General features: G+C 41.6%; 1 protein-coding gene and 3 long non-coding RNA genes across 10 annotated transcripts; 1 reads left to right on the top strand and 3 right to left on the bottom strand.

Moving 5' to 3' along the window:
* Positions 1-729: 729 nt before the first annotated feature.
* LOC135300199 (uncharacterized) lies at positions 730-13,009 on the bottom strand. The gene is made up of 3 exons (XR_010362081.1): positions 12,706-13,009; positions 3,463-3,619; positions 730-1,216 (listed from the first exon to the last, which is right to left on the bottom strand). It is a non-coding gene; the product is annotated as an uncharacterized LOC135300199 (long non-coding RNA).
* Positions 13,010-13,191: 182 nt separating this feature from the next.
* HMGA2 (high mobility group AT-hook 2) lies at positions 13,192-123,199 on the bottom strand. Of its 5 annotated transcripts, none has more exons than XM_064419410.1 (6): positions 122,764-123,181; positions 122,209-122,363; positions 119,371-119,457; positions 111,858-111,908; positions 35,415-35,447; positions 13,192-16,472 (listed from the first exon to the last, which is right to left on the bottom strand). In XM_064419410.1, the coding sequence occupies exons 2-6, from the start codon at positions 122,317-122,319 to the stop codon at positions 16,425-16,427; spliced, it is 330 nt and encodes a 109-aa protein (XP_064275480.1). In that variant the 5' UTR covers positions 122,320-122,363; positions 122,764-123,181; the 3' UTR covers positions 13,192-16,424. The 5 variants fall into 5 exon arrangements, with proteins under 5 accessions (XP_064275480.1, XP_064275477.1, XP_064275478.1 ...); XM_064419407.1 differs by having other exon boundaries at positions 122,209-122,439; positions 122,541-123,179; XM_064419408.1 differs by having other exon boundaries at positions 122,209-122,439; positions 122,764-123,179.
* On the bottom strand, positions 74,317-74,969 carry LOC135300198 (uncharacterized). The gene is made up of 3 exons (XR_010362080.1): positions 74,832-74,969; positions 74,671-74,743; positions 74,317-74,529 (listed from the first exon to the last, which is right to left on the bottom strand). It is a non-coding gene; the product is annotated as an uncharacterized LOC135300198 (long non-coding RNA).
* LOC135300197 (uncharacterized) lies at positions 120,704-142,319 on the top strand. Of its 3 annotated transcripts, XR_010362079.1 has the most exons (5): positions 120,704-120,775; positions 126,643-127,296; positions 133,990-134,165; positions 135,486-140,187; positions 140,332-142,319. It is a non-coding gene; the product is annotated as an uncharacterized LOC135300197 (long non-coding RNA). The 3 variants fall into 3 exon arrangements; XR_010362077.1 differs by lacking the exon at positions 126,643-127,296 and having other exon boundaries at positions 120,709-120,775; positions 135,486-142,314; XR_010362078.1 differs by lacking the exons at positions 120,704-120,775; positions 126,643-127,296 and adding an exon at positions 131,109-131,533 and having other exon boundaries at positions 135,486-142,314.
* The last annotated feature ends 101,474 nt before the right edge of the window (positions 142,320-243,793 follow it).

Here is a 243,793-nt window from a genome sequence, read left to right as displayed (position 1 = left end):
TGCTCTTGGCCCAGAAACAAGCACCTATTCTGAGAAATGCACCATCAAAAGGGGATGAAGAAAGAAAGGAAACAACCCTCAAATAAATATTTCTCTTTCCCATGCAATGGCTCTACAGAATGAAACAGAGAAGAGCTGTGTTTCTGGAGTTCCCTGCAGTTAAGTAATCTTTGTCTGGAAATTAATAGAAACATTTGTGTCTCCTGCTGAGGGCTGTAGTCTTATTCACAGGCACTGGAGAAAGCAGCTTTCTCCATGGCACTCAGCAAGTTTGCATGACACCAGGCTCAGGGTGGTCTGAAAATGTGGCTGTGAAATTTTTCAGGGTGCCAATGCTGATGACTTGGGGTATATACTCAGTTTTGTGTGCCCAAGGAGGTTGTCCAGTGGAAACTACCTGAACATCCAAACAGATAATCTTTGGAAGTAATTGTAGAACTCAAGATCTTCACTGGGAAAATCCAGGCAAGTGCCTTCACCCAGCAGTCTCTGCATTCAAACACAAGCTTTGATTTAGCTTTGATTTTTCTCAGTAGGGTAGGTTCCAACTAAGATAGTCTTCTCTAGACTGTGCAGTAAGCTGTAGAAAGGTGGGCACTTGCAGGGTTCAGGATGTTGAGCCACACAGGAGTTACCTGAACAGCCCTGACTGCTCCCAGACCCTAAGCTGTCCTCCCGGCTCCCTGCTCCTGCTGCTGGTCTCCTTGGATCCTGCCTGACCACACAAGTTTTCCTATGACTCCTCCTGAGCTTTGTCACTGGCCAGCATCTCAGCTTCTCTTGGTTTAGCCATTTCCAGCCAGCTCAGATTGAAAGGGAGGAAACAACTGGGGAAAGGGGACAGGAGAGGCTGTCCCTAGCAGCAGCACAGATTTATGCCTAGCTAAAGAGGCTTTCAACTCCAGTCTCATCTTCCTTCACACATGTTTTCTGCTTTTTATTTGTCCCCTTTGACTACTAAAATTTCAGGTCTAATTTGCCTTCTTCTTGCTCTGTATCACACTTTCTTCTCCATCTCCTTGATGTGGCACCACTTGCTGGGTGCAGGCAGGGTGATCTGTTTGCTGCACACCTCTCAGCCAAGCCCAGCTTTGCATATGGATCCAAGGCTCTGGATGAGGCACTGCATGAAAACAGACATGACAGCACCAAAGACAGTGGCCAGCACCACTCTGATGTTTCCATTCTGCCACTTTGGCCTGCATGGCATAAAGAGCTGAAGGAGAGAGACAACAATAATTGGCAAAATTATAAAAAAACCTGCAATTCATGTGGGGCGTAACAAAAGATGCCTGGAGTTTAGTGCAAACCTCCATGTATAGTCATGCTTTGTCCTGGGAATTGCAGGCGAGACTTGGGCCTGTGAAACTCACCAGGAGGGCTCCCACTTTGCCTTTGAGCTATTTCCTCTGTGAGGAAAAGGGTGTAGGGACCAGGCTACGAGCAATACTGAAGGACACAGGGAGGGCTGCTCAACACTTCTATCTCTCCATTGCTACATGGTATGAGCAAGGAGAAAGGAGTATTTATTAAATATATCGTATAATCATAAGTAATATATATAAATATATATTTATATCCGTTGAATTGCTGGTTGTCTCAGTAAAGTTACAAAACCTCCAGATGAATTGTTTTCAGTACCTTGCAGCAAAAATGCTGATCCTTCTACCTCCTAACCAGTTAACTACAATCCTATAAAATTAAGAAAAGACATTTTGGATTTTCCCTGGAAAAATACTGTTGCACTATCCCAATGTGCAACACTTTCTCTCCCAAAGAGAAGTAGTGTTTTTTCAACATGCAAACATTAATTGCCAAGCAGGACATTATGATCCATGAAGATCTGCCCTTTTAAACTCAGGAAGTACTAATCAACCTATTTCTTATTAATCTTATCTCAAAAATCTAGCTGATGGGACATACTCTTAAGTTTATTCCTTTTTTTAAAAAAGCTTTTCCCTCCTCCAGCACTGCTGGTGTTCGCTGCTTAGATCAAACTGCCAAAGTCAGCCACCAGGTAATCTGTTAGCTACTTCTAGGATTAAGACATTCTTCTCAAATTATGTTTATAGGCTGCTCCCCTCCCTTTCTGCTCAAGTCCAGACCTCTGGTGTTTAAATTACATACTGTCCTAGGTATCTTATCCCATCAATACATGATATCTCTTCTTGCCCTCCTGTTTTCTTTTTATTCTAAAATAGATGGGTGCCATATGAGTAATCTCTAAACACAATTAATTTCTTGCAAAACTGTATCCTTTTAGTGGGGTCTCTAATGCATCTTTCTATCTTAGCAATACCATACCATCATAACTGGCCTCTTCAGCTCTGCAAAAGGGCTCTCATCAGTGTGCTTGACACTGCTGGTGTAGCTTCAGTAGATTTAAACATCAGGCTTATATACCCAAAGAGCTTACTTGGCTTTCTGACAGCTGCCTAGCAGGGTGCAGATGGTTTGAGTTTATTCCCCATTTACCACCAAATGATTTTGCCCTTAAAATTAATAGAAGAAAAATATTTGGAAAGTGATAGCTGGTTGTTAGATATTGCTTTTAGTGTTCCTGTTCATATTTTTCTTTTCTTTCCCATATGTGCTTTTTCTTGTGATCTTGCAGGACTGTAAAGTTATGATTCAGCAAAGTGCTGAAGGTGAGAGCATGGTTGTGCTGATTCTGTGCCTGCCATGACATCCAGGACCACTCCCGGGTGTGCCTTTTGCTGGGGTGCTTAGCTGGGTCAGGTCCATGGCAGCACCCCAGCTCTGGGGTCACCATCATCTTCAGGATGGGAAGGAATGGGTGGTGTGCACGGTTTTGGGAGCAACACAGGGATGGGCTCTAGAGGGGGAGTCAGTGCCATCTCTGTGTTTGCCCCAGACATAGTTTTGGGATACAGCGTAGGGGCAAGGAAACTTTTCAAATGGGTTTTCGAGTGGGGGGGTTCCCCATGTCTGTGGTTTATTGCTTTTGAGGACATCCAGCCTCTTGACCCAGACCATCCCAAGGCTGGAGAGAAGGCGAGGCTTTCGATTCTTACAGAATAGATAGCATCTATTGAAATTAATTCCATGTGGGGAAGTAAGCACTGTCTCCACATAGCAAGACTCAGTGTGGAGCATACTGCTGGGTTTGAGCTCTGACTCCAAAAAAATGCTTGAAGGCAGAACAAATGTTTCATGGGGTTTTGAAGATACCACAACCCATGAGAAAGCTAAGGCTGCATGAATGTGTTTTGTATAATTCATGAATGAAAAAAAAAATCTCAGAAGGCCTTAGACTTTTCACATTCATATCACTCTCAAAGGAGTGCAAGTGTGGTTTTTGCAGTCATTCCTCCTTTATCCATATGTAATGAGAATATTCGTTTTCCTTCTAGCTGGATGTCATTGAAGTCTAATCTCAGTGTTCAGATGGGCCTTTACAGCACCAACACCAAGCTCCAGAGAAGTGCTGACAGATATTACCTCTGCAACTCCTGTATATTTTCCCTCTCTTCCTTTCAGACAAGGACATTCTGAAAGTGTTTTGCCCAGAGTTTGATTGGCTGACTTCTTCTGTGGCATCAGGAAGAGTGATTCCATTGATTTCCCAGAGCTAAGCAGATTCACACCATCTGGGAAGCTGACACAAAATATTTACAGTGAAAAAGGTGCATCATAGTTTTACTATATTCTGATGCTGTTTTATTCTTATAAGATCAGGGTCTGGACAATGGTAATTCAAAAGGCTTATTTTATAGTCTTTTTTACGGGGCTGCATAGATGGAGGTTTAGACTCCATCCAAAGGCTCAGCTGTGTAATTTTTACTCAAACTCAACCAAGCAGGAGCAGCCAGTGCAGCAGGGCTGAGCCTGATGGCACTGTAGGTTGAAATTGAACATTGGCTTTAATGAACTCCTCCATTGCAGGAAATGGCTTGTTTTGATAAGTTTAATTGTAATATAATCTATAGGTGAGGGAATCTGATCAGTTTTGGGCCATAGTCTCCAATGCCCTGATGCTGACATCTGCCCCAAATCAAAAAGAGCAGTGCTGATGAACTTCCCAAGAAGCTGCCGACTTACTTGAAATGTGTCCTTGCTGTCTGTGACATAAGTGCACTCACTGAGCAGTAAGTCTCAGCTGAGATGGTTGTTTTCCACCATGAATTTAAAATACTCCACATAGCTCCTTCAAGCACTTTACCCCAGAATTTACTGTGGTCATGCTGCTGTCACTGTGTACTCCACTCTGCTCACTGACTGCTCAGCTGGGGCAGCTCACCTTTGGGTGAGGCTGCAAACTTTGCATCTCCTCCAACATCTGTTGTGATCATTGATGCTGTTCCCCTCATTTTTAAATCCTATACTACAGGATGGACAAACCATAAGGAAATACAAAATGATACGAAAGCATAGTGACAACATGACTCTGTATTTTTGCCTTTTATTTCCATGTTTTAGATGTGTACTTTCGGTTGTTTGAGGTTTGAACTGACTATATAACATCTCCTTGCAGGTATGTGATAACACTGTATAGAGGGACTTCAAAGCATAGGATCATAGAATGGTTTGGGTTGGAAGGACTTTTAAAGGTCATCTCATCCAACCCCCAAACACACGTGACCTTAGTGCTCCTAACGTATTAGGGACATCAAAGAAATGACAGTGGATGGGGATACCTCTAAGATCTGAGTTTGAAACTACCTGTTCTGGTTTTGATGGGGATGTAACTAATTTTCTCTGCAGTAGCTCTATGGGAATAAGTGATGGATTTGTGCTGAAAACTGTGAAGACCACAAATCTTTTGTTGCTGAGCAGGGCTTTCCCAGCATCAGGACCTTTTCTGCTTCTTGTACTGCTGCACCAGCATGTGGGCTAGGGAGATACAAGAAGATGGGAGGGGACACAGCTGGGACAGCTGACCACAGCCGACCAAAGGGCTATGCCATACCATATGGCATCATGTTCAGTCTATAAAATCTGGAGGAAGAGGACAAAAGGGAACACACATTTGAAGTGAGGCCATTTGTCTTTCCAAATCGCCACTATGCATGAGTGTTTCCCTGGAGCCCTTGTTTTCCTGGAGATGCCTGAACACCTGCCTGCCCACAGAAAGTGGTGAATGCATTCCTTGTTTTGCTTTGCTTCTATAGGCAGCTTTTGCTTTACCTATTAAACTGTCTTTATTTCAATTCACGAATTTCCTCACTTTTACTCTCCTGATTGTCTCCCTCATTTCACTGGGGAAGAATGAGATGTGTGCCAGCTTAGTTGCCAGCTGGGGTTAAACCACAACCTTACCATAGCCTTTAATGAGTCTCATTTAAGGGACAGGTGTAGGAATACCTGCCTGCTTCAGGCAATAGGTTGTGCTGGCTCAGAGGGGACATGACTGTCTATACTGACCCTGTCCCACTTCCAGTCTGCACTTAATTGTTCCTGTAACACTGGGACACAAAGCATGAATCTCATTCTGGATTTTATGCACCTACATTGTGCATGTGATGAAGACAACTGACTTATCTGCCTTTGGAGACACATCTGGAAGAGGAGTGCAGGGGTTAGAGCAATTGCTCATGAGTAGGAGTGCTCAGCTCAGCAATGTAATTGGAAACGACCCATATTCACTTTTTTTGAGCTAAGCTAACATCACTGTCTCAGCTTCCTGAACAGTCAGTAGGGAGGGATGAGTGATTCATCCCACCCAGCTTAGACCCATATTTTAGGAAGGAAGGAATTGCCCTCTGGCTGATGAAAACCTTAGATGAGACATCTAAGTTTTAGATGACTAAAGCTTGGTGACACAGATCTCTGTCTAATGCAGAAAACCTGTTAATTTGGCTACTCTTTTGACCTTTAACTGAAGAAAAACTTGCTAACTTTTCATCAACACCAAACATTACTTTCTTATTTACTACTATCCCACTGCTTTCTGGGGTCAGCCCTCCTTAGCTTGTGGAGTTTGTCTCAATTGAAAACATTGTGCGGCCATTCTAGCTCAGTCCTTTTCACCTCCACAGATTATGAGGACACCCACTCGTTTTACTGATGCTCTCCAAGTGTCTTGAACTGCTCTTGTGCACATGGTGGGGAAGGACAGGCTATCCTAAAGGTTTGCACTGCTGACATTATTGCAGGGTCCTGTTGCTGAGGGATTCCATCCCCTTGGAGCAGGGAAGCCTTTGGACTTCTGTCAGTAGGAAACAGAGAGACACTCACCTAAAGGGACTGTAGCCATACCTCCCTATGCATCATCTTCCCAGCAGTGTAAAATCATTTCAAACACCCATTACAAAACAGAGGGTCTGGTGCAGGTTCTTTGAATTATAAAAATGAGAAGTTCTCAGATGAAGGTTGGCTTTTCTCTGCTTAGTTTCTACTGGATTGCTTTACTGAAACCCACAACAATGGATGAAAGCGAAACCTCATGTAAACCAATTTAACGCTCCATGTACAGCACAGTAGCCTTATGGAGGGAACTGAAGTGAGGCCAAATTCAAGACCAGACCCTGCTAAGTCCCTCAGGTCCTTGGAACAGCAAGATCAGCCTCATCTAAAGTGAGATTCCTACACTGTACTATGCCTGTGAGCTTCCAAAGGCACTTCAGAAGAAGCCCTGATCTTACCAGCAAGGGAATTTCAAAGAAACTCTGTTGTAGAGTGTGATGGAGCTGCTGAGCCACCTGTGGTAGTGTGAGGCAGACAGGGAGTGGTTACTTCTGAATAGTTTATTGATCAGTTACCTAATTTTTAATTTTCTAGAGTAACTCACAGCTATCCTGAAGCAAACAACAGAATGTTACGTTTACTAAGAGCTGTGTGTTAGCCTCTGAATTTCCATAAAGAAAGCAGGTTAAGTAAATAGCACAATATCAGCAGCTTTGCATCTCAAACACCTGATGCAAGCAGGGGCAGTGGTTCCAACCTGCTGGTACTCTTTGGGATGCCCTCTGATCTGCTCTGCATATGTGCATGTGGCTGTTTTTGAACACTTTTCATATCCTAGAAATTAACCCAGAGTCCTGGATGTAGTTTCCATTGAGAAAGACAAATTGAGTTGGGCATTTCTTGTCTTAAGACTGCTCTTCATGGAGAGTGCCCTGAGTCTGGTCTCCCGAGGAGAGCAGGAGCAGAGCCATACACACCTTTGCTCAAAGGTTTACTCTTTGTAGTCAGCACCTGGGCCAAAAGCATTCTTGCCAAGCTTTCTTCTCGCTGTACTCACAGTTCTATTTGCCCCGCCCTGTCTCAATTTGCTTCACTTCTGCTTTTGTCTTGCTGCTTTTCTTTCGCATATAATTTACTAAACTCACTAGATTTTGTGTATGTTGCAGCTTTAACTGATCTTCACTTCCATGAAATAGATCAATTATCCCTAAAACTCATTGCCACAAGCCACTCCAGTTTCACCCACCTCCCCATCACTGTTTTCTTCCTTGCATCTGTCATTTGTATGCACCCTGAACTGTGCCTATTTAGCTTCATGATTTGCAGGTTTTTGCGTTACCAGAAAAGCCATTACTGATCCACAACCAGTTACTTTCAGGGCTGCATGTCCCAAGAGTTTATTTAAGGCCTTGAGATTCCCTGTAATGTAGAGCTCAGAGAAGTGCAAAGGTAAATCTGTGCACTACAAGCTGATTTTAGTCAAGCCCTCATGAAAAGGCAATAGTAGAGGTCATCCTTTACAGGTCAAGGCTAATTGCCAAAAAGAATTGAAATAGCCTTGAAGTTGTTAAAGGAAAGGGGATAGACAGAAGATTATAAATGCTTCCTGTGTTCCACAGGAAATGAAATCTTTCTATCTTCCTTTCTTAAGCCTATTTCCTATTGAAATCAAGTGCTATACTATTTAGTTGTGTGTTTTGGTTAAGAAAGATAAGGACTCTTTTCATGTAAAACACACCCACATATAACCAAACCAAAGTATTTTGTGTCAAATTCTGATACAAGGAAGACAGCTTTCATTCCTAGTACAGACAATTAAGTGCTGATGAAACCATTTCATTCTAAAGATTTTAGTGGAAAACATGTCTTTCCCCTAACCTCTGAATAATGATGCACTGAAACTTATTGATGAAAAAAATGCCCTCATTGGTCTGGATAACACAAGGCTTCTGACTTTCATTCTGTGCTGTGCAATTGCTGTGTTGTTGCTGTAAATACAATATAACACTTTGTTGAGTGTGCCAGGGACATAAGTGATGGAGAATCGCCAGGAGCCTCTGAAAAATGTCTTTTTTTTTTTTTTTAAGCATGACAAATATATAGATGCAGTTATGGTCCTGCTGTATAGTTACACATACCCAAAACCAAACAGAGATGCATCTCATGATTGTAAACTTCTTGCAAGAGTGAGAGTGGGGTTTGTGTAATGGCCACCTCCCACACAAGTTTTATACCATTAGTTTTTGCCACACAGAGCTTTGTTTAGGGCAAGTTCCCTTTCTCTCTGCAAAGATGTAGGGCAACTGATTGACCAGTCAGTGGTTCCTCTAAGAACTGTGGGAAATACAACTGGACAGTGAGGTGGATCTCAAGGGTGTTGCTTGTAACACAACAGCCATATGAGGGGACACCAAAAGTCTGAATCACATGGGGAACTCCAGTGGATGGTACTCCCCAGGGTTTGAATCTCATTGACTTTACTGTCTGTTGGGATAAAAATAAACCATCCCCAAGTGTGCACATTATGAACCTTTGGCAAAAATAATATTATTAACTGTGCCCTTGATAGACATTAATTTGTCTTGGACCCAAGTGCAGCTGCAGACTAGGAGTAGCAATTTCTTGTGAACACCTCCTGAGCATATCAGGCCTCATAAAACCCCTATCTTATACTATGATGTAGCCTCAAAGACAATACTCTGCTGTTATGCAGGACCAAAGCAACTCCTTCAGTGCATCTGCTGAGCTGATTTGTTTTCAAATGTTGATTTAAATTTTACTTTTTATTATGTGATATTGCTAAAACTATGGTTTTATGGCAAATGTGTTCCAGTTCAATAAAAATGTGCTTATTTTTTTTCCTCCTCCCTGAACTAAGAACAAAATGCCTTGAGGGACTATATATGTTTAATAGATTTTTCTGAATTAAAACCCCCATTCAATTAAAATAATAATCTTTGGTGGTCCCACATAATATTTTGTAGCTGACATTCATGTATAATGTAATGTAATCTTGTTTTTTGATGGGACTTCTGTCTTTGCTAAGTTTCCTCTCTGGCTAATTAATGTTTCTGCCTGCTATTGATTTTTCAGATCCACCCAACTTTCATTTGTTATTTTCTTTCACTGATTATTTTAATAGCATGCCTTAATGTAGCATATGCCAGATTCCAGCTCCAGTTTTACCCTAGCCATTATTAACAATGTAAAGCTTCTCCTTTATGTGACAATGCTAATGTTTTTGGCTGTGCTTAATTAGCCCTATCTCAGTAGGGAAGCACTGTTAAAGCTTGTGTCTTATCTGTTAATGTTTCAATTTCCCCTTTTTCTAGCAGATAAAAGCTGATTGTAATCCCATGTGGCAGGTTTGGGGCACAACCATCTGCAGTCTCATTTTAGAGTCTAAACAGGCAGATAGCTTCCCACTTAAACTGCTACCACAGTAGACTGCTATCTTCAGGGTAATCATAATTACATTCATGTATCTTCAGAGGATGTTAATTACAGGAGGATGCTTTCTTTCTCTTGAATACAGGAACAAGTGCACTGCAAGTTTAGAGCGATTAAGGAGGGGAAAAGCATTAAATCACAGGTGGGAAGGAAAGAAGTGAGAAACGTATCCAATAGGCCAAAAGGTTGTTTGAACGGCAAAGGGAAGTAAAAGGTATGAAGAAAAAAGACGTGTTAAACCTTATTGTCACATGGAGGTGAATCAGTCCAGAACAGCAGATGTCGTCATTCTAACTGAAGGACATGAGGATGGTTGGAACAGCAACTTGGCTAGAGCAGGACCTGCATGCCAGGGACATGTGGAAGCAAGGAGGAGTGCATGCTCAGCATGGCTTCCCTCCTTTTGCATTGAGAGTGAGGTGGGATGGCAGAAGGATCAAGGCTTCCCCATCACTAGCATGTCCTAGCATGGCACAAAGCCTGTGGATCCTGGAGCCAGGTAAGAGCATTGACCTATATTGACTCTGCTTGTTGCAAAGGGTCTAGACAGCAAGGATCATAGGATCACAGAATCGTAGAGCAGTTTGGGTTGGAAAGCCAAACTTTAAAAGTCCAACTTCTTGCAATGAGCAGGGATATCTTCAACCAGATCCAGAGCTCCATCCAATCTGACTTCCCATGTTTACATGTCTGTATTGTTCAGACAATGTATTTAACACACAATGGCACTCATTCGTTTCTCTGAGCAAGTAGATAAATCACAGAATCACAGAAGGGCTTGGGTTGAAAAGGACCTGAAAGATTATCTAATTCTAAGAGCCCCATGCCATGGGCAGGCACACTTTCCACTACACCAAGGTGCTCAAAGCCCCATCCAACTTGGCCTTGAACACTTCCAGGGATTGAGTATCCACAGCTTCTGGTGACAACCTGTTCAATAAAGTTCCAACTGGTGGTACTTCTGAAAAGAGGAGGCATAAAGCAAGTGGACCTTTATTTGTGAAAAAAAACCTACTTGCTTGTCCTGGTTTCATCCAAGGTCAGGGTTAATTTTTCTCAGTAACTGTGAGGGTGCAGAGCCTGGAGCCATATGGCCTGTCCATGTTGTCATTCTTTACCATGCATATCATCACTTGTAGGTGGATTTAAGAGATTCTCACTTCTGAGAAGAAGGGCATTGCAGTCAGAGTAAAAGCAGGTGCATGGAGGGTCTGGCTGACATTTCCTTACTTCTCTCAGGGTCGTGCTGCATCAGGTCAGTGGGTGAGCAATTTGCATGTAAAACACCCTCTCTCCTGTACACTGTTGTTATTAATATTGTTGCTGTTGCTGTTTATTTTCTTATCTCACTGCTGTTTCTAGTAAGTTGTTCTTAGCTCAAAATCTCTGCCTTTTGTCTCTCTCATTGGAGGTCCCTGAGGGAAGGAGCAGGAGTGTTGTTCCTCAACCATGACAATGCTTAAGTACTTCTGTATATCTAAAAATCAATGTAATCACAAAGATGGTGGGACATCAAGGAATGAAAAACTGAGAAGCAAAATTCTATGTCCTTGTATGCAGAGGTGCTGGGGTGAAAAGCATTATTGAGGCTTCAGGTGAAGTGTGAGGCATGACAAATCTGACTCCTCTTGTGTAATTGGGAGAGCATGTTGCCATTGCTCTGGGTCGTGTTTCTAATGATGACCAGGCCAGATGGTTTGGTTTTGAAAAGAGGTATGGAGAATTAAATAGCTGTGCAAGGCACTGGCAGCACCAGCTTTCAGTACTTCCTCCCCATATTTGTGTAGACGAGATGTGATGGCAGAGGAAAGCAAAACCAGGAATTTAATATGACTCCTGCCACAGGCATCTTGGATAAAGCATTCTTGGCTGCTAGACAAGCGCCGGCCTTGGTCCTGCAGAAACTAATTAGTTTTGTACACACAAATAGTCTCACCATGGAATAAAGCATGCAGAAGTTTATTGGGAAGTTTATTCCCCGGGAAGTGGAAGTGAAGCAAGCTGGAGGAATGACTAAGTAAGGGGGAGTTAAGCACAGAGTAGCAGAAGCTGAGCCACTTGGCTGAGCCATCAGGTGAGTGGGTTGCAGATAAAATAACAGGAAGTGCCAAGTGATGGCACACAGAGGGAAGATGACCACCAGGAAAACTGAACACTGGAATAGCACTAAGCAGGGTGACAAAGCAGAAGAGGACATTATGTGATGAATGCAATTACTCACATCTGACTCAGGGCTGAATGGATGTTGTTACTTAGTACTTTTTATCATCTTATTTTGGTTATTTTACAAGTAACAGAGGCCAAAGGAAACATTGAGAGGGGAGAGTCTGCAAATGAGTGAACACAAAGAATGTTCATCTACATTATTATTTCCTGAGATACCTACACATCTCAGGAAATAATAACTGCACAATCCCCTTAGGTGAGAGAGGAATGGTTGCCAATATAAATCAATGGATATGCACCACAGACGACTTGATCAGATGATGAAGGTGACTGTCCCACTCTGCTCTGCACTTGCACGGCTACATCTTAAGTCCTGTATGTAGTTTTAGGCACCATAATATAAAAGAGATCTGTTAGTGTCCAAAAGAGGGCCAGGAGGATGGTGAAGGGCCTTGAGGGGAAGCTGTTTGAGGAGCAGCTGAGGTCCCGTGGCCTGTATGGCCTGGAAAAAGGAGACTGAGGGGACACCTCATTGTGGTCTTCAACTTCCTCACAGAGGGGAAGCAGAGGGGCAGGTACTGATTTCTTCACTGTCATGACCAGGTACAGGACTCCAGAAAAGGTCATGAAGCTGAGTCAGGGGAGGTTTAGGTTAGGTATTCTTCACCCAGAGGGTGGTCAGGCCAGGAACAGGCTCCCCAGGGAAATGGCCACACCACCAGCCTGACAGAGTTCAAGAAGTGTTTGGGAAACACTCTCAGACACATGGTGTGATCCTTGTGGCTGTTCTGTGCAGGGCCAGGAGCTGGACTTTGATAGTCCTTGTGAGTCCCTTTCAGCTCTGGATATTCTATGATTCTACGACTTTAAGTCTCATTGTAACAGGCCAAGAGACCATGGAAGAGCAAATGAAGAGAAAACAGAAGAATCTTGCCAACTTACCTCTGGGAATTGGGGGTAGTAGTTTTAATACAGTTTCCTGAGCTCTTCAATTTGCGTCTCAGACAGCACCCAAACATATCCCTGTGTCTCCTGCTCTGAGTACCTGCTCTTTCTAACCTAATGCCTGCATAATGGAAACTCCATGAACTTGGATGCAAACTGCAATCTTCCTTAAGAAGAGAAGGCTCATCATCTTGGTGGACCCATAGGCAGATCTGGGACCAGGCAAAAAGCCCCTATCACCCTGGTCTGTGCTATGGTGTTCCCTGTTTGGTGGGTACTTGCTGGTCCCCAAGTGCACAGTTCAGCCCTTAGCTCAGCACAGCAGGTCCCAGGCCAGGAATGGGTGTGTCACCTTTTGGGGAGCCTCCTAAGATGTGTAGCTCTGCTAAGTGCCCACCCCTGGGACCCCTAACAGCAAATTAACTTCTCAGGCACATGCCTGTGGTCCCGGGACAAAAAAAAAAGACTACTTGAATGCAAGGATTTTACAAATTTGGTCATCGTGACCAAACTTTATTACCCATTTTATGGAACTGTGACAAAGTCTAGGAATCAAGCAACATGGGGATCACAGAGGCTATTATGTTTATTGTGCTGAACAGACTGTGATAAACCATTAAAGGAACATTTTCAACAAGCAAGCAATTTGAAGTACAATCATAGACAGCAACTCTACATGAAGAACAAAGCAAAAAGTTAGAAGACACTCAAAAGGAAAAGTAAACTGTAGTTCAACATCTTGAAGCAATTTTTTTTTCCTGCAAACACACCTCTCTTGCAGAAATGGTAGAAGAGTTACATGTCCAGTCATAGTTAGCAGTGACCAATGACAGCAAAGAACAGTCGTATAAAATTTATCTCCCACAAAAATAAACTATATATATAAAAAAATTTTATGATGTTCTCACTGACTCAATGGCCACATGCAATTTTTCCGTCTGAAAAAATGAGGTATAGTAGGCCCTAAGAGGTAGTAATGTGTTTTGATTGTACTACAATATATAGAAAATGTAAGATTCAGTTCATCAGAGTGGTAAGTCTCTCAGAGGTTGAAGAGTGACACACAGAGCAATTATTTCTGTGTCATCCACTGAATACCGTGGCTTTAAAAAATGCAACAAAACCCCTCAGACCCCAAAAGGGACTTGCTAAGGCTTGATTTGATGCCCTTTGAAGTCAGCAAAATTCCCATTACTGCCTTCAAGTGACACTGGATTTGGCCTGTTAGAGCTACTTATAGCTAGGATTATTTCTCTTTCACCTGATATTTTCATGTCTAGTCGTAATATTCCAATCAGCTCTTTCCCAGCAATTCCCACCACTGAACCCTGCACAGCCTTTCGCGGAGGTCCGTACTTCTGGACACTGCCTCTTGGAAGAAGCCAGTATGTTGTTATCCTTAACGTTATCCTGCACTTGGCTCCATGCTAGAGTCGTTATCCTTAACTACACTTGGCTCCTGCTAAAGCCACACCAACAGACGCCTTCCTGAGAAACTACCCCTGGCCCAGTTATTAACACAATGGTACAAAGTACTGACTAGGAAAGAGAGGAAGAAGGGAAATAAAACAGAAAGAGAGAAAATGAAATTGGAGGTGGGGGAGAGAGAGAGAGAAAGAACAACAAAAGTGAGAGATGGGAGAATAAAAATCCTCTACATAAGAAGCATTTAAAATAAATCTGGCTGAAACATATTACAAAATCACATTTGTGTAAAATACACGAAAATACTTGTCAAGTATTTTCTTACAATCTACTAATTTTTTTAAAAAACACATATTTGTGATTGCATTATGCAAAAGCTGAGCTTGTTGCTTCCCACCTACAAAGCTTCAAGTTTCTTTGAAGGTTTTTTTGTTCATTTTTTTATTTTTAATACGAAAGTAATTTTAAATGTGTTCACTTTCCACAAGTTATTTTACAAAAATAATTTTGAATTAGGGATTAGTTGCAGTCCTAACTGTTTCAAACGTCTTAAAACTGTTTCAAACTCTTAAAACTGAAAGTAACAAGTTCATTCCATTTAAAGTCTGGAGGTAGGTCTTTGTCAATCAATTAGTCCATTTCTTTAAACAATTCATTTGAGGTACGAACTTGGACAGTAATATTTAAACTTTACAGCTAAATTTTTTTCTGTCATGTAGTGTTCTTGCAGAAAATTATCCTCACAAACCTATCAGCAATTCAATACAAAAATATATTCAAGTTAACAGTACATTACACGGAAGTCTAGCAGAGAATAGAGTAAGTACATAAAATAAAACGAAACAAAACCATAAACCAAAAACCCACACACAAAAAAAAGAAAAAAAATCAAACAAACCAAGTGAAAGAAAAACACATAGTCATGCTGAAACACAAAAAAGACATTGCTTCCTTAACTGCAAAAAAGGTTGAAATAGAAATAAGGGGAAAATGCAGATACTCATGATTATCTACCCAGTAAAAATTTTCTGCATTGAATGTGTATAGCAGCATGTATTTATCAGTCTGTTGAGTTACTTGCAAAAATCAGAGGTAGTATTGAATAGTGGGGTAATATTGCATCTGGTGCTAAAAGTGCTGCTTTGAATGAAAAGATGGAGAAATGCCACTGGCACAGAGGTGCTCAGTGAACCATCCTATGTCAGAATACATTGCTTAACGTAACGCACGAGCTTAGCTGAGGTACATGGTGTTCATTTTACATTGTGACTGATGAGTAATGAGGAAAGATTCAATTCTTTCAAAATACTGGTACAGGGCAAGTGGAATTAGTAGAAACTAAGCAAAAATCTGGATTATTTTTGTTCAGATAAATGTATGATTAATTTCTAGGTACCTTTCTGTATGTTTTAAAAGACTTTTATCAATAAAGACTTACTCATTAATGGCATAACAGTGGTGTCAGTCATTTTTGTTTCCATAGAAAACTCCTGGCTCTAAGAAAGCCAACTCCTTGGCTTCCTATTAACCAGATGGTAAGGACTGTTCATTTGGTTTCCTACTGCTTGTGCTGATATGTTTGTATCTATAACTATACAACGTATCTTTGTCTTTCTTCCCTTTTGCAAAATGAAAGTACCTTTCCATACTGATTTCTTTCTTCTGATTACCAGCTGAATGAAATGAAAGATCAGCTTTCATTTTTCCCCCCAAAATAATAGTAAGTCTTAAAAAAAAAAAAAATCAAGTACAAGTCTACAAGAAGGTTACAAAAGAAAAAGAATAGTATCTATCCCCTATCTTTGGTGTTCTAAAACAGGGAGTTCACTAAGTAGGGAGTGGGTTGCTGGAAGTGTTGCAAGGCGTAAGTGTTACACACCCAGCCTTTCCTATTTCAATGCCCATTATAATGACTATCTTACAAGTTTCTTGTTTATACGCAGTGCAGTGAATGACATAAACCTGATTTGGAGCTCTTCTTGACCCAGTCACCCTTACTTAGCAGCTCAAACAAACTATTAGTAGGTTAGGAAAAAAGAAAACAGTAATTAAAAGTTGCATCGTTAATCTGTGTCCCCTTTGTGTTACAGCAGTTTTTCACTAGACCTGGGACTGTGAAGGGATTACAAAGAAGATGATTAGTCAAATCCTTTTTAAGGTTATGTGATTTTTTTTTTTCCCCAGGCAAAAGTGGAAAGACCATGGCAATAGAAAGTAAGTGGTCAAGGCAGTGTCTTCTCCCTTCAAAAGACCCAACTGCTGATGAGGTAGAAATTGCATGGTGTGATCTCCTAGTCTTCTTCTGCAGATTCTTGTGAGGATGTTTCTTCAGTCTCTTCCTAGAAAACACAAATAGGAATGATAATTACCGTGGTGACCCATGCATCTTAGGCTGCCAGTTCAGCTGAACCTCACACAGCTGACAATTACCTCTTGAGCTAATAAAATGCCTTTTACTGTTCCTGTGATGTCTCAAGAAGTCACCTTGGGGAGGAAGGGAAGGTCCCCTGCTCTCTGATCCCCCACCTTGCCTTGCCAGGTTTTTCTTCTACTCCAAGAGATGTCAAGAAAAAGCATTCTGTGTCATGCTTTGTCACGGGCCTCTTATGGCCAGCAGACATGGGCAGCAAGAAAATGGAAAGCATTTTGAGCACACATCCAATCATAAGCAGTTACTTTGGGAAGCTTTTTCCTCCTCTTTGGCCCTAGTACTGCTTCATGTTTGCCTTCAGCAAGCCTGACCAAACGTGATGTTCTTATTCTGCTTTTTAAACAAATGTTCAGTACCTTTCAGGACATGGGTGGTGAACTGGGGGCAACTAACATTTCTAGTAAAAGGGGCTGTCAATGAAAAGCTGTTTTTTATCACACACTGAACATCATCGCCTAAGACAGCACGTGAAAAAGATCTAGGAAGAAGAGGAATTCACCCCCTCAGCCAACTGAGACCTTTGAAGAATGACCAGCTTAAAACAGCTTATAACAGTCTTCATACTTTAATAGATTTGATTTTCCACATGGCTTCATTTTGTCTGGGTGGCTAACTGACACAATTTATAACTCTCTTCCTTTCCCAGGCCACTACAGTACACCATTCAGCAAAGCTTGCCTTAAAGCTTGCCTGCCTTATACGACCAAACTTCCATTCATTAGTGTTTGAAACACCTCAGCTGTGAAGGGCTCCTAAATGCTACCATGTGTGACACTGCTGCAGAGGAGCGGCATCAAGGAAAAACAGTGCTTTAATCACAGGCCACTGCTTACTGCAATCCCCTTTCAAAAGGTTTCGACCTTCCCCTGCACCTCCCTGCAAGAAAAGGCCAAAAAAAAAGCAGTAAATCCAGGGAATAAACATAACTGTAAATGAATGGATGACAGCTTAAAAAATATAACCATAGCAGCATCAAGCCATGCGATTTCACACTGGTTCTGTTTAGTCTGCTTTGGGTTATGTGGGAAAAGTGAAAAGCATGAAGGAAATGCTCCCCCGCTCTTCCTTTATGCCCCCACCCCTGCTAAAGCTTGGGCCTCAGATATTTAGGCCGGTAGGTTTATACCTCTTGACAAGGAAACCGGCCGTGACCCTGGGGTACTCTCTTGAGCACCAGGCACAAAGAAAGATGTAGCATGATCAAAGCCATGGATAGAGCAGAGAGAGCAAAATCAAGTGTCAGCTGCCCTCTGACCTTGAATTTTCAATTCTTAGATTCCAGATGACACTGGCCTATTGTACAGATGAGCAATTTTTTCCTCACAACAACTACTGTCCACTTGTAGCTGGGTTATATTCACAGCACTGCAACAAAAATGATTCTCAACTCATGAAATAATCAAGCAAATTTTACTGTCTCTGGTGTCACTGGGGAAACTGAGCTCACACTCCATCAAATCCCATTAATGCATAATGCATTTTTCCTGCCTATCTTCTGTGCAGAACAGGACTGCTACAACATTTCAGTCAAGAAGAAAAATGGTATTTTCAGGCACCTACCGGAGGGCTAACTTAGGCTGCATGTGGAAAGACACAGCAAAATATGTTGGTTTGAGCCTTGCTAATTCACAACTCAGAATGATTACAGCAAACCCCAGTTTTGCCTCCAAGCCAAGTATTTCAGTTAAAAATTACTACTGTGGGTTCTGTGCTCTTAACATAATACAGGTAGACGTGTTTTGGTATTTGATGCTGATCACACGTTTAATTTCTTACAGCACTGTGGTCAGCCTCTGATTATCATTTCCTGGAAGACGGCAGCACACGTGTGGGTGCAGAGTGGCAGCTCTCTTTGTTTTATGCTTGGCTTGTCAGGAGACTACTGAAACTTGATGAAATCATTTTTCCATGAAGGTAGACTTCCGATCACAAAGTAAGAAGGATGGGGGAGAGGCAAAGTATGTGAAAGGACATACTTCAAAGCTCAACCAGGGTGGCCACAAGAGAGCTCTTTTTAGTTAAAAAGTTGTCACCCATAGTGATTTTTACTATGAATCTCACAGTATTTTTTTTCCTAGTAACCCTTGCTGCAGTGACCAAGAAAATTAATCTCTTTAGAGATTAATTAAGAATATCTTCCTTCATACACTTACATGTGTTGAAGGATGCTTCTCTCACCTGCACATATGTGCAAATATGTGTACCTGTAGTACTGGAAAGGACAAGAAACTACAAATCAAGCTAACCCCCCCAAATATGTAAATAATAAGCTAATTATTAAAAAAATTGAGACTGACAGACTTCAAAATCACATCAGTGTTGGGAAATATTTTTTTTTCATGAAGAAAAGCTTCTCAAAGGAATGAGACTGTTCATTCCTTGCAAAAGCCTACGATAGCTCAGTTGCAGATGAGTGGTTTTAAGCCAACCTATCACGTAAGCTTCTTGTCAAGACACTGATGTAGACATGACAGCTGATCTGAAGCACTTACAATTCAAACAAAAGGGATACTACAAATCAGACATATATGCAGGGAGGGACCCAAAGGAAGAAGTGAGCAGAGGTTCTGAAAGACAAAATACAGATGTATAATGCAGGAACAGAGAGAGGGATTTTTTTCACTTGTAAAAAACTGGTTGCCAATATCAGAAGGCTGTGCAGCTGGGATCCTCAACCCAACCTCTGCCTCTACAGCATCCACCACCCCTGACAAACACTTTCTGAAAGATGGAGGGTGGGGCAGGCATTTTGAAAATTGCGTAACCTTTGGAAGTTGAAAACTGGCTCTTTGCTGAGTGACTTCAGCCAGAGATTCACTGAAGTGCTGGCACTGTCAGGGCGCTGGACACTCAGGGGAAGGAGGCTTACCAGTAGTAAGCACCCTCCAGGCACTTGCAAGTCCTCACAGACCTGCCAAGGTCGATGGCACAGCCATGTGTCATAGTCCCTGAGTCAAAAGTTGAAGGAGGAACTGGGGCTGGAATTAAATACTTTGTAAGTCCAGATGTGCTTCAAATAAATTTGAAGAGAAGGAAAGCATGGTCATTAGAGCAGACATTAGAAATCCAAGTCACTCAAAGTGTGATAGCCATGCAGAGCATAAATTCAGCAACACCATCACAGGATACACTCAGCCAAGAAGCAGAAGCCCTCAGAAGGGCTGCTCTGCAGGGGATTGGTATCACTGATTTAATGCTGGTGAAGGTAACAAAAAAGGAACAAGAGGCACGACAGCAGGTTTCAGTTAGAAGTGCTGCCTGCAGCCAGTGTGTTTATTTGGGCTAGTCAACAGAGAATTTTAAAATATGACAAACTTGGTGGATCTGGTTGGCTGAAGACAGCATCTGAGGCTGTTTTAGATGCACTGGATATCTCATCTGGTAAGATAAGCCAGAAAGGTGCTGGTCTCCTGTATCATGCCCTCCTTCTCTGTGTAGATCCCAATGGGCACAGAACAACTGTGTCAAGATGTGTGGACCTATGAACCCTCTCCAGAACTATGAAGTTGAACCTCTGCTTTGGAAGTCTCAGCACTGTAAAAAAACAAACTGGTGCCAGACTCTTTTCAGTGCTGCCCAGCAAAAGGATTAAGAGAAATGGCCATAAACTAAACCACAATAAGTTTCACCTCAACATGAGAAAGAACTTCATCACAGGGAGGGTGGCAGAGCACTGGAACAGGCTGTCCAGGAAGGTCATGGGGTCTCCCTCTCTGGAGACTTTCAAACCCCATCTGGACAGGTTCCTGTGTCACCTGCTCTAGGTTACCCTGCCTTGGAAGAGGGGTTGGACTGGATGATCTCCAGAGCTGCCTTCCAACACAAATGACTGTATAATACTGTGATTCATTGCTGAACCTCATAGGTGGTACCATCCAGAATGGAGATGTGCCACAAACTATTGTATTTCAACGTCAGTGTCTTTTCAGATCAAAGTCACCCCCCGATCCCAAGAGACTTCTTTCCCACAACATCCTGTGCAGGTGAAATGTAACTCTGCCTGCTGCCCAAGACTTCCATTTGGGGATCCCCATTTGGCTGGTGCAGGCATTTTTTTCTGAAATTACAAGCAGCCAGTAGCATCCCAGTGGACTGAAGAACAGACATACTTTGGTCATTGTACGTCCTCTGCATTCTTTTTTTGGTGGACCCCCCACAAACTGATAAAAACAAAACCTTGATGATTAAACAATTGTTGGGAGGAGCATTCCCCCCCCGTAGGCAAGGTACCCGTGGCATTTTTGTAAAAATGTTTGTTCTGTTCTAATATCCTGGGCAAAACTTCAAGGTTAAATGTCTTGGCCCCATGAAACTCACTGGCAATTCACTTTTTTCACCTTCTGCTCATGAATTTCTGACCTACAGATTAAAAAAACTAAAACCCACTTTGACATGAACTGCAGGATCACAGTGCATATGCTGCATATGGAGCTTCTGAATTTGCTACAGCTTTTATTTTATAATGAAGTATTAGCTATTGGCACAGATTTTGCTGGCTGCTTTCTAAGCCCATGAGGGTATGCTTGAATAGATACGTCAAAAAGAACTGCTGACAAGAGCAACTTGCAAACTGTGGACCATTGTCTGCTGTTAACATGTCTGAAATCCCCTGGCATGCAAGCTAATATTTTCAGAGGAGTCCCTGAAATATAAGGATAGGAATAGATGGCTTCTAGAGCAGAGGTCCTGACACTGCCCAGCTGAGACGGTGCCATCCCGACTGCTCCACAGCCAAAGCACCAAACTGCTTTAGAAATTCTTACAGCACTAACAGACACTCAGTGCAGGTTTGCCCTGCGTGAAGCTTAGGGTGGGATCTGCTTCTTTGAGCTCTGCACTCTCTGCAAAGCACACTAGCGAGCTCAGTGACAGGTGTCACTCAGCAGCAAGGCAAAGTTTAACTCCAGAAGCTGGATTCAGAACTCAAATTGTTGCAGGTATACTTCACACATCACAATGAAAGGCTTTATTAGTGCAGAAGGTGACCCATATACAGAAAAGGCTACCTTCCAACTGCTGGATTAAAAAATTATTTTAAGGAATTATTTCAGTATAGAAACTCTGTATCTAAACACATATAAGTCAACCAGACCACAAGCAAGCAATTGCTGTGCACTGCAGCTGCTAGCATGTTAGAAGGAGCACAAATTCTTTAGCTTTAGCCTAACAAAAACTGCCTACACAGCAGTTCTGAGACCCCCTGCCTTCTCCTACCACTGTTTCTGCAATCATTGACTAAGTCATGGGACAGCCCTGGGAACAGTGAGCAGGCAGGTTCCCCCCCAAGGAAGTACAACTTTCAGTACTTTAATGACATTAAATATCAACAAAGAGACAAATACAGAGATGCGGCTGATGGGGCAGTTTGGGGTTGAGATGTAGGGACTGGAAACCAACATTCTTGCTTTAAACGTGTAAGTTCCTATCAACTTAGCCTCTAATAGCCCACTTTGTTATGTAAAGATGTTGGCCTTCAAAGACCACAGATTTGGCCACAGCGTGATGGCACAGCAATATTTAGATAACACCAAGCAGCCTTGCTGAGCTGCTGACTAACTTTCCCAGTGCCCAAGTGCTTGCTGATGGGAATGTGCAGAGCTGCCTAATACTCTTGGGAGCAGTCTAAGGGCTACAAGGCATCTTAAAGATCAATTTGACTTAGTGATGTCCTCAAAGTTTTCACACTCAGGAAGGCAATGTATAACACACAGCAAAAATAAGACTTTTAAATTTTAATAAAATTTCGTACATGCACGATTGGAAATTCACACATGGACTTGTTTTGAAATCCCCATGCTCTCAGACTTGAAGTAGGTGTTCAAGATGGGTTTTCTACCCTCTAGGAAGAAGGCTCCCCCCTAAACTTTTGTGTATGGAAGATGCATCTTTCTTCTGTTAAAGTCAGTCCACTTTTATACAATCAATTATTCTGTGAAAGAAAGGGAGTAGAGAAAATAAAGCCAAAACCTGATGCTCTCCTGCAGGTCACCAGCTTGTGGTTTTTTAGCTGAATAGTTAGTAAGCAAATTAAGTGTGTCCTCTCCTTTTACGGCTGGAATAGCACTGCTTGACCAGCAAAAAGGCTGCTCATGGGGATTACTGGATAATACACATCCCCAGCTGCTGGAGGAAGTGAACTAGCTGAGGCAGCTGAGTGAAGTTGCTGGGGCTGTGCTGGGACTCAGCTGGTAGAGGTCAGAGAGAGTTAACCATCCTTACACACACAGAGACCACTTCTACAGATCCCCTTCCTCTGTTGGAGGAAGTATCTTGGCAGGCTTGGCCAAATTTTGGTCCTTAAGCAACAGGTTCAGATAAGTGGAGGGGACCCAGACATTGCTTAGGAGGATTCCCATAGGACAGGACAGGACAGGAAAGGACATTCCTCTTTAAGTTAGAACAGCTTACTTAAAATACAGACTCAAGTCTATTCTTCCTGTTAGATTAAGGGGGAATAAAAACCATTTCTCCATGTCCTATCTTATCTCCAACTAGGAGAACTGTTTGATATAATGGAGTGATAATGAATCTCTCTGGTTACTTTGAGAGAAAGGGCTTATCTGACACAGGAGTTTTAAATCCAGGAGGGCTCACACTGAGAACTTCCAGAAACAGGAATTAATCTGACTGACATTTAGTTAAAACCTAAATGTACCTGCCTTAGGTGTTGCCTCTCAATTTCTCTTACAGATGATCTTGAATGAATCTCAGCTTTAGGTGCCCAAGTTTGCTATGGATTTTAAAGCAGCCCTGAAATTAACTCAGCAATGAGGCTCCTGCAAGGCAGCAAGTCACTCAGTGCCAAAGCCCGTGTGGCTGAAGCCTTTTGAAATTGAGACTCAGCTGTCTAAGTTACGTCAGGCCAGATTTCTTAAACGCGTTTTGGCATCTGACTACAGCAAGTGCCTTTTTGACCTAAGCAGGTCAAAACACTTTGAAAGAATCTGTTCCCCATGTGATTAAAAGGAGACTGAAAATCTTCAGCAAAATCTCAGGACTGGTCAGAAGAATTTTACAGGAAACACCATTTAAAGTCTGCAGAGCACAGACCTAAATTGAAAATGGTGCTTGAAGAAACACTGACAGAGATGTATTTTGTCTTGGAGAGCTTCAACCCTACAATATACAAACATTTCTGGTGGGAAGGAAATAAAATATTAAGGAAAAAGAAGACAGCGGTGCTGTTAGAAACATATACAACTGAGCTGGACTGACCCCAACTTTGAGAAGCTGCTCTTACAAACCTCTTGTGGATGCTGTAAACTGGAGGAATGGTAAACTGCTCTGCATTCACAGCCAAAATCCAGACTGGAGTATAAGGCAAGCAAAGACTCTAATAATAGTCTCTAATCACTAATACTTGTGTCCATAATCAGATGAAAGAAGATGGATGCCAACCTTAAAAATCCTTAGATTTGCCTAGTTCACTGAAATGCTGTGGGTGACTGTGTTAGCTCTGCTTCCTTGTGGCACTGGACACAGAAAAGCCCAAAAGGATACTGGAGCCCACACAGGTAAACCTGAGGGAATCTGCCTTCCCCTTGAGCCCTTGAGATACTTGAAACAGCACCAGTTTCTCTGCGTATTTTATGCTGAGTGGCAGAGGAAGGATTACAGAAATGGTCTCCCAGAATAGGGTAGGGAAACACTACAGAGGCTTTGAAATGGAGGTCAAACCCATATAATTTACCTTTTGCTCCTCCCTCCCCCTGCCACCAAATATAAAGCTTGAAGAGGAAAATAAAGTAAGGCCTGTTATATTTCTATTCTCTTTTTTTCTCCCCCTAAAAACAACCACTTGTTACAGACAGGAAGCAACTGCCAAAAGTTGTTCACCTTCAATCCTTTATCACTTAAAATAACATTGAGGCTCTGACCACGAAGCCGCTGGCAAGAGTAGTTTGGGAAGAGCTATCTATCTACAGCGATAAATAACAAAATAAAGCATCTTCCCTTTTGAATCCCAGCTGAGAGATTTTGCCAAGTGATCAAACTTGTCTGAACCTCGGAGCAGCAGCTTTGAAGTAATAAGAAAGAGATTGAAAACTTGCAGCCAAGAGCCGCACACACCTCATTAGGGTCCAGCCATGCGGGGAGGCCAAGCAGCAGCCGGCGGGCCCAACCCCGCGTTCCCGCTGGAAAGGGGCTGTGGGAAGGGGAGATAAAAGCGCCTTTCACAGTGGAAGTGCACTGGTGACACTTTTACGAGCGCCAGCCCCGAGGCTGAGCGGGCCTTGCCACGCTGCCCGGCAGCGCAGGGTGCGTGGGCTCCGCCATCCTTGCTCTCCGCGGTCTCCCCTGGCTTTTCTCATCCCTTGTTTTTTTGTTTCTGAAGGATTGAGTTTAACATCCAGGGCTCTACCTTGCCCTGGCCATTCTCAGAAAAGTCCTCCAAAATGAGAAACATATTTCTTAAAGATAGTGAGCCAGGCTCCCTGAGCTGGTTCAGCACAGTTCACATGAGACTTTCTAGTATAGTTCAGAAATGATTTTTAACAACAACAACTACTACTACAACAATGTACCAAAACAAGAAACAAAGCAAAAAAAACCCCCAAAACTCACCAACCAAATCAAAACAAAAACAATAAATCTTAACAGACTTGTAAAATGCTTTAAAAAATGTCTGAAGATTTTGATAATGGATTTTGCCACACAGACACTGGCAAGGCTGCGTGCTTCCAGCAATGCAGAGTACTTAACTTAGAGAGCTGAAGTTCTGGGTTTAATTTTCAGTTTCAGACTAAACAGCAGGTCTGCAGTGAAAAGCAGGCGACAGCTCCTGAGCACAATGGGGCAATGGAAATGCTTCTCTTGCAAACTTTACTGATTGTGTAACCATGGAGCACCTCTTCGTGCAGACAAAAAAGCAAAATCAGAGAGGTTCATGTTGGTTTTAATAAACTTCCCCCATTCCTTCCCTTTTTTACTGCAAGAATTCAGCTGCTATTTTATTATGTAATGCTGCAGGCTAAAAATATATCCCTAATTTAAGCCACCTTGCCAATAAATCTACAAATACCAGGTAATCCAAAAAGGGTAGTTATGGTTTAATGACATACTCTTCTTGTCATCTTAATATGTTCAACTCCTAAAGGATTTAGAGTGATGCATTTAAAGGTTTTTTCAACTTCTTGAATATCTCACACTCTGAATCTGGTGGAAAGTGTGAGAAAGTTTGGTCCTCCTCAGTGCAGAGCAATGACCCAACTTTTCTAGATCCATCTATGCAGTGATCTGCAGGACAAAGCTCTTTATTTCTTGAAGTAAGATAACCTGATTCAAAGTGACCGAGGGACTCAAATTTAGTAGATACTGATGATTTCCTTTTGATTATAGAATCTTTTATGGGAATTTCTGTTCTGATTGAACACATATACATTATATAATCAAATCAGAGAAGGTATCCTGATGGAAATGTATGTTCAAAACACGTTTATTTTACAAGTGAGACAGACTTACTGCAATTTATACCTCAATGTTAATCTATACTCCTTTCTAAACATAAAAAAATAATAACATAAATTATATTTAATGCCTCACTATATAACAGTTCTCAGGAGACTACTGAAGTGATGTGTGAGCCCCTAACTAACTGTAACTGTGTCTTTGCTGTTCTGAATTCAGTTTCCAGAATTTGCTTCAAAATAAGCCTGAGAATCAGGGACAGGGAGGGGGTGGAAGCCATTCACTACCCTGAATCTGATATCTCCGGGGTCCTAGAGCTCACATGTTCTTTCCTTCCAGACTCAAGTCTGGTTTCAATGGAGCTCTCATTTTTCTTCCCACTAATCCTGCCGTGAGATCAACCATTGGTAACTCTGTGAGAAATTAAATACCAGGATGTGGGAAATCTGAGATCTGAATTCAAGCAGAATGTGGGTGATTCATTTATTTCTCTTCTTCTCTTTTCCCATGGTTGTTGTGTGGCAAATAACTCTTCAAACCTGAGATCAGAGATCGGCCCTGAATAATGTGACTACATTGACAGAGCAGAGGCAAAGCAAGAACTACACTGGCAATATTATATCCCTCTCTAATATAATCATTAGTCATTTCTAAAGAGAGATTTTAGCCAACGTTTTCTGAAGACATTCTGGAATTTCCAGAAATGCTTTACAGTGGGATCAGCAGCAGAACTTCATCATACTGATGCTCACCATCTGCTGGAGCAGACTTCATAAAAAATTTAAAATTTCTTGTATTGGGATACTAATGAAAAGAGAGGCAGTTTGCTATGATAATCTGAGTACTACACTGCCCAACAGTCAGGCAGTGGTTTTTAAGGGCTTTTTCCCTCCTCACTGGGAGAAAAGAATATTTATTTATTTAGGTATGGATGAACTCAAGATGCTCACAAACACCAGTCTGTGCAAAGATTTAGATCCTTCATGCACTGTTTGGCAAAGTGTTGATGTCTGAAAACTACCTACATACTTCTGTAGCCTTCAACATGACGTGCCTAGGACCATAATTCTCACTGCAAGGTCTACCATGAGGTTGTGATACTCCTATCTTCTTATTGTCCACTGCCATGCCTACAATATCCAATGAGCAATCAATGAGCATGAACTCTGAATGTGCCCCCAAACTGCACCTTGTCTGTCATGGACAGTGCTTTTGTCTGGGCTGCTTCACTCTATCTCAGCACTAAGGAACAGGACTGTGAGCGCACCTATGGGAATGATATAGAATAGAAGCTCCACCAGGAAAAATGGTTTTTAAATGTCTATCACTATTGTTTCACACTGATTATGAATCCTTCACCTGAGTTTTCTTCTCTGAACTGCAAGGGAGGAAGCAAACTCATAGGCTCAGCCTGTCTACCCTAGCCTTAATGTCTGGCACAGATGTCACAAGCTGAGGGACTGCCCAAGGAGGCCAGATGTCACCCTGGGGTAGCATGGCAGAACTGACTTCAGGGAACTAAATTCACAAAATACCACAAGTGGCTCACAGAGTACAGTCAGAGTAGCTGAAAAAGTCTTGTTATTTTTCTATTCTAAGACTATTATTTTGGATGACAAGTGGACGTCATAAAATTTCCCAGATGCCAGGGAAAACCCAGAAAAAAAACTGTCTTCTTATTTCTTCCTTCCATAACATGTTTAAATATGTTAATAAGGGCTGAGTATACTGCTCTTTTTTCTAGCCAAACTTTATTAATGCTGTCATGTGAAGACTGTAACTATCTATCTGATAGATAGATAAAACTGTATTTTCATTGACCTTAACTTTGATTCTGTTTGTGCTTACCTTATTACATATCCATCACAGCATACTTAATCTATAAAATAAAATTTGCAGCTGAATTTATATGGTCCTGAATTAGAACAGCAAAGACAGAGCAATTTCCAAGAATGGTTACATAGGTTTGTTTCCCATGTTTTTCAGTGCAACAAATGAGCAAGGATACAACTCTGAAATATCTGTAGTAATATTTAAGTCAGGGAGTAGAGCATCTTTCAGTGGCTTCATCTGGATGTGGAGGGGGAACAACAATGCGGACCATTGAAAAAGTCTTTGCAGAGCCCTTTATGAGAAGCTCAGAAACCAATCTCTCACCAAAGAGCACTTTCCTCCTCTGCATCCTTCTGCTCCTCATCTTTGCTAATTAGCATTTTGATTATTTTTATAATGTGATCATGCTGGTAGTTTCAGCTTTCTGAGTATGAAACACTAAGTATCTTAAAATAATCCTTATTTTCAAGGAGTAGCCATGTGCTGCTGAGAATCTTGTGTGTCTTGTATGAAGTAAGATACCCAAGCGTTAGCAGCACTGACTCTTGCTACTCTTGAAAATCTCAGCCAAAATATGTAGCATGTGTATGCAAAGTAGCACTGTTTAATTTACTCCTGACTGGCACTTTTTTAAACACTGCTCAGCTATGCTCCTCAACGGTGTTTCCCAAGTACACACCACAACCCCTTCTCTTCTGGCTATTATTATTAGTGAGACTTCAGTTCGTGTCAAATCAGAGCCAAGTTCTGAACTGCACGGAGCACCTCCCTAAACACCATTTGTGCCCACAGCCATGGGGTCAAACACAAAGCCACCCTGCCCACAGACATTGCCTGACCACCTCAGGCTTCTTCCACAAGCAAGGAGAGGGGAGGGAAGAGGTAGGGAGAGGTTGAAGAGGAGCGTTGCTGGCTTAGGGAACTCTTTCAACTCACCCCTGCATCTTCTAGCCTTTTACCACCAACTGCAACCCCTATTCCCTGTGCTATGCAAGGAGTGGCTCAACAGCTGTAGTCCCTCAAGTTTTACATCCCTGCTTTTAGGGTCAGGTCTTGCCCAGCACACTGGAAAAAGAGCAGGGACCTGAAAGTGTGTCTGTGTTGAATGGGCAAATGTGTGACCAGTGCTGTATTCAGAAAGCTGCTTTCTTACCCTAGAGTTTGCCTCAGGGAAATAAATGTGTGTTTGAGCTGTCAGGAATCCTTTACTGCTCTTGTTCAGAGATGAGGGCTCCTCCTATGTCAAATTAAGTCACAGCACTCCTGCTCTCTGACTGACTCATAAACTGGCCGACAAGGACATGACATCTTCAAGCGGCACACTGCAGCAGGCAAGACTGAATCCCCGAGATTGTCCTTCACACGCCAGGAAGAAAAAAAATATCTTGCTAAATCTGATTCCTTTTTTGTCACATCAGATTATAAGTGTGTGCACTTTGACAACTCCATTATGCAAGAAGGGAGCATCAGCACCTCAGTTTTAGTGGAAGGGGAATCAAGACACTGTAAGACTTGCCCAAAATGGAACTTGCACAGCACAGTTCTCAGAAACAAGGATTTCAAAGGGAGCTGTGCTGTCCTGGCACAGTGCTGACTGGGGCACCCCTGTTCCTTAGGCACTGCACGGGGCACAGTGCAGGCACCCTAGCCTGCCCTGTGGACCACAGCTGCATTAAGCAAAGGGAGGTATAACTCAGTCAGCATCTACTGTCAGAATTACACATCTGAATTTAACAGATCTGTGGACTCAATCAAAACAAATCATGTTTCTCCTGCTTGATCACTCAGGCTCTTTGACCTTCAAATCCTGAGCTGCACTGTGTCTCAGGTTTAGGGAGCAGCACTAGGAACACTTCTCTCCTGGGAGCCTGGAGAGCTTGCTAGGATAGGAAATGGGGCTGCTGCTGAGGCATTTCCAATTTTTGAGTCTTTGAAAGTGACTGAATACCTGAATATACTCCCATCTTGAAGAGTTTTTTTAATCCACTGATTTAGTCCAATCAATTTGTTTAATTTATTTACAGACAAATTTCTGGAAGTAGACATCTCAAAAGTGTTCCTCTATCATAGCTATGTAGTAAATGACAATCACATATATTTAAAACCTTAGCTACCTCAGTCTTACACTGATTCAGGTGCTCAGGCATAGCATCATTGAATTACATTATTCAGAGACTATTCAGAAGTTATGTCATGTAAGTAAGAAAATATTTTCTTTCAGATATACCTGACCTCCCCTTCTAGCCATCTTTCTTTAGCCCAGGCTAGTACTTCATCTGTTCATTGAAGCAGTAATTGCAACTTCTATATTTTCTCCCAGATTATTTTTCTTATTTTATTTCAAAAAACAGCTTCTTTTTTTTTAAGTCATTGGATGAATTATTCAGTGTCTCCCTGTCACAGTCACCCCCATATAAAAGAAAAAAGAAGACTGAATATGTCTTCCTTTGGAAACCACACCAGTTTCCACCATTTTGCCTTGAAAAGAGAAAGAAGGTAAGGATGTCAAGCCCAGTGCCCTCCATGAAATTCCATCTACTGTATCCATGAGGAAAGCTAGAGACCTTCCTTATTTCCTATAAGCCACAATACATGTTTGCTCAGCATGTGTTCACATGGTACCAAGAGCCCACAGTACATTAGAGGGTGTTCTGGAGTGGCCTGTGTAACAGATACACATTTATCCTGTGCTAAAGTACAAAATTCCACGTGTCATTAGAAAAGAAAGTTTTACCTCTCCAGGATATTACTTTTTTGGGAGCTCTCCTGGGAACTTTCTGACTCTCCATATCAATAAACACAAAAGAAGTCCATGAGACAAAACACAGCCTGCTGAATGCAGTGGAAAGAGCAATGAAACCCCAAGGCACCTGGTCAACTTCCAGGGCAGAGATTATTCCATGTTTCTACAGTCAAGGCTCAGTTGAATAAGACTGCAGCATTCCTGGGTTCACAGGACACAGGGTGGCCTTGGACAATGGCAATCACTCTCTCAGATGTGTCTGTGCACCTGCTTGGTGCCATCCTGTCTGTGACACTGGAAGCTTCTTTCCAACCTGCAAAAGTGTATTTCTGGAGTATTCCTACCACATTTCTGCCTGCCATTTCCCAGAAGGGAAAAGGACGAATTCACATATGGTGGCTAGCAGATACACAGAATGCCTGAAGTTCGTGTAAGTGCAGTTTTATTGCGTGGCTGCAGGGCCTGTGTGATGATACTTCTAGCATTTACTGTGTCCTAGACATATGCAATAGATGCAACCTGAGGTGTGTGTATATATATATATATATATATATATATATATATGATGATTCACATGCATAACTTTATTGATACAGACATTGAGAAATGATAGAAAAGGACAAAATGTAGGAAATCCAGATCTTCTTTCTCTACAAAACAAGACTATGCTTTTTAGTGTTTATTCTTGTTGGATTTGGGTTTTTTTGGGCATTGTTTTAAAAACATCTACTACATTTAGCATTAGGTAGGGAAGTATGCTTCACTTGTTCTTTCGGTGTATGTTTGCTGTACACTTTCTTGTATACACTATGTTCTATGTATACTTTATGTGTACTCTTCTGACTGATACACTTTTATTCTGATTTACACACTGTCTTCCTGACTGGTATGCTGTCTTTCAGACTAAGATACAAAGGATTTCCAAGCATTTGAGATTTTAAGAGAGATAATAAAATTTTCAAAGGGCTGTTCTATGTTCATTATATGTCTTCTTTGCAGAAATGATTAAAAAAAAAAGTCCTGTTTCCAGGAAATTTTGATCGCTTTCATTGTGTTTTCCTAAAAGCATCTAGTTCCTTCATATTACTTTAGAGTGTAACTCCCCCATATGGCTGAATCAACAGCTGCTACAAATTGCTTAAAAATGAGGAAATGAAGAAATTTCTGTTTGGACTGTGTACTTGCACACCTCGGTAAAAATATTACTATGTCATGACTGTGAGATCCGGCTGTACATTCTTTAGAGACAGAGCAGATTTCAAAGAGTCTTCTTTTGAGGTTTAGGCAAATATCTACGTGAAAGTGCTAAACTTACCGATATCACACAGTTATGCTGCCTCTTTTCTTCATTTTCCAAGGAAGTGTGAGAGTATGCATTAGTGATCATCACAAAGATGTGAACAGACCACTGCATTCAAAGCTTTCTATTAATAACATGGGTGTGTAGATTTCCAGTGGGTTTTACTGCTGCTATTTACTCTCTGTGTGATGGTAAATCCTCAGAGCTCTAGCAAAGTTTAAAGATATTGCAGAAGTTTACATAAACATCTATATGGCCCTAAACTGGACATCTGATATCCATGAAGAGAGATTTAGAGCATGGCAGTGCCCTACACGATGCTTAAAATCTGGGAAATGGTAATAGGAACAGAGCTGTTATTGGCCAAATGAGAATTTTATCTGGTCTTACTACTTCTGTACTTTTAAAAGTGACACAAACCCAAGACACATACTTGCTAGCAGCAATAACAGGAGTAGGAGTGATGTAAACTAACACTCATAGAAATCTTTCAGAATACACGTGAAATTCAAAGCACAGGAGACCACTCAGGCTCTAAGCCTGAGCAAGAGTTTCTGCCACTTTTACCAAGGCAGGCTCACCATCAACCCGCAGTTCTTGACTGTAACCTCTCACAGTCCCCACCAATGAAGAAAGTATACATTTCTAACTTAATCCAGACTGCCACATGGTAAAGCCATCTGGGAGGATATTTTGAAGGAAACAGATGGAAAAGGAAGAGATTCTTCTGAATGTAGTATAAGATTTACATTATCCTCCATGAACTTCCATGTAGCCCCATGTTTATATAATTTATCACAATTTCCTTAGTTCAGATTAGAAAGCCTGCATGAGCTCATGTTCTTGTTGTGAATTCTGAATCTGAACCTCCCTACTTTAAAGAGAAATTAGGTACTATAAAAAGAAATCAGAGAAAGACCTGACTGAAATCCAGCAGCATGAAGTTCTTGATCATCCCATGAATTACACTGTTTTACCTCTCCTTTCAGCCTCAGGAAGACACCGTCCTGAGCATTTGCTCACAGCGATAGATTTTTGTTCTTTGCTACGTACCTATACCAGCAAAACTGCAATGGTGTGGTACTGCAAACATGAGAGCGGGGCCTGTTAAAACCAGGAAGGGCTGAAGTGATTCAGTGATTTCACTGAACATCACTTCATCTAAAGATTAAAACCAGAAATGTTGTCTGTGTAAAGACATGGCATATAAATAATTTAAGGTGTTCTTTCACTACTCAGTTGTGGTAACTGGAGAGATCTAAACAGCCTTCTCTCTCCTTTCATGTATTCTTCTGTGGCTCCTCACTTTCTGCACAAACACTTCCACTACTAATGGGAATATCAAAGAGCTTTCTTTTCTCCATCTCAGTCTCTGCCTACAGAGATGCTGCTGAGCACTGCAGCAGCAGTGGCATCCAGCTGGTTGACACACGCTACAGCATCCCTACCAGAATCACTGCTTCAGCAAATGGTCGGGAAAATCCATATGGGGAATGCTAGTGCTTCAGTTCAAATGCCTACATCATTTGGCCATCAATTAAATCTGTCATTACTTTGTTCTGCTACAAAACAACAGAGTCCAGGTCCCCTCTTTGTCCTCCTACACCCCAGCCCAGCTTCAGTCCCAGATATTTCTTCCTCTCGCACCCAGGGCTGCACATGGTTATTGTGCAAACAGAACACTTGCAGGAGTCAGTGCCTGGGCAGCTTGGAAACCTGGCAGCACCACAAGGCTGTTGGCAGCAATGGCTCCTGCTAGGCTAGGCTACAGCCATCAGCTCTAGACCCCTTCTTCCTGCTGACCTCAGTGGGATTGAGCTCTGATGTGTACCAGTGGAAAAGGCAACATGAGCAGCCGTCTGGGAGTCTCTGCCTCCTGGATTTGTCTCCTCTCTGCAGCAGGGCTTAGCCTCCCTGTCACTCAGGTGCCACAAAAAAGAGAGCTGGCTTTGTGCCACTGACAGGTTTACTACCATGTTGAGTAGGAATAGCCTGACTGTTGGAGTAACACTTGAAGGATATAAGCAAGACATGCAGAGGAAATCTATTAGAACAGCCTGGTGTGTTCTGAATTGTGTGGTGTAGTCAGATCATACATAGTAAGTCACTGGGGACTTAGGATGTTTTTTGCATAAGCTGGCCTAACAAAAGACATTACCTCTTCTTGCAAAACTTAATCTTACTTGAAAATACTATTACATTCATCCTGTGTGTTACTTCCACCACTCAGAGACATTACTAGCTGTGCCATGGATTCATCATTCAACTGTACTGGCTTCTTTCGCAGAAATCTGATTCCTGCACATGCTTTGGAGAGTTACATCATTTTACCCCTTCAACTCATAGCTAGGATGTTTTCTGTTTTATATGTTCCTAATTCACATTGTAGTTGATATTATGACAATATACACTGTATAATAATATATTAGAACCGTAAGGTGGAAAAATTGAAGTATTGTTCCTTTCTAAAAGCAGACCTCTTTCCAGAAGAGCAATGGACCCTTTATGCTCTTGACTCAGCAATCATTCATGTACATGAAGGTACAGCAGCACAGCCCATGGACTCTGCTAAGCAGTCATGGACTTGCTCCCATGTCCAGAGGTTTTTCTCTGTTGGTGCACATATAACAAAGCATTAAGAGTTAGGTTCTTGGGGGTTTTAACACAGGGCAGGCTGGGAAAGGAAAATGAAGTGGATTGTAACTGCAGTGTTTGACTGGTTTCACGACACCTTGTGGCTTGCATTTTTTTCAAAGTGTTAAAAAAGAATAATACTACCCAACACAAGCAGTTCCAATGTGTTAGTCTTTATGACGGATCCAATCTGGTTACCAAGTTCAGCCTATTATATTTTGTGGATTTACAGAATCCTTCAGTGTGATGATGCAAAGTGATGCAGAGTCCCCAGGCAGTGCAAAGGAGAGCTGCTTTATTGCAGAAACCAGGCCTTTTAAAGCAGGTAGCTGGTTATTAGTTTACACAGTTTTAAGGCACAACAAGCCCAAGCCCACCAACGACCATACAGCACGGCATGGACATGTGGCCGTCACGCAGCATGGCTCTCACATCTCTCACATCTCTCTACCTCTATTCCAGCTGAGTCACTTCCCCACAGCTTCCTTCTACTTAGCCTGAGCCATGATTTTACAAAGGCCCTTATCTTATAAAGCTTTACCGACATGCAGCACTAAGAAAAGCAGAGATGGGTTTCATGCGTATGCCCCTCCTTGCTGTAATGCAGCTCCCACCTATCCACATTCAAGACACAGAGAGATATTTATTATGTGCTGGACTCACGCCACAGAAGTGTGCAGGTGTGTCTGCATTATCACTGCAAGGTGACCAATGCAGAAGGAGGGCAATTCTGAGCACTGTCCCGTGCTTCCTCCTCTCTTTCCCAAGGGCCACCGCATGGCTTGTTCTGGTGGTGCCCAACAAGCCAAGAGCTGTCCCCCAGCTCATGTGATTGATGCATTTAGCTTCTTTACAGTGAAAGATGCCAGTTGAAATACTGAAAAATTATTTCACTTAAAGTAGTCTAAATAATTTAAATTAGTTTTTCTTACCTGAGCAGGCTTCTTTTGAACCACTTGTTGAGGCTGAAAAGTAAAACAAAGGCACAGTGAGAAACAAAATTAAGTGAGAGCACTTAACTGTGATTTTATGAGTGCTAGGAAAAATATTTTCAGCAATAGAAATAAAACACAGGAAAAACCCACCGTCAGAAATAGAGAGATGAACATATCCAGCTCTCACACCCAGCCACTCCTATACCTATCTACAACTTTGCTCTGAAGTAGTTCATGTTACTGTGGATGAAGAGCAGTATGTTAAGTTTGTACAATTAAAACCGAAGTGAAATCTAACTTAGCATATTCCATCTTTTGGCTCTTCTGTAGTACTGCTGCATTAACTTATCAGACCATGAGAGTGACCTGATTTTATAATTGGATTTTGTTGTCTCCACTGCTGCTGCTCTCTTACAACATTCTCTGTAGCTGTGTGTGGAGTGTCCTGCTGTGGGGAAGCCCTCCCTATTCATCACGAGCAGAGTCAAAGCTCAGACAGAGAAGTGAAGGACACATAACCCCATTCCTGAGCCATGGCTTCCAACTTGACCAAAGCCACCCTTGCCAAAACCAAGGAGACTGGGATGGACAGTGGTTCCAGCCCTTGTGAATTCTGGTTTGACACTTTCAGCTGCATGAAGCTGATGCTGTGCTGACCCTTGCAAGCCCATTTGTGTGATTACAGGGATGCCCATCACTGGCCAGGCTGGGTGTGTCCACCTGCCTATGCAGGACCTGGTGGCACCACCATGGGTTCTCAGCAAGTCTCTCTCCTGGCTGGTCCCACAGGTATGGGAAACACAATCCTCACATGAGTCAGGAGACCCACCAAGGTGCCAGTGTGCTTCATCCCCACGCGGGAGAAAAGGAGCACCAATTAAGGAACAAATACAGACAAGCTTAAAATACACCAGCACTGCCCAGATGATGGGATGATCCTTGTGGGTGCTAGGAGCAGCATGGAACAGTAAGACCACAGATAAAGGATGAAATCTTGACACAGAAACAACAAAAAGGCTTTTCTTACTTCAGTGGGACAAAGTTGCTGCCTGCCTCTCTCCCTCCCCCAGACATTCTGGTTTTTAAGTCTATGAATTGCACCCAATGATTTTCTTCCTGCCCTTCCTTCCTGCTTTTTCCTAATCCCAGCCATGACTCTAGTGCCTTGCTTGGGCAGAAGCCAACATGCCATCCCCCTGCATGGCCAAAACCCTAATTTTCACAACAGTGTAGTAGGAAATAACTGGAATATTTCTGAATAAGCAGTTTAGTGTAACTGGCCTTTCAGAGCAATATTTCAGTGGGAAGGATCAACGAAAATGTAAATTAAATGTAACTGATTAAATTCGGCTGCCCACCACAAGTGTCCCATTTTAACAAGAGATGCTTTGTTTATTTTCAGTCTTTTTCTAACTCATTGGAACCCTACTGCTGTTATATTTTTTTCTATAACAGTCTCCAAGTTCTGCTCTCAAATAAATATGAGCGGAAAAAAACTACCTGATGACTGGGTCTGTCTTTAAACTTCAGGGTGTTTTCCTGAACTTTCATTTTCCATTAAATTCCCTTGCAATGGAGAAACTATTATCAAGGCACACATTTTATTGATGCTTTCTCCAGGTGGACTGCAGGCCCTGAACTCATTAATAGACATTCGCTGCTCTTGGACAAAGGAATGATTTGTTTTAAAGGAATCTCTCATAATTATAGAACTCATTGAGCTCTTCTGTAATCTGTCAAATTTATTTTTCACTTTATTTTGTTGGGGTTTTTTTTGCCTGTTGATTACACCTGTACATGTGTCTACTCCCAAACCACATCAAATCCACAGACATTTTTAGAGGCTGACTGTTTTCTCCAGCTCAGAAATCCCCCTATATTTTTGGCTGTGCACTCTATGTTCATGTGACTCTCACTCACTGTAACTCAATGAAATCTTCTGAAAGAGCTGCCAACTCACCATATTTTCCATGAATTAGGTCCTGACACTTCAATGAGAGGAAAGACAATGTCTGAAACAAGGCCAGCTCTGGCTTTCTGCCTAGTATGTGTCACAGTAATTCTACCAGCTGCCCTTCTACACAGCAGTTCATACTTTTCAGACCACCAAAAAGCCCCTTGAATACTTTCAGTGATAGCTGGGGCTTGAGCTGCCAGCATGTTTTCCCAGCCTGTGGCACCCAGTGGCTTTGGACTGGACCTTTAAAGGCTTTTTTTGCATGTGTTTGTTTTGTTTTGCTATTTTTATGAATGGCTTCCACAGGGAACTCTGACTCCAGCACAACCCTATCCAGCCATTCATAAAAAGCAGAGGGAAAATATTGTACTTTGCCCAGTTGGAAACTGTCTCTGATACTGACCAAGGCTTTCAAGAATTTTAGTCATTCAAGACCTTTGCTATGGCAGTGCTTCATGTGGAGAGCTCCTTGGCAGTGCTCACTCACTGACGGCTAGGCTTCCCCTGGACTGGGGTCTGGAGTTCAGCATATGTTGTGCTTGCTGCCTTAAATGGAAGAGGTTTAGCTATGCAAGCCCAGGAGCAGGGCTCAGCCCCTCAGCCAGTGTTAGTGGCACGCACTGACACGCTGGGAGCCGTGCCCACTCGTGTCACTTGGAGGGCTCTGGCTTGTGGCAGCTGAATCACTGCAAGGGTCAGTTTTCAAAGGCACCGCTTTTCATGCCTCAGCCTGGCTGAGCGGGACTGTGGCTGGACATACAAATCCTGTAAGGCCCAGCCCTGTGAGGACTAGTGCCTGCTGACTCACAGCACCCTGACCAGAACAACCCAGGTGCTCAGGAATAACAAGAAATTCCCCAAGCACCCCTTTAATTTCTTTAACTCTTGTGGATGTGATGCCTTTGGAACCATTTTAACACACTGTAGATACTAATGCTTCAAGTTGCTAAACTTCGTGTTTACTGCATTAAAAGATCTTTTCAGGGCTTTGAAAGTGACACCTCTGATTTACAAGTGTTGCATCTGCATGCTCAATTATCCAGAAAGAAAGACGATCTGCCTTGGTTATGGAAAAGACTGGAACTATTTGATAGCCATGGACAAGAGACTTCAAATAGGTGCTCTGGGGCAAAATAAAGTTGTAAGCAAGAAAGGAGAGCTCTGAAATATTATGTACTGTCCCTGCTAGGAGCCTGCAGAGTAAGATTGTAGAACTTCTACTCTGTCAGAGGCTCTCTCACTTATGTTACCCATCTTGAGAGGAGATTTGTGCAACACAGCACTATCACATTTCATTTTTATCCCAAGTTTGAAAAACGGCTATTGTACATTGCATGTACATCAGCCGATGTTCCATACACTCGAAAGCAAACTTCAGGGTTTTTAACATCATGTGCAAGTACAAGTCAACACTAGATATCTTTTAAAAATATGTATGAAACAGAAAGAACAAGCTACAATGCTGGAAAAATCCTATGACAAGGTCATTTAAATGTCTATAAAACAAGAACAAATCCAAAATGCAGCAGTATTTCTTTTGCTGTGCTTAAAATATTGTGTATGTGAGCTAAGGCAGAAGATAATAATTTAAAACTTGATAATATTCCTAACTTTGAAAAGGAAAAACCCCACAAAATGCCTGAAAAGGAGAATACACAAAATTTTGATGGTTTTATCTTTCCTGTAAGTTTTGAATGTTAAAAGCCCAACTGTTTATCTTCTACACTTCTTCCACTCCTCCTCAGTCACACATCCCTCATTTTGTTTTCTTATTTTCAAATTCTGTTGATTTGCTTTATGACAATATCATACATATAACCTTACAGCTCATACTGGTCAAACAATTTCTTTGCCTTCTACATGAGAACAAAAGAACAGCCTCATGTGATGAGTTCATATTCATCTTGTACCAGCAGTCTAAAGCTGTATCAAGTTCAATTTGTCACACTTATCATTCACAGAAGTACTTCTTACCCTGTGACTTTTCCAAGTGTTACAAAGCTAAGGAAGGAAAATGGAAAGTTAAGGGTAAATCTTTATCTTAGTATGAGCAATGCTGGAACACATTTTTAATGATCAGAAATAAAAGCGTTGGTTTGAATGCAAATCATCGTCTGCCTGCGATGCCTGAAGCTCCAGGGCAAGCTGCACACACACAGTGCTCTTAGATTTTCCGTTTGTGTCTTCCTCTTCAAACTGAGTGGTATGAAGATGTCTGATTGATGCTCATTGGCAAGAGTGATGCTTTGTTTTTTTCCAACAGCTCAACATAGATAAGAGGTTTGCATGGAGGTAGCTCTGCTGGGGAGACTAAATGGGTATGATGGAAACTAATACCCAGTTAGGATGACATTTATAGTGCTGACAGCTCTGTGTTATGCAGAGATCATTAATATAATTTCATAGGTCGTCCAAAAACTTGTAGCTCTAAATTAAAAGATGAGTAAAACCATATTTGGTCTTTTTGTCTACATACCCTTGAAAAATCAGGAAGTTCATTTTATACCAGTTGAAACCAATATAATCCAAAATAAATCATGTCTTACAAGCAGTTCCAAATGACAGCAGAGTAGCCTACCATTCTGCCCTACAACTTTAATTGGTTTGAGTCCAGCCTTTCTGTCCCTCTTCCAGCACAGAATGACACAGGGCTGGGACCAGTGGCCCACACAGCGTGCCAGGAAACCCTCCCTTCCAGCAAGAGCCACCTGCAGCTTCCTGATCATCAGCAGAAATCTTCCTGAAACTGCACAGGACAACGTGCCTGCCACTCACTCTTCAGGTCCAGGTGTGCTCATGGCTTGCTTTAGCAATAATCTCCCTCTTGAGGCAGTAGCAGAACTGCTTTTTTATCCCATCAGCAGTGAGGAGACTTGTGTTTGGAAGTGCAGGTCATGAATTCTCCTGCCTCCATCACATGTTTGCAGTCAACTGGCAACCGTAGTGTCTGTGTATGCACACTGCTGTGGGTCATTAGAATCTAACAGCAAAACCATCTGGCCCTTAGAGTTCAAAGGAGATTTCACAGTTCTCTGTGCAGTCTCATAAATGAGGCTAATAGTAATCTGTGGAGAATTCTGGCAAAATCTGTGAAACTATTCTTTATTTTCTATCCTACTTGGCACTCCTCTGAGTTTTTAATACAAAGTCAAATAATTGCGAAACTATTTATTGGCTTTTAAACTGACCTTCCTTGACTGATGCTGGAAAAGTCTGCAACATGTCAGAAACTGCACCAGTTAGTCGATGATAAAGAGTATTTCTATTCCACTTATTGGGGACAGCAGAGAGCATCCAAGTTTTCCAAGTATGCAGAATGACTTTTAGTAGTTAGTTGACTGGCATAAAAATTTATATTTAATTTGGCAAATTCAAAGCACACTGCTTCAAATGACTTTTGGTCATCTTAAAATTCAGGCAGTGGCACTTATATACAGTTACATATGTATATATCCAATGGAAATCAAGAAACTAACTTCATCAGGGTTAGGATTTCATATGTCTTGTTTACAGAAAGCTACCTTCAATATAAAGTATCTGTAAGCTGCTTCATTTGGAATGGTTTTACGCCCTGGGAGGAATCAAACAGTGAAAGAAATGTATTTAAAAATCAATTCTTTTTTCTTTTATGCTCATATAATCCATTATTTCTCAGTTGCTTTGACCCAACCTTACTCCCACCATTAGAGATCTGAACAAGTACAAATTTAATGATTAGAAGAGGAAGGGAAAACCCATCATTTTTATTCATCTGCTAGCTGAATAGCTAGTTCAAGCACAACAATATTCCAGTGATTTTATCAAGGATATAATCAAAATTCAAAGCACAGTAGCGGCTAGTTCAGTGTTCTTCACAGATGTTACTAAGTTTTATAATTTTTCAGCCAGTATTAGTTAACATTTCCGTAAAATATTTAGGGCAGTGCAGCCTACAAAATATCCATATAATGGGTCTTGTATCTGTTTCAATACAATAAGCAAAGTTTAAATTAGTGTTCTCATCTAAAATCAATACAGCTTGTCAGCAGAAGTATCTGCTGTTGCTGACTGCTCTTCTTCAGAGTCACTGCTGCTCTGTGGGGTTTCCCTGTTACTTCATTATCATCTGTCACACACTTGATAAGCTTTCCTGATGCATTTTGCTTAAGTTTAGTTTGGCACCCTGTGCATTTTGCTGCTAAAATATTAAGAAATATTTTCTGTCTCAGTATAATTCTAGCACACAGTTCAGCATTGAGGTTTTCCTTGATATACACCTAAGGAAACATGAGCTGTCTCTTTTGTCTGGCAAACGTCACATGTGTCTATTTATAACTCCCTACACAGACAGACTATTGAGAAAGCCAGAGGGGAGGTTTCAGTCATTCTCAGCAATAGCACAAAGAAAAAACCTTACATCTGAGTAGACAGAAACAAATTATTATAAGTTATTTGCAAAGAAACCAAGCCCTCATTATTCAGGGATAAACTGATTGGAAACAACTTAGCTTTATACCTCGCAGACCTGTCCAGACAAATAACTATTGTGCAACCATTTATCTCCAGACTATCTTGTCTGTTTGGATACAGCAACTCCTGTGTTCACCAAGCGTTTCTCTTGGCCCATGTGGAAATGATTTTTGGTCACTGCCGAACCGGCTGGATTTGAATTGATGACCTAGAGATGGAAAGCACTGTTTCACATTACAATCTGGTTCCAACTTGGGTTTTAGAGTCTTCTCTCTCTTCTTGCCCAGGCACCTCCTGCCATACAGACCAAAACCCCAGGGCACTTTCTGCTGCAGAGGTCATGCCCACTGGAACCACTGCATGGAGCTGATCAGAGCTGCAGGACTGTCAGCAGCGGAGTCAACTCTGGACCTGACTGCCAGGAGCTCCCAAATACTCTTGACCTTTGCTTTTCTCTCCAGTGAAGTTACAGAGTAAATAGCATAGAGGAGTCCCAAACAAGCCAACCTGCTGCAAAATCCACTGCTGTTTGGAAAGTGAACTCTGAACTTCAGTGTTTTAGCTCAAAATGTAACTGTTGACAGGTAACATTTCCCTTTATAGCCTCGGATGTTCACTCTTCTCCATTTTAAGGTCACAAAGACATCAACTCACTCAGTAACGGTATCCTTGTGTCATTTAGAAACCTGAAATACGTGCAGCCCATTTTCCACAATGTAGGCTTAGATACAAACAATCAAATTAATTTCCAGGCCTATGAAAGCTTCTGCTAACAACAGGTCCAAGTCTAGAAACAGGAACGGACAAAGAACTGGCAGTGACTGAAAACAAAAGGTAAATTCCTCTACTGGGCAGACCTGGGACTCCAGCAGTGTCCCAGCAGTATCGGGTCTGTCCCTGGCTCTGTACCTGGCACCTCCACCACAGCAATGATGCAATGGCCATGCCACAGCCCAGACCTGTGCTCCTCCTCAAGAAGGAGAACGCTAATGAAAATACAGTAAGCACTTCCCCTGGCCTCGGGTACCTTCACCACTATGGAAAAGCAGCCATTCAAGCTACCTCGAAGGCTGTGAGATTTGAGCCAAGCAGTCTGTGACCTCCCCTTGGGTGTTTCCCAGTGGCAGACTGTGGCATGTCTCTTCAGTTTAGCTGCACCCTACAAGAACTGCTGCCTCCAGAGATTTGAGCTTCTTGCTTTAGTGAGACACAGCTCAGCCACAGGAGGACACATCAGAGTGGGCACTGTGGGAAGGCAGGAGCAGCAGACTGTGATCAGCCTAGAAAACCTTCAGACTTCACCAACAGGAGAAAGCCACCCAGTCTAGGACCTCTGACTGGCTTGTATCCATACCACCTTTCCTCCAGACTGTGCACAAGGGAGAGTCCTGGGTTGTGTTGCTGCCTTATCCACACCTGTCACGTGGCAGAGGACAAGACAAAGGACAGCAAGCTCCCAGCTGCACAGCACAGACAGTTGTAGGGCAGTGCTTGAGGCTGCCTGTGTTCAGGCACTGTTCAGCTCACTGAGCACAGACACAGCACTGGGTACTGCTAGGAAGAGCTATCTACCCCCTCATCTGCACAAACCGGGGTAAGGATACAAGGGATTTTAGGCAGTTATTTTTGCACAGCCATTTCTAGTCCTTCAGGGATATAAAGCATCTTGTAGAGAACTTATGTGGTCAGCCCCAGGCACAGCCCTCAGCTCCTGCAGGAGCTTCCCCTTCCCATTCAAACCATTGCCTCCCTGACCTCCCATTGCCCTCTGACGGCTTGGGCAGGGTTTTCCTCCAAAGAAAAAGCACACAGGGCAAGGAAGGCAAATCGCCTGTGCCTGGCTGATTTTCTGCAGCTGAGGATCTGGCCTGAGGCATTTCTCTTGAACTTCTTTGTCTGAGCAGATTCATTGGTAGCCACATGGCTGGCTGGGGATGTTTTTGTATGTCTGGGATATACAGATGTCTGATAGCTGTCTGTCTATCAAATAGATTTGGTAATTATTACTGCCTCCAGGACACTGATGCAGCTAAGAGTGTCTGTCAGAGTCCAAGCAGACTGCTGACATTCTGGCATAATTTCATAAAGAAGTCAGTGTCCAAAATAGAAATACATTTTCCACATACTTGAAATATACCAGGAGCTTGGTGGTGAGTTGCTGCAATTAATCCACTTCCTGGCTTGATATATTTTGGGATCATTCTGGTGTGTGGTATGTTAAATACTGAACTCAGTTCATATTCTTATTTTTAAATGGGAATTACATTCATTATGTCCAAAGGCATGATTCCTAGGTCTGTCTCGCAAAGCAGAAAAAAACCCCACCATTCCACTGCATTTCTGGTGTGATTTCATTCATTAACAGCAACTTCATCACACGCATCATTGTGAAATCCATGCAACACTATAATGTATTTTAAAAGACAGTAGCAAAGAGCTTTTTTTTGAAATCTAGCCAGAATAGATTTAATAAATGATTGCAAACTCAGCATCTATCCTGTTCTAAATATCCTATTGTCAGCCTCTCAACAACAGCAGAAATATGAATAGTGTTCGAGTACCTATGCTTCCCTTGGTCTGAAAGAGAGTAAAGAAGGGGAAGAGAGGGAGGAAGAAAGAGATTCTGCTCTTTATAATCCTGGTGTAAATTTGGAATTGTTTGATTTATGTCCCTGAACAGACTCTGAATTTAACCCAGTCTAGGAGAGAAGGATTTGACTGTAATTTTGCAGGACAGACCTTTTGCAGGACTAACTATGGCTAGACCTGACTGTCTAGTCGTAGTTTTTTAAACAGCCTTTTGGAAGCTACATGTGACCTAAAGATCCTATTTGTTGCTTGGATCTAACAATGTGAACATCAAAGGTATGTGTGTAAGGTATGCACGCAAATCCCCTGCAGATTTTTTCATAATAGTACTGAAACCTGACACCACATCAAGAATGCAGCGCCTGGAGCACCCTACTACAGCCCCACTCCCTTGTAAAGCTTAACGTGGTTTCCTTGCTCACAGAGCTCCATCCGCCGCTTGGAGAGCAGCCTGCTTTTACATGTTAGGGTTGCTAGAGAGGGCTTGTGAACATTTTAGCAAATGCAGGTCATTTCAGAGAGTAGGACTGATTAATATTGATTTTCAGTTCCCGAAAACTCTCCCGTAACTTGTTGCTTCTGTTGCTGAAGTGAAAAAAAACCTATTTTTTTTATGCTGCAAAAAACATAGCAAAATTCTCTCCTTGGATAAATTCTGCCCTTATTTCCAGAGTCTACTGAAAGAGCTAAATGCTTCCATCTTCCAATTAGTTACATTTGATTGTGCTCTGAACCTCTGTGGTTTGGGACATGCCCAAAATTGTTGGTAGTATCTGTGGCTAGGTGGTCCTGGCAGCAGAGGTGAAAGCAGATTGTTGGATGAAAGAAGGAGAAGGAGAGCTGGCCCCCAAATGCTGCTGTAGTTGGCACAGAGAGGCATACCCTTTCTGGGAATTAGGTGTGCTGGGTAGATAGGAGATTGTTTCGCAGCTGAACATAATCCACCTTGGTGAGATCAGGTATTATATCAGCACCAGATCACTTACCAGCAGCTGCAAGATCATTCTAGCACTGGCAGCAATGTGGCCAAGGATACTCTGATACTCTAAATTTTGACAGGTAAGGGCGGTGGTGTGGAGCAAGGTCCTTCTGCTGGTGGTCAGCAGGAAAGATGCAAAGGGATGGGATGAAGGAATGAAAAGTGACAAGGAGAGATGGCAAGAAAGAGTAGGACCAAATGCATACCACCTTCTTCACTTACACACAAACGGGAACAAGGTCTCTGCACTGCCATTTATGTGCAAGGAACTGAGAGGAAAAACAGAAACACATTGTTCATATTACTTTTTGTCCACGAAGCTCACTAGATGGCTGTATTGTTGTCATACTTCTGGCTTCTTCCATGCTCTGAAAGCATGTGCATTACTGACATATTTTGAGGGTTTTGTGGTGTTTTTAAGAGAGCAATTGGGAAGTTTGGTTAGAAAGAATCTTCTTAGGTACCAGTGGGTTTTTCAGATTTTAGGATCAGATGCATTTTTGTAGTCTTTATGGTAGTGTTTCACCTTCTCAGATCACAAAACAGGGCAACAGAAATGCAAAGGCCCTGGGACTGTACTGCCCTGGAGATGATTCTACCCCAGCTGCAAGGCCGATGACAGAAGGATCCACAGGAGGATATGCTCTTCCTGAAGAACTCCAGCCATCTCTCAGCACAGCAATCTGTGCAGGAGAGGGTCTGCTTCAGCTTTTTGGCTGGAGGCACGGGCAACGGGACAGTCAGGATATTCACTGTTTACTACACAAGCACTTAAAAAGGGTGGGAGACAGTGATGGGATAAGGAGTTGCCCATGCCACTTTGCCTTTCATCACCTCTCAGGAATGACTGTCTTTGGGGCTAATTTAGATGCATTTACACCATAAATGCGTGGCCTTTTCAGCCACATTTTTTCACTCACTAATTTCTGCCTGTCCTTGCTGACATGTGCCCTTTGTAATTTTTGGTTATTTTCCTCATTCTGAACTGTGGAATTGTCCTCCATTGCAGTTTTTTCTTTCACAGATAAGCAAATACATAGCTCATGAAAGTGATATAGTCTAGCTGTATTTTATTTAGCAAATACTGGGGGGGTTATTTTTAATAAAAATTATTCTATATTGAAAAGACAATTCTTTGCTGACTGTAAACTGGTTTGCAAGTCCAAACCAGATGCTTTCATGAGTCCTCCAGATGTATCATCACAGTTTCAGACAGCTTCCAGACTGACAAGAAAGCCAGAATTCTCATGAGATCTTCACATTGGAATATTATTAATAAATATTCTGTATCTCAGGGACAACCTACCCAATAAGTAAGTTCCATATGCCTCTTAGAAGGAGTGTCCTTCCTGTCCTTACTCCTAAGTGTGATGGGCCCAAATCTTGGGCTGGGATTGGTTGAATGGTCCCTCACAGAGAGACCTCTAAGCATAGGTAGAGGCTCAACTCTAACTATGACTTAAAACATGATGACAAACCTTTCACATCCATGCTCATCCCATGACATGACGATGTCTGTGCTTGGACCAAGTGACACACATCAGATCACATGTCTGATGAAGAGCAGAATTTACACATCCTTGAAGGTAAGGCACAGTGAAAGGAGCCTTCAGAAAAGAGAATGCAGGATAATTTTGCACTGTTGAGAATTTTGGTAGGGAAGATAGAGCCTAGGGAGCTTTAGATTAACCCATCCTCTCCTAGAAAACAGCCCATTTAAAATTTTGCACCGTAACTTGTAGCACTGGCCAGTAACACCTGGGAGTGCTGAGGCACTTTCTTGAGTACCATGCAAAATCATTCTTTCTAAGTGAATCAGAAATAAAAGAGCATCCCAGCACAGCAGCTAGGGATCCCTGGGGATATTTACTTTGCTTCTCAGTCAGCCTATATAATCTGCCAGCTCAGAGGACACATACATCTCCATTCACATCCCTGGTGTACAGAGGAAACAGCACACTGCTTCTGTTCTGCAGGAACATCCACACAGGAGCATTCCAGAGAAATCAAACAGTAAGTTCTGATCAAGAAAAACTGAAGAAGTTGACACAAAATCCACCAAGACCAGACACACAAAACTACAAGTCTCAAATTTACTTGAACAATCTTAAGAGAAGTGGACTGATCTCAAATCCATTGGGCTGGTATCAGGAGTACTTCCTTGCAGGAGAGCGTAGGGCTGTGGCAGTAGAAGAAAATAAATCTAGGAGGTTCTACAATGTGAGCCAACATATATATCTTTCAGCTATAAAATTATATATAATGTAAGAATATGCGGCAATGCATGTTCACAATCAATTTTAAATCAGTTATCAGTCTTTGCTTTAGGTAGATGCTGGTTTTGAATACACTTGAGGAAACAACATTACGTAAATAAGATCATTTTAAATAGATTTCACTCAAATGAGATACAAATGACACTACATGAAGTGCAGACCAGTAAACCAAATATATTGTCTCCTTTATATGAAATCAGAAACCAAACTGTGACTTTTGACTGACAGTAACAGATTGTCCTATTTTCAAAGAAAAATCTGGTTAGCAGAAACACAGGCACGTTTGTTCCTGATCTCATGTTAGCTTAAGTAAATGTCTCGCTTGCTGGACATATAGAAGTATTAGTTAATTCAACACCCAGCTATTTGTTACTTCTTTAATAATACCGATGCTATGAATTATTACATATTATTTGCTTATGCCTTTAAAAGCAGTTGAATTTAAACATTTTCTCCTATTTCTGTTCTGCTGCTGCCTCTTCCGTAAAAAGAGGATTTCTGCATCTTAACCACAGTCAGTGCTTGCAGCATTAGGAAAAAAAAACCCAAGCAACGAATACACAAAATCCAAGCCTTCCTTTGCTTGTTCCTTCATTTAGTTTACTATGCTCTCATTGTTTTACTTTAATGGCTGGAGTTTGATAACCACAATAATTTTCCTCAGTCAGTTCATAATATCAATTCCCCTGTAGGTCAGAAACAATACCTCAGGAAATACCACCTGCTATTCAGGGATATTGCAAGAAATTTGCATTTTCACTTTGTAAAGTGTTATTATTTTGGACTGACAACCTAACATTTATTTCATTGTCCCAAAGTCTTTGGATCCCTAAAAGCAAGAGAGAGAATGGGTGTCCTGGCTGGCCTCCCACTAGCTTTTCATGGTCATTAACAATCAAGAGTGAGAAGACAAACAACTCACTGCTGAAAGATGTGTGCCTCACAGCCAGCCCTCCCTGTCACCTCCTCTGGAGCATGAGAGCAATTCAGCTGTTCCATCAGTCTACCCCTGCTTTGCTTTGCCAGCCCTCCTTTGCACTGGGGCTGCTGCCTGAGTGCATCTTTCCCTCCCCTACAAACAGCACTGAAGAATGGGCTGGTAGACGCAGGCAGAGAATTTATTCCTCTGAAGGAATACAGGATGCTTGAGCAACCTGGATGGTTTCTGCAGGGAGTTTGATGTCTTCCATCTACCCTTTAATTCACTGCGTGTGAGAGTGTGGTATTTTGGGACCATCAGTGGGGGAAGGATTTTGAGGTGACCACCAATACAAAGCCCCAGCAATCCCATTCCCTTAGCATTCCTGGCACAGCCACGAGGCTGAGCATGAAGGAGGAGACCTGTTAGAGGAAAGGTGCCATCCTACACATTTCTGATGCACTTCTACACAATATGGAGTACATTCAGCTTTAGAAGTCTTCCTCCCACCACATCAAACTTAGATTTGCCTGTTTTGTTTTCTCCTCCCAAGCTTACACTGGTGGGGAAGAGCCATGTCCAGCAGGGCATAGGAGCAACTGCTCTGAAGAGCCACACCTGGGGTAGTGAGCAGGGAGGCTGCATGTTCCATCCCCTTATGCACGTGCTAGGATGCATGTGCTGCTTGAAATGTGGCAGAGGCTTATTCACAACTGCCCATCAGTTCTCCCAAGGTGATTGCCCCACCATGCAGAAACACTAACAGTGAGCAAGAGGCAACCGAGGAATATCCCTAAAAATGGCTTTATTTTCGGAGGTCTGTCCAAATCCTGCTCCATGGTTCAGGAGGAAGCGTGACTGTGGGAACTTTCTTGCACAGTTTGCTTCATCTCAGCTGACCAAATATATCCCAGAGAATTCACTTCTAGGAGGAATGCCTTGAAGCAATTTTTTGTATGATGAGTGTTTCATTACATATCTCTATTTCAAGCAGCAGAACTGGAGACTGCTGAGGGAGGGCAGTGAGTCTTACTGGCTGGTTGAAAAGGAACTTTCTTTTTGGCTGGTTGCATAGAAGGACACAGATGAGGCACAGAGTAGGTAGGAGTGCACTCACCACCAGCATCCCTGCATCAGCTGAGCAGCCCCACTCGTGCTGGGGAGCTGCACTGTCATGGCCAAGCTATCCTGCTGCTGGGGAGCTTGGTGTCACACAGAGCCAGGGGTAATGCTGGGGACCTTGGTGTCACACAGAGCCAGGGGTAATGCTGGGGAGCCTGGTGTCACACAGTGCCAGGGGTAACCCAGGCTTCTCTGCCACGCTGAGGGGCAAGACTGAAAGCTGTCACTACACCTGCAGGTCCAAGCTGCCAGTGAGGCACTGGCACAAGAAGCTCCAAAGTTTTCCAAACTTGCATGAGATTGGCTTGCTTCTCTTGCCCAAGAAGAGAAAAATATAAAGAGGCTCAAAGTCAGCATTTCCTTTTCCAGATCTGGGGACTATCACAAACCAGCTGAGAAGTGCCCCCTCCCAGGGAGTCCTGCCCATGTATTTGGATTCGGCAGCCAGTGTCAATGGCAAGGTCTTGCTGGCAGAAGTGAGCTGTGAGCTGGCACTGACTCAGAGGTTGTTTGTACAAGGGCTGTCTCTTAAAACTTCGTACTGATAAAACTTATGACTGTGTTGAGAGATGCTTATAAAACACGGAGTCACCTCTTATTCAATTAAGGAAGCTGTCACTGAACTTTCAAGGAGGCCTGAGTGGGTTACTCCCCTCTCTGCTGGGCTGAACTCAGAAATATCAATCTGCATGACACTTTGGATGACCTGGGCTGCCAGTCAGAAAGTTCAAAAGGTGAGGAACACCTCTCAACAGGGATGAACAGTGAGGCACATTTGAAAATAACCCTTGTGAATACAATTAGTTATCTGGTACCCTCTCCTGCCTGGAAGTTTTTGTGCTACTAAAAAGCTGCCTAGAAGAGGTGGCAAGAAATGACTGCAAACTAGCTGACTAGTTTGCAGGGCTTATTTAAAAATCAGGAGAAGAGAAATCCCAATGTTTAATATTTAAACAGAAAAATGTTTAATTTTAAAACATTTATGTTCCTTTTATGATTGCAAAATCAATATTAATACAGAATGTAGACCATTTTATAGCCTCCACACAGGACTCCACTGTTGCTCCCTTCCCAAGAAGTCTGGTTTTTGGGCAGATGAGAACTACCAGTGGGAGGTTCAAAAAATGCTGGTCCTAATATAACACCAGAGCAAGACCTTCTGCCCTTCCTCAGACAAACTGGCTAACAACTTCAGTCGGAGTTCTGCCTGAGTAAAAATACCAGGTTTTGGCCAATTACCCTCAAATGGATAGAACAGTTTATTTGTGGTTTGAGATGCTTCCTCCTGTCTGAACTTTCCGTTTTCCAGACTGAGCCTAAGAGGTACAAAGGAGGTTTCCCACGATCCCCCAGGCTGTATGTTGTTGGGGATACCAAATTATTCTCTTGAATTTTTTGACTTGAGTTCGTGCTTGCAACCCCTGCATTCACTGAGCAAAAGCAGCAGGTAGAGATGGACCTCTTGACAGTGAGCTTTACTGAGCTGAAAAATAATCTAATGCTAGCCTCCAAAGATTTCTCTAACATTCTTTAGCATTTATTCTCACTGTAAACTATATACACTAAGACATGCAGTGTTTCTAAAAGCCTCTTACAACCTATAGATGAAAACCAGGGCAGTGCAGAAAAGCAGGAGTAGAAACAATAGGCAATGCTTCTGCCACTTTTTTTCCATGAGTTCACTGCAGAAAACCCTCCAAAAAGCAGGCACTAAATATTCATGAGCAAACCTCACAGCAGTCCACCAGGTCCTGCTAATGTCACACAACATTCACCTACTCACATGTTTGGATTTCATTGATTCATTCATTTGAGAGAGGACCCTGCAGTTCCCCTCCACCCTCCTCAAGCCCATTTCCTTTCCAGAGAGCACCCCAGTGCTGAGGACTGCAAGGCAGCCCCCCAGCTCCACTCCCTGGTGTCCCTCCACTGTGGTCCTGGGGAGCAGGGCATGGAGAGGAAGTGGTTCTGACATGTATTTTGCTGATGTTTTAAAGCATATGGTCTGAATGCTCAGAATGCCATGGAAGATTACTGTCACATGTCCTAACCCACTGCCTATCTGTTGACACAGTATCACCTTTCATAAATTGCTGGTACCATTTTCCCACCAGCTCTGTTCCAAACACAGGATTTATAGGCAGAACACAAATCCAAACAACCCTTATGTGCTTAATAAAATAAATAACAATCAGCCTCTGAAACAATTCCCCTTTAAAGGAATTTTCCTTATTTTAGATCAAACACTTCCTTGGGATCCATGCTAATTTCTCTTTTCCAGTGTCACAAATAACTAAGACAAAGGAAAAAAAAATAAAAAAAAAGCCAAAAAAAAACCCTAACACATTTAAAATCAGCCAGATTGGTATTTTTAAATTCTAACACATATGCTCATGTCATGTTTTGGATACTGGCACAATTTCTGAATGAATGCAAACAAAGCAAGACATGCTTGAATGCACCCCAACCCCTAATGCATACTTAGCATAGCTCCAGGTCACTGGAGCCAGACCAATTTACACCAGTTCCACAGTTGGCCTGCAAGGTTCACATGAGTGTGGTATCTCTGTGAGTACCTCCTTCCTGCCCTCCATCTCAAACCTGTGAACAGCTTAGTGCTCTGTATCTCAGTACACCACTGAACAATCTGGATTCGGTTCAGGTCTTGGGCAGTTCAGTCAAGCTGGAAAATGCACCTCTGTCTCCTCCCCTTGCTCCACACACACTTCCTACAGACTCTCTTCTTTTCACTGAAGGAGAGATAATGTCACCTTTTCATTGGTATGCTAGCCCAGCATGGACTATAAAGTGTTACATTTTGGGGTTTTCCATGAAGAAAATATCTTCTGAAGTGACCAAGTAGTTTCAGCGCAAAATTTAATTTTCACCTGAAACTCGATTTTCTGATGAGAGTATTTCAACAGAAACATTCCTTGTCAGAAACTAACAAAGTTTCATACTCTGCTGTAACAACTCGCCTCTCTGTGCTTCCACACCTGAAACCTCTACTTCCTCAATCCCTACACATTTTGGCTTTCAACACGGCCTGCAGGTCCATGGATGGACATTTCACTGACATGGACCTATGACAGTCCTGCTTTTATCCTCTCATCACCTAAGCAAAGAGGAGGTTACCTCATATTAAACCATCAGATTTGTTTGTTCACAAATACTGCTGTGTTCCAGGGTTTAGACCATGTCACCACTGCAGCCCCCAAATGCCCTACAGCTACAGTGGCCTGTGGGGGCATCATCCTACCTGTGGGTCATTTATTTACATCAAATTATACAAAGTAGCTATAGAAACTAAAGGAGAATGGAGAGAAACAAAAAAGTAGATTGTGGATTAGTGTCATTTGACATCTTCATTCTTGTTTTTCAAGGCACCTGACAAGCACTGCACACCCATAAACTGGACTGAATCTTCTCTTGCAGCCTCCTGTTTTAATGACTATCAGGAGAATGTTTGCATCCTTTTCTGGGGTGGACTACTATATACAGGACATTAGATTTGTGAATTCATGATCTAAAAATGTATTGTACATATATTTTTTTTAATAAGGAGATGTCTACATGTTACTTGCAGAGTGTAACTTGTGTAACCCATCAGAAATTAAGTACCACACTGCCCTAATTCTCTCACATACCCTAATTCTCTCACACACCCTAATCCCAGTGGAATGGGGAGGAGAATCAGAAAGAAGGCAAACCCCATGGGTTGAGACAGGAAGAGAGTAATAACAATAATATCGTCAATAACAATAACAATAATTATATAATAATAATTGCAATGAAAAGGGGGAGAACAAAGAGAAATAAACCTCCACCAAAAACACAAGTGATGCATAATGCAATTTCTCAGCACCCACTGAGCAGTGCCCAGCCAGGCCCCCAGCAGTGATCAGCCCTGCTGGTCCAAATTCCCCACCCCATATTCTGAAGAACACATTCTGTGGTATGGAATGCCCCTTGGACCAGCTCAGGTCAGCTGTCCTGGCCATGCTCCCTCTGGCTCCTTGTGCACCTCCTCAATGGCTCTAGAGCATGGAAAGCTGAAAAGCCCTTGACTTAAGGGAGGCACTACTCAGAAACAGCTAGAACACTAGTGCGGTATCAAGATTATTCTTACACTAAATTGAAAAAGACAGCACTGTACCAGCTACTGGGAAGAAAATCAACTGCATCCCAGAAACCAGGGCAGTAACAATCCCTATACTGTCACTGCCAACTGTAGAACAGAGAATCCCTGTGCTGAGGAGATGGGGAATTATGCCATATTTTCACATGTGGATAGCTAGTTAAATTGTACACAAAATCTTTTTACCATCTGTTTACTTCTGTTACATATAAAAAACAGTAAAAAATATGATTGTCTATAGAATGTTTGCTTGTGTTTTAGTGAAAGAAATGTAAAATATGCCCCAAATCCTTTTATCTTATTCTAACAAAACCATAGCCAAAACAATTTCCTTCAAAATTTAGGGAAAAGAGAAATGTTCTTGGATCCCAGCTGAGAATCTGCTCACTACGTTTCAATCTAGAGAGAATTTTATGGCTGAGTTATTACTAATAAACAAAGTTTATAATAGAAACATTGACAGGACTTCTACCTAAAGGATACCAGCATGGGTAATAAATTCAGCTAACATCTAATAGAAACTCTGATCTCATCACATGCCAACTAACATTATGCTCAGAATAAAATTAAACCAGTGTGGACTGCCTGCTGTCAGTTCTCGAAGACTGCCATCCTCAAATTCCTCCCACACAATGGCAGGATTTATAAACTGATGCTTCTTCTTCAAATCAACAGAAACTACCAACGCTAGACCAGACTGCCTCTTCATTTGATCAGATTACACTCCTTTAAACCTAGAATATCCCTGCTGGCTACACGAGACCTCAGCCTCTTTACTGAAGTTATGACTACAGCTGCCTTTGGCTCAGTAGCTGTTGAAAAGATTAAACAAAAATTAGCAGTTCCTGTAAAACAAAATACTTGGATATTAACCAGAGTTAAAAATCAAGCCTTAGTTTGCTTCCTGCCTGTCGGACATGCTACACTGAACATCCTTTTTAAATTCCACAGGTAATAAACTTGCACTAAATGAGGCCGGTCTCAGCACAAGTCTGTACTCATGCCAGCCCCAGCAATCTCTTTCATCTGTGCTGATTGCAAACACTGAGGCTGCAAGGCATAGGGGTTCATGAAAAGACACTGCTTTACACGTTCACTGATAACTTAGAGCTGATAATGCAACTATTGCTTGCCAGGAGCTCACAAACTTAAACAGAGTTTTGTAGTAGTGGCAGAGTTATACCAGAAATGAGCAGGAAAAACAAGGATAGTACAACTCACAGGATGTGAACTTCTGTTTCCTAGATGAGTAAATAAAACAAATCTTTCTCAGAAGGATGGGCCTGTAACCCGGGCTTGATATGGTAGCAGTGCAGTCAAGACAATGACACTGGGCCGAGTGTGAGCAAATATGGCAACAGAAGACTGCATGCTACAGGATAATTAGATATGGAATAAGAGAAGCCTAATCATCTGTTCCTGATGAGACAGTCTCCAAGGTGGGAAGTGAGTAGCGGAGAGGGAAAGTGAGAGTCAGCTTTGAATCTGAGGACATGCATCCTTTTCCTGCAGGACAGCACTGCTTCCAGCTGAGAATATGAGAGCTGCCACTCTCAGCGCTCTGCCACCAGCATGCATTGAGGAACATCCTCCCACCACCTCGGACAAAAGTGGCCAGGCCCCCTCCAATCAACCATTGACACTGAGTGAACTAATCCAGCTGATTTTGCTTGGAGCAGATGAGGAAGCGCTCAGAGACAGCCCCTGGCTGCAGCTGGGCAAGGTCAGTAACCCTGGCTGGGAGGCTGTGACAAGCAGCCGAGGGCAGTGACCTCTTCCACCAGCACAGCTGGAGCTCAGTGGGGGCATCTTCCTGCAGCTTAACTATGTGGGTCCTCCACCAGCAATGGCCAGCTAGGATGACTCGGCCTTTCCTCCACCCACCCCACCTTCTCTGTACCCAGGCAATCAGTTCTTGCCAGTACGCAGCTCTGGAAATGAAGAAGCTTTGCTTTCAGGCCATTTTTGCTGCTACAGCAATGTGAACAGTCTTCATGGTGCTGCCAGGTGCCTCTGGCCAAATATAGAATGCCTGATTCTACATTGGTGTCAAGGAGTTGGTTTTTTTTACTGATTTTTGGTAATAATAGTAACACCAAACTGAATAAAACACTGAACTGAGGCAGTGCACATGTCGTAGTGATTAATAAATCCCCACACCCACCCAACAGACACCAGTAAGACCAGAAAGTACCATTGCCATTACCTACTCTGACCTTTTCCACAGCACCAGCCACAGAGCTTTTCCCAGCAATTCTTGCATCAACATCACAATTTCAGGTTGAAATATTGCATATCTTTTAGAAAAACATCCAACTGTGACTTAAAGACTGCAAGTCTTGAAGAATTCACCACATCTCCTAAGCAAGCTGTTCCCATGATCAATTGCCTTCATTCTTCATGTACACCCCACGTGCACATGGGAACTGAAAGCACAAAGGGTGAGGAGCCAAATTTTGGTCCTCTGGCAGAAAGTGAAGAATGAACCTCTTGTCAGTTTAATGAGGTTATTACAACTCTGTACAAGAAGCTACACTATCTTTCTGGAAGATCTTGTGCAGAAGCTAGCACAGAAGAACATTTTTCCTTGCTTCGTGAGAGCTTTTCAGACTGTTTCCTTCCGAACACTGAAATGGACTTGACAAGTTGCATGATTTTTGCGTAAGGTACATCTGCAACAGGCACCGTGATATTAACAATACCATGTCTCTTTTCTGGCCACCACACTGGCCTGCCTGCCAAGCAGCTGGAGCTGAAAAGACAGCTCCTGAAGAGAAGAGACTACAAAGATATCAAAGAGCTTCTCTTTGGTCCAGCTCCGGTCCCTACAGAATAACCCAGATAGAGGACGTGCAGCTGACATGAAATCAGAGTGAATTTGCCTTGACAATTGTCAGAGAAGTGGAAGTTGCTTGATGCAGCAATTGCTATTTTAAAGACCGAGGAAGAAAGTTTAGTAGAAGTCTTTTAAAAGTAAAACACGAAGGGTTCATGAAAAAAACTCATCAGTTCAATGAATCAACCGAAATTTCTCATTCCATTGATTTTAACTGAGATGGGAAATTTCTTGAAATGGACCTTTTGTCTTAGGAATTTTTGATTCAACAATTTAGTATTTCTGGGAGAAAAAACAAACAAAAAGTTCCAGAAATTCCAAACCAGCTCCAGTAAATTCTTAACCAAGCTGAAACCCACACCAGTGCGTCTCAAATTTTGCTACAGCTGTAACCATGGCTCCATGTGTAACACAGAGAGAACACCTTCAGGAGAACATCTCTTCACCTTTAGTCGGTATTGCTCACGAACTACACCTCTACAACCAAGAGGAAAAGGCAGGGTGGTGCTGTGATCTCGTGGCAATGGTGGGAGAGGGCAGCTCATGGCCCAGCTCTGCAGCAGCTGTGGGCAGGAAGGAAGAAATGAGCAATAAGGGACACCTTTTTTGGGGGGAAATAAGTGTTGCATGTCTTGTTTTCTTAATTTGGAATGAAGTCCAAAACAAGCACTTATGTATGCTATCATCTGTTCCTCCCTTGAAGAAGACCTCAACCCTTTAGCATCACTGAGATCTAAGGAGACAATTGTCATTGTGCTCTTTCTATAATGCCAGGTTTTCCTCAGTGTAAATCTCACCTCCCACACAGAGCACATATTCTCCTTTAAGTTTTTTTTCACCTGAAGGAATCAGATCACTCAAGAGTTTTTCTATGGAGAAGACCTTCAGCAGACCTTTATCTGCTAGTTCACTCCATCCAGCAGAGACAAAGGTCCATCACCTTTTTTCAGTGGGCTCAAAGAGGCCAACTGGCCCAAGCAGGCACAGCCTTCCCCCTCTTCATGTCAGAATTTCCTGTATTTGATAGGAAGGAAGCATTTTACTTGAGTCACCACAGTTTTCAAAGACTTATTCTTACCCTTTCTTGGTCAAATACATAGAAAATAGATCTGCAGAAAATGTGAGCTTGTTGTTGAAAACTGTCCTCTGGAGTGACCCCTTCATGACCCTAGTCTTAAAGTGAACACTAGAAGGACTTCACCTTCAATCACTATTAACTGTGACCTCACAACTATATTCTCCTGCATCAGTTTAGCTGCAGGCCTATTTCTTAAAGTTCAACACTATAAAACCCCCAGATTATTAGACACAATCAAGAAGTAGACTTCAAAGACCTTTAGACTGTCACACGGAATTAACATACCAAATCACAATTAAACCATGATTGGCATTTTATAGCACTAGTTCTTTGAGGACAGCAAAGCTAATTTTTACCAATAGACTTTGAGAAAAAAAAGACTCCATTATTTAAAGGTAGCTCTAATTGCTATACCATTCAAGTTATTCTCAGGAGGTATGAAACATGCAATTTTGAACATAACGTTACTTTCACATTATTTCATTATCCCTATGGTATTTTTGGCAATGAGTGTTTTGGAAGGTGAATTTAAAAGGAGAACAAATACAAAATAAAGTTGTCAGTGCACAACTGGAATTATGACTATGCATCCTTTAATCATGTGTCCCACTCAAACCACGCAACTCTGAGTTCCCATGGCCCGCAGCTGAATCTCCCACCGTGGGCATTAAACACTGTAATATGTTTAATTAATTCACTAAAATGCACGAGGGTCCTTGGACACCACAGTGACTGGTGCCAAGTAAGTGTTCATAGTTATAGCAACTGTTAATAAAACATCGTGCACTTCAGGTTTGGAAGTTGATATGGAAGAGCTGAGGGGCTCTGTGGCCTTGAGGTCATTCGTATCTTCTGTCTCCTTACAGTTGAGGAGACTGAATTTTTGTCAAGCCAATGCCTTGAGTCTCCAGCTCTCTCTAGCTGCCAAATTTCCACAAACACACACGAACAGGTGTGGAGCCCTTGGAAACACAGCACTTGGAAGACAGCGAAACACACCCAACAGGTCCTGGCTGTGGCGTGACCAGGACAGGTGTCCCACCAGGTGTCCAGGCTACCCAGCCTGGTTAGCTTACACAGCACCATAGTCATTCTCAGCCTGCTTTTCCCTTAATCTGCCAAAGATGCAACCTCGTACTCTCATTCACCTTCATTCTACCTTCAGAGCTGTCAGCTGCATCTACGGGGGCTTTCCATTCCAGTGACTGTCACCTCAGCAGCCTTCTTGCCTCCCAAGCACATCAGAAAAGTCCTGCCTTCCCTGACAGTTTTGCAAGGAGACGGATACATGGATAACCAGATGGACTGAGGGAGGAACAAAGGAAGATTTAGAGAAATTTCCTCACACGAGCTACAACTAGGCCAAATCACAGCAGATATCTTATGTTTCCTTCAACCTAAGCAATTCCCTCAGGTGTTTAAGGTTAAGGCTCTTATCTCAAAAACACAGGAGGGTCTCCAGGGTACCAGAAAGAGGAGTTACTGTCTGCAAAGCCTTCACATGTTGACCTAAGTGTAAGAAGCTCTCTCACACACTCACAGTACATGCAACTTTTCCCTACAAACACTTTGCAAACACAGTGCTGTTCAGCAGGATACAAGTGTGAGAAGTTACGTGCAGCACATGAAAGAAAATGTGGTCATTTCCCTTCAGTTTAATTTCTCCCTCTTTTAGGGAAGAAGATTCCAGCAAATAATTTTTTTTTTCTGAAAAAAATATTGGGCAACTTCAGTAAATTCTGAAACAAAACCAGCTGTTTATGTTCACTTAATTCATTACCAGCTTTAAATATAGATGATTTAACAAGTTAAGTGGTTAATGTGAAAATTACTTGGTTTAAAACTGACAATTGGAAACGCATCATTTTTCAAACTCAGAAATTTAAAATGAAAGGGTTTTTTAAAGAAAATTCTTGCAATTTTTATTTTCTCAAGAGGAGCTCACCCAAACCCAAGTGTGATACTTCATCAGAAGGCATGTGAGATATTTCAGTGAAAGGAGTGGTGATAGAAAGAGCAGTGTATTGCTTACATTTTATTGGGTCCCATCACCCCACAAAGAAGAGCAGAAACAGCTTCAAAACAAAGATGCAGTTCTGCTTTATTTTTGGTTGCTGAGATTATTTTTTATAAGCTGCTGTATCACCTCCGTGTACGCTGCTTTTTACAACATATCCATTTCTAGGACAGTACAGCACATTTTAGAAGTGACAACCTGCACGTATGTTGTCCAAAAGACTACAAAATCACCATTACAAATGGACTTCAAAAGCAAAGGCAACTTTGGCTTTTATTTCAATACAAAAGCGAGTCCTTCTACAACTTGTTTTCCCTCCCCTCATTTGAACACTGCTCATTCATTGACGGAAGTGAAACCCATTGATGGGAATGAAACCCACAGGAGTGAAGATGGGATTTAGAATCTATGGATGTCTCTGCTCTGATGGTGTGTAAGACCCTCGGAGAAAACACCAAGCTGCTAAAGCTGGCTGTTTGTACGAGTTTATTGTACTTCCTGGGGCCAAGCACAGGCAGTGAGCTAGCCCACTGTGTCTCCTGAGGTAAAGAGATCTGGGAGGATCTGCCACTAAGAATGGTCCCAGAGACAAAAAAAGAATGCATGTTCATAAAAGCAAGGAAATGATAAGGAAAAAAATGAAAGGAAAATGGAGAACAGAGTGGAACAGAGAGAGAACAGAGGGAGAAAGAACTACATTGCCCTACAAGAGCAGCTTTGTGATTCCTCCAGTAATGTTACTCTGTTTTGTTTATCATGAAAAGATCCCATTAATGCTTCAGCCCCATCAAACAGCAGACCAAGTTCATGAATGGCACCTATCAGAGCCCAGGGTAAATCCAATGATTAGAGGGAATTTGCCAAAGGGCCTTTGTAGCTGAGAAAAATGCCTACTCCAGAGAGGAATGCAGAAAATTCCTGGGAGGACAAGCCCTCCTTTGTTGGCAGTCCAGCGGTATTCTGGAGCAAATAAAGGCACACAAAAAATGGGATCTTAGATGCAATGAACATTTGAAGAAACGTTCAAAGACCTCCTTGAAACATTCACACCTCCCCCCTTTTCCCAACTGTACTAATTCTGTTTAGGATGACCAAATGGGCGATACTCGAAACACTACTACTTTAGGGTTACATAATAGAGAAGTCCCTGGGCAGCAACAGCTTCATTTAGTTAGTTTTTTCTACCACTTTTTCCCCAGTTGAAGCTTTTGTTGACACAGCTTTTAGGGTCGAAATTCCCAGCCAGTGCAAATTGCTACAGATCCACTGCAATAAAAGGATCTCTGCCAGGCTTACAGCAGTACAGAATCTGACCTCAGATTTATCCTGTAAAATAGAATAAATGCACCCAAACAGCAGAATGGGCCCACAGTCAGTGGAGAAGGTACATTGATGCCTCCTCTCTGATTCATCTCATCTTGTGGGATGTCCCATGTCTGTACCAAACAAATATGAATCACCTACAAGCTATGCAGAGGCAGCTAAGACTGTGCTGTGGAACGAAAGATTTGCTTGGATAGATTCATTTTAAGAGTATAAACACATCCTGGCAGAAATTAAATCCACAAGATCAGACAAGACAAGCATCCACTTAGCAAATGAAAGGGACATGACATGTGGGTGTTGATTCATTTCAGACTCACCCGGTGGATGCCTTTACTTCTCTTAAGTTAATAACTTGTTCATAAGAAACACATTTAAACCAGCAAAATTATACAGTGATCCAAAGAACTCCGCCAAATATCAGCAAAATTATATTAAAGCTGCAAATTGTTATATAACATTTGTCTGTATTTGCTCACCATGACCTCTTCAACTACATTACAGCAACAAAGTTTTTGTATTAAAATAGCCCCAAACCATACTAGATGCACAGAGACAACATTCTGTCTGCCACCGGCAAGGCTCTAATCTCACTTACATCAGTGTAAATCCAGCATATTTCCAACAATTTTACTGAACACCAGCGAAAGTGAGATCAGAATTTGGCCCTATGCCTCCTTCAGTCTCTTTTCCTCCAGAGAAAACAAAACTATTTTTTGTTATTTCTTTGGTGTGAAAAATCAGATACAAATTTTATGGCTGATTTAAAAGACCTTATCTGCTTCTGAAATCTTGAATTGCATAAACTGCATGTAATTCTCACACAAACATATTCAACAAACACGGTTTCCTCCCTCCTCACTTCCTATGCTCTGAACAATCTTAATACCTTTTTTGCCCACAATGTGCACTTAAACACAATATGCTTCCTCATAAACATTGTTAATTGCTTTTATTTTATGTCCTGTATTAAAGAATTAAAGAATGGAGGAGGGAAGGAATACTTATGCAGGTGGTAGTGGGCTCTGTAGGTAGGCACATGCTGCATTTGTTTGTGTGTATACATCTGAAATCTAACAAAAGTATTGTTTTCAGCTTTGGAGGCTGATACTCTAACGTTTTTCAAAATGGAAGCAAATTGTTTGCAAAGGTATTTCCTCTATTGCTCTGCAAATGCCGTTCATTTTCCTCTTTGTTTTAAATGACCTCTTGCCAGTCCAAGGGGGGTTATATCCATATGGCAGCATAGTGGCAGTGAAGGGATAAAGACCTGGGTGTACAAACCAGGCCAGGCTGTGCACAGCACCACCACATTCTGCAGTCATGTGTAAAAAAAAAAGCAGTCATGTTAGAAGAGCTCTTCTCATCTGTTTTTTACTGAATGAATGCAACCAAAGCTTTTTGCTTATCCTAGATTCTGCTTTCTCCTGAATATCCCCCCACGGGAGCTGGTTAGGGAGCTCCAGCTGACCTCAGCATCAGTGGGAACACTGCCTCTGTAACTGACTGCAAACTTGGGACAGTATCTCCTTATCCATAGGAAAGAGCGTGCTGGAGTCTCTCGCCCTCATTCATGCTGTCCTACTTTCTTCAATGGGATTCCTCTGAGAGTAGGACACCACACTACTGTCATGGGTGAGCTGCTCTGAGAACAGGGCCTTGAGAACAAAAATGGCTTAGAAGGAGACAGCCTGGAAGGGTTGTTCCACCCACCCCACCCCAGACACAGTTTTTATGAAGACACTGAGTGAAACAACAGATCTGAAGATATATCGTTCCTCTAGCAAAGGTATACAACGCCTACAGTGAAAATTAAATGCAATGGGAAGTGCAGCTATTCAGCACCTTCCAAGGTTAGACAGTTGGCTGTAGAGAAAAAAGAAACAGACTGAGAGATAATCTCCCCAGCATCGTCCTCTAATTGCCACCAGCTGCGTAAATCCTAGGAGCATCTTCTGCAAAATAAGTATCAACTTAGAAAACTGGTCATTGGAGAAGTATGCAAAGCCTGCAGAACACAGGCGCACACGTGTGCGCACTAACCTCCTCCTGCAACCTTGATTTATTGAGCCTCTGCCTAGCAGATGGCTGACATTTTAAAGTAGCCTCCTAAAACTACAGATCTGTTTGTCTGTTTATTTGATTGTTTGTTTTCCACCAAACGGACTGTAACGACTCCAGCCATAATCCATTAAACTCCAGGCTAGTAGGGTAAATGACTGTCACTAGCAGCCTGACTTGTCACGCTGCCACCGAGCAGTATGAAGCCTTGGGCTCTTCCTGTGAAGCCAGGGTGACATCATCTCACACATGCTCCTTTTACTAGCTGATGATTGGAGCTCCCTTCAAAGAAGGGACATAGAGATCTGCTCATTGTTCTGCATGGTCAGGATCCCACCCCCTGGGTCTAGCTCCTTCTCTGCCACAGACTTCCTCTGTGTCTTTGGGAAGACATACACACACAGGGCATTTAAAGATATGTTAGGAACCTAAAGGCACAGACAGATGTTTGCAGTAGTATGTCAGCCCAAAAAACCTCTGTTAAAACCTGTGCAGACACCTTGACTACTCAGACGCCCTGGCTCAGCCAGAAGCACCAGCTCTGGCACAAGAGGTGACAGAGGCTCAGGCAGGAACAATGTGAAGCCACCCTGCATGAGGTGGCTGATGGGTGAATCATGGAAAACACAGACAGTAACATACCACTCATTTTTGCTACAGAGTAGGGCTGTTTAAAGAGGGTACTTGGTTCAGAAGATTTTGAACTCTCCTTTCAATCAAACGTGGAGCAATTTACCACTGCAAACAACTATTATGTCCTAAGCCATTAAATCCTGTAGTGGAAAAAGAATTGAAGCAAGAAATAACTGACCAGTCTAGATTCAGAAGCTGGTACAGGTGAAAAGAGAAGTGGATAAGCACCCTGGAGGTATTTTTGCACCCTGTGGTTTCTGGGATTGATTCAGTTTCTTTGATAGTCTCTTTAAGGAGTTAGGTTCTGCTCATGTCCGTGCTTCTCCTCCAGTCTTTTGGCAAAACAACAAGAGTTAAACAACAAGTTAAATAGAAAGGATGTTTGTCCAACAAACAAAAAGCAAAAACATTTACAGAGGAGAGAGGAATGGGCAAGATGTTACTGCCTCTTTCTGATTACAGCTCAGCATTGCCTCCTGGTTCCCAATTTAGACTTAGAATTGAAAAGGAATGATTCCAGTTAAAACAGTGGTGTCAAATTGGAATGAGACCATGGATAGGACTATGGTTTATCAGAGCAGCTTCACAGTAGGGTTCTTCAAAGCCTCAAAGACAGTGGTCTCACTCCTAAAATTCACTGGGAACCTCTGAAACCCTTACTATAAACATCAGAATTTTCTTCCTCTTCTGTCACAGGGAGAGGGCAGAGGGGAAGGAGGAGGAGATGAAGAAGTATCTGGTCCTACAATACTCTCACAGAGCTGAACTTGACATTGGCTTGGCTTTCATAGCTGTGGCTGATGTTCACACCCAGACTCATGTGCTCAGCCCGGCGTGGGAGGCAGGAGGAAGCAGCCACCGTCAGGGTCAGACAGAGGATGTGGTGATTGCCCCTCGGAGCTGCCCCGGAGTTCATCAGGATATGAATGTCTGTGCAGGAGTAGGCACTGCTTCCAAAATGAAATCTGGACAGTGTTAATTTATCATGTCTAAGCCTGAGGCCTGAAATAACAGTTACCAGCATTTGTGTTTTTGTATACACTTTGGAAGTTCTGTGTAGCTGAAACTGGCTGGCTTTTTTCAAGAATCAAAGCACTTCTGACCTTCCTTTCAAATATCCTTCATAAACATAGGGGAGATATATAGACACACATTTACTGTTTTTTTGTAGAGAGAAAAAATGTAAACCTAACATAAAGTGAACTGGTAAAGAGGGCAGGGGTAGCTCCGAACACAAAAGGTCTTGCTCTATTTCTTAAAAGTTCTCCTGTACTAACACAATTAGAAAGTTCAGCTGTAATTTCACCCCTCATTCATACAGGACCTTGTCTCACCTTCAGCAGGAAACAGGGACTGAGTTAGGAGAGCTTGAGTATGTCTACATTTGTGGCTGTGTACACTGCTGCCATCAGTATAAATCTGTCATAAACACACTCATGGGGGAAAAGGAACTTCCACGCACTGTGGCCTCCACATTTTTGGATGCAAATGCAGATTTATGGTGCATGGGAAGCAATCACCCTTTAAGCCAATGTGGGCCTCGTGAGTGTGTGGGACTGTGCAGAGTGGTGCTCCTCAGCTGAACTGCACTTCCACAGCTGCATTTGTAACCACCTCCTGCTGGAAAGAGGAGCTGGGCCAAAATAAGGCTAAGGAGATGGTCTTGTTATGCTGGATTTTCACAAAAATGTGGCTTACAAAATGAAAGCCAGAATTTTTAAGCTGTACTGGAACTGATTTATTACATGGTCTTCAAACCACTACCCTACACTTCAATGCACGTTAAATGACATCTTCTGCTGCTTTCACTCCTACGTGGTATGTGAATGGGACACACATGCAGCCCAGGGCTAAGGGACTATCCCATACGAGGAAAGGTAGGAAAATCAGGTCCACAAGTCATCATGATTCCCATACAACTTTGTTCACCTCTCCAGCAAACTTCTAACTCCTGATAAAAACTAGAGACTTGTCTAGAAGGCAGCTATATCAAGTGACTGGATTAAGGTGATTACTATTCTGAACCATGGTATATTAGGAGTGTTTTTGCATAAGGGAGCCTACAAATGAAAGCAGTTTTGAGCAAACTGAAAAACAGCTCAGTGTCACTATTAATTAATGAAAAACAATTTTTCCAAGTCAGCCTAATAGAAGGCTTCCTACATGCAACCAGTAACTGATTAAGTGAGTGACTCAAACAGTAAAACCACAGTTAGGCCTATTTTCTTCATCCTGGAAGGCCAAGTTCAATATTTTTCCTATGAGACATGCCTTACTATAAAAAGAATGTGATGTTTGAATGTGAATATCTCTGCTCTCAGTGCTGGCACACGAAGCCTTTCCTACCCCTCCTGCCACATTTCAAGAGTGTGGGATGAATCACAATCATGTGGTTCACCTCCCTGCCAAATTCTTTTCTTCTGCTACCACTGTGAGTTCCTCCCAGACTGCTGCCAGCAGTGGCTGTCCTCCAGCCAAGACCTTGGAGGCGAGTGTCAGCGGGAGAGACGGGACTCCCTCCTCCCTCCCTCCCTCTCTCTCTTCCTCCTTCTCCTGTGAGAACACAAGCGAGAGTAGCTAGAGTTAGAGAACCTGTAGTCACAGGACTAGCTAAATAAATAGATGGTGGAGCATGTCAAGAAGTAGAAAAGGAGCAAGGAAGAGGTTGAAATGAAGGGAGAGAGGGAAATGGAGATGTGTGAAGCTGGCTGGACACTGCAACCTGCACAGCACTGTGAGGTGGCCAAGCAGCACATCCTCCCAGCCACTCAGAGACACACTCTTCATCTGTCCATCCTGCAGCCATCAGTACAGCACTGCTTCAAACCAGGCAGCACTGTAAAGCTGCCTAACTATTGTGAGCTAGTTTTCCTATTTTTCTGTGCCATCAGGACCAGCCTACAGCAAATGGGAGAGTGGGAAGAAAGGTATTATCTGAGAAGAGTCTGATGAACGTGAGCGCATAGGCCATATCATTTCACTCGGCCAGAGGAGAGAAAAGAGGCTATCTTGTAATGCTATTATGTGTGCCAAGTTCATGCTTACAGCTGAGACAAGAATAAATACACTTCACTTGTGAAGGAGGGGGGGCATGCTGCAAGTAAAGTGCATGAGCTTCTGGATGCTTCAACAAGCAGTAGACATGTACAGAAACTTGCAGATTCAAAGACAGGCGTTTTTCCTTCATTTCCAAAAGCTGTCAACCCTGTCACTGAGAGTTGAGGATATCTTCCAAGAACAGCAAGTCCCCTCAGCAAGGTGCAAGAGCATTTCTCACAGCCTCACCTGAACTGGCCAGCCACCAGCTGAAAAACCTATGCCTTTAAAAAGGGTTTTTACCTCAGATGCAAAGATGAATGAGAGGTTGTGTGCCATTCTCTACAGTTTTTTGCTACTGGCATTGATTCTATGCAGAATGCAGCCAGGAACTGCAGTAAGGGTTGACAATATAATCCTGAAATAGGGTTTTAAGCAAAGAAAAAAAAAGGTAGCACACAGCACTTCAAGTCATCATCAGCTGAATGTATCCACTAGCTGCTATTGAGCAACTACAGCAAAAAGAACACAGTGAATACTCCTGGGTAAAAAAAAAAAAAAAAAAAAGGAAAATCCGTGTACTCCTTAATGCAGAGCTTTTGGACAAAAACCCCTGCCTTTCAGTGCATTTCAAATAATGTGCTGGTATTATCTACCAGTGCAAAAATCAATGACCATCTTAGAGAAAATATTTCCTTTTCAGGTAAAGAATGACAGTGACAGTCTGGAACACTAAGCATACGAGCAAAACTGGAGATTCAGGATCGTAAAAGGTTTATGGCACAACTGAAAGCATCTCCACTGGGCTTTACAGATTACCAGCTTGCTCCTAAATGATTGGAAAATTATCAAGATGAATGTTCAGCCACAGGACAAGATTTACTAATTTTGGATGTTTTTACTTGCTTTAAGGTAATGAAAATGTTCTGGTTCAGAAATGCTGAATTAGCTTTATCTTTTTTCCAAATTATTCTGCCCTGATTTTTACATACAAGAACTGTCACAATCTCTTTGATGGCACTACACTGATTTACACAGAGCTGAAACCTTGAAATTTTACGGCCTATTTTGTGCCATAAAGAATATGAGATTTAAAATCTGTGCAGTAAATCTAGACTTATATTATTCTCCCAGGTTTGTTCATTGTCCATAAAAGCAAGGAAGGAAAAGCACACCAAAAGATATTAAACTCTGGAATCTCAGAGTTCCAGTGTTTTGTTCTGTGTACGCAGCATTCCCACACCCAGACACCCTTGGCTTGGGGACATCCCGTAAGTGAATGTCCACCTTCCCCAGTCATTGCAGCTATGCTAACAATCCCATTTTTTCTAAGCCTGTTCCCATACCGTAATCTTTTAAATTAAATTTAATACTGAAATCACATACCCATATCTTAATGTTTCTCAGGTAGGTTTTTACTACCAGCAGACTGCCCCTGGGTCAGTTCAAACAGGAACTGCAGGCACGCAGTCAAGTTACTGACCACATGTTGGCCCACTGATAGCAGTTTAAGTGATGCCATTTGCCTTCCATCTGCAGCAAACCAACCGCACACATGTGGCTGGCTACTGCAGGTCAGCCAACAGGCAAAACCAGCCCCAGCTTCCACTCTTTTGCTGAGTTTTCTCTATGAAATAACACACAGAAATGATCACAGCTCCAACTGCCTTTGCAGAGAAAAGATACTGAATAAGAACATGTGAAACGCCTGGGGTCAACTCTTGCTCTTTCTCTGTAACATGAGCAGCCCATTGACTAGATTTTCCATTTTCAAAGTATTCCTTAGTACAGAGCCGAGGCAGAAACCGCTGGCTCAGCACATAAGAAAAAGGACAATCTTTGACAAAACGTGCTGCTGGTTTCTGAAAATCCTTCACAATATCTCCCAGATAAGGGAGAAAACTTTTCAAAGTGCATTGTTTTTCTTGCAAACAATAGGAAAAGACAGTATGTGTTTTATAACAAAATATGAACTCCTGAAACACACTTATAGGTAACAGAAACAGCGAAGTTTATTCCCGGCAGGGAATGTAGCATTGGGATATGCCACCAATTCACTTTCTGATGCCTAATTTACTATATGGAGCAACAGCATTCTCCTTTATATAATGCCAAAAGGATTTACACATCAAAAATATGGAACACGTAGAAGATATTCAATTTTTCACTCCTGTAAGAAGTACTTCCCCAATGAATGGTCCAGAAGGCCAAGAACAAAAATATCAGTGAATTCAGAAGAAAAGGAAACTATTCAAAATGTGGGTCAGTTAATTTTAAATAAATGACTATTAACTTTCCCTAACTGCATTACTTTATCCTATTCTAGAGTTTTCACAAAGCTGAAAAAAACCCCACTCTTACCTCTGTCTTAATGAGAGAAAGCAGTATTGTAGGTACCAATACATTCTGGAAATAAGTGTCCAACCACAACAAGATCATACTATTTCTGTAAAAAATATTCCTTCTTTCATTCTTAATAGCAAGATGCTTGAAAACTTAATAGACCGATCTGAGTCTGTGAACTAAAAGCTTGTCAGTGGTTCTACAGGGTTAGCACAGGATACAGCACCTTGGGTACACCTTGACTCCCATGGTGATCACATAATTCGGTAGTTCAGAATCAGTGGGTGGAAAAAACCTGAAAGATTTCTTTTCAGTCGGACACCCAGAGCAGAATCCAGTTCCAGCATCAGTAAACCCTACTACCAATGGGGAAGACTAGGACAAGCCTGTTTCTATCAGCAAGTGTATCCTGTCAAACCAACCCAAAATGATGACTACCTTGACAAAAAGTCTTTGTGGTAGGAATTGCATTCATCTTGCCAGCTCACATTCAGCATCCCAAATGTCATTTCTTGGCTACATCTCTGGAGGATGTTTTCAATTACTTGGCTGTTTTTCTTGCTTCCCTACCCCCTCTATTTCTCCCAACTATTATTCAGTCCCTGTAAAACTGTTTCTGTTGAGGCTGTAACTCGGGCATGAGACACATAAGCGTGTATGCCGTTTGCACATGCAAGTCAATGACTCAGATTCTCTCATGACAGGCTGTTTATAAGACGGTTTACCATTTCCTGGTCAGAAGAGATATCTAGTTTTCTGCTGTACCAAAGCTCAATTAAACCATCTAATCAACTTGGATCAGTTCAGATTAAGTTCATTCATCTCCACCTACATTTGAGTAGTAGGCACCTCAGGGTTTTCCTTCTGGTGTATGTATTTATTTGTTTTGTTGTGTAGGGTTTTTTTTGTCTAACAAAATAGCTATTCAAGTGTAGTGAAACATATGCTACTTTTGCTTTGAGCATTAAATAAATTTAATGCCTTTACTTCAACTGAAGTGGAAGGGAAGGTCTGGGAATCTGCTCCAAAAATATCCAATGAACCTATTCGTTAGCACACACAGCTGATGTGATGGGGTTGCTTTGTGCTTTGTTTTGTTGCTGGATCCACTACAAATACAAGCCACTGGCAGCTCAGTCAGCAACACATGAGAAGGGGCTTCCTCTCCTGCTGTAGTGTTCCTGGCTGTTTGAGCATGAATAGAAAAGGTGGAGGGACGCCAACTGGCAAAACAGATAGAAATAGCAGCGCATGATTCTAATATAAGCAGCAAAAAGACCAAGCACAAAACATTGCTCTCTCTCCCATTGACTAAGGTTCCTTTTGGCAAACAGCAGCAGGCTTTTGCATGCTTATTTCCCTCTGGTCAGGGAAGACAGCATTAATTATGTAGCCATGCAAGGTAATACTGTACGGCCTCTGGCACTTTTGATTATAGGGTAATAGAGGGCTAAAGGACTGATCAGCCGCTAGTGAGCTCGCAGACACTCCCCACCTCAATTTTCAAATAAAATTCCATATAATATAAGAGGCATGACTGGAGGACTATTCAACCAACTCACATGCACTGCAGAAATGCACAGGGAAGGGTGTGTACCTACAGGGAAAGGAAATGTGTCAACAGTAGTGACACAGTAATCCCTGCACATTTATGAAAGGCAGATTCACTAGGATTCACATCCTTTCTTCATCACCAGATCTTCATTAGCAACTGCATGGAATTTGTACAGAGTAGGGCAGAGGGTGGATGACATTATTTTAACAGTATTTTTTCTTTCTCTCCTTGTTCTCTTTTCTAGTATCCTGCAGGATATCAGTAGCTAAAAAGTAATGCAGACCAAGAGTGAATTTTTAACCACTTTGCAAGAAATACTTGCAGGGTTGGGGTTTTTTTTTAATAAACTTTTCTTAAGTTTATGATTGTTATTATTTTTATGACCATGACTATGACTACTACTGTTTGCTTTAAGGGATTCTCTGCCCATCCCAACATTTATACTGGGACCAAGCAAAGCAAGATGGCTAATTCAGGGACTCTATGTCTGCTTTTTCTGAAACAGGCTACTGCTGATTTTATTTGACTCCATTCACTCCAGTTTTAGAAAAGCTAGTCAAGGGCCAATCCATACCAGATCTCTTCATACCTCTCATGACTTTGTAGTCTCTTCTAAATCCCTTCCATGCTTAAGAGTCTCAGCTTACCTAGTCATTCCTCACAGGGCAATCATTCATATGGCAGTCTCCCTGGTCACCCTTTGGGCTGCCTTCTGTTCTACCTCTTGCTTTCTAGTATGAGCAGACTGGAATCACCTAATTTCTGCTGGAATGCCTAATTTCTAACAAGAAGCAAAATATCTTACAGACTCCAGCTTACCTTCAGCTTGCATGCAATAATTTGTAGGGGAGCTCAACACACAGGGAGTCTAATCATAGGAAATGGTACCCTACAGCACAAGAAGTGGTACCACCTTAATAAAAAGATTTCTCTGAAAGACAAGACAAATTCAAATATACATCTCTACTACTACTTTGTTGTAGTGGAAACCACTCCAAAAAAATAGTTGGCTGAAAAAAAAGACCTCACTACACATAGAGAAATCCTATGCTTTTTGCTTGGCTCACTATGTGGGCAGGTGGGGAAGAACAATCAGGGTGGACTGACAGAGGGGAGAATGATGTGTTTTTTTCATAACTTGAGTGATTTGGAAGTGTGTGTGTTTTCCTGTGGGAAGTCCCTAGATCTATCTCTAGTGATCTAAAAGCAGTGTCAAAGGTTTGTGAATGGGTTACAGAATCAGCAATGGCACCTCCCATTGTTAGCTGTCTACATTTTTTTATAACCACTTGCATACTTTTGGTCAACCACTGTAAAATAAACAGTCCTTCCCAAATGTTTTTGTTTTCTTTGACAGCACAGCAATAATTCACATGGAATGCTGCAGAATAGAAAAGCACTTTAAAGCGGTTGTAAAGCTGCGTTTTTATAATTTATGCTTGAGTGGTTTCCCAGCAAAAAAGATGCCAGACCTACAAAAGTGTATGAAATTAAAGATGTATCATGTGTGCATGTACATGATAGAGTTGTGTACATGTGTGGGCTCAAATGGGAGGCACTATTTTAAATAATTCTCATTTTGTGGGGAAGATCTGATCATTGTCCTGTGTCTTTGAAAAATTCCTCAATGCAACAGCCAGAATAACATCCACAACTACCAAAATTGGATTAAGATGACCAAAGTGAGTCTCTTCCAACATGAACTCTTAGGACCTCATGCTTACTGTGCCCCTTAAGTAGAAAAACACTCTCCTAACTGGTCATTCCATCTGACCTGAAGAAACATTTCACAGATAGATCATTATATGCACATACAACTGGGAATTACACTCCAGGCTAGAGCAGAAACCTGTGAAAATGGCACCAGTATCTGTTATCGTGCACACCAAAGGAGCGAGTCTGCATGACCACAGATGCTTGTGTTCACCTAGTATCACCCTATTTATCTCTCTCATCTTTCTGAAAACTCTCATCTCTAGCCAGTATATATAACAGAGACCCTAAATTGTGCTGTAGGAGGAGCAGGAATAAGCTGTACGTTGAGTTTGCCCTTGAAGGCTCAGAGGTTATCGGTTTGGCCATCACACCTGCATTCCTGACAAACAGCTGGAGACCCAGAGAGGCCCGGCCCAGCTGAGTGCTTCTCCAGCAGAGAGCAGTGATACACTGTCAGTGAGCTCAGTGCTGGAAGGCAGGGCAGCTTCCAAGCTGGGGAAAAGGCAAAGCTCAAAGCTGGCAAGCTTGCCAACGTGAATGTCAGAGGAGCCGGACTTGGAGAAAAAGATGACAGTGTGGGGTCATCTGAAGAGAAAATCATTAAGAACACCTACAAAAGCACTGCCTGAGCCAGCAGCCCCCACTTCTGGAGGAATACTCACGTGAGACCAGAGATGCAATCCTTGCAGCATTTTGCACTGTAAGTCCAGTGCAAGGGAGCATTTGCACCACAAAATCCACCCACCTTCAAATTAGTGTCAAATACTCTGGCAACCATTGTTAAATGGATATACCTGTTCAAGTGACATCAAGAAGATGCCAGGCTGCCAAGCGAAGAGCACCTCCTAATAAATTGTGTTTGAAATGCACGGTGAATGTGACCAGCTCAAATTATGAGCGAGGCAGGATTTGCAGGCAGAAAAATACTTTTTTATTAGACCTGCCAATACTGACTTAAAAAACCCAACAAGCTTGTCTCAATCTTTGTGCTGTATACAGTTGCTTCATATATTATAAAGATAAGCTTACACATATACACAGGCACATCCATACACATTGGCACTTCCCCATTTACACCTCATGTAGTTTATCCTTGTGTATAATCTCTGTATAGCCACTACTGGTAATAAAGTCAAAATGCAAACCCCTCTTAGACAATAAAAGGTACTGAATGTTAAATTACAGATTTCATTGCTGTGGTCTAAGCAACAGGTGGATATGGCCTTACATATCCCAATGCCAAAGGAACTGATGTGTACCCCTAGAAGAAGACTGTCCCAGATAAAAAGGTTTCCCTCTATCCCATGTGCTAGTAAAATAAATGTTTGGTTTTTCATCTAAAGATGCCAAAATATTTAATAAAGTGAAAGTTTATGGAGTTACCATTCCTATTTCACCCATGATGAAAACTAAAGCACAAAGTACACTATCTGGACTGAGGACTTGAAGCTGGGCAGGCAGGCTTTGCACTGTACACTGGTGCTTCCCACCCTGCTTCTGACCAGGATACCTTGTCACTGCTTTCTTGCCTATCATAGGATCTTGGCCTTCTGCCATTGCCACCTCAACATCCTTCACCACTTTACTCCTTCCCTTCCGTCCTGTCAGCATCAACCTGCTCTGTCCTCCCTGTGGTGCCTCATTTCTTGCCCACCCTCCTGTGAGAGCAGCATTGGTGGGGATGCTCATACTCAGTGCTCCCACATTGCCCTGACTAGTGAGAGCTGCCTCCTTGGGTGACAGAAGCTGGTCTAAATCATAACTCACCTCTTCTGGCTTTGTGTTCACACAAAGATGTGCAGAGGCAGAGTGCTAGGTCTGCTGAGACACAAGCCTTCTCTTAAGAGTGAAAAAATCCCTACAGAGCATCCAACATACCACACAAATTTTATTCTCTGAAAAGCACTGTTAGCTCAGCCTTAATATTTGAGCTATAACAGAACTTACAGTATGGGTGAGGCTGGAAGGGACCACAGTGGTGATCTGATCCAGCCTCCCTGCTCAAGCAGAGCACACTGCACAGGATGCCTCCAGACACTTCTTGAACATCTCCAGCAAGGGCAGTCTGTTCCAGTGCTCAGTCACCTGCACAGTGAAGAAGCTCTTTCTCATGTTCAGCTGGAACTTCTGTGCATCAGTTTCTGCCTATTGCCTCTTGTCCTATTGCTCAAAACCACGGAGACGAGCCTGGCATATCATCTTGGCTCCCTCACTACAGATACTTACAGACATTGATGAGGTCCCCTCTCAGCTTTCTCTTCTCAAGGCTGAACAGGCCCAGCTCCCTCATCCTACCCTCCTAAGACACATGTTTCAGTCTCTTAATTGTTTTTGTAGCCCTCTTCTGGGACCTGCTCCAGGAGAAGAGCCAGTCCTCCAAAACTCACCTTGCTCTATGTGTACTGTTTGGGAAATTTACCATCCCAATCCTTCTTCCTCCACTTTACCCTTGAATGCTCCACTTAGGAAGGTGAACTGAGCTCTTGGTTCCAGAACCATTCCTTGAGGTAGAACACGCTGTGGTTAGTGAGAGCATTGTTTTGCTTCTAACAGGCTTCATAACAAGCACGTCACAGACACAGCATCTCATCACTGTCCTTGGGAGTCACTATCCTGAATGAAAACTCCAGCTTAACTTTTGGTGGTTTCTTTCAAATTTTCCCAACATCATGAAAAAGATTTGTTTCCTTACTCATCCTGAAAGCACAAAATGCCACCAACAAGGGCTTGAGACTTACAAGGATGTGACAGTATGAACTATATTGGCACTGATGAGCAGCGAGATACCAATTACTACTGCCAGAAGTCCCAATTAAACCCAGAATTGTTCCAGAGCAGATAATCATCTGCTCCAAAGCTTTTTTCCTGCTATGTGCACAGAGGAGTGTTGTGCTTCCAGGTACCTGTGAAGCTTCCTAAAGCTCTCTTGTTGAGAGGATAAAAGAAAGCCCTACAGAGGCTGTCCTTGAAATAACATCAGCTCTCTTTGTAATAATAATAATAACAGTGAACAGAGAGGTTGGACCTGATGACCCACTGTGGTCCCTTCCAACCTGACCCATTCTGTGATTCTTTGATATTAAGCAACACACTATGCTACACATTCATCCTGACAATCTGACCTCGTGCTGCTATGAGAGATTCAGTTTGAAAAGTTCCTACCTCAGGGCCACATTTTTGGGCAGCAGCAGCTTGGACTCCTACCCCAGGGCTACGCTTTTGGGCAGTAGCAGCAAGGAAATGGTGCTTATCACACCTCCACCCCGGCTCCTCAGCCAGGGAAGAGTGCAGGCTGCTGGGCCGGCTGAAAGGCTTGGGAAAGTGCAGCCCTGCTGTTTCATGTCAACATTCCTCCCCCTCTGCCTTTCCCAAGGTCTCCGCAGAAAATCCTTTTTTGTTCTTATCAGTTCAAACAAGAACAATGAATTCCTCAAGCCCGAAAGAATGTGACAAGGTGCCAACAAAGCCAACCAGGAAGGTGATGTATGGTCTATAGGCTGCAACTCCAATAAATCACTTCACAAACATGGTGCAAGGAGGGAATTCAAACAGCTTAGAGCCTCTATTTCTAGTTCCCCCTTTCAGATATTCACCTGCCAAGTATCCTGGATATTAGTAGTACATGTAATGCTAAAACACCTCATGCCCTTTGCTTTTATTACCAGGAATAACTGATTGAGCATCTAATCAAATCGAAATTACAGTGGTGTGTCCACACAGCCTTGCTGAAGGCAGAGCTGCAGTTTCCATTATAAACCCCTATATGTGAGTTTACAATTGCTTCACTGAACACAACTTGGTGCACACAGCTGTCAGCCAGGGAGCAATTTTTTTAAAACTACATTCAGAAATAATTGTTTGGCTCTCTTAAAATCATACTAATGCTTTGTTAAAAAACCTGAAGTTACTGTATCTGGTTGCTTTTTAGTATATATCTTCATTTTTACAAAGAAACACTGATCTCCTAATCAACCAGTCTGATTGGGAAAATAAAAGAGGAATGACCAAAAAATTCAGTCATAAAAAGTGCATATTCTGGGTGTGCCAGGATTCAGACGTCTCCCTCCTTGCTTGAACAACATGCCTTCTCACCAGAATTCACAGGATTCCCGACACTGAATAAATTACAATTGTTTCATACTAGATTACACACGATTGTGAAAACTCACAGCCCAGACACAATGGCAAGCAAGTGTCTAAGATGCTCAGCCCACGCACTCTTCATGAGCCAGCAATTGCCATGAAGTGTGCCCAGCCTTGCTGTGAGTCAGGAGCTCCTTAGTTCGGTTTTGTCTGTGCATTCCTACTGCACAGATGCAGCTCCCCGCCCCATGCAGGCACACTGCATGTGCAGGAGCTGCTCAGCAGTGCAGGCAGCATGCACTGGCCAGTTCTCTGCAAGAGCCTGGATGCCACTGCTGGTATGTAGAGCACAGATCTGGTCATTGGGAGCAAACTTTCTGATAGAGCCATCCATTGCTCTCCATAAAACTTTCTGAAGTATTACTAAGGTTGTAACATCAAAACAATCATTGAAAAACTAACAGGTTTATAAATTGGTTCACACTGTGGACCCTTTTCTTGGCCTGAGACTCGCCTGTCCTTCATGGGGTCAGTGTGGAAGGAACGCAGACTGACCGCAGAGGGGAATCCACCTGCCAGAGCCCAGGCTCCCCGCTGGCAGCAATCCTGCACCTCTGTTCTCACACAAGGCAGAGCAAAGGAAAGGCTTACAGCCTGGAAATGTGGGTTTGCCGTACCTCCTCAATCCTGTGCCTTACTGTCTGCCCCAGGTGTAGCACCAACAAAATTTTTCATGTTTATACAGTTGAGTGCTGTCTGCCTGCAGCTCCTCAACATGACTGTGATGTGGAGCCTCATTGATACAGACAGCGCCTTCAAAACTGATGGATTTTTGCTATTTTACATCACCTCAGCTCAGGAGATGCACTGCTTGGCAAGCACTCCTGCACTCAAGCAATGCTCCTGCTTCATCACCTACCTCATCTACACCCTGCCCCACTAGTATACATCCCACTGGGATGCCAGCTGCAGCAGGCACACTACATATGTGCATCCCTATCTTGCCTATGTGTCCTCAGAAAAGAAAGCACCACTGTATCTCCTGCTATTAGCCTATGGCAACCAGACCTGGTTGGATTTGCTAGGTCTAATTTGGCTGTACTTGCCATCTGGTGAACAAGAAACACAGTAAGGATGAAGAAATATATCTGCCTGATGGAGCACAATGTTCTTAAGATGAACTTTTACTGCTTGTGCAAATAACTGATAATACACTAATAAATGGGCTGCAGAGTATTGAAAAGGCTGTGACATCTCTGTAACGAGAAGCCTTAGTATGGCTCTGGATTACTGTATTTTTCCTAACAAATGGGGAGAGTGTCACTGTGTGTGGCTCTGCATACTGCTCACCTCTTAAAACAGCTTTGGTTGAAGCAGAACTTTGTCTTCCACCTTTAACAGACAGACTTGCACATATCTGAAGAAGCAGTTTTATTTAACTATGCACACATATGTTCCCCCCACCTCCTAAAATAAGATCCCTGCCCTAAATTCATATTTTGTACAAGATACAAAGCAGTCAAGTAAGTTATTTATATGCTGGGTTGATATGGCTTATTTGGATCTACTGCAGTCTGCTGTGCATGGGTCAGGAAAATGTCCTCTTCAGAGATTCCCATGTAAGAATTATTCCAGTAGAACGGGAAGTGCTCCCTTCTGACATTCACCTTGCCACTTGCACTGACTGGAGTAGTACTTGTAGGCAGAGATCTAAGCCTGGAAATACTCATGAATAAGAATACTGCTGGATGATGCCAATCAAAATCGTCATTCCAGAAACGTAGCATTTCTGATGGGTGAGGTGTAGCAACAACAGGGTGACACATGGCACAGAGCTCAAGCCCATTTCCTTTTGTGATCAGGCTGAGCTCTGTGCTGCCTTGGTGGGACTTGGTAAGAGGCAGAGAATGGAGGAAGAGAGGAAAGGTTGTGTTACTGGGGCCAGCAAGGTAGGTTATGAAGGCAACAGATCTGGCTGGGAGTGTACAGGGTGCTGAAAAGGGTGACAGTGAAGGCTGATAGAGGAACAGTTGGGAGCTGCCACCTCCAAAGACTGGTGCACTGAATTCCGTGATGGGTCCTGCACTTGGTGAGCACCTGGTACCTGGTGAGTTTCTTAAACCCTCAGATCCTAGAGCCAAATGCATATATGAAAACATTAAAATACATCACCATTAAATTACTTCTAAAGGAAAAGTTCAAAATCCTGAAGGTAAATATAAATGCAGCTCCCCTTTTAGGTCTCCTATGATTTTCAGCCATTCTCATGAAGACTGGTGAATATGTTCTTTTTGAGAAGAACTACTGTACAGAAATTACATACAAAAGGCACCAAGGTACCTTTCAAAATCACATTTATAGGTTTTATACAGGAGAGATTTTGATGTTTTAAGAGTAATTACAACTAAAGAGCAAAGAAGAGAATACTCAAGGAACATAGTTTGTACATTATCACTATACATTTATATTTTATATTCCTTCAGTGGCTTTATTTGCTCTACTCTCCACTGGCCCAGCTAAATGGAAATTACAAAAACATAGAGCCTTTATGCTACTCAATTCCCTTTTATCTTTTAGCTGTAATTCAGAACTTACTTAATTGTTAAACTACACCACATAAAGACAAAAAAAGCCTAAACTCCCCTGAAGTCAGCTCCACCTTTCTACTGAGTCCCTTCTTTTTTCATATCTAGCTTGAAGAACACTGAGGGCATTTTAGCTAACAGACAGTATGTTAATCCATTTCACGTCAACTGCACAACATCTTAACACATATTACAAGCAGAAATGCTCCTTGGCATCCTCTGCTCTCAGCTTGGCACAAATCTCCCAGCTCCAAAGAAAGGCTCCAAAGACAAGCCAAGAAAGGCTCCAAATGACAAAAAAACAGATGTCACAGGCTGGGGTTGAATTGTAATAAGTAATCTCCTATCATGAACATTACCTCCTACACCTAACATGGGCATATTCTGCTGCACCATCTTACTTAAACAAATATTGGCATACCAAATGAATGCACATTTTTATTATAAACAAAAGATGCAGTATTCCCACTTTTCCCTTCTGAAATGGTGTCAAAAATGTCAACTGACCATCCAGCAAAATTACAACTCCAAAGTAATATTTACAAAATTTGGTATGCAGTTTATCATGTACTAATGTTGTGGCATCTGTTAAGGGAGAAACTAATTTTCCATGTGACCTAAATAAGCACTTTCATCTGAGGGGAAGGGGGATGAATAATGGAATCCTGTTTGTTGCCAGTCTGAAATCACTCTGCTCTCAGATGGACTTCCTCCACTGACAACTGACTGTACCAAGCACCTGGAGCTCAGGGACCTCACAGAGCTCCCAAACAGCTGGAGCAGGGCTGCAAAGGTCTCTCATAATGAAAATGAGTGGCTGGTAATATGGTATGCTTGATCCTCTCAGTTACAGAAATGCCTTGTTTAGCTCGTTACTAGTATCCTGTCACTAGTAAAATGTCTGCATCATAGTTCAGATCTCAAATACTATTTTTTCTCCACTACCTCTTTCTTAAAAATGAGAATGGGCATTTCTGTTACACTATCAAGGCCAGCATCCCTTCTGAAATGGGGGCAGGTAGGGAAGAGCATATGAGTAAGACAAGCACATAGTGGTATTTCCCATAATGGTACCTCAGTTATCAACTATTTATAGCTCTGGGACTTCCTGAACCTAAGCTGTGGTATTGAACAGCCCAACACAAAAATCACATTCTTTGAACCTATTTAAATAATATTTTAATTTCCATAAAAACTTTTAGTTTCTGCAACATAATGTGTTTCAATACAGCATCCTTTTTTGTTTCTTTCAGCCCTAATAGGTACTACTTTCATTAAATGACTCACAGTTCTGCTAGCACAAGAATGAATAAACATTTCCCTTTTTCTGTGCCACTACTGATTTGTCAGATTCCCTAAATGCATCCTACCCACAATCATCTTCCCTCCCGGCCGAAGAGCTTTGCTCTGTTAGATTCATCACCTGAAATTCACTCTACACCTCCAGCTATTTGGGTTAGTAATAATTCCTGTTTGTCTGAGGTCATGCAACACATGCAAAGTCACTCTGACTTTGCCCTTTACAACTGAATGGAGCTGTGATGCTTTTCTGATGACAGTGTGAACTCGGGCATCCTAAAAATCCAGTATGCCCTTTCAGCACACTGCTGAAGGAAGAAGCCTCTTGCTGTCTCAACTTCCCTGTGTCAGTCACATAACTTTGCCCCAAACATGGCATAAACTATACAGCAATGGCTTGAAACCTGGGGCTGACTGATTCCTTCTGTCCCTTTGCTCCTCTGGCTTGTTGATCACAACCTTTTCCTGTGACTGTACAGGGCACAGCACATTTTGGAAACAGCTGCACTGGAATTGCCACACACCAAGTCTCTGTCCATCCCTGTAACATATCTGCTCAACTGCAACTTCTCCTTGGGACCTCTGGCTTCCCCCAAAGTTCAATCTGCAGAAGGCAGGGCAGAGAAGGCAGAACTGGGGACGGGTATGCAGGTTTTGTCTTGATCTCTTTATAGGTCTACAGAGATTAATCAGAACAAAAAAACCTACTCCCTGTGACTGTTTCACTGAGTTACCAGAGGTTTCAAGACTACTGCTAAGCATAAAGAGTACATAATCCCACTATAAATTTTTGTTTATAGTTCCTTTGCTTTTTAAGCAAAGCTAAACTAGTTTTGCAGCAACATGCCTTTGCACTAAGCTTGTCTAAATTGCTCCTCAAAACATTCCAGTTGTTTTGGGAAACCCAGGATCTGTCAAATGGTAACACAGTCTTCCTGCTGTTAAGCTGTCCCCTTCAGCCAAGGAGACAGAAGCCTGAAGGATCTGGTTTCTCTTCTGACAGCTGCAGTAACTGGACCTAAATTGGAATTGGAGTAGAATTTTGTGGTGAAAATGGAATCACTGTCATCACATTGTCTCTGCAAAGAACTCAGGGCAGATTTGGGCACTTGATAGATTCTTATGTTCACTAAACATCTGCTATTCTCCAAAGAGGTAAAAAATGGGGAAATTAAACCACCATTGAGCTACATGAACATGACAGAGGCAGGCACTGCAGTGTTTGGCAGTGTTTTTAAGTCTTGAATTAACCTGATTATAAACATATTCTAAAAAATGCACAACTGGTCCCCCAACTTTATCTGGAACCTCTGTAAAACACTACATAAATCTACCTTTGCATGTGCTCAGCTTCACAAATCACTGTTCAAAACATTTCATTAGTACAATCCTTGATGCAGAGGAAGGACCCTGAAGGCAGCAGGACTGATCGATTTCAAGGCTGTTCCTTGTTGTACTTAAGACTTTCTACACTGCTCTGAGCAAAAAAGTGAACATATTTTTTGCTTACTATAGAAAGAGATGTTACCGCCTTGTATTTACTTCAGTTTAGGTCACAAGCCTTTTTAGAAGTGTTCAGACTTTACTGCAGTAGGTAAAGACTATGTTTTCAAAAGCTGTATGGCATAAAGGGCCTGGTAGAATATGTTAGAAAACATCTCTAATTCATGCAACTTTCAACAGAGAGAGAAAAAGGAAAATACCCCAACCTTCCAGTCAGGCAGGGACAGTAACTGAGCCCTGCTGCAGAACATGCTCTCACCAACCCCTTCCTGCCATCCCTGGTGCCAGCAGGATTTAGCCTCTGCAAGGGAAGTTGCTGCTGCCCTCCCTGTAAGCCCTGGAGGAGAGATATCCCAGAGACATCTCACCACGCCATCTGCCTGGGAGCCCACACATTGGTTTTGGAGTGGGTTTTTGATTTTTTTGTTTGTTTGCTTTAGTGAGAGGAAGAATAAAGTCAGAGCATCATTTAGGTTGGAAAAAACCTTTAAGATCATTGAGTGCAACCATAAGAGACAGCAGTGCAGTAGGTATTTTCTTGCTATGCTTGTATTTATTACATCATATCTCATGTTACTGGGATGAAATTCAGTGAATCCCAGCGTAATTTTTACTGAAACACTACCTGAAATTCACCATGTCCACAAGTCTTTCAAAGTAATAAGTACACTTTATTATTTTTATCTAACACTCAATATTTGGAAACATTTGAGTATTAATACAAAAAGCTTTTCACCTACAGAATGTATTTGCAGTGTGCTAAGTAAGGGTTGTTCTCTCTCACAGACACATATACATGGGTGCATAGATATGTAGGATAATGGAAAAAGAGACACAGACACATTGCTATGGAATTAAAGATGTGCTGTTAAAGGATAAATCATCCTATACTCATGTTCATTAGAAATATTAATATTTCTATTCAGTTCTCAGAAAACTTCTCCAGCAGCACACTAGTGGTAGTGCATATGCTGGCATATCTAAAGCAGGTAAAGAACAGACAAAAAGCACACAGAAACAACTATAGTTTCTCTACATATAACAGAAATTATAATCTTGATTTTTGACATGTAAAAAGATATCAAAGTTGAGAGATACAACTCCAATATGGGGTCCCAGATACTTTATCAAAGTCATCAAAGCACATATTTTTTATGGTAGGATATGTTAGAAATACTACTTCAGCTGAAATTTCTTATTATTTAAATATTAACTATAATACAGAAGCAGACTGAACTAAAAAGTAAGAGCAGTGAGTCAGAATACAAATCTATTTCTAGAGTGGTGCCAACTCAGACAGCAGCTAATAATGGTTGCTGAGGAGAAAACACGAGGCAAATATGGAATGATATTTCCTGCATTTTTAAAGTGGGAGATGGCATTAAGTCCACTGAGTTTAAAAACACTTTCTGTACTAGGCCTGTAAAAATCCTTTTTCTGTATCTTACTTTTTTCTTTTAATTTGTCTAACAGTTTTGTAAGCCAATTTACACATCTGATATGAGGAACTCTATGATAATAAGCTCAACAATTTAAAGGTGCTGTGTGAAAAAAACCTTATTTTTGCTTGTTTTACCTAGATAATTTCTGTTGGTCTTCTAGCTGTTATATGTCAGAAAATGAAAAAAAATTATTTTTCATTCATGTTCTATACAGAATTAATTAGATGTACAGGTCTAGGTCCTATTTCTTCTTAGTTTCTTTCCTATTTTCAGTTGAGAAGACCTGGTCTGCTTATCTCCCCTTGTGGGGAAATAATTCTGTACCTTTGAACAATCTAACATTCATCTGCACTTCTTCAGATTCATTATTATATGGAGTGTTCAAATCCATTAAAAATCTAAGTGGGCCACTGAGTTATCCATGCCAGAAGTATATATGGCATTTTGTCCTCTTTCCCTTTTGTAACAATTATTAATATTTTATTCCTTCTTCTGACCAGTGCTATCACAAAACTGACATTTTGCAAGAACTATTCATCATGACTCAAAGTTCTCTTTCCTGTTTGGCAATAGCTGCCTCAGGGCTCCCCCTTGCAAAGCCAGAGCTGATTCTCATCCCCTTGAACACAACACAAAGCACTGCCTGCCATTGCATTGTCAGGCCTTTCAGTACCAGGAGTTCCCTCTTCATTTGCTCATCATCTACTTAAGTTTAAACTATTTTTATTAGCATCACCAGTGCATAACTTTGCATAACTTCTTTCAATATAATTAATTTTGAGCAGCACAGATCCCATCACAAGTCCTGCTGGAAATATAAAGGTATCTCTCCTCCACTGGCAAAATACCCCAGGACAGGACCTTCTCTCTCATTCCCTGACCACTTAATTCCTTTAAGGCACTCCATGAAAAGCAATGAAATTAACTATTTTAAAAGACAAGACACATCACATTGATTGAACCATCCTGAGTCACATACTTACTCGTTTTCTTTCAGAGAATTTCAACGGGTTTGTGACACACAATTCCCTTCTAAGAAAAGCTTACTACTTCTCCTCAAAAATGGCAACCTCTTCATAATCCTTCTAAAGTAATTTTGATTGCTGATATATACATACTTGGAACACTTGAGATGTCTGTAAGCAGTCTTCTTGCTGAGTGAAAGTCACTTCACCCTAGTGACCCTTCCTTTTAACCTCAGTGTTATGTTGTACCTACTTATGAACTCAGACATGGCAATGGAGAAATTACAGTGAAGTAGAAGAACAAGGATGATTTGGTAGGACATCTTTACCCAGTATGACTATGACTGTATGAATTTTATATGTGGTCTTTTTATGTAAGAGAATTTGAGGTTCCTTTTCCAAAGTACAAATAAAGTGCTCATTGCTCTGGAATCGTGCATTCCCATACAGACCAAATGAAGAGTGACTGAGTATTGCTGGGCTTTAAACACTGGTTGACTGCCTTCCATTAAATGAGTCCATGGCATCAAATTCAGCTCCTCGTGGACACTACTTCTTGGTTAAAGTACACTTTTTTGAGGATTTCTGAGAAAAGTCTCCAGAGCTTGTATTTAAATCTACCCATCAACAAGTGGAGCAGTGTGGAACAACCTGCAATTCTTCTAGCCATGATCAAATTTTTATTTCCCTGAAAAATACCATTTCAGAAGCCATTTATCCATCACCTTTAATTAATTAGTTTCATTAAGGTATATATTTTCTAAACAACTGTAGTTGTAGTCTAAACAACTGTAGTTTTTGTCAATACTATTAATCACTATTTTAGGTCATTGCTTTTCTGTAATAGTCAAATATTTGTATCATCATGCACCTAGAAAAAACTGTGTCAATAACTGCTTTGCAAGAAAATGAACACATTGTCTTTGGGCTTTTTGCTGTTATTGAAAGACTACGACCTAATAAATTCCTTGGTTGGAATTCTGCTTCCAGGAATACCTGTGAGGATTATTTCAGGGGTTCATTTTCTAGTTCTTTCTATGTTTAATTGTCTAATTTGTAGATGTGATCAGGTAGTTCATGTTCTAAGTCAATAAACGGCAAACACAATTATTTCCTAAATTTGCAGGCAAAGAAATTGAATTTTCAGGCAAAGAAAAAGGAAGGCCATTCTAAAAAATCATACTAGAAATGCATTTTTAATTGTAGATAAAAGCATCCTCAGCAGTACTAAAATAAAACTAGAGGTATCATATCCAATGTGGCAAAGGCTTGGTTCATAATTGTTAGCTATTGGCTGTGTTTAATGAAGCTGTAAATGTTATGTGATGATAAATATTACTTTAGGCTTGGCCTTTTCAAAACTATGGACAAAAAAAAAAACCAAACAAGCAAATGCACCTCAGATCTGTTTGCCTATTTGTTCTTCACTGCACGGTGTCTCTTGCATGTAAAACTGTGAATAAATGTGCAGCCTCCACTTCTTCTAAGTCCATGAGGTTTGAAGACAAAGAGTCTGGGACAAATGCTACTCTGAGTTACTCCCTTTAAACTCCTGGCAATTTCAACATCATCATAAGCTCTGACCTATCATTGTCAGGTCTTTATATTTTGCAGATTAAAAAACAAAAAGGAAAGAGCATACAAGATAGACAAATACAGTCAAATATATAGACATATATGGTCTGCTACAGTCTTCCTTCTATAGGATATTTGGGGTGCACATGACATAATGCTTTGCACTGACACCAAGACTCCTAAAAAGATGAGGTTTGGTTATGGGAACTGACTAATGACCCTCCCAGTAGCACCTACTACAATTCTGGTAGACTTCAGCATTGCTGCACTTCAGTTTTCTGATGATTTATTCCAACTTGTAAAAAATCCCAAAACATTAAAACCAACACTGTTTTTAAATAATGAGTGCACTGTGCTAGAATCCTCAATTAGTATAAAATTTAATACCTTATCAGAGGTATTGCAGCTTGCTGCAGCTAAGAAATCTTTTGCAAATCCTTCTCTACCTCTACTCACTTACAACCTGGCTTCTGCTCACACAACTTAGCACCTTTGCCAACTGAAGGTCACAGTAACATTGACCTCTAGATTATTTTAAAACATTAAACTGTGTCTACAAATCTTTCCGTGGGAGTAAAAATCCTACAAATAAAGATGTGTAGACACAGAATCAACACTTGAACACAGAGGCAAAGCTTTCTTTAACTTTAATTTCTTTAACACAAAGTCTCATCTGTGGAATGCTGGAACTGGAAAACTGAAAGTCTGACTCAATGTAAAGCACTTAATTGTAATTAGATGTGAAAGTGAGGGGTATCTCTACTATACTTCCTGTCCTGGAACTTTAAATGGAACATATGGCACAAGTGGGTGGAGGGCTTGTATGTGGAAACACAGATACAGCCTTCTTTCAGAAAAGACCATGAAGAGTAACTTACTGATCAAATGATGGTAGAAACTCACAGCATACCAGATATGGTCAAGGAATGCCAGCGTTTTAGCAACTGTTGATTAGTTACAGAGACCTAAACTTGCTTACAATTGTTGCTTATCTGGTATCCATTAGGGTTAAATACATTATAAAGAATCAACTCGTCTCTATTGAAAGGGAAGGAAACAAATTAAAACTGGAAAATAGTATCTAGATTATTAGTCAGCCTTTCTAGCTGGGATTATTAAGGGACAGAAGCATGTTGCACTCTTGAGTACCTAAGATAGGAATGTCATCTAAACACTCCCTGAGTGATACTCATGTGTGGTTTGCTGGGTGACGATGCTTGAACAAGTTCTGAGTTATTTCCTTTGCCCCTTAACCAGGGACACTAATAGCAGAAATATTCTGTCTCATTGCTCTTACACAGAGTTCTCCTCCTACACCAGCAATTTAGTCAGAGGGCGGGTCAGTGGGCAAAACATGCTCATGACTACTTCCTTTGCTTCAGAAACACTTGCCAAATTGTAATGGCAAAAATTCTGCGTTTGCCTTTCGGGCTGAGTGGTCAGAGGCTCTGGAAACAAGCCAACATACAGCGGGACAGCTCTGCTGACCACACTGAGCTCCTGGTCAGGCTGTGAGCATTGTCTTCAGGATTGCTCGGTACAGCTTCCCACACAATCTTAAACAGTGGATAGCTTCACTGAATGAATTCAAATGCACAAGTACAAACAAAAGAATTGTGTGAGTTTTATTCATAAAGTATAAGGCTTCCTCTAGAATTTTGCCTTTTTTACGTCTCAAATTGTAATTTAATCCATCTCTCCTTTGAGCTTCCCTTCCTCATTCTGCTTCCTTAGTGTCACAAAACATGAGTTTTTTCCCCCTGATTGCAAGAAAGCCCAATGATTTTCTAATACATTTTTGTATAATACAATGTAATCTCTTGCTTTTTCTTATCCCCTCTGGCTTTGCTCCACTTTCCTTTCTTTGATGTTGTACAGTAGATTACTGTCTATCTTTCTTTCCATTTTTCCTTAGTGTCTGTTTCCTCTTTCCTTTTCATCCACCTGTTTTTTCCTCTTTTTCTTTCTGTGATGCCTTTTCTACGCTACCCCTGCATTTTCTCTTCTCATCCTTCTCACACTAAATCTTTCCCACTCAATCCTATTTTATCATCCCATCTTCATACCCAGGGGCTCAGTCTCCTAATCAAAGACACAGAGGAAACAGCCTCTGGAACCCCAAGTATTACACTGATTACTTCTACACACTTTCCTCTGGTTTTGAACTGTCTAAAGTGCACAACTCTTTCTTTGTCTATCCTTTCAGCCTCTTTTTCTCTGGAAGCACATTCCTGTTCCCCTCTTTTCTTTTTGTGCATGCTTAGTTCCACTGTCCATGGACTTTTCAGACCAGTCCATAATCACTGTCAGATGCTCTTTCTTACTTTACTTCTCAGATTTTTTCCCAGTTTCTGAGAAGGAACACAGGTCTGAAGAAGAAACATAACAAAGAAACTAAGTATTGGGAAGAGCTCTCAAAAATAAGAAGGTAGGGGAACCAGGGACAGGTCTCATGCAAACAGGAGGCTTTAGCAGGAAAGAGAAGCATGCTTTCCTAGGGGGGAAAAGTCTCACTGCTGAACTAGCTGAGGCAGATAGAAATTCACTAACAAAAAGAAAGTGATTCTATGATCAGAAGAGAACAGAAGCACCAGAAAGGACACCATAAACTTCTCACATTCTCTTTCCCCATATATCTAAGGATAAACTGAAGCAGGGAAATATGACAGACATTCATTATTTAGCTTTGCCATAAGCTATGGCATCTTATGACACTTTATGTTTACAAACTCTTATATGTCCATTTGCTTTCATAAAGCATGTGATGAGAATGCCACACTGCCAGCAGGATTGACCCTCTGGGACATCACAAACCGGAGAAAGGGTAAGAGTAAGGGGCATCAGGGGCTGCAGGAGCCATCTGGCTTCACAGCTGTGAAAGCCACAGCTGTAACACCAGGAGAGCCCCAGGCAGAGCCAAGGCAGTGCTGTAGAGCCTTCCTTGACTGAGAACCTGCGCGACTGCATCTGTGGCAGCATCAACACAGCAACCCAGCACGCTTCTGGGGGAGCAACTGACAGGCAGCCAAAGGCAAAAAAGCTTTCCGGACACTCTTCTGCATATTGACTCTCAGGCCACTGATGAAAAAAACCTCAACTTTAATCACAAAAATCTTTGCACCATGAATTCCATTGCTGTTAAAAAAATACCAACAGCAGCAAAAGGATAAAACCCTGCAAAGGCAGTGAAATTAATAAATCATTGTGTCTTTGCTACTGTAATATACATTAAAATATACATAGTATACATTATACTTTAAAAGAATGTAATTTTCTATTTTTTGTTGTTCCTGTATAAAAAAATACCAAACAAACAAACTAAACTCTATAGCTGCATCAACTTCTGCTACAATCGATCATTAATGCCTTTCCAATGGAAGTGAATTTTCAGGCCTGCTTATTTAGCATGTGCAAAAGTCCCCTCTGGGAAAGAAAATTGCAAAAAATCACTGAAAAAGAAATACTGAAAAGCAACAACACATCCATTGGGGGGTTTCTGCATTAATTTTATGACTCACTACTACAAGTGCATTTATTCCTGTTGTTATACTCATTTTTAATACCTAGAAAATATTTTAAACACATACAATTCTGTTACTGTGTGAAGGAGGTGATTATAATTGCAACGGGCTAAGATAGCTTGGCAGTACTTCTGTCTGACCTACAAATGCCATTTAAAAACAGACAAAAAAACCACTTGGAAGTCTGCCTGAAGGGAAATGGTTTTCTTGTGAAAGACCTTGTCAAACATATTAAAATCAAAGTTTGGGACTTTAGCTGAACAAACAGCTTTTACTGCTCAGCTCTGCTAACGGCATTCTGGTACTAAGGAGACATTCAAGAGTAATAGCAAACTGACAATTTTACATCAGAACCTCATGACTACTCACAAATCTGCACTGACCACCACAGACGTCAGTGTTAATAAAGGTCAAAATTACCATCTATCTACATAATCTCCTGCAAGAACCATGCTGTAAAGGATCAACCAATCTAACTGTCTGATGTGTTTGCAAAAATCTGATTAACCACACTAAAGTCATAGAAAACACTTCCACAGATTTTAAATACTTGATTCAAGCCTGAGAGATGAAGGTACAATAGAAGGTACAATAGGTAGGTTCTTTATCAAATATTTTAGTCTGATATTAAATTATTTCCATTCCTTTCAAGAGTACATTAGCTGACTTATTAAATCGACTAGTTACTCATTTCAAATTACTTCCTCTGTTTGTGGTACTGGGAAATGACTCTTTAACAAGTATTCTTGAAAGTGCATCATTGCTCATTCACTTGGTAAGATAAGTTCATGCCTTTTAAAGCAGCATATCAACTTGCAACTTTTAAAATAAAAGTGAGGCAGCAATTAGTACTATAAGTATGCAAAGAAGTGAAAGACAGTATTGTTCAATTTTTACTATCTACCTAACCTTAACTCTTCTCACTAACCCTGCCAAACATTTACTTTTCATATTTGTTTTGTAAAGTGCTACACTATGATTATTTTCCTGAAGGAGATTAGTTGCTGCAAAGCTTCCTTTTCCTAAGCACTTCAAGAAAACCAGTGCATATACCAGTGAACTAAATGGAAAAGTCACAGGGAGCTGAATGCCACATGTAGGACATGGCACACTAAATGCAGCCCGAGCTGGCATGCAGGGAGAATGAGATTGTCTGCAAAATCATTAAATATTTCTCCTAGTGCATTCACTACATTTAATGCACTTTGTACATAACATTCTGTTTTATTTATTCCATAATTTAAGGATTTGTATCACATCATTTTCTATTCAGAAAGACTACATTTTGGTGACTATGAAATAATAATTGATCAATGCTTTTTGTTTGTGTAAGACTTCAGGAGCAAGATGGACTCCTTTTTTGGTAAGAAATATGAAATTATCTTTGCTATCACTAGGTACAAAACAATAATGCCTTTCTCACAACCAGCAGATTGAACCTAACTGAGAAAACTCAGTCTCCAGACCTGAGCACACTCCCCACACAGCTGGGCATCAACAGACAAAACACAATCCATCAGATGAAACAGGGTCAGAAGCTTGGCCAGCTCTCTTTGAATGATATCCCTGTATGCATTTCAGATTCAAAGATAAGCTATTTGAGGATGAAGTAAAAATCACAATTAAAATGACAGAAAGAAAAATACTGTCATTAAAAAGAGAAAAAGAACCAAGTGATTTAATTGGGGAGGTTAACATTTTCTCCCTATTGATGTCTGTCAGAGCTGTAATGAAAAATAACTTATAGGGAAAAAACTGGTTTTAGTATTAGGGGTCACTACTCCAGAGTCTCTACAAGAAAGGTCACAAAAGTTCTGATTGTGAGGAAAGGGACATCAGAAGGAGATAAAGCCAACCGACCTTGACTGCTGTAAATGTTCACATATTTTTCCAGCTTTGGCAAATAGTGTATGGTCATGGGGATATTTTTCCAAATATAAGCTGAATTTTCGTGGTTTTGGTCTTAAAAACATTAAATTTGAAAGTTTTAACTGCAGCATTATTTTCTATATTATTTAGTATTTTCTATTTGTATACAATTTAATTTTATATATAATTTAATATTTTCTATTTCTGTTATATTAATATTTTCTATTATCAATATTAAAAGTGTTTGTCTTGGAACTTCTTTGGTTTGAATGTCTGAATGTGTCTGTATGTAGAAAAGTTGCTCAAATGCAGGCACTTCAAAAAACCTCACAAGCTACATACTGGTCAATCTGTTCCTTCTCAGATGGCATCCAATTCACATGAAGGTTATATCTTTCTGACTTTTCATTCACCATATCACTCTGCCCAAATCAGATCTGACTGATCCTTACACAACTCACCACAGCCACCCATAACCCCCCGACTTCTTCAAACAAAGGCATTATTCAGGTGCTACAAAAAGACTGAGGGCCCTTAAGTATTTTTGCAAGTTACATAAATATACTATAGGGCACTCTCAGCCATGGCTGTTTTATGTATGTAACATTTGAAGAATATTTAACTGAAAGAAAAATGAAAACTAAAACACATTCCCATCAGCCTCTGCAAGTCCTCCTTCCCAAGGCTAATGGAATAAAATACTCATCGAAGAAAAAAAATCAGATAAGGAGAGAATAAAAAAAAAATCAAACCCAGAACATGAGACTCATCTCAATTTTTTTAATGCTTAGATCTCCTAGTGAATGTGCTTGTCTCCAATCCTAGCTCCACAAGCTTCAGGAAATTCAGTTTCTATTTTAGCAGAGATATTCTGGTGCTCAAAATTAAATAGAAGCTACTTACTTGGAGGCTGCGAGTTAAGTACTCCCAGCTGCGGGAAGCCCCGACGTGCAGCCAGGGCTGCAGCGCAGGTGGGGGTATGGAGGATTCCAGCCCACTGCCCCCCATTGCTGCCGTCTGCAGTAAGATGTTCCACATTGTTGCTGGTGTAATCATCCCAGGTACAGTTACTGTGAAACTGAGACTAAAATAACCACCCACAGCATGACTGAAATAGGGCTCAGTGTGAATAAAGGTGGGTGACAAGAACTGCAGCAGGATTTCAGAGCGCTTCTGGACCCGGAATGTGAAGAGTGTGTGTTTGCATTCATCCACCAACAACCGTAGGTTTTCTAGGTATCTGATAAATGCAACAGGGTTTTTTTATCCACTTTGCTCTTTCTAGCATACAAAAACCTCAGCAGACACCAACTGTTGATGTTTGCACCTTTCCCCCAAAGCAGAAGGATTTGCTCTTTTGTCTACAAGGCCCAGGGAAAGCAGGGTATTTACCAGGGTAAATAATTCTAGGAGCACCATTCCCATACATCAGATTTACTTAATTGAAAGAGAGCTGCAAAGAGAGGCCTACAGCAACCTGCATCAGGCTGGAAGATCTGGCCCAGAAGACAAAAAGGAAAACACGACAGGCAACAGGGGGAAGAAGAATAGAACAAGAACCTTACAACTAATCTCCTCATTTCTTCATGGCTTTATATTCAGACCACAGAGACAGTTCAAGGGATGGCTGATCTCTCATCTTGACTCACTACTCATTGTGAAAAGAAATTAATCTCCACAAACCTATCCCAGTTAGCTGACTATCACCCAAACAAACCGAAAATACTCCACATCACTGAAAAGCTGTCAGTATGTCTGGAACAATCTAGTACATTCACCTTTGTACAAACTTAATTTTCAAGCACGTGAAGAAACTGTACTGGGGACAAAGCTACCAAAAATGCCTTACTGTTCAAAAGAGAAAAGGTATCATCTTGACAAAAAAACATAAGGTTTATATAAGAAATATTATTGTACTGTTATGCACAAGACATCCCCCTCCCCAGAATGACTGTTCTCATCTCGTCTCATCAAAATGAAGAGCAGACCTACACTGGTTGTTTCCTCAGGATGGAGGAATCACGGTTTAGCAGCCCCTCCCAGCCACTTCTGCTGCTCAGGAAAAGCCCAAAGCATTTGTTGTTCTTACTCCAATACCAGTTGTGAGAAGACTTTCTGTGCTCTTGGGAGCAGCAAACAGAAAATTCCTGTAAGAAACCCAGTGCGCATGACTCCATTAACAGGCCATGGTTGGGCACAGAGGATGTAATTATTAAAACTCCAGGAAGCAGAGAATCCCTGTCCAAACTTTGAAATGCTAGGGGGGAAAAAGAGACAAATCCTAGGGGAAGTATTTTAGAGAAACTAAGAAATAGTGCCTGTGGGAAACTATAAGGGAAAGGAAATTCAGAAAGTATTTAGAGTTAGAACAAGTGGCCCACACAGAAATCCCTCCTGTTGTTATCAGAAGAGGGAAACAAGGGTAAGACAAAGATGCCTGAAGGACACAAACACACTTAAATAAAGCAAGACCTACTGAAACTTTGTTAATTGACATGCCAACAAATACAAATCCTGTCTTAACTTCTGATATGTGAAGAAGCTGAAGAAAAAGCACGGAGAGAGGAAAGCTCCACACAGGATATGCTGCCCATTTAATGCAATCTCCATGAAGTTGATATTCCTTTTCAGGTGCATTTCAATAAAAATGCCCAGAGACAGGGTGGGGGGAGAAGATTGCTTCCACAGGGAAGTGGTTGAAGGGTGACAGGTACCCTTCTGAAGCAAGCTGAGGCCACAAATTCTGCAGAGAGTCTTGAACCCAGGCCAAAGCATGGACACGGACAGGTTTCCATCTCTGTCAGAAGCCAGGAAGAAGAACAAGGACTACAAGGATATGAACATAAAAGCATAGCCCCAGAAACTACTTGGTTGTTATGGACTCACTCCTGCATCTCCTGTCCTGTTTAAATTAACATCTCCAGTGTATTGGGGAGGAATTAAAAATCTGTCTGCTAGGTGGGAACATAAGGGGGACAGTCCTCAACACTGAGAAGCACTATTTGCTCTTTCATGTGGGGTTTATGAGTCCCACTAAGCAGCAGAACTGGAAGAAGAGCTGTAAATCCAAAAGTGAAGTTGGATGTAGGAAACATTGTCAAGCACAAAATTACTGCTAGTAGAGTTCCTTCACCATGTCCCTCCATTCCAACTGTGAATGCAATGAAGTTCAACAGAAATGTTTGCTGCTGATAACCTGAGGAAGCTTTTGCAAGAAACTCACATATACATGGATCACACTCACAACAAAGTCCTTGAGAAATCAATAGCGTCTTTTTCAATAATAGTTATGACTTGGGGGCTTATGTTTTTTTTGAAACAACACACAAGTCAAGAGGTAACTTTGTTCTGAGAAACACAGCAGCTTTAAATAGCAACTTGACTATGCATTTCTAAAGAGATGAAAAAATAATTTCTTGCAGATCCATGTGTTTTTATGGGCTTTAAACAATACTATAGTCTCACAGGAAATCCTAGCAATGGTTCAGCTTGAATCACCTCAGTCGATACTGCACATCATCTGTTTGGGGATTTCTACCCAACCTTCTTACTCTTTATTAATAGGGTCATTTGTCTGAAAACCTGTTTCTTAAGAGTTTGTCTGTTCATTCTGCACCTGAAGTCATAACCCTTTGTTTGCAATCTCACAATTGGTTGCTGTGGAAATCATTATGATGTCACAAAAAACAAGGATTAGTAAAACTGCAAGTAGGGAATAAACAAGTTGAACAGATGAACTGTTAAAAAAGTTTTACTGCAAGTATGCAGAGAAATAAAAAAAAAAAGGAAAACAAAAACTTTCCTCCAGACCTGATCTATGACATATGTTCACACAGTGCTGACACAACCAGGGACAGAAGAATTTTACTTCATGACTTTTGGTCCAGGGGCAACATTTGGAAAAATCTACTGGCTAGGAATATATTTGCTACATTTTGATAAGATACAGAACACAGGACCATAATTTCAAACTACTGTGAACTTTATGCTTCTCTCTCTTTCTAAAAAGAACAAAACAACTATTCTGTGGCTTATCTATGGATGGATAATGTTTTTCCCTGGAAAACAATGCATTTGGCCAAGTAGTAAAAATAAACTCCTTGATGGACTTCAGACCAAATTAAAACCAGCTCCCCATGGTGCCTACCTGCTCCAGCTTCCATGAGAGCAAGTGGTGCCCACACATCTTTGCCATGCAATACCCTAATGCTCAGACTGGTGAGCTCTCTCCCTTTGGCAAGTCACAGGATACAGCCAAGGTGGCCAGCTGCAGGGTCAACACAGCAGTTTCATCTGAAAGGTTATGTCAACAGACATAACCTTTCAGATGAAACTTTTGCCTGACAGGGCCGGAGGAAGGACCTTTCCCATCAGATCACTGACCACTGCAACGTCCCAGTCTGGCAGCAGCCATTTGCAGCAGTGGAGTGGCAGATCCCTCAGTCAGCTGTAGCAGGTGAGCTCAGAGCAGAGAAGAGAGGCTGTGGCTCAATGTATGATCCGTATGGGGTGTGCAGGCACAGATCCACGCTGTTTTCCCATTTTCACAGTCCATCCAAGGGCTGCCCTCCAGTTCTTCCCCTCACAGGCCTCCCATAAGACTGCCAGGAGCACAGCTCTCTGCCGTGTGCCTTGCCTTACCACTCACAAAACAAGCACAGGGTGATTGGTTAGATTTTGTCCCCTGGTTCTGCTCTTCTATGTAACACAGCACAAACATAGACGAAATTGCCTTTTACATTTGTTTAAGACAAAGAGCAGTGGATTCTCAGCACAAAGGGTAAAAATCCACTTAATAATGGGGAGAAATCTCTTCCTCTCAGAAGCAAAGAACACACACAGTACTGGGATGCCATCTGGCTCTCACCAGGACTTTCCAGAATTAAGGTTCATAGTCCTCCTCCCTTCAGTTAGCACTGAGTGAGATAGGCAGTTAAAGCAAAGCTAGGGCAACTCTACTACCTATTCCAGGACTCAACTGCCACAAAAGAAAACCTTTAAGTAGTCAAAGCTCAAATACCTGCCATTTCACCACTGGTGAAGAAAGAAGTACACCTTGGTGGCATTTTCAGTCATTTAAGATATTTGAGATACAACCGGCTCAAATACATTGACAGGTATAGCATAAAAGCATCTAAATTTGGTTTTGAAAGGTGACTGGTGCTTATCTCATCCGACCTTCTACTCAAAGCTAGGCTGACTTCTAAATCATAAGTTAGATCAGGCTGGCCTGAGCTTTCTTCAAGGAGGGAGATTCCTCAGCCTCTCTACAGAGTATGTCCCCTGCTTATCCCCTTCTATGGTGGATTTCTCTTCCTTGCTACATGGGAATTCCCCTTGCCAAAACCTGACTCTTGTTCTCTTATAGCATGACACAGCTGGGGAAATGCCATGGACTCAGGTGACCATGCAAGCGAGGGAAAACCAAGTTCTGTTTCTGTTGAGAATTTGGCTTGTGCACAAATAACACCCTTCATTCACTTGCATCCTCAAAAGCCTCCACTCCCCACAGCCTGACTGACATGGAATTATCTTCTGAATAAGGGTGAGAAAATTGCATATAGGTACAACACGTAACTTATTCCATTTTTCCACGTGTCTTACAAATTATTATATGTCAAGGTTTGGCAAGCACAATGTATTGATGTTCTATTTATACTGCAGATCACTAATTTTAAGAGGTTACAAACACTCTGCATATAGAGTTGGTGAGGCAATACTTTGGCAAAAAAGTAAAAATTGCAGTAATATTTAGCCTTGGAAAAGAGGTACTAAAATGTTCTTTAAGAGATACTTGCATCTTCTTATTGAAATAAATGTTTCAGCCACGCAAGTAACAACCACAAATTTGAAAAAAGGAGACACCTTGCATTTGGTAGCTATTCAGTGTTCGTGAAAGCTTTGCAACCTCCTTAATGGAAGACAGCTTTTTCTTTCATTAAATATATATCTGTAAAAACAACTCAAAAGACATCAAACACCAGAAAAAATACATTGAAATAACATTAAAGATCTAATATAAATCCACAAAAGCCAGGAAATTCAGAGATAAAGAAAGACTTTCAGACAAGGGAAAACTTTCCAATGTATTAAACTGGAGCATAAATTCACTTCCTCTCTATGCTTGCCATCAAGTCATTCCAGACGCAGGGGGTAAGTTCCTCCCTGGGGTAACTCAACTGTCTTCAGCAGTACTACTCCAAAAATCAGTTTGGCCCTACAGAACTGTCTTATTACTTTCTCTTTTTCTGATAATTGCCATTGGTTTGAGTTTAAACAGCAACTTCCTGTCTTACAGCTCATTTTCCCATCATTCAGAGACTGTACTTGTGAGATCGCAATATTTTCCATGATTCCAGACTATGAGGTCAGCTTTGGGGTTATGACTTCACTGGCAGACTGGCTAAAGGAGAACCACTGTGCAAAGGAGAAAATCCACAAAGACAAATATATCTGAGATTAGCAAAGACAACACTGCACCTCAGTGGGCATGGACATTTCCATCTGCACAAATAATATTTTCTACTTTTCACTCCAGCCAAGTATGAAAATGTCCCTTAAAACGACTGTTTTATTCATAAGTCATTCATGGTGCTGATGTGTTGCCACCCAAATTCAATCTTGATGTCAGCAGCAGTTTAAATCACAAGCTGTGGGTCCACCTCTTTGCACTCTCTGGAAGTACAAAATCAGACATACAGCTTAAGACAGGATATGAAGGGAATGAAGTGATTTTGAACTGCCTTCAAACTTCCCATGATTCTGCCCTCCTCCTCAAGCTGATATGGCTTTTGTCTCTGGGGTCTGGCTATTCTGTCTCCAATAAAGCAAGATAACCATAATGAACTAGTTACTGGGAGATCCCCAGGTATCTGGCTGAGCAACAGAATCCAAAAAGAGGAATGTTAACCTCCTAAACTGTATCTAACCCAGGTACTAAGAGAGTTACCCTGAGCCTTGATATACAGAGCATAACTGCTGTAAACAAAAGAGCTTTACACTTTACTTTTACTTCTGAAAGAAGAGAAATTGTTTTTCCTTTTGGTTTCCTAGCCTGCAAAAGGCAGAGGGGCTATGACAGGCATACAAAGTAAGACATGGGTAACTCAGACACTCGCTCATCCTGGAAACTCTGAGACCAGCACATCGGACACGACTGAGCAGACAGCTGGTGAGATCAAATTCAATCTAAGAATCCAAAAGTGACAATCCCCCACTACTCTAGGTCTTATACAGACTTGGGCTCTTTGTTCCTTCTTTTTGCCTGTCTGCTACTCTTTACTGTTTGATTTTCTTAAAGGTTACCTGCAATTTCTCATATTTCTCATACTCTCATAGTTAGTCTTATATTAGACATTTATTTTGTTAGATATCTTCCAAATAAACCGTCACACATTTTTTAAAATTAAATAAACGCCTTTTCCAATTTTTCAACAGCCTGATCAAGTTTGAATTACTGAAAATGAGAACTTTGTCAAAGTTTCTATCCATGACATTTATGTAGCCCTGAATGAAAAGGGAAGGCAAGCTATGGATTCAAATGTTTACCCAGAGAAGACAAACACAGAATGGATACAGCTACGTTCACCCGTGCTTCTACACTTGTGCAAAGTGTCTGGAATGCTCACACAAGTGAGAAAAAAGGACAGGACAGAATTCCTCCACTTTTTTTTTTTTTTTTTTTTTTTTTTTTTTTTTTTTTTTTTGGGTTTTAAGGTCACTAAAAGCTTTTTGGAAAACTAACACATAAAAAATGGGAAAGCTAAATAAATCACTAGAGTTCTGCTTCTCATTTATTATACACTCAAGATAATGGTTTTAGGAATGTGAAGAAAGGTGTACAGAGCTTTGCAATGCACAAAACTTGTTCTGGGATATTACTTAATTACTGTTTGAAATTTTAACCATGCAAAGAAAACCACAGTGATTTATAATTATGCAAAAAGACTCTAACTCCTCCCATAAATAGCCTTTTTTGTGATTTGGCACAATGGAATTAATAACCTCTTTCTTGGAAAGTAGTTGCGTCTGGTTTGCCTGCAAAGGTTCTGAGACCTACTTCCTGAAATGAGCAGTGAAAGACAAAGTACCTTTCTGCTTGGAGCAAAATTATTATTAAGAATATAATTTTGAAACATTTCTGTGCTCATGTGTGAACTTCAGCCACAGCAAAATTCCTCTTTGTTGTTCTCTGCGCAATGGATATTGTCTTTACCTAAAGGATTTGTTCTAGTTTAAACAAAGTACAATGTGCAAAACCTTCTCCCTCAAGATATGCTACAGATTAAAGGGCAAATTCTTTCCCTTACTCAAAACCATAATAGGTGATTTTTTGTTACCATAACTAAGAAAGGGTTTCCAATTTTTATATCACCATTTACAAGCTTCTGGAGAGAGAAATCCTGACTTCAACCAAGTAAGATGGAATCTTGCTATTGGATTCTCTTCAGGAGGCACTACTTTACACAGACTCACCTTAAAAGGAATTTGTTTCAGTGACTAATAAGCCCTCAGTATTTATCTACCTATGACCACAGCTCAATGAAAGTTATGCATGCGGAAAAAGCAAGATAATTCAGGCATTTTCAAAACCACATCTTCATATATCTTAAAAAAATTCAATGAAGATTACAGTACAGGTCTGTCCATATTTCACTTTTCAAAGAAGAAAGAAGTTATCCTTTTTAAAAGTATTACTGTTCATGTGGCATACAAGTTGCTTTATAATTCAAAAAGCAAAAATAAAAATCTTCTATGTGCATCTCTGTACAAGTCCAGTCCACCTGTTACTCATGCAGTGACTGCTCAAAACTTAGCTAACATTAATAATAAATTTATTGTATTCATAGATTTAGTCAAATACTGCTTGTTATGTAAGTCACCATAAAGTTTCTGTTGAACATATACAAATGGTCTTCCTCAAATTACCTGAGTTTCATGCAAACAGGGCTACTCACACAATGTACAGAGCTTGTAACCAAGCAGCAGTCATGTATCACATTAGTGGCAGAGGGAGAAGGGCTGAAATCCAGGCATGTGACTTCATTAGGAGTTTGGCCATTGACATCAACAAACCTAATATTGTATCACACATCTCCCGGCTACATATTCAATCTACTAGACCAGGGGCATCATGTCTCACTGGGAGACCATTAGTCAGTCTACCCACCTCCATGAGACTTATGTGTAAAGCTTGATGAAACAATTGCTTGAACAGTCATTCTTGAGTTGAATTGGAAAATTGCACAAGTACCTTGAAAACTTCATACACCTCTGACACCTCCAAATAGTTTATGAATGTTAATGAACATTAATGAATGCAACAGTGCATGCCATGACAGAGGGCACCTTGTCTCCTCTGCATATTCAATACTCTGATCCAAGTAGTGTATACACTTTGTCAATTGTGTGAGGTGTTACTTGCAAAACCCAACTAAACAGTTGAACGTGGAAGGAGGGTCCCCAGGCAGATTTCTCAAGGCATTGAGCATCATTAACAGGAAACAAAGCAGGAGAAGCAGCCAGAGCCTGAATGGGTTCTCTGTGAATACTAAGGAAACCCCAACAATATGTTAACACAATGCAATTTTGATAAGATCATAACAGTGAAGCTCACATGTGTTCCTATTGCATCTTGTAAAAGGCTCCAATTGTTATTAGGATAATTGATAACAGTCAAAATGGATTTGGGTAATATATTAGGTAAAGTCATGTATTCTGCTCCATACAGAAACTACCAGACTGACTGTAAGCTCTCAGCAGTTACTCAGAACAAATAGGATGTAAAAACCCTAAATTGTGCCAATTCACTCATTTGAGTCTCCAAAATGGAGACTGCCACCACTGGCAAATGACTTTTAATCAAAGCAAACCAACCTCTGCGGACCAAGCGCCATTCCTACTGACACCAATACAGATATACAGTCACGTTTAATTTATCAGAACTATTATTTAAGTCATCATAAGTAGCACCAAAGCCTGACCCTGCAGTTTCACAGCTCAAAAGTTGTCAGGATTGACAGAGTAGAATAAAACAAACTGAAAATATAGAGTTTATTTTAAAGAAGTGAAAAGAAAAAGCAGAATAAAGACATACATTATTCATTATTAGTCTCCTAAAACTGCTATGGAAATAGCACTCATAAAAATATATAACTCAGCTGCCAAAAAAACCCCTGAAACTCTAGAATACCTACAATGATAACAGGGAATACAATTTAAACTGCAATATCACATGTGAATAGATTGCAGCAAGCTGTTTCCAACAAAATTCTAGTATCCGTGCTATAAAACACACAAATAACTTCTTATGTATGTGGAGATTTCACTAGAGTGGGGTTTGATCCTCTGCTCTCTGCAGCTGTCTCTGGAAGTTCCTCAGTTGCCTACTATTTCCTTACTAACCTTCAAGCCCTCTCTGTTTAATTGGGTGAACATGTGCAAAACTGATAACCTAAGGCAGCTAGCCATACCTCCCCACTAAAACTCCACTCCATTTCAACTTTCAGCCAACAGCCATCCAAAATCTAGCTCCATCCCCGGAAGCCTTCAGAGCTATGAATTACCAGGACAGAGCACAGCATTGTTCACAGTGCTCAGGTCCAGCCAGGGCATCAGCATCTCTGAGCAAGACCGCTCACGGGGGGTCTATCTATTAGCAAATGTGATGAAGATTTAAATCCACACCTCCTATATTATTGTCCCAATCACAAGCTCCTGTGTTCTCCTGGATGAGAAGCATTCTGCAACCCTTCTCTTGAAGCTGAAATGCCATGAAGAGAAGAAGCTACAAAATTTTTGAGTACTAATTAAGGCCAGTTTTCAACAATTAGGATGGAAAAGACTTCTATCATCAAGTCCAACCATTAATACTGTATTGCCACGTCCACCACTAAACTATGTCCCTAAGGACCACATCTATATGTTTTTTTTAAGTATCTCTGGAGATAATACATAGATTTTAAAATATTCTAGGAACCTGTCCTGGAAGGGAATGGATGATAGAACCTAAAACCCTGGTGACACAGGCTGTAGCTTGGGTGTAATGGATTCCCTGCAATGTCATGCCACAAAAGAAAAAGGATGAAACCCAGAGATGCCTGCGTTTCAGAGATAAATCCACATTCCCCTCCCACCAGCACAGGGTGGCTGGTGGCTGCCCTTGTGCAGAAGCAAGATTTCCTTCCTGAAATGAAATTGCTGCAACATCAAAACAACCAAGAAGCAGCCTCCTTGTCTCACTGTATTGCAAAGAAGGAAATCATATCCCACGAACAGCCTAGAGAAACAGCAAGGCTAATTAGCATCTTCTGTGCAACCAGAACCATTCTGAACAGAGAGCAACACAGAACTGCAAACCAAACAGTGTTGTCAGCATTATCAGCCTCCTCTCCACAATTACATGCATCTCAACATACGTCTTTTTCATTCAGACTGTCATCTTCCCAGGCCTCCATGTTTCCCATTTTCCCCCAAGACTAAAAATACCTGGATTCTCTTGGACCTGAAAAGATTTCTTCCTCTTTTAGCAGCACTGTCACTACTGCATCTTTAAATCATCCAACTACATATCCCACTGTGACTATTTAAGCAATTCAGTTTGTGAAACCACAATCTTCAAATGTCAGGGTCTTGTCCCTCTACTTTTATTTTGGTTTTCCTTTGCAGTCTGATGAATACCTCACGTAGGGACTTGAAAATGCTATTGTAAACTATGCTCCATTTATATTTTAAATGAGAACTAGCACAAAAAAAAATTCAAAACAGCAAAGAAAAAAAGAAAATATTTTTCTTCCCTAAGTATTGTGTGCTACAGAATTAGAAGACGATTCCTGGTGAGGATATTTTGCAGCTATTTAGTGGAGGAAGCCCACCTTTTTGTTGAAAATCTAGCATCATACCTACAATGTAACACTGAACTGTAATTTGAAGTGAGGCTTAGAGTTGGGATTAAGGAAGAGGAAATAACAATACTTGCACTTAAAAGCATATAATGACTTTCATTCAAACACCTGAAAATAATCTCCAAATATTAATTATCACAGTATCAGTCTCCCCCAAACTCTTCCAGAAGAGGATCAACACTACATTCCTTTGGCATCCACACTGCCTGACTGGATCTGTACAGAATGCAGAACAAAGCTAAAAGCATTACCTGCCTTTAATTATTATGGTAACTCTTAATTGACAGGAGTAAACTCACCCACACAGGGACTGAAGCCATTTATAAGATGGCCTTTTCTTGCAGAGAAAAAATTTGATATCTTCCTGTAGGGCTATTGCACCATGGGGGCTTGCAGTATAAAGCAGAATTATATTAAAATAAATTGTGTTAAAGGAGAGGCACAATCTGTGAGAAATTTTAAGAAAACCTAGGATTCTTGATTCTGAATCTTCTCTTCTGGATCACACATTAAAGCATGGGTTTTCATTCCTTCTGCAGCACTACCTTTCAAGAGGACAGGGAATGGAAATAGATGAGGTGACTCATCTATCCCTAGATGAGGTGGCTTGGAATGGCCCTGTCCCACAGCTGTGACTCAGACTGGCTAATGCTCAAAAGGGGAGCAACCATATACCAAATATTCAAGGAACTAGACACCTTGTTTTTGTGACTGTGTCTGTCATTTAATCAATACATATTGGACTTCTATGTAATCAAGGTACAAAGATGAAAAAATATCATTATGCATCAAATATCCTTCGGTCATGTATGTGGGATTGGTTCAAAACCCTTCCAGTCCAGAATCTCTTCATTCTATCCTGTATATGGAATCACACAATCACAGAATCATTTCAGTTGGAAAAGAATTCTGAGATCATCAAGTACCATCATTAACCCAGCGCTGCCAAGCCCACCACTAGACCGTGTCCCTAAGGTCCATATCTACATGTCTGTCAAATATCTGGATGACATATAGACTTTTTAAATATCTTACTCCTACTCATCACTGCCCACCACCTAGACATATACCAGAGATACTGAAATTGTCACACCTGAATTTATAGAAACAGGTAAAAAAACATCTATTGGTTTAAAATATAGGATTGAAAAGTGAAATGTTTCCCTTCCTGCCTCATCCAATGTACGCTCAAGCAAGCTTTACTGGAGGAGCATGGCCTTGAGCTGAAGGCACAGGGCAGGCTGCCAGGAAATCCGAGTTCTATTCCTGGCTCTCCTACAGATTTCCTTGGGCAAGGCAATTAACCTTGTGGAGTACACTTTCAATGGAGGTGAGGCCCAGCTTCTCTTTCTGCATTCATAACATTTCCAATGGAGAAAATAGAAACGCAGGAGGAAGAATGAATGCCTGTACTTTTCTTTACCTGATTTTCTGTCAGGTATTTGGATTTGCTGGTAACTGTGCTAGTAAAAAACCCTAAGAATCCAAACACTGCAGGCACGAGAATGCCTCCTGATCTTGCCGCAAACAACCTCAGTGCTCGGCTTCCTGGTACGTACAACGGGCAGCGGGGCTTCTGAAGCCAAAGTACACAGCCAAACAGAAAACTGATTCTTAAAGTTATTGAACACCTGTTATCTGAGATCATAAAAAGGGAATTGCTAAGAACTTCAGTTTGCCTTTCCCTAGAGATGCTCTAATTTTATCTGGTGCATTTTTTTATCTGATAAAAGTTCCTCTTTGGACCTCAAACAGAATAAAAGATTTTCCCTTTAGTAGTCTGAAACGTCAGATGAAGTCAAAATTCTTTTTTAGCTGAGATGATATCTTTTAATATACCTTAAAAGAAGTGGAAGTGAATTAGAGAATGAGCGAAATATCAGTTTGCTAATATAAATGCATTTTAGAAAACAAGTATCATGGCTAAATTTTCTGTTGTGGTCTTTTTCAAATAAATGTTGCCACATCCATTTACACCAACAAAGAACAGGACTCTGAAATTCCTAGGAAAGACACTATTTGCTCAGACAAATGTCTAAAGAAATTAAGGCACATACCTCTCTGCACACTGGGGAGACATAATGTATTTTTAGTGATTTTTTTAATGCATTTGGTACAAGCATTTAAGATGATTTTATTCCTTTCTTGAAATGTTGAATTGAAAAGTAAAAAAGGCAAACAACTAAAAATTGGCAAAAGAAAAAAAAAAAGAGCATCTGTTAGTCAGAAGAGGGAAGTTTAACAATCACTGCTTTCTTTCAAAATGTTCATGTTTTGAGAGATGATTTCTTTTACAAGTCATCTGAACTGGAAAGTAAGTGTATAGGTATAAACATTTTAAGGCTTTTCATTCATGTCCTCAATCCACTTCCTAAGTTTAGGAATTTTAAAGGAGAGGTCAATAGTTCTTTTTTCATAATTATAAAAGCCCCTTCAGGCTCTTTAGACCACTGAAACAATGAACACTCTCAGGTGATGTTCTTGCCCACACAAATGTAGAACATGTTCAAGAAAGAAGGAATTTTATATTACCAAGTTATAAAATAGTACCTATAACCTCCAGAAGGAAGCTAAGGTTGTTTGGAAGATTAAAGTAACCGCAACTTTTGGAAATTTTCACTATGTGCTTCACATGAAGCAGTAACACCATAGATATAGCAATCAAAAGTTGTAAAGACTCCAAAAAACCTGAAATTATGTTACTCTTCCAAGAACAAGACACAGAATTTTTATCTGCGCTATCTTTGGTCATTACATAAATACTAACCTTCTCATTCATCATCCAATACACAAAATATAAATTTCTTCTCAGCCATGTCTTGCTCCAGATGGACCCAGCAGTCCTTATTTTAAACAAACACACATTCTCTCAACAGTAGAATCAGCCTAGCTTAACAGTAGAAACAGCCTAGCTTAGGGATTCACTGCTAAGCACCACATCAGAGAGGGTAAAGTCTCACACTAACCTTTTGCTATCTAACAGTCAATTATGTGTCCTATTTTATTGTCTAGGTTGTCTTCCATCGTGACAAAAGATTAGTATCTCCAACTGAGAATTCACCACTGCTATAACAAAGCCTTCTTTGGAGCAGGATGGACTATGATCTCAGAACATTCTCCTTTCTCTCTATCACCCAGTGAATAAGATTGCAGGAATTTAAGCATCTCTTAGACCATGATGTGTCCTATTTTATTGTCTAGGTTGTCTTCCATCGTGACAAAAGATTAGTAACTCCAACTGAGAATTCACCACTGCTATAACAAAGCCTTCTTTGGAGCAGGATGGACTATGATGTCAGAACATTCTCCTTTCTCTCTATCACCCAGTGAATAAGATTGCAGGAATTTAAGCATCTCTTAGACCATGACTTCATATGAGACAAAAAAGACTGCCTGCATAAGAAGTAAGAAATACTAGTCGAATGACTTCACATCACTGAGTACGTCATTATCAGGCAGAAACTTGACTTAGGTGTGGAAAGGCTCAGTGTTCACATATTCACAGGACACTTTGAGTTGGAAGAGACCCACAGGGATCATCAGGTCCAAGTCTTAAGTGAACGTCTGTCTGGGCACTGAAGGCACAACGTTGGTGTTACTAACATCATGCTCTGACCAAATGAGCTAACAGAGGCAAGAAATAGCCTCAAAACATTGACAGGTCCTCTGAGGCAATGGGATTTTCTTGGTATATATTTCTTCAAAATTGAGAACCTCATTTTCAAAATCTTAATGAGCACTAGGAGTCCTTGCCTGACACAGGAACTGCTGGCATAGAAACATCTCACCAATTCCATGTTCAAGGTTTTGTATCTCAGCTATGTCAGAATTGAACTGGAAATAATCTGAAGAAAAAGTTACTATAAAAAAGCATTTTTGCAATATTTTTTAAATGTGGTTTGGCTCTGCTTAAACTGGCATTCTGTATAAAATGAAACTGCCCTCATTTATAAAGTGCTATAATCATCAATCATATAATCATCAAATGGTTTGGGTTGGAAGGGACCTGGAAGACCACCTAGTTCCAACACCCTGCCATGGGCTAAGACACCTTCCACTAGACCAGGTTGCTCAAAACCCCATCCAGCCTGGCCTTGAGCACTTCCAGGGGTGGGACATTCACAATTTCTCTGAACAATTGTTCCAGTGTCTCACCACCCTCACAGCAAGCAATTTCCTCTTAATATCTAACCTGAACTATTCTCTTCCAGTTTAAAGCCATCTCCCCTTGCCCCATCACTACAGGTCCTTGTAAAACGTCCGTCTCCATTTTTCTTGTAGCTCTCTCTGGTTACTGGGAGGCTGCCCTACGGTCTGTCTGAAGCCTTCTCCAGCCTGAACAGCCCCTACCATCTCAGGTTGTCTAGACGATCACGACTACGACCAGATTAAAAATCTGCTTAAGGAAATTAATTTCTTATTATCTATCTCCAATCAAACTGAAATGTGCTCTCTATACTGTTTAGAATAAATCAAAATTGTTGGAAGTTTTCTGAACAAGTCACAGTTCTTACTAAGGCTTCAGTGATGAGAGGCACAAGCAGATGCTTCATGTGCGTCCTGCGTGTCCCTGGTCAGAAGGTCACCAACTATCTTCTGCTGTGATAACCATGCAAATTCTAGAATTGCATCTATCCATCTTTTAAAACAGCTATATGGCATGGAATCAGCCATTTCTTCTCCTCACAAAGTCCTGCTCAAGGCTGTAAAAAGCTCTGGACTGCTCCCCTGGAACAACTCTGCCATGCTATGCAGAGAGTCTGTGGTTCAAGTCAAATAATTTGGAAATGCAAAAAAATTCTACCTAAAGACTCAAAAAACCCAATGGAAATAAAAAACAAACAAAAAAAAATACCCTTTTCAGCATCGACTTCAAAAATGGATTTCAGATTCCTCAATTAAATTGATGCCTGAGACCCCTAGAAGACTATGACATTTCCAGGGCTTTCCAATGCAGTTCTTTGGAACAAACAGCAAAACAATTGATTACTTAGTCCTCTGCTCTACTCATAAACCTCCAGTCCCTTCTTTTCAGTCAAATTATAGGCATACACAAATGAAATAAGTAAAATAAAAAACCTTTGATAGATCTTTACAAAGGGCTATGTGAAGCCATGAGCAAAACAGTCCCTGAGTCCATGAGCAGCAGCATCAGGCCTCAATGGCAAACACGTGGCCCTGATGAAGTTAATGACAAACCTTTCACTAACTCCTCTGAATGTGAATTTGACTTTATACCTGTGCTACATAAAATAATTCTGCTAATAAAAACCAGGTAGCTTCAAAAGCTTTTTTTAAGCATCAAAGGCTATGTCTACAATGTGGACCACAGGATGGTGCTGAGGACCTAAGGTCCAAACCACACACCTTCAAGAGGTTTTTATTTCACTCTAGCCTAGTCCTGTGGCTTTAATGTCTAACAGACTGCACTTCTACAGTACATCTTCCAATTTGGTTTCATTTGCAAGGAGTCCAACCAATGATCTCTGGGACTGCTACACCTCACATACAGTAAGTGGGGAAAAGGGAGATGCATTCCCAAAGCATACTCCTGATGTGACCTAACACACTAATGCAGATGCATCCAAGAAGCTCAGAATATGCCTGTGCAATAAAACCTCTAAAATTAAGGAGTACTGAGGCCCCCATGAAGAGAGTTAATAGGTAATAGACTCACAGCCTTCAATGTGTTCACACGGGTGCAGCAACCTACAGTGAAGGTGTTTTACAGCAGCAAGCACTGTGTGGCTGATTTCAACTATGTTCATTTCCCACCTGCCTGACCTTGTTATCTTCAGGACTTTCATTCAATTAGCCCTCCACATTTAGAAAGCTTTTCCATGTAGATGAATATTTTATTTTCAGAAGATTTTCCTTAATCTTTACCGTCTATCCTATTGACAAGGGTCTTCTTTCCCTTGACAGCTTTGCAAAGTACACATTATTGCATTAAAAAGATCATCTGATGTCTCATATGCTTGTGATAAACCGGGCTTGTTGCCCTCTTCACATGGGCTCTCCCTCCCCCTCTCAGTTTTGTACTAGTCAAAAAGGATTTACTTTTCTTCTAAAAAATAATATTTAAATAAATACACTGTGAGTCACAAACATTAAATACTTAATTTGAACCAGCAGAAAGACCAGCTACCGGAATTCTACAGTGGTCTGTTAGCTCGTATGTCTCTGCATGTGCATATTGAAGGAAACAGCAGAAATAATACTTTACAATTTGATGAACAACATATGACACAGAACATCTAGACTCCCAAAAAAAGGGTTATAAACTTATGAAAATGTAGAATTCTGCCCTCTCCAAGAAAAAAATCCTACACGCTCCTTACTTGCACAGATAGGAAACCATCATCATTAAGGCCCGACATATAAATAAATAGGATTAAGGAAGAATATAGTCATTAAGGATTAAACTGAAATATGGGTGATAAAAAGAGACATTTTCTGATGACATGTTGGAGGTCTAAACAAAAAGGATGATGCTGTACCATCTGCTTTCAGGCAGACTCCTCCCCTCATTTCAACTACAAGCTAAAAGGAGCCTGTGAACTCAATTTAAACTGGAAAGAGAGAAAAAAGAGAAGGGGAAAATTTCTTCAGACCATGAGAATCAAACGTGCCACTATTTCAGTGCAAGCTGCAGATTTGGAGAATTATCTCTAAAAATTACAAGAAGCAATCACATCATCGGAATAACAAAGTAAAAAGACTACGCTCTCAACAGGTGCAACAGCAAAGTAACACCAAGTTGCAAAATATGCATTAAATTTTTAAAAAGTGAGTGAAACTGTTGAAAGTATTGGTCTCATAACAAAGTAATGAATACAACCCATTCCAGTAATTCCCATTTCTGAAAATCGGATTCTTGACTTGATAAATAACCTATGCCATACTGAATGCTCCACTGATTCTGCCTATTCTTCCCCATAAAAATACAAACTTAAAAGGGAAACATTCTAGACTACAAGCTGCCAGAAGTGCTGTATTAGCCCTTTTCACTCACCTTAGTTTCTGACAATGAGTACTTGGAAGAGAAAACCTTTTTAACTTTTCAGGTTGCTGCCTTTTCCCTTTTCCCCAAAATTCTTCAACCATCCCTATTCACCTGTCACACATCCCAAACTCAGAGGAGATGGCTTGACTGTTATCAATTAACTACTCTCATAAATTTTTGCTGTTTCCCAGAGACTGCACCCAAAGTGAGGATCAAACAAGCAACAGTCAGCGCCCAGATACGCAAGGTTCAAGGCAGACAGGAGGAAGCAGGCAGAAACTGACCCACATTTTACTGCTTTTGGCATTTGCCTTCCCCAAGCTGCTTATGAGGAAGATCACCAGCAGAGATACATTTCAAAAAGCCACTTTTTTAATGGCAGTAAGCTTCCTCATGTACCTGAAAAGTGCCTGACTTAACAACTACAGGTATAAACCACTCATCTAGTATGCAGTGGTCTGTTTTCTCCAAAAAATATCCTGTGGAACATTCACTGGAAAATGCAATAGAACTAGTTCTTAAAGTGACTGCTAAAGCCAGCTTTCCTGTGTTTAGTGGCTAATACTCTGGAGAACCTTACTTGTAGTTTTCAGTACCTTCTTGTGCTGTCTGAGCTTCTGCAAGCATATACCTCTATAACTCTTCTAACAGCTATGCAAAAGAACTGAACAAAATGGAGAGGGAAAGGACAGGACTGACAAAGAGGAAAGAGATTACGGAATGAAAAAAGGGCTTGAAATTGAGATGGTAGGGGTGGATTTGAAACAGAAGTTTAAAGAAAAATGTTGAGCAGGGAAAGGGAACTGGAAAAGGGAAATGAGAAATGTTCACTTATGATGAAGCACACAGCCACACCTTTTTGTTATCTAATATTCAATCCCATTTTCCCAGTGACACCCCATATGAAAGCCCATACACAAGAGAAAAACACACAGAGGAGAGGTGCACCAGGCTCATTAGCTGTAAACATCAGTGAGAATACAAAATTTCAAGTACCTAAGAATGAAATACTTCCATTGCCAAAGAAAAAAAACACACTTTTGATAGACATTTCTGAAGACTAAATGGGGTCAGCAAAAGCGGAAACTTTTAATGAAATATATTACCAGTCACTACAAATATATGAGGCATGAAAATGACTGTGAGTGGAAAAAGTAAGTTCTAAGTGCAAGTATCCTGCTGTTCATCTGTGCTCTTTCTCACTGGATTTAAGGAAAATATGCATGTTTCCAGGCAATGTAGAACAAAAGCATTTTGGTTTTTAAACTTTATCTCAGTGCACCCTACATCTGAGTCTTATCACCCTCTGATGTCCATAGTGCCCCTTTATAACCTTTGTTACTCAATTACTGAACAAGTTATCTCATTGTTACTCTCTTTTGAAGGAAGAGTTGAGCCTCTTTTCATGCTGATAAGATAGGCATAAATATTCACTGGAAGCAAACATTCAATTGTAAAGTGTCTTGAGCAAACTACCAGAGTCTAAAGGTAGGAAGCGGTGATCAACTTCTTTGCTCTCTTAACCCTTTAGTCAATCCACCAGAACAAAGCAACACAGAAGACAGATGCTTTTCTTACAAGTGAAATTACTGTTCTGTAAAGGAATGGACTTTATAACATGCTTTATAACACAGCAAATAAATCTGGAAGTGAAATACCTACCCATTTTCTGGGCCGGCCTCTAGGTCGCTTTTCACCAGTGGCTTCTGCTTTCTGTAAAAGAAACACAACATATTTTATACCTCAGCATTACTTAACAGCCTCAGTAACTAGGAGCTCCTTTCCTGTAACATTAGCTACAATCATACCTCTGGGGTGGCACCAGGCCCCCCAGCTAAGCTGTGTGCTTTTTGGCAGAATGTGTGACCAGGCTGCTTTTTCTGACATTTCCTAGCATTGCTTCCCCTGCAGCCAAGGGCGTCCCCAGCCCTGACCAGGGGCACGGAGGAGTGTGCCCACACAGCCCCAGCTGCTCAGGGCCCTCTGCAGAGCCAGGGCTCCTGGCCAGCCATCCCACTGATGGTGGGGACACAGAGCAATTGGGAAACCCGAGAACCGCCAAGAACATCAAATCTAGTCCTTCACATGCCATCAAAAAGTACTTGAAGATGCTAAATTAAAAATACAGCCTGTTTCAAGTGGGATCAAAGCAGTTTACAGCAGCTACAATTCCTTTTTCAGTCTCATTATGTTCACGCATGAAATTAATTAGGACAGAATGTCACCCTGAACATGTCTGCGTTCTTAATGGGAAACAATTTCTCTACTTTTCACATGAAGTTTTCCAGCTAAAAGCATATCTTTAGGCTGTAAGTAAACCTTTTATGGCCCAAAACACACCTTCCTTTTCCAGGTTTAAGGACACAATGTGAAAGAGGGCCTAAAAGTGACAGCTGTATTTATGTAAGCCCAGCAGTTGCCTGTGAAGCTCAGCTTAAAGAAAATACGGGTCCTTTTATAGGCTCTTCCACTAATTCCACTGTGTGACATTGTGCATACTACTACTAATAAAGAGTACTCACGTAGTACACTAAAAAACTTACAGAGTTTAAAATGAAAATTCCAGGTTATTCTCCCTAGCTAGGCCATGCTCATCCACACAATTCATCAGGTAAATAATCCTGTTCTACTCAGGATTTTGCCACCATGTGTAGTCAGGGCAGGACTTGCCAGATACAAGGTCCCCAAAAAAAGAAAACTTTTAATACACATGAACTGTATTCCTTTGGTTTTTCCCCCCAGTTAATTGTATGTGTATTTGATTTGCCCTTAGAAATCAACTGTGCCATTAAATAAATCACTTGCTGGTCAATCACTGTAACATATACTGTAACCCAATGCTGTGTAAATCGGATCTCTCTAAAAGAGAACTTGAGCTGAGGAACTAGTCGAGGAATCTTTACAAAAAAACCTGCCCTGTGAGTTAAATGCAATTATTTTGAAATAAATACCTCACAATAAGAAAGCTGTGAAAAATAAAATTCACACTCCTGAAGGGCAAAATTATCACTCAGACTTGTTAAAAGAGTAAACTCGAGCTTTAATAGTTTATACCAGTGTTACATGTAAGGTGAAACCCTCTTAAGAGAATACTTGTTAAAATGCATTTACTATATCCTGTAGCTGTCTATTTCAGAGTTTTGTTTCCTTTAAGCATTCAATTTCTTTAAAACTTGTAACCTGAAGGATGCAAAAAAACAGATATGGTTTAGTGTTGATAAGCTGTAGCTCCCTGCTTCTATGTTTACTTCATGAAACACTGGGCATAAATCTTAAAAAGAAATACCAGTTATAATTGGTCTTAACAAATCAACACTTGACATGTTATCAGAGCACTAAGGCTATTTATTTTCTTGTGTGTATTACTGCATCTGAAGGAAAGATCCTTTTCCAAAACGCTACTAAAAATAATTAACTTTTTGAATACAAAACTACTTTGGTCTAATAATTAAAGTCCATACAAACCGGACACAAATTTTAACTACATATCACGAACATGAGAGATTTCTTTGACTTAGTGATCTTTGCTTCCTGCCATAAACTGTCACACAGGGTGGCCGCTTCCCATGTGGCTCAGCAGTGCTGAGCTCTACCACCATCCAAGGTCCATGTCAGAAGTGGCCAGTGTTCCTGCTGGCTAGTTTGGCTAATGGTTTGTCAAGTGCTTGGGGACCTTGCAGATTGAAAGGCACTATATTCCTGCAGTATATGACTTCCACCTCATGTTAGAAGAAAAACATTTCCATAGCTCTTATCAAAACCAAATCTTTCCCAGAGGTGAGCTGAGCAAACAGCCAGGCATGCCAAAGGTGATGTTTTGGTACAGAGAGATTCTGTAAGTAAATAGCAAGGTTTTCACAGATTAAACGGCAGAAAATGAATGACAAGAACCTGAAAACTGGAAGTTTTAATCTCCTTTTCAAGAGAGAAGAAAGACAAAACACTTTGAGAACAAAAGAAAGGAGCAGTACCAGCACAGTGGTAACAATAAATGCATGAAGTTCAGGAAAATATTCCGCTTCCTTCCCTCTTTCTTCAGCCTGCATTTTGCTAAAATACTGTATTTTCTCCAACAGCATAAGACTTTCTTTTAATTGAAGCCTTGAAGAAGTGTTGTACTGTGTATAAGATAGGTAAGCCATTGGTTCTGCACAAAAGCACTAATACATTGCCTTTCCTCTTCAACAGGCTTCTGCAGCATCAGAAACACTCCAGTCTGCTGGCTCTTGGCTTTAACTGAAGTGCTGCCCCTGAAGCTAGGGGCAAATCCTGACAGAGCTCCAGGTCACCCAGAGGTGGTGCTCCGTCAGGGGGTTTTTAACATTTGGTGCTACTATGCTATGAGGCATGACCTTGCTTTTTACAGCTGAAACATGAAATCATCAAAGTTTGAACAAGGGTCAGGTATGCTATCAAACTCAAAGTGTATTTCATTAAAAATATGAAATTTCTTATAAACAATAATATGAACACACCATTTTTGCAATGTCATATTTGAGGAACAGAACTAAACTTATATTTAAAAGCATGATCCAGACGGGAAATGGTTTTTATTTATCACAAGTGAGAAAGATCATAATTCAGTTACTGCTATCTGTAACAGTCCCAAGGAAGATTTGCAATCCACTCAAACCCTGTACCACAGGGCCATCCAACCCTGCTTCCAAACAGATTCTCTCAGCAACTCTAGGACTTGACTGCCCATGATCTCTGCCTCCTTACTGCAAAAATGCACTGTACCCACACAGAAACCAAGGCTGCACTACTGAAAGCAGCTAACAAGACAAGACAAATATAAATAATTGAATGGCTATAAAGTGCTCCTTGGGCATCTATGTATTGTCAAGGAAGACCTCAAATGCAACAGAATCCAGATCTGAAGAATTCTATCTACTTTGCAAAATGATCTGCTGGATATCTCAGATAAAATGTGTCAGAGCTGTAAGTCAGGTAAAATAAGTGATAGTTTTCAGGAGGAAGATCACTGTTGTCAAACAGAGTCAAAAGACCTAGTCCAGGAATGCGTCCCTCTCAAAAAAACCACACAGTTATTTAGTCAAAATATACTCCTAAAAAAAACCTTAGGCATTGACTAAGTACAAAAACATCACACTTTCCATGTCCTGTTTTATCCATTTTAATGCTAAACAAAAATCAGTCTTCTGCTTTTCCTATCTTGGTCAAAACATTTGATTTTGAGGTCTCTTATTTTTTCAGTGCAATAACCATGATACAATCCCCTGATAAATTTGATCTTGTTTTCCTTTAAGCTTGTAATGGCTGATGTAGATGAAAATGAATGAAGCATGGAGAAGCCAACTAGATTTTCATGACCCAATTCAGGGCAGAGTCCTGCTCACATGCACTTTTCTGGTTTGTTTTTTTTTTTGGTGGTTTTTTTTGGTGTTTTTTTTTTCTTTTACCTTTGGACTGCTTAACCCAGGGGCACGCCTTTCTACATACCAAACCTGGCCATGTAAAGTAGGGACAATAGCAAGTGTAGTCACACATACGATCAACAGCTCTAGTTTTCAGAGGATGATGCACCAAGCTCTGCAGGCATTTTTAGTCAATCTCACTACACCAATAACTACAATAAAACTCAACATATTTTAGCTGAAGGTAAATTTTACTAAAGAATTTTTACCATTGTATATTCCAGGGACATCCCTTGACAATTCCTTTAATGACAATCTAGTAGCTACTATTCTTTTTTTAATGTAACAAATGTGTTTCCTGCTCCCAAACAGGAAAGTGTTTATGCCTACACAGTATTTTTGTCAAGTCAAACTATAGGAACTAAAAAAAAAAAAAAAAAAAGCCCTAGAAAGGGAAATGTGATGGGCTGGAAACACAGCTCACCAAACAAATAAAATAATAAAATATAAAATTCAATCACAAACACCCCACTATGATCTTCTGAAAAAATAGTTGTGCTTTAGGGAGAAAAAAACCCAAAACCAAATTCACATTTTGCTGTTTTTTGAAAAATATTTTAAATTAATGACAGAATAACCTGTTTAAAGATCCAGACTGCATAATAACAACCTAATTGTGGGGACTCAAATGCAAGGCGACCAGCAGTTTTTTGGCTCTACCTCTTCTTATCTATCTCGTAACACATTGTGTTCCTCCTGTTTGTAAAAATTAAACAATTGAGAAATGGTCTGGTCTTCTACAAAACGCAGTTTATTTCTTGTGCCTAGTTTATAAAAACTTAAGCATGTGTGATATGCAAGGCTTTAAGGAAAAAAGAAAGCATATTACCAAAATTAGAGTAATTGCCACATTATTAGCTGTTCAGTTAGTTTTGCAACATTTTGTATGCATTGTCAAGTTTCACATTGCTAATTTCCTAACAAGCACAGTTTGTTTTCAGATGCCCCAAGGCCAGTTTACTAAGACCAAACACAAGCTCTTAAAGCTAAAAAAAAAAAAAACCCAAACAAAAATTTTTTAAAAATCCCGTGAACCAAGAAATTTTAAATATACAACACAACCACAATTCCAAGGAAAATTGTCCATCAGCTGATTTAAGGGTATTTCCTTTTTGAAGTATAACAAAAGAAAGCCCCAGTTCTGGAGTATTTTTAACTCTGCCAGTTTGTGCAATACATTTTTAATTGTGATGTGTAATGCTTTGCAAGAGAACACCCAATCAATTAATCATGAGTGCCTTCTCATGGCTGCTCGGTGGGTTCTCCTGGCCGACGTTTATCTAACATGTTGTGAACACTCTGAAGCATTTCAATGAGCTCCCTTTGAAACACACAGGGCACTGCAGTATTCTTTAGAAATTCCAGCCAATTCCAGCTGGGTGTATAGTGCCCAGGTTCACATGTAGAGGGGCTTAAGCTAAGATACCCAGTGCTCTTTCTGGGAGCTGAGACAGACTGGAGAAAGTCTTAATGAGTGCATGTATGCATATGTATGGGTAAATATGTGTACCACAAAACTGAACATATAGTTCACTCCTTTTAGAGGTGATACCCTCACCACCAAATGAAGCTTTCTTACAGTGCCAAAACATTCCCATCCACATTACAGTTAGAAAAATATTAGAAATAATTTTACATTAAAATATACTTGGAGATACCTGGTGAAAAGCTGAACTATTTTAGAGAGGGCTAATTATCAATTTGGAAAAAGGGCTAAAATATTTATTTGAAATCTGATACCAGTCTCATTCTTCTAGTGAGGCTTTATAAGTGTTTTATGTTTTAGAGGATTTATCAAACACATACTTTATCCATAAACCTAGAAACCAATAAGACTTGTAATTACATACCCCTCAAAGGGTTTTTTCTATTATAAAAAAGACACGTGGTCTTTGGTCAATTTTTTATATTAGCAACACCCAAAAGCTTTAATTAGAGCAGTAACTTGATGCATTCTGAAAAATCAAAATGTTACAATGAAATTACTCAGTTTGTAAATTAGACTGGGAAAGCACAACTTTGTATCAGAATTATCTGGAAAACTCTTGATTTCAAAAACCTACACACATATGAATATTTTAAAATTATTTTCCATTTATACTGATTTCCAAATCACTTATATAAATGAAATAATGGCAATATTCTTTTTAGAGGCATCTTTAAAAACATTTCTACAAATTACTTAAAATTGTATCTTACTACAAATGTTTCTCCTAGGAAAGCCAACACTCATAGGAGCAATATTTAAAATACTAAAGCTCACATTTGGATTTGCTAGACTAATAAAAAACTTCTCCTTCTCTTTTGAAGAGTGACATATAAACTATTTTAACATGAATCTGAGGAATGCTTTTACTGTATAAAGAAAAAAAAATCAACATTTTAAGCACATTACCTTGCAGAATGGCTTTGAAAGATTTTTAATACTTAACCTGCAAAGCATTTTTTACTAATTCATGGATTTCTTGACAGAACATGCTTCTTTTTTTTCCAACCCATAAAGTAAAAAAAAAACCAAAAAAACCCCAACTAATTTTGAATTTAAAGACAGTTGAAAAAGTACCTCAAACAAATGTTGAAAAAACTTTAAACAAAACAGACATGAAACCATAGTCACCTTTTAATGATTTAATATTTATCAGTAGTTGCTATAGCAATTTATAACACTGAAAACTATCAAACTTAATATGGTCAGTACCATAGGCATACTGAAAAATGCACCATACTTAGATGAGGACACAAATACCTTCCACACGTTTTGTCATGCACCTCCTTAAAAGATACTGATACACTTTAGCACTACAGTTCATTCCCAGATTTTGTAAGCTTTAGTGATTTAGTACCTGTAAACTAGTGCTAACTGCTGTACAACCAACAACATAAACAAACCTCCCATATTTGTTTTCAAGCCCATACACAACAATTTGCCTTCCCTAAAATATGTCTTACAGAAGGGTATGCATGATTTGCCTTGATAACACAGCTTTCTAATGGGGTGCTTTCCCCAATTCAAATAAAATTTAGTCAAATTTTCATGTTGTATTTGTGATGTAAAGTCCATGCACTAAATGCAGTGACTTCAGGGAGCTTCTCCTGTAGCTGAAGGTAATCAGAACCACCAGAATAAAGTTTGGTCCCATCACCAAGCAGAAACAGTGGTTCAGAAGACTAAAAGCACTTCCAGTAAAAGTCTCTTTGAAACTGATTACTAAACAAGATATAACAGGCTTTTACTGTAACTGGAAGTTGACTTTACCATCACATTTTAAAGCTGTAAATTTCAATATATGCACTTATTTCCATCAGCACATAATTGGATTTACTCCTAATTAACTTATGTTTGACAAAGCACTTAGCTTTAATATACAGATTTGGTCTGTAGTAGTAACAACTGTAAGTGGGCAAGAAATTAATCTTGCTCTTACTAAAATCTTAATGAAGAAAATAATACCCTTAACATTGACTTCCTTACTAGATACAGGACATCTCATGGTTTCTCATGAAATACATTGTTATTTCACTAATTTGTAGACTACTAAAAAAGATGTCCTTACAGGTTCTGTACTTAGGGTGTTGATATTCATTCTAATTTTAAAAATGTGAAATTCATGCTTTATGTAGGTTCCATTATTAAGAGTTCCAATCCCACACTTCACAGCCTAAATTATTGGATTTTTTTGCTACCAGTTGATTGAAAAAAACAGCATTAGTAATTTTTTTATCTTTAATAATCTCACCTTCTGAGCTGCTTTAGAGGGACTCTTGTTTTTGCTTCCTTTGGGTCTTCCTCTTGGTCTTTTAGGAGATGGTTCACCAGTTGGTTCCTAAATACAGGAAAACATGCTATTGTGGCAAGAGGCTACAACTAACCCAGATGTTCTAAAGGATAAACTAAACTGAGAAGTTGCTTAAAACATATGAATTAACAGTGTCATTAAATAACATCATATTAATAATGCAACATTAAAAATTTAGCAACTCCAGGTAAAGGAAAAAATAGATTTTTGCACAATAAATGAGTTTAACTTCTCTTGCAATTGCATAGAAAAACTTGGGAAAGTGTGAATATTCTAACATGTAAGTTATAGCAGGAAACACATTTTTAAAGATGGCTATGATTTCCCTCATATAAGAGCAGTTATTTAAAAAATAACAGTTACCCATTTAATTTCAATTGCATTGCATTATAGTAAGATACAATTATCCCATGCAGTTTCTAGCACAAGCTTTTTGGGGAAAAAAAAAGTTTACTACCCGAATATTGTAAAGTAAGATGAGACTACTTCTCTCTCAAGGGGGCAATTTTTTTTTGTTGTTCTGCAGTCGGCATTATATTCACACCTATTCTAAAGAAAACTGATTCATATTAACATGCAAATTTAAACGTTTCTTCAAATAGAACACTTGTAAGCCAAAAAAACTCGACCAAAGAAAAATCTGAAACAAAACCTCAACTCGAAAATGTGTCGACACTGATTATTTTAGCTATTTTCTTAACTAGTTCCTTTGCCTGCCAGTAAATAACCAGTCCTTAAAACTGGGTATGAATTACTAAGAATTCAGATTCCAAATATTTATTCAGTGAATCATAAACACTATAAAACTCTTCTAGTCTTGAATATTATGCATTTCATTCATATTACAGGATGCCGTAGAACTAATTAAGTGCAGTTTGTTAACTTAAACCAGTTTAAAGCCCTTCAGCTTTCATAATTCCCGGGTAGGTTAAAGGGAGGCCGGCGAGGGGACTCCCCAAGTGCTGCAGCTCAGTGGCGAGCCTCGCAGGCACTGCACATCTGGGCTGAGCACGCTGAAGGAGACGCGCTTTTCTTTCACTTCCACACATTCAAATGCTACCGGAGGAAAAAAATAAATTAGGGGAGAAAAGAAAAAGAAAAAGAAAAAGAAAAAGAAAAAGAAAAAGAAAAAGAAAAAGAAAAAGAAAAAGAAAAAGAAAAAGAAAAAGAAAAAGAAAAAGAAAAAGAAAAAGAAAAAGAAAAAGAAAAAGAAAAAAGGAAGCCCGAGGGTCGGTGGGGGCTGGCTGCCGGGGCTGGTCGAGGGCAGGCAGGGGGTGAAGCAGAAGGGGCACAGAGCCCGCAGTCACCGGAGCGATGGAGTGAGTGTCACCAGGGGCAGCGCGAGGTAACGGGGGGCTCTGCTTTTATGGCTTCCCAAAAACACCACTTTCTGTGAAATTTACAGGACCATATCGGGGCGGGGGAGGGGAAGGAAGCAAAGCAGCCGGGTTTCCCCGGCTCGGGGCTCTGCTGCTCGGCTCTCTCCATGTTTCGAGCCCCTCGAAGGCTCTCTCGTGGCAGTGGGGCTGATGCCAAAGGAATGGGAAGTAAACACGTTTAAAGCCCGCGGACGCTCGCTCTAAAGTGAGCTCCACGGGCAGCCCTGCTTCTCAATCGTGACTTCCGAGGGAGGCAGGGAAAAGGCTGCGGGCGGCTCCGCGCTGCCCCCGCCGAGCTGCGGGATTAATTGGTTGCATCCGCAGGCAAAATCCTCCTTCGGCGGCGCCGGCGGAGGGGCTGCAGAGCGCGGGGGCTCCCCCCGGGCCCCTCGCCCGGCGGCAGGGGCTGAGCGCGGCTGGGCAGCTCCAGGCGATGCGACAATGGCACTTCGGGAAAGGAAGGGAAGGGGGGTGGGGGTGGGAATAACACACGGATCTAGCAACCTTAGCGCGAATTCAGATCTTGCAAGTGAAAAAGGGGAGCCCAGCGCGCCCCTGTCGGGGCCCAGGTGGAGGCTGGGGGTGTGGGTGGGAAGGAGCACAGGGCCACGCTCCCCGCGTCCAGACACGGCGGCGGTCCCGTCGCCTCGACCTGCCTTGGGAAAGCGCCGGAGCAAAGGCGAAAGGTGTTGCAAATACAGGGCAAGCCCCCTCCGGCTACCTCCCCCACCTCCATCGGCAACGGGGGCACCTCTCTCCACACGATGAGGGGGGCGAGGGGGGGAGGTGGGGAAGGGGGGGAATCCGGGGGTGGGGGGGAGGAAAAAGGCGAAAAAAAAAAAAGCCCTATGCGACTTTCTAGTCGCCCTCCTCTCCCCCAGCCCCAGCATCTAGGGGCAGTTCAGGGGCTGGGCTGGTCAAGATCGGAGGCGGCAGCAGCGCCCGGTGGGACCCGACACATGCACACACACGCGCGCACACAGATTGAGATATAGCGAGGGCTCAGAGAGGAGCGAGACAGGAGAGCCCCGTTCCCTGCTCCTCGCTTTCGCAATTTCAAAATCAGCTCGAAATGACCCAGCGAGCGCTGGTTGGTCGGAGCCGCGCTGCTCCATGTTCCCCATTTACATTGAAAAGCCCCAGCTCGCTCCCTGCACAATAGTGGAAGTCCCGAGGAGGCTCCGCGGTTCAGCCGCGGGCAGCAGCGCCGTGGCTGCGGGGTCCCCCCGCCGGGGTGCCCGCCGGAGCCCCTCGCTACGCCTCTGCACCGCCTCGCCGGGAAGCAGCGCACAACAAAGCCCCCCCGCCCCGTCGCCAGGACTCCTTGCAGCACAATACGTACATGTACATGCCTATAACACTATAGATCTGCGGCTCTACGTATCTATGCGATACTGACTTGTGGTTGTTTCCTGGGTCTGCCTCGTCCTCTCTTCTGAGGCTCTGCGGTTGCAGGTTGCTCCTGGGCAGCAGTGGAAGGCTGACCGGGTCCCTCACCTTGTGCACTCATCGTGACTTCTGCTGCTCAGCCTGAAACCAGTCTCTCCAAAGCACCTTGAAGGGGGGGAATCAAAACGAGCTCTTGCTGCTTTTGCTGCTCGCTGCCACCACCACACCGGACGTCCTGGTGCTGCCAAAAAGGAGAAGAGAAGGGGAGGAGGAGGAGGAGGAGGTGATGGTGGTAGTGGTGTTGGTGGTGGTGGAAGAGGAGGGGGAATGAATCTCTCTTACAATTTAGGAATGGTTAGTAACATGAAGCAATTCAAAAGAGGAGAGGTTAAAAAAAAAAAAAAAAGGCAGAGTAAATTGCAGCCCTGGAAATGCAAGGAGAGAGGGAAATAGTCCGAGGGTAGTCGGGAGCAAACCAAGAAGAGGAAAAAAAGTCCTACAAATTGAAAGCAAGTGGTGGCTATCGCGCTTAGATCGGATCAGGACAAATTAAGATAAGACACACTGAAAATGGACTGAGAACACTGCACAATCTTGCCAGAAGCATGCACCCTGGGAAGACGGGGATTTCGGCAGCAGCGGGAGCAGCGCGCAAAAGGAGCGATCATTTAAAAATAATAATAAAACGATTTGGGAGATTGGGAGGGAAAAAAAGGGGGGGGCGGTCCTGGGTTCGTGTCTGTGATGCGAGCTCCTGGGACTGGAAATATTATTATGCGAGTCCTGCCCACGGACTAAACTAGGATGAGGGTTAAGGGAGGGAAAAAAAGCCCAAAACCAACAACAAAAACGAAGGAAAAGAAAAGAAAAGCCACCTTTACCCGTGGGTGGAAAAACCAGGAGGGGGCTGTAGGGAAAAAAAAAGAAAGAAAAAAAAAAGAGAGAGGAGGAGGCAGAGCGAAAACCCGGCGATGGGGGGCTGGCGGTCGGCCAGATAAAACACGAGCAGCACGGCAGCCGGGGCAGCGGCGGCAGAGCGCGCCGCCGCCTCACGTGTCCCGCACCGGCCCGGCCGCGCCGCCACCGCGGCTTTAAAGGGCCAGGCCGGGCCCGGCGCCGCGGCCACCGCGCGGGGCTGCGCGGCCGCCGCACGTGCGCGCCCCGCCGAACAAAGGCGGCCGGGCCCGGGCCGCCCCGGGCCGCCCCGGCCGCGGGCAGCGCGGCTCCCTCGCCGGCGGTGCGGCTCCCTCGCCGGCGGTGCGGCCGCCGGGCGGGCGCTGCCATCGGGGCGCGGGCCCGGCGCCTCGCGAGACGGCCGCCGCCGCGGTAAGATGTGGGCGGTATAACCCGACGGCGGGTCGGAGCTGTCCTGCCGGGAGGGTGACGGCAGGGGAATGACCTTGCGGAGAGCCCTGCCCCGACATTGTTCTTCCTAGGAGCATGGCGGGGCCGCAGGCTGCGCCTCTTGCCAGAGCCCGTAGGCAGGATGTCCAGCACAGCCCTCGCCCTCCGCCCGTGCTCGGTCCGCTCCCGTGCGAGCCATGGTTAGGCGCCCTCCGCTGTGGCCACAAGGAGATGGATGGCCACAACGGCCAGGGAGGACCCCCCTGTCCCTGCGTCCCCCCCAAAAAAAATGTTCACACCTGGGCTTCATGTGCAGCTTGGGCATTTCCTCCAGCCCCTCTCCTCCCACAAGGTCTTGCACTTTGGCTGACTGCCACCCCTGTAGTAACTGTCTGGTGACATCCTTTCTCCGCTACTCGGGGCTGGACAAGCGCAGGAGAGCGCTCAGAAGGAAAAGTTGTATTATCGTATATAATACTGAAGAGGGCAGAGATACTGCTGCAACACTCCTTGTGTAAGCTATCGAAATACAGCCAGTTTTCTTGACACCTTATAAATTCTGATGTCTACTGATAAATAAGGAAACAGGCAGAAAGTTACTACAATCAAACACATGCAGTCATTGACCAGCAAGGACTGTGCTGAGGAGACAGCTGAGTTATTTTCTATGGAATAGAAAAAGTACACTGCAGACAGATGGGCTAAAGAAAGAGTAATCCTAGAACACTTCTTAAGGCTGAAAATATTGCCAAAGTGTTCTTAATCCAATCACAAGAATCCCAAAGCCTGCTTCACTCCCATCCCCAAAAGCAACCAGCTATGGAAGATAGACACAGTCCACCTGTTCAATCTAACAGCTATCAGAAAAGCCTTGTAGTCCCACTGCATTTTTTAAAATATTCAGTTCACATCTATTCTATACATCAAAAGAATAAGCTGCTGTATGCCATCAGGATTCCAAATGGAGGTTGTGAAGTCTTTAGTTTAAAGTGCAGCAGCACATGACTTTTATAACATCCATTAATCTCTTTAAAGCATATTCATGTGTCCATTTCTCTGGAAGAAAGTGTTACATGCAATTGGTAAAACCCTGTTGCTCCAAAACATCCGTCCCTACAGAATCATCCTATATGGGCTATTAATTGTATCACTAGTCTTCCCTTGAGCAGTTCTAGTAAAAATGCTATAGTTCAAAGACTTTTTACATACAGCCATAAGCAAATAATTTTCACATGAGATCAGTATTCCTAAGCCCACTGTTCGAAAGCTGTTCTGGACAAGAAGAGCCTCAATCCTTGCACTGTGCCCAGCACAACAGAGTTTGGGTCTTTCTACAGTCTGACTGCAGATTCACCATCATAAGAATCAGTATCTAAGATCTAAACATTTGGTCTTTCATTTCTTTGAAACCATCCTGATTCCCTCCTTAACCAAAAGTGCTTAGACAATAAATCAATTCCTTGATATTGATACTCCTTATGGCAACTCTGTGGATACAGAGCTGTCTAGACTCATCAAAAAACTTGTTCTTATGTCATTTATATACAGAGTACTTTAACCCAGGTAAGCAACATGACATCCAGAAGCCAGAAAACCTGACTTCCTCAAGTGGATGATGGAAGCTGAGGAGCCAGAAACAGCTCTTCATTTTTTTCCAGGTTCCTTCCCAAAAGAGATGTGGTAGCTGTTCCTTCCACTGTTCCAATCCATTCTCTGACAGTATAGCTGTATTTGCACAATATTCAGTAAAAACACCAGTGAATACAACTGTATAATTAATCAAAGGGACTAGTGCAAAGTCACTGGAGTAGACATGACCTACTTTCCACCACCTTTGGTCTGGGATTGAAGCTTTGGTCTATTAACAGAAGTATTAATTATCAGGTTTTGTTTTGTTTTGTTTTCTGGAACCATTCATATTAGTATAGGAAATTTATAGACATAAAATCTGGCCTGATTTCTAGTCTCCATGAGTCTTAAACTCAGGGCATTTCCAGAGAAATCAGAGGAACTTCCTAGAAAATTAAGAAGACAATGAAAAATAATGTGCAGATTTTGCTACCAAACCCAGAACACTTATAAAGAGGCCATTTGTTATTCTGTAATCAATGTGATGGCTTGTAGAGGTTTAACTGGCCTCTCTTCCCAGAGGAGATTTTTTTAACTGTGCATCAGAACAAAAACCAAGGTTGCAGGAAAGTATCTTTTAGAAAGATGGAAAATTGCAGGTTAAATAGGCCTTGGAGAGTATAAATAGCAGCAATAAATAGCTTCCCTTGCTCACTTCTTCATCTATTTCCTTTCTCAAAAGCCCACAGATGCAGAAGAAATCATGCTGTATGATCACAGGGAGATGTCACCCACAGACAGCAGCCAAACATAACCCATATATAAGTACAACTAACCCCACCAGTCCGTGAGCTCAGGTGGTCACAACTGACAGTGCTTTACACAAGCAGAGAACTTTATTTTTTACAAGTTGCTACTGAAGGTCTGTGATGCCAGCTGTGTGATAGGAAGCATGTCCCCAACTTTATAATGCCTGCTCACTATGTACAAAGGAGGGCAGAGTCAGGACACCCCTCTGCTCTGCTCTAGCAGGTCCTGTTTTCTCCATCCTAGTTCTCTTGGAGTGCAAACTGCTCAAAAGGGGCAGTGATAGTAAGTTTAAGGCCTTAGCTCAGGGGAAGCAGCAGTTTTTTAACTCTGAAAGAGATCTCTTGCCAGGAATGGGAGAGCAGATGGTAAAATTCAGAAGAACTTTTTTGACTGTTTCCTCCATATTTCAAGAAGCTTAGAGTTCTGCAATGCCTCGGAAAACTCCTTAGAGCCTTGGCCTACCAGAGCTGCAGGCTGCCATGTCTGAAAGGTTGTATTTTGAGTGGATATTTCACTTCTGTGGCCAGATAGGCCACAGATATTTATGAGATAGAGAGACCAAAGATATTTATGTATTTAAAGGCTACAGTGGGTACTCAGGGACCTGGGAATCCTGGTACTCTGCCTCTAGAGAACCAGTCAGTGCAGGAGAAGTACATCTTGCAAACATTGTCTACATTTGTGGGAAAACTTAATTTTTGTTTTTCCCTGGTTCTTTTAGAATGTGCTGCCTGTGGGGATACAAGAGGGAGGAGAAAAGCAGACACATGAACCTTGAGTGCACCTATGAGATGGGCCAGGGTGTATCACCATTCTTCCACTCTTTTCATCCAGCTGGTGGGACCAAGAGTGGCTGCTGCTTCATAATCAGCGACCTGGAGATGGCTCTGAGAACGTTTTAGGGAAGCATGACTGTGACTGACAAAAAAGACCCAGAAAAGAATATTAAGGCTCACTCTCAGGCTTTGTCTGCACTGGGGAATTTCTTCCCTCCTCCAAATTCCCACCATTGCCAATATGAATGCAGCTGCACAATTGTTAGAGATGTTGTGAGGCATAATATATGAGTTTTCATCTAGTCAGCCATTTGCAGTACTGTGTCAATTAACCCTCCTCAGAGCAGGGTTAACTGATACAGTGCTGAAAACGGCTGCTGGAGCTGAAAGCTGTCTATACTAAGGTTCCCATTGTTGCTAACTGGTGCAGCTGCAGTGGAATCAGTCCACGTGGGATTATTTGGTAACAATTCTCCAATAGAAACTGCTTCAAAATGCAACACAGCCACCTAATGGGCCAAAACATGCTTCCACTGCACCTCAACAGCTATGCACCCATGCTGTTGCCACTCATAATGGGATTTCTTTCGGTCCAGAAGGTACTTTCTGCATTTCTGTATTAAGTACTCAGTATTTCATCTCAGCAAACTGGTGTTCCTATCACCCCCATAGAAATGCCTCTGCTCATTGGTTCTTACTAGCTGTGGACTTGAAGATGTGTTGGAGTCAGTTTTCTGTTGGTGTCTTTTCATTGATCCATACACTCAGTCATTCAAGATTTGTGCTTTCATGTGTGGAAACCTTGTCATTTGTTTTTGGTTGTAATTTCTTTGTGCAGATCTAGTTCTTTAATTTGTGGCTGGAATCATAGTTCACTAAGAGTTTTGCTTTTTTCCTGCTTAACAAGTAAAGCCTTTTTTGTGTAGAGCAGCACCATGAAGACTCACACTGCTTTCTGAGGGAGTAAAGTTCTATTTTGAATGAGCAGAGGTGGCAGAATCAGTCCCACTTATTTCCGTGTACTTTAGGAAGCAGTTATGAAACAGGCTGGTGAAATGGGTGTTTCACCCTCTGCTGAGTAAGACTAATACTTCTAAAAAGCCCCTCTCTATCCTTCTTCTACATCCATGTCCAACACTAACTAAAACATGGAAGTGTTGGTTGGCATTTGTTACACTTTTGAACCACTATTTATCAGACAGATGCTGGCAGTCAGGTTTTTTTAAGTGCAGTTTGCAAGTGTGAAAATGTTGAAGCCTAGGCTCAGCAAAAATCTCAGTGAAAAACTCTAGCTCACTAAAGCCTCTGATTAATGACAAGCAGGTTTCAATTCATGCATGACATCTTATGCAAATACAGAACACAGCTATTTGCAGAATTCTGGGCAACTGCATATGCCTATGAATATCTACAGAGGCTTGACATACCCACCCAGGGAAATGGGAAAGGGGCAGACCCAGAGGAGCTGCAATCCACAGCCTCCCAGCTGTAGTGGTGAGCACTAGAGCTTAGCTCAGGGTGTTGGGATGTTGAGCAAAACTGATTTGGCAGAAACTTGGATACAGCTGAGTATTTTGAGAAAGGGGAGAGGAAGTGGCTCACTCTTGCTTCATTCCTGATACGGCTGTGATGGCTGTTTCTCGCTCCCAGAGATCCCTTTGGACACAGGGAGTGGGCACAGTAACTGAACTGCCTGCAAAGCAGGTGTGACAGCTGTCTGTGGAAGGAAGGAGCAGCTCCATACTGACTACCCTTTAGCTCAGGTTGAGCTGTGGGGATGCATGGTAAGGTTGTCAGCTCACAGTTGTCATACAGCTTGGTAAACCTGTTTATATGTTTGCTTAAATGGTTTTCATTAATCTCCTGAAGGGTTCTCACAAAAATACCAAATAACTCCCATCCCAAATCCCAGTGGAACTGGATTTTTCTTCTCCCTTACCCCTATTCCTTTTCCCTTCAATATGAGGCTCAGTATCTTGCATATGGCTTTATATGAAACCCAGTGATTAAAACTACTTAAGACTGGCTCATTTTTCTCTGCAATGAGTTCAGTTATTTCCTTTTTATACCTTCCAGAATTTACTATACCATATCTAAATATTGGCTGCAGTCCACATGTTTTAGATCATTCTCTATAATGGTCCTGTTGTTATAGAATCCTTTGTGTGTGTGTGAGAAAGAGAGAACATGCATATGTGTTGGAAGCAAGACAGGGTGTTTAGAATTGCTTGGAAAGAGAAATCAGGGTATACCAATTCCGTAAGGGATTTCTGAACTGATAACATAAAAGTGATAAAAATAATTGAGCACTGACATTATAGACCTCCAGTTCATTACCTTCTATGTGTGATAAGTAGTATTTCTGATCCCAACATGTTACTATCCTATAGATATTCTACTAATATATCACTCATTCAACTTTTGTTGCTATATAATTTTACAGATCAGATTTATTGTTGTCACATTTACTGATTTTTATTTGTATTCTAAGTGTAGGTCCTTTGACTTGAGTCATATGTGTCAGTCAATGGTAAGCTGCATAGAGACTAAACTAAGGCAGCATCTGAAAGTCCTTACTCATAATACCAAAAGCTCATTGCCTGCTGATGACCTGCATGTTCTCTGTACGTTCTTCAGCAGGTAATATGGATAAATAAATGATCCAAGGAAAAAGCAGGAAAAGCATCATTTGTCAAACCATAAGCTTTAACCAAAACACTCCAGAAAGTCACAGTGTCCTAATGTATGGCTAGAACTTAGGAGGAGGTAACTGAGAAATGCCTCTCTACTTCCAGGACAAAATTGAAATCAGTAGCCCTGCTGCAGTGGGTGTCTGACTCTTGCCTGTTACTCCACGTGTACAGGATGCATTTAAGTGGCAAACAGACAGGCATGGACTGATTTTGTGTCCAGCAAGTGTGCCCTACCTCACAGCCCATCAGATAAACCAGTTCATGCTCACAGCAGGCTGGGCATCCTCCCAGATGCACTATGGAGTCACAAGAGTGGGGAAAATTTGCTCTCAAATTTCTTTCAACTTCTCATTGTGAACAAGTCTTAAAGGAGCCTGTCAGTGCTGTAAATTCAGACCTCTTTCCCATGTGGAGAAGTTCTCAACCTCCCAGAACAGAACAGATGCAGAAAACCCTGCACTAGCTACTTCACTCATGTCCCACCCTTGTAGGGCCCTGGGCTGGAGATTAGGATATCATTTTCTGCTGGAATGAATTTCATCCAAAGACAGTATACTTAGTTTCTATATATTTTTTTTCCTCCACAAGCTAAGATAAATTTCTGCTTTGGTCCATTAACAATACTTGTATTTTTAATCACAATTATTTTGTACTGTATTTTCTTTGGAAATAACAGTAATACAGTTTATGTGAAATACAAACAAATGAGGGAACCATTTTTACCTAAATGTATGAATAGCATTTTGCAATTTGTCATTGTGATATATTTATCTTTTGAACTTTAAGTGAGCTCAGCTGAAAAAAATGCTTCTCTTCATCACATGACTGGAAAATATATTACACCAGAGAAGAATATTGCTGTTTTAGTTTAGAAATTAGAGGCTAAATATAATTTTCCACTATACTTACTTTCCCAAAGTATGGAGTAAATTATTTACACTACAGTAAATTCTTAGTACGTATTCCAAAAGGTGGTAAATTCAGCATTCGTACTTCAATTAATGGATATTTTGTGAATGTGTGTGTTAAAACTAAGACCCTTAAGATCTTATGCCTTAAAACCACTCTAATATGGCTAGAACAAAACAAATTTGTCAACAAAATGAAGCCTGGAGGAAGGAAAATAGTACGGAACAGAAAGACACAGACTGGCCAGTGGAGTGACAACAGAGAAGCAGCTGAAGATTTGGGGTTGCTCTCTGTGTGACACCCATCCCCATCTAGAGGGGCAGCGTGTGCTGGTCACTACGGGCAGTCTTTCTAACCACAACCCTGCACAGACGCAGAGGTGCCTGTGGTTCCCAGCCAGGAGTGCTGCATCGCTGGCTGCAGCGGAGCAGGATGGTGCAGGAGCTCCATGCCCAGGAGCTCCATGCACAGGCTCCCCAGCTGCTCTGGCTTCCCTGCACACCAGGGCATCAAGTTCCTCCCGCTCCTGAGCTGCCCCAGCACACCGGGCTGCAGGGTGCAAGCTGCAGCCACAGCAGCAGAGTCCTTCGGCCCGTGCCTCGCCGCCTTTGCTCCCTGCGTGGCTGGGGAGCCAGGACAGGGCCGGCTGCAGCCCAGAGCAGCGCTTCCAGCAATGGCAGCTGCTCCCAGGCACCATTTTGCCCAGGGGTCATTTTGCTGTCACATCCCAGACGTGTAACCCTCGTGCGATGGGAGAGCAGCCAAGCAGCCATCAGCAAAGGCTGGGGCCGGGTGGGAGCTGTGGCTGCTGCCAGAACAATTCATCTGACACACAACCCGTTCCTTACATGCTCCAGAGCTGTACCCAGGGAAGAAGGCTGTGGGAACGGGCTGTGGGCCTGATAAATTGTCCCACCTGCCACAAAAGCTGGCGCTCCAGAGGATGAGAACCTGTTTCCTACAGTGTACAGTCATCATGTTTCAAACCTGTCGTGCTTCTTTGATAATTGGGCTGCTTTTTGTCCATTTTCCCTGTGTGCATATATGGAGTGCAAAGGAAGGTCCAGGGCTTATAGCATCAGTTGGGAACTCAGGAAATGGAGACAATTCCTGTTCATTCTTGCCTGACCTAGGGCAAACCACATACACACAACAACTTGGAAGTGTTTGGATATCTACCTCCCACTTAGCCAAGCAAGAATGAAAATCTGTGCCCTATCAGGAAAACACAGATGTGAGTATTCCCTATCTTCCAGGGCCATTATGAAGATGAAGACATTTCTAGTATACAGAAAAAAGGGTAATGGCAGTCATTCAAAAATCATATATATGAGAAAGGGTAGTGCAAACATAGAGGAAAAGTTGCATGGTTACCTAAGGCAAAGAAACATCTTTAGATGTTTTCAGTTGTGGCTCAGATTTGGTAAAAATATGTTTAACAAATCTTTATACTTAAAAGCTCTGTCTGAAAACATTCCTAATCTTTTATTTATTTTTTTGAATAATGATATCAGTAAGAGACCATTATATAATCACAAGAAAATTAAAGCTCTCCAGGGCATGATCTTAGCTGTGTAATTAATGAAGGTGGTTAAAAGTACAAAGTGAACCTGAAGCAAAATTTGTACCAGAACCACACCTCATTATGTTTTGCTGCTTAAGTCTGTCATAAATAGAGATGTTTATTACACATCTGCCATTTAAAGTACTTATTACATGCAGTGTTATATTTTATTTAGATTTAAAAATTTAAAAACACATGATGACAAGCTGTGTTACTATTAACACATGCCTGAGGGGCCAGGCTGCACATGCACATTGTGCCTTAGGTTATATTACAGTTCATTCACTTCAGAGTTACAAATCATTTACAGAAGTATATTGTGTAATTAGTGTGCCCAATTTCAGTCCATGGAGTTTCATTGGTGTGAAAGAACAATCAAGCCCTGTATATCCATTCACATTTATTAGGCCAAACTTTGTAGTCTGTCCTTGGAGCATCATTCCTTCCTCTGCTTTCAACAGCAAATGGCATTAAAATCTCCAGAACTTCCCAAAGCAAAAGCAGTTATTTACTTTCCATAGGATTTTTTTTTCCTTTGAGACAGAACTGACTCCAGTGTATGGGCAGAAAGGGCAAGAGATGGTGCGCCAGTTATATGCTTCATAATTCTCTCTTCTTCAGGTTTCTTTTCCTGAACAGACTGCCCTCCTGGACTAGCTCCAGGGCTGGCTTTGAAGAAATCTTTCACAGAAAATTATCTTGTCCATAGTGCAGAAAATTGTGTCATTTATCTCACTTATGAGACAACTTGGAATTTACTGACAATATTTTTCAAGCACTTTTTCTTGCACTTTTGAAGTAGTACATAGTACCATAGATCCTTCTAACTAACTATTTTACTTACTGATGGAAGGAAAAACACACATATTAACACAATATAATCCTCTTCATATTATCCAAAATAGCTCTTCCATACAGCAATTGAATACGCAGAAGTCCAGCGGCAGTTCCTGGGTATATTTCTGTGTGATTGAATATGTATAACAAGTAATGCCTCAGAGATTCTCAGCTCACCTGTAGAATAAAATTCTGCATTACCTGATAGGTTAAAATGAACACAAGAAATTTTACACAGATTGAGGCAGAATATTGTTTATCCTACCTACTGAAAAACAATATTTCATATTTATGGGAAAAGATAAATGTTTTAATGTGGGAAGGTGTTTGCAGGGTATATTTACTTGATTTTGGTCCACTTTTTTATATTTTACAAAATAGCCAAAAGCAAGCCACTACAAACAAGAACTGCTAAAATATACGCAACATACACAGTCTTTAGTGTCTAAATGTATAGTCTGTAAAGAGAAATAGCTCTACAAAAATATTAACTATGAATTTAAAAACCAGAAAGTTTGAGTTTTTTCTTCATCCTCAAATTAAAATGTTTAAATTTCTGTCAGTCTAGTAATGAATGTTTTAAATAGAAGCATAAAAGTCACAATTTCATATAGAATTATTTATAACAGAGTATCTTATATTTACTAAAGGTTAGAATAGGTGCTACATCCATGTTAGAATTGTACAAGTAGTAACTGTAATTTGATTTCTGACAATGTATAAGGGAATATTTGTGCAGTAACATCAGTACAGATGCTTCCATTGAATTGAACAGGATTCTTGGAGTGTGAATTACAAAGAAATCCCAAAAATCTAGATGCCAGATCTTTGAATGTTGGTTTATTGCAAGAGTGTATGTCCTTTAAAACAGAATATAATTATCTGGAATTATACTGTTTGACAGATTGAACACTTTCCTAAATGCATGAACTTTGTGTGAAGTAAAAAAAAATATTAAAAATTTATGGAACATTCATGCATTAATTGGCATAACTAAATAATGGAATAACAGAGCTGCATGAAATACAATACTCTCCTATTTCCAAAAGTCTCTCTCACTCCAACCAAGACAGCTTATTTTCACTGAGAATTCAATACTTCATAGGCTCAGTGCTTTGGCCAGGACCCAGCTGAGTAGGTAATTCTGTTCTTTTCAGTGGAGTTACTCACATGCCTAAAATTAAGAAGGAGATTATGTACTTTGATGGACAGAATGCAGAATACTCCAGTTCTTTTCAGAGTCTCATCAGCAGGCTGCATATGTTGACACTTTGAATTTTGTTTTGCAGTATAGGGCTGCATAGATTTGAAAAGTAGAATCAAGAGGGAAACTAATGAAACAAGGAATAAGGAGTTGAAATTCATCTGAGTTTTGATCCTAAAGTGACCACCAGACTGTTTTTGTAAGATTCTGCCACTGCTGCAGTCATCAGAGAAGTCAACTGAAACCATCTTAGTTTTGAAGGTAAGTGCTATTTGTATTGCATTACATTAACATTTAGGGCAAGCTGCAAGGCTCTACTAATTTTGCAGGGACACTGTAATCTCAATACAGGGATAGTGTGAGGAAGACAGCAGAGTACAGGGATATTTGGGAAAGATAATTTCATTCTGAAGTCATGATTTGATAATTGATTTTGTTCAGTGGGAAGAACAACCTTCGCAGAATTGTATGCTTTTAAAAGAAGCCCCACTATGTCCTGAAAAATGGATGGCTCTCCATCAGCAATCATATTAAGCCTGTCCTTCTAAGGAAACAATCCACTAACTTCAACCATACTTGAAAAAACAAAATCTAAAAAATAATTAGGCTCCTACAAGTAGCTAAGGGAGATCTACATGAATACTCCAAGAGAAGGAAAGTTGGGCAGAATTCAGGTGCAATAGGTTAAATTTGAGAGTAGCCCTTTATCTGATCATTACAAATGATTGACTGGTCATTCAGAACACCCAAACTTGCTGCAAAACTCCTCTGTTTGTCTGGTAGAGAAAGTCAAATGTGGGACTGTTCCCAGCAAAAAGGAGGAGGAAAACCAGAGGAAAACCAACATCTACAGGGAGTGTGTTCAGGCTTAATTAGATATTCATAGAGCAGTGTGCATGGATGCTCCCAATTTAGCTGTCATTTAAGACTTTAGAGGGCAGGTGGAGAGATACAGAACCCTGTGGCAGAGCAGGAGTGTGGGAAACAGTATGAATGAAGCAAAATGGGATTCAAGTGGTCAGTGTTCATGGGTAGGAACTCCAGTTATAGAAAGTACTTTTTTTCACATTTAAAACAATAGAACAATACACACTGAAGAAACAGTTATTAGATACAAGAAATATGATGTTGCAAAAAGTAATAAAAAGGAGATAGAGGAAGTTATTAAAAAGGAGTATTAAGAGAAGCCAAACCACGTTTATGTGCTAATTTCCTCTAAGAAATTTTACAGTGTTTGAAAACTAAAAATTGCTTTTTGGAAACAACTATCAAGTGTTCTCATGGATTCCCACAGAACAATACTCTGAGACATGATGGACAATACAACATAGTGAACGGGTAGACAGACACAGGTGCAGAGTTACTGGCAGCTCTGCTCTGAAAGCAGATCCTTCATTCTCATTGTGGGTTTATTATTAACACGCGTTTCCGCTTTCCAATGAGTTTTACATTTTTATTTACTTCGGGAACACTGCTCATGTTCCTGAGATATTATTTTGAAAGAAGATGCCTCAAATTCAATTAGAAGAATGGCAGCTCAAAGATATATTCTTTTGCATGTTTGTCTTATCTCTTTTGCAGAGAGAGGCATCCACAAGAAGAACTGAGTCTCCTTCCTTCATTTATATTGCAAAGGGTTTTAGCACAACAGTGGAATAAATTCCTTAGATAAAAAAATACTGCCTCTCCTGACAGTTTAGAAGATGTTAATATCTTGGGGCCAAATTTTAAAGTTTTAACTTGATTCTTTTTCTTCCACTCCTTGGGTAGAAGTTCATATGTTTTAACAGTTTTGCCTAAGGCAAAACCTCAGGATTCAACTCTTAGAGAACAGCAAGTATCTTAAAAATAATCCTAAATTCAAGTAAGATCCTTCAGGCCGAAACCATTCCAGGATCTACAGGAGAGATCATCATAAGTCTTTAAGCAAAAAACTGAAACATCATTATTTAAGCCTGGGAACACTGTTTTAAAGCAACACTCTTTGATGTTCTAGAAAAATGTAAACAAAAGATGTAATTTGTGAGGTTGATAATTGATCAAGTTTTCAGAGTGCAAAATAGCCCTACAGGAATCTGGTAGAAGTATCTGAAATTACTGTAGGGAAGAAACTTGATCTTATTTTAAACGTAATTAAAGCCTTCTGCATCTCCACAAAACCTCCAAAACCCTGGGGATCTCTGATGGTTTACCCTCTGGGGAGAACACACAGATATGAATTTTAATAGTGTCTTTTGGTAATGTGGTGGATAAAGACAAATTGATTACAGCAGTCTGGAAAAAAGCAGGTGATGTGTTACCAGGGCCATTGGGTTCATGTTTTCCCAGACATGGTGAGGGCCACCCAGATTGTAAAAGAAAGCTGATATCTTTAAAAACTTGATTTGGGGCTTGATATGGCATTCTTATTTCCGGATACACTGGATTATATCAAAAGAAAAATAAGACGTATGATACAGATTCTGTTCTTGTGTACACTAAACCAAATCTAGGCTAAAACTTCTGACACCAATGGATTTGCCTCAGATTTATGCCCAATAGAAGAGCAGTACTGTCCTTCTTATTGTAATGTCTATCATTATTATCTGACAAGCACTGTGAAACCGAAAAAGAGTAAAAGTCTGAGAAATCTGAACTTTGCAATAAGTGTTTCTACAAATTTGCATGGAATACCAAATAGAATATTCTTGTAGAAGTCCCTTATGAAGATATTTGTGTGTGGTTGCAGAGGACGTGGTTATTTTAATTTTGTTCCCAAGAGAAACTAGGTGTGCATTCTGATGGGACATAAAGTGAGTTTGTAGTGACAGCTGTAGGCTCCTTGCACTCTATTTCTTTCTACACCATTTGGAGTTATACTATTACAATTAGAGACAGACATATTAACTGAAAAGACAATTCAATAACATGCCTGAATATCACAGCAGATGGAAAGATGAATGCCAGTCCTATTGTTCAATTATCTATCCTTGAACTTTGTCTAATTTTGCTGATTGTTATTTGGTACATGTGAATATACACATATCAGTTCAAGTTTGCACATATGGATCAGCTTGACATTTGATCTGCTTTCAGATCTAGGCACTTTTCAGTACCATAGGTATCTCTGCAGCCTGCCACAGAGCCATGAACTTGGTGTGCTGGGGAGCCTCACTCCTTCCAGTATTCCATATTAGCCTTGCTTTGGAAAGGACATGGACTCAATACAAATACAAACTAATTGTTCCTACAGACGTGTGGCCCTGGAAAGCTCTGCTGAGCTGCATCTAACTGGAAAAAATAAAACACCTCTTTCTGTGCCATGGGAAAGCCAAAAACTTTGCTTTTTCAGATGCACAGGGTTGTCCTTTAACTGGGCTAGAAATGAGGTAAATAATTTAAAACAACCACAAAGAGAGAAATCCTGAGTGGTCATCCTGTCTGTTGAGACTGTTTATATTTCTAAGTCAATGTTAAGTAGTCCTCACCCAGATCACAGCACCTACACTGAAAACAGCAAGTGGAACTTCCTTAACCACTAGAATGAAGTCTTGGCCTTAGATTCTTATTTACATTTTGCAATGGCACAACCCTTACAGAAAGAATACAGAAAGCCAGTCTTCTCCCTCATTCCAGTAATCTTCAATCTGGAAGTTAGACTGCCCTGCCAGCAGAGCTGGGGATTGACCCAGGTCTTTTGTGTTGAAAGTGCATGCTCAAAGCATTATATCAAAGGCAAGATGGCAAGGCTACCAGAACTGGAGCCTTGTTTCAGGAGATAAATGAGCTGTGCTGGGTCCTGAAGAAAGGACTCTTGATATCCTTCTTCAAGAAGTGCCAGGCTGCAGATGCAGAGTGAATGGAAACAGTTCCTAGAGGAACAGGCTTTATGAGATCCACGGGGAAGCAGGTGTACAGTATTACCCATGTCCTTAAAATGTCTCAACTGGCCAATTCCAAGCTTCTAGAGCAGGTTAACTTGTCAGCTGTTCTGAAAGCCAGCTCTTCCCCTACTGCAGAGGGAGCATGAGCATCTAGCACAGAGTGAGCGCCAAGGAGCAGATGTCAGAAGGCTGGTGTTGCAACAATTAACTTTTAGGCACTTGAATCCTCACTGAATCTGACCTTCTGCATCTGTGAACCACTTTGGAAACCAAACCACTAGCCTAAATTCTTCAGGTCTTGCAGAATGGTGCCTGCATACCTGAAAGGATCGAGGTTATTCACCTTGCATTTACAAAGGGTGTGCTGGCTTAGCTGCCCATGTCTACAAGTTGTAGGTATCCCAGGTGTCTGGCTGCATTCCTCTGTCCACCCAAGGAACATGAGATACAAATAGGCAAATATTTAATTTTATTTGATTTGGGGTTTTCTGTGCAAGGTCTGAAATTACACAGCTCTGTAATGGAGACTTTTCTTCTGAATTACAAGCCAGTGATATACCTTTATATCAATACTATTCATTTATCCAAATAGGTGCTAAAAAGGCTTAGCTGGTATGATACAAGTTAGTATCAATCTTTTGATCCAAAGCTCATTTTATTGTATATTTAAAAATAATATTATATTATGCAACTCTCAACCTGCATCAATCTTTCTCCTCAATAAAATACAATATAGTAATTCACCTCTAGAACAGCAGAATGTTTTCATCTTGTAATAAGCATCAGTGCACGGTAAACAAGGAGATGATGATGTTTTCCTACACAACAGAGTGAGTCTTTCACATGAGAAGTTGGGAGAGGACACTGTTAGGCACACAGAAATTCTGTAAGAACAGATGTTGATGTCTTTTCTGATAGATTTATAAGACTGGGACTTACTGGCTTCAGAGAGTGACTCAAAAACCAATCAAGACCAATTGAAGTGATACTATGTAATATCTGTTTGTCATATACTTATATATCATGGTATGATTTTACAGCTTATTTGCAATCTAGCAGAGTTTATACAATTAAAACAATGATCAGTTAATATAGTATGATGACAAAAACCTACACAATAAAAGTGTCTCCATGACTTCTAGATGCAAGGATATGGATTTCCCACAGAGTTGTGGCAGAGTCTGTAAATTACACTGTTTGGTTTTTTTTCCTTCTTTCTTATTTTGCTGTTGAGATGAAACATTGACTAGTTTCTTCTATCCCATTCCAGCCCTGGATAGCTGTACTCATTACAGAGCTAACCATAATATGCTAGCATCTAGGCTGCCATTTTTCAGTGATGTTAGTGATGTTGCTGGAAACACTGACAAGAACTACCACACCATGGCTTAGAATTATCAGAAAGTAATTGAGCAACATACATATTGATGTGGAGTACAATCCCATCTCCCAGAAGGCCACTGACTGATGAAGGATCACAAACCCAAACAGAAGGAAGCTTCAAGTCAATTTACTGGCATATAATGCTCCCTGTGCTTAATTGTTTAGATCAAATACTGGTAACTTCCAATAGAATAAGTTCAGCTTCACAAGTTGAGGGTTTGTATTTCTACAGCTCTCGGTCTTTGTTCAGTATTTTAAACTGAATATATATAGTTGTAACCATCTAGTTGCTTTCTTTGTGCTTGCTAAGTTCATAGTCTGAAACTTGCAGCAATCAGTTCCTTTACCTAGCTGTTTACCAATTAAGTCATATTGCAAAATCCATTCACATTTGAATAACCTTCAGTTACACTGAGAGAGTAGGCATCATATTTGTCTTCCCAGCACTGTTCACTACAGCCTGCAAAAAGACACAATAAACAGTTCCTGTCTTGTAATTTGCCTTAGCTGGATCTCCCATCTGACAGACCTTCCAAGGAATTACCCAACTGTGCCCTGCTTTCTTGCCTTTATCGCTCAGAGTTCAGATTTGATCAACCTATCAGTCGCTTTGACAAGCTACAATAAAGGAAAAAAAAGCCACACAGCTATAATTACACATTGCTCTTTCTAAAAATGTGACCAACTTTCAAATGCTATCCAACATGTGAGAAACTCACTGGCTTAACAGTACTGCTGCCAGAAAACTAGCAGGAGCAAAATTAGCCAGCTGAGAATATTAATGAACTTCAAGAGAGAGAACTGGAGACCTGTCTTCGAAGTCAGCAGCAGAAATAATACAGTTCTGTAGTATGGTTCTCCCGTGATGAACTTGCTGTTCCAAAAGGCAGTATACTTTCAGAGCCTGGCAAAGCTGGCAGAAGGAAACATCCAGTCAAAGCCTGTAACTTAGGACCAAGTTTTCCAACTGCTTGGGCAGCTTCTGACTTGTACAGGTAACAGTGAAGAGCAGTGGATTCATATTTCACAGAGCTCAGGTACAATGCAAACACTGATGAGGGTCTCCTGAGAATAATTTGTGGGGTTTTCATGTACTTTTTTTTCTCTTTAACAATACTGGCAGTAATCTGCAAGGAGGTCTTTGCTCCCTGTGGAACTTTTTGACTGGTTTCTGTTTACAGAATCAAAATCAGAATCAGTGTGGAGAGATAGGGAAAGGACGAAAACTGAGGCAGAGCAAACAGCAAACAGGTAATTACCAACCCTTGCTGGTACCAAACAAAACCTTTCCCATTAGCTTTTGTTTACTCCCCCTATGTAGTAGGTGCTCTGTCTCTCATTTTTCACAATCCTATAGATGAGTTAACTGAGGATCTATCTCTATAAAACAGGGAATCCATTTTAGTAGGTTGACTGAGTTAGTTGGCTAGTCCTCCCATTGGAGCAATTTGCTAACAGCAGGAGTGTATCCAGCAAAATGTAGCTCTTCACACAGACCTCCCAAGTTGTCCCATCTCTCCATCAGAGAAACTTTTGTGAGGCCTGGGGAAGGGAGAGTCCTTCTGTAAAAATATAAATAAAAATGCCATGTCTAGGTGGAACCCTGGAAAAATTCCATGGAAGACTACCTCATTATGAACTCTTTTCCTACACACTGTACACTAATCTGAAATATTAAAGAGCAAGGCAGAATATTAATGGAGAAAGCAGAGAGGCTTCAAGTAAGTGGGATCTGGACTCATTTGCTTTTGCTTTTTCAGATTATCTAGGAGATCTTTGGTGAGAGATACAGCTGCTGTGCCTCATTTTCTCCACAGAAAATAAAAATTAATTAATGCCAGTGATGTGCCTCCCAGAACCATCCGGACAGATAATTTACTAGGATTTACAAAAATCTGGTAAGGAGGAGCGATGTATTTTTAAAATAAATAAAGTAAGTGTGGCCCACACTCCAAATGGCTAGTGCAATACACAGAACAAGGATTAGCCTGTAAGCATAATCCTTAACATTATTCTGTACGATGTGCAGTATCCTGCTTGGAGATGCTATCTTCTTGTCGGCACTTTTCTTCAAAATAGTTACACTATGAAATTTACCTCAAAGCAGCTGACTGAGCAGGAATTGAATGTGTTTGGTTGGCAATTGTTTTGAAGGTTTCTCAGCCTTGATAGTTCCCCCAGAGAACTGCATTTGCTTTAGGCAATCCTTAAAGCTAGCAAGAGGAGAGGTACACAAAGGCAGTTTTGATGCTGTTAAAATGGTTATATTGGGTTGTGCATTTGACTTGGCTTTCAGGAGAGAATAAAATGGTTTATATGGGCGTGGGTGAGAGAACGACTTAAAAGTGCAAGTTATGCACCTGGACTATTAAGCTATTTGTCCCTGTGTTCTTTAATACCTGGCTTCTGTGTCCAAAAACACACACAGGAGTATTTTCAGGCTTGGGATATATTATAGTCTCTCATCAGTTAAACAAGTGGGACTGAAAAATACCAGGTTCTTACTATTTCTTTTCTCTAATGCCTGTTTCAATAGAGATATGAGTTCTGGGAGCACTGTATGACTTCATGCTTTTTTTTTTCCAGAAGTAATGATAAAGAAGTAACATGAAAGACTAGCCCAAACAAAATCTTTGAACTGGGAGATGAACCAGATAAAAGACATACATTTCCCAATTCATTGCTATTTGTGCTTGTGAATTTTTGGCAAAGCAAGTGCTCCCTTGAGTTCCCAGATGCCCTATTTAATTGGAAATCTTAAAGGCATAACCCAAAGTTATCTTAAAGGCATAACCAAAGTATGGGCAATGTTTCATGAACAAAGGAAATAGGAAAATAGCATATATTAATCACCATTTCTGAGTGCAAGAACGTTTTAAATTCATTTTGGTTTATATTTAAGAAAAAATTTGCATGCAAACTTGCCAGGATGTATGTTGGTCAAAATGTATTGTGCTCCCCTAGAAGGAGCCAGGGAGGGAGAATATAAACTGCAACATTCCCTGGGCTTCTGCAATATTGCATCTGCTCTCAATTAAAGTGAGATGTGGTTTCTAGGGACTGTATCTATGGTATTTATCTTAGAACCATATTTTTTATTATTTTGAAATGATTTTATGAATTGCAATTGTAGCTTAAATAAAGGCGTGTTACAGTAGTGACCATATTGTCTGCATATTCCTTCTGTTGAGAATCCCAATACATATCATGTTACTGTCAGAGATTTAAGGAACAGCTATCTATGAAGTACCAGGACATGAACAAGACTTAAATAATTAAATCCACTACATCCACAGCAGACACTCTCTATTGAGGAACAAAAGGAGGGAAAATGTACATGCTTTCAAAAGCCTAGAGAAAGACACCTGGCAAACCACTGTCACCAGGTTCTGCACAGTGGAAAACAAATACAGACAAGCCTTGCACGTAAAACTCTAAACTTTAAATGCATAAAATGGGGTTTCATCCAGCTGCATTTCTTTTTCCATCCCCCTTCCTCTGAAGCCAATGGGGAACTTCCATCTCAGTCAGTGACCAGCTCAAGCATTAACATGCAAGGACCAAGAAAGGACATTCTGTTTAAGAAGGATAAAATCGACTAATAAATTCTAATTCAATCCCAAATAGTTCCCAGAAACAGGTCTATTCATACTTGCCATGTGAAATCACTGCTCGCAGCATATGGCCAGCTGTCAGATGACCTGTGTTACGGCATGTTTCTGCTCTTCCCTGCCTCTGAATGGTTTGTTAATATTTACCAGCTTTGTGTGAAAGGGATGCTCATAGCCAAAATTCATTCCCTCTGCCCTTTCTCTTGTCAGCACTGCCAAATTGTTACCCCTCCTCTCTGGTTTATGGTACAACCAGATAGCTCTGCTAGCTGCTAAGCAAGGTGAAAATACTCACCTTATGCTTATGATGTAAGGAAAAAAGGAGGCCCCAAACCAAGTATTGAGAGTTCCGTTATCCACCCACAGCATCATCCCACACTGCCAGATGTCCTCTCTATCCTGCAGCTCAAAACATTCATAGAGTCTATCGGGGCTATAGCATGCTTAGCCCCACACACAGAAACTGGAATATAAGAGCAGAAAAACTAGACAATATGAGTGCTTGAACACTCCAGAGAGCATAGGTACTTCTGATGAAGTGACCTTTACAGGTTGACTTGAGGGTCCAGAATGAGCTTGGTTGATGAGTCAGTTTGACAGCCAGCTCATCTTGTTCTTTGGACAGATCACAGATGTGTCCCAAGAATCTAATCAGGATAATTCCCTGCCAGGAATATGTTGATTACAGAATACAAAACACAAAAATCAAGTCTTCAAAGCTCTAATAGGTGCAATAACAAAGGAAAAAATACTTTCTGTTCTGTTCTGCTTTTAAGGAATAGCCCTGCCAGCAAAACCGCAGAAATGTCAACAAGCCCATCACTTAACCAATATGAGCTTTGCAAAACTATGCTGGTTTAATTCACATACTTTCAAAGAAAAGGTTTAGTCCAGAAATGTTTCCCCAAAAGAAGCATAAATTATCCAGAATATTTAGGCAGAAGACCATGCAGTAGACATGGCCATATAATCAGGCATTCCCATTTTTGAGTGGTTGAAAACACTCTCTTTTTACACAGCAGCCACTACAGAGAAAAAGGTAGAGACCACTAGTTACCAGTCAGGGTGAAAGTGAGTACCGTTTCCAAACCCAGCAGTCCAAGGTGACTATTGTTATGAAAATATGAAAAAGATTGCTTTTCAAAGCTGTGTGCTGCATTAATATTGAAATAACAACTTCTAATTACAGCACAGCATATTACAGTTTCTCCTGTGCTGTAACCAAAATATTTTGGCAGAGGAAATAGCTGAGAATTTCTGTATTCCAGAAAAAGGGCCAAGAAGCAGAAAGAGCAGGCAGCAGTTTGTGGTTTCAGTTGAGCCTGCCCACTTTAATTGTTAGTATCTGACACTTTTTCAGCCAGCCCTTATTAACATTGACAGACTACAGTAGTAGGCTACCACCCTAATGTCACAGAAGAAAAGCATCAGCATTTCTGAAACAGTTGAAATAGTGAAAAAAAGAGACAGATTTGTGTCAACATACGTGTTTTACCACTAATGATCATGAAACCATGATAGTTTTAATTACCCAGACTTCCTCTTATAATAATGACCCCATAAAATATTGACCAAATAAAAAATAACATCAATATACATAAAACCGAAAGCAGATGACTGAGATTTTTGAACCAGAAGCCATTGCTGGAAAAGGACAAATGTTTTTTAGAGTCTGTCACCTATTTGGCCAGATACATTATTTTAAAATTAGATCTGCTTTTCGTGGCAACCAGATAATTTCTTTCAAGGCTCTGAATGTGCTCCTACCAATTTGTAAAGAGTGATCCTATAGTGAAATTGGCCATTTACAGAAAGCAAAATGGGAGACAATTCAGCAACTTATAGAGCACCAGTTTAAATAACCAAATAAGTTTGCTTATAGGGCCCAGTCTTTCAAGAACCTAAGAGTAATCAATCCCTGGTCTCAGCAGAATTTGAGATTCAGTTCTTCAGACAAAAAATAAATCAGAAGCAGTTCCTAAAAAACTTCCATGAGGACCTATGAAGATCTTAAAAACATTTAGCAAAATGTGAAGCAATTGGGGAGATTTAGAAGAGCACTGCAAATACTTCTTGTCAAGGTAAAGAAGCCACCCACTCACATTTAAAATATTCACTGATTTTGCTGCTTCTTTTCTTCATTGTCATTTTAGCTGTCTCAAGTGGATGCCACAGCTGGTAGACTTCTAAAACTAGTGGATTTATCAAAATTACAGACCCAGAATCTTTCCCCTTTCTCCCTATTTTGTAACAATTACAGCAGGCAGACAGCAATATATTTCTATGTGTTTTAGATTCATTGAATCTCTGTTTATATTCTCTTCATACTCTGGTAATTGACATACCTGTAGTGTATCCTATTTTGTCACACTGACAAGAGACTGACTAGACCAGACAAACTTTATAAGACAATAAGTTAGATCATATTAATTTATGAAGAACTCTTCCACTTGAGACCTTCATAAAATTAAAGAAAAAAAAATTATGCTCTGAAATCTATATACTTAATGTGTTCCACAAAAGCCACCAACAATAAACTTACAAACAATCTAAATTAGTGGCTTCATTTTAATTGGTTAACATATCTTAGTGGTAGGATAGAACCTTAAACAACAAGCACATTTGCAAGATTTTTGTCATGGATTACACCAAAGTGTCTACTGGCACTGAACAGCCTGCAGTCCACAGCCAAGGATTAGAAAGAAAAAAATTACTTTGTATAGTCCTTTCTTCTTATAGAATGTCTTATGTTAGTCTCCTCTTTTCAGATTTCTTTATGTTTACTTGAAAATTACTAATCTATATTTACATGGATAATGAGTTATTATCATTACAACTGCACTCTATTATTAGACTAGTAGCTGCTAACTACCATCTGCATTTCTCTATGACTATGCTTTCAAAACCTGTTAGAACAGAGCCCTAACCACCCTTTAAAACTGAGGGGAGAAGAAAATTGTGTGTTGGTAAAGCCTTAATCTGTTCAGGATTCTATTTCACTTTTTGGGGTCTCAGAAGGAAATGGCAGGGTAACAATCCCACTAAGTGGACTCAGGTTCTGAGATCCCTGCTTATTCCATGCTCAGCAATAGCTCTCTTAGTTGTTTATGATAGGAAAAACTGATGTTGATCAGTTAGTGAATTTTTTTGAAAATAACCATATTGTCAGGAATTACACTCTTTTCAATGCCTATACATGTAATCATGGGAAAAGCCATAATCATCCATTTTTCCAAATGCCATTATTTACCCTTTCTGCATCTTCCAGTTTCCAACTCAGGCTTTCCAATTTCTCACAGCCATTCCCTCTAAGCCATCAGAAAACTCGGAGACACCTGAATATGCTGACTGTTATATTCTGCTCATTTCTTTTGAAAGCACAATCTTCATTTGATTAGCAGTGAGCAAGACCAGGCAACCCTCTAAAGTTGCTAAAAGGAGAGTTGGTGTAATGAGAAGAGAAAATAAACCTACATGAGCATTCAGCTGTACACAGGCTGTGGAGCAAAGTTAAACTGCACCACTTGTGGCTTTGTTTGAGTATCATTTCACAAGGGCCTGAGAAGGGGACTGGAATTACTAGTGAAAAGGCATAGCATGAAAAATGGCAATAACAGGTGCATGTTTTAATAGCATTAGCCAGCAACACCTGTAACTGATAGACCAGAGCATGGGACTTCTAATAAATGGACACTGTCCATCTCTATAATTATATGCTGGAAAATTTCATTCCTAAAATCTGTGATAAATTACTACAGAATGGAAGGCATGTTGGCACCTTTCCAGTCATTGAGTTCTTAGCCTCATTTCAGACTTTGCCCAAAGGACCTGCATTAGATAAGCAAAAGATTAGGGTGGATGCATCTGGACAGAATCTGAATGAGGGTGGAATACAGACTGCTTGTGTATCTGAAGCAACACCACTATGGGAGGAACTGTGGTTCCCACAGACTAGCAAAGAATATCAAGGCTGATAAATGCATTGAAAAAATGGGAGACAGTAATTTTCTGAGGATGATGCAATGAAGACGAAGATAGTGCAGGGTTAGAAAATTGGTATTAAACGAGAAATATATGTGGACCAACCACAAGCATAATTTCCCTTGAGACTGAGTATGAGGATAAATGTCTGGAAGCCGTCTCTGCACCAGAGGTTCAGAAGAACGAGGAACAAGGAAGCAAAGTAAAGCTGAAAACTGAATAGAGCAGTGCTATAGGATACTTCCGAGCAATTCCATTAAAACGGGATTTTCTCCCATCCCACAGAGGTTTAACTGCTGTCAGATGTATATGATTTTTACACCAGACTTCCAAGTAAGTACAAATTGCTCTCAGCACATTTCAAGAACATTTGTTAGGCCATTTTAAAAGTTGGAAGCCAGTTGTAGTTTGGGAGCTGTTTCGTAGCTGAAAACTAGCTGGTTTGTGTTTTATAAAACCAATCCGTAATGGTGATTAGCCTCTTCAAACACCATTTATGTAATAATAATTGAGAAGTTTAATATTTTCAAATTGACTACTAAATACATGAAATACTTTTATATCTAAAAAATGTTGTAGCTGAATTTGGTGCATATAAAGGCAAAGGACAAACCACACCAGCACGAGTCAAGGACTGCATGCAGATACTGCTCAAGCTTTCACATACAGCTATCACTGCATTCAAGTTCTTATCTGCAATACTTCAATGTGAGATGGTGGCAAAGTCCTTGCAAATGGTGGCACCTCTGTGTGGTTCTGATCACAACTCTTTATTGTCCCATGAGTATTCTCACCGCGCTCTTTCAGTCTAGTTGGACTGCTCAAAGTCATAAGAGTCAAAAGAATAAAGTTATTTCTTCCTGTAGAACACAATCAAAAAATCTCATTACTTTTAGACTTACAAATCATGTGATCATGTCTGGAGTCGATAAAAAAAAATTGAGTATTCTGATACTGTCAATAACAGCTTTCAGGGAAAATTCTACTCAGTTAAAGCTTTAATATCTCATTCTTGCCCTGGCTGTAAACACACATCAAAATATTGGAGTTTCCTACTGAATGAATGTTTCCTTCTCCAATCTATATGACTAATTTTGATTTTAGAACACAAAGTATTTTATTTCATTTTGTGAATTTTAATTTGTAAGATGAAGACTACTCATTCAACACCATTCCATCTTCCTCTGAGACATTCAATAAACCTGGAAGGTGTACTGGTTATAAGATCTACTCTTCTTTATAGTCCTTGTCTGCATACCTACAGCTGACCTAGACATCCAGAGAAGAATCCAGTTCAGAGATATCATCAGCCTCAATTTAATGAACTCTAGTTCTGATCACTTCATGCATTCCCTTCTAAATCAATTTTTCTGAAGAAAGTTAGACCTCACCTTACACCATTTTTCTGAACTGTAGTTAAAGTTACATCTAAGTTCTTTCTGGATTGTGCTACAGATAGCCCACAAGACTTTGCTCTAATTGTACAGACTCAGTTTCTGCCCTTATAAAATCACAATCATATCTATTTGTAGACCAAATTGTCTGTAGGGGGATGAGATCTCCAGTAAGACCACGTCTTACTGCAGATTTAGCATACTGTGTGCAGATAGCTTGGCACAGATGTCATAAAACATTATCAATTTTCTTAAGATTTCCCCAAAGCATGACAAAATTACTTTGGTGTTTGATAATCCCATCACATGATCTTTTAAACTACCTGAAAAAAAAAAGAAAAAAAAGAAGCTATTCAAGTCTTTCTTAGTGTTCTTATGGGTCAGTGGCAGCAGTAAGTTCAGAAAGCCTGTCACTGTAACATGCCACCTGTGTGTTTCCAGTGCTTCACAAACTTCCCTGTCAAAGAAGGCAAGTTTAGTAGGCATGATTTTGCTAAACTTCCAGCATGTGCATGTTCTAAGTAGCTTGTCAGGTCCATAAAATCTCACTGAATTAAAACTGAGCACTGACCGACCCACAAGAAGCTGGTACACTGCCTGTCTGTAGCTTGATAGCTAGAAAATTAATCTACTAGACAAGGAAGCATCTTTCTGATTTCTCCAAGTTGACAATGTGAAGCAAAATGTCATGCAACAAAGCCTGAGGTCACAAGACCACTCCTGTGAATTGAAACCAAGGAAAAAGTTGTCCTATGTGTGGGATCTACCTCTAATTTCTTCAAAGCCAAAGCACACCCTTTAAGAGTCTGGCCAAAAAATTGCAATTCTGCACTTGTTAACAAACAACACTACTGGAAGCTCAAGAACTCAAAGAGTGAGGTCTCCTGTATTTGATAAGAAAAAAAGAAATCTTTTCTTTCTCAATTGATTTGAGTCATTTGTTCTGAGCAAAGAAGTATAGGAGAGGATCCCTTCAGTCAGACAAGTATTTCTCTTCTTGCTCAGAAGGAGACATCTGGCATGGTAATCTGACTGCACAGATATTCCTTCACATGTGCTATTACTCTGTCTGTTCCTAGGACTTCCAGGAAACACTCCTTAATTAAAGCAGTGGTGCACAGAAAGGCAGAAAGACAGTTTTTCTGACTAACAGTTCTTACATCCAAGAGGAATTTCCTACCCTGTAAATCTTCACAATGCTTAGATGAATTAAGAAAGCAAAGGGAATTCAAAATTCACATCTCCACCCATAAATCCATTTCTTAAAAAAGGAGTCCCATGAAAACATGGAGGAAAATTTCACTACCTCTATTCCTCAACTTTCCGAGTGCTCTTTCCATGTGAGGGGGCTGTATGACTTCCTGATTGCCCAGGGAGTGAAACATTCACAGGGTATGCACCAGAGCCCCAGCTTAGGTACCCAGTGCTCAAAATACAGGTGGAAGATACAGGTAACAGCACAAGTAACAGACAGAATCCTGGTGGTTGTTTCTGAGGTGGCTCAAAATATACATTAATCCTTCCAAAGCCAATTCAAATCTTTTACCTCAAATTCTAGTTGCTTTGTACAAGAGCACATTAATAAAGCTTTGTGTTCAAACTGCCAACTTCGGACCACACCACAATCCTTTTGAAAACTTACAATCATAAAAATTGAAGATGTGGCTATGAAGAACAATGCTTTCAAGAAGAAGGCAAGCTATTGTTCGTTGGTAATTAAAATTCAGAGGTTACTTCAAGACTTCAGCCACTTCAAAAACTGAACTCTCCCACACATTGTGAAGATATTCTGTTCATCTAACACTGTCTTCCTTTTTTTTCGACTGACATTCCACTGTGTCCCACTATTGATTTCTGACTATATTTGTTGTGATCAATGTTACAGTTGTTTATAATGTGAGGGCACTCAGTGAGCCCAAAGAAGGATTTGGATCCCCCCACGTCTTCCTCTTTTTGCTTATAGACAGCAGTACAGAACCATGCGTGAGACCAGCCTAGCCCAAGAAGTTGTGTCAACTGGTTCTGTCACTTAGCTGCTACAAATCCTTTCTAGGTAGCTGTGGGATAGTCTGCCCTCATCAAATTGCACTCTGACCCCTAAAAAAATCTGTCTTAAACTACAAGTCATAATGAAGTATGAAGTAGCAGGTTTTATTCTTTACTCAATTTATTCCTCTTGTAAGCCATTAACTATAACAGGTGATGGTTTTGTTGTTGTGTTTATGTCACTTGGAATATTTTGCTTTATTCTTCACTTCAAGATTTTGGAGAAGTATCATATGTCACAGTCTTATCCTCCTTGGGTAAGAAAATATTTTCTTGGGCTGATTTTCAGTTTGCCATCTTTTATTGGAAATCTGTCTTGCAAAAGAAGGCTCCCAGACTAATATGAGATTGTATTTACAACTGTTTGGTGCTTTTTTTATGATAACCCCTCTTATTTGTCTTCTGATGGATATGTTCCAATCATTCCAATATCACTTCAGTCTTCCCATTATTACATCTCCATAATAGACATTTCCTTTTGCAAATTGCATTACTAGAACAACATACAATATTCTTACATTAAAAAAGGTGCTGATTTTTCTACTGGTATAAAACATTTTTGGTATTGTTCTCTAGACCATTTTTACTCTACCCAAATAGCCCCCTCCTTAATGATTGTACAGACTAATTCAAAACAAGTCCTTTCCCTGTCAAACGCACATTGAAGGTAGGAAGGAAAAATGTGATGTTCAAGCAAAGTCATTAAGATGACAAATTCTAATGCTATGTTATTTCTGTAATTTTCTTTAACAGAATTGCTTTATTTATTCTGGAAATTCTTAGGGAATGATTCTCTATCACCTTTGTACCATAACAGGGCAGCTGGGCATTCCCTGATGTAGGAAATCCCTGCACAAAATAAGGCAGTGTAGGAGGCCTTCATAGGTGGCCAAGGCGGAAAGGAGCAAGTGGCATAGGATAGGCCCTTGGGAACTGTTCTAACTAGTGTAATTTAGAGCATTCCTGCTCTCAGTTATGCCAGGGGCCACTTTGGCATCAATTCAACCTAGAATCCAGGGAGATGAAAAATGGCTTAGAGCCACTTTCCCCCTCCTTATACCCTGGGCCTGCACCATGTGTGGTTTGGCTGGCTCTGAGGATCTGGCCCCTACACTTTTAAACAGAGCATTTTAAGTTGAAGTTGAAAAGTGAAAGAAAACGGAATATGAAGAGTAAAAGGAGTAGAAAAGTGCTAAAGGGAGAGATTAAAAAAAAAAGGAGGGAAACAGAATGGGTGGTATTGCAAAGTGTGAAGCAGAGCTAATGTTTAGCAAAGTGAAGGAGAACTGGAGAAGTCTGGATTCACTTCCCAGCTACACCAGAGACTTTTAAATGACAACAATAGTCTATTAAGGTCACTTTCAAGAGGACCACTGAACTTCTCTGACCAGCTATACTAAATAGGTTTAGCTTGCTGCCTGAGAACTAAAAAGCTTTGCCTGCAACCACTGTCACAGAACCGGAGGTAATAAGTGTCTTATAGCCCTAATTACCTACAACCGGGACATGCCTGAAAAATAACGAGATTCCTGTCTTGAGAAGATCCACAAGACATGCACAGAATGGCTTTGGTGCAAGGCTGAGTACATGGAACTCGGCAATGATGTTCTGTACTGCAGCTTCTCCTCTATATGATGCAAAAGATCATGCTGTATCACACCATGGTAATGGAGGGCTTAGATCTCATGGTAAATCTGCATTCAATGTAGACAGGAGAGGGAGGTAGGAAGGGATTTTAGAGTTGGGGGACCCTGAGATTTCATTTCAAAATATGCACGTTTGTCAAGCTTTACTCAGAGTTTCTCTTCACGTTGGTATCACATCTGCAAAATGGAAATACCAATAGCTCTGTAACAGCAGTGTGGTAAGGATGCATTGGCACGGAATATTTCCAAACTCAACAGCAACATGTAAAAGGGGGGTGCTGATGGAACTTCAGCCTCAGATTTAAGTGTATCTTGACGAATAGACAAAGGATGGGTGTTTCCAGAATTATGATTCAACATGTATCCAAACATGCTGATAAAACTTTAAAGTTATTAGCTGGAAAATGTGGATGATCTTATTGGAATCTTGCAATATCCATTGTACTCAAGTTATGCCACACTATGCAAAGTGCCAGAACAGGAATGCTGGGCATGTGGACAGAGGTATAAGGTGTCCAAATATTCATTCTGAGCACCTTTAGCATACTTTGTCCTTCAGCCTTTGTCGTAGGAGTGTCCAAGGAATAAATCCTACTCTTCCAGAAAGACTGACTGGTAATCAAGAGTCTAAAAAAGAAGGAGTGGAAGGAGGGAGAAATAGAGCTGGAAGCTGAACATAATTCCCATTTACAGCCCTTCAAACCTTACTATGTCAAGCAGGTTTAGTAGTATCACAGTACTGGTAGGTGTTGTGCCCTGTTTCTGCAGCATATTTGTAGAAGTTCTATATGATACAACCACAGCTGCTTGCATGGTGGGAGATGATGTTCAATAGCCCTGAATATGTTCCCTACCACAAGCCAAAGTCCTTGTTAGAAGTGCCCAGGGAGACAATCCTAAATCTTCCTGACTCAGAGATCATCAAACTGCAAGTTTGAGAGGGTTGTCAAACCCCAACCCCTTGTACCTTTCCCCACACACTTCCCAGACCAGTGGAACACTACTCCAAACTTCCTTGGAGTACCCAAAACCCCTTCAAGCACTAGCATTATTCTCCTTTTTCTCTGAACCTAGAGCATCCTTTCTCCTATGTATGAACCTCCAAACTCCTTTCTGAGGTTTGGAATAGCATCAAGCTGTTCCACTTAGTGCCTCCATGCTGCTGCTATCGCTTTGCTTGCCTCTCCTCTCTGTGACCACTCTCATTAGATACTACACAGGGCCAAGCCCTTGCCTAGTCCTCCCTGTAGCAAAACAAAGCAGAAAGAAGAAGAAAAGAGGGAGAGAGAAAACAAAACAAAAAGCCCCAGTTCCCACTCTGGCAGAGATTTTAAAACACAGAGTGCAATTATGAAAAGGTTATCCAGATGGGACCCAGAGGGCGGGTGAGGGGAAGGAGAGCTGTCATCCAAAGGGAAAAAAAATCAGATGTATGGTAGCCTTATTCCTATAATATGATTCCTATTCCATGTGCAAATGTACAATGCAACGATAGTTCTCTTAGCCCACATGGGCTGGGTTAATTGGATGTAAGGAATTTTTTTTATAAACCCATTCATTTGATAAAAATCCAGCCTCAGTGATCACACCAAGCACAACTATTTCACTAAAAATACTTGTTTCTAATTGAATGAGATTCCTTCCTACTTTTAACTCTCTATCCTACAACACTGAAAAGCCAACCCTGTTGAGAGTATGGTTACAATGTAAAGCAAGTGCTTTCACAGTTTTCAAATTTTCTTTGTATTTAAAAAAAGCTGGGTATTTTTTTTTTCTGAAATAGCCCCTGAAAAATTCAATCTCAGAAAGAAACCCGACAGAAAATTATGATGTAAAGGGTGAATAACTGAAAGGCTGCAATCAACTGGGTTGCAATGGCCTTTGTAATGTCCCTATACAAGCACAGGGTGTTGCCATAAGCTTTACCTGTACTGCATGGCCACACATAATATGTCCATGTTTTACTACTGCAATACTTGAAGCTGACTATGAGTACAAAGATATTTGAAGGGTTATTATGACTGTGGAGGATGCTAAAATAGTATTACTTATTAAAAACCCCCAAACTATTACTTACTCAAAAACTCAGAGAATGACTAAACCCCGTCCTTAGCATGTATGTACTGAAACCTAAATTACTGAAGGTGCCAAACTGAGTTGCAGTTTTCACTTCTCTGTCTGAAGCTAATCAAGTTTCTGTCACAAGTTACAGCAGCCCCAGGATTACCTGAAATTCCTCTTGCTGCCACAACCCAGTATTTAAAATGGCTTACTTCAGCTACTGCTATGTAGGGGGTTTTACCAAGGGGTTTTTATGGCAAGGGAATCCCAAAATAGGCTCCAAGAGAGTCCTGATTAGCAGTTTCTTTATGTATTTTTCTACTGCTACATGGGCACAAATTGGAGCTAGAGGAAGAATCTAAACTCTACTAAAAAGTTACCCATCAAACTCTGTAATTTCCAATTTTGCAGTTAGCTAGGAGAGAAAAATAATATGATCCAATCAAAGTGTATTTAAATGCTTACACAAGACATATCAGTAAAAGCAGTACAAAGTAACAAAATCATTGATCTCAAAAGGTTAAATTCAACTTTCTCACAGTGCTCGAAAGGTACTGTGATAGGCAGGTGTGTGGGGGTGGATCTAGATTTGATTGTGTGCATTTTTCTGACATCCTATTCCAAATATTTTTTTTAGGAAATTTCATAAACAACTCTAGGCAAGTTTTTTACTCTAATCTATCAAAAGGGTATTCTAATGTAACGCGCTTCAGTGCAAGGGTGTATTTCCGTGACTTCGGATATCCCTTCCTAGATGTCCTTTACACGTGCTGGCAGATGTGAGCGGAGTCGCAGCCGCAGCTGGCTGTGAGTGGCAGATGTCCGCAGCGCGGTTGTGTTTTGTCTTGGCACCAGCCCTGCTCCCCCCTCCCTCCTCCGCTAAAACTGCGTGCGGTAGTAGATTGCGTTGTACTATAACCCTCAGCTGGTGCGAAGCAGAGATTTTTGTTCTTCTACAGTAACTTAAGCAGCAAACTGTACAGTCCTAAAACTGACCTAGAGAGGCACCAAAAAAAAAAGCGAGAAACTATTCCATATATAACTAGAACACAGCTATTCAGCTATTTAGTCAAGATAGGATAGGCAGGAAAAGTGCAGACAGGATCCTGTATGTTTGACTTGGGTGTACTAACGCTCACAGCTCTTTTCCTTCCCTCGCTCCCTCTCACTCCTTCCACAAAGTCTGCATTTTATTTATTGATTGGACGTATTTTACAGATCGGAGGGCTCTTCCCCTCACCCCCAGCCCATCCAACCCCCGGCTCCTGCAGGAGGAGGAGTAAGAGGGGGAGGACGCAAAGTGGGTGCATTACGAGCTGATTGTGCTCTTGCCCCGACCTCCAACAGCCTGATCTGCCTTTGAAGTTTTCCACCCCTCGACTTGAAGTGAGATCGATTACAGAAGAACAACAGGGACAAAGAATCTGCTGCTTTGCGTGCAGCCACTTTCCCACGATCGGGGCAGCCAGCTCGACAGCAGCAAGAGATCACCGCTGTCCCTTATGCTCCTCCTTGCCACCATTCAGAAAACATGCAGCCCCCGCCCCGCTTCACTTAGGAAAGCTGGGGGGCAGATAATTGTTATTTAAGAACGAAGCAACTAAAGGGCGAGTGGCACAGTCTCGGTCTTTGAGAGGAAACAGGAAAAAAAGAATCGGTGTTGAGTATTGGGAGCTGTGTGGGGGGGGAGGCGCATTTATAGCGTAGGTAAATTAAAAAACATGGATAAGTGGCAAAGTTTTGCGAGAGGCAAAGCAAGAGCCTGCTCCTCGGGTTGCTGCGGCGCTGGGGGCTCGGTGCAGGCAGGCGGGCACCGGGTACCGAGCCTGGGGACAGGGCTGCGGCCAGAGCAGAGCCTTCACCTTTGTGCCTGGTAAACGCGTGTGCGTGCGTGTGTGTGTGTGTGTGTGTGTGTGTGTGTGTGAGAGAGAGAGAGATATTACCGCTGGGACATATAAACCGGGAGGGGAATGAGGGCGCCGGGACAATTATAAAGGGCAAAGCAAAGATGTTAAATGCCTTACCGAGGCGAGCGCAGCCGGCTCCGTCCAGCCCAGGGCCGGAGCTTCTAGACCTTGCCTTGCCACAGCCCTGGGGGATGCCCCTCCCCGGGCGCCTTGGGGGAGCCCCCAGCCCCGAAGCTCCTGCAGGCGGCCCCCGGGCCCTTGTGGCGATGTTCCCCTGTGCCCGCCACCCGCCGGGACCGGAGCCTCCCGGCCAGCGAGACCCGGCCAGCCCCAGGGCAGCGCTCACTGCCCCCTCTGCCCCTCTCAGAACTGCCGGCCCACGGGGGGACGGGGACCGGGCACACACGGACTTCTCTTCCCCCCCCCGGCCCGCCAGGAATGGAGAGAACTGTTGCTTAAACTCGGTTTGAACCCATGGCACGCCGGCTGGCTTTTTCCAAGAAGAAAAAACGCGGTTAATGTGTCACCGGGCATCCAGTCCATTCATAAAAAAAAAAAAAAAAAAAAAAAAAAAGGAGAAAGGGAAGCGGCGGCAGGGCGCAGGGACCCCCAAAGAAGGCGGCTGCGGCGGGGGATTTCCTCCCCCTGCCGCCGGCCGGGCCCCTCCTCCGCAGACTGCGCGGCGTCGGGGCGGCGGGCGCACGGGACGCGGACAATCAATAGCCGCGGTCACAAATTACCGCAGGAAGTGTTAGCTGCGCACCAGCTCCTAAACAAGATCGATGGCCCCCTGCTGCTGCACAGCCACCAAGGGCTCACCTACCCTCCCTCCACCCCTCTCTTAACCCCCGGCCGGCGAATTCCGCCTGCTCGGGGGACGGGACGGGGTGCGGGGGGTGGCGGGGCCGGGCGGTCGCGGTGACACACACAAACGCACCCCAGGAGAGGGCCGGGCCCAAGCCCAGGTGACACGGGGAGGTCCCCGGTTACCCACGGTCCCTGGCTGGGGCGCGGAGCTGGCTCGGGAGCCGGCCCCGCGGACTGAGGTGACTAAGGCCCCTTGTCCCTCGTGGGCGGCCGCCGCGCCCCCTCCCCCGGCCGACACCGGCCGCGCTGACTCAGCGCCCCCGCCCGTGGGCCGCCCGGGAAGCGGTGGGGGCCGCCCGGGAAGCGGTGGGGGCTGCCCGAGCCGAGCGGGTCGCTAGGGCCCCGGTCCCCCGCCAGACCACCCCGCGCTGAGCGCGTCTGACCGAAGGACAGGCGGCACCGGGAGCGCGGCAGCGCCTGAGGCGTTCCGCAGCGGAAGCGGGATGGGGTGCCGGGGAAGTAAATAAATCCCCACGAAGCCCTGGTAGTGCGAGAGGCTGGTGGGCAACGGCTTTTGGGAGCGCTCCCGTCCTGCAGACGCTTCGGTCGCTGCTCCCAGGTGTTTCCCTGGGCAAGCTGGAGCCGCAGGCCGGACACTGCTCCGTGAGGAAGCGGCGTCCCTCCGCTCTCCCTGCGCTGCCACCCAAGCCCTTGGGGCGCTTGGCGTTGCCTTGAGAAGAAAGCTGCCATTTAAAAAGAAACTATTTCTGTTCCTTTCAGTTGTAAAAGTCCCGTCCTCACGTGGTGGAGAATTACCTGTTCCCTTTTCGGTTTTGTTTTTTGGTTGGTTTTTTTTTTTTTTGGTTGACTGTTTCTACATATGGAATGTTAAGCAGGTTTCGTTTGATAATGTCAATAAGTGTTACAAAACCACGTAGTATTCTCGTGCTATTAATTACATTAGCAAGGTAAACAACAGTCCCACTTTGAACGTGTGCATTTATATAAGCAGAACTACACCTCCCTGGTATGTGTGTACACTGGGACATCTGTGTGTATGTCACAACAGGTAACCAGTCACACACAAAATCTTGTGTGAAGATGTATAATGGTTGTTTTAACTTTCAGAAGAACATAATATACAATGTATATTATAAAATATATATCATATGTAATGTATATTAAATACATATATTACTGAAGATAGAAGTACCCCAAGTTAATCAAGTTGTAAAATAGAAGCATACAGTTTGGAAAAAGCCTAAGTCAAGGGTGCCAGCTTAATCAAAATTCATCTTCTATCTTGGTGGTGGTGTTTTAATTAAACACTAACATACATTTTTTTTCCTCCTACAGTTTCTTTCAAAACATAAGATGGTTTTTGTTAAGCTCTTCAATAGTTTTGCTATCCCTCTCGAGCCTGGGCTTCCTGTATTGATAACTACATGCTATTCAAACCTCACATTGAATACAGAATATGCTCATGAGATTTTTCTCTTAATATTCTATCATAATATGTTATTGTTAGGGAAACATTAATAAAATTATGCAACATCCTTGTGGAATAAGATTTTTGATCAATACTGAGCCATCCCAAGACCCAAAGTGCAGCTACTTCACCTCAGTGCTCAAATTTGAGATCCGTTGCCCTCAGTGGGGTTCCTCATTCTTCCAAAAGATAATTCAAAATTTGCCCTTTGTGCCTTTGGCTGCAGGGATTCGAGGTCAGTGTCACAGTAGCTTGGGGACTGGTACTAAATCCCCAGCTCAGGTGTTGCTAGTGGTACATTGCACAGCAGGACCTTGCTCAGCCCAGATCAACCACCCAAGGTGGAGTTTAGCAAGGCTGATGCAAGTTTTAGAGCCCATGCTGAGCATCTTGCTGCTGATGGTCTCCTGACAGGAGCCACACTACCTCAGTTAAGGTAAAACATGTTTTTTCTTCATTCTCAAGTCCTTTCATATATTATTCCTCTTCTGTGGGGCCAGTGCAGCTATTTCAGTTGAGCAGTTTGCTTCCTTTTCACCAATTCTGCAGCTATGTTTTTCAAAATCACACAAAGATAACAAAACCATATTTTCTCATTTAATGGTAATGGGGTAATTGTAAATCTGTGAAGAAAGTCTGGACCAAGAAAATATAAACACATCTATTACCTGTTTTGCATCATTAGATTGGTATCCTTGCTCTGTTGTTAGTTTCCATACACAGATATAAATATACATGTGGAAATAAATTCAGTAGTCAGAAAAAAAGCTGGTCAAACCTACTTTAATAAAAGAAGTGATATTAAAGACATTCAGTGTACAGAACATTACCAAAAGACTTGAACATGCCGTCACCACAACACCATTAGTCTACATCCTTAATGTATGTCCCTTAACATACATCTGTACTCAATGTACCTTGTAATTACCTCATTATGGTTAACTACTGCTGACCCCTGTGTGGAACATGTTAACATATAGAGCAACTGTGAAATAGCTAGGGAAAAGCAAGGGGAGACTTTTCAGAACAAACTTACAATTCCATTGACATGGTCTGGCCACAGAGTTAGCATCATAGGCTTTGTTTCCATATTTAAGTCATTTCCATTCCACAAATATTTCTTTAATCAGCAAAACAAAGAAACAGCTGTTACATGATAGATGAACCAAGTCAGAAAAACTAACTGCATGTAACACAAGGCCCAGGTAGTGATCAGATCTGGTATCTACAACTCAAAATAAAGTCCCTGAAATAATGTCAGAATTGTGTTTATGAAATTCTTCATAGCACTGTTATAAGAAATAATTACCAAACTGGGCTTTACCACTGAGAAACCACTTGCCCCAAATCCCAGGGCAGTGCTGTTGTACACAGTCCCACAACCTTGGGGAAAGAATAATGAATTTCTACCTCCGTTTCTATATCCTACAGCCCCAGCTCCTGACTTTACCCATGGCAGTGACAGAGCAAGCTGAAAACTTAGACACTGTTATGATGGATTCCAATTATTTCCAGGAACGCTTCCATTCCCTACACCAAAACAAAATTATGGACTCCCTTGTATAAATACAGGTTCATTTTCATGAGCAAAATTTCTCCATCTCTGCAGCCTCCAAAATTAATTATCCACCTCTCCCTCCTCCAAACATAATTTATCCTAGCTGCATTCATTACTGAGCAGCTGTGTTAGCTGCTGCTGTTTCTTTAACTCTTGTTAACTTATGCCTCTTACTGTTTCACCCTTCTCTTGTGAAGTAGTGAGTGGTGGGCAGGAGCATAGGACAGCTGGAAAGCAAAGCCCTGTGTACCTGGTCCATTAAAGAGACAAGCCGGGGCACCTTTGGCAGGTAGGAGAAAAAGAATGATCAGTCACAGAACTGATACCAAAAACTTTTAAAACACTTAGAAGGGTCTGAAATCCTCCAACCTATTAGGGCAACCATTAGAACCGGCAACTCTGCTAATGGTTCTCAATTGCTTGTATTTCACTCTCTTGCCTTTTGTAATGTGTTTCCCCTTGTCAGGAAGATTTCTGAGCCAGACAATGCCTGATTTTCTAATGCTAAAAGAAAAATCTAATTTTGGGATTTCTTTAAGCATCATAAAGAAGAACAGAAGACCACACACCACTCAATAAAGCTGCAGCATTAGCAGCTGGTGAGTCAAGGCAAATTTGGCTCCAATTAGCTCAAATGTCCTACCCCACTGCACCACTGCCACTGGTCAGGGAAGGAGAGAAACTGAGAAACCAGCAGGGCAAGGGAGGTGATTCTCCTCCTCTGCTGCCTTCTTGTGAGACCCACCTGGAGTGGGCACCCAGCTCTGGGGCCTCCAACATAATCAGGACATAGACTTTGGAGCAAGGAGGGCCATGGAGATGCTCAGGGGTTGGAGTACCTCTCCTATGAAGAGACACTGGAACAGTTGGTGCTGTTTAGTCTGGAAAAGACTCCAAGGAGACCTTACAGCAGCCTTCTAGTACCTAAAGAGGGCTAGAAGAGAGCTGGAGAGGAGCTTTTCACATGGCCCTGTAGTGGCAGGACAAGGGGGAATGGCTTTAAACTGAAAGTGGGTAGGTTTAGGATAGATATTAGGAGGAAATTCTTTACTGTGTGGGCTGTGAGGCACTGGAACAGGTTGCTCAGAGAAGCTTTCAATGCCCCATCCCTGGAAGTATTCAAGGCCAGGTTGGATGGTGCTTTGAGCAATGTGAAGTAGTGAAATATGTCTCTGTCCATGGCAGGTGGCTTGGAATTACATGACCTCTAACCCAAACCATTGTATCATTCTAAACAGCACAACCCTTTCTCCTATGGAGACAGATCCTCCTTCTGCAAAAACCCATTCTCAGTCTGGCTTACTTTCTCTTCACATCCACAAAATGGTACCAGCCCAGTTTTGATCCCAGTACTGTTCAAGAAAACTGGATACAAAAGGTCTACAGGTGTAACACACGGCTGGCTGGAAAGATGTAGGAAGTAAACTCAGCTCAAATTTAGGAGCTGGGAGTGGGGGTAGCCACCTTTCTGACCCCTATGCTCCCTCCCCAGCATTTTCTGGGAGCAGGGGACTGGACACAGCTTCCATAAGAAGAGAATTGCTGCAGACTCAGCCAGAGAAAGAGGAAGATGTGGACTGGGCCAGACTGGCACCAATCACCAGGAACGTGTGCGTTCAGGAAAAGCTGTGAGTTCTCAACAGTGTCAGATAGCACATGATTTCTGTGTCTCACTTGTTTTTTACAACAGCTTTTCCAGAGAAGGTCCCCATTCTTTGCTCACTATGAATGATCAGGGTAGGGCTGTCATTATTATGCATGCAGCGTGCAAAAGGGTAGGAGGTGTTAAAACAGAAAGGTGGGCCCAAAGAAAAGGTTCTGAATGACCATACTTAAATTTTTCCATCTCACAAGTTTCTTGGAGTCTGAGTCTTGATGTTTTCATTTGTTGGGGAGACAGGGGGTTAGCAGCTCTGCACACAGTGCTTGAAATAAATCAAGTTTGTCCAAATTCAAACTCAAATTCAGTATCTCTAGCAGAGGGTCAGAAACTAAAAGTCATGACCAGAAAGTGGGGTCACAAAAGTTTAAAGTGAGGTTACAAGCCTGACAGAAATTAAATTATCTAAGCAGCATCTGGGGATGCAAACCTATCAAATGTGAAACTAATGTTTAGTATTTTCCATTACTTTTGCATTTTTTCTGAAGCTCCAGGAGTTTATTTATCTTCTACTTACATGTAGAGATAAGGAAGCAAAGAAAAAAAGCATGAAAAAGCAAGAGAAATGCCTCCTAATGGCTTTAAAGAAATCACGTGGGGTGGAAAGGTTGTGTTGAACTTGATTTTTTCTTAATTTTTAATTAATTTCTTTTTCTTAAGTAATTTGGTGCTGACTAACAGTGCTAAGTGGAAAGGTGTTTCCTTTCCTCCTTAACACTTTGCAACCTGAGCAACTTTGTAGCCTCTTATACATTACTCCGTCTACCTTCAAGACTAAAGTTCAAATGTTCCAGGTGGCAATATATCTATTTTTGTTATGGCAAATCAATCACTGCAAAGACAAAAGCCTTGTGTACAGCTGTCTCAAAGGCAATATAGTACAAATTCATTGCAGTGCCTTTCTAAATCACAGTAAAAATCAAATTAATTTGTCTTTATTTTTTGCTGCTGCAATGGCAAAGAAACTCATACCTGTACATAACAAAAGAGGTGATGTTTGAAAGAAAGAAGTTAGAGAATTATTGATGCTGAGACCTGTATAATTTTATGCCATTAGTTTCCTCACAAAGCTGAGTCTCTTTGGCCTTTGGTTTCCTCATGTGTCAAATGGAATAATTTATACTTTACCTGACAGCAACTGCGAAATAATTAGCATTTGTAAATGGTTTCAAAATCCCATTGGGAGGTGGAATACCAAAAGAATGCAATGGTCTCTGAAAGTACAGATCACAGAATCAGGATTGGAAGAGACCTTCAAGATCATATAGTTCAACCATCAACCGAGCACGACCATAATTACCCCTAAACCATAACCCCCCCCACGTGAGTGCCACATTCAGATGCCTCTTGAACACTTCCAGAGACATTGACTCCACCACCTCCCTGGACAACTTATTCCAATGCCTGACCACTCTTCCAGTGAATTTTGTTTTCTAGTATCTAATTCTGAACCTCCCCAGTTGCAACTTAAGGCCATTTCCTCTCATTCTTTCACTTGAGACGTGGCAGAAGAGACCCATTCCCACCTTGCTGCAACTTCTTGCCAGGTAGTTGGAGAGGGCAAGGCTATCTCCCCTGAGCCTCCTTTTCTCCAGGCCTCCCCCAGCTCCCTCAGCCATGTGACTCACTTTCTAGACCCTTCACTAGCTCTGGACACGCTCCTGCACGTCAGTGTTCTTCTTGTGAGGTGCCCAAAAGTGAACAGAGCACTCAAGGTGCAGACTCCCTGTGCTGGGTACAGGGGGACAACAACTGCCCTAGTCCTGCTGTCCATGCTATTCTGATACAGACCAGGATGCTGTGTACACACGGGCACACTGCTGGCTCATATCCAGCCAGCTGTTAACCTGCACCCCCAAGCTGCTTTCAGCTGAGCAGCTCTCAAGCCACTCTTCCCTAAGTCTGTAGCATGGAATTGTTGTGACCCAAATGCAGGACCTGATGCAGAAAAAAAATGTGTTATTTTACTACCAGCCACTTTTTCTTAGAGTTTTTGGTAATAAAACACCATCTTTGCATCAAATTACTTGGTTTGACTATTAGGCCTTTTCAACTCTTCCCATTTTAGAAGGTATGCTCTATGCCTGGTTTTACCCCAAAGTAAATGTGTATGCATGAATGATGAAATCCTTGAAACTTTTAAATGGAAATTATGAGACAGTATGAGCTATCATAGCATCTCCATATATGTAATGTTTTGTGATGTGTGTATGTATTTCCTTAGTGTTCAGAATGACTAGCTGTTATGCCCAAAATAGCCTTTGTACTTTACTCATGTGGTTTTTTTCTCAACAGTCACGCTGAGTCTTTGCAGTCAAAATTTCCTAGCCAGTCATGCAATCAAGCACAGATCAGCTGTGTTCACACTGCCAAAGACAGCCTGTACCTCAAAGGCTCTTCAGCTTAGCTACTTCTCACAACTTCCTAAGAACAGCTTCATAAAGGAGGCTTTACCTAGATGTTTAGGCTATTACCAAGACCACACTTTCCAGTAATCTGACCTGCCTTTCCCTGAAAAGCCAGCCAGGGAGGGGTTACCCAACTGCCTTTGGAGTTGAAGGGGGAGATGCCCAGAAGCTCAGGTTTCTTATCATCCACCATTACTTTCCTGGAGTGTGGGGTGGGAGCGGGAGGGAGGGGTGTGCACAAACCTCCCTCTCTCTCTCTCTCTCTCTCTCTCTCTCCCTCTCCCAAAAACAAGCAACCTACCAAACACCAAAATGACAATTTCTGCTTCTCCATGATGTTCTGGCCAATAGTGATGCTTTGTTCTTGACTTTTTTCAGCTTCTGGGGCTTGTTTCCCTCATCTGTAAGTGTGGGAAGGTTAAGAGAGGCTTTAGCAGAGACACAGACCATGACTCCAGCCTATGGAAAGCTACTGATTTTTTGGGGGGAGCCCGGGAGAACACTGGTGTGAGACCTGTGAGCACCTGGTGAGTAGGTGGGAGCCAGGCAAGCAGCACTGTGCCCACCTGCATTGCTGAAGGTGCCTCTGGCAGAGCAAAGCGGGGCCTGAGCCACTGGCAACACCAACTTCTGTTTCTCTGTGCCTTACATTGGTGGTAGTAGATGTAGGAATTAGTTGAACAGACAGCAGAAGGCCAGTGCTGCCTGGCTTCAGCAGAGCATGTTTGCACCACAACCAACACAGCCCCCTACACAAGATCAGAGTGGCTTGGCAATAATGAGACTTTCTACAAATATGATTTGTTTGTCTTGAAACAAGCCACATTTCATATAAAATCCAAAATGGCTTCGATTTTTTTGTAAATAAACTTATAATAATTACCCCCCAAATGTGTATTATTCCTGTTTGTAAGAAAGTGGTTCTAAAAATCACCTTTCAAACAAAGGAAACACTGACTTGTTATACAGAATTTACTGGAAAAATGTGCTGATTGTCCAGGCAGCCATTCAGGGGTGTGGGTGAGGGGCATGTTTAAATATAGAAATAGTCTTAACTACCATGACTTCTAAAATTAAAAAGAAAAAAAGAGCACAAACAAAAATTTACAGTGTCAGTGAAATTATTCACTGGAAAGTGAGGATAATCCATGCTCATAAAAAGCAGAAAATAACTTCATGCGGTTGACAGTTTTATTATAGGAACGTAGGAAAATGGTGACAGAAAACAATATTTTGATGCTGATTGTTTTATTTGTGCCTTTTTCTCCATGTTTTCTTTTCACACATCTGAGCATTTAATACACCCTGACTGTCAAGTAACAAGCAAATGGAATGGTGTGAATTAATTATCTCTTTCATTTAAATGTACATCTTAATTAAGTTTATTCATAGGAGAATTGACATTCTGAAAAATTCTCTACATTTAAGAGATGTTAAAATAACAAAATCACTGAAGTTTAAAGATTATCAACTAGGAAAGGCTTTTTTTTTCCTTAACTGACTGGGAGACATAAAAAAACATATCCCATTGACTTTTAAAAGACCTAAAAATAAAATAAATTAAAATAATTAAAGTACTCCACTAATTTAAATTATTCTTTTTTAAAGTACTGAATCTGAGTCCTAGGGAGATGTTATGATGCTTGTATCCCCAGTTTGCCCTAAACCAGGAAAATCTGTAATGAAAAACAAATCCCAAAGAGGTAGCTATTATTAAAAGTGTATTCCACAGGAACAATTATAGATTTCTATTCCTGAGAAAAAGAAAACTTTTAGAGAGGAGTTAATAGAGGGCATGGCTTATTTTTGAGGGTGGAAGGAAACTTGGTCACCGATTTTTGTTTTATTTCTATTTAGTTTTAAATAGAACCCTCTAAATATTTTTCACAGAGATAAACTGGTAACATGGAAGTATTTGCTGGCTTTATGAAAGATCAAAAAGACTGACTTTTCCTCTGGTATAGCTTAATCATTAGTAAAACCAAAACAAAATTCACACTAAAAAAGCTGTTATTTCACCAGCTTGGGTTTGGTAAGTGCCTGTTGAGTAGCACAGCAGAGAAAGGGAAAAGGTCAAAGTTTATATTGAGCTGGATGCTTTGTGGGGTCTTTGAATTATGCACCAAGGCTTGAGCTGTCCTTTCCTTGCACATCCCTTGCCCCCACTGCCTTGCTTCCTGCTCCTGCTTGCTTTAGTCCTGTGAGGAGAGGAGGGGAGAGGAGCAAGGGGGAGAGGGGAAGGGAGCTGATTTTGACCCAGGATAAGCATCACTCCTTGCCACAGTGGGTATTTGTCAGAGGAGAGAATGTGGTGCTAGGGGATGGGGTGGAGGAAGGCAGTTTAAAAGGGAAACAAAACTGGAGGGAAATGAGTTCTTGTAAATTGAAAGTTGAGTGTCTTAAGATATAATAAATAAAATACACCTTTTCCAGATACAGAGAAAAAAACACACCTGTGCAGTGGATAGCAGAGAACCTATGGAAATATGGATTAAACTTTTAAAAGGAGAAAGAAAATGAGGAAAAAAAAGCTCAAAAGATTCTTTCTTTTCCAAAGGTGAGCAAAAGGCAGTATCAGACACAGCTAAGCATCTTCCCTCCATGTGCCTTTTTTCCATTCCCAGAATCTGTGTTTCCTGAGTTTCTCATTTTGAGTCACTGGGGCCAAAGAGGGGGTAGGGGAAGGGGAGACAGCTGGGCCACTGCACCAGGCTGCTCAATCTGAGCCTGGTGCCATCTGTGGGACTGTCCCTCCACACTGACTTCTGTGGAGGCATACAGGGTCCCAGCCACACAGTGGAAAGATAAATTTAACCAGCTGCTTCTCAGGAGGACTCTGCCTGGCTGGCACACATGTACCACATGCCTACTGACCTGGTCTCCAAAACCAAAACAGCAGAGGAAGGGGCAGGTATAACAGGTATAAAAGTTTCATGGGCTCATGACTGCAACAGCTGGTCCCATTTAGTAACCAGGGCTCTGCCCACCCCACAGCGAGGAAAACAAAGTCTTTCCCCAGTGGCTCCTGATCCTGAGCTGGAGGCTGGATGGCAGGAGATGGTCATAAATCCTGTCACAGTAAGGAAGGGATTAAACCTAAGTGTCCCAGCCGTAGGTAAATGATCTAACCTCTGCTGTGTTAACCATAACATACTGGTGCCCTGGCTTAGTAACCAATCTCCAGGTGAAGGGAAGACCTCCTTTTGTTTCTGGAGTCAGCGCGAGGGCAGAGCAGCCTCCCCAGGGTTACAGGATGCTCTGCTGACCTCGGGCAGCTCCCCACTGAGCTGACAGGCTGTGTGGGGTCCCCAGGGAAGCAATTGCTTCCTCGGAGCAGAAGCAGCAGCAAACATCATAGTTAAGACGTGATTTGGATCGAGCCAGGGGCTTAAAAAGAAAACACTATAGTGTGCAACTCTTGGGTGCCTTTTTTTCCCCCTCTAGACTCATGTATGCAGTTTGGAAAAGGCTTTTGAAGTTGGCTCACTCCCGTTTTAACTGGCATATTTTTAAACAAACCTTTGTACTTTGTATCCATGGTGAAAATGATTAAAATCACCACTAGTTAGCTGTGGCTATGCAAGGGACTGACCATGATTACTGAAACTGAACAAGATCTTAGGCTTCTAGAAGTTGCCTCTCTAACTAAAACTTTAACTACTATTTAATCAGTTTTTGTTTATTTTGCTGATAATGATGTCTTGGTATCAGCAGAAAGAGTGCAACTCTTGTTTGTATTTTTGTAAGACAAATACCTGCTTTAGCTGAGCTACAGGACAGCAAAATAGCTGGATTGCAACCTCCTTGATGGCACAGACAGTGTCTTCTGTGCCTAGCATTCTTTAAGCACAGAATTAAACTGGTTAACTTGGTAAGTAGGATATATTGAAGGCTTTAGTAATTTATATTTGTGGTGAGGTGCAGTTGGAGACTCAGTACCTTAGATGTTGGATGGAGTCGAGCAGAAATGAAGGCACTGGTTCTTCCTTCCTCATCCTCCCCCTCCTGAGCTTTGCATGTCTTGAACTGCTGCCTTAACTAGGCTTGAGAACTCAGGCCTGTTTTCTTGTCCCAGAAAATAATTCCACCACTGTAAGCATCTTTAGATCATGTTGCAAGGGGTATTGTATGAATATAGATTAATTCAGTTAGGTTGCTTGTCATGTAACTATTGTGTACAGATAAGCACTGGGCTTGTACCTTTAATCTTTAACATTGTCATGTGTTATAATCTGGATTTTTAATGGCTCAAATGTCTCATCTTTTAGTAAAAGCATTGGTGACTGTAATGTTTTTACTTGAGTGGAGCCCCCCCCAAATTTTTGTTGCAGATTACCTACTGCACATGAACAGTTTTGAGGTGATGGAGGTCACTCACATCACCTCAGTCTGTAACGTGAGTGTAGCTCATGAAATTCCATCCAGTCCCCAGCTTCTGGCACTCATGGCTGCACTGAAGCATATTTGCCACTCAGATTTGCCAGGGCAATGTTCCCAATATTCTGTCTTTAAGAGCATCTTTTAATTTTTAACTCTTTTGTAGTCTTCTTGCATAACATATGGCAAATTATTTTACCTTTCCCTGCTCCATTTTCCCAAACTACCCAGTGAGAATAGTACTCAGCTTCTGAGGACTGTAGGAGACTAAATTCATTAGCATGAATTAGCATTAGCAAAGTGCTCTGAGATGGGTGGGCAGTAAGTCCAAAGCATATTTAAAACTGAAAAAATGTGTGATTCCATCTCCAGCTGTTTGCTGTAGCTTCTCTGACTCCTAAAAAAAATGTTGCCACAGTGACTACAAAAGCTGCTGCCTATGGCCCCTGCTTTTATAATTGCTGTACTTTTTTCATGTCATGGTTCACAGTTATACCTTTTCCTCAAGCAGAGTTCCTCTGGTAAAACAGCTTTTTCTTCACCGTCTCTACTTGTGAAGAAAGAGTGCCTTTCATTTGCTTGCATATAAACTTTCTGCATTTTTTTTTGTTTTAATATGACTGTTTTAAGTCCAATAGCTGGCTTTTATTAAGCCACTTTTTGTATTTTACCAAAATTCTGAAGTGATTACAAAAGATATTTCAAATACAACAAAAACCCAGAAGGATTTAAGTTTCATTCACCTTCCTAAAAAATTATTAAATATGTCATTAATGTCTTTTTTCCCCACAGTATTTGCCAGTTAAAAAAAAATCCTCTTAAGAAGATAAAGTTAAAAAAATCACATTTGTAGTTCATGAGCTTTCCTTTTATTTTTGCAAATGCAGTTTCCAACAGAGCTCAATCTATTTGTAATTACTCAACACTACAAAATCTCTCATTGGGCAGAAGATTAGATAATAAAGTGTCTATGACAAGCACCAATCTTTAAAAGGGCCAGAGAAACAGCACCTAAGATATCAGTAAGAGCAAAAATTCTAGTTGAAAGAATACACTGGTGTTTCTATTTACTAACTTATCAGCTTTGCTTAAATTAACTATGACTGAAGTATGCTCTACCCTTTTCCTCAATTAACTTTTCATTCATTCACAAATTCGTTGGGCCTCACCCTGGAATGAGACCCTTCATTCTTCAAAGAGCCAGGGTGACCTGCTACAGTTTCCAACTAATCAGAGAAACAAAAAAAGGCTGAGATTAAACCCCAAGGAAGCCAGGCTATCTTGGAATTCACTTGCAAGAATAAACATTGTCACTTACAACAAGTAGATCTGCAGATATTTAACAAACCCCAGGGTGCTCCATACAATGAAGATTTCCACATTTGATTGCCATCTTCTCTGCCCTAGGAGTTTTTTTGGTCTTTATCTAATCAAAAAGTTAGCTGGTGTGTTAAACAAAAGAAACTTTCAGCACACATACAAAGATTTAGACAACCCTCTATGTCCCTGTCCATCGCAGTCAGCTCTGGTATTGTGAATCACAAAAATCACATTAAAATCATAATTTGAGACATAGTCTATGTGCACAATAAGTCAATTTATGTGTGACCTTTATTTTTTTGTAAGAAGAAAAGAAACCCACTTAGAATTTATTGTGGTTAATGCTACCATTTCTGAACAAGCCTTGTAATAACTTACCATTAATTTATAATTTTGCAGAAAATGTTTTTTTAGATGTCTTTTCGCTTGCAAGAGTGGGAATTGTGCACTGACAGAATATTCAGAGTTAAACTGATATCTGTAACCAGTGTTACAGATATCCTGAGAAAATAAAAATATGGCTCTGGAGTCAGAAAGTTGGTAAGACTTAAGAAAAAATTTATCTGACCTCCTGGGATGACGGAATCTCCCTCCACTGTTGATTGTGGTTTTCATTTATGCAGCAGAATGTTCTGTTTAGTCAGCACTACCTGGAAGATGCCCATCAAAAAGTGTCTGTCAAAGAAAGATCTAAAAGGAGTAAAATTATCAGCAAACATGGGTATGGGCGGTGAATGTTTTTTCGTAACTATTATGTTCATACAAGGAAGGAGATAAAACAAGGGAGCAAGAAATTGAAATAGAATGTGCTAACCATGCATTACAGATGTCAAGAAGAATGAAAACAGGACAAAAGGGGTGGCCAGATCAATGGGTTTCATGCCAGAATCATCGCAACACACATAAACACATCTCCAGTGATTATTTTGACTCCTTGTAACAGTAAGATATTTCTTCCTATTGCCTTTGCTGTATTCTGGAGAAACAATGGAACATGAATCATTCAGTGAATTGAAAGACACAGATGGACATAATGGACATGCTTCCTTGTACAGAAGTCTGTGTGTCCCAACCTCTTCTGGAATGTTTAGATGCAGATCAAGAGAAAAGTCGACAGTGTGAGCAAATGGGATTGCTTGTATAAGTGTGCAGTAGCTGTTGTTTTATGTCTGTATCCTTAAAGATCAACAAAAAAGTATGTATGTATTTGTGTATGTATGTATGTATGTATTTATCTATCTTTCTGCTTACCTGCCCACTCACCTACCTACCTGTGTATAACATTGCTGCAGCCATGAATAAGAAGATAATGCTCTATAACTTGAAGTGGGATGTTTGGTTTTGTTTTTTATAAGGCCAACTAAGGTAGCTAGGCAAAAGAGAACAGCAGTGGGATTCAGAGATTCTCACTCAAGTCAGATGACTGGTGGAAATTAATTCGGCCCTCCCAGCAGCTGTTGTCTGCAGTGGGTTGCCTAAACTCTCCTGCAAGTCCTTCCACTGGTAGAACTGGGGAGTGCTAAACAGATGGGGGAAGTGTGAGGCAGGCAGAGATGGTGGATTCTTTGGTCAGCACAATTACATCTGAAAGCAGATGTCTGCCAAACACCTTCACTGCACTGAGAAAATGAAAACTGCAGCAACTCTGTGACTGAGGCAGATGATTTACCTTCCATTTTAGCACAGCTTGGGTAGTCACAATAAAATTTTAAGTGGCAGTTTGACATGGGGTTTTGTTTCTTAAAACACAACACAAATGGTCTATGAACCTGTGGTTCCTCCAGAACAGCAGCACAGGTCCTAGTCTCATGTATGAGTCTTAACTCTGTCCCCACTAATCTAATAATCCATGGACTTTAGTGGTAGCAGTGGAAAGCCCCAAGGGAATAAATAATGTGCTGAACAAGAGTTTGCACAGCCTTTGCAATTTTTGCAATATATGTTGACATTTGGGGCGAAAATTAACATGATAGTTGTCTCCATACAAGTAGCAAACATGTCTCAGACATTTTCACAGCTGACTTGAAAACTGGTTTCAATAGTGCAGTAGCACAGACATATTAAAACCACTATTGTTTGAGCCCTTTATCCTTTCTTGTTTAAAATTTTATGAAAGACTTAAAATTGGCTTCCCTTGAATTCAGTTAACCTAGTTACTCCGTATTTCTCCTTATAGGTTGTAGAAAGCAGGACTTTATGAGTAATTCAAACTGTGCATGAAGAGTCTGTTAACAAATACGCAGTACCAAATTATTGGGTACACAGGACCACTGCAGTAAAAACAAAGGGTATATGTATGGCTGGGAAGAAGAATAGATTTTGTGAGGAATGTGTATTCCCAAAGGAAGTGGTAACTTTCATAAACTCTTGAAAACCCATTTTCCATACCCGCCACTCTCACCACCTTCTTCATATAAACTGGGCTGTTCAGTAAGACGTGGAATTTTCTGGCCCACTGTGCCGTGCTATTATGGCTAAACAAGTTGGGTGAAAAACAGCCATGTGAAATTTTCACAGCACAGCACACACCAATACAAAGCCTTGCCTTGGTTTCAAATTTCTTTACCAATCCAAAACCCAGACAAGCTTTATTGAAAGGCTTGTTAAGGTTCACAAACCACAGGATGAGTTTGCGGGTGTGCCAAAGAAAAGAAAGGTCTGAAAGAGCAAGCAGAAACTGGGAGCAGATCTACTTTGGGCTTTGCCATGGGCTGTCTGTGGGTCTTGGTCAGCTTATCCTCCTTCTCCTCCATGTCTCAGATTGCACTGCTTGAGTAATGCTGCTGAACTCTCTGTGTCTCCAGAGCATCAGGAGGATGAATGGCTGGGAAGCCCTTTAGATTAGTGGAGTGTTAAACTAGGACTAGAGCTGACTATAGAGACTTCCTAGTAGAGCCATACCAGCAAAGCTCCAGCAGAGACTCAGATGGAGAAGCCTTTTTCTGGTTTGCAGAAGTCATCATAAGGAAAATACATAATATTTTCCTAAAGATAACTTTTTTGACTTCTAGTGTACACCTTTTGATGGATTTTGCCTGGATACCTGTGGCTGCTAGTCTACTTCCTCTAAGGCAAAGAAAATAATTGTATAATTGTAAAATGCATTTTACAATTCAATTCTCCTCCCCATTCCACCAGAGTGGAGGGGAGAAGAGAGGGAGGTTGAGCAAGCAGCCATGCAGTGTTTTATCTCCAGTCGGGCTTAAGATCACAAGAACTGAGCAGGACATTGGAAGGACAGAGGTTTGGGCTCACTGGGAAGAAGCAGGCAGAGCAGGCAGCTTTGCTCCCAGGTTCACAGACAGACTGGCGTGTGTACGTGCATGGAGGAAGGTTCCTATCTGTTGTGCTACAGCTCCTGACAAATTACCATGAAGTCACTAACTGGAATTAGTCTATGAGGAAAGATGTGAAGCTGGGTTCAGTTTTATTAGGATCATTCAGGATTTTAGCAACTGCTTTACTAAGGAAGGATGTAAGAAAAGATGCTGACAAAGAAAGAAAAACAAAAGGGCAAACATGAAAAACACAGTTTTAAAAACAGGTCCATATGCTGATGTTTTCATTCAGGTAAAACTATGCTGCTCTGGATCACATACCTATAATTTCATGAAAAACAGGATGGCATGGAAAGCAAGTCCACTGACTTCAGAGAACACTTTATTGTAAAGCTGAATAGACACACTAATCTATTTGTTAATCTATGCTGCTGTTTGGAGAAATGCAACTATTTAAAAATGTAAGATTCTGCTTAAAAAGTATTCAGGTGTGCTACAAGTATTTATACAAAATAAGGTATCTTCCTCTGACTCCACATTTAATCAAGCACCTTCTTGCACAAGCACTTTGCTGTTTAAATTCCATAATTGCCTTTTAGTGGAGCTATGTGGTTTTTGACCATGTCATTAGAAGTTTTTAACATATCTTGTTGTTTTGTCTATAAGCTTCATTTTTATATTGCAAGTCTGCAAAGCCCTACCCACAAATTCCTGGTATCGGCCAGAGGGAAGAGAGCTTTTTCATGTCTGTAAAAGAATTTTATTGGGTATTAAGAAAACTTGCTGCAACCACATTCATTGTGGGGTGATGAAATCAGAGGCTTTGTGACAATCCCAGTGAAGCGTCAAGATATTGATTACACTGAACAATTTTGGCCAAATTTCATTTTGCAGAAGCCACACCAAATGCTGTCCAATACATTCAAAAAGGGATTTTCTGCTGTGTACGTCTAGACATACAGTCTAGAGAGGGTAGAGAAATAATGGATACAATATCTCCAGCCAAGCAGCAGGAAACAGGGAGGTCTCTGTTATCTTTACTTCATATTGGATGAAGTGAGTCTGCTGCAGGTTAAGAATTTTGAATTAGAGTAGATATCATTCTGATATAGAGCTACATATCATTAAAAAAAAAAAAAAAGAAAAAAAAAAGAGTGTCAAAATCAAGACTATCAGCTACACATAGGGCCCCAAAAATGATCAGAGGACTGGAACACCTCTCCTATGAACACAGGCTGAGAGAGTTGAGATTGCTCAGACTGAGGAAGAGAAGGCTCCAGGGAGACCTTAGAGCGGCTTTCCAGCTAAGTGGGCTTACAAGACAGATGGGGAAGAATTTTTTAAGTAGGGCCTGTTGCGACAGGACAAGGGCTGATTGTTCTAAACTAAAAGAGTAGATTCAGACTAGATATAAGAAGGATATTTTCTACAGTGTGGGTGGTGAAAAACTGGCACAGTTTGCCCAGAGTAGCAGTGGATGCCACATCCTTGGAAATATTCAAGGTGGGGCTGGATGGGGCTCTGAGCAACCTGATCTAGTTGAAACTGTCCCTGCTCATTCCAGAGGGCTGGACTTTGAAGGTCCTTTCCAACCCAAACTATTGTACCGTTCAACATTTTTCCAAATGAGGGGTACCTCCAGCTTTTTGATACATTCATATGATTCTCAGCATTTCTGAGGGGAAGAATTAATTCAAAAATGTGTGAGCAGAAGCCAGAAGGTGTACATGAAAGGACTGATTTTCTTGGGAACTAGACATGGTCCAGGCCAATTAATTTCTTCTGCCTAAGAAAGATTAGGGCCCATGTGACAATCACAGCTAAATGAAAAACCAGTTTGTTGAATTTGTCCTTATTAGAAGCTTCAGGAACTATTTCAGTGCACTGGCTCACATAGACACGCACATGTGTGTACATGCATACACACTTTCAAACACATCCCCACTTATCCTGCAGAAAAAAAACCCAAACCCATTAGACACTGTTACCTGTCGTTTTCAAGTCTGAATACCTGGACACAAATAATCATTATATATTGTATATGCGGGACAGCTTCCAAAATGGAAAGTTTGCTATGAACAGATCCAGTGACCACTTTATAGCTCCACCCCAAAACTTTACTGTTTGTTTTTATCACCACTAAATACCTTGAAAAGCCAATGAATCTAATTGTGTTATTACTACCAGTATCTGTATGACACCACTTAGGGAAAAGTCACTATTTATGCAACTTTATGCTGTTTATGCTGGTTTTACATTTCAGGATAGCTGGTACCCACTGATTAAATATGTTGACATATGAAAAATTTCTCAGCTTTAATTCGGTGACATACATCAAGTATATTGTTTTATAGAAGATTTTTTTGATACATTACATCATACTTTTTTACCACTTTCTGAAAATACAAGTGCATTTTCCAAATTCATACATTTTCTCTCCACATAAATCTGTTTGGAAGATAAGTCTTGTAGATTTATCCCGTGTATATCAACAAGGAAACTCAAACACAGGCCTAGGTCTTTGCTGTTGTAATTCTTCACTTGCAATCTAAGTCCTAAGGTTCCCATGAAAAAGACATACATGGAAGAATTTTATAAAGTAAGTTACATATTAATATTATGTCCTTTACTTATAAACTTCATACTGATTAATCAACTGAGTGTGATTTGTTAAGAGCTGCAGAAATTTTCTGTGACAGTGACATAGCTCTGACACTTTGAAGCCATAAAACCCAATCTTCTGCCTTATATCACGGGTTCTCCGGGTGCGATAACTACACCTTAAACACACACTTCACCTCCCAGCAGTGCATGTCACAAGGCCACTAACATGTACGTGTCCCCCAACAGAGCTCCGAGGAAGAGAAGAGCGGGGAGGCAGGATTACCGTGCTGCCCCTGCTAATGATTGCTTTCCAAACAGGTCTGTGGTCATTGACTGCGCAAGGCTGGAAAACTTCGAGTGTAGTTGTTTAGACTACTTGAGGGGCTGATATATAGGAACTTCTTTGTACAGTGCTGCCAGTGTCTTCCTACTGATGTGGAATAGGACTCAGTAAAAGTACTTTTCCTGGGGAGGGGGCAGCTGGTGCTTTATTGTAGCTGGCAGAAACACTGTCTTTCAATCTGAGCGATTGGTAACCGGAACTCGCCGTCGGGGTGCCGGGGAGCTCGGCTCGAGCCCGGGGGGCCGTGGCGGGCTGGGGTCAGCGCGCCTCTCCTCGGGCTCTTGACTATGTCTCGGGAGCCTCCGCAGGACCCCGCACCGCAACCGCGGCGCTGGGTGCCGAGTTCCGGAGCGGCAGCCGGGCTCACGTGGGGAACAAGGTGCAGGTTGCGGCGCGGCGCCGGCGGCCCGGCGGGGGCTGCGGGCTGGCCGGGCCGGCGGGGCCGCGGCGCTGAGGGCGCTGCCCGGCACGGAGCCCCGGCAGGGCCCGCGGCCCCCTGGCGGCCGGTGCTGCCCCTCACACAGGGCTGGGCGAGCCGCGGTCCGAATTCACCCAACACCACAGGCTGGAACCTGCGGGCCCTGCCCGCTTCGCTCCAGGTTTTGTTTAGGACGGATTGCAGTGAGGCGGGAGTGGCTTGGTAGGAAACGTCTGCTCCCGAGAGTGGGAGTGTACGGAGGTGCGTGCCCGCATTACATTCCGCGTGTTTGAGTGGGCACGGGCACGGGCAGGGCATGGTTGTGACAGAACCCTGGAGTCATGGGGTGCTTTGGGTTGGTAGGGACCTTAAAGATCATCTAGTTCAAGTCCCACTGCCATGGGCAGGGACCCCCTCCACCAGACCAGATTGCTCAGAGCTCCATCCAGTCCAGCTTTGAACACTTCCAGAGACATCCACGGGTGCTCTGGACAACATAAGGATTGTCTCTGTATAGAAAGAAACAGAATAAATGCACACACACACAAAAGGGTGTATGGAGAGAACCAGCTCTACTGAGCTACTTGTCTTGTAACTACATTACCAGTATTAAAAATCAGCCAAACCCATCCCTTTGCTGTAATAAACACAACAGGTTTAAACAAATACACAAAATCAGAAGCCTGTAAAATACAAAATAAAATTTTTGGGGAAAAGCATTTGTGACAGTTGTCAACAGCAACACAAATTCCCCATGCACACTGGAGGTTTTGCTAAGTCTTGAATTTAATAAGGTTTTCCCATTTCTTAATTTGCTGCTTGTTATCCTTGTCAGAAAAATGCTGTCTTAATGCTGTTCTCCAAAGACATAAATAATGATAACTCTTTTTATTTTTTAAACATTTTTACTTGTAGACACCAGAAATTATTTTGGGAGAAGCCCACTGTGATTTGCAAACAAGCAAATATAGAAGCAGCAAACAGATGTATATGTATATCAAATAAAATAAAATTGTGTGTGTGTGTGTGTATATACATATGTTCCAGTAGAAAGAATGCTTCCCTTTCCATCAAATCTTTGCCAGAGGAGATGAGTTCACTGTATCAAGAGATTTGTAGAATTTGTAACATTCTGGATTAATCTTATCAGCAGAATACACACAGTCACCCCCTTCTTTCTTTGTACTCACAACTGTTTTCTCAGCTTCTTTGCCTCACAGCTGCAGTGCTAATAATTTATCGTCCCAGTTACCTCCCTCATACTACTTGATCTGAGTCTTCTTCAAAGCCAAAGGAGTGAGCTGTTGGACGGGGTGCGATACAGGCAGCGTGCGAACGAGGGGGGTGAGAGTGAGCTTCAGCCTCTCTTTGCTCATGAGTTCATGAGCCTAGTAATGCTGATGGGCAGGGTAACCAGAGAAAGCAGAGATGATGAAAAATGACCTTTGAGATGAGGCCACATCGTCTTTGATGTAAGGCAAATTGGTATGACTTTCTCTAAGCTTGCAGTAAAGCAGACCTAGCTGGTGCGGAGACTGAGTGGAGGAGTTCCCTGAGTGGTGTTGGGAGGCAGAGTGATGTTTCTTGCTGCCATCTCAGTGCAGATGTCATGATAAGGGTGAGTCTGAAAGCACTTGGGTACTTCCATGATCCCGGTGCAGTAGTAGCCCTTGGAAATGCCAAGGGTTGGCACAAATGACAGCAGCCTCTGAACTGCTCCAGCGTGTGCCAGAAGGCTGTTCAGCAGTGTGTAGGTCAGCAGCTGGAGCGACAGAAAGGTGTGCTTGGGTTGTACTCCAGGTTTTGGCGTGAGAGTGAAGAGCAGGGCCAAGTCATGTTGTTAGACAAATATACAAACTGAATTCACCCACATGTGGAAGTAGCAGGCAGCCAAATACATTCAGTATCAAACATTTGGAATGGGATAGTTTCCTCTGAGTCTTCATGACCCAGGCTACTAGTGATAAAAGGAAATTCACTCTATGTGAGCTAAAAGTTATTTCAGTGCCAAATTCCACCTCCTGCACCTCATTATCTCTCCCCTTCTGCACTCCTGGCTGGCTTAATGTGAAGGGCTTTCAGTGCTGAGCCAAACTTCCTTGTTTCCATTTTTTTCTTTGCTGTTCACCTTAATGTTTTCCCTTCTCTTTGCATCTCTCCCAAGGCTGAACAATGCCATGCATGCACAAACACTCAATCTCCCAGCCACTTCTGAGCAGGACTCAACACCATTTTACCTTGCTCCCACGCCAGACAAGACTCCAGGGTAGAGGACCAAGTGGCTGTGGCTATAAACATGGTGTCCAGTGCCCTCTTGCACCCACCATGGTACCTGTACATCAGCACAGGGCTGGCAGCTATGACAGAAGATTTAAAGTAGACCCGTCTCTTTCCAGAATCGCAGCTTAAGACTAGAGGAGACATCTTCCATACCTAAATAAGCAGCAGATGCCGTAGGTAGGCAGGCTCACGGCTTGTCTGTTTACCCCTTTGTTGGTGTAAACTGAAGTAACTCATTGCCTTCACAGAAGACTTGTGCCTCGATAAGTTTTGTTATTTTTCATAAATTATATCCTGAAGTTAGACAAGCTCAGTGCTAAATTGAGTCCAGCATACATTTTCAATTGAAGCTGACCAACTATGTAAAGGTTTCATTACAATCACAATTTCCAATTAGAAAATGGCCATTCTTGAGAGCATTTTCACATTTTCCAACAGAAATTTAGAAATATCCCCAATAAAAAAAAAAAGAGACTATCTAAAACCCTGCACTTTTCTTTGAAGGGAAATTTTAAACCACAATGTTTTGCATTGCTTTGAAGAGATCCCTTTTCTTTTTTGCTATTTCCAAATAAAAACATTGATTGAAATTCACCCTGTGTGTGAACATGTCCCATATAAATTCACCCTGTGTGTAAAAATGTCCCATATTACTACATTTTGGTTTTCTCCTAAGAGGGAAAAAAATTATGTAGGAGTGTGCCCCCTCCAACCCAGTGGCTTACCAGGGGCCTTCTCACATCATGGTTTCCTGGTGATGTGCAAGCTGCTCTAGGGCGAGGTCTGCAGACACCTTCCAGCAGTATAGGTTGATACAATTTTTGTAATATGCAGTCTGACGTGAGTGCATTCACACTCTGCTTTGTTGTGCATCCAGAAGGAATACCTTTCTGCCTTAGTGGCTGCTGTAAAAGCCCCACTAGTGCCAGCGCCTGAATCTCCTCACGGAACATAAAAGCAGGGCAGGGCAATAAGAGAAGAGTGCAAAGTGGGAGGTGATGGAAAGATACAGACTAAAATGTCTGACAGGGTGAACAGCAAGAGTGTCCCTAAGTGTTTCCATGGGTTCTGGGGAGGACAGTGGAAGATGTGAGGGCCTGGGTAAGTTTTTGGTCGTGTTTTGATAAGGTGGGGAAGAACAGTTTTGGATCCTAGACTGAGTCTAGTGCAGAGTGGAGAAAAAGTCATGCCTCCTTCAGCCTGCATGGACAAGGTGCCAGAGGGCCAAGAGCTGCTACTCTGCTATTATGAAGGCCCTGTAACTGCTGTTATGTAGGCAAATACAAGTATTTTTCCAAATACTTTTGGAAAAATGATAATGTGTAAGTCTTTTAAACACATTATCTTAAAAGAACAGAAACAAACTACATTACTCATCTCAAGGACCAAAAGAAATTATTTGTTTATCTGCTTTTACCTACCAAAAAGGATGTATTGGTAAAGACTTCATATTTATGCCATGATTATGACTTCCTTAATAAACAATTTCTTCCAAAGTACCCAAGTATCTTTATAAACCTTGTCCCTGTATTAATGTGGGCAAACTGAGATGCCAAACAGCTGAGACATGAGGTTTTCTAGATGACAAAGGAGTCAGGCACCCAGCTCTGCTTGGCTTTCCCTGGGAGCAGTGCATCTCAGCCCCCTTGTAAATTCCAGCATAAGCGATTTGCCCCAGGGTCATGAAGTGAGTCAGTATGTAAAATGGGAACAGAGCCAGGCTATCCTGACTCTCTGTTTCCTACCCTAACCAATGCACTACTCACAGGATATTTGGTCATGCAAATCTCATTGCACAATATCTTGTCGGCAATGTTTTGCCATGAAAAAATTGTCACCCCTAACAGCACATGGAAACAGATAGAAATAGTAAACCCAAGCAGTTCTATATATTCAATGCTTCAGATGACACATCCCACAGTCAGATCTTATTACAATCAAATATTTGTGGTGAAAGGACTAAGATGGAATGATGCAGTCCTGATAAAATGGCCATTAAAGACCAGATGTATGCACCTGGAAAATGAGACACACTGCATTAAGTATCAGGCCACAAGTACTCCATTTCCTATTTGGGGTCAGTTCTAAAGTCAAATGACATCACTTCTCATGAGAAGACTCTTTTTAGTCTTAGAAATTCATGTAAAAATGAAATAATGAAATAAGGCAAGTCAGGTATTCATATATGTTCACTTAACCCAAAGAAAAATGTGTTACATTTGATATATATATATTTATATATTTAAACTCAGCCAGTGAAATAAATGTCAATTGATTAGTGCAGCTGGAAGATGAAAACTGTCCTTAGCATACTGAAATTAGTGAGTTACAGTCAGTTATCTGTTTAGGTGTGGGTGTGGGTGTGTGTGTGTGTGTGTGTGTCTATCTATGTATGTCTGTATATATATATGTGTATATAGTAATCTTTGAGCACTTGCCCACTCAAGCATTGCACTGACGTGATGAACTGATACGGGTATCCTCAAACTGCAGGTTCATCTATATAAATTATTTTGAATTTAAAGTAAACTTTAAAACTTTAAGATGAAATGTGTCATTTTCATTCTGAAAATGAGAATCCAGAGGACTAGTTAATAATACAATTATTTTCTTGACCCAGCAGTAAATACATACAGCAGTAAATAAATGCAAATGTTAGAAAACATTTCCCTTGGTATTCTATACAAAGATTGAACTTGCAGTGAGCTTTGCAGTGTGTGTCCAGTAACTGAGTATATCATCTATCACCTTTCCATTACACTGTCTTTAACTGGAACACAAGACCAAGAAAAACACCATTTTGCCTTAAAAATAGCCACAGTCTCCCTGAGAAGCAGATTACATTGAGCCACAGCAGACTCTGTGGATGGGGAAAATGTTTCTCATTTCCGTGTGCCCATAGCCTGTTAGCATTATTTACACTGTGGGATTTCCCAGATACCCAGAGGAGTGGAGCTCATTCTGCTAAATGTTGTGGAAAGATGTCATGAGAAAATAGTACCTGCCTGCAGATATAAACTTTGTGTTTCCACTGTGCTCCTCTGCACTGCTTAGACAATGCAAATCTCTTCAAGTTGCTATTTTCCAATACATTGCAATGCCATAATTGTCCATAGTTTTTCATAGGTGAAAAACTAAAATGTGCCTTTTAATCATCATGTGCCATCAAAAATGGGAAAGTGGAGCAGCCAGCCAGGCTTGGTTTTACATCCAAGTGGTTAGAGGACACTACTAGATCACACCTTTTGTATGCCTTCACTCCTGCCAGAGTATTTATCACCTGCATTACCAGAGGAACCATGTTTCCATTCGGCAAATTCTGTTCACGATGAAAAGTAATGCCCCACAGTGTAGCTGGAGTGCCATGGTCGAGAAGGTCTAGGAACCATTAAACATGCTGGAAACATGAGCAGAGAGCTCCAATGAAAGAATTCTAAGGCAAGCACTGACATCTCAGCATTGTTTCCTTTATTACTAAGATTAAAACTCAAGAAATGTATTTGGAAACTGAAACAAATGAAAACTGAACTTCCTTCTCATTCCCATTGGACTTGGGTTTGAATTCTCAAAACCATTTTAAAACCTCTCTAGCAAGTCAGTAACCTAGCTGCTGCTAAGGAAGGCTGACAGGGATGGAGGCCAAACTGGCAATGCAATTGCATCTTAGGCATCTATGGTCACTGGTCAGCACAGACTAGAGAGTCTGCTGAGAGTTCTGCACTGGCAAGAACTGATCATCAGCCATTAGCCACTGAGGCTGTAAAGGATGTTATCTCTTGTTCTGCCACAAGCACCTTGAACACAGTTACCTGAACTTTGTTTGCACTTCCCTGTCCCCTGGCTTTGATAAATGTGAAGGTCAGAAGTCCGCATGGAATCTGCCAAGTGGCATCCAGAGTAAATGCTGTCCTAGCCCCATGACAGAGCAGCCTCGTTTGGGAAACATCAGTTCCTCTTAAATGGGATCTGTCAAAAACCCATGAAGAAGACCAAAACTTGGTGAGCAGAGTGAGACTGAGCACTTGAATATTTGTGTCCATCCAGTCCAGGCTGGATTATTGCAGTTATTGTATATGTTTGGATCCAGAAGCAAATTAACGTGTTCTCCTCAGTGGAGCAGGTTACCATGAACCCTCTATTTTTCTGCTCTCTACCCCTTCACTGATTTGTTGTGCAGTTTGTTCTCTGTTTCCAGCTTTTTCTTCTGATTTTCAGAGGATTCTAAGGTTGACTTAGGACCCCTTTGAGTCATCTCACTACCACATTGCCACACTGACTCACTCAGTTCAGCTGTGTTCTGTGAAGATAATACAGCTTACAAAACCTTGATGAATCAAGCATACAGAAAACACTTTATGAAAATCTAATGAGATTTTAAAGATACATTTAATGGTGTATGACTAGTGCTTGGACATGTGACATCTTCCTCTTTATAAAGTGCTTTTTTCTTAGAAATAACATGATTACAGTACAGGTGATTAAAATGTTTCCCACTGCCCAAACTACACAGAAAATCTCTCCCTAGTGTTCCCATGATATATATAGATCTCATTTACCTCAGTAGCATTTTTAGCATCCCATAAAGAAATTCTATAAAACCCCTAAGAAGTCCTTTGCCTACAGTTGAGCAATTTGATTTAAACTCAGCCAGTGCTGGCTCTGGGTTTGCTGAAGGTGTGGACAAACCCAAACACATTAAACATGATATACATGGCTAAAACACAGTTAAAGGAAGTAGGTCAAAAAGAAGTTGGCTTGCTTTCTTCTGGCAGGTTGGGGCAAGTCTTACCAGCGTATGTGCATTTGGCTTGTAATCCAGCCTTTAGTTTGGATCCTTCATTTGAGAATGACCTGTTTTGTCTTAATTTTATCCCCTCCCTCCAACAGCAGGGGTTTTGTGTAACAGCTACACAGAACAGCTGCTTGGACCATGCATAGGCCAGTTTACATTAGCCTGGTTTTTCTTGAGAAAGTCATGGTTTAAACAAATGGTTATGTCTATTTTAATCATTTTTGTCTTCTTTTGAAGTGTTTTTTCAAACATTAGCTTTTTTTTACTTCCAAATCAAGTTTAGCTTTACAAATTAGTCTGCTCTGTCATGTCCCCTTTAAACACAGCTGTTACTACAATGTAAACAGGGTTTTAAAAATTTAGATAAACAGTTACAAGAAAGAGGTCTTCAAGTGTTTTTAACACATGGTCAGTTCTTGCTTACTTGATTTTCCTTGGTTTAATAATAGAATTCAAAATACATGCTGTAGTTCACAGATGTCAGCTCCCAATAATAACACATAGTGTGTTACATTTGCAGTGATGAACAGAGAGACACCAAGTAATGCTCCAAATGCCTCTGTGAAAGGGTGAGCATTATTTTATAGGAGCCAAAATGGAGTTTTGTTGGTTAGAGTAGGAAACATTTGCAATGATTTCCTACCCTTGCAAACAGCTCCAGTCCTGTCAGTGATAAGAGCTGTTGGAGCCGTGCTAGTGCTGCAATTACTGTATGTAATGTACGTACATTACTACATGTAACATCTTTATGTAGCAGCAGCCTGTTGGAGCACAAGGCAGGGACCAGGGCTTACTCAGTGGAACTAAATGCTTGATGTCTGTGAAAAAAAAACATGGAAAATCAAAATTAGTGGTGAAAATACCATTAATATCATTATATTGGTAGACCCCATGTTACCAAAAGAAAATGGTCAAAATCATCAACAATATTTTAGAAATTAAATGACAGGGCCAAGGTCATCACCAAGGTACACAATGGCTGGAGTTCAGAATGGCATTTAAAAGATTATTTGCTGAGACTCTGGGCACTCACCCTTTCTTCGCAGCATCACCTCTATTTAACAGAGCTATCCTCGTGCCCTGTCTGAAAATTTTGCCATTATGTTCAGCAGTTGGCCTCACCAGGACATTACCACTCTGTTAAAAGAATGTCAGTCATGAAATGACAGGGTGCACATGATTTTATGTGAATACTTCTGTGAATGAGAGAAAGGGCATGGGGATCATAAATCTGAAAGTGAATGTTTTCCTTTTAATGAATTGAGAGTGATTTCAAACTTCGGAAGTACTAAAATACAGTGAAATTATGAATGAGCTCTCCCTTCATGGTTATCTCTAACAGCTAAATGTGGAGTGTATGGTATTTGTGTTGCATTTATATCAGGCAGCTGCAAATGCATACAGAGCCATTAAAAGTCTAGCATAAAATATCATAAAGTTTGTTTTTTCAATGAGACTCCATGCTGGTCCCCCCAGATGAAGTTACACATATGCTTTCATCCTCAAAGCTCATTTTCAGATATTTAGAACTATGTTAAAACATCACCTTTTTGGAATGCATGCTTCCAGTGTTGGATTGAACTACTTCAAGCAAATTGGATAGGTCTTTTGAGAAAATTTAGAGTGAAATAGTATGTTCCAGACACTATAAAAACTGGTTGGTTTGATTTTTTAAAATTGAGAACAGTTGCCTCTTAGGAAATAGAACTTCTAATTTGCCCTGAGTGGTAGGACTCAGATGTCATCCTCTGTGGGAGTCAGGTACCCAGATCCCTTTTGAGGCTGGGGTTCTCAGGTTGTAGTTTAAGTCCTCTGAGAAGATTAATTTTGAGCTGGCATAGTTCAGTCCAATGGCTTTGGGGGTGCATAGTATATGTTGTCACATAATTGACTATTGATGTAGGAAGAAGGGGTTTTTATGGTTTAAGCATTGAAACTGAGAAAGACTCAGAGGATTAAGACTCATTTCACTTTAGTCATCAAAAAAACTAGGTACCCAAGTTCAGATCATCTATGATCAAAGGCAAGAGACAGGGCCCATCAGAAAGCAGTGTTACTAAGGTAGAGGAGATGAATCACTCCTTAGAGGTACCCTTGAAGAAACAGAGAACTGAAGAGCTAGCTTTTAGTCAACTAAAACTGCTGAGATAAAAGCTGCCTTAATACCAAAGGCCTATTAGCAAAATAAAAATAAACCTAATTTCTTCACACACCCTTCAGTCCCCGCAACACATTCTTTGTTATGGACATCTGCAGTATGTAATATGGAAGGAGGGAAAACAAGGTCACTCTTTTACACAATACAGTATGTAAATAATATCAGTTTTCTGATATTTCGTGTCAGCATGTGAACTGAGGAGAAATTTCAATCTGGTAGTTGCTCTGCTGTTAGTTTATTTACAGTCAACTGCCAGAGTAAGCAGAAGAAAATGGACTCTCAGTTTTAATTAGTGGGTGCTTTTAAAATAAACCTGTACTTTCCCTCCTCCCCTCCTTCTGTAAGGTATGCACAGAAAATGGCTTGGTGAAAGGTAGTATCAAAAGAGAGAGTGCCAAAAGGAGGTCTTCTGCCTGGAACATGTTTCCAGACGTTTTTAGTGGAGCTTGCCATACTGAGCATGAAAATTGTGTGGACTGGAGCATTGAAAACTGTTATCTGGAAAATAAAGGAATCCCTTGCTCGATTAATCTTCTAACATACACCTAAGAAAAACCGTATCACACACTCCCAGAAAAGGAAAAAAATAGGAAAAAAACAGGAGGGAAAAGAAGGATGGGAAGAGGAACAGGAAGGGAAAAGAATAAAGAAAATAAAATGAACAGCTGGATATTAAGTCACCTGCCAATCAAGAAAAAACAAAAGCCAGCTGCCCACCTATCCTTCCGTCCATCCATCCATCCATCCATCCATCCATCCCTTTACCCTACCAGAACAAAGCTTTTCATTGCAAGGCCATGTGTTTTCCAACCCTCACCCTAAACACACATTTTCTTTCCATATGATTTTCGTCATTCATGGTTGCAGATGAACAAGACTGAGGTTTTTATGGTGTTTTTCCTTTGTTTTTAGGGAACTGAGTATAAGATGGACAGAGAGAAACATTTTATGAAGAAAAGAGAAGGAATGAAAAGCCAGTTAGTTCCTTAATATCCTGGTTTCAAGGCCAAATTTTGGTAGCTCTTTCAGAGAAGGGTCTTGATTAAAGAAGAGGAACAAGGCATGCTTGACATCTTTGCTGGTGAGGCCACAGAGCCAACCCTGAACTGACCTTTGCTGCTTTGGACTAATGGATACACATCATATAGACGAGTGTTTCCCTAGTTTCCAACCCTACTGTGGCCATGATCTGACAAGGGGTCATTCTTTCTATTTTCAGCACTGTCATGAAAGCAGCCTCTCCATGCACTGAGCTACATAGGCTCTTTGGAAAAGAGTAAGGCAAGAAATTTCATGTGTTAAGTTATACACCAGAGGGAGTTCCATGAATGTAGTACAAACATCCTGATATTACCAAAGAAAAATCCATTTAAAAATGACAGGACTTGAGAACTGCAATCCCTAGTTCACACTGTAGCTCCTCCTGTTTGCAAAACGTGCATCTCTCCAGGTTCATTTGCCCTGCACTTTCCACAAGCAGCCAAACTTAGAGGCTGTTGAAAGCAAAATTACTCCTTGAATATTCTTTTCCCTAGATGACTCCTTGTCTATTTCTCATTGAGAAAACCACGTTAAACTGATTTCCTGTAGGTAATATTAGAAAGTGGGATCCATTTAGGATCGCATGAAACAAACACAGTTCTCACATTTGGAACTGCTTTAAGACAATATCAAAGAATTTGCAGTCATTTGGCCCTATATGATGTATATAAACATGGACAGTCCTCCTCCTCTCCCTTTCCACTCCCTACATGAACATGCAGTTTTAATGTCAGTCTGCTTGCTGAAAGGATGCTGTGATTAATAACTCATCTTCTGTTCTCCTTCATTGTAATTCTTTTTCCCCTGCTCCTCTTGAAATGATACAAATTCCTTTAGAGAAGAGCAGCTGGTGTCTGACTTTTCCCCTGTAATTGAGTTAACAATGTTGAGCTTCTCCCTACAAAAATGGCATCCAGAAACCTGCCATATACATTCCTAATGGCTTCAGGAGTCTACTGAATTCTAGAATTTGAATTACAAAGGAGACACAATGTACCAAACAAAATTCCTGGTGTTCTATCAGGTCTTCTTTCCTACTTTCTTATTGTTTTGTGTTGTGATGTCTTTTGCATTTAATCAGACTATTTTTATACTGTGTCCCACCTTGCAGCTGAATTTTTTCCTTTGAGAAAATTCCTTTCCTAATGCAAGAAAAGATAGTACCCTCATTGAAAGCAACTCTGTAAGTTAGAAGAAAGGCTTGTATTCCGTGAACATTTGATAACTCTGACTGTGGGCTGAGTTGCTACTGCTCTTTGTCTGAGAAACTCAGAATCCATTAGGCTGATAGCCACTGTTCTTCTGAGGAAACTACAGCCCTTGTGGCCCTTCCTGTTTCCTTTCAACATTCTTAATGTGATAGTGGAAGAGGATATCCTAAGGTCAGACATTAAAATGTGAAGTTGTGAGGTGATGATTAAATGGGAACACAGTGAAAACTTCACTCTTCATTATTTTAATACAGTCCAGCCTCTGCTGATATAATCATTTCCAGCAGATATTTAAGGTAGTTATAGAAACGATTAAAAGAAAGGCCTTTCATTTATTATCTTAATTATATTTTCTGTGTTGCCTTTTTTCCTTCTTTCTTTTCCCAGAGACCAACATTAAGTGTTCATGTTTAAGACTTACAAGCCCATTTTACAAGACAGTAATATATTTTCAGCTCTGTTTTGCTCTTTGATCTTTCAAAGTGTAATGCCTTACAAAGTGTTATAGCAGTGGACTCTTCAGTTGAAATTCATAAACATTTTCCATCATAGCTCCATTGTTTCACAGTCTTACACACTTCTGAAAAATCCATTTTGGGCTGAAACTGTCTATTCTCAGTCACTGCAATTAGTTTTAAAATAGGGAAATTATCTGTTCAGATTTTTTTAACTTATGGGAACTGTAGAGAAAAAGAAGCACCACTTTCCCACGATAAGTGATTTTCTGAGCACTGCTACAGCAAAACCAGCTAAAATATTAATTTTTAACTTCTTTCTGTGAGCTGACTGCAATTAGTTTCTTTATAAAACATTTTCCTCTATCAAACCATACAATTAGAAAAAGTGACAGCATCCAGGTGCATGGTGCTGGTAGATGTGATCTCTCATTTGCAAGAAAGTTATAATTCAGCAACAGGGAAGTCCTGCAGGACTGTTCATGGGCTTGAAGAGAGACACACTCTTCAAAAATAGGGTGTAATTAAAGGGCAAACCCGTAGTAACCAAGGCAAGGTCCCATGTGAAAACAACAGAGTAAAATGAAGTGCCATGCTCTACATGGTGAACAGGCCCTGCAAGGGAAGGAAAATGCAGGTGGCATTGGCAGAACTCGTGCACCCGCAATGGCTTTGCACTGTCAAGGAGAATATTAGGTCAGCCACACATGGACAGATTTCTATTCCCATTTTTGTTATTTAAATGCCAAAAGTATTATTATTTTACATTTGGGTTCAGTCCAGACTCCAAAATACAGAGGATGTGCAGCTAAATTACAATTTGCTGTTAGAACCTTACTTTGGCATTTCCCAACATTTTGTGATTTTAACCATTCATCTGTAGCAAAGTATCAGCCCAGGCTTTTTCCCTCCATTTAATTTTAGACTGAGTATGGAGTGAGTACAATAACCTCGGTAAATTAAAGTGTCATGTGATTTCCTTTCTGTGAGCCGAGCGGATGTGTCTGCAGAGCTGTAATGAAGGAGAGTAAGCACAAGAACTGAGAGCTTGCTCCAAGCACATCAAAGCCCTTCAGTGCTTGTAGAGCTCATGTGCAAAAAATGCAAATGCTGTGTGAAATTCCAATCTGAATGATGTATTCGGATGAGTTGCTGTCGTCTCCTATCTCCTATAAGGGCTTCATCTGGGAAGAATGTATGACAGAAGGGGATGGAAAAAGCTTCAACATTAAAGATGTGCTAAGATTAGGCACATCAGCAAAAGCCTTGCCACTGGCCTCTAAATTGTTACACCTGGCTGAGATTACGGTCTTTTGCCAATTCATGTCCAGCACTTACTTGGAGCGTAAGTTAACTGCAGGCTTGTGAAAGTGATCATGAATTCATTCAGTTTTAACTTCAGGTCTGGTATTTTCACTTTTCCTTTAGAATCATTAGGGCTGTCATTACATCCCTTCAAGGAAAGGGAACAGACTCATAATGTTTTGAAGAGATGTAAGGGACAGCTGTGGGCCAATGCTGACCTCTTTCAGGTCCCATTAGATGTAGTCAAAAGCTTGCAGCACTTCCAGGAAACATTCAGAATGAATGAACTCAGGAATGGGATCTCAGGATCTAGGTTACCTAATGAATTCTAGGAGAGTGGAATCACATTATGAATTGAAAACACCTAATAGCAGATACTTCAAGCCGGCTGCCTGTAATTTCTGAAGTACAGTTGACTTCCTTTAGTCCCAGCTCTGTTACTGAATTTTGTGGGGATGACAGAAGGATTTGGATAATCAAATGTGCCGTTCTACTCCAAACACTGGCTTCAAAATGGCATTATGTATTAATGACTCCCAGAACAAATTTGCTCAGTTCACAAGTGAAAAGCTGAGGGGTTTTATGTCTGCCAGCTCTGCAAATTCCCCCTGGGCTGTGAAGGTCAAGTTTGTGCTATTTCCTTCTCACACATCATCATCATCGTCATCATCAGTAATAAAGATTATGAGGGCCAAGCTGTGCCTCAGTTACACCTATGAAAACTCCAGAGTGTTTCATGGGGTTACACAAATGTAAGGAATTGTTCCTGTGGCTGCAGAGCCATGCTGCAAGGCCAGCACTGTACAGGGACCTGCACATGGGATGAGCTTCAGCCCTCTCTCCTCTGCCCCAGAGCATGGGGGGCAGTTCCTACATGTGACAGATCTGACCCTGCAGTGTTACCTCCTGATCACCTGAGCTGATACACCAGGTGAGCCCTACAGGGATTTGTGGATGGATTTAGGCACCATGCAGGCAGCCTTTCTCAGACAAAAGCTGAAGGTCTGCTTGCAAATGCAATGGCTGCAGCTAGGCCCTGGTGCATGTGCTTAGGGATAATTTTTGACTGTGGGGTTGGTGAGGCACAGGAACAGGTTGCCCAGAGAAACTGTTGGTGATCCACCCCTGGAAGTGTTCAGGGCCAGGTTGGATGGGGCTTTGAGCAAGCTGGTCTAGTGGATGGCATTGCTGCCTACAGCAGGGTGGTTGGAACTTGATGATCTTTAAGGTTCCTTTCAACCCAAGCCATTCTATGATTTTCCAACTACTGGCTTTGGAAAGGCCTTAGACCTTATGTTTGCTCTCCCAATGCCTGGGGTTTTCTTCTGGTTTACAGGGCTCAGACTTTGGGCTTTCTTTGTACCTGGACTCATGCCTGTGTTGCAGAGCAGCTCCTATACCTTCAGTCAGCTGAATAAGTAAAGGATCCAAATGATTTCCCACAACTTTCTGAGAAGGCAGAGTTGCAATGAGATTTAGTCCAATTCCTAAACTAGTGCCTAATAGGGAGCAGACTTTCTGGGGAAAGAAGTGTTATTTTTCCTAAGTGTTATTTTTGTCACTTCTCGGACAAAAGCTGTACTACAAACCCATCTCAGTGTGACAAGGGTGACTGAAACTAAAAGCTATCCTGAGGCACACTGTGCCCCAGAGCACATGCCAACATTTTGTATAAGAGGCTCCCAGATGACAGCTCTCTGCATGCAGCACTGGACAGGGTTGAGCTGCTGAGTTTCCTGTATAGGATTTCAGGATCAGACTCTACATGAGTTGAAAGTCCTCCCATAACATGTGTGCAACAATGGAAGTGAGAAAGCAGGTGGCTTTCTGTGCCTGCAGAGTAAGTTCAAGGGTGTTTTCAACTATGTAATGGCTTTGTCTTTTATGTTGTTTTGTATTTGATGTCTACCTGATGCAGGCTGTGCTTGGGAGAAACTCCAAGAGCCTCACTGCAGCCACACAGGAAGCATTAAAAGAGGAGAACTAGACCATACATTTGTTAAACCTTAAGCTTTTGGGGAATATTGAAAATTTATTGCTTCCTAAGATTATTTTTTGAATATTGCGGGTGCTTGGATAGTAAGACCCATCCTCTAAGCAGCACAATGCACAGCTGACAGAAGCTTTTTTGACCTACTTTTTCTGTACCCTTTCACTGCTGGACTGTTCTGGGGATGGTAGAGCTAATCAGGCATAATTTCCAGGGCACCTGGTGTGTTCCCAACAAGCAGTAGCAGCTTTCTCAATAGATTCAAGGTGTTGAGAGCCTGCTGAAATCCTTGCAGCTGTGGCTGCCTTCTCTTTACAGCCCTCCATCACCTTCTCTGTCTCTAATGAGTCCCTGGTACTGATGCTTCCACACGGTTGTTGCTGTGTTTCATGACCCAGATGAATCTTTGCCAAAGCAGTGATCTCCCCTTTCCTTTAAGTGAAACCTTTTGTACTAAGGGATTGGAATGGAACTGAATTCTTCATTTTTGCACTAAGATGTGATCTCATCCTTAACTTTTTTTATGTGTCAAAATTCTACCTGTGAACTACACAAATGCTTGTGAACAGACACCCTGATGAGCTACAGTGGGTGAAATTACTCAGCATCACGAAATGTGAACAAGATCACTCAGAATTGTAAGTGCAGTGGGAGCACAGAGCCACTGCTGGCAAAAACTTTTGTTCTACCCACAAGTCAAAGGCTATGAGAGAAAACAGGCACAAAAATGTGAAGGGTCTTGCTGTGCAGCTTACTCAAGTCCTTATCTCCAAAGAGAAGAATCAAGCAATATATCAGAATCTGTGAATTTGACTTGATTACCAACCATTTTAAAATCTTGGGATAATATTCCCACTTCAGGAAAAAAAAAAGGTTGAAAAAAACTGCGGTCATATTCTTCATATTTTCATCTTGTTCTGAATAATGGCTTCACAGGGCAAGTTCTTGTTGGCAAGATAATATATTATACTTCGCATTTTTATTAGAATCTTCCTGTTTTCTCCCATCTTCTGAAAGTTCTGAAACGAAGTATGTCACCACCATTCCTTGTGGTCTTTTGAAGCATATCAACGGCTCTGTGATGACATGGGGAAACATGGTGCCATTCAGATTTGTCTCAAGTCTTTTTCCAATTAGTGAATCCAAACTGTGTGAAAGCTTCCTCTGTGTGCTTCATCAAAAGCAGTTTGCAAAACGGTAGCAACAAAGTACATTACCCCCATTAGCATCAGAAAAATAGGTCCGCTGAAAATCACAAAACTGGGATAAGCATAAAGGCAGGCTTGTTTTTCTGAAGCCATGCACAGGGAGAGCCCTAAGTCACAGTCGATGAGGTGTTTAATAGTGTCAGGCAATTAGCATTTGGTTCTTGTTGCAGACGACACAGGAGACATGTCAATCCTACAACCAGCTAAATTTGATCCACTTGTCGTTGAATGTCTGGTCTCCTTTTTAATCAGACATGGTTCAAGTGATTTCATTTCTGCACTTTTAAAATCTATTCTTTAGGATTTTTCCCTTCAGTCAGTCAGTGATCACTTGGCAAGAATGGCACAGGATTAAAGCATTAGATCCACACAATACTAAAATATGTAGCTGGCCCCTGGCTTTTGTGCAGCCACTTTTTCTGTCTAAAAGGGTCTGCAATGCAGCAGATGGGAGAAAGGAAACAGCCTTCACCTGATCTGTTCATTGCCCAGAAAACAATTGCTTTTACACTTTGCTTATATAACCCTTGCTTTTCTGCCTCAGCCAAGGATCCTGACAAGGACGAGACAAATAAGATGCCAGTTGGCGGCCCCTTGGCCCCAGGGCTAATTGCACTGGGGTCAGAAACTCCAGGTTCTCTGGTCTCTCCCCTCCTTTTGCACAAGGAGCTCATGGAAAACCCACAGGACAGAGAGAGGAGCAGAATCACAGGCTAACTAAAGAAGCCATTCCAAAGTATGGACAGCTGGGACCTGCACCCATCCCAGGTGCTCAGCAGTCTGGTTGCTCCTCTGCCACATGCAGGAACTTATCCACAAGACATGGAGCAGCCTGAGCTTCCTGAGACAGAAGCTCCCTTTGGCCAGCCATTCCAAGACCATACTAGGGAAGAGCCAGGGCTCTCTGGCCTGCCTAATGTCAGCTGCACAATGTGCTTGGAAAGGAACGGAGGTCTGTAGACATGGAGCTGGCAAGATCAGGCAGGAACTGTACTTGTCCATCTCTGCCCATCCTCCCTATGGGAGCTCAAAGCATGTCTCCACAGGCACCATGCTCACAAACACAGAAAGAAGGGATGAGAAGTCCTTGCGCAGCAGGCAAGAAAGGTGTCTGGTGTCTTGGAAACCAAATGTTGAGGAGCAGCCAGCCAGGCTGTTGGAGAAGCAGCAGGACCTTAGCCTCACACCAGCATGTGGAGCTTGTCTTCACGGTAAGGGAATTCTTGCTTGTGGAGGCATTTTTTCTCTTGGGAATAAAGGAGTCAGTACTCGTCATATGAAGAGGTGCTGAATGCAACTGACTGACAAAAACTAGGTGGCAACCAGACAGGCAGGACCATTGGAAGGGTATGTTAATGTATCCACTGAGGAGAACTAACAGTGAAGTATCAGAAAACTCTTCCTGTTGTAATACTCAGTATAAAAAGGCCCACCTTGTTATATATAGCTATATATATGTGCATATACATGAAAGAAAAAAGGGGGGGTGTGTGCGTATGTGTTGGTTAATTCCAGTCTCTTACTCAAAATCAACAAACAAAAAGAAAGCCTAGTAGTAAAGGGTATTTCCAGTAAGTTCTAGGAAAGTGGCCTGTTGCTGGGGTAAAAGGAGGGCAGGTATATTTATATTTGCAGTACATAGGTGACACAATGCTTATGAAGGTTTTGCTAGAAGATAGCCTATAGACTGGCAGAGATAATTATATCTGCAGTCAGAGTCATCTGCAGAACTGAATATTGACTGCTGTTATGTATCACTCTATGCTGTTTTTATTTGGCAACCTGAAAACATTAAGAAGGACCACAACCCATGAATATGTGCTGGCACGGGTGAGCTGCGACCTTGCTGACCATAAAGTATGCAATGCAATGTAATGAAACTAAAACTCAAGTGAGGGCTGATATGGTGACACAGATGGGAAAATCCAAAGAAACTGATACTGATAGAATTTAGAAAGTCTTAATTATTGAGTAGAAAATGCATGAATCCTGTGTTTTGGTCACAGAAGTTCTATTACCTGGAGAATTTTATTTCAGTCCATGCATCAGATCAGACACAAGTTATTCTAGGAACAAATCCTTGAGAAACTTGGGAGCGAAATAATTGAATTTTAAAGGTGAATGAAGTTTCCAGGAAGATATCAAAGATGAAAGAGGAACCCAAACATGCACATTGAGAAAAGAAAATTTACAGCCTCATCAACTCAGAAATAACGAATTATAATCGATATATACCCGATATGATTGTAAAGCTTATGTCATTATGTGAAATGCTGAAGTTCCCAAAATAAACTGTAGAAGAAATGTGTTCAGTGAGACACCCCCCTTATTTCCATGAAATGAATTTATATTTTTGCTTCCTCTTTTGCAAAATGGCTAGAAATTTTCCAGGAGACAAATAGGGATATTACAGATACAGTTCAAAGCTTATGGTCTTGACATACTAAATTCTAGGCAGAAGAAGCTGGATGAAATAAAGATAAGAAGCTAAAGCTTAATACATAGATTATGTAAGATCCCTGCTTTGACTTTATTATTTAGAAGATATTGTACCTCTGATTATTGTAATTTATAATATATATATATCTGTTCTACATTTTGCCATAATGCTTACTGCTTTCTGAATTGGTGTAGTTGATACAAATTATTTTAATGGGATCCATGTTGAGAAATAATATTCTTGTGCTCAGCATGAAAGGAAAAGATGGTTTCAGTTTTGAGTAGAACGGTCATGACTCAACTACTGCAGAATTTTTGAAGTCTACCTTGACAAAACTGGTGGCCTACATCTTCCAGCTTCTGCAGAGGAATTGTTTTCAAGAAATGATGAAATCAATCATGTACAAGATTTTTTTTTCATTTATAATTCACAGGAATTTATATACTGAAAAGGGTAGTGTTTCAAATGGTTGTTTTTTAATATGAGTAAATGTCCAGTTTCAACAAGGTTAGGTAATATAGTTCTGTCCCATACTCCATTTTTCCTCGTAAGTAAAATCCCTAAATATTGAAGATGGCATTAAATTTATTTTCCCAGTCTCAGTATCCTGTGTCCTATGATTGTGTATGGAAATGCAACATGAAACTAAAGAAAAGGAAAAAATTCCTCAACTGACCTTCTCAGTCAAGATTTCTGGGACATGTTGTGGAATGTGCATTTCATGAAAAATAATGTTTTAAAGTTTCAAAATCAACTGTTTCTTGGTGATAAAAGTGAATTAAAACACTAATTTGGAAGCAAATGGGTCTTCTCAGTCCCAAGGACTAGGACCCTCTCACAAGGCTATTTATAAGAAGTCAGGTTTTGATTTTGATTTTCACTATCCAGAATATAAGAAGAAATGTGATAGAAAAAAAATTTGAAAGACAGTCACATTAGATAATGACATGTACACTGGATTTGTAGAGCACTTTCTTTTTACCAGGATGCTATCTGTCATGTAAGCAACGAATTGTGAGTACAACAATTATTTTTATGTGCAATGTGTCAATTGATTTGTACCATTTTTTCAGATTGCACAATGTTTCTACATGAGAGAAAATACATCCCACTCCAGTCAGGCAGTAACGACAGCCAGCACCTCTCTCATTCCAATCGCATACCTTTTTTTAGGCAATATATTACATACAAAGAAACCATTGTACTTTCACTCCTGCCAAATGTGATACAGCTTAGAGGAGACAAAAGAGCAGAATGGTTCCTTTTAATAGATCCTGAACCTTCAAGTAAATGTAGAAAGGTTGCTCAAGCGCTAACCTCTGAAAACTGAACCCTGCAGCTTTGATTGTAGTCACTCAAACAAACCAAACTCCGCAGGGCTTGCCCAGTGGTAATTGCAATAAACAACATACAAGAGCTCCCAAATATTGCTCAACCGAGCACGGTGTTGGCGACCTGCCAGGCATCTGATGGCCACTTCTGATCTGCATACAACGGCACGGCGCACAGCCGCCGGCGGCAGGGAGGATGGCAGCAGCCCAAGGGACCAGGGTGGCTTTCCTCAGCCAGCTCTGCGGGTCGGCGTTGGAGCAGAGGGGAGGCACTGGGGAAATCCTGGACATCTGTGGATCACATTTGGCCCCTGCACCTCCCCTGGTGCTTACACATAATGAGTCAAGGAATAATACGTACACAAGTCCTGGAGAGCAGTAGTACAATGGAGCACAACTATTGTGGCCAAAATAAACACCACTAACAGCACTTTCCATTCAGAGTGGTGCTACTTGTAGCAACTGGGACTGTTTTATTATATTTAAAGCAAAATAGCATATGGGGAATATGTCACTTGGAGAAGAAAATCACTTGTGTAGAGAAAGACCTGGTCCCATTCATGTTGAAGTCACCAACAAAATTCTGACTGCTCTTTCCCAGTAGGCTGGCTTGGCCTGATGTCAGCAGTGCTTTTGCAGGTTGTAAGCCTGTGCGTTATCATGGCAGAGCCCTAGTGAAACAGTGGGTGGTAAAGGGGGTAGTTTTCAGCAGAGGAATCAATATTCAACTTCTTAAGTACCTGGGAGCAATTCCCCTGCCGCCACCACTCCATGCTGTGCTCCACTGCCTTCCCCATTAAATGTGTTTGAACACATAAAGTTGACCTCTGTATACAGAGAAGGGTTCCAAGGAAAAACAAAACCCAAGTTTTCTTTCAGGATTGCCAATATGGGCAATATTACTTATTTGTAGTTATTACACTGGTTGACAGGAGGCTAGGGGGAAATAATACCTGCAGAAACACTGTACCTGGTGAGGGAACCCCAGCTAGAGAGCAGTAACAAAGAGACCAGGCAGTGACGGCATATAAATTAATCATGAGTGCATGACAGGATGCTTTGTGCAAAAAAGCAAATTGCTATGTTTGGACATGTTCCAAGGGAACCTGAGTAAATCAGTGACATAAAGCATTCCCCTTTTCACAACTCAGAGCTCAGGCATGAGATCCTGGCTCTTGTTGGTGAGCACTTAGTCATACCAGCAGTCCCACTGACTCCAAGCCCATAACTTACGGAGTCTGTTTGGTTCTGGGCTCCTTGATTCAGAAGAGTGGTAAACCAGGGCCGCCTAAAATCCAAAAATATAGTTGATAAAAAGCTCAGGGGTCATGATCTATCAGGGAATAGCAGGTAGACTTTGCTTAGGCTGGTGAAGAGGTAACAATGGCAATATGCCTTTTTCAGGAGAGGATTCAGGTGTCACTGAATAATTTGAAAATGAAACAAAAAACAAACCAAAGAACAAAAACTGCTCTAGGAAAAATGTTCCATGAAAGAGAGAAAAGAAGGTGCAATAAATACCATTATAATAAAACTCACGAGTTTCAGTCGGGCTAGAACAACTATACCCTGAGAAATCACCAAAGTATATAGAGCTCCCTCTCGCCCTGGCCATAGGTGCAAGACAAAGCCAGACTTAATATTTAGGAGTGAATGTTAAACAAATACAGAATTAAAGTAACAATATTAAAAAATGCTGCAAACTTAGCCTCTCCAAAACCCAGAAGGCCACTCAGTAATGGTTCCCACACCAATTTTGTTGCAATTAAGGGACACTCCAATCCCTGCTCCCTGCCCCCCAAAAGAAGCCAAAGCAGCAGTATAAATAAAACCAATAAAAATAAATTATTGTACAGCAATAGTGGTTGTAGCAATTTCATCGCTGGGAAAGAAAAAAACCCTCACATTTTAAGCCTTGCTTGATGTGAGCAGGAAAAAAATCAAGCTAGATTTCAGAAAGAGGAAATCACACAGTTTTGGGCTCTTGTAATATAGCAGATCTGCCAAAGAGCTTGTGACTGAAAAATCTACGAAATGGACAAATTGATTCACATGCCTGAATATAACCAGGCTACTTTTAGGCTGTAAATTCACACAGTATGAAGGCTAACGTAAGTTTCACTGTGTCTTGAAGGGTATTCAATATATATTTTAAAAAGACACAATTAGACTGAATATTGTTACAGGACAGAAGGCCATGAATACTGTTAGTAAGCTGTAAGCCTCTGGTCACTATTATGTGATAAATGGGGGACTTATGCAAATCACATAGCTGGAAATCATGTTTTGGCTCTATAGCCAGCTCAAAGCTTTCCAAGTGCATGGAGATATTTAAAATGATGCCAATATTATTAACCTGATTCACAGTCTCCAGATAAGCCCCTTCTAGCCGAGAAGACATTATAACCAGCATTAGTATTTCTGTCTTTCCAAAGCTGAGGACAAGACATCCCTAATGCAGCCAAAATGAAGTAACATTCAGACATTACTCCATAGCTTAGACTAAATTTGCAGTGTCCCCATGAAATATAAATACACTCTACCTTATATTGTGTAATGTTCTCCCCATCTGGCTATACTGTAAAGGACACAGACAGTAAAGATGACCCATATTTCAGAGTCCTCAGTGAGGAGACCAAGTAGCCATCACCAGGAGCATATTCCAGTATTCTGAAAGGAACCACCAGAGAGCTGCTTCAATTAAAACAGCAATATCCCTGGCTGATGAGGCAACTATCCATGATCAGAAACATCACTAGCAGCCAAGAAGTCCAACATAAGCAAGGTGTCTTGAAGATTTTTGTCTTACATTATCAGGAAACAATTTACAGCTTCTCATGAAGATATTGACTCCAAAGAAAGACTAAATGATGTAACAGCATCTGAATCACTGTCTCTTGAAGTGGAAGAATAACTGCATTTCCTAAACTGGAGATTCATTAGAAGGGCTGCAGTTGTCAAGCACTCCCCACCAAAAAAGTAAGCAATGCTACACCACCTTTATGTCCCAGATTCAGTCATGTCCCCTGCTTCACACCCCAGATACCTGTGAAGTCCAACAAATGATCAAATTCCAAGATGCTTTTCAGCCATTTCCTCTGCAGAATGTAATGTTTTCCCAGAAACTGAGGGGTATGGTATAGCATTCATAAATCAAATATTTATTTATCCTTATTAATGGATCAGTTAATGATAAGCCCTTTCCTGGATAGATGAGTGAGTTACATCCATTTGTCAGTAGAGTCAAGCACTGGAAGAGACTGCCCAGAGAAGCCACAAAATCTCTGTAGCTGGTAGTTTTCAAGACCTAACAGGACAAAACCCTTAACATGCAGGTCTGAACACTCTGTTGACCCTGGTTTGAGCAGGAGGTGGAATAGGTGACCATGGGCCAAAGCCTAATGGGTAGTCCAACAAATGGGTACAGAGACTGCATGAAATATAGTTTAAATGGTTAAATTGTCACTTTGGGTCTATCCTCCATTAAAAAAAAAAAAAAAGGCCAAACACTGCTTGCTTTGAAGGCCAAAATCTCTAATGCCATGAGTCCACTTGCCTCTCCCATTCTCTGTGAAACTGTAAAATCACTAGTGGGGACAATGGGGAATTGCTATGGTGTTGCAAGGTAGAAGATGAGTCATATGCAAATCCAAAAATATGAGGGTAACTGCAGTGTTATTTATGTGGTACCATTAAGACTGGTTTTTATTTCAACAAGCCTAAAGACTTTATGAGACAATTTAAAAAGTCAATTGAAACAACAAGAAAATATTTAATTGATTTCAAGATTCCTTGCCAAAAGTTTAAGAAAGAACCCAGAACATTGCTCAGTTTCTTAAACAGATTTTTCTTTAATTTTTTTTGGCTTATAGACAAAACTCTAACTTCAAAATATTTTACCATAAGCATGAAAAGCAGAAACATTTTTAAACAAATGCACTTTCTATTAAAAATAATATGAAACAAGTGAAAACCCTGAGAAGAAAATATTTTGACAAAATACACTTTTTCATACCAACATCTCAACACTTCCTTAGTGAAAATTCTTTGTGTCTGGAAGTTATTTCTGATATACATGGTGTAGGAGAGGGAAGAATGAAGCTCTGGTGTGTATAGCACTGTCAGACGTATTGGAATAACCTCAAAGGCCTATGAATGAAAATCCCAGTCAGACTGTCTCTACAGGAAATAGTCCATTCAAGGTCTGGATCCCTTTCAGAGAATTTGCTAGCAATATATATTAGCATTTATCAGTAAGCATTAAACAAGTCTTACAGGTATGTTACTGGCTGTTTGTTAATGACCAGTATGAGATTTTTCTAGGGTCACTGCCTCCTTATTTGCTTTTCATGAATAAAGAGCCAGTCAATCTCCAGGGCATGATAATGCTTCATCTCGTGCAAAAGATACAGATTTATCACTCAGCTCTCCAAGGGAGTTGCAGCATGCTTGGGTTGCAATGGCTACTTTCTGACATCTAGAATTTAATGTGTGATAAGTTACTGTTTGCATGTATGATCGGAGGAGATTTTTTTTGTTTTCTTACATAAATTAATCTTTGATTTATCACCCAAAGGTTGGTTTGTTTTCCAGGTCCGTTTGGCAATATGCGAGTCAAAAAATATTAAAGAATTTCTTAGTCTGGGTTCATTCCCCTAGGAATGTGCACTTCTAAAGAATTCAAGCAAACAGGAGACTGGAAAGCCATCCTGTCCTGCATGCAGGATTAGACATCAGTACAAATGATTGTAGACCCTCACAGACATGCAGAAGAGTAAGCGGGTAGAGACTGACTGGCTGTTTTTCTTGGTCTTTAGGGTGAGCAGGCAGTATCTGGTATCCTTACACTTATCTGTTCTCATCTTCTCTTCAGTCTCCCTAAATACACAAAGTTCAGGTTTTGTTTGGTGTAATGCTAATGACAGCAACTTTCTTCAGTACATCCTTCTTTCAGTGTCTTTAGCCACAGCCAAAATCTGTGATTAATCAGAGAAAACACTGCAGCAATGTCCAAAAATTCGCACTGTCTACTGGGTATTGTTCAGGTATCCACATGGAAGAAAATCTAGCATTTTCCATTATTTGAAATTAATTCTTTATTGAATTATGAAGGTTTTAGTGTCTGACTGGTATCTGTTTTGACACTGCTGCCATAAACTAAAGTCAGAATTTTAAGCCATGACAATTCCTCCACACCTGCCCTGAATTTGTTGCTTAAGACCAAGAGAACTGCTAGAGTGCATCACACTGCTGATTATCTCACCTGGAAAAGGCCAGCAAAGGATACTTCGTGGCATCATAAGAAATGAAATCTCTGCGATTCCAGGCAGGGTTTGAGGAACATCTTTATCCGTAGGTTTCATAGAACCAAAGAATATTTTGGATTGGAACAGACCTTTGCAGGTCATCTAGTCCAACCGCCTTGCTATGACCAGTGGCATTTCAGCTAGACCAGGTTGCATAGAGCCCTGTTTAACATGACCTGGAATGTCCATCTGGACATTCATCATGGAGTAGCCATCAAGAGACTTCCATGGACTTGTTCCAACCTTGGTTTGAACCTACATATCCATTAAGTCACCATGACGTCCTTGTGTCAGCACACTGTGCAATTGGGTTTGGGTTTGGTTTAAGTCTCGTTCTGTCCAGACAATTCATTGAAGGCCTGTTGTTTTTTGATTGTAGCAAGGAGAAAATAATCATTTCCCACTCTCCTGGTTTTAAGATTTTCCTATTTTACCACCTATTAAAACACACACAGTGAGAAACTTTGTGTTTCTCACAGAGGAAGGCAAGCACATAGAACACACTTTATTGAACACATCAGAGTTAATTTGCAAGGTTTTTCTTTATGGTTTCTGTGACATTAACAAAATCAGCCAAAGGAACAGATTTGAACAAATCTGGCCGCCAAGTGGCATTGGATTCTATTTACCACAGTGTGGGCAAAGCACACGTGCTGTGAAGCTTCAGAGAAATTGTGTTGCACGTGGTCACCTCGGGGCTAAACCTGGCCTCTGTGGTGCTTGCTACTATATCTCATTCATCTTTTGTCTTTGGGAATTCTGTTAAGCCTTGAAGCAGCACAGAAAGTACAAAAGGCTTTCATTACAGATTGGTGAGTGTTTTCCCTTAAGAAGGTTTTTGGCATCCTATGGAAGTAAGTGAATCACTGGCTACTCTGGCTGCTGCATAACTACTTATTGTTTTATTGAACAAGGGAGTAAAAAGTCACATAAAACCTTGCATATTATAAATGACCAGGGTATAATTCAGACCTGTCTATGTGTGCATTAATTTACACATTGGTCTTTTTGGAAAAAATGTCAACTGAATAAATATAGCTTAGGCTGAGCACTTGAACCACAAATGATTTTTATTATTTTTTTGGTTAAATTCCACCCATCTTTTTTTCTCGCTTTCCTGGCATGTGAGTTTTTCAAGTGCAGAATGAAACCTTTTGCTAACAAGGGGAAAAAGAACTAGGACTACAGAAAAAGCACATACCTTTTCCAAAGTCATTAAGAGCAACTTTTGGCACTTTCCATATATGGGACATAAAGCTTTATGAACCCAATCCTTAATCTCTAGGTTCTCTGACTGATTTATATGTTTACTTATGGTATTGTGTATTTTCTTCTTCTGAAGAACACAGTCAAGTCTCTTAAAATTTGTACACAGGAGACCTTTTTTATGTCAACAGAATAGTGTGAATTTCAAGAAAGTACTACAAGCTCCTTAGTACTTCAACATCCCTCGAGTCTTGGTTGGGTATGTATTTTTTGGAAAAGCCCAATTTTATTTTCTCTAACAGAAGCACATGTGTCCTACAGTTTGTCCTGGACTTTCCTGGAGCCTCTCTGAGGGCCTGATCCCCAACAAACCAGCTGTGAGGTGCTAAGTGCCCACAGTGCCCGTGGATATCCATGAGTCACCTCTGAGAAGTGTTGAGTACCTGCAACTCCCTCTGAAGTTAATGGGCATAACAGGTGCTCAGCATTGCTTGAAGGGGTGCTTAAGAGAGACGGGGAGTACCCTACCCCTGAAAAAAACCTGCAAGCAGAGGGAGGCCCTAAAGGAAAGAAAATTTGCTGAGGCCCTCTACATACCATTCTTCACAAATCCTGCTCCTGTGGAAGGAACAGGGAGCCCTTGTGCTCTGGAAGGCTGCACACCTGAAACACCGCTTGTACTACATTCAGGACTGCCATTTAAAGGAATAGAGGTTAAAAAGTCAGAGAGGTGCCTGCCAGGAGTCACCTCAGCAGGGAGGAGCATTGCCTGTCCTTCATCCCTACACTCGGTGTGTCTGTAGCTGTCAAGATCCTTCTGGAGGGCTCACAGCACTCTGGGGTATTGGCCAGTCCTCCCAGCTCCGTGTTGTCCATCAACTTGCTGCTGAGGAGGCCTCTGCTCCTTCATCCAAGTCTTGAATGAGTAAGTTAAACAGCAGCCAGCAGCCCAGTATTAAAGCCTGGGGGACACCACTTGTGACTGGCCTCCAACCAGACCCTGTGCCATGGATTGCAACCATCTGGCACCTGCTGTTCAGCCAGTTCTCAGTCCATCTCACTGTCCACTCATCCAGCCCACACTTCCTGAGTTTGCCTGTAAGGCTATTCTGAGAGACACTGTCAAAAGCCTTGCAGAAGTCAAGGTAGACAACACTCCCTGCTCTCCCCTCATCCATTCAGGAGTTGTTTCATTGTAGAAGGTCACCAGGCTGGTCAAACATGATTTACCTTGAGTGAATCTGTGCTCACTGCTCCTGATCAATTTAAGGAACAAATTTTCTATAGCATAAGCAAAGTGTAGTGGGCTTATAGAAAGGTTCCTTTAAAGATGCAGTGAGAAGCAGGCAATAATTGTGGGCCAGGATTTTTTGGGTGGTGAGGTGATGGCATACTCCATACTTTTACATATAATATAGGCAATATATAGTGGCATGAACAGTCTGTATAGCTTATCAGCTGCACAGCCACCTGTGCATTATGCTCTTCCCCATGTATGCCATAGATAGTTCTGCAATAGTGTTTAATTGGAGAATGGATGTGAGTACTTGACATAAAATGAGCCAATCATCCCCAAATTTACATAGGATCTGTAAATGAACTCTCCTTCCACTGAATAGAGCAGTAGCTAGCATCACTGATATTTCTGTACACGAATGCTTAATTGGGAAACCCTTCTTTTTGTTTTCAAGTCCTTTGAGCTCACCAGATAAGCAAACCTCATGTGTATGCAATAGTGCAAGTTGCCTGTGAATATCTGAATTTTAGGTAATCCACTACATGTGCAAGATGTATTATTCATCTTTGTAAACACACACATTGCTATTATTCACTTTTGCGTTGCTGGGGTCAGGATGTTCAGGCTGATTGCATGTTAATCTGTATGAAGCAAACGGGAAAAGGTGGTGCAAAGTTCTTGAGAAACTCCTGTTTTCTTCATGACTCCAAACCAAAATGTTGCAGGCACATTTGCCTTTCAGAGGTTATTATCAGGTTTTGCTTTTCAAAAAAACTATAAGAGAAGTTCTTGGAAATGAAATTTATATGGGGAGGCTGGTTCCCTGGTTTGCAGCTACATCAATGTTTCAAGCTGGATCTACATACTGCCTGAAGTGAATCTCTTAATTGCCACAGTTTTACACATTTTGTATTGTCCTCTCAGAGTGTGCACATTGAATTCCTTTTGGATGAGACTAAGCCAGGAAACTATCTCCAGAGGATCATCAAATGTGCTCCAACTGCTGATGGGCATTCAGTCCAAAGGAGCAGACTAGAGTTAGTCCAAAATAAAATATGGGGATGTCAGGCCCTGTGCACACCTAGCTTTGCATGACGGAGCTGCTCCTACTGCTCCATGTGATGTCTGATGTAGACATAGAATCATAGAACAATTGAGTTGGAAGGGGCCCATCAGGATCACTGAGTCCAGCTCCTAGCCCTGTGCAGGAAATCCCAAGAATCACATCATGTCCCTGAGAGCATTGTCCAAACACTTCTTGAACTCTGTTAAGCTTGGGGCTATGACCATTTCTCTGGGGAGGCTGTTCCATTCCCCAAAACCCTCTTGGTGGAGAACCTGATATCCAGCCTAAACCTCCCTGACTCAGCTTCATACCGCTTCCTTGAATTCTGTCCCTGATCACAAGAGTGAAGAGATCAGTACCTGCCCCTCTGCTTTTCCTCATGAAGAAATTCAAGACCACAATGAGGTCTCCCCTCAGTCTCCCATTCTCCAGGCTGAACACACCAAGTGACCTCAGTGGCCCCTCATACAGTTCTCCTCCTTCACCATCCTTGTGTTCCTCCTTTGGACACTCTCCAATATGGTAACATCTTTTTTATTTTGTGGCTACCAGAACTGCACAGAGCACTCAAGATGAAGCCACACCAATGCAGAGCAGATCAGAACAATCCCCTCCTCACCCTGGCTGGTGATGCTGTGCCTGATGCACCCCAGGACACGGGTGCCCTCCTGGCTGCCAGGGCACTGCTGATTTGTGTTCAGCCTGCCATCAACAGGACCCCAGGTCCCTTTCCACGGTGCTGCTCTCCATCATCTCCCTACCACTTGACAGTTATCAGGCAAGATGAATAAAGTGCATCACTGATGTCTCCTCCTTCCAGTTGTGGTGCTGATGCCATGAGAGGCTACCTGGAACAGAGGCTAGACAGTGTTAAAGGAAGAAAGTAGGCATTTATTAAAATACCTTTAAAGGGTACACCTTGGGCAGTACAAGAGCCTGGTCATGGCTCTACCCAAGATGAGCCCTGGATGGATGCATGATGGACAATCAATCATGAGTTTTTACACTTTTATAAGTTTTGGTCCATTTATATATTGGGGTTAATTGTCCAATTACAGCTTCAGGTTATGAAGTCCTGTCCTCCCACAAGTTATGAAGTCCCGTCCTCCCAGTTTGCTCTCCTCAATTCACTGTTGTTTACACTTTTTGGGCCTGAAGCTGCAACCGTGTCCTTGTTTTCGGGCTGGAAAAGGATTGTTTTGTCTAACTGAACTGTGAAGAGAACTTGATAACACTTTATATGAAATTCAGAGTCATACACTAAGGCAGTACAGAATCTGAAAAATATGAAAGCTAAAACTTAAGGCATAAATGCCAAAGGGAATCTCCAGGAAGCTGTTAAAGGAGGTACCAATATAATGTGCATAAGTTTTCCCCCTTTCCATTGCAGAACTTAAGCTAATTAAGATGATGATTTACAGTATCTTTCCTTCATGGCTCTTTGACAAATATGTTACTTTGTGTGTGAAATGCAAGTGCATGGTATCAACTACAATCTAAGCAGTAGAAGAGTGATGTGACCATGTAGGTACTATGTTGTGGTATAGGTCATCTTTTACAGATGCAGCAGGAATGGAAAATGGTTTCTACACCATCCTTGTTGTCCATGGATTATTGGAACCATAGTGGTGGCATGTGTCCTGTACTTTCAGCCATTTTCAGATGTTGCAGATGATGGTATGATTATTTGATTCTACTGAAATGAATTTTCCAATGGAAGATTTGCCTTTCCTCATAAAGGTTTGTATCAGCTTTTTATTTTGCACTTTCCTGTAATCGCTCTCTCTCTTCTTCTGAGGCATTTTATCTCCTTAAGAAATACATATCCCATTTTTCTGGGGTAACAGCTGAAATGCTACAGTTTCCAAGACAATACTGCAGCATTGTTAGCAATGGCAGTATTTGTGAAGAGGACAGCCTTCCCTATGGGCATTTGAATATGTCTCTCTGGTGTCCCCTCTGTATATCTCTGGAACAACAAATCAGTCTGATTTTTCCCATGTTTACTTACACAAATATTGGCTCCATCTGATCTAACCTTCTCCTTGCCTTTCCAAGTGTCAGGCAGAGTTGTGAACAAATCAGTGCTCTCCTGGGTGTCTTGGGTGCTATGGTCACTCAACACTGAAGCTGCCAGCTCAGCTCGGCTTTTGACAGCTATGAATACAAAGGGAAAAGAAAGATTCTGTTCATTCTGTGCAACAGTTGGTTAAAGCAGGAATGTGCAGAGGATGTGACTGGGAGAACTGCTGGAGAGGTCCCTCATTTTTGTTAAGGACTGGAAACACATACAGGTTAAGCCCAGAGAGATGCATCTGAGGGTAGAACATGATTGGAAGGAGTGACTATAGTTTTTATTAATAATACATGTTTTAGTTTCCCTTCCCTTAGAATAGAAATAATGCCTCATCTGCAGGAATAATTCACTCCTTTTGCTGAGATAAATGACTCAGACTTCTTCCTCATGGTTCATTCCATTGTAAATACAATTAATGACTCAGACTCAGAATGTTTCATTTCCTGCAAATACAATTATTGCCTTGTAAAACAGAGTATCTCCTCCCATTATCCCTTTAGTGACAGAATAACAATCACTACAAGTACAGAAAACTCATCTTTGTCCAGCTGAGTTCAGTTGGAGAACAACTGGTTTAGATCTGCTCCTACTATTAAGGGAGGAATGTCTTTATTTGTATTACACATGACGATTACTTCCGATTATCTCTGCAGAGCTTTAAATAAACAAGGACTTTAGTGTCTGATTAAAGAAATAATGAGTTCTGAATTATTTCCTCCATGCGAGTGGAATTTAGGGAGATTCCTGATATGAGCCAAGCCCCAAGAAGGCAAGGGTATCCCCCTTTAGAAGGCATGTATGTGGTTTCTCCAGCATCTACCTTGTCTTTCTCAGATGGTATAAACCGACACTGCTTTTGTTGGAGTGGGGACAGTTTTCACCAAATGAGCCTCTGGCTCTGTTTTTTCTGCTTTCCTATAAGAATTCTGTTTGCAAACTGATGATGCCTTGAGTGTGCTTCCCAAAAAGACACAGCAATGCACCCACATGCATTTTGCTTCTACCCTGTGAAGTATTTTATCATCCTGAAGACAAATCTCTATGCTGAAGCTTCACTTCTGTGATACTGAAGAGCTGTTTTCACACCAGTTGTACCTTTTACTGGCAGATGCTTTTCCCTGCAGTAAAGATGAGACATGCATACAAAGGCACTCAAGGCCAAGCTTCAACCCCATAAAGAATCAACAGCAGTATTTTATGGAGACTTCCAAACTCTTTGTATGAGCTGCAGCAGTTAGAGATTTCCTCTACTGCTGACAGTCTACAACAGAAAGGATGTTTTGGGGAAGTTTTGAAAGATGTTACCACAGCAAAGGAGTAGCAGCACTATGTTTGCAATCTGGATGGATTTAACAGTAAGACTCAGGTTGTGGTGTTGCTGCCAGAGAGACTAAACAACATCACAAGGAACTGAAAAAGTATCAAAGGTATTTCCCCAAAGATTAGCTACCCATGTTGCCATTGTAAGAGAGGGAAGAAAACTTCAGTCTCCCTGACAAAATCTGAAACATGTCACCAGAAACAAGCAAACCTTGGAAAGCTTGACCTGCCTGAGACTCCAAGAATTTCCGTGTGCAAGAGAATAATGTATTAAGGGAATTCACCAATATTACTTCAAATTTCCTCCGAAATTCCTCAGGAAAATGAAGCCTCAGTACATAACTAAAAGGAGATAGTAAATCTCACATGAAATATCCACTAGGGAGAAATGTGGAAGGAAGCTAGCACATTAGCACATGGCCAAGAGCTAGGGGAGGGAGACAAAATCCAGCCCCTCAGTTTGTCTGTGCTGAGGTGGTCTGGGTCAGCATACCATTCTCTCATTGAAAGAGGGTCTTTGTCCTGTTCTGGAGGTTCCCCAGAATTGTAAAGTAGCTGAGAAAGAAGAAACTCTCCAGAGTCTTCTTTCCTGAGTTGTATCTTACAGCTGCTCTACAGGAGGTTGCAATTTGCCCAGCAGAGCCAGTAGACGAAATTCACCAGAGCTGCTTTGGTTACTGAGAAGAGGGTCTGGCTCAATGTGCCATCACTGAGGCATGAGGTAGATGATGTTTGCAGGAGGGATGTTCAAATGTCTTACTGGAAATCAGAGGAACTCAGCTGCCAAGTTGCTTTGAAAAACCAGAGTTCACCTTTTTCTCATGTAGAAAATTTCCAAATGTTTATTCACACTCAATCTTTAAAGTGCGTACAAATATCCCATTTGCTAGACCTTTTATATAACAGAGAAATTATAGTAACTATTGGAGATTTTAACATCTATTTTCGTCATTTTGGTGGGATTTGTGTTTCTGAGAAGATGTAGCTGGTAAAATTCTTCTATTTCAGCAGGTGAGAAAGCTCTTCTTGCAGGACCTGAAGTAAAAAACTGTGACATCAGCAGTGATGGAAAATCACCCTATGCTGTGCAGGGGATTGTCCCCATATGCTCCTGATTTTAGTGTAGAAAAAGCTTTGTGACTTCCTCCTACATTTAATTTGCAAAACTAAAATTCACAGACCTGGTAGCCTTTTAGGGGAGAAGCAAATTTTTCCACCCTTCATGCAGTGGTCCCTTTTCCCAAATCACGCTTGGTATAAGTGATTTGCAGTCAAAGATTACAGACCTCAACACAACCTCTACCCTCTGTTAATGAAAGACAACAGCAACGCATTAGTTCTGCCTGTTAAATGATGGAATGACTGAATTCACTTTGTGCAGCAGCATAAATATGCCTCTTCTGAGATGCATTGTGACAATACACTGAAAACTTGCACACTGCTCACATGAGCTGGAGCCTAGAAATCTAAGCTCATCTAAGAGGTCTGGGCAGGGGCACAGGTCCTTTTTTCTCATTTTTCCATGGAGCACAATGGTTTGGCATTCATAATGTGGACTTTGAAAGATGAATAAAAAGCCACAGTTGAGCATTAGCTTTCTCTAATAGTAGATATTTGCTGCAGAGCTGACAACACTGTTCTGAGTAGTGACAGGGGAGAACAGCATCAGGTGATCCTTCCCTTCCCTCCTAACCTGTAGCCAAAGTTTGGCAGTCCTCCTGCCCACAGGTTTGGAGAAAACCTGTGGTACATGGGTGGAAGGATCTACACAACTTTTGTGCACTGGCTGATTGAGGAATGTTTCAGAGCAGGAGCCAGGACATCTTCTTCCCTATGCCTCCCTACTTCACTGAGAAGGAAGCATGAGGCTGGATAGGCTGAAGTAAGGACAGGAAGATGGGGAGGGGGAGAGAAGCGGGGAAAGGGGCTGTTATAAGGAGTGGGGTGAAGAGCAGACAGAAACCAGAAAAAGGAAGGATTTTCATGTCTCCCTTTGACACACCAGCACAATTCATGAGAAAGGCAAGCTTTTGATACAAAAAATCTTTTATTCTCCTTGTTGGCTTAAATATTTGCAGAACCCTGAGATCAGAGAAACACTTTGGGTGCCATTACACATGCAGGCAGCCATCACATTAAAGGCAGGAATAAACACAGCAATATTACTCCAGTATTATTTTAGTCATGAACGAATCTGAGCACTGCAGTGAGGGCTGGAGGGTTACAGATGGGATCAAGAGGTGGCTCATAAAACAACCTTGACCTTAGGAGCGGTTTCACACCCTGTGAGAACTTGTGAGCATCTGTGGGAAAGCAGCCCCGCAGACCTTGCTGCTATACCTCCACCAGATGTGAGGGCCCATGGGGGCAGCATCTGGTGCTGCACAGCTCCAAAACTGAGTGCACCAATGTTATATGAAAACCCACATCACACACTGCACACAATAAGTGAAAGCAGAGTGCTGCAGGGTAGATGCAACATCAAAAACTAGGCTGCCAAAAAGTGTAATCTTCCTCCAGGAAATTTATTGCTTGGAGGACTCTGTGCTATTCCCACAGGAAGGTATTGAGGGCTGGTGGAGCCATGGCCTGCCCCAGCTGCTCCTGCATGCAGCACGCAGGCCAGGGTGAGCAGGGGCAAAACTGAGCTTCTGCTTTATGGTTCACAAGTGATTGCACACCTGCACGTGCAGACACTCCCCTGACACTCTGCCACTACTCCCACCACCCTGGTAGCCATTTTCTTGCTTTGGCTTATTTTTAAGGACTCAGTGGGTACATTTCCATGCTGGGCCACCCCTGTGAAGTAGTACATGAGCTTGTGCTTTTGCCCATGGAGAGAAGAGGGGTGCAACTGGGAGACTGACTGGACAAGCCCTCTGTCCCTGATCCAATCCCACTAAACAAAGGATGCTTGTCCAAGGAAAAGCAAAATCAGCCCCCCCCCCCAGCTGGGGACCAGCTACAGGTGGGTCAGAAGTCCAAACTACATATACACTTGCTTCAGTCTTTCTTATTTCTGTTTCTGCTGATCTTACATACACACACACAGACACACATGCACACACACATGCTATTTTTGACCTCCAAAAATAAGTTAGTAGGATTTTTTTTCCCATTGGCTACCCACTATGGTGAAATTACTTCATATATTGACAGATTTTGTCTCCAAAGATGTTGAAATATTTGTGTGAGGGCTGTGTATTGGGACCTGTCAGAGTGCTGTAAGTTGATGCAAGTGATGCACTGCTTGCCATCACACTGGGAATGCTGGGGTCTGCTGGCTGGCCCAAGCACAGCTCAATGCACAAAGCACTTCTTACAGCCAGCCCCGAGCAGCCCAGCCTCAGGCTAACAAAGGCTGGGAGCTCATTTAGCCCATTGCAATCTGCAGATTCATTCACAAATGTTTTCCAGCAGGTGTGCAAGGCGCTTTAGAAATGGCGTGTGTGTAGATGGCTGCATTGCGTATGAACATGCTTTGCTTCATCACTTTTAACGTACTTCTTAGAAACCCTTGGCTCCCAGGCTTAAAAAACACAGATTTTGGTTGCATGTGGAATTTCAGCTTATAAATGACTCCTCTTTGCCTCAATGGCCATGCTCCTCCTGAGGAAATGTGGCTTAAACTCAGACATAAAAGACTTTCCTTGTTTCTCTTTCAATTTCACTTGACAGGGGATATGACCACTGTGCCACAGTGCCTGCCATGGGGGTTTTAAGCCATTATTACACCCAGACGGTTTGTAGTGACAGAGCCAGCTTTGGGTGTGAGAGATAGATGGCTGGCAGGCATTGTGGGGCTGGCCTGTGAGGCTGGACCACCAGTCCCCAGTAGCCATAGGGTGATAGCCTGTGACAGTCTCATTCTTTGAAGGCTGTGACATGTATGTGGTGCTACAAGGCAGGGAAACATCAGGAAGCAGCTTTGGGAAGGTGGCTGCCTCCAGAACCACCCCGTTTGTATGGTGATGGAGAGGATTTGTTTTAGACAGATAGACCTTGACACCACATCTGTGTCAATCATCTTGGCCAAACCACGGAGACTGCTGACTTCAGGGTAGTCTGTGTGTCTGTGCTCACAATGACATGGAGGCTGCTGGCAGGACCAGTCTCCTTGTAGGAGTGTGGGTCCAAGGCTGGGAGTAACCATGAATGATCCTTTTGTCCCCTTCCCCCCCTCCCCTTCCTCACACCAGCACATATATATCCTCAGGTGGCCAAGGACCAGGGTATAAATTTGACTTCTCCTTAGTCAAAACTTCCACTAATTTGATCATGGTTTTGCCAAGGAAGGAATAAATATGGAGCAGGGACTTTGGGGATTTGTGCTATAAAACTGAGAGCTGGAGAAACTGAGACTGAAGCAAATATTTGAAGCAAGCGGTCACATCCAGGCATCCTGGCTCCCTTCTACATGTAACTCTGGCCAAGCCTCTACCTCCAGCCTCAACACCTGCCCCCATGTAGGGCACAGATTATCAACTGCCCATGGGAGACCTCTGACAATGGATAACAGCAACATCCTGAGTTTCATGAGGGTCAAGTCAGCTCTAGGTCAGGCCAAGCCACAAGGGTTGAGAGCCAATTTCCTACTTCTGACCCTTACACTGGTGCTGTGTGCAGCTCTTTGTTCCAAACCTCTGCAACACACTTATCAAGCATACTCATAGAAAGGCGAGATGGAAATTTCACATTTCTGAATGCAAAATAGATCACTCCATACAATTTTCCCATTTGTGCAGGTGTATTTCACCTTGGTGCCAGCATACACATATTTCCAGGTACAGCACATATGCCTATCTTGTGAAAACTCAGACACTTGTCTGCTGCCTGAAAATTTGAGATTTGTCTTTTCCTTAAAAGCTCTAATGTCCAGTCTAGGAGCAGTTTAAATACCAAAAGGACTGGGGTTAAAACCAGCTGAATGATCCCCAATGCAGTCTTAAAAATGAATTTCCTGTTCCTTCAGGTGTGGGTAAGTCCTTTACTTACAGCTGGGCCAATGAATTGAGCACCTTATTTCTTTCATTTTCCCATTAGCCAGTGTGTAATAAAGCCCCACAGACATCAAGCATGATTTAAATCTCCACATCTACTCTGCTTAAATATGCATGTCTGTGTAAGGCATAGGATTTTTCCCCCTGGTCTCTTTTCTCTTTCAATTTATCTCCCTCACTCAGGAGTTTGCTGGTGAATACAATGGCTTCAGACTGGAGAGAGCTGCAGCTAATTTTCTTATTCTGTTTGAATAAATGGCTGTTGACTCTTACAGAAGTAGATTAGTCTTGTCATGTGGTTCTAATATCCCTGAGTCCCAGCCACAGAGCTCCTAATGCTGGTTGTATAAAAAATACACCTTTCATACGTGGTCCTTCATTTGTCCCTGTTTAATGCTTTTTCTGCATATCCAGCTCTAAAAATGCTGACCTTGGAAAGGTCCCATTGTAAATGTGCTCTTCTGAGCACTCTAGTTCTCCTTTCTCAGGTAGCTTTTACTGCTTGTCCTGCCATGAAAGAGGAAGGGAAGCCTCCACACCATGGGAAAAGTATAAATCTCTTGCTGTAGGATGCAGGATTCTTGTGGGCATAAATGCACCTTTCCACACACCCTTCACTGGCCAAGGAAGCCACTGCACAGTGAGATCCCAGTTTGGCACTATCCTCCCCTGGAGCTCAGATGTCATCTCCTACAGCCTCACTCTTCCTGCTGTCCTTTGGTTTCTCAGGATAGCACTCAAGGAGTGCTGCTGTAATCTCCCCAGTATCTCCAAGGATAAAAGGGAAGCTAAAAGCGTAGAGCTCCAACAAAACTGGCAGTCTGTCTTGGTGTCTTTCACCACAGCAAGCTGTGCACTGTGGTTATTCACAACAAACCAGGTGGCACCCAAATAACTCTTGCCTTCTGTCATGGTTAGTCTCTATAAAGGCCCAGGAATGAATCAAGTCTATTGCTCCATTTCATACATTTCCATGAGGTGAAGTGGCCTCTGTCTGGATACAGTTTCCAGGAAAAAAGGTGTTGAGGTCTAAGGATGGAGGTTCACAGTCTTCTTAAACCACCACAAGGTGATGACGTGCCCTTGGTCAAGGAGGATTGGCTTAGGGAACACCCAGGCAAGCTCAATATCCACAGGCCCTGACTGGATGTATCCATGAGCACTGAAAGAGCTGGTGAACACCATAGTGAGGCCACTCACAACATCTTTGGAATGTCATGGAGATCAGGAGAGGTGCCTGAGGACTGGAAGAAAGCAAATGTCATCCTGGTCTTCAAAAGGGGCAAGAAGGAAGACTCAGGGAACTGCCGGCCAGTCAGCCTGATCCGAATCCCGGGAAAGGTTACAGAAAGGTTATAGCGTGCTTCATTCGGGAAATCATCTCTACCCACAGGAATGACAAGAAGGTGATCAGGAGCAGTGAGCACAGATTCACTCAAGGTAAATCATGTTTGACCGGCCTGGTGACCTTCTACAATGAAACAACTCCTGAATGGATGAGGGGAGAGCAGGGAGTGTTGTCTACCTTGACTTCAGCAAGGCTTTTGACAGTGTCTCTCAAAATAGCCTTACAGGCAAACTCAGGAAGTGTGGGCTGGATGAGTGGACAGTGAGATGGACTGAGAACTGGCTGAACAGCAGGTGCCAGATGGTTGCAATCCGTGGCACAGGGTCTGGTTGGAGGCCAGTCACAAGTGGTGTCCCCCAGGATTCAATACTGGGCTGCTGGCTGCTGTTTAACTTACTCATTCAAGACTTGGATGAAGGAGCAGAGGCCTCCTCAGCAGCAAGTTGATGGACAACACAGAGCTGGGAGGACTGGCCAATACCCCAGAGTGCTGTGAGCCCTCCAGAAGGATCTTGACAGGCTGGAGAGATGGGTAGAGAAGAACCATCTGAAATTCATCAAAGGCAAATGCAGATCTTACACCACTGAAAAGAATAAACCCCTGCATCAGCACAGGCTGGGGTCTGACCTGATGGGAAGCAGCTTTGTGGAGAAGGACCTCCAGTTATACATGTTGGAAGCATCCTCTGAGAATGGCAGGAGAGACATGAAGGGCAGTTTCAGTGGTCACAGATCCTGACATCTTTATGTTTAGGTGAGAACCGGGAAATAAGGTTTGGGAAGCATGTTTTGATATTTAAATGCCTAGCAGAGTAAGGGCAAAAAATTCGTATTAAAGTGCTTTTGTGGATCCAAGATGTAGAGCTTTGAAAGTATAAATGCAGCACACTTGACAACCATGCTTGGCAATTAGTTATGCTCTTGAGAACCAGTTGCATACAATAAAAATATATATCATATTCTATGGATTAGAGGGATTTTATGCATCACTTATGTATCTTTGGGATAAGGTTTTAGCATATGGAATAAAAACCCATGAGCATGAGAAAAACCAGTGGCTATCCACTGTGTCCTTTTCACAATACCATTCTGTCAAGCATAAATTGGTCAGACATTGCAATTTATTTACTGTCTTTTCTCACCTATAAACATTCTGAATGGTTTAAAACACTCAAACCTTGCCATAGCATCCACAGTAATGAAAAGTGAAAGTATTTTGCAAGCTGAACAGCATCTGGATTGTTCAACAGCTAAAAGATATGTAGCAGAAATTAAAACTTGGTGAAGTAACCTTTGAAGAACAACGTACTCTTCCTTTTAATATTTGTTGTTGACTCAGAGGCTTTGGGTTAATTATTTTGTTTCCAGCATATGAATCAACAATTTGACTTTGCTAGATGTATAGTTCTATACCTCTGAATCCTAAAAGCATATTGTTTACACAACATAATCAGCAAATGAAAATTATCTTGTTCACAGAGGATCTGGTTCCCACAAAATATCCACACCCTTCCTTGCTCATGAATTATGGATGTCTGGAGCTTTTACCAGAAACTTGGCTGGCTGTGTAAAATGATTTTCTGGAGTGTGTGTTTTATTTTGAATGAAGCAAGCAGGCAAGAAGCCAGTAGGATTAAAATGGATTCTTTATTTAAAACAACTCACAAAATACAGCAGTTCCTACCATTTTGTTAGTGTTGCCTATTTCTTTCCAGATCCCTTTCCCAGGTTTTGACTGGTGCTCTCAAGTACACTCTGCATCTCTCAGGGCACATCAGAGGGTGCCCAGGGCCAGTCGCCACCGGAGAGCCAGTGGACACGAGAACAAGGAGACTCTTATTGGAGCCTCAGCTGCCAAGTCACTGGGCCCATTATCCCAACCCTAGCACGAGGAAGGGACATCCATCTTTCTGCTCACTCAGTTTAAGGGAAATAATTCCTCCAGGTATAATTTGGAAATACTGTGAAGCTTTAATTCTCTGAAACCATAACAAAGAGTGCTCAGATTCCCTGATGAAAAAGGGAATGCTCTGTATCTATCTAATATTACATTGCACTCAAAGCCCTCTGAATTTATTTGGACAGGATTAACAAAAGTTTATTGAATACAGGCAAAATAATAAATGGACCTCATCCACAAGAGCTGGGATAACATGAGGTACTCTGGCAGTGCCAAGAACTGTCCTGCTTGACCAAGCACAATGCAGTTACCTTCTCCACTTCAAGCAAAATTTACCTGTGTGATCTCCTTTAAGTCACTGCAATGTTTTTCTCCTTGTTGAATTTGATACAAAACCAAGAAACCATACAAACCTGAAACAAGAGATACAGACCTCCTTTGCTGAAGAAGAGCTACCCTGACAGCAACAAACAAACTACCTCTAGTGTCACGAAAGATACCAGAGTATTGCAAAAAATACTTCTTGGTGCAATTAAACTAAAAGCTGCCAAATTATTTAGCAATGATCTCTGACAGGAGAAATCAAATCTGTGTCTTAGACTCCTGCCACAATTACTGTTTCAATGTCAGTTGTCTGTCTGCTGTCAGACCTGGAGAGCCCTGGTTCCTGCCCTCTGTCTGTGTCAGCAGAGCTGAAGTGTTTCTGAGTTCAAGCAACCGCTGCCCCTAAAGGCCCATGAAAGTACTTGCCCTTATCCACTGCCCTTGAGTCTTCATCATACAGGAATCCCTTCCAAGGCCACTGCCCTGAAAGAATAGATCATCCTTTTGCTATCTGACCTCCAAAGAGCCAAGAAATGGCCTCTCCCACAATGAAAAAATTTTCCTGACTGATACCCTCATTACAAAAGTGGCCTTGCCACCTCTTTAATCACTACTCCTTCTTTCTTGTTTTGCCTTTCCATGTTCACTGCTTATTAGTTGGCTCTGCTCAAGAACTTTGACTTTTACAGGTTGCCAACACCATGGGTTCTAATCCTTGCAGAGCCCCCTGAGCTGAGGGAACAACCTCTTGCCCCATACCAGCCCCTGTCCCAAAACTGCCTCTTCCCTGTCCTGCATCTCACAGCTGAGGCTGGGATGGGCAGAGGTGAGTGCTTCTAGGCTAGGACAAATCATACTGAAATGAGGGAGAAAAAGGGGAAAAAACAGTGCAAGAGCCCTGTAGGTGGAGTTGGCAGCTGTGTAGTTAGGAGGACTTAGAGAGCTCCAGAAAGCAAGCGTTTCTCTGTGCACTTTCCAAGATTTGTTTTGAAAAGATGCCAGCCAGAGCTCTTCAGAGCTAATTGCAAGAGGTAAGCATGATGGTGACATCTTCAAAACTGGCCAGCTACCAATGGGCTTTTTCAGGGCCAGAGCGATAAGGCTGGTAGAAGATTATTTTCTTTGTTGTAGTGAAATCACATAGTCCTAGTTCTTATAGCTGTGTAGGTGTTTATCCAAGAACATATGCTAAAGAAATACCGATGTCATTGAGACAAGAGCAACCACCATAATTTATATGAGAAGGCTGACATTCCAGCATTAAGTAAAAAAATATTCTTGACATTTGCCATTTTTAAATCACCTCTGGGCAGGATATCCAGTCAGACATTGCCACAGTCCAATTAACCAGATAAGAGGAGGGACAAGAGTTAACGTTCAAAAATACACAATTCTCCCCCCCTCCCTTGCCTGAAAATAAAAAATAATTAGGGTAGGATTATACATTTGTTATCGTGTCTATTAATAATCAGCCCAAGGGCACAGAGAAGAGACCTTTTGACAAAGCAGAAATTAGAAAGAAATAGCTTAGGGAGATCTGCTTAGAGTAGATTAGAATTGTTGTTGAAAAGGTTTCCCCCTCCCCAGAAGATGCTTGGAGTTGCAGTACATTTTAGGGGAAAGTACTACAAAGGCTGCCAAAAAAGCATCAGAAGAAAATTAATGTAAGAGGAAAGACTGAGACAAGATGGTGTTTCAAAGATTACAGGCTTAATGTTGAGAATTTCTCTAGGCCAGTTTTTGTGCTATCAGCTATTGTACTAAAAGGTCCAGAGTTAAAATAAAATATGTGTATTCTATTTCTACTTTCTGATACTACTGAATTGGTTGTAGCAATTACTTCCTACATGTGGATGTGGTACTTTCTTTGGCTTATAAGGGAACCAACACTGAGAGATCCAGTGTTTTACAAAAAAAAAGGGAGAAAAAAGAAGGTCATGCCTCTGACTTCTGCTATTTCTGATGTGAGTGACAATGAAAACTGTCTTCATGTGCAGGACAGAAGGGTCGTCTTAGAGCTTGTGGAAGTTAATTATGCTTCAAATCCGAGGGAAGAATGAAAGGACTATTCCTGAAAATGAGTAAACACTAAAAATACATAGGTACTAAAAGGTACTAAAAATTCTCATGCAGCCACTAGAGTGGCAGGAGTCAGGAGTGTTCAGTACTACAAACAAGTGAGCATTGGAGACAGGGAGGGAGGGGAAGATCAGGGAAATACTTCATTTGGTGACAAATTCCATCCTACGCATATATAAATATCCCCAGACAGATGCAGACAAGAGGAAGAAGATCTGCCCATGAAGACAAAAAGTAAGACATGCTGATGAATTTATGTATTTTCTGAGTGTAGTTCCACTGCTGAATATCCTGCTTCCTTCTGGTCAGATAAGTATGTAAAAAACCAAACCAAACAAAGCAAAATTCACTAGTGCCTTTGGTACTTAGAAGTGGAAAGGGAGGAAACAGAGGAAAACAATGCTGCTTCCAAGGGCACACACTAAATCAATTTCTGTAGAAAAATGGAGGCTTGTAAGATTCTATTAATGAAATAAATTCTCCATGTATGACAAAAACTTCCTAACTTAAAGCTTTCACAGATAGAAGAAGGTACATTCTCCCATGTACATTAAAGCCATCAGAAGCAGTTTTGTAATCACAACACTTCAGCTATTGCTTCCTGTCCAAGCACAGTGTAATCAGGAGAGTGAAGTGCTCCTGCCCATAATAACTTAGAAGCCCTTAGCAGTAGTTAGCAGCAGTTGTTCTTTTCCCAGATGAAAGACTCAAAAGCAGAATAATTTTTCCTATGCTATTTAATGAGATAAGATGAACCTGAAGTGGATTCTTTGCCTTACAAAAAGACCCTAAAAAATAATGCTTGCATGCAATTGCACATGGTAAGATCATTCTTAATAACACAAGACTTAAGTGCCTGAGTGCAATCATTAACATGAAGAAGGGAAAGGTGGGTCATCATTAGTATCTGCAGTGTGGAATTCTGTGTCTTTTCCTGTGTCTGTGGGATTTAACAAATATTACCACTGAAGATTTTTGAGATTTGTTTTAGCAGAGCGGTCAGGAAAGTCTTCCTCTTTCTACCTGCTCTCCAAGATACTGTGGCAAAACAAACCATTTCTTTCTCAATCTGTCTGCATGGTTCCTTATTATTAATTGTATTTCTCAAGCTTCAGGAGTGTCTTCATTAACCTTAGGAAGTCTTGTTTTCAAATTCCAAATGTGGTTTCTTCTCTGATCCTTCTTACATCCCCCTCCTTAAAATGAAAGGCTCCCATTCATAGTTACCCTTTCTTTCCTTCTCTTTTGCCAGTTTTCAGTCCAATATGCTCATTGTCCTTCTATTCCATGACTTCAGACCTTAGACATTTTAACCAACAGTGGAGAATGTTGTCAAATGCTTTCTGAAAAACGGAGTCTATAATATCCTTTCCCCTTCCTTACCAGGGCAGTAATTTCCTCAAAGAATTCCAACAAATTAGTTAGGCATGATCTCCTTTCCCTGAATTGATGTTAGCTGTCTTTAATCAAGCTCTGCTTTTCCAAGTGTTCCCCATTTGATTCCTTAAAGGAGTTTCAGAGTCTTTTTCCTTTAGTGAAGTTAAACTGACAAGTCTGATTTTTCCCAGTGTTTGGGGAAGCTGTGTCCTTTCTTTTCTTATGAAAAAAAAAAAAGAGAAATGAATTTCAAGTAATTTCACTAGCTTCTCATCTAGAGACACTTATTCCCCCGGCCTCTTAAGCACAACTTTTGCTGTCAAGGAAGGGGACTCATAGTAAGAAGACAAGGATGAGAATGAAGAAAGACAACTTTGTGTAATCAGATGGTATCTTTTGAAAGCTGGAAACCAAATAATAACAAGTACTTCTGATGAAGCTCAAGATTTGTGTGGATCAAAATCAGTCCCAGTTCCTCTGCAGGGAAACAACAACTAGGACTCATATGACGCTACAGCGCTTCCTCATGGACCTCGCTGTGGAACCTCTGTTGCAATGTGACGTGGTTTGCGTTGAAGTTTTGGTGTGTGCATTTAAGGGACTTTTCAGGCTGCCCCCGAGGTCATCCTTCACTTCAAGCATGAGTAAATTGGGAAGGGGGATGTGGGAGATCAGTCCATCAGCCTGCATGTCTTCCTGTGCACACGAATGATGCAGTGCATGACCTGGCTTCACGGCGGCACGAACCTCTCTGCACGCGCTGCTGAGTGCAACTGCATCGTGTCCAAGTCAGCTGCTTGCCATGCAGTGCCACAGCTCTGGGTGGATATTTGCTGGCCATATCCAGTAACATCTGACTGCCCTTGGGACAAGCCATGAGGGGCAGGCAGGTCACGGCGAGGGGGGAGGCTGTAGCCCAGCCTCACCTGCAGTGCCTCAGGACAGGGCAGCCTGGGAGCCTGGCACAGGGCACTTACCATACCCTGCTGCTCTCACACCTGGCTTTGGCCTTTTGTGTGGGTGGCTTTCACTGTAATCTTTCCATAAATCACTCATTTCTTCAGATGCAAGCTTCATTCCCACTGTGCTCTGGGGACAGAGACAGAGACAGAGGACAGACAAGAGGAGAGCTGCCTCGGAGAAGGGGACAGAGATGTGATCATGCAGGATAGCCTTGCACCTGGTCTCATGAAGTACCAAATACCCAACACATAATTATGACATCATTATTATGACATAATTATATCACAGGAAAAAAAATTTAAAAAAAAGAAGTTTTCATTGTCAATGGTAGCAAAAAGGAATTAAAAACATCAAAGAAAATAAGTAGGTTCTGCCTCCTTGAAGTATTCATGATCCGCTCAAAGTTGCAGCAATAAGCACATCCCATGAAACTTTACATTTTGATATGAAGTTGGATTGTATGCAATGTGCATTTTTTGGATTCCCATCTCTGCAAGTGATACTGAATTGATCTAAGATTAGAAATAAGACATCCTACTATGTCAAGAATAAGATTTCCTATAAGAAACCTACTATGTCAGTGGGTTCCTGTCCAGAGTAAAGGCAACTGCTGCATCCTCTTCATTTCAAGCACAAATTGTTAACACAGACTGTTCTGGGAACATGTAATTTACTGCTCAAAAGGAAAGGAGGTTCTAGTGGCTGAAGAATCTCTCACAGGTAAAGAATACACATTTTAAAATACACCAGAATCAGTCATTAACATCAATTGTGTTTGAAGCACTAGAGGGCCCTCAAAGCTGTCCCCTTATACTTAAGAGGACAATACCCACTTCCTACTTCTGACTGTCCTCTTGTTTTCTTCTTGCCACTAAGCATCATTCTTAGAGCATCAGACTTCTGAGAAAGGAGTTTCATAAACTCTCTCTTAAACTCTTGTCGCTCCTTAAAAAAAAAAACAACAACTCCACCATAAAACAACAACAACAACAATAACCAAACAAAAAAACCTCACCCCAAAACAACAACAACAAAGTAAAATTTAAAAAACCCTAAAAACTCCAAAAATCCCCAAACCGAGAAAGGTTTATTGTTTCTTTACTCCTGTAATAAAAGTATTCAGAACCTCATCTCTCTGCTGTTCTGATTTTCTTTCTTCCTCTTTCCAGATTTCATGACCCATCCATTTGTCATTGTGCTAAAATTTCCCTTTGACTTAAATATACATTCTTGTTTCCTGAAGGTCTCCTCTCTTTTTGCCATTCTCCTTCCTTTCTCATTTCTAGTCTCTCCTTTACAAAGTCTTATCTCATTCATAACAGCTTGTCTAAAAAACATTGTTGGCGGATCAGGCACCAAATTTGTTCCCCTAAGCTGAAAGTCTTTTAGAGTTTTGATTTCAGGAGGACAGTGGCTCAGACTGTGACTCTGCTGAACTGCAGGTAACTGACCTGAGCTTGTGGCCCGTGTCAGGTAAATCATGTCACTTCAAAACACAGCATAAGGGATAAAATAATATTTGAGACAGGAGCATAAACATGGTCATTCAGTTGTGTTGCTTAGACTTGTTCTGGAACAAAATACAGCAGGCATCCCAGCTTCTGTAACTCTTATTCCATTTTCTGGGTTTGTTTTTTGCAGAAGTGATGAGAATTAATGGGCCATAAAAGGGAGCAGACACTCCTACTTTATGAAGCAGCTCCTGGGGCGGGTACAGGACCTGGCAAAATGGTGAGGGTGTCAGCCCAACACTGAAAAGTTTCTCTCCCAGTCAGAGAAGAGGGAAAGCAGGGGAGTGGGCTCCTCAGCTGCCAGCCCATGGGTTAAAGCATGGTGCCCTTCCCAGCCCCGGCTGGAGAGCTGAGCACACAAGGAGGAGCCAGAGGAAGTGGCCAGGGGAAAGTGAGTTTCACAGCATTACTCAGAAAGCCAAACCATATTAATCCTATTATTAATTCCTGCAATGCTAATGAAGGATAGCCTTGCAAGACTGGTGAAAGGGAAAAACCAGTGAAAGGTGAAAGGACATTTAAAAAAATATATTTATAAACTAATTGGAAAGTATATTATACTTGGTTTTATGCAGCAGTCAGATGATTTCCTTTTATAACCAGCAGCTTTTCATTGCGCTGGAGGCACTGTCTCCAAGGATGTCCAGTGCAGTGTGGGGAACCCAACAGATGAGCAGAAGGAGCAGACACACTTAATCCTTGATATTTCAGTCCTATACATGCCCAAGCATGCAGCAGTAAATCCATTATTAAATCTCAGCCCAACTCAGAGAGTGTTTCCAGATCTTCTCCAAAACCAATAAAACACTATTTTTAAAAAGCCAGGAATGCTGCTGTTTTGACAGACCATTAAAAGACACATTGTACTGTTACAATTTTATCATTCACCTATGTTACTAGGACCTACAGCAGCTTCTTCCTATTATCAGGTTTTACATTTTTGATAGATTTCTGATTGACCTGACATCACTGCACCCAAAAATGTATTCTTGCTACGTATCTGGTGTCTTATTAATTCCCACATAAAAATACTGTGATTCAGCTGATTTAAAGCAGTTTGAGATTGCCTTGAGAACAGGCCTTCAGTTAAAGATGTGCCTCCTTTTCCAATTCCTATTTACAGCTCACTTGTTTTGGCTAGCTTTCCCATGCTGACTGCTAGGCTGGCTCTCAGCAGACCACCCCACACCACTCACCCTCAGACCTTACCAGGCCTCCATGAGTGCAGATGTTAGGATGGCGACCTGCTTAAGTCTTTTTGATTCCTGCTGTGCCCCTTGTCCTGACTCAGCATCCTGGTGAGAGCAACGTGATTACTGCTACCATTGTCACCCACCCAGCTGGTGGGGCTCCTCGTCGTGGTTATTTGCCTGTGGTAGCTTCAAAGGCCATCAGCAACACCTCCCTGGGGTTTACCAGATGCAGGTTAGCAGTTGCCTGCTTTGTACTCCATGCCCATTGCAAAAGGACTTATGGAAGAAAACCACAAAGAAATGAGCTGTAAGTGCATCCCATCACCCTCCTATGGTGGGCCCAGAAGTCACAGTGAGGCTGGGAGCCTGCCTCAGTGAGAAGTGATTTCTTAGCTGACATTTGGGCATGTGGAAGGCTAATAAGTGCTCACGCTGCTTTTCAGCCAGCTAATCAAAATCAGTTGTGGTTTATTTCTAGCCTTCACCTTCATATGCACTGAGGAAAAAAGTCACTGGTACCGTCCACTGAAGTCGTCTGCATTTTTTCCATGTCCAGTCAACTCTTGATGTTATTCTCAATAGACTAATACAGAACATATGTAAATTGGACTGTAAGAACATATTTAGTATATTTACCTTTGAAAAATGAAGTTATGATGAGGAAGGAACATCAAGGGGGAAGAGGGCGGGGAGATGGCTGGGAATATTTCATCAGGGCACAGCTAATCTCCAATCTGGATACACTGTTCCCAGGTGATCAAGAGCTGACTGAGTTTCAATCACAAATGTGGCTCCTTTCTTTTCTCCTTTAAACCAAAGTGAGCTTGAATTCTCTGGGCTAATCTACATCTTTTTCTCATTGCAAGACTTGGCACTATTCCGTACAAATAGCATGCTTTGCTCAAGGAACTGCAAGAGTAATGAAGGCCGAGGCTTTTTGAATCGTGCCTGAGATGCATTAGCAAAGCTGTGGGGCACTTCCCGCAGCACCTGCCCGGGCTGTTCCTGGCAGCACTGGGAGCTGATGGGTTTTCCCTTTCCAGATCTCCAGATGAAAATGACTTTTAAAGAGGCAGCTCCTATTGCATGCTTGATTTTGGCAAGTAAAGGCTGATGCTTACGTGGGAAGAGAAATCACCCATTCCTTTTCATCGTGACCTCTTTACCTAAGCTTCACAGCACATCTGGTTCTCTTACCCTGTGCTGCTGCCTCTGATGCACCCTTTCTTCTTTCCGTTTTTCTCCCTTTGTAACTTATCCCCCTCTTATGTTACCACCTTTCAAAATCATAATAGCTTAACATGATGTTTCCTGCTATCATTCCTTCCTCACCTCCTCACCTGTGGTCCTGGTTGCAGCCGTAAGCTCTTTGGGAAATGGACTTCCTCCGCCTCCTTTCTGCATCTGCTGGATGGGGGCCCCAGGCCTGCTTGTTCTGCAGGCTAATAAACGTGAATAAAAGTGATAACAAGTAGCAACTCTGCTCCTCAACTAATCAGTTACTACGTATGTTGAGTACTTTGCTTCTTTAGAAATTGCATATCCAATAGGAGAAAATGGGAATTAATCTGTGATGTTATGTGTTGTCAGTTCAAATGACAGTAATCGCCTCACCTGTGTTATGCTGCTGACTGATACAAAATGAATTTGGAATTTAAGTCATGGGAATACATTTCTCATGAACCATTGGAAGATGGAATTCCTGAAGAAATTAGTGAAAATTTTTGCATAAGAATCAATAACGAGAAAGTCCTGACCTGCTCCTTGAGAGTTCACAAGTCAAAAAAGTACTGAACTTCATCCAATAAATAATACATTGCAAATTGTTCGCACAGCTGTGCTCTACTTGCAAGGGAAGTTCAGGGGGTCTAATAATCCCTTTTCACGCAGAATATTTTGTTACATGGAGAAAATAGTAATTCAGAGGATTCTCAATTTTTCTCCTGTAATAAATTAAGAAACTATTTGATTTTGGCATTTGCAAGGAAAACGCTGTTTTTTTCACTGCTGCAAACTATCTCAGAATAGTTTTTTTTTTTTTTAAGGAAATTACTAGCATGGCTGCCATTAAAAAAATCAGCATTGGTCTAGTAATTACCACACAGTCCCAAATGATGTAGTACAGGAAAATATATTTATCCCAGAGATAGTGTATGGTAACTTATGGTAAAAGTTGCTTCTTTAGGAGCAGCCACCACAACTCCATCTGTTTTAGCTAAAATAACTGTCCAAGTGACCCCAATTTCAACTTTATGAGGCTCATACTAATAGGGAATCTGAAGAAAATGAGACAGAGTTTAGCTTCGTGTCACTACTCACATTTTTAAGCTCTTTATCAAGTATCTCTTAAAAGTGTCCTGTGTGCTAGAGCTCCAAACGTCTGTCTGCAAGTGATGGACTCATCTTTAAAGAAACAGATCCACTTAATGTGTCGAGCTACAAACATGAGCCTATTGGTGCATATGAACTAACATGTCACCCAGTGATTGATGTTTCCCTATTACTCTGCCAAAATACATTAAGTTAAGCTCCTTTTCATCTCCACAAATAGTAGGAACTACAGATGGCCCTCATTTGTAATCCTCAGGAACTAGCACAACCAAGCAATGCAAGAGGGTGTCGGTGCCCATCGCCTGCCTGAAACGGATTAGGGAGATTTCAGTATGGAGCAACATTATAGGAATAAAGTAACAGCAAGAAATAATGGAAAGGAAGGGGTGCTGATAGTGGCTGCGGGCATTAGCAAACTGTGCAAATGACAATGCTGTCTGAGCAGACAGTCAGAGGATCACATTGTCACAGAATCACAGACTGGGTAAATTTGGAAGGGTCCTGGTCCGACCTCCCTGCTCAGGCAGGGTCATCCCAGAGCGCATTGCACAGGCCTGCATCCAGACCCTGAATATCTCCAGTGAGGGATACTCCACAACTTCCCTGGGCAACCTGTTCCAGTGCTTGGTCACCAGCAAGTTGAAGTCCTTCCTCATGTTCAGGTGGAACTTCCTGTGCACCAGTTTCTGCCCATTGCCTCTTGTCCTATTGCTTGGAAACACTGAGAAGAGCCTGGATCCATTCCACTGACACCCTCCCTTCAGATAATTACAGACATTGATGAGGTCCCTTCTCAGTTGTCTCTTCTCAAGGATTAACAGGCCCAGTTCCCTCAGCCTGTCCTCATATGAGAGATGCTCCACTTCCTTAATAATCTTTGCTTCCCTCTGCTGGACCTGCTCCAGAGCGCCGTGTCTCTCTTGTACTGAGGAGCCCAGAACTGGACACAGCACTCCAGATGTGGCCCCACCAGGGCTGAGTAGAGGGGCAGGATCACCTCCCTGGACCTGCGGGGAATGCCCTTCCTAATACACTCCAGGATACCATTATGCTTCTTGATGAGAAGGGCACTCTGCTGGCTGATGGACAGCCACATAGCTTGTCCACCACAGCCTCCAGGTCTTTCTCCACAGATCTGCTTTCTCAGCAGGTCACCCCAAGCTGGTGCATGAGGTTATTCAGACTCAATATTTTAGCACTGTGCATGACTCAAATCTGCATATTCTTTAGTGGCATTCTGGTCCCACTGAATTTCATGGCTCATCTACTGACTTCAATTTTGGTCAGGATTTCATCATGGCTTGAAGATTGTTGAGGTCCTGGATGAGAAGCAGAAAAAAGTGGGGTTTGTTTCTTGGCACTGTTTGTCTAGTGAGCTTTGTGTCTGAGAGATGGTTGGGCATCTGCTTTTTAAAGCTTTGTAAAAGGTCCTGTGGCCTTAGATGGTTTGCTGGAGGGTCCCACTTTAGGTGTCCTGGCTGCAGCTGGTCACAGAATCATGGAATGGTTGGAGTTGGCAAGGACTTTAGAGATTGTCTAATTCTAATCTCCTTTCCATGCAGAGGTATGCCTTCACCCAGGCCACTCAAAGCCACAATGAACCTGGCCTCAAACACTGCCAGGGATGGGGCATACACAGGCTTCTCTGAGCAACCTGTTCCAGTGCCTCACCACCTTCACAAGTAAAGAATTTCTTCCTTTTATCTAATCTAAACCTACCCACTTACAGCTGGAAGCCATTACCTCTTATCCTGTCACTACAGGCCCCTGTGGAAAATCCGTCTCCAACTTTCTTGTAGCCCTCTTATGTTTTGGAAGGTCTCTCCAGAGCCTTCTCCTCTCCAGGTTGAACAACCCTGCTCTCTCAGCCTGTCTTTATAGAAGAGATGTTCCAACCCTCTGGTCATCTTCACATTCCCCCTCTGGGCCCACTCCAGCAGGTCCACAGGTTGAAGGAGCTGTGGTCGAGCAGACTTGGGAAGAGGAGTGTGACTGCCCAAGACATGCTTGGTATAAAGCCATGCTGTGTCAGCAGAGAGAGGACATGGGCCCCATATCACCTTCACCAGGATCAGGGCCAGGGGCAGGCAGGGTCGTAGCTGCCAGACTCTTCTCAGGGTTGCACACACCCTGCCAATTGAAGGTGGTTTTGGACACAGCATTTGTGTGTCTGCTCACCAGTAAACATGTCCCCACATTGTCCTTAGAGCTCAAGTACATAGGGTCCAACCTCAGCCAGCCCTTGGCTCTGGAGCCTGCCAGCCCTTCTGTGACAAGGGGGATGGAAGGTGGATGCAGGTCTCCCTCTCCCATGGGTTTCATTTTACCTGACATAAAAACTATTCCCACCTCTCATGTGAAGGGAACACATTGTAACACAGATAGTCTTCACCTGATGCATATTATGAGAGTGAATTTATGTCACCTCACATTTTAGAAGAGGAGAAAAAAACAAAGAAAGCAAACTATAATTTAGAGAGAGGGATTTGTGAGGCAGAGGATGGCAGATGTGGCTGTGAGCAGACAGTGCCAAGTGCAGTTCGGAGGCCAGGCAGGAAGGGAGCCCCAGCTTCCAGACAGCACAGGAGATAATGCAGGTCTTTCCAGACACCATTATCTGCTTCAGCAAAGCATTGGGACTGGCTGATGGACCTTCTCCAGGAAAAGATGTATGGAGCTCCTCGGAGGTCAACACTTAGCTGGGGGAATGAGGCTGGTGTGGGTCTAGACTCGGAAACTGCAGAGACAGGGATATCTGCATCTTCTGCAGGGTCACTGCTTGCAGCCACCCAGAAGTTTGGCTGGATCCTAGACATGTCACATGCTCCTCCGAGAAGAGCAGACAGCATTCCACATTTTCACATGGTGTAGTTACTCCTGACTGACTGAGGGTAATAGCAGAAAGGTCCTTCTGGTGCTGGCACCAACCTCTGGCACTGCTGTGTTTTCCCTTCTGTGCCACTCCCTGCTGGCTTCACCAGTCCAGTGCAGTGCTGCAGCTGGCTCCTAACATCCAACATTCCTGCCATGAAATGCACTGTCAGACAAGAACTCTGAGTCTGGCTGCTCATCCTGGGTAGTGCCCCAGTAGCATCCTTCCACCATCCTTCCTTCCATCATGTTGACAGTCATCACCTTGTGTTTTCCTCACACCTTTTTTGACTCTCTGTGCAGAAAGAGATTGTACCAGTGCATGGGATAACCAAGGAACATCCCAGCCTTCTCACCCTCAGCAGGCCCACACAGCTTCTCCGTGTGTCCCCAAGGACTTGGGGGCAGCTTCACAATATCTTCATAAGTGCATTTCTCCTCATTCTGCACCTTCCCTGGGATGCCTAAGGCCCCCAGTGTCATGGTCATGGTTGACAGGTTCCCACCACCCTTCACCACCCATGTTTGTCCCATCACAGATAGCCTCAAGACGAACTTTCAGGTGAGACAGGGGAGTTTGGAAGCTCCCTCTGGCGCCAGCTAGAGAAACAGTGGAGAAAGAGGGGAAGGTGGGCAGGGGAGGGGGAGGAGTTGACATGGTGACAGAATCTGGAGGCTGGAAGCATAATCTAGGCAGAGTGTGACTCTGAGATAAAGGGTAAAGGGTTCTTCCCATTGTGAATAGCTTTTCCTCTACATTAAATAGCCAACTTCATAAAATCGTATACATTTTCTTGCCAGAGGTCCAGCCTTAGATGTTGGATTCAATTGACAGACATATCTTTATCTTAATCCAGTTGAATTTAGATAGGACTGTTCTCATTATCTCTGCAGAACCAGTGTTTCAAACCTGAGCCAACTGCATTTTCCTCTGGAGTTTAATATAATAAAGATTTTAACAATCATATTCATAGGATTCCAATTAGAATGAGGTTGAAAATAATGATACAGGGCAAAGATAAACACACTTTGGGTGGTAACTAAGTACTGAATATCCAACATCAAATACACCAGTGATGACGCAGGCATTAAATGTGCATGTAAAGTATCCATATGCAAATTACTGACTGAGTGTTATATTTGTGTGCATAAGAACATGCTTCCTTCTCTTATCTGGAAAGGATATAGGCTGAATTTCTGCATCTGCTTTTCAAAACAAAAAGGGTTCCTGAAATGGAACTCATTAGTGCAGGCTGGTCTACATTCCCAGGACAGCTGAAAAGGTAGTAAAACCAGAGTTATTCACTTCTCTTAAAATTTAAGTTTTACAAATACTTGAATGTTTCATATCTACAGAAAGAATGTCCCCTTTTGGATACAAATAGCTTGATCCTGCAACCACTCCAGAATCATATGGAATGAAATTGAAAACAAAAGCCATTTTCATTTCTGCTGTCAGTCTTCATTTAAAGGGTGGAGATGAACCTTCCTGCTCACTTTCTCATGAATATTTCTGTGAATAAGATTTTGTTTGCAGTGGAGTCAAACAATTGTGGGCTTTCATGTTGGTACTGATGTGGCCATGTTCAGTCTATGGGTTTTGAGGGCTTAGGAGAAGTGTTTTAAGCTCCCCATCAGCAGAAATGTAAGTAGGTACCTTACTGAAGAGAAGGACATGCCTTGGAGAGGAATGACACAATACAACCCCAATAAGAAAACAAATCCCATGGTCTGTTTGTGTTGATATTACTGTGCTGTACTGAAGGAAGTTGAAGGAACCATGCAGGACAACTGTTATGAATATTTTTAAATCTTGTTAACTCATTTCTTGCTTCTTCTAGAAGAAAAATGGTGGAACTTTCTATGAGTATTTCTTCATGTTACATAGGAGATGCAATCCTGATTATTTTAACAGAAGGATTATCCCAAAAAAAGGATCTGCTCTCTACTAAGTCTCCTCAGAGGGTTAGCTGCTGTGGTGCAGCACAGGTGTTCACTGCCATGACATCCAAGGGCATCCTGCAAGGTGGCTGGGTCAAGGAGTGCAAGCATGGTTAATTCTGGAGGCTGAGGGACACAAAGTCTTGCAAAGCACCAGGACCTATGTTGTTGGACTGGCATGTGGTTTGACGTAAACCAATTCAAACTTTCCTCAGTTTTGCAGTTTTTGTTCAGCGAAAGCAAGCTTCAAAAAGAGTAAAAATATGTTTTTTTCCAATGGCACATAACATCTATGTTTTATCAGTCAGTATGTAACCTCTGCAATATTATATGTGCACTGTGTGTCATTGTAGGAAAAAAATCTTACCTTTGCAAATAGTGGGGTTTTTTTAAGTGGAGTTCATTACAATGTTACTGTATTAAAATGTTCAACTTTCCTGCTTATTTATTCTCCCTCCAGAAATATGTTCTAGTTCAAAGCATTTAAGTGGAGTTTGAATTTTTCTCTCCCAAATATCTTTCTAAAATCTCAAATGCCAACATAACCCCACAGTTTCTTCTCTTACCAAAAGTCCCCTTTCTGTAGGACATGGAGGGGGGGGGTCTTTCCAGGGGCTAGCACAGAATTTCACACAGCCAGCCTTCTGCATCCCAGTTTCTTATTTAATTTCTGGATCATCTGCTCAGTGGCAGCATTTCAGCTGTTCGTGGAGTTTTCCAGCATCCCGCAACCTCCACTGGGTGTGCTGAGGCTTTTATTTCATGGTTGGTTTCCCTGCTATGCTGCCAGTGACTGACAGCACACACATGCCCCTGAGAGCACGATGGACTGTGTATAGTTCACCAGGGACATCCTGGCGGCTTGTGAACCGACGCAGGAAATATTGTCAACTATGTGTTACTGATATATCCCAGCTCTTCTCATGACTCATATCTTTGAAGGTTTGTTGTTTTTTTTTTTCTGCTCCAGCAATTGATGGTGCCTGCAGCTACCCAAACCTGGTCATTAACCAATAAATACTTGGTTTAAAATATCCTATGTTAACTAACTTGCTTTAAGATAACTGCCTGAGAAGTCATTTATTTAGTACTTATGATCATATCCTAACTGGGTGCCTAATTTACAGCTGATTTGTAAATGTGCATGCTTAAAAAGCTGGCTCCTGTGAGTCCAGCTGCACAACGTGAGATGAAAATGAGCCATGAGGAGCTGTGGGATGTGGAGGACAGAGCATGAATGGCAGCACTGCCACTGGGAAATGCTTCTCCTGCACCAAGGAGCAGCGTGGCCTCCCCACACCCCCAGCAAGTAGTCACAGCCCTGGGCTGTGGCCACTTGCCCCCCTGCAACCCTCCTCTCTGCACTGCACTCACACCCTTTTGCAGAGAAATGCATCGCTCCTGCTCACGGTGTACATGCCTCACACCCACACTGTGCTCACTCACATCCTGCACGTGCATCTCACAAGTTCACAAACACACCTTGCACATCTGTTCCCTTGGTGTAGTACCAGGCTTTTCTTCAACACCTCAAAGAGAAAACTGAAAATTAAATGTCTCCTGCTAGTCTCTTTGGCATATCAGCATTCAGCACAGTGGGACAAAGAAAATTGCATTTTTTCTAATCATTCAACCTCTGCTAATGCATGACCCTAAGATAAAATTGTATTTAATCACAGCTAATTGTTCTGTTTGTTTACCAGTCACAATAAAACAAATCAGGAAATTAGGTGTGATTGTTGGGCAGTTTCCTCACCACAAGTGGATGGGGAAACTGAAGGAGGAGCCCTTGGTCCAGTCCAGGACAGCATCACCTTCACCAACAGATGAAGCGGGGCAGGGCACTACTTGGTACCATTTCTATGAAATGCCATGCTTTTCTGATCCTAAATGTCTATGTGCAGGAGGGAAGAGAGCCTGCCTACACAGCCAGGCATCTCCCAGCAGAGGAACAAAGCTGCTTCCCTATTGTCCAGGGAAGTCCTTGAGCCACCATCTCTGGAGGTATTAAAATGTCAGTAGATGTGTTATTTAGGGACATGGTTTAGTGAGGACTTAGCAGTGCTAGCTAAGAGTTGGCCTCAATGATCTTAGTGATCTTTTCCAATCAAAATTATTCTGTGGTTCTACTTCTGAAGGAGTCCAGATCCTCAAGTCCAGATTCCTGAAGATGTTTTGGTTGTATTTTAATGGATACTGGCTTCAGTGCGGTTAAGCAGGGAACTATCCTGAATTGGATTCATCCCATCCTGACTACAAGCTATCCTGCCACTTCTTCAGCAGTTCATGCTAGGGCTGCAGAGCTGTGGGCAGTCACCTCTGGCTGTGTGGGTAGCACAGGTCCCCAGGCTCTTTTCTACAGCCCAGAGGAAAGTGGGTGTATCACTGTTACAAACACACTGCTTTCAAAACACCTGCTCACTGACACCTACAGACTGCCACCAGCTCTTCAGTGTCAATTTCAGGTACTTCTGATTATTTAATTCAAACTGTTAGTAAGTCAGAACGAACATGAGAAGATATCGCTCACCTACTTACACCTAGTGGTGTGCTAAGGAGAGAAAGCTGCAACATTTCAGTGACTGACCAACTTCTAACTCCCTTTCTAGCTTCTGGTCGAGTTCTGCTACCTGGACAAAAAGGGGTGAGTTTGAACTTTTCACTGATGTTAATACCCTATTTTGTGAGCAAAAAGTATCGTTTACCAGGACACCATAAATTTGGTACAACTTGTTTGCTGGAATACAGACTGACAGGCACAGTAGCTAGCTGTAACTTCCCAGCTAGGCATATCCTAGATCAGAGGAAAATCCAGAGTGTGGAAAAGTGGTTAAAGTTATGATAATTGTTACAGTCCTGTATCTTCTACCAACAATGAAATCAGCTTATAACTCCGGAATGGAAAAAATTATTCCACACCACTCTTCATTGTTCTGCATCACTACCAGGAAACAGGGCTATTACATAACATGAGGTTAACCCTAGATGAGAAGAGATACATTTTGTTTTTAAAAGATATTAAAGAAAGATGAAAGTAAATCCTTTCTGACCTGGCAAATTTCTGTTGTGCACATGCATCAAAAAAGAAGACTTTTTTAAAGACCATCACAGGCATAGCATGAACAAAGTAAAATCTAAGTTAAGTGCTGTGTGCTCAGCTAAACCAGGGATAGCACATTAAATCTTTTCAAGAACACCAGAAGTGAACAGCCTGCTCAGGAGTAGCCACATCCATTGAGGGCTGATAGTGGATAACAGCAAGGATAACCCCAGCCACAGCTTCCCTGCACTGTGGCTGTCCCCATGCTAGACTGCCTGTTCCAGCTTTGGTGGTGGTGCTCAACCTGCAGCAGTTTTGTTCCAGGTCAGCACCTGCACCAAAACACCTCAATAACCCAGGAGCCAAAATCCCCTTCTGCAGGACACACCTGCAGCTAGAGCTGGGGTCAGGACCAGTCAGCACTGGACCACTGAAATGTGCCACTCTGACACACTAGAATTTGGGGAGTTTGATTAATCTTTAGGCTTTTAGATAAGTTACAACAGTAAATACATACCATAGATTTTGCTGTGGTATGCAGTCATTTTAATACAATCTTTAAGATATTATAAAAAATCAACACATCAGTCAAGGTGTCAGTCATTACATATGCTTTGTTCTATAGAAGTGAAAGGATAACACAACAAATGGCTAATGTTTAGCATTATTACCTCCCCATGTAGCATACTTGCTGGGGCAGGGACAGACATGGAGCTATTTCTAGGCTGTTCCATGTAATGCTTTTTTGATCTGCTCCAGTCATTGTTTCCAGGTGTTTATCTGTTGTTGTTTACCTGAAGGGAAGCAGATTTTCCTTCTCCTGCTACAAAGCCATAAAAAGGAAAGATTGAGAGATGAGCACAAAAAAAGCTTCCAGCCTCTCTTCCCTAAATGGCAGATTGCTACTCTGCCTTGAGCCTTTCTGGCTTCTGCCAAACCTTTTTGGATTGAATGGAGAGAAACCACATAGAAAGGAGTGGTTATTCTCACCATACGATGAGAAATACTCTTCTCTTTCATTGCCCAAACTAGTCCCCAGCCAGGGCAGGTCACCACACAGACAAACCTGCCCACACTTGTGTGGAGGCACAAAGAGGAGTGGCAGGTTCAGGGGTTGCCCACCCTGCCTGCATGTGAGTGCTGCAGGTGGATTTTAGAGATTATGTCCTTTGGAGATGAATTGCCCTTTCCTGGTATTACAGTAGGATTTTTTAAATTGTGAGATGACTCTGACTGGATTAAGATGTAAACCATGTGCTGAAGTCAATAGTAAGGATTTTATTTAAAAGTAAATGCGTGGTACAGAGAGGTAAGGAGAAGGCAAAGGGAGTGACAGAGAAACAGATCAAGTAGAAAAAAGACATCACCACTCTGTAGATTCTGATGGCATCCTATTGGTCTTCTCAGTGGTTGCAGACTGTACACATTAAGTGATAGGAAAAGAAAATCCACAAAAGTCTCCTTTCATGGGGCTTATATTGTTCAGGGGCTAGGTGGAAACGCCCCCGGTACCTCGCCTGGATGATGTAATACTGGATCAGGAGCACTGAATGAATCTTGGACACCTCCTAAGACCTTGCAGCTGTCTCTCACACTAGTTGAATCAATCACGGACTCGTTATGGTCCATCATCCGGGATGAATAGCTCAGGCTATGTGTGAATGTCCTTGGTGCTCCCAGGAGGATTTTCACATCTCAGTCATTATGTAAGGGAGGGCGCTGGAATGATAAGAAGGACTATCCCACCTAGCAGGATCTGCCTCTTATCATCCTCTTATCTTGAAACCCAGTTTGTAACCTCAGGTGTGGCTGCCCTTCTGCACCTGGGGGACCATACTGTGCATCAGGAGCCAAGCACCCAGATTGTTTGAGCCATGAGCACCAATCTCTTGCAGCACCCGGGCAGTCACTGTAGGAGGTCAAATGTTAGCAATTCAATCTCTTACACTTTTGGATACATTCTCCTGTGACCTGCATAGCTGGACAATAGTACCACCTTATCTCAAGGTCCTTTTGCAGCCCAAATCCGTAGGCATATTCAGGGAGGTAGATGAGCAGCTGTTTCTTTGGAGTTTACTACAATGGACAAAAGTCTTTTGGTGATCTTAGCAATGTTTAAGCTATCAACCATTTCAGTCTCTGGCATCTGGGAGTCCTGCTACTCTCCAGCCAGGCAGCATGGGCTCTCCTGTGTGTGGCCTGGCCCCAGGGCCCGTAGCAGGAATAGAGGGTTATTCTGCTCAGGAGAACACCCCTCTGTCTGGCTGCAGTACCCTAACAGTGAGTCCCACAGCCGGCAAGAGAACACGTGCAGCCAAATCTGCACATGTGCACCCAGCAAACATGCTCTTCTAACACCTCATTTCCTCCACTCCCGTGCCACCCCCATTGCCTGTGACTTTCTGTAGTTACTTGGATGTTGAATTAGAAACATTTAAATATACTCTTTGATCCTCCACTGGAAATGGTAGCCCAACACATTTGGCTGTTAGCAGATTATGGGGACTGTATGCACAGGCCTGTAGAGCAAAATATCTTTGGTTTTGTATAGAAACCCAGCTGTGCTCACACACGTGCCATGGCACATGCTGCATTGAAGTGTGATGACAATCGCAACTGAAAACACAAGATGCTTTCAAGGCCCTGTAATTGAAGCAAAATAAAAAAAAGGCTGGGCTTAGAGCCTATAGTGATCAGTACCAGGCCACACTCTCAGCAGAACGCTGCCTTGTAACTGGCAGCATTTGAGAGACTTTGTAATTGCCTTCCAGGCCTGGTGGCTGTGGCTTGTGCAGAACTGGAAATCAGAGCCATGTGGGACCAACCGAGTGGCTGCAGTCTGTGCTGTCCAAGTTTGCCTGCAGGCAACAGAGTGACAGCAGAGGTGATCCCTGAGGGAAGTGAAACAGGGAAAAGAGGGCTGGGAACAGCCAGCCACCATCTGCAGCTCCTTGAGAAGGTGCCCCATGATATCAGTGCCCTGCATCTCAGGTGGTTTTTGCTGGAGCAATGACTTCATTGTACGTTAGTGCTTTGGGGTGAGTGACTTTTAATGGAAGTCTGAAGGCTGGTCCTTCTGCTGAAGTTGCCTTCAAGCCCCTGGGAGCCTTGGCTGGGATGCAATTGCTGTGCCACCAGCCATCATGAGCCTGACTGGGCTTTGTAGTTCCTATCTTGCCTTATTTGGCTTTCCACAGGTGTGTTTACTCTTGCCCTCTCCCTCCTTTTCTCTCTAAATACATGCCTGTACATACCTTACAAGTATATGTAGAAAAGAACATGCTCATTTATGTGCTGTACTTGTGATATTGTTGTCTTATTTCCTTGGATTAAAGGATTACGTGCCAAAGATATCCATCTATGCTTGACTATTCATGCAACCCTTTAGCAATTATTTACTGTCAGTCTGACCACTCTGGGCTGGGTTTGATTTTCTGCTGGGAAAATTCAGTGTCACCAGCTGAAACTTGCTGTCTGGACATCAGAGAACTAAATGTCCCATGTCAAGCAGCAAGAAGGACTCACCTCTCTGCTTATCAGACTTTACCAGGGATTAAGGAAATGAGTTTTACAAGAAGGACTGAAACAAAGAAGGGAAAAACTATAAAGTATCAGCTTGGAAAATTTGGTGAATCTTCCCAGACTCAGAGAAAACTAGGGAGAAAGTTGCTGTCCTGCACCTGAAATGTGTGTGGATTCAGGGAAGATTACAGCATATTCCAAGAAAATTCACTGTTATGGCTTGGCAGAAAGCTCTAAGATATCTGTGCTGTTCTTTTTATTAGATTCAGCCTAACACTACCTTGCCAGATACTTGCTGCCATCAGTCTTCTTTGTTTATACCAATTCCTCTCTACCACCACCTCACTGCCCAGAACATCCCCAAAGTATTCCAGCTTTTTTAAGCAAGGAGAAAAAACATGACAGTGTCTCTTAGAGACGTACCTGGTTGGTCAGACATTCCTTCCCAGAAACTCTCTTTCCTCATGCTCTCTTACTCAAATCTTAACCCAAATCTTCCTCTGCTTCCTATGTCTGCTGGCCCCTGGTTCTTGTGGGACACAAGAATTCCATTTTTCTCAACTTTTAAATGCAAATTTTTATAACAAATAATTTCCCCTTACTTAATTATAACTGGCAACGAAATCTCAGCTGGTGCAGTCAGCTTCTTGTGCTCCTCTGCTGCTGGCAGGGGTCTGTCTCAAGCTCTCACAGCTCACCTATTCTTCTCCCTGTCCTGTCAGCAGAAGCAAGTGTCGAGGTTTTGCCCTTTTAAATCCCCCAGTCCCATTTTGAGGATATGTATGTAAACACACACACACACACACACACACGTGTGTGTGTGTGTGTGTGTGTGTCTGTGTGTGTCTGTGTGTGTGTGTGTGTGTGCAGGGAACCCATTCAAGAAGGGAAGGCAAGAGAACCCTCCCACTGCCTTCCTTCCACTTAGTGGGTAGAAGAAGTTCAGGGAATTCAGGGAAGAATTCAGGGAAGAAGTTCACCATGTGAAGGACCCTAAAAACAATTGTAAACAACTAGATGAGGAAGCGTGCAGAGAGCCTGTGTGGTGGGTTAATGTTTCAATTGCATTGTAAACGACATGCTCACATGTCTTGGGGTGTCTTTGGGCAATCTCCACACGGGGATGAGTCTCATTTTGAGGGTGTGGCCAAGCTGTGTTGTCCCTGAGGTTCAAGACATGTCCAGAGGTATTCTGTCTGGCTCCAGGTTTGGAAACAACTCTGGCACCTGAAGATCATCTCAGCTGTGTCCTTGTCAGTTGGCCTGTAGCAGAAACCACAAGGCTAAGACAATTCTGATTCTTCAGAATAACACAGGACCATTTTTTTTCCTTATATGTTTTCAGAATAGTTTGAGGTTATATGCCCAGTTTCATTGTTTCCCTTAGTTCTATAAAACAATATCAGTCTTAACTTGTCTGCATGTTCATGGAGGTGGTTATTTTTTTATAATTAACAAGATCATTAAATCAAGACAGCACTTGTTTAACATTTCAACACATTTTTGTCTGTAAGTGATTCACTCAGATTGTTTTCCTGGAAAAGGTGTTTTCTGGGCCTGTAATCCCCTAGGTATGTGTTTCACCTTCCAATACTGAACTGGTATGGACATACGGAAAGAAAATCTTATCTCCTTGAATAATACCTAATACCATTCCCAGAAAAAAATAATAATGATCTGGCAAATCTCCAGCTATTAATGTTTTATGAGTAACTAACCCCTCCATATGCTGTTTTCATCCTTCTTCAGTACAGGAACAAAACGTCCCAGGCACTCCAGTGCATTTGCCAAGTTTCTCAAGCACTGCATCATCATGTCTTCCATAGATGCTCATTGTCATAACAAAAATCATGGTGTACTGTTTGATATTTATGTGGATATTTAATGTACTTTTATAAGCTTTCTTGCTCTTTCCCTCCCTTTTGGATTTTACTTCAATGACAGGTATGAACTCTATGCATAATACAGGGAATGTATTTAATACACAACAGTTGTTCTCTCACATGCAAGTGGTTTCTATAAAGAAACCATCCATCACTGCTATATAATAAGCCACATCTTTTCCTGAATGGTCTGTCCTTCTGAACTGACATATGTGGGGATAAATAATACCTACTATAAAATAGGGAATGTGCAAATACTGGAGTTACTCTTGGAAGAGTTATTAATTTGAGATAAAACTATTAAAAGTGCCCAGATAACTTATGAGTCCAAAACCCATTTTCAAAAGGGGGTGAGATCTAAACCAGTGAAAAGATGTAGATGACTAACCAACATAAATAACCCAAACCCTAGTGTGGCTGCTTTGGACTGTTTCAGCTCTTCAGTCCTTCTGTTGCACACGAGTTGCACACTCATACTTCCATCAGTGACATTCCCTGGCCTTGTATACATCCATAGGGTCATCACAGGATTTTTGAAGCTAATTCTTACTTCCTGCACAGGTGAATCTCTTTGATATAACACTGTTCTGCCACTGCTGACTGGCAGAAGAGCCACTAGTGTTGTCCAAGTCCCATAATGTGCTTCACTACCCACCAAACCTGCATAGTTCCTAACTAGTCAGGAACTGGTGATTGATTCATGGCATATGTCAAAGCCAAGATGTTTCATGAAAATATTTTTCATTCTGGAAACTTTTGCCATAGGCAGGCTGGAGTTTCCTTGTCGGTCTCGCAGGCTGTGTTCTCTGGCAGCAGATGATGCCCAGCTCCAGTTCAGGGGTTGCAACTCCCAGCCCTGCAGCACAGCAGGGCTGATGGCCAGTCTGGAGGCCCAAGAAAGAACAGGATTGAGGAGTTTCTATGTTCCACACATCATAGAAACATCCAGGAAATGCTGTGGAGTCATGTCAGACATGACTTCAGACACGGCAGCTACCTGAGCAGACCATGCCTCTCCTCCCCACGAGCACATCTGCTGCCTTTGATTTTGGAAAAGGCAAAAAACAATGTTTTGAGCTTCCTAGAACAAAATATTTTCAGAATTTCATTTCCACTGGAAAGGTAAAACTTTTGTAGGCTTTGTTCCAATCCAGAACGGAACAAGAAACTGTCTGGAAATGTTAGCATTTCCACAGAAACAACATGCCAAGTTTTGACCTTCACTTTCTTTTAAAATCTCTTTTTAGTCTGAGTCCCAGAACATGAATTGTTAAATATTCTGTGGAAACTGTGGTTTCAAAGCCCTTGTTTCTTAAGAGGATATTTCAAATTTCTGTATCCACATCCTTCACCTGGAATTCACCTCATCCATGTGTCTCCCCTCCATGGTTGTATATTACACCACTGTGTTGTGGGGGATTTGTGTCCAAATGTGGTACTGTGACAAAAAATGCAATGCTGGACTATCTGTGTTTAAACTAGGAATTACATTAAATTATGTGATGCAAAGTGAGCAATGTGTGATAAAAACATAAAAATGTGCAAAGAGAAAGGATCTGTGTTTCTCTGAACATGACAGGGAATTGGCTACACTTTTCCTGATAATATTGAATGATGATGGATGGTCATGTCCTCTTATATGCATGTGTTTTCTAATTTCTCCTACCTGAAGTGTAGCTCCCTAGGTATCGTCGCTACCTGATCCTCTCCTGCTTTTTCAGGGACTCTCACTTGCTCCTGGTGATGCCACTTGGGCTGCACGGGGACATTTTATATCCATTTGCTACCTCCATGCACAAGTGAACCTGTTGACCTACGCAGAAGAGGGTGGTGATAGGAACTGAGAGTGACAGAAATCTGGAATTGTTAATTTCTAATGCTCTGAAAAAACACCAGTTTTCAAAAACGTAGAAGGCTAGAAATAAACTAAACATTACATCAAGCAACATCCTTCCCATTTCAGATATTTTGCCTAAAATTTTGCACATTGTCTCTGGCCTCTCTAGCCTTCACTCCCCACCATAGGAAAAATGTCCTGCCCAGCCTTGCAGAGGCTCCTCGGAGTAGTTACAGTGAGCTGCCTTTCCTGCTGGCCAGTGTGGACTCTAAATATCCCTTTTCCACCTCAGCTGTTTTCTCCACACTCCTTGTTCTAAATTTTTGTCTTGTGGTCTGCAAGACAGGAACCTGGAGGTATAAATGTAGAGTAATTTTATTCCCCCTGAAGCTACAAAATTTTTCTTCCTCCTTAATTTAGAAACAGGGTACTCCAGTGGAGGATGAGTCTCACCTATTTATCATTGTTGTCTGGACATAATCACATGCATTCAGTAAAGACACAGATTCTTTTGTAGACCTTCCTAGCAGACCTTAACTCACAGCTTCCTGATACCTGCAAGTGAACAATCCTGCTAGCAATAAAAAATAATCTCTCAGGAGGACCTCTGATCCTAAAGCAAATGCTGTTTAATTCACCACTCATTAGGAGTGTATCTGGATTGATTTATTGAGCACTTCTGACCCCAAATCTTTTGAACAGCATTCCTTCACGATTAAATAGGGAATGGATTTGGGCAACACTTCTGGCAGGCAGAGTGGAAGAACACAAGTGATTCCTTAAAACATTAATATCATGTAACTTAATGAAAATATACTAGATGTTGGCATGCCCAGAGCAGGAGGGATATGTTTTTATGTTTTCCACCCAAGGCCCTGGTAACTCCTGTAGTAAATATGGCTAGAACAATTCATTAATTATACATTTGTGGTTGTTCCACCTTTGAGTATTTTAGAAATATGCAGGCACATTCAATCCATATTAAAAAAAAAAGAAAGAAAAAAAAAGGGTCCAAAGAAAATCAATATATTTGGTAAGTACACAACAGTCTGCAGCAGCAGAGAGTATGATACCCTCTAGGGAATCAGCTTCTACTTTTTGCTTAATATTCAAAGAACAGAGAAATGGATACAACTGTACCAAAAGTCTTTTATATGTGACTGGCTACAGACAATTGCTTTCTAATTGAGAAAAACAAACTTTCTTGCCAGCTATACCCAAGCAATTACACAAATGAAGAGAATCAGCCTCTGTTCTCTGAGCATATAAAAAAACCACATCAAACTTTGTAATAAGAATCAAGAGAGAAAAATACAACTCCTGCTAAATGCCTTGCCATTCTCATTTGGCTACAAAAGCAGGAAAAAGCATGGAACAGGCTGTTGGCTGTATGACCCGTTTGGCCAACAAAGGTATATGCAGCAAATCTGGAATGTGTACTCCCCTCTCTCCTGGCTTCTAGTGAACAAGAGAGTGCAGAATCTGGCTTGTCTCCCCCACAGAGATTCCAGAGAATTTACCAGAATATTTGCATCTACATATAGCACTAAGAACAACTGTTGCTTTAGGTGCCACTTGAATGATAAGTAATGGCAACAGCTCTCATGAATTCATCAGAAGATTCCGAAGGAAGTGAGCTATTATCTTCAATCAGATCTCCCGTTCACAGGAGACTAAATGGCTGGGGAAGAGCCTAATGTGAAATTTTTGAAACGGTTTATCTCAACTGATTTTTGGCACCTAACTCTCCAAATCAGATGTCAATTTCTGGTGGGTTTTCTCTGTTCTTAGGAGAGAGCAAGGGCTTTTTCAAAGAGTGAACTAGATGACAGAAGAGCTAAGAGGGAGTGATGAAGGCCCTGAAGTTAGGTGCCTGTTGTATAAAGTTAGTAAGAATAGTGCAGAAAAGACTTACGATGTTGAACATTGTCAAACACAATTTATCACCAGTAAGGATCTGACAACAGGATTTTCTGTGTGGTGCAGACAGGTTCCTGTGAGTCTGCTTCATCTGAGATGTGCAAAATCACATTTTTCCCCAAAAGGGGCACTGCTGGGTTAGCTCCTTCAGCTGCTGCATAGGGTATCAGAAGGACTGGAGAGCAGAAGTCCTCACTTCATGAGCACCCACAGGAATGGGGAGGGTGAGTTGGTGGGACAGGTGTGCACATCTCACCAGGCTTCCCTACACA

Source organism: Passer domesticus, chromosome 5 (assembly GCF_036417665.1).
Source record: "Passer domesticus isolate bPasDom1 chromosome 5, bPasDom1.hap1, whole genome shotgun sequence".
NCBI lineage: Eukaryota > Metazoa > Chordata > Aves > Passeriformes > Passeridae > Passer > Passer domesticus.
The sequence above is the reverse complement of the archived record's forward strand: the minus strand, read 5'-3'. Positions and strand labels throughout refer to the sequence as shown.

Excerpts from the sequence above, each read along its gene's own strand:
- HMGA2 (XM_064419410.1), bottom strand. The coding sequence starts at position 122,319 with ATGAGTGCACAAGGTGAGGGACCCGGTCAGCCTTCCACTGCTGCCCAG. Across the intron at positions 119,458-122,208 it reads GACCCAGGAAACAACCACAA|GAACCAACTGGTGAACCATC; the intron begins GTCAGTATCGCA and ends TCCTGTATTTAG. Across the intron at positions 16,473-35,414 it reads TTCAAAAGAAGCCTGCTCAG|GAAGAGACTGAAGAAACATC; the intron begins GTAAGAAAAACT and ends TGTGTTTTCTAG.